This window comes from Pelodiscus sinensis, chromosome 3 (assembly GCF_052426305.1).
Source record: "Pelodiscus sinensis isolate ZL-2025 chromosome 3, ASM5242630v1, whole genome shotgun sequence".
Classification (NCBI taxonomy): domain Eukaryota; kingdom Metazoa; phylum Chordata; order Testudines; family Trionychidae; genus Pelodiscus; species Pelodiscus sinensis.
Window position 1 is genome coordinate 157,727,309 of NC_143054.1, and position 288,358 is coordinate 158,015,666.

General features: G+C 43.4%; 5 protein-coding genes across 11 annotated transcripts; 3 read left to right on the plus strand and 2 right to left on the minus strand.

Annotated features, from left to right (window-relative positions):
* Positions 1–21,436: 21,436 nt before the first annotated feature.
* FBXO28 (F-box protein 28) lies at positions 21,437–49,821 on the plus strand. The gene is made up of 5 exons (XM_075925267.2): positions 21,437–21,975; positions 40,329–40,438; positions 42,954–43,092; positions 45,591–45,786; positions 47,735–49,821. The coding sequence occupies exons 1-5, from the start codon at positions 21,760–21,762 to the stop codon at positions 48,127–48,129; spliced, it is 1,056 nt and encodes a 351-aa protein (XP_075781382.1). The 5' UTR covers positions 21,437–21,759; the 3' UTR covers positions 48,130–49,821.
* A 16,097-nt stretch (positions 49,822–65,918) lies between these two features.
* DEGS1 (delta 4-desaturase, sphingolipid 1) lies at positions 65,919–71,981 on the plus strand. Of its 2 annotated transcripts, none has more exons than XM_006133418.5 (3): positions 65,919–66,089; positions 69,246–69,988; positions 71,693–71,981. In XM_006133418.5, exons 1-3 carry the CDS (start codon positions 66,008–66,010, stop codon positions 71,837–71,839), a joined length of 972 nt encoding a protein of 323 aa, XP_006133480.2. In that variant the 5' UTR covers positions 65,919–66,007; the 3' UTR covers positions 71,840–71,981. The 2 variants fall into 2 exon arrangements, with proteins under 2 accessions (XP_006133480.2, XP_006133482.2); XM_006133420.5 differs by lacking the exon at positions 65,919–66,089 and adding an exon at positions 66,340–67,006.
* A 17,746-nt stretch (positions 71,982–89,727) lies between these two features.
* NVL (nuclear VCP like) lies at positions 89,728–173,863 on the minus strand. Of its 2 annotated transcripts, none has more exons than XM_006133417.5 (23): positions 173,697–173,862; positions 172,055–172,128; positions 169,020–169,072; positions 168,797–168,896; positions 165,749–165,800; positions 164,506–164,775; positions 156,202–156,325; positions 155,791–155,867; positions 155,350–155,484; positions 154,396–154,497; positions 151,800–151,917; positions 150,937–151,081; positions 145,396–145,666; positions 144,131–144,349; positions 140,223–140,327; positions 139,039–139,101; positions 137,288–137,407; positions 134,432–134,531; positions 125,659–125,765; positions 115,381–115,457; positions 106,246–106,334; positions 97,846–97,916; positions 89,728–90,508 (listed from the first exon to the last, which is right to left on the minus strand). In XM_006133417.5, the coding sequence occupies exons 1-23, from the start codon at positions 173,751–173,753 to the stop codon at positions 90,464–90,466; spliced, it is 2,574 nt and encodes an 857-aa protein (XP_006133479.3). In that variant the 5' UTR covers positions 173,754–173,862; the 3' UTR covers positions 89,728–90,463. The 2 variants fall into 2 exon arrangements, with proteins under 2 accessions (XP_006133479.3, XP_075781383.2); XM_075925268.2 differs by lacking the exon at positions 89,728–90,508 and adding an exon at positions 93,384–96,291 and having other exon boundaries at positions 173,697–173,863.
* Positions 173,864–176,529: 2,666 nt separating this feature from the next.
* CNIH4 (cornichon family member 4) lies at positions 176,530–187,053 on the plus strand. Its single transcript, XM_006133415.4, has 5 exons — positions 176,530–176,687; positions 179,736–179,804; positions 183,760–183,872; positions 185,121–185,261; positions 186,845–187,053. Exons 1-5 carry the CDS (start codon positions 176,619–176,621, stop codon positions 186,870–186,872), a joined length of 420 nt encoding a protein of 139 aa, XP_006133477.1. The 5' UTR covers positions 176,530–176,618; the 3' UTR covers positions 186,873–187,053.
* A 4,614-nt stretch (positions 187,054–191,667) lies between these two features.
* On the minus strand, positions 191,668–233,558 carry WDR26 (WD repeat domain 26). 5 transcript variants are annotated; one of them, XR_012902948.2, is made up of 16 exons: positions 232,852–233,358; positions 230,934–231,033; positions 230,770–230,826; positions 223,048–223,184; positions 220,719–220,816; positions 219,431–219,587; positions 217,493–217,618; positions 214,492–214,630; positions 206,515–206,655; positions 203,396–203,515; positions 203,158–203,303; positions 202,775–202,853; positions 201,682–201,811; positions 198,312–198,497; positions 195,289–196,831; positions 191,668–194,377 (listed from the first exon to the last, which is right to left on the minus strand). XR_012902948.2 is itself a non-coding variant. In XM_075925269.2 (15 exons), exons 1-15 carry the CDS (start codon positions 233,211–233,213, stop codon positions 196,806–196,808), a joined length of 2,004 nt encoding a protein of 667 aa, XP_075781384.2. In that variant the 5' UTR covers positions 233,214–233,558; the 3' UTR covers positions 191,668–196,805. The 5 variants fall into 5 exon arrangements, 3 of the variants coding, with proteins under 3 accessions (XP_075781384.2, XP_075781385.2, XP_075781388.2); XM_075925269.2 differs by having other exon boundaries at positions 191,668–196,831; positions 232,852–233,558; XM_075925270.2 differs by having other exon boundaries at positions 191,668–196,831; positions 217,493–217,549.
* Between the last annotated feature and the right edge of the window lie 54,800 nt (positions 233,559–288,358).

Below are 288,358 nucleotides of genomic sequence, written 5' to 3' on the forward strand. Positions count from 1 at the left end.
GCCTAAATCATTTGGCAGTGTAATTTTAAAGGTCAAGAAAAAGGCTAAATATTTAAGATGTAGAAATCAGTAACTCTTTAGGACTCTGTTGAAAATGTTGTTCTTCATACCGGTTTCTAGTAATTAAACATTTTAAATAATTTTAGACAGGAATCCCCAAATGCAAGGAGAAGAATAATAATATTATATAGCAGTTCCATTTTCACAGTGGCATAGAAAATGTAACAATATTATTAGAACATTAATCCTCATAACTTGCCTGTGAGGTAATGAAGTGTTGTTATTCCTGTATTAGACAGCAAAATTTAAATGTAGTCAAGAGTTTAAAGGAATGTTTTCACTTTATTTTACGTTTTAATTAATTTTTAAAACTACAGTTTTCAACAAAGCCCACTTTAAACATAAACATAAATTTTTGTCCTGGAAATCATATCCACATAATATGCCATGGCAGAGCTGGAATTAGTTTTCAGGAATTCCTGACTCCAATCCTAGCTCTGTGCTTAGTCAATTAAAACATAGTGGCTACGTCTAGATTGCATCCCTTTTTCGTAAAAGGGATGCAAATTAGACGTATCGCAATTGCTAATGAAGCGGGGATTTAAATCTCTCCCGCTTCATTAGCATAAAAATGGCTGCCGCTTTTTTTTTTGGCATGGAGCTTTGCCGGAAAAAAGCGCCAGTCTAGACGCAGCTCTTTCGGAAAATAAAGCCTTTTCCAAAAGATTCCTTATCCCTTATTTTAAGAGGGATAAGGGATCTTTCGGAAAAGGCTTTATTTTCTGAAAGATCCGCGTCTAGGCTGGCGCTTTTTTCTGGCAAAGCTCCGTGCCGAAAAAAAGCGGCAGCCATTTTTATGCTAATGAAGCGGGGGAGATTTAAATCCCTGTTTCATTAGCAATTGCGATACGTCTAATTTGCATCCTTTTTACGAAAAAGGGATGCAATCTAGACGTAGCCAGTATCTCTGGAGAAGAAAAACAAGGCAAGACAGTTTAGAGGGCACTGAAGGGAACAGAAAAGACAAAAATCTGCAAAGTGAAAAAAATTGTTCCTGATTTTTCTTACATCAGCACAGAAGGAAGAGCTGGGGCATACAGCAGGAAATTATCTGAACATATGGAAAGCTGTTATGTTCTGCTGATGCTGTCATCTTCTCTAGGGCAGCCAGCTCACTGCTGCGTCAAGCACTTTACACACAGTGACACGTGGATATTATGCATCTACAGTATCATCTTGGCAAACAGAGAAATGCATAAATATTTGTCCTTAAGAGTCAGTAGATTTTAAAGATGGTGAAAAAAATGCCTATAAAACTGTTTTCTAACTGACCTGTCATTTGAAGGGTGAAAATGACTCTGATTCTTGCATCTAGGCTTCTAACACTCCTGTCACCTGAAGAAGTGGGCTGTGCCCATGAAAGCTCATGATACGATCTACATGTTTTGTTAGTCTTTAAGGTGCTACTAGTCTATTGTTTTTTAAGTTTCTCCTGTCAGACTAACTCGGCTACACCTCTGAAGCTCTGGGACAGTTCTTTCCACAATCCCTTATTAGTCAAATATCCCCTTATCAAGCGTGTGTTGTTATAGATGTCTGTACTTCAAAGCATTTTTCATGGCACTAAAACTGCCTCTATGGAAGGCACAGAAAGGGCTTACAACCCATCTGAAATCATCCTTTCATACTGGGCTAATACTCTGTTTGGAGCAATACATAATTAAAAGTTCAGAGGCAAGTTAGAAAAAAACTTGACCATACTGTGGGTATGTGGAAGACGGAGAAAAGTTCAGGCTTCCAGAGAGCTCCAGCGTAAAAATCTTCTAGTAGGGCATTGATTGGCAACAGATTCATCCAATGAAACAAAAATGTTGAATATTACATCATCTACTCAGACTCTCACTGGACGTACCAGGAGGCCATGACACTGTTTCTTAGCAACTTCTTGGAGCTGCTAAAAGCTGGTATTAACCTTTTCATGGGCATTAACAAAGTGATCCTAGTGCTCTGACTAATTCTAGCCAATTTTAAAAAATAATACAATAAATAATAACTAACATTTTTACCACAGATTTAGTCTATGTAGAGGCTACCTAGTTTATTGAGTTCTGGTTTATACATTAGCTCTGTTATGAGCAAACCTGAATAATTCTGTGCCTAGGCGTGCGCAGCACATTTCATTAGGATGTGCAGCCAAAGAAGTTTTTTTAAATGTACTCTTTGACCCCCATTAACCACGCCCCTGACCCCTGTTAACCATGCCCCTGACCCCCATTAGGCACACCTGTGGAGGTAACACTCTCAGGGCAAGATGGACACATGACCAGAAGTAAAAGGTGTCATGTGACCCCCCCTCCCCCGAGGACTTTTCCCACCATCTTCCTACCAACAGGGATTAGTCTGGCCCCCACCAAATCCACCTCATGCAACTATCCTGCAATTGCATTAACCCAGTGTGTGTGACATTAACTCAGGGGGCAGAGAGGCTGGGGGAAGTGTCCCCCTAAGAGTTTCCTCCCATGAGCAGAATAAATTTTGTGTTGTGCACCAGTACTGAGTTAGTGCTTGTTTGAATGTGCCACTGTGGCACCCAAGTTATTAATAAATATCTTATAAACCTCTACCTTTTTTCTCTGCTGCCCTGTCTCCTCCCTGAGCTCCATCAGCTCCCCGGGAGCCTGCTGCCCCCTCCCCCAAATCCTCACCCACCTCTGCTGTCCTGTCTCCTGCCCTTCTCACTGCCTTCAGCATTCCTGAAACCTGGCCCCCTCCATCAGCCCTTCTCTCCCCCCCCCCCGTGCCCACTCCTCCAGGAGCCCCACTCTGATCATGTGAGCTACCCCTCCTCATCCCCTCTTCTAACACCTCCCTCTACACACCTGTTCTGCCTGTCTGCTCTGGTGCTGGTCCCTCCCCTGCAGGTGTCTGACTTTCTGCTTCACCTCCAGAAGCCCCTGGCACCTGCACCTTCCCTTAGCCCTGCACCCTCCTGGTAGCTCCCCCTTTCCTCACTGCCCCTTCCCCCTTTTTCCCTGATGCCCATCCCTTCACCAATCTCTGCCCCTGTTCCCTTCATGCCCTTCTGTGCCCTCACACATGTCTTGCTCCATCCCTCATGTCCACCCCTTCTTTCAAGCCTTGTCCCAGCACCTTCCCTTCTTCCCTCTAGCCTTCAAAGCCCTTTCCCTCTCCTCTCCCAGCATTATCCTGTAGCCCCCCCCTCACTGACACCTCACCTCCTGCTCTTTTTCTCATTGTCTCCACTTGGCCCCCTGGCATTTGTCTCTCTCCTCCACTCTGTCCCTTAGTGCCTTCCCCTTTCTTCTCCTGACCTGCTCCCCTTCCCTCAGCACAAGCCCCTTCCTCTCCGACCTTTTCCCCCTATTTTTCCCTCCTCCTCCAGCAGCCGCCAGCTAGTCTGTATCAGAGTTCTGGGGTCGCCCTGATTTTCACCCTTCTGGTGCTTCCCCTACTCCAGTGGTCTCCAACCTTTCTACACACAAGATCACTTTTTAAATGACAGACCAAGCCAAGACCTACCACCTCACCCCTTCCTTAAAGCCCCGCCCTCTCTAGTCTCCTCCTCTCCATCACTTGCTATCCCCAATCCTTATACTGCTGCTTTGTCCACCCCCCCAATTCTTCTGTAGGAAGAGGTTTTCCCAATATTTGGCCTATCTAGACTGGACCAAATGTCAGAAAAACCCCTTCTTTTGGAAGCCCCCTTATTCCTCATGGAAAGAGGAATATAGGGGTGACCGAAAGATCATGTTTGCTTTTCCACTAAAAAAAGTGGAAGAACAAACACATCCCTGGATGCAGAAGAGTTTTTCTGGGATATCTCCAGAATCTTGAAAAATTCCTGCAGTCTAGCCGGACCCTTGCTGGGTTGAGGACAGGATGTGTAGGCTCTGGGATGGGAATGAGGGATTTGGGTGTGGGAAGGGGTGAGAGGTGCAAACTTCAGGAGGAAATCTGGATGCAGGAGGAGGTGAAGAAGGGGATGCTGGCTCAGGGAGGGGGCTCCAGGCCGGGCAGTGTTGGGGTACTAAGCAAGCCACTGGTTTGTGGATGTGAGGGTGCAGGAATTTGGGTTGGGGTATGTGAGGGGCTCAGAGCATGGGGTTCCAGTGTACAGATATAGGGTATGGGGCAAGAGGGAGTGCAAGAGTGGCTGTGGACAGATGGGGCCTTGGCCCCAATTGGGGATTTGTTGGCCAGGCTTCATTTTTAAATAAAATACTATATCAAACACAAAGTTTCTGCATTGTCTTTATTTACTAGAAGGGCAGGGAACCTGTCTTGAGTCTGGGGTCACTGACCCACAGAAAAGTCAGTTAGGGAGCAGTGGACATGGTACTGGGGAAGGGTGCCAATGGGGGCGGGGTTCTGCAGCTGGCGGTTGGAGAGAGGGAATAGGTGGCGGGGGGGACAGGCTTCTGCAGCAGGGGGCAGGGTGCCAGGTTTCTGTAGCAGGGGGACAGAGGGACAGTTCTGTGGCTGGGGGCAGGGGAGAGGGAATGGGGGAAGGAGGGTGGGGGACAAGGTTCTGGGGCAGGATACCAGTGGGGGCAGGCAGTCCCCTATACCAGCCTCGGAGGGAAGCCTCCGCCGCACGCTGCTTCTGGGGCTGACCCCACCGCGGAGGAAAGAAGCCTCATTGCGCACTCCCTCCCTTCTCCCTCCCCCCTCCTGCTGAGCAGGGAAGCCCGCGCACGTGACCTCTCGGGGCCGACCCCTTCCCTCCCTCCTGCAAAGAAGGGGATTCCAAGAGCGCACCTCTGGGGACTTCCCGATAAGTGCTCCCTCCAGGGCCGACTCCCCCCCAAAGAGGAATGAAGTCCTGTCGCGCGCTCCCTCCCGCCAAGCAGGGAAGCCTGCGCATGCAGCCCCTCAGGGCCCGACGCCATCCTCCCCAGGGCATCCCCCACCTCTCCTATCCCCCCACCCCGCCCGGGGTTTGAACTCACTGCGTTTGATGGGGCAGCAGGGTGACTTCTTTCCTCGGGGTCCTAAGAGCCGCCGGTTTTGACTGCGCAGCCGTGCATGCATGGCAAACCTGATGGGGCGTCCATTCCCCAGAGTGCCGAAGCGGGCAGTCCTTTGAAACATTAGGGTGTGCCTGTGCACACCTGGCACACCCCGTGCGCATGACTATGATTCTGTGCCTTTTTTGCTCAGTACCAACTCACATATTGAATTGTAATAGAGGTAGCCGTGTTAGTCTGATCTTGCTAAAACAAAAGGAAAAACTATGTAGCACTTTAAAGACTAACAAGATGGCTGACCCCTGAAAGCTCATCACCTATTAAACCATCTTGTTAGACTTTAAAGTGCTACATAGATTTTCCTTTTGTTTTAACTCATATATTGTGTGAGATTATGAGGAAGATTCATGTCTTAATTGAGAAAGCTGTGGCTTCCTAGGACTTCATAGCTGTACACATCAGCACTTAAAACTTAGAACAAAAGATCGTCTTGCTTCAACCGCATTAACCCTCTCCCACTTTGCGTATGTCTACATGACAGGATCAGGTCAAATTAAGATACGCAATTGCAGCTAAGTTAATTGCACTGCTGAAGTCCATGTACCTTAACTAGACTTTTGGCGCTGTCCATACTGCAGGAAGTTGAAAGGAAAACACTCTCCTTTTGACTTCCCTTACGCCTTGTGGAAGCAGGAACTGGAGCACTTCTCTCAGTTTGAATTAACATGTCTTCACTAGAGCCACTAATTCAAACCCTGGAAGATCAAAGGCAGCTTCAATGTTCTCTGTAGTGTAGGCATACTCTTTAGCTGCAGGATATTCTCCACTAGGTGTACTGTCAGTGTAAAGTGCTGTGGGAAGGCTCCTAAAAGCCATGAATAGTCAAGGGAGCATCTACACTGATACTCAGCCTAACAACATAGAATCAAACCTTAACTCTGTGCCACTTTTGTGGAGATGGAGTTATTATTAAGTCAATGGAGCTGGGTAGTTACAAAATTTAAATGTAGACACTTCCATTGTTAGGTGAACAGAAGCTGCCTTGTGTCTACCTAAATGTAATGGAGACCAAACCTGATTTTTGTCTTTTGTACAAAACCTGCTGCTAAGGAGTTGGAGGTCTCATCAAGAGGTGGGCATCATTTGTTTCAGGTTTAGTCTAAGCTATGTGACTCATATGCAGTAGGCTTCTCACTGGCCGGTAGCAATTCCTTTTAGAACAGGGTCCTCACTTCAACACAAGAGGGCATTTCTAACCAGCTTTGCAGATGGTCGGGGGGAGTATGTGTGTAATGGACCTGAATCTATGTATATGTCAAATTAGCATCATTTGCATTTAAAAAAAATACTCTATGTGTTCCCCATTTTAACCCTTGTATAACAATTCAGTCATGGATTTCACTAGCCTAGACACAGATGAAGTGAATTGTCCACAAGAGGGTATTCATTCCAAAAAGATCAGTTTGATAGCTAGGGAGCAGATCATTCCCTTCTCCAGAGAACGCTGTGGATGGGGGCCTGACAGGAGGGCTGAAAACTCTGCAAGATTCACCTCACAGTTTTCAAGAAATTGTCCCCCAGTGGGCAGGGGTTTGTGAGCTATAGAATGGACAGAGTGGCAAAGCCACCTGATTCTGCATATCCAGGGGTTCAAAGAAGAGGCTAGATCTATGGAAGTTGGAGCCATCCTGCTTATGCAACTGCCACTTTATGATGCTTCTCTGGCCCCTGCTTCTGGAAACATAGCTGCAGAAAGAGTCATGTTTCAATTGTCTGTTCCCCGAAGCTGTTAGAGAATTGATCCTATAGAAGTTAATGCTTCTGGAATAGCTTATAGAGTCTAAGGCGGGGGGGAGGGGAATTCAGCAGACCATATTCTTCATGCTCTTTTAGGAGGGGCCCGCTTGATAATAACCCTATTCCTTACATAAGCAGAGGGGTAATCTGGGCTACTAGTGGGCACCAGTTGTAATAATAGCCACTGATCAACCCCAGCTTTACGAAAAGGACCTAACCTTTTGTTGCCCTGACTCATGTCATATGGGACAAATAAATAAAACTAATTTTTTTACCAGCATTCTGGCCTTTTGCACATTTGCTACATCTCTGACAACTCTATGGTTTCTGTTATTGGGTGCATCCCATTAGTATCAGATCTATATGCTCAGTAAATTCTACATCTTCTCATCCTGCAACCTGTTTAGCAATGATTCCAAGTTGCTCAAGTGCATCTCTGCTGCCTCTCTCCACACCCCTCTTCTAATCCTTTGCTGTATCTTGTCCATAATGCATTGAAATATTACTACTATATTTGACACCTGGTTACACTGGGAAATCACCTCTTTAATGACAATATGCTGAGCCTGATTCTGATCTCACTTAGAAGAGAGTAAATAAGAAGTTAGTCTGTTGATATTATTCCACTGATTTCAATGTAAAATCAGTGCAGGAGCAGATACATGCCTGGTATTTCACATTGGCTAGGAAGCGCCACCTGCTGTCCAGTCAATGAACAGTGAACTCTTCCAATTTTTCCTAGCAGCTGAGGGGTGCAGGGAGCCAGGAGAGGGCTGGAGTAGGGCTAGTTGCCTAGGGCATGTGGGAGAAAAATCAAATAACTCCAATTGTGTCTAAAGGGGGGAACTGTGCAGAAATCATAACTTTCTAAAAGAAAACTGCTGTAAGGGTTAAAAAGTTTTCCAGGCCTCTCTCCCTGTAACAGAGAGAAATCAAATTAGCTCTAATCAAAGACCCTTACAAATGACTCTCTCAAATTCATGGATACTCCTAGTCTGTCACAATTTGTCATGTAAACCCTTATCTTTGTCACAGTTTGCCTTGTAGACTCCTCCACTCAAGTTCTCATGTGGCTTTGTGTACTGTAAAAACTTACTTCTAGCACTCCTGGGGTGAACAGAAGTCTCAGAGTACTTCTGCTGAGACTTTGATATGTTAAAGAAGAACAATCCACAACTGAACTGTCTAAGCATACTGTATAAAGATTCCCTGAATCTGTGTGTCAGGGCTGCTGCTTCACTCTTGGAAGTGACAGCCTGCATGCATGCATCATAAAGTTTTCTCTTCTAAGTTTCTTTCCTGCCTCACTGATTTGACCTCCGGCCTCGAACCCTTCTGGGGGCTCTGTACCCCAGGGGAGCGAGATTTCCCCCTCAGGCACCAGGCTTTAAGGGGCCCTAATATGACAGAAGTGAATTTTTTCCTTTATTTAAAAATATATTAATGTTATCTCTTATAAGCAAAAATATCAAAATTGTACTTTCAAAAGTCATGTCAGAAGCTGAGTTATATTATTTATATCACATTATGAAGTATGGCTGTATATGTAAATACAGTTAAAATATGTCATGGCATAGATTCAAAAGAGCACCACCTGGGTTTGCTGCATGGGAGTGAGGGTCTAGCAATTCAGTCATTCTTAATAGCCCAGTGCTAACCTGTCATACAATTGAGTCGGTGTTGCACACCGCTTAGTAATGACCGGTCAGCGACCCGCAGCAGCCATGTTACAAGCCATGATCCAAAGACGCTGTGCCTACAAAGAATTAGTATTGTGTTGGACCTGAAAAATTTGGTAAGAGGCTTTAGCAAGATTGTAAAAGGAGAATTACAAGTACAGGATAAGTGTATTAGGATTAGTGAAAAGTAGAAAAATCAATAAAATATGTTTTTTTATTTTTTATTTTGTTCATTTTGAATGCCAAGTAAATAAAGATAGAATTTCATTCTAGATTTCTCATTGTTCTTTGAATGGGGTGGGTGAATGGGGTGGAAGTCATAGGTCACCAAAGGCGCTAAAAACCATTGGGCCAGCCCCGGTTTAGAGGGAGTAGGGAAAGGGTTGCTGGAGGGAAAATGGTAGGAGGAGGGTTCGGGTAAACTCAGAGGCTTGAGGCACAGCATTCCAAGGGCGGAAAAGACACATTTATCCCTTTGTCTCCGTTTACCATATCTGTAGATGTAATTGTCGCTTCCTTTGTAAATAGCTGAATTAAGAGATTTCACTGAACCACTGGAAAAATAAAACCTGTATAATCTACACTGTTCTCATTCAGATTCACTAAGCCCTTACATGTTTTTTTTTTTTAAATTTATTATTTATATGCTTTGTGACGGTGTATGGTCACAGAAGACCCCTTCGGGGTGCTTCCTGGAGTGCTGACAAGGCCACTGCCACTCTCCTTCCTACACTTTGGGGCTTCTCACTGCTCGGTCATGCTGGGCCAGCTCCCTGGTCTCCCCCAGCCAAGGCACTGAGATGAGATCACTTCCCCCTCGAGAAGCAGTACAGACACTGAATCTCTTCAGGTCCAAGGAAAATGCATTGTTGTGCCAGTTTGACATGCCTGCCCTACATACTGTCCTTTACATATTGGAATTCCAAGTACTGCAAAGTACTCTCCATTGGGTCTGAGGAGTATTATAGAGGTAACTGTTTAATTCCGTACTTCCACTTGTTGAAAAGGGAAGATTCTCTCTTTGCGTGCAATCTGGGAAGGACAATTGAACCTACTGTCCTCAGTTGTACTGCACTTCTATTGTTCAACATGTGTGTAAACACCGCATGAAGAATCTATCAGTTATTGTGTTTTTGGATACACAGCTTGCTTTTCATGAAGGATTTGTTGGATGCCCATTTGAAGCACCCGTATGTGGCGTGTCATAAATACCCAACTGAGATACAAACAGGAAGAGCGATGCTGCAGATGAGGTTGAATGAAAATCCAGACAGAAAATGTAACTTCATGTGACATTCTCACTCCAAACCAAACAAAGCCGTGTTTTTCTCAGCAATGAGAATGGCCAACTTACACAAGGCAATCACACCTGAAAGAGAGAAGGCTTGTCTTGTATTTTGTACTGTCATTTGTACAAAGTGAGTATAAAATGCTATCCCATTAAGCTAGGTGTGGGCAACAGGGCCTCCCCGGGCCAGATCCAGCCAGCCAAGTGGGTTGATGCAGCCCGCGGAGACCCTGCTGCTCTCCCGCACCCAGGCCAATCAGGGCCTCGGGATGGGGGAGCATGCAGCACTTAGAATCAACTCTGGCAGTTGACTCTATGTGTCACATGCCAGAGGGCAGGGTGGGAAGAGACTTTGAGTGTTCCTTTTGCCCCCAAGGCCTGATTGGCCTGGGGACATGGGGAGCAAGCGAAGTGTCCTCCAGCCATGCAAAGGGGCTTGGCACTTAAGAGTCACCCACCGCTGCTGCTCAGCTGACGGGTGATTCAAAGGTGGTGCTCCCTTGCAGGGCAGGAGCTGACTTTGTGCGCTTCCCCTGTTCCCCTCTTTGGGCAGGGGGTGGGGACAAAGACTTCATGTGTTCTCCCACTTGCAGACCAATCAAGGTCTGCGGGCAGGGAAGCACAGAAGTGTCCTGGCCCCACCCCTTCTGCCTGAGTCCCCACCCCTTCTAAGGTGGCCCTGGATCACCTACAAAATTTATGAAGGGGGCCCCAGTAAAAAATTATTGCCTACTCCTGCATTAGGTCCACTTTGCACTTACGTGAATGACTATACAACATGTACGGGAACGAAGAAGCAGCATCTGATTCTTTGGATCTTTAATCTGAAAAGTAAGTAGCAATGAGAGACACAGGAGGCCTATTAGAAACTATTTATCTCATACCAGCTTATCCCTGTAAAGCACCATGTGAGTCTGTTCTGCAGTACACAAACTTAAAATCATAATAATGAATAAGCTAATAGTTATTTACAAGCAAAGAGCTAGCAGCACCCAGAAACTACTGTAGAAACTTATATTAGGTGAGACTATATTGTAGTCTGCTCTTGGTTGGAGATTTCTGTGAAGACTTTAAATGGGGATTTCATAAATGCAGAGAATGGTGAGTATAACTACATGTACACAGTACTCCTAAAGACTAGTTTTTCACTTCTTCCAACCAAAAGAGGATGGCCTTCCATGAACCAAAGATTTTGCAAACCCTCTCACAGTATTTGTAAGGTTAAAATTATAATTTTTTCTCTGTAATTAAAAGCCATGGCTTTTTTTTTACAGGTAATTCTATATAAAAAAACAAACATGTTCCTATCTAAAGAAAGTCTGAGCTCTGAATGAGGGAGAGAAAAAACAATTTCCAGAAAAATACAAGCCCTTGTCTCCCTTGTCCCTGCCAAAATAAAAGTCACTCTGACACAAATGAGTGCCCTGCATGTAGCATATATAGTATATTTTCCTTTCTCTCTCTGTTGCTTTCTTCTCTGTACTGAATTGTATTCACTGGACAAGATTCACACTGGGGCCTGCATTAACTTCTCTCAGCACAGATATTGGCAGAAGGCCCTGTGCAACAGAAAGTGTTTGGAGCAACTAAAGCAGTCTAAGGCTGTATCTACAATGTACCCTTACCTGAAACAGGTTATTTCTAAATACATTTTGAAATAAAGTGCTAGTCCACAATGTCCCTCAACCCTTGTGGAACAGTGATAGAAATGTAGCTGTGTTAGTCTGGGGTAGCTGAAGCAAAATGCATAAACCCTTGTGGAAGGAGGTTTACAGGGACATTGCAATAGCAAGCCCGTTATATTTCGAAATAATGAGTGTGCTCAAAAGATGTGGAATAGCTATTTCAGGATATTTCCAATATCCCAAAATAGTGCAACAGTGTAGATGTAGCCTAAGGGAGCACCGAGTTCTTTCTCCTGCAGGAACCATTCAACCCCAAAAGTGGAGCTGTCACTTGGCCAGTGAGGAGTTGCTGGGCCAGCTGAGGAATATACTGAATGAGCACATTCCTTATTTAGCCTGTGACTGAAACTGGCATCTACAGCATCGCTCTCCTCCCATCATAAACTTCAAGGTTCCACTTGGCTACAAACTGGTGTTGAACATTCATCCAAGCTGAGTATCCATGAGATCTGTGATGAGCAATTTAATACTGAAACTTTATTCCTTCACCCTCCCTATTGTTTCCCTCCCACGCCCAAGCACCAGTTACCTCTCTTAACTCACATAAGCATTCTACTGAAGTCAGAAAGAGACAGTGAAATCTCTTATGTTTCATAACATACGCACAGAGGAGTTAGAAAAAACATACAATACTCCTGCTGGAAGGCTGCAATAAACACTATTTCATTCTTAGAACTCAGAACATTAACAAACAATAACCCTAAACCAGAAAGAGAGAAAACAAACTGCCCACTGAAATACAGAGGCACAGCTCATCCTGACCTTGTTTCTTGTCACTTTAAGCTGGCTAGCTGCACACATGGGCTAGATCTAGACTACACTCTTTTATCGGAAAAAACTACACAAATTGCACTCTGCAATTTGCGTAGTTTTTTCTGATTGCTTTTCCGGAAGAGGCTTTTCCACCATTTGGCCCCGTCTAGATGGGGCCTCTTTTGGCAGAGCCCTTATTCCTCGAGATATACAGGGCTCCCTGAAATAGCACGTTTGCTCTTCCGCAAAAAATATCAGAAGAGCAAATGCGTTCCCTGGACACTGTGGAGTTTTCCCGCCAGTCTAGACATACTCATGCTTCCCTACAGAGCCCAGCAAAACCCCTGAGAATTTGAAGTGCTACATCACTATTTAACGTAACTTTCAATATACCAGAAAACCAGTGAGCTTTGGTTACAAAAGGAATGTAGGAGCAGTCCCAAAATAGTTTCCTTGGACCCACTCCACACTTAAAAATTAGATCATCATCACACAGAACTGTGAAAAATGTTGCACCCTGAGCACCACAATTAAGTCAGCCTGCTACCCAATGTGGATGCAGGTTGTGTGACATCTGATTAAACTATAGGTTGTACCACCCCGATCTGGCACCCTTGGGACCTGACTGGTCCTGGATGAGGGATTTTGCCAGACCAGGAAAGGTCATTTGTGGGTTCCCTCTGTGACTAGTCCTCCCCAGCCGTGGCTTCGCTGCCAGCCTCCTTGCTGGATTCTCCCTGCTGTCAGCCCCTCAGCACAGAGCTCCCAGCCCCAGTGCTGCATACCCAGACTCCTGGCCCTGCGGGACAGCTCCCATGCTGGGGTCCATCTGTGCTGCTGGGGCAGCAGCCCCAGATGAACTTCAGCCTCGCTGGGCAGCCCCGCTGCCTCTTCAGTGCACCACTGGGCAGCCCCACTCCTGGGTTCCTGGCCCCGCTGCCAGGTAGCCCTGGTTGGGCTCTCAGCCCCACTGCCTCCTGGTCCTGCTATACAGCTACACCGCTGGGCAGCAGCAGGGCTGCCAGGCTCCTAGTTGTGCTGCTGGGTGGTCCCACTGCCGGGCAACCCCACTGCTTCTTGGTCTCACCAGGTGGTTTTGCCACCAGCCCCACTGCTGGTCTCTAGCCAACTGGGCAGTCCTGCTGTCTCCCACTCCCTTCACCCCCACTCAGTGTCACCACCAGGAGGCAGCTCTGCAGCTGGGCATCCAGTTTCACTGTGCTCCAGCTCCACTGCAAGGTTCCCAGCCACCAGCCCTCCATGGGATTCTCTGGTCCTGGATCATCCCTGATCCTTCCAGCCCAGGGATGCTGCTGAATCAGAGAGTCCTGGTTAAGGGAGGTTCAACCTGTACAACCTTATAGCTCATTGTTGCAACCACTGTTACATTTGCAACAAATCTTGTACAAAGTGTGCCAAGTAAGATATCTATGAAAAGCTTATGATTCACTGATTCTGTTTATGTGTATGCATGTTTCATTTTTGTATTTAAAATTACAAGTATAGGCTATGCACTTGCATTTCAACTGTTTGCCTCTGGGAGACATTAACAAGCAGGTCGGTCTGCCTATTGGGAAAGGACTACTAATCAAGTGAACAGAAGTACTTAACAATGAGTTGGCCAAGCTGTCATGGGATAAGAGGAAAGGTCCTCTCATGGATTGATGATTGGTTAAAAGACAGGAAACAAAGGGTAGGAATAAATAATCAGTTTTCAGAATAGAGAGAGGTACTAGTGTCTTCAAGGGGTCCATGCTGGGACCAATTCTATTCAGTATATTCATAAATAATCTGGAAAAAGGGATAAACAGTGAGGTGATAAAACTTGCAGATGATCCAAAACTGCTCAAGATAGTTAAGTCCAAATCAGACTGTGAAGAGCTTCAAAAGGCTCTCACAAAACTAGGTGACTGGGCCACAAAATGTCACGTATCAACGTTAAAATTCATCTTCCAATAATGCATATTGGAATACATATAAAACAATGGGGATTAAATTGTTAGCTCTCGGAACAGAGATTTTGGAGTCACTGTGGAAAGTTCTCTGAAATCATCTACTCAGTGTGCAGCAGCAGTCAAAAAAGAAAACAGAATATTAGGAATCATTAAGAAAGGGATAGATAAGAAAGAAAATATCATATTGACTCTAAATAAATCCATGGTACATTTGCACCTTGAATACTGTGTGCAGATGTAGTTGCCTCATCTCAAAAAAGATATATTGGAATTGGAAAAGGTTCAGAACAGGGCAACAAAAGTTATTAAGGGCATGAAACTGCTGCTAGATGAGGAAAGATTAATTAGACTGGGACTTTTCATCTTGGAAAAGAGACAACTAAGGAGGGATATGATAGAGGTCTATAAAATCATGACTGGTGTGGAGAAATTAAATAAGGAAAAGTTATTTACTTGTTCCCATAAAGTAAGACCTAGGTGTCTCCAAATTCAACTAATAGGTAGCTGATGTAAAAACAAGCAAAAGGAAGTATTTCTTTACACAACACAGTCAATCTGTGGAACTTTTTGCCAGAGGATATAATGAAGACCAGAACTTTAACAGGGTTCAAAAAAGAACTAGATAAATTCATGGAGGACAGGTCCATCAATGGCTATTAGCCAGGATGGGGAGGGAGGTGTCCCTAGCCTGCTTGTCAGAAGCTGGGAATGGGCAACAGGGGATGGATCACATGATTCCCTATTCTGTTCGCTCCCTCTGGGGAATCTGGCATTGGCCACTGTCAGCATAGTGGGTTAGATGGACCTTTGGACAGACTCACTATGGTCATTCTTATATTCTTAACAATGGGACAAATCCACATCTGATGAGCCCTTCCATGGATGCTCAGACCAGCATGGGAATAATGGCTGCTACCTGGAAAGAACTGAGTCATGCATGGACAGGTGACTTGCTCATGTGACAAACTCCATCTTGCAGGCCCGTACTCAGAGAGGGTGTGAAGGCACCCTGTTATGGTCCCACAAGTAAGCATGCTGTGGCCGGCCAGAAGACAGGAGCAGTGTGCTGCTCAAGCCTCCCTCCCTCATGCTCTGGCCTGCCCTGGGAAGGCTGGGGCTGATTTCCCTGCTTACTCAGGGAATTACAGGGGGTGCATTCACACCTTTGCAGTCCATATTTGCAAAAAAAGCACCTTGGTCCCCACTGAAATTCCCGCAGTCAGGCCTGTTTGGGATATACTTTTATACAGGAGACCAATGGGAGTCCCCCCTAACGGCCAAGGATATAAAAAGGGCCCTGGAGGTTCCTCCATTTTGTTTTCAATCCAGCTTCTTGCCTTTGGAAGATCTTTACTATTAACTGAAGCTTGAAAAAAAGGACTGGTGACACATCCTAACAGTGGATGTATTCCAGAGACTTGATTTAACACAGCAGATTATTCCACCTCAGCTACAAGCCTGCACCAAGAACTTTGCAATTGGTATATTTCCTATCTACATACTTACCTACCTACCTTTAGAGTCTAAAGAACTGGTTAACAGCATGCTTTCTGGATAAACATTGACCTGAGAATGTGTCTGATCCCACTGCTCTACAGCCAAAATGCTTCTGAAATAAATGTAGTCAAACTTTACTAATTCTGGGTCACTGAGAACGAAAACGATGCTTAAAATTGTTGATTGGCTCTAGTTTTCAAGATATGCTATTGGGTCAGTATATACGACCCTTGACTTGCGAATGGCGGAGGATAAGTGAGTTATAAAAGGAAGGGATCTCAATTTAAACCAGAAATGACTAAAATACATCTTTGACTGGATCTATGAATAAATCTATGACTGGGTTTGGTACTTGCTTTTTAGGCAAAACAATGAATGATGCAATCTGAAGCTGATATTGCGTTATACATTATATGAATTGCATCATGTTATTCCTAGAAGTCATGGATGTTTTGCTGCATAATGGCAATGTTTTGCCATCAATTCCAGTTGGTCATGCAGTCCATATGAAGGAAACCTATGACAACATGAAACAACTTTTGAGGTGCATAAACTATGACCAACATCAGTGGCAGCTTTGTGGCGATTTGAAGGTTGTTGCTCTCTTGCTTGGTCTGCAGACTGGATACACAAAGTACTGCTGTTTTCTCTGCGAATGGGATAGTCGTGCAAGAGATTCCCATTACATCAAGATAGATTGGCCACTCCGACAGTCATTGGAGCCTGAGAGGGAAAAGTGTTCAGCATCCACTTGTTGAATCAAGGAAGATTTTGTTACCACCCTTAAACATCAAGCTGGGTCTGATGAAGAACTTTGTCAAGGCCATGGACAAAACACAAGCAGCTTTCAAGTACCTCCGTGGAAAATTTCCAAGGTTAAGTGAAGCTAAGATAAAGGAAGGTGTCTTTGTTGGTCCTCAGATTCGTGAACTTCTTCGAGATGATGCATTTGACCATGCACTGCGTGGCAAGGAAAAGACGGCAAGCCTTCCAGTTAGTGGCAATACATTTTCTCAGAAACAACAAGGCAGACAACTACAGGTTGTTGGTAGAAAACCTCCTCAAGGCATACAAAAGCCTTGGTTGCAACGTCACTAAAGATACATTTTCTGCACTCTCATCTAGATTTTTTTCCATCGAACTGCGGAGCAGTGAGCAACGAGCACGGCGAGCGATTTCATCAGGACATTGCAACAATGGAGAAACGCTATCAGGGCAAATGGAGCCCATCAATGCTTGCAGACTATTGCTGGACAGTGACAAGAGATGCTCCATTTAATGAATACAAGAGACAAGCCAAGAGACAAGCCGAGTAGATACTGAATAGGACTAAACTATGTACATAATAGTTTTTTGCCTTTTGTTTCATAATAAATTTTATTTATATAACCCTTTTGCTGATTTTTAAAGTGTTACATAAACAGGACAGGTGAAATATTATCATGTAAAGCAACCATAAACACATGAAAAGACCTAGATTTACAATTTATGATTAAAACTCTACTATCTACACAATATACATAGACATAAAATGTAAAACCTTAAATATCTTGGAAACAGTAGCCAATCAGTTGTTTTATTGTCATATTTGAATTCAGCACATCAAAATACATAATAAATAGCACATTTTATCTCTGAAGCAGATAACTTCTAAAAAATTGTAGACCAGTGTCCTTTGGGACTAGAGGAACCTTTTTTGACTTAGTGAAATTGATTTTCATAACCTCTCACCTGTATAAGGAGTGGCACTGGTGGTGGCACAGAAGAACTGCAGTGTATAAGATAATTGCTTGTATGACTTCTTGCTAGCCAATGTGGTGAATAAAAATGCTCTTTGAAACTGGTTTGGTATGTCTTATGCAGAGCTTGTGATGTGAGTGGCTCTCTTTCTAACCATTTCCCCCTGAATTAACTCTCTCAGCAGTGGCCCCAAAAACCCTCTATTACAGCTTGTTTAACATGGTCTTGGAAGAACTGCAGGTTTGGATCCTTAGTTAATATATTCTCTTGGTTAACTTACATGTTCTAACATTTTCATATTGCCATATCGTCCCAGTGTTCATAACCAAATGGTGTTCTATTTTGGCATCATATAACAGCAACCTACTACAAGATCAGGAATAGACTGTAATGACAGCCTGACATAGGAGATCTGATGCCAAACCAGAGTGTAACTCTGTTCTGGGTGGCTCATATCTGACTTTGGCAGATGCTTGATGGCCTGTCTTTTTCTTACACTTTGGCAACAAACAGCTCATCATAACAATAAAGCCTGATTCAACTGATGACCATCAAAGGCATTTCTTGTCTGTGCTTTTAGGGCCAAATCCTTTTCTTAAATATATTAATGTAAATTTAAAATAACATATTCAAGCCAAAGGAATTATTCAGGATTTACACATCATTGTAGCTGACAGAATAATTGGGTGTTTAATCAGGAAATCTTTTCCTGTTTTTGTGAATGTTTTTAAAAAAGAGGTGGAGATAAGCAAAAGCTAATTAAACTAATATCTTCCCATATTTCTTCTTCCTATTTCTGTAGATCCTGCTTCACTGCTTTTCTGAGTCAATGCCTTTCATTAACTGTACTTTACCCAGCATACTGTAAGCACTAAGTCTTTAAATTGTAAAGCCTTCAGGGCAGGGATTCTTTTTATTGGGGGGGGGGAGTGATTGTACAGTGTGTAGCATAAGAAGGCCTCAGTCTCAACTGCAGCCTTTGGGTATTAACATATTTACTATTAATTTTCTCTGATGCAGAACAGTATACACTGAACCCGTCTCTCCACACACCACACCAGTTACAGGCCTATCTGTAAGTGAACTTGAATGGTTCAAAGTTCTTCCAGTGGTGCTCTACACGGGACTGGATTTCACACCTTTATTCATAAAGGCATGTAGTTTTCCAAATTAACCATAAAGTATCCCCACAAATCCAATCCAGTTAATATGTAGCTTTATTTTTGGACTGTTCAGTACTTGAATGGCAGTAACTCGGATTTCCCAGGAACATCCAGGGTGATGTAGGAAGTGGCGTTCATGATTCTGCATATGTCACTTCTCCATTGAATCAGTAACTGACACTGTCTTGATCTTTCAGATGAGACATAAAAACAATATGGTTGTGTCTACACTGCACCCCTTTTCCGGAAAAGGGATGCAGATGAGACAAGTCGGAATCGCAAATGAAGCGGGGATTTACATCTCCGCCGCTCCATTTGCATGAACATGGCTGCCGCTTTTTTCCGGCTCGGGGCTTTGCCGGAAAAAAGCGCCAATCTAGACGGGGATCTTTCGGAAAATAAAGCCTTTTCCGAAAGGTCCCTTATTCCTGATTTTAAGAGGAATAAGGGACCTTTCGGAAAAGGCTTTATTTTCGGAAAGATCCCCGCCTAGATTGGCGCTTTTTTCCGGCAAAGCCCCGAGCCGGAAAAAAGCGGCAGCCATGTTCATGCAAATGGAGCGGGGGAGATGTAAATCCCCGCTTCATTTGCAATTCCAACTTGTCTCATCTGCATCCCTTTTCCAGAAAAGGGGTGCAGTGCAGACACAGCCTATCTGTAATTCTCAGTTGAGTAATTGTCACTTTGTGCCCTTTAAATGAAGTTCTTATCTGTGGTCATTAGGCAATTCCTATATGTCTGAAGTCCTGATGTTTTACTATTAACCCTCCTTAGAGGAGAGGACCCTTTTGACCATAAATCCAAAGAAAGGTGGGTTCCAGGAAGCCTCTTCCTCTACCTCATCTTGGAGGTTGAAGATTTCTAAGGTATAGGGTAGTAGTTTACATCAGTTTCTCAAATATCAATCTTAAACCACCTGGATTGTAGCAAAACAAAATTTGTTGAAAGAGAGAAAACACAACAGAATGAGCAAAAGAAACTGTTGGCATGATATGTCCAGCCTGACACTCAGAAGCTAATCAAAATCAGTTCAATCCACATTGATTTAGTTAAGAATTACAATCTTACATTTTTTAAAAAGAATACATTTTCTCCTCCCCTGGCTAGTGTTGGGATCCCTGTTTTGTTCTAGTCAGTCTAAGACTCAGTCTAGTCTCTGGGTGGGCAGCACATATCACTTCATTCCTAGAAATGGCTGAGCCATTTTTGCTGAAAATTTCCCAAAAAATTCAGTGATGTAGACAACCACCATTAACCTGGGGCTATTGCAAGATTGCTTCCAATGTCCCTGAATCTCTGCAAAAATCTAAATCAGTGATAGACCTAAAGATATAGAATATAAATCCTACACCATTTGCAACCACTGACTGCAAAATCTGCTGATCTATGCTTTGGCATGCACTAAAACCTTCATTACCTTACATAATGCTTCCAGGAGTTACTTCCTGGATAATGGGTTCCAGGATTTCTTACTATGGGCTCAAATGGTAAGCCATAATTAAGGCTATATTGTGGATCATCTACAGACAAGGATAATGTATGTTTTTCAAGATTAAACTCTGGACCATTTACAAATTGTACAGTCTAAAATATGCCACAAAAAAGAAAACATGAGAATGTGAATCAAAATTTAAGACTCAGCAGGAAGTCTGAGCTTTAACTCAGCAGACTAATTATCTACAAAACTCTATCTTAAAATAGGAATTTAATAGTGCAGATGATTAGTCAATTAAATTAAAAAATAAGCAACACTTATTGATTAATGCTATTGACTACCCGCATTTAAATGCAAAACTGCAGCTGGGGACCTATCCCTGCTTGCAGCTCTGCATTTAAAATATAGTAGGAGCCAGGCTGGCAGGCAGCCCAGCTCAGTCCTGGTCTGGGACCTACCCCCACTGCAGCTCTGCATTTAAAATGTAATAGGAGCAGGGAGGGCGGGAAGCCTGGCTCATGCCATGTCTAAGACCTACCCCCACTGTGGCTCTGCATTTAAAATGTATTAAGAGCCAGTAGCTGCAGAGCCGCAGCTGGGGTAGGTTCCAGACCCGGTACAAGATGGGATGCCTGCCCACCCAGCTCTTACTACATTTAAACTGCAGACCCTCGCTGACAATTTTCTGCGATTTGCAATTCTGTACTCCTTTCTCCATACATCTGAAGAAGTGGGCTGTGCCAACAAAAGCTCATAATACCATCTACATTTTTGTTAGTGTCTAAGGTGCTGCAGGACTACTCACTGTTTAAGCTTTTTTTTAGCAGTTAAGCAGTTAATTGGTAAACATCACTCTTACCAGGCGATGCTTACAGGATCCCAGTTAACTGGCAGGCCAGGGGCTGCTCCTGGCCAGCTGGACTCACTGTGGGCTGGATTCACTGCACCCTGCCGCACTGTGGGCGCTCCTGCCCGGATGGGCCCAAGCAGCACCCTGCCCATGGGATTCTGCAGTTAACCGATTAAACTTTACATTTAATGGGTTAACGGATTAAATGGGATTTTACATCCCTAATAAAAAGTGGTCACCCTTTTGTCTTCTGTGCCCACACAACACCATCTCCTATCTGTGATGGAGCAGCAGGAGGCTGGACGCCTCCACAGATATTCAGTCTTTCTCCAATCTCTGCAGGAGCACTTGTATCCAAAGTCTAAGCGCCCGCACGCGGGGCCGAGCTGAGCACCCTAGAGAGGGAAGACGGGCACTTTCATTAGCAGCGTGGGACAAGCTGGGGCGACACTGGAGCTCAATCAACTGTCCCCGCATCTCTTTCAACGGGGGGGGGGGGGGCAGCAGGGGAATTTCAGCCAGCAGAGGCGGGGTCTGAGGGACCCGTCCACACCCCTCCAGCTCTCTGCCTTAACTCCCGCGGGGCTGGGAGTTATCTGGGCCCAGCCCCCCTCTCCTCGCCACAGCCGGAGCGGGCAGCTCCCGGAGCGGCGCGCCGGGCGGGCGGGAAGTGTTGGCCGAGGGGCTCAGCTCGCCCACCTACGGCCGCCCCGGGCCGGCTGGGAACTGAGGCTAGTGCGGGGGGAGGGTTCCGGGCGACGCCTCCCCACAGGCCCATGCCGGCGGCAGGGTGAGCAGCACGACCCGGTGGGGAGGGGCTGCCCGGAACCCTCCCCACTCTACCCCCCGTTAGCGGCGCTCGGCGGGCGGAAGTGCTGTCGCAGGAAGTCCCCCTCCCCCAGCCGAGGAGGAGGGGGACAGGGCCCAAGATGGCGGCGGTGGCGGAGGAGCGGCTCCTGTCGGAGGGGGAAGGAGGCGCCGTGGGCTCGGCGCGCCTCTCCCCCCTCCCGGCCCCCCAGCCGCAAGGCGGCCCGGCGCCCTTGGAGCAGCTGCCTCAGAGCAACACGCTGGTGGGGCTGCCCATCGTGGCCATCGAAAGCATCCTCGGCTTCCTCTCCTACGACGAGACCAGCCAGCTCCGCCTGGTGAGGGGCCGGCGGCGCGGGCCTTCGCCGGGCGAGGGGGAGAGAAGGGGCGAGGGGCTGGGCTTTCAGCCTCGCCTGGTGCGGGGCCCGGGCGAGCGGGCAACGCAGGGGAAGGGGACTATCAAGCCAAGGGCCGGCCGAGCCCAGGGCCCTGCTGCTGGTGCCAGCAGAGTCCGTCACGTTTGTCGGTGCTGCGGGAGCGTTGGGGTGAAATAACCCGCCTACCTTTCGTTTGGTGCAATTACTGGGTCTTTCAGGAGGAGAACGAGGGGGGGGGGCAGAGGGGCCCTCTGGCCCCATGACTTGCGGCCCTCTGGCCCGAGCTCTCACTTCTGTGCTGGAGTTGTGGAAAAGCTAGGCAGTTGCCCCTCACGTTATATTCTGTTCAGTAACTTCTTAGCTGGGGGGATGCATTTGTCCCTTTTTTCTTGCCACACACCCCAAAGCCCAAACAAAAGCTTCTCTTTTAAGCCTTTTGATTCATTTGCCTCTTAGGGCACCCTACTTGTCTGCACCCCTGTTTTCTTACTGAATTGGTACATTCATCCCCTTTTATGTTTTTAGAAATGGTAACGTTTAATTCTAAGATTGTTCCTCATGTGTAAGATGCCTCTTGAGAGTTTAGTTTACTGAATCCGCATGACCACTTACTGTACCACATGTAAGTGTACATGATAGACACATCTTGTAAAGGAAGAACTATGTTGCAAAGAGCTTAGGCCGCTAAAAGACTTAGATACCTCAGTGTTGCAACACTTAACTTGCAGAAGAGCAGGAACAACACTACAATCCACAAAGCCTGGGTTAGGTACTTGGGCTGCTTGTAGAATGAATGGGGAGAGATAGGCACCTTACAATGAGATCCACAAAGCCAGCATGCTAGAGGAGGGGAGATGCCTAAAATAGCCAATGGGAGATGTTGACCAGAGGGGTGTGTGCTAAGCCCTGCCCCTCTTTTCAGAGATAGGTAGTTAAGTTCAGGCTACAGGGAACTGCTTAGCTCTGCTAACAACATGGTTAAGATAGTTGGTTGTGCTACCTGAATTCTATGTGTGGCTTGAAAGAAAATGACTGAGGGATGGGGAGAGGAGGACCTTCCTAATAACCTTTAGTCTAATGGTTAGGTCACTAACCCAGGATCTGTGAGACTCCTGATGCAAGTTTCCCCTACTCCTGCTAGAGGAGAAGAGATTTGCAAAGGGATCTACCACCTCTCAGATGAGTGGTCTAATCACTGACCTATAGTCATTTTAATTATTTCATGAATCCAATTAATATTTAATTATTCATTTGTTTTATTAAATTGGAACAACTTCAGTAGTAGAAATTGAGGAATATCCATGTCAAAATATTCCATAGCTTAGTAGTTAGGGTATTCATATGAGAGTTGTCAGATCCCAGCTCAAATAGACTTTTCTCCCTCAGGAGAGAAGGGACTTGAACTGGGGCTCTTCCACATTGTGTGAATACAATATTCACTAGGTTAAAGGTTTTAAGGAAGGTTCTTTCTTCTACCTGCTTGCCTGAGGGGCCCAATACGGTAGGTGTGCCCAGAAGTTGCCCCAGTTCAGGTCTTTGAGCATGACTTAAGCAGCTGAACATTTGTTTTTTCCCTGCTTGTGAATCATTCTGGGGCTTAGGCAGGAGATATGCATCTGGCAGTAGTGCTCAGATAGGCAGTAAGCACCTGGGTGCCTAGGATGACGCTGCAGTGCATGTGCCCAGATGGAAAAATTTAGGTGCTGAGTGATTTTTGGCATCTGCAGGGCTAGGTGGCAGTTGAATGGTAGTCCTGTGCATTGCAGTGGTGCCTCAAAACAGGACTTAGGTGCCTTTGTACCTTTGGCTCTGTGTTTGGGTACCTTGTGGATCATACTGTCTCGCATAGGCCAAGAGTTAAGTTGCAAAAAAAGTGCAGAGATGTAACTGAGATCAGTGTACATCATGCTTGTATCTAAATAGCGAGAGAGTATAACTCTGGATCCAGCCAATAAATTACTGTTAATAAATTTAGCGTGGATAATGAAGTAGAAGGATTAGGAAGCTTATGTAACCTTCACTAAATTTGTGTGCTATACTGTTTCTATTTTAAGACATGTAATTAGACTTGCTGTGTAACAAAATAAATATTAGAACTCTAATATTACAAACATGTTTCTGCCATACATTGGACTCTATCTTACAAAATCTGCCAGTATTCTGAAGTGTGTTTGTCTCTAATATTAAATTGAAACTTCTTCAGAAAGGGCTCCATTTTGTTTATATAGCACCAAGCATGCTGATAATCGGTAAGTATTTTTCTCCAGGATGAATTAAGTCTACCAGTCCTTTAAGGTGTGTGTGTTGTTTTGAAAGTAGGCTATATTTCACTGTTGCCCAACTATGAAGAAACCTGAGTAGCACCTTTGTATATATAGTACCACTTTGGCAGACTTCATTAATATGTCATCTTATTAAAGAATTATGATTAAAGTATAATCCTAGGAATTGTGGGATTCTGCTTCTAGTTCCACCACAGCCTTTGTATATGACATTGCCTGAATGATATGACCCCATTCTGCTTCTGTTTCCCTTGTAATATACTGATGATATTTACCCCATCTGTTTGTAAAGCTAAATGAATGTTTGTAAGCATGTTGATATTCTTGAATGAAAGCAAAGTGTTATGTTTACCTAAGTGAACTATTTTATGGTATTTGACTCCCTTTCTTAAGGGAAAATAGCATTTGTTTTCCTTTTCTGGGTTCAAAAATGCTAGGTATGCTAAGAAGTTGGTTGTTATGGAGGAAGGCTGCTATCACTAGAAGAGATGATGGAAGTCCTACTGGTGGGATGTTTAGAGTTACGCTGGATAAACCATTAAAAGATATGCTGTAGGGGACAATACTGCACTGGATGAAGGATGAACAAAACAGTTCAGTGGGTCTGTTCTATCTTGAATCTTTGATTCAATGAAAGCGAAAAATACTTTCCCCAAAGAAGTTCTTCACGAGGCATTTCTCTAATGAAATATGCAAAGGAGAATTATTCCAAGAAAAAGAAAATACATCTCTCTTCCAACCAGCTACTGACATCAAGAATCTCAGAGTAAACACTTCTGGCTTCTTCTCCTCCAGGAATGGAAATATATGATCATCATTATTTTTATCCGTCTAAGGCTATTTAAAGGGATCACTCAAAAATGAAAACATGTAATAAAATGTTTTCAAGTAGGAACAATGCTGAGTCCAGTAATAGGAATTATGCAGGGTTTCAGTGCTGTATGGAAGCGGTAGAGCCAATTCTAGACATGAGATTCCAATGTTTGTTGCATCTTTTTCCATAGTTCCCCAGAAATCTTGAGGAGTTCAAGTAGCAATCTGATTTAAACTCTTCAACAAATGCTCAAATGTAAGTTCAGAATAAGGTGGCTTTAAACAACAGCAGTAGACTTAGTAAAGGCTTACTTGTTCCTTACAGACTGTAATTAATAATGTAGCCAATTGTTTGACTACACTTGTGGTTTGTTATTAAGAATGTGTTAGAGACCAAATAACCAAACTGAGCCAAATTTATTGTCCAAAGACAAAACAATACAACCTGAAAAGCAGACAGACATGCCCTCCTTTCCTGAAGTAATTCTGTTCTTTTGATATGTTAATCTTATGCAGAAAATGTGCTTCAAAGATATACCCCCCCAAACCATTTGCATTTCAAAGACTGTTACATTTAAGTTAGAAAGTACTTAATACATCACCTAAGATCCAGCCCACTAGTTTGTACCTCTTTACTGTTCTGTATCTTTCTTATTTTTATTTTGCACTAGAAGATTTACCTGGTGTTGCTCTGATCCTTAACTCAAATAAGTTTTGTTTTTTCTTCATTTAAATCATTGTTGTAGGGTAGGGCTGGGAATGAGGGGTGCAGTATAAAACCTGCCCCAGGGAAAGAGGACTAGCTCAGCCTAGGGATGTGAATGATTAACTGGTTAACCTTAATATGTGAGGCTTACCAGTAAGGACTAGAGCAGCTCTCTGCCTGCCATGACAGGGGTCTGGTCCAGCCCTGCGGGGCCCACTACAGGCAGGGGATACTCTGTCCAGAGCAGCCCCTACTCCCCTGTTGCAGGCTGGGGCTGTTTTGGCCTGCTGGAGCAGTCCTTGTCCAGAGCTTGGGGGGGCACTCACCACTCCACCACGTCCCCCTTTAATCATTTATCTAGTTAAACAGGATTTTACATCCCCACCTCAAATCTGTCTCACCACAGCAGCTTGGGGTCAGGTGAGAAGCATCTCTCCATGGTCATTGCAGCTCCAGCAGGCCCAGCTGGGGGAAGGGTGCATGTCCCCAGGCCAGAGGAGCTCGAGGTGTTTTTGCCCCTTGTGCTCCCCAGCCAGAGTGAGGAATGGAGCAAACCGTGTACTTTCCCTTTGCTCCCTGACACAGGGGAACAGCCAGCAATGTTCCTGTATGAATTGGGGTGGGGAGAGCAGCAGCCTCCCCGCCATCCCTAAAGGATGCCTGGGGTGGGAGGCTTGGAGCTGGGGCAGTCCCGAAGGAGCAGGAGGGAGAGAAGTCATTCCTAAACTGCTCTTCTTCTGCCTGGTGATTTCGTCTCTTTTCATATGGTTTTATGAGAAGCAGTCCCATTCCAGGCACATCCCATTTTCCTGACACAACCAAACCCTTACCTTGCTTTAAGTTGTAAGAGGAAATTGTATACCGAATTTAGTGATCTTAACTCTTACCATATAGGAGGAGTTCTTGAACAGACAGACAAACTCTCAAATATATAGTAGACATAGACTTAATGAGGCCCTGCTATCTGAAGTTCTTCAAACTTGCTCAATCACAGAATCATTTACAGTACAAGGCTCTCCCTAACTGTCTTCAAAGATAATTTGAAGATGATCATAGTATCACATATGTGATTTGCCATGAGGACATGAATCAAGAAAGCAATTAAGTTAGTAGGCATGCATTGAGGATCCAGTGGTTAACACTAGGAATATTAGAGTATAACCATTTAACTGATAAGCTGATGCTTATTGATTAATGGTCTTGGTTACACTCAATTGGCTCCCAGGGAGACAGCTTTACTTTGGTTAATAAAAAATTAAAGGAGGGTAACAAAATTAATGCCAATTAGTATTGGTTCATGGAAGATAGATTCTGTCATATTAATTTGACTTTATTTTTTTCAAATTACAGGTTTGGTTGATAAAAGTATCAGTGTTGATGTAGTATACTTGACTTCTGTAAGGGGTTTGATTTGGTACTACCCAACACTTTGATTAAAATGTCAAACAATATAAAATTAACATGATGTGCATTAAATAGATTAAAAGGTGGCTAATGAACAGGTCTCAAGAGATATAAATAAGGAATTGTCTGTACTATGGAATAACTTTTTTATCAATTAACTAAAAAAAGCCCAAAATTGTCACTGAAAGTTTACAGCTGATGCAAAAATTTGTGGGAGTGATATATAATGAAGGTAACAGGTTGTTAATATAGAGAAATCAAGATGGCATGGTAAACAGGACTCAAGGAAACATTTGTTTTAATGAAGCCAAATGTAAATGTGTATATTTAGTAACAAAGCATGTAGGCCATTCTTATAGAGGATGGAGGACTCTATCCTGGGGAGCAGTGATTCTGAAAAGGATTTGAGCATCTTGTTGGATAATCAGCTGAACATCAGCTCTCATAGGCTAAAAGGCCTAATATGATTCTTGGGAGCATAATTAGGAATCTCAAGTAGGAGAAGACATGTTATTTTACCTCTGTATTTTTCACTGATGCAACCATGGGGAGAATACTGTGCCCAATTCTGATGGCCACAATTTAAGAAGGATGTTGATAAATTGGAGAGGTTTCAGAGAAGAGTGATAAGATCAATTAAAAGACTGGAAAAAATGGCTTGTAGTTAGGTTTGGAATAATTTGATTTTTTTATGATTTTGACAGATACCAGTTTTAAGCTTTTTATTTTTATCAGCTTAAATCAGGGTGGATACAAATTGATAACTTTTTAAAATCAAAATTGGATATGTTAATTTGGATTTTTATTTTTTAAAATCCTCAATAAAATATTAAATTTCTCATTTAAAAATAAGTTACAATTAAAAGATTCACAAACATGCTACAACTACACCGAGTCTCATAAAAATCAATTAATGGCATTAGACTATTCAGCTTAACTATCAATTCTTATTTCTTGAAAATTCTGAGCTTTCAATTTCTGTTTCTCAGCAGACTAAAAAGTACCATGTGCAAAGACAGACACAAGCTGGATAGGATTGTTTTTGTTCTGTGCTTATGTGGCAGTGAACCTTGGCCAAGCACGGCAGAGGAGTCAGTTAAGACATCATAAATACAAGAGACAATATATAGGAAGGGATGGAGGCAGCATAGAAAGGAACAATGGATTGGAATGGAAAGAAAAAGAAAGCATTGTTCAGCACACACAGCTTTCTGTATTCCCTCATACTTTAGCCACAGAAAAACTGACATGGCCTCTGGAAGTAAGGGACACCCTATCTGAGAATATTTTGAAGAAATTCATTGCCTGTGTAAAAAAGGGAAACATGTCAAGTGTAAGCAATTCAAGACGATAATGCAGGGTCTAGTTGTAAGAATGAAACATCATAAGGAAAATTGCTTATTGGGAGAAAATGATGTGGATGAAGATGTGGATATGGCTGAATGGATCACCTGCTTAGTTACTTAAATAATTCACTTCACAATTTATTATTCTTCAAGACTCTCTGTCCTTTTAGTATAAGTGTGATTTGACAAGTAAATTCCCAGGTTATTTCCTGTGTTGGATATTTTTAGGGGAAAAAAAAGTTTAGCTTAGCTAATCATCGTGGCTTGTTTAATTAGTTAACTAGGTTTAGAATCTATCACTCAACTATATAGTACAGAAAGCTGCATTGAGAAAAATCTAGAGTTGCCAGTTGCCACAAAGGGCTACCAGCCTCTTTCGAAAGAGGCTTTTTCGAAAGATACTTTCGAAAAAGCTTCTTTCGAAAAAGAGCATCTAGACTACAATCAGTACTTCGAAAGACAGCACCGAGGCAATCTGGATGCTCTCTTTCGAAAAAGCACAGTTTGCATTACATAGCGCTTTTTTTCAAAAGAGCACTTTCGAAAAAAGGCGTTATTCCTCGTGAAATGAGGAGTACCGCCGTTGAAAGAAAAGCCGCGTTCTTTCGATTTAATTTCAAAAGAACACAGCTGGGGCTCGTCTACACTGGCCCCTTTTCCGGAAGGGGCATGTAAATTTCACCTATCGTAGTAGGGAAATCCGCGGGGGATTTAAATATCCCCCGCGGCATTTAAATAAAAATGTCCGCCGCTTTTTTCCGGCTTTTAAAAAAGCCGGAAAAGAGCGTCTACACTGGCCCCGATCCTCCAGAAAAAGCGCCCTTTTCCGGAGGCTCTTGTAGGAATAAGAGCCTCCGGAAAAGGGCGCTTTTTCCGGAGGATCGGGGCCAGTGTAGACGCTCTTTTCCGGCTTTTTTAAAAGCCGGAAAAAAGCGGCGGACATTTTTATTTAAATGCCGCGGGGGATATTTAAATCCTCCGCGGATTTCCCTACTACGATAGGTGAAATTTACATGCCCCTTCCGGAAAAGGGGCCAGTGTAGACGTAGCCCTGTAGTCTAGATGCAGGTGAAGTTTTTTCGAAAAAAGGCTACTTTTTTCGAAAAACCCTGCAGTCTAGACACAGCCTAAGTGCTGTTTTTGTATTTTATATTACATACCTGTCCCTTATTTTGGAACATCATGGCCACAGACCATAATGGTGATGCCATAAGTCTTTCCCCTATTTTACTTCAGCATAACTCAGCTTTTCCAAGGGAACCCCACTCTATATTTGTTTTCTCAAACATAAATGCCAAGGAGTTCTCCAAAATTAAGTGTGCACTAAGCACGGTCAGTCTTAGCTTTTTTGGTAACTTGATTTAAATAAATTTTGTTTGTGATTTAAATTTCCTTGATTTAAATCAATCCACCCTAGCTTAAATGTTCACAGTTGTGCACAGTTACAAATTTCAAAGCTTTTAAAACTTTTATCCATTTAAATTGACAGTTGTGGGAAATTATGAGAGGGTTCAGACTTCCGACAATTTAATGACAGTAGACATAAATTCAAAGAAAAATTAAAGCTTTATATCTCATAAAGCACATTGTCAGCATTACATGTCAAAATATACAAAATCAAACTCTTAAATTCTCAGATTTTATTTTACTTTTCTGACTGGAAATTTCATTTATTATCAGTGAAAATACTTTATCATTGGTTTGTGTATGTATTGACAGCTACCAATAAAGAAATCTAATCCTTCCAAGTGTGTTCATAGATTAAAGAAACTCAATCTATTTAATTGAGCAAGGAAGGTTAAGGATTGGCATTGTTACAGTCTATAAGTACCTACATGAAGAATAAATATTTAATAATGGGTCTTTCAAAGAAAGATTTAAACAATGGCTCATGTGAATTCCTCTGGGCCATACAAGTTGTGCGTGTGTATTTTTACTCTCTCTCTCTCTCTCTCCACTAATTGTGGCCCACACAATGGCAAATTGGTAGAGAACCACTGGTACTATAAGGTGATCCAATGACTAGAAATAGAACCTAGACAAACTGGAAATAAGGTATGCATTTAACAGCAAAAATAACAGCAAAAATAATTACCTGTTGGAACACTTTACCCAGGGTTATGGTGAATTCTTTCTTACTGGCCATTTTAAAATCAAGATTGAATGTTTTTCTAGATCTGCTCTAGGGATTATTTTGGGAAATTTCTGTACCATGTATTGTACTGGAAGTCAGACTAGATGAGCAGAATGGTCCCTCTGGCCTTGGAATCTATGAATTGACATGGAAAGTTGGGCTTGCTTACACAGATCACTTGGGTCCCTTTTTTTATCCCTGGATTCCACCATTCTGTAGGGTACGTATGTTCTAATTTCAGTTATTTTTTTATGTCTATGTATCGCCCCAGTGGACTGATCCAATCAGATTTTTCTCAGGTGAAATACATTGGAGCTAAGCCTGAAAACAGGAGGTAGACCGAGAGGAAAGGAGGGGTAGGGCGGGTACAACACTCTCAAATCTCTGTAATACAACGAAGAAGATAGTTCTAGGAATCCAAAAGGAGCATAGTCTGCCTTGAGAGCCATAAAGCTTGTAGTTCTGTCATTAAAGGAACATCACCTGTTTGTGATGTCTGTCATCAGGCAAGATGGAGATCATCTTGCTGCACCAGGAAAACATTGACTGTGCTTCATTGGGCATAATGCCATCTGCGATCCTTCAAATTACTGTGTATAAAGTGAGTCCTAAATCAAGCAGGCTACTGGTTAAGCAGGGAAATGGATATAAACGAGTGACATCTTAAATAGGTATTCAGAAATACAATTAATCAACTAAGGAATCTCATGTTTGCTCTATTTGCACTAGGGATGTTAAATTTAGATTAATTAACTAATCGAACAGTTGATGGGATTTCCATCAACTGTTCGATTAGTCTATAAGGGTGCCTCCCCCTTCGAACTGTAGCAAGAGCCCAGTAGGGGACTGGCCTCACACTCCCTGCAGTGCCTCAGCCTTTGAAATGTACAAGAGCCCCACCAAAAGGAAGCCCTATAGGGAGTGCAAGACCAGCAGGGGAGCCATTTCCCACTGTGCCTCTACCTCCTCTGCCTCACACAGAGGTAAGCTGGCTCCCCCCAGCACCGGTTCCTACTCCCCGACTTGCTCCCTTTCTCTAATAGAGGCAGCAAGTGGGGGAGGCAACTAGTTGCATCAGTAGTCGACTATCTGATAAGCTTATGTATATCAGATAATCAGCTAGTCACGTAAATACCTAATTTGCACAAAGCCATAATATCAAAGAATCTAAGTTTTGCTCCAGACAAATGAATCTAGGGAAAAATGGTAGGTAGCCATCTGACCTTCAGATGAAGGACACTTGAGAGGGTCTGATGTACGTATTTCCTTTCCTCCCATATTCATCATTAGCTCTTGTGATTTTGATTGAAGTTCCACCCTGCTGGTCAAGCATTTTGAAAAGTTCTGGTAATCCTAGTGGCTAGGAAACTTACACATCTTCCATCTTGTTCTCATGTTTCATTGTTTCTGCAACAACTCTGATTGAAAAAGACAGGATGAAAAGGAAGGGATATTCTGAGAAGGTAATCAATATCCTGATGGCGTTCAGAAAGCATTTCAGTAATGTTCTGAATATATCAGTGTTTTATTTTTACTTAGACTCCACTTTTCTTTCTATGAACATTTTGTATGGGAGGCAGTATTGTATAGTGGATAGAACACAGAACTTCGATTTTATTCCTCGCTCTTCCACTGGCCTGCTGGATTACCTTAACCAAGTTGCTGCACCCCTTCCTCAGTTTCCTTCTCTGTTCATATTAAGTGAATAAAATGATCCCCTTTTAAAAGCAGTTATATAGCAGTTAACAGCATATGTCTAAGAGCTTGGTATTACTATTCTGAAAGCTGAACTCAGAAGAGGTATTCTAGCCCTGAAATTTGGGAAGTCGATACCTGGAATCTGAAGAATGGCAATTTTTGGTGAGAGATCCTCTATTTGAACTTGCTCCTTTTGTTGGCCTTCAAGGGTCTAGTTTGTTGGCCTTTGAGCCATAGTGATGGCCCTTCTCATTACTTAGGTTATTGTCTGTGGTGGGTTTTATGTGTAATGGGACATCCTTGTCTGAAGGACTGGGTAGAGATATGGCTATAGATAAGGTGGCTGTAAGTTATTTTCTGAATGAGTTTTTGGATGGATTTGTTGCTGTCAGCTGTAGGCAATATGTTAGATTGTGATTTTTTTAAAATATTTTATCTAAATCTATATCTATGTATATATTCATGGACGTAGAGGCTTGGATAATGAGACACTTCTTTACTCAATGGAAAAATAAATTTCTACATCTTAGTTTTCTACACAGCTGTCTAATCCTGGAAATGAGCTCCACTTCAACGTATTGCCACAGTAAGCGGGGTTGCGGTGAATAATCCAGGACTGATCTCCACATGTACTCACTTTACTTGAAGGTTGTCATGAACTCTGGCACTTACAACCAACTTCATGTTTTGCAGCTTGTACAGCATGCTTCCATTTTGGCATCCAAAATATAAAAAGAAGAAAAAATTCAAGCTGTATGCTAGAGCTTTAATATTTCATAACTAAGAATTTGGCTGTTCTATGGCTGTAGAACTTAAAATCAGACCCTGATGGTTTTTATAACAAGATGGTTCAAATAATCTGAAACAGAAGCTTTTTAAAGTATAAGTATGCTCCAATCTGTGTTGCCAAAATTACCAGTCTTCTGAGGTGGGACATGCAGTGTATCTAAATATTTTGCATACTTTCTCTCTCATATGATCTCACTGCTTGTCACATCTCTCTAGGGAGGATTAGTGTACATAAGCCATGCTACAAAGGAAAAGCGGCTAAATCTGTGAGACTTCATCAGTCATTTCAGTCATTCTACAGCTCTAAGTGAAAACACTTTTCAGTTTTATAAAATTTTCACAATTGCTCTGCATGTGGTGCCTTCTTTCTAGGAGTTTCAGTTCTTCAATTTCATTCAATTTTTTTTAAAGAACTTTATAGTGCTCGGTTTGGTGCATGGAATAGATTTGACAGGTTTGAGGTCTGCCACAGACTTAAAATAGTAGGAAAATCCTCTAGTGAGGCTTGGTGAACATGATAATTATGAACAGATTAAATTTATTTTTTACCTAAAAGTATGGTGGTTTGTCCATTAAAATAATTTGTATTCAGAAACTTTCTTGAGGAAACAGCATAGACTATTTCAAACATAGTAATACTATTTTACTTGCCATTGCCAGAAGAAAACCCTTCAGTTTAAGACTAATATTCCTATAATGTTTCTCAAAAGTGGTTCTTGAAAATAATTCCTGGTCACATCTAACAAAGTAGCAACTGGTAAAGTGAAGGATTTTTTTTACTAATGTATTTGTGGAAATGTAAATTTTCAGTTTTGCAATATAGCAGAAATTGTGTTTACATGAAGGAGGATAGGTGGTATCAAGTGAATGGATTAAAAAATTCTTTATTGTATTTGACAGTCATGATTGGTTTGCATTCATATTCAAATTTGTGATAATTGGAACAACCCAAACTAAGTAATATACAGGAATTAAGTTTACCAACGCTGATTTTTTTTCTTTAAATAGCTTTTGAGGCCTACCATCTGGGTGAGAGAGCCAAACATACTAGACATTTTTTTTATATACCACTAGATGTCAGTATAATTTTGATTCTGAATATCCTCTTATATTTGCAATGAATCTGGTCACAAACATTATAGTAAGATTATTTCTTTGTCTATTGTACTTTTTTTATTAAAAAGTGACAAACTTTACAGTATATTTACAAAAAGGGATTTTTCTAGCATACAAGCTTTTGTCATGTATGGTAGGAATGTAAAATCCTGTTTAATTTACTACCTGGTTAAACATATTGGCTAACTGGTTAACTGATTAAAGGGGGAGTGAGTGGAGGAGCCACTGGAGTGCCCTGTCCCTTTCTCCCGCCTCCTTCCTCCGCCCCCTGCAGGCAGGGGCTGCATCTCAGAGCAGCTCCTGCCTAAAGGATGCCAACCCCCACTGGTTAACCAGTTAAACTTTCACATCCCTAATGTATAGTAACAAAAGGACTGAAACTTCTTATATTTGAAACTAGAATTCTTTAGGTATTTCATTAGCTGTATCAGGAGTAAAATGTAAATTCCCAGTTAAAAAGTTAAACGCTATTTTTAACCAGTTAACATTGGAGCAGTCCCCTCCCTGTGACACAGTGGGGTCAGCTGGGATGGAGCAGTCCTCCGCCCGCAAGGGGTACCTCTCGAGCATTCGTCCCTCCCTAATCCCATCCAGCCAAAAACTGTTAACCATGTAACTACTAGGATTTTTAGTTACTTTTTAAAAACCCTTTCTACATCCCTATTGTTGAATCCCATTTGAACAAAATGAAACACAAGTCTTTGGCTTCTGCAGTTTCATACAATAGGTGCTCAAAGCTTGTTAATTAGAGGGCTTCTTCTAGTGAAAATACCAAATAAGTAGCATTGAGAATGACAAACCAGTAAATTCAATGTGGATATTGATGTTTTGACCTTAAGAATTAAATATATTGGGGGAAACAGTTTAATTAATCCTAGTTTTATGTTCTGACTATCTTTGCTACCCACTGTGGGGACTTTCAGCACATATATTTTAACTTCTCTTTAAAAACCAACACTATTTCACACACTTTTTTTCTTCTGTAATGTGCGTCCATTAGAGATTGAACTTATATTGCTGATGATTAATTTTCAGACATCTAGCAAATTGAACTAAGAACTTTCAGAGAGGAGCAATTCGTTTTTAAATTTTTCTTTTTTAAGTTTGCTTTCTAGAATAGTGGAGGACATTCAACATATACTTGTAGTCTTAAAGGAATCTCTGCTTCCCATTTGTAGTCAACCTTCGAAGGGACAATATCAACTACATATAACATGAAAACATGACTGGCTAATATGCCAGTTGTAATTTGTAGACTGGCTATTCAGTTTATAAATATCTTATTAAATATATTTTAAAATCTTCAGCATGTTGGCTTTCTATTTTGTGCTAAGACCTAAACTTGGTATTCTGTGATCTTTGTAAATAAAGAACCTGAGAAACGTAGAAATGTATTTTGACTAAAGAATGTTGCTTAAGCTTTTAAGGAAGCGTTATTGAAACTGGTCAGTTTAAAGTATACAGAAATGTATCTGAGATGCTTTAATTCTGCATCTCATGGCTTTTGTCATAACATTTTCTATATCTGTTTTTTTATTTCAATTTTTGACTTATAGGTCTTTGGCATTTTTTGAGAGATTAAAATATTTGTGATCTATCAGCACCTCTCTGCAGATTATGTTCAGCCCCACATACTCATAGGTGTAGTTACCATTGAAATCAATAGGAATTGTTCTCGCTTACGCTGGGACAAAATTTGGCCCAGTGATATTTTTTTGCATAAAGCCACAAGATGATAGTGGCATCTTAACTCCTTAAGGAATATCCATATAATGGGAGATGCCATCCCTGGGCTTTCTCAGGCATCCATTTCACTGTGTTGTAGCCTGATCTGTAGATTTTGTATTGATTACTTAATTCATGGGATAATTAAATTGTTCAGAGACACAAATATATTTGACTGACATTTGCAAAAATGGAATTACCATTGATGTCTTATAGGGACACGTGATTGTTGGTTAAATCCTAATTCTAATAATTGAAAATATGTGGCACCGTAAAAAATTGTTTTCCTATTTTTATTCATGCCTTTGTGGGGGAAAAAAAAGTTTTTGCAATAAGAGCTTAACAAAATAAAAACAAGCTACCGGTTGGACCTCCTTAGTCTGGCATCCTCAGGACCTGACCATTCCTGGATGAGGGATTTTGCCTAAAGATGTTAAGGACTAATCGACTATCCCGATAAGCAAAAGCTTATCGGATAGTCAGTTGACTAGTCGATCCCTGTCCTCCTTGCTGTCTTCTCTCCCTCCTCCCTCCCGGCTACTGCCCCTCTCCCACCACTTGACTGGCATTACACGGCACCATCCCCACTGCCCTACTGGTACCCTCTGCCTTCCCTGCTAAGCCAGGCAGCCCAGCTGGTATGTACCGGGCTCCCAGTCCGGCCAAGCATCTACACACTCATGTGCCAGATTGCCAGTTTCGCCGGGCAGTCCCACTGCAGGGAGGCCAGCTGCCAGCCTTCCACTGGGACTCTTTGGTCCTGGAACATCTGTGGTCCTTCCAGTTCCTGTTTACAGAGGCTCAACCTGTAGTCACGTGGCATAAAATACATAACCAACAAACAAATATACTATCAATAGATTAAACATTGCTGCTTTTAGAGCAAGACCGTGAAAACTAAGAGTTCAAAATCATTAATTGTTCTAGCTTTGCACCTTGGGTTGCCTATAAAATAAGCTTAATGATTTAGTCAGGAGCCAAAAATGTTTTCCTTGAGTCTTTAAACACTAGATTAAAACACAAATTAGTTAAGAAGAAAAATATTACCACATGATTTATGTAGGAAATATAAAGGGAAAATTGCAATTAAAAAAAGTTGAACATTTATTTCAATGAATTGGCACCTATAATAATAACCATGATTTATAATGTGGGTAGCACACTGCTACATTTTGCTTGTTAGAGGCTTCAATACTTCTTGAATAATTCCTGTGTAAAGTAGAAGTATTATACATTGATGGTGTCCTATACCTTGTTGGGTAAAGCTGGAATTGTAACTAATTTGATACCTATTTTTGGAATAATAATGCACAACCAATTAGTTAAAAGAGTAATATATTAATTAATAACTGTGTGACTAAATTATTCAACTAAATAATGTAACAAACAATAAATGTACTTAATGCTTGAATTATATTTAAGGGTGTTTGTTACTCTCACTCCTTTTCCTACTCCCAGCCCTACAGGTTAGAGGTGTAGTAAGCAGCATTTGCTTTACCTTGTACTTGTTAGACATAGCTTTATCCAAAAGGGTGCTGAAGCTTGTAACTAGAAATTTCATAGGTCTCTAATTTTAATATTCTGCTAGATCCAGGTTAGAAGCAATTTCCTTTGCCTGCTTTTTTTCCCCCAGAAGCACTTCTCCTTCAACTTCTACAGCAACATGTTAGCTGCTGGTAGCTTTGTTTCTGGGGATTAGTTATAAATTAAAAAGGCACAGAGATAGTAGACCTGGCATACTATGGGCTATAAATGTATAATTACAGTCTCCAAGACATGGGTAAGCACATACTGGCCCATGGGCCTGATCCGATCTGCCAGGATAAGTGTCTGGCAGGCTGTCACCACTATTTTTACCTGCACCACCACAGGTATGGGTGACTGCTGCTTCTGTTGGCAGTGGATTGTTGTTCCCAGTCAATGGGAGTTGCAGGAAGCTGTGCAGACTGGAACACTGCGTTCCACAGCTCCCATTGGCATGGAATGACAATCTCTGGCCAATGTGAGCTGCAGTTGCCAGTACCTGAAAGAGACACAGATAAATATAGAGGTGGTGGCCAACCAGGGACTAGCCCTGGTGAACTGCCACTGTTTTATTGTGCACACCGGCTCTAAGGCTGGGGAGGGGAAACTTAAGTTTTTGGTAATTTCTTTTTAAGTGGAGGATTTTTCCCTTATGTATTTAATACCTTTTGTTCCAGCATTCCCTTATTACTGTTTTATTCAGTCTCCTGGATTTTTAACAACCTGCTTTAGTGGAAGTTGGAATTACACTTATAACTATGCTTACATGGTCTTGTTGCTTCACATTTCTCATTTGAATAATTATCCTGACAGGCAGTAAAAGACTGTAATACTTGTAACATAGCTTTCTGTACTTCCCCCAACTGTTGGATTAATCATATCACTTATTAAACTAGGGATGTGAAAAGTTAACTGGTGCTTACTAGTTTTGTTTAATCGATGGGGGCTGGAGCATCTCTCTGCCCGCCACAGAGGGTGAACCACTCCAGCCCCACCCGCTTGCCCTCCCTTGAATCAGTAAAATGGGTTTTTACATCCTTATACTAAACATTTTATTAGATATATGATCAAACCCCACAATTAGGGTGATTAAAAATAACCTGGTTATGCTCTATTTGTATGAAACCTCCATGATCTTTAGTATATTTTTATCTATAGTTGATCAATAACAGCGGGGTCCCAAGAAGTCTTGGCTTACTCTGTTTTACTCACTTTAACCCTACTTCTTTTGGCTAATCTAATATCTGATTTCTAACACTACACATAAGAACATAATAGCCATACTGGGTCAGACCAAAGGGTCCATCTAGCCCAGTATCCTATCTTCCAACAGTGGCCAATGCCATATGCCTGATGGAGTGAACAGAAACAGGTAATCAAGTGACCTCTTTCCTGTCATCCATTTCCAGCCCCTGGCAAACAGAGGCTAGAGACACCATTCCTACCCATTCTGTCTAATAAGTATTGATTAACCTTGCCACCATGAATTTATCTAGTTCTTTTTTGAACCCTGTTAAAGTGCTGGTCTTCACAACATCCTCTGGCAAGGAGTTCACAATAAACAATAATATACATATGTGAAGGCATTCCTTCCTAAATAATTAATCCTTGTAATAAGTGGTTTTGACAATTACTTGAATAAGTCCCAAGAAAAAGAGGGGAAGGAAGTTCTGCTGTTTCTTTCTCCTGTCTTGATAACCAACATGATTTTAGATTTTCAAGGAATCCCCTTTAAGGCTCTCCTGAAAAGCTAGGGGCAAGCTGGTGATAGACTGATCAGGGAACAGCCTAGGAGAGCAGAGGAGATTGAGATAAAATGGACTTATGTTGATTCTAAACTAATGTGGCCTTCCTGGTGACAATTAAAACATAAATCAACTCTTCCATTGCCTTAAAGTGTGAGTGTCTGGGCCCCAAAGCAACTGTATTTTCAACTTCATTACCTCAATATTATGATACAATTAAACTTACAAAGCCCTGTATAAAGGAATCCCCTTTTTGTGAGACTCAACCTGAATAATACCCAATGAGGATGCCATCAGAGTGCAAGGAGGCTGATGGCCTGCATCATCCTACATGCATCCTTACCCAGTTACAGTTTCCATGGAGACTTAGTGGTGGAAGACAGGTGGTTACCCACTGGTCTTACCCTACCTTTAGCATGCCTAGTGAGTCTGGTCAACAGCAACATCACATTACTTTTAATATTGTTTATGATAAATTCATATATATTGTTACATTATAAAACATTTCCAAAAGGTTGGAAAGTCTTGTTTATGAAAACCTTGCCACTTTGTGGGACCATTCCCAGAGAAGTCCATGGTCAGTCTCTGCCTCCTCCATTAATGTAGATGTCTCTGAGGAAAATATGCTCTGTCAAAAAGCTCCCAAATGTAAGATTAACTAATAAGTGGGATTTTGTATATTAAACACAGTCTCAATATTTTGAAATATCAGGTCTTACCTCTCTTTGGAGGACAGGATCATTAGTGGACCTAAACAGTCTTTAAACTGATTGGCTGCTAACCTTTATTGACACGGAAGAAAAAGTGATACATAGTTGAATGAATTTTAAAATTGCTGTTTTATAACAAAGGATCAATAAAGAACAAACAATTTTATTTTGCATTGTAGTTGACTCTGTATCCAATTTAGGATTAGTTTGAAAATCAGAATAAAATCTTGCACCATTGAACAAGCACAGATTAATAATGAAAACAACACATACTTTGATTTGAGACATTTGAAGGTTTTTTTGTTTTGTATTTTAAAAATAGGTTTGTAAGCGAATGGACTTAGTCTGCCAGCGAATGTTAAATCAGGGATTTCTGAAAGTGGAGAGATATCACAACTTGTGTCAGAAACAGGTCAAAGCACAACTTCCAAGGTAAGTGCCAGTTACAGCTATGGTTCCAAATGCTATACAGGCAGTCCCCGACTTACGTTGGATCCGCACTTACGAACGGGGCTTTCTCGCCCCGGAGGTCGGGGCGAGAAAGCCCCGTTCGTAAGCTGCTCCGGTGCCCCTGGTCTGCGGGAGACCGTCTCCAGCAGACCAGGGGCACCGGGCGGGTTCCCGCGCTTCTGAGGCTTTGCCAGAGCAAAGCCTCAGAGGCGCGGGGAACCGCCGCTGCTGCCGCTTCAGTCTGGGTGTCTGTGGTCTGCTGGGGACGGTCCCCAGCAGACCACAGGCACCCGGACTGAAGCCGCAGCCGCGGGGAGGTCCCGCGCCTCTGAGGCTTTGCCAGAGCAAAGCCTCAGAGGCGCGGCACCCCGCTGCCGCTGCGGCTCTGCTCCCCGTGTGCCTGGTCTGCTGGGGGTGGGGGAGGGCGCAGCTAGTGTGCCCCCTCCCCCCCCCCCCCCCCCAGCAGACCAGGCTTTTGTTTTGGACTCTGGGGCAGAGCAGCTGGGGCGCTGCCGATTTGTCCTGCAGCGCCCGCTCTGGGCACTACTGGACCAACCCGGCAGCACCCCAGCTGCTCTGCCCCAGGCGTCCCCAAGTCAGCTTCTGCTGAAACTGACCAGCGCTGACTACAGGAAGCCCCAGGCAGAGTTGCTCTGCCCCGGGCTTCCTGGAATCAGCTGCTGATCAGTTTCAGCAGCAGCTGAGTTGGGGACGCCTGGGGTTCTTAAGTTGATTCTGTATGTAAGTCAGAACTGGCGGTCAGTTTCAGCAGTGTCTGAATCTGGACGCCAGTTCCGACTTACATACAGATTCAACTTAAGAACAAACCTACAGTCCCTATCTTGTACGTAACCCGGGGACTGCCTGTATCTTAAAATAAGTAAGAATACATAACATTTTTAGGAGTAAAGTTAAGACTGTAAAAGTTTAACTTTAATTAGACAGTTAAATGTGTTTTAGAAGAAAAAAAACATTGACAATATTTTGACTATAATTGGAATAAATCTGGGTTAATCCATGGATTATTTTTCTTGCAAAAACACTTATCCCAATCCTGAAGCCTGCTTGTAATTATCTGTAAAATCATCCTGTTTTTTTGCTTCCCAGGCTCTCAGAAACTGAAGTGCTGTAAGAAGAGAGAGGAAGTAGGCAATATTACTTAAAGTCAACTCCTCTGGCAAATCTAGGAGCTATGATAACTGGCTCGAAAAAGAGTCCCAATTGACCCTACCTTGGCAAAAGGATTTTTAGCTATCAGTACAGTTGGGTAGATGTGAAACACATATGTAACCTGAGATGAGAGGCAAGATCTAATTTTGCATGTTTTCTTTTGAGCTAAGAGTCAATGAGCAAATGCATGGACACAGTATCCATTAACGTAATTTGGAGCTGGATCATGAGCATTAAAAAACAATGTTTATCTCTAAGTGAATCAGAGCAACTGCCTCTCACTTAAGTTCAGCATAATGTGTCATGATTTAAATGATTTCATTTTACTTCATGATTGTTACCCTGCATCAGAAAAGCTCTCAATCATCAGTTCTCTCATCTCAGGTGAAGCTTGGGCCTGAGCAAGTATGAAGGTTGGATTGCTGTTTATTAGAGTTAGTGGTGGTTTTTAGGTCAGTTGCCAGAACACAAATGGGTATTCATGACAAAATCACATTGAAGTACTCGTCTCTGATACATTGCTGTAAGACTCCTTCTGGTCCTTTAGGCTGTGTCTGCACTGGTGCGATCTTGTGCAAAAGCAGTTGCTTTTGCGCAAAAACTTGCTGCCTGTCTACACTAGTTGCGAGTTCTTGCGCAAGTACACTGATGTTCTAATGTATGAAATCAGTGCTTCTTGCGCAAGAACTCTGATGCTCCCGCTCAGGAATAAGCCCTCTTGGTTAAAATGGCCATCAGAGTTTTCTTGCGCAAGAGAGCATCTACACTGGCATGGATGCTCTTGCGCAAAAGCACATCTCTTGCGCAAAAGCACATACCAGTGTAGACGCTCTTTTCTGGAAGAGTTTTTGCACAAGAACTCTTTCGCAAAAGAGTTATTGTGCAAGATCATGCCAGCGTAGACGTAGCCTCAATGTTTGTAATCTTGGAATTTTTTAAAAACTAAGATGCTTTTAAAATGCATATAATTTGAAGAAAACATTTCAATATAATTAACCAAATATGACAAATCTACAAATTATTCCAGTGTTTAGCAAATGTGTAGAGTGGCTGCTCACTGGTTCTTCACAACTGCAGCAATCTCTTGAGAAGAACAAAACTACTGAAAATAGTTTTATTTCTTTGAGTCTCAGCAGAAATGGCCATTTGATACAAGATTAAGAAACTCTGAATAATACACTGATGCTGCTTGTTGGATCTTGCCTTACACTAGGCTCTTAAGAGCAAAAGGATTTAAAATAACTGCTATTCAGTTCTTCAGGTTTTGGTGGCTTAAAACTGCTATGTCTATGGTGTCATTCAATGGTTTTTAAATGCTTTCTTCTAGGCGAGAGTCAGAAAGAAGAAACCATTCATTAGCTCGTCATGCAGACATCCTTGCTGCTGTAGAAACCAGGCTCTCTCTGTTAAATATGACTTTCATGAAATATGTGGATTCCAATCTCTGTTGCTTTATACCTGGAAAGGTAAAATATAAAATCACTTGCTTGTATGAATGCGTATTGTTGCTAAAAATCATATTCCTGCAATTTCAAATTTTTGACAGCTGTGGATGCCTAGAAATGTGGTATAATGTATCATTATGGATGTATCTAAACATACTATAGTGTGCTTATATACTGTAATGGTGACCCTGTGACTAGATGTACTGTGAATGTTTTTTTACTTTTATATTCACATTCCATCATGGAAAATGGCTGTTTGTTTTAAATTATCTTAGTATGCCATTCGTGCATTATATTTTAATAATAAATGTGCTCATTTAAAGAAATACTTTAACATCCTTGAATTGGTCACTGTTCATTGCAGGTTCTCTTTTGCTGTTTGTGTGCTACTGAGACCTTAGAACAGATAGAACTTGCCGTGCAGTTTATTCCTTAAAAGTATGTGGATGTTGGATGAGTGTTTGAGTAATCCAGACTTAAAAACTGTAAATAGTGAATTGGAGGCCATTCTGCCACAAACTCTTGTCACCCAGGTTATCTTGTGCAATTTTTTTTATACATTAGTAATTAAAAATGTATATTTAAGATGTTTCTAACACCATCTATTGAGTACAGGCAGTCCCCGACTTACGCGGATCCGACTTACGAACGGGGCTTTCTCGCTACCTGCAAGAGGTCGAGGTAGCGGAGGTCGAGGTAGCGGATTGCTACCTGCGAGCTCCGGGGCGAGAAAGCGGATTGCTACCTGCGAGCTCCGGGAGGTCGAGGTAGCAGATTGCTACCTGCGAGCTCCGGGGCGAGAAAGCCCCGTTCGTAAGCTGCTCTGGTACCCCTGGTCTGCTGAAGACCGTCTCCAGCAGACCAGGGGCACCGGGCGGGTTCCCGCGCTTCTGAGGCTTTGCCAGAGCAAAGCCTCAGAAGTGCGGGAACCCGCCGCTGCTGCGGCTTCAGTCCGGGTGCCTGTGGTCTGCTGGGGACGGTCCCCAGCAGACCACAGGCACCGGGACTGAAGCCGCAGCAGCGGCGGTTCCCCGCGCTTCTGAGGCTTTGCTCTGGCAAAGCCTCAGAAGCGCGGGAACCCGCCCGCTGCTGCCGCTCTAGTCCGGGTGCCTGTGGTCTGCTGGGGACCGTCCCCAGCAGACCACAGGCACCGGGACTGAAGCCGCAGCCGCGGGGGGGTCCCGCGCCTCTGAGACTTTGCCAGAGCAAAGCCTCAGAGGCGCGGCACGCCGCTGCGGCTCTGCTCCCGGTGTCCCTGGTCTGCTGGGGGCGGGGGGGGGGGGCGCGGCTAGTGTGCTCCCTCCCCCCCCCCCCCAGCAGACCAGGCTTTTGTTTGGACCCTGGAGCAGAGCAGCTGGGGCGCTGCCGATTGGTCCTGCAGCGCCGCTCTGGGCACTACTGGACCAACCCGGAAGCACCCCAGCTGCTCTGCCCCAGGTCCTGATTCAGTCGCTGCTGGTCAGTTTCAGCAGCGGCTGAATCAGGACGCCTGGGGCAGAGCAGCTGGGGTGCTGCTGGGTTGGTCCAGTAGCGCCGAGGAGATAGTTTTAGCAGCAGCTGACTTGGGGAAGCTTGGGGTTCTTAAGTTGAATCTGTATGTAAGTCAGAACTGGCGGTCAGTTTCAGCAGCGGCTGAATCTGGACGCCAGTTCCGACTTACATACAGATTCAACTTAAGAACAAACCTACAGTCCCTATCTTGTACGTAACCCGGGGACTGCCTGTATTGAGCATTTTAGGCCAAAGAAAAATAGAACTTCCACTGCCATGTTTCATGTGTATTTGACACACTAGATTAAGCTAATTATACAGACACTAGTATGGTGTTCATAATCATGTCTGTCTGTCTTTGGCAAACAACTTCAGATGTTCATTTCCCCATCACTATAGTATCTGAATGCCTTGGAAGCATTAAAGAATTTATTCTATGTCTGGGGCTTAATCTATATTACAAATTGTTGCTGGCATAACTGTCAAACCAGAAAAAAAAATCATATCTCTTAGCCAGCCAGTAAAATTCCTGGTATAGCTGCAGCTATGACAGTGCTTTGCCATAATTCACTGCCTTTCTAAGGTGATGAATGTATTTGCTTATAATTTGCTTCTGAGACGCCCTGGAGAACTAAGCATACTGCACTGGGTATAAACTGTGGAGGAGATTTTAAGGAATGTACAAATAGATGTAACAAGACAATAAAATGCTGCTAATTGCAGTCCTGGTTACTATGGAATGTTCCATTAATTTAATGCAGTAGCTATGCAGATTAGTTCATAAATTCAAAAATAACTGCTATAGTAAATTTACTGAGTAAAAGTTTCTTAAGATACAATGACAACTCAGACGCTGCCTCCATTGTAAAATAAAGCATTTGATTTTAGGTGATTAGACTAGTGTAATGGATGTGAAATATTTTCCTATCAGTAGATCTGTGCTTTGATTTCAGATTATACCGATAACCACCTTCTCATTTTTCCCCGTTTAACTTAGCAGAACATCTAACGATTCTTAAATATTTTAGGTGATTGATGAAATTTATCGTGTGCTAAGGTATGTAAACTCTACAAGAGCCCCTCAGAGAGCCCATGAAGTCCTTCAGGAGTTAAGGGACATCTCATCCATGGCTATGGAATACTTCGATGAGAAGATTGTTCCAATTCTAAAAAGAAAATTGCCTGGATCAGATGTATCAGGTCGTCTCATAGGAGCTGCCCCAGGTATTCTTTCCAGCCTCTAGTATTTGTAACTTTTTAACTAGCTATTTTTGACTAGCAGGATGTCTGAAAAGTCACAGCTTTCCAGTTTCTAGAAAGCATTCTTCCTTATTTATTTCCTTGAACAATGGAATACCCCATTATAATCCACCCTCCCAGTGAAAATTAATTTTGTATCCCAAGGACAGAAAAATTAAGGAGGCTTTGTTCTGTTAGCCCTGAACGAATTTTATAATTATGCATAGTGTGTATTCATTAAACACTATTGTGCCACTAATGAATGAGAATTTATAATCAGACTTCGTTGAAATTTGGCTCACTAGACCACAATTCAAGATGTTTATAGTTTTATTAGTAGAATAAACAAGTGAGCTAGCATAAACTATTGTATGAAAAGAATGGTAAAGCACTTTAGGTGCTTTATGTAACATGAATCCAAATGTTTTGTTTTCACATGAAATATTCATAGGAGTTTCGACTGTAACAGGGAAAAAGGCCTCTTGGTTCTAAAATATTAAGTAGATAAGTTAACACTCAAACTGGCTGTTTTGAAGGACCATTCACATTTTTCATAGAATTTAATTTGTATGGGCCAAATGCTGAGGCAGGCAGTTAATTTGAGTATATAATGGCCAAAAGTAGCAGAAAAGATGCATATGCACTAGTCTGTGTAGGTTATCTGTACAGGTGTGGTCCTGGCACCTTAAATTATTTAAACAGATATTTAACCCATCTGATGAATAATTTACTATGAAGATTAGATGTCTTTCTAATATCTATGCTATAATTTAAACAGAAGTTTTTTATTAACACAGGTATCTAATTTAAATTTTATAGTTCATGCAGTGCAATAGGTCAGACTAGAAGATTACAACAGTTCCTTCTGGCTTCTACTGAGAATCTCTGCTAGCAACTGTTTGAGGGAAGTGGAGTGAACAGCACCCACTAATGACATGAGCAGCAGACTGGAATGCTGCACAATTCTCCATGGCTCAAAACACATAGGACACTTTGATGTAGCCCCTCCTCTCTGTTTGTAGTGTATAACAATACTTAGTGTTTAAAGATTCAATACTCTCACCAAAGTGAAATTGGAATTCCTTTGTTCAGGCTATGCTGCTGCTTTCAAAATTTGTTTTATCTCTGTACTAAACATAGGTAAAGTCATTCGTATAGAATTGATGCACTTGAATTGCTCTAATCTTGTGTAACCTTTCTAAAAGTGTGACATACTACTTTCAGATGTTTAAACAAAACTTACATGATAGATCCTTTACAATCATGTCAATTTACAGTAGCTGTTATTGAGAAAAATCACTTCTGCAAGTTTCTTGGGTCCTGGAAGACTTAAAGGAATAGACTGTGTACTCAGTGGCAGCTACTGAAACTTCATGATTTTACTCTTAGTTATCACTTTTTGAATGAAACTCAAACATTACATCAAGATAATAACTACAAAGAAATTCAGAATTAAGCTGAGTTATTTTTGGATCTTGCTATTAATCCCTTGGTATTGCACAGATCACCAATGTGTGTGATCTGCTGTATGTCCTGCAGTAAGTCTAATCACTGTGATGTGTGTCTAATTTTTTGGCATTGTGTATGCCCACACCTTTATCTTAATGTAGTGGTTTAGAATATAGTCTAATATTAATAATTTAGGCATGAAGTAGTTTTTTCTATAGTCAGGAAGTGGAAGTAGAGTATGTTTGGAGACTTAAAATCTAAAACATTGGGTCTAATTGTACCCTGACTTACCAGGTGCAAGCTTATTGACTTTTCTATAAATAAGAGTATCTGTAAATAATGTTTACATGTTAACAGTTTTACAAACCACTAACTATTCAGATTCTGGATTGAGTGGAATTGAACAGAGGTTATAAATTGGTGCACAGTTCGATAGATTTTGTTTAAAGGTAGAAAAAATAATTTTAAATCACTTTCTCTGAAGTTCCAGGTCCTTCTGCAGCTCTAACAACAATGCAACTATTTTCCAAGCAAAATCCTTCAAGGCAGGAAGTCACCAAACTCCAGCAGCAAGTCAAAACAAATGGTGCAGGTGTAACTGTATTAAGGCGGGAAATTTCAGAGCTTCGCACCAAAGTGCAAGAACAACAGAAACAGCTTCAAGACCAAGACCAGAAACTGCTAGAGCAAACCCAAATCATAGGTGAACAGAATGCTCGATTGGCTGAGCTTGAACGCAAGCTTAGAGAAGTAATGGAAAGTGCAGTAGGAAGTTCCTCAGGTTCTGGCTCAAATGAAGAGTCTCTTAGGAAACGGAGAAAGGCAGTTGAATCCATAGACTCTCCTAGGAAATCTAAACGCCTTCGAAACAGAAAATAACTTTGGAGTAAATGACACCTCCAGAAGATTACACTGCTTTAGTAGCCCAAGCAAATTTGCTTGTCTGGATACTGTGATTCACAGCATGGTGTCATTTAGGCTGCTGGCTCTTCAAAACACCACTTAGACTTGAACAGTAACTTTTTCTCATTGTTGAGACTTCTTTCCTTCTGCTTCTGTCTGGATGGGCCTAATGCACAGGATCTTTATAATTTGCAATAGATTTGTATTAACCAGACATACTCTATCATGTTTTGAAGAGTTAACCTTCTTTTCTGTGCAGATGTGTTAAAGTAAACTTATTTGTGTTCTGCATATATTCACATAAAAGATCTTTAATAAATCCAGTCTTGACTGATTAGAAAGTGTAGCTTACAAACAGATGTCCTGTTCACTTGAAGAAAAGACCCGCTTTTTAAATCTTGTTTAAAAAAGTTGACTTTTTTGTTACAAGTGACCTTGTTGGGAATGTCTGAAAAGTAGTAAATACTTTTTGGAATCTATGTAACGAGTAAAAGTGACTTCTTACGCTACAGTATTGGCTATATATTTTTGTAAACTTATAAGCAAGGGACTTCTATCCAGATTTCACATATACACCCTAGTTCTAAGTCTCTGGAGCCATATTCAACATTTGCATGAATAGCTGCATGCATTGCTTAGTCAGCTTGCTAAAGCACTTGCCTGGAGTTGCTCTTAAACTTGTACTTTCCCAGAGTTGTAGAGCAGTTTCTTAGCCCTCAGCCATAACTTAGCATCTGCTTTCAGCACAGCTGCTTTCTGAGAGTGAGGTCTTGTGAGACCACTTGTCAACAAGTTGCAGGAAAGGAAAGCATATTTAAGCAAGCCTAGTTGCTGCTTCCACTATCTGTAGTACTCTAGCTAAGCCAATGCTTCAGAATTCAGCTGTTTTGGCCTATGGGTCCCCTGGTTCATAGGTTAACATGAAACACGTAATGGACAAAAGTTATCTGTTCCTTCAACAAAACAGGCTTAGTGGGGCACAGTTTGAGTGAAACATTGTGTTATGAAAAAAATTAATTATTTCATGTTGTGGAAAAGAGCGCTCTGTAATACTTAACTATATTCTAGCTTTCCTTATCCTAAAAGGTAAATCACTTCAGACAAAAAAGCTTTAATTTCTTTTGCACTTCTGTTTTGAGCTTGTAACTGGAAAAGCATGTCTTGCACTGTTCAGTCTTTTGATTGGTCACTTTAACAACCTCAGAGTTGTGTACAGTGATTATTTTTTCCAGTTGTATATTTTTGGAACCTTATACAAATATCACTTGTCCTTGTTTTATTTTAATGTACTAAACTACATAGCTTTATCATTTGACTTATGTTTTCTTTTAATCAACTGCTGCCTTGGGTTTAGATTGAATTAAATTCAGGCATTGCACTGAAAAAATGGCACTTAGTGCTGGTAGTTGTAAGGTTTTGAAAAGTACCATGGGTTAAAGTGCAAGTTCAACACTATTATATCTTCTATGCCTGTTTACACAATGTGGTTCTTGTATTCAAAGTAGCCAAACAGAAATCAAAATTTGTCCTGTCAACTCTTGAGAGTTGTCTTTTTCTTTAAATTTTTTTAAACCAGTATTTTACTTTTTAAACACATTTAACTTAATGTCTAGTTTTTGGTGAGTGTTTCATTTTTAAATAAACTTCTTTTTGCTAGTTCAAAGCTTATTTTACAATGGGTTGTTTCCTTAAACAAAATGTAATAACAATGGATAAACATTCAAATGTCAGTCTGGAACAAACTTTAATAAGATGGCTTTCTTTTAGCTGCTTTTAGTCTGTAGGACTTTTTGTTTTGTTATGACACTGTTATATGATAAAAGCTTGTTGGAGAGATTATTTGCTAACTAAATACTTGAATACTTCTAAAAACAATTTAATTTAACAGGTTGAATTAATCAGTCGTGACATGGTACATATGGTTAATTCACGTATTCCTTTGCAATAGGTTCGTGTTTAGGCTTGTGCACTTGCCTGGAGTTTGCATTAGTTTAAAGATTTCACTGGTTTTCGTTTTTTCTACCCTTTCCTATCAAATTGCACAGCTTTTCCTGAAACTAACAAGAGTTTCAGGCTCATTAGCTAGTAACATTATGGTGAGTAAAAGGAGGAGCCGTACTGAATTGAATCCACTGAGCATAAGTTTATGCAGTCGGTCATTAATGTTATTTATGGGTCCCTGTTTGATAGATAATTTTGGATTACATTAATGAAGGAAAATAATGTTGAGTAAATTTTGTGTAGACTGAATAAAATTAAGTTTTACTTAATCAGGAAGCTTACTATAAACATTTAGTCACTTGGTAAAAATGATAAATAATTGTTCCTGTAAAATAATTTCCTTCACTAATATCTTAATTAAACTTGAAGTATGAGGGGTATTATGAGTGTAAACAAGGTTATATGAATTTTTTCCAGTATAGATTTACTGATAAAACCCACCTGGTGTAAATGCAGTCATATCAGCAGAAGTACTCTTGCCAGTATGACTGTGTCTACAGGGGGCTTTTATCAGCATAGGTAAATTATTAAAACACACAATATCCCACCTTTCACCAACATAACTATACCACTAAAACATGTAAGGGTGAAACTTGCATTTAGTTGTGAATCATTCTTCTCAAATCTAGAAAAGGCCAAAACTGTGTAACTCAGTGGTCACCAACCAGTAGATTGGGATCTACTGGTAGATCTTGGAGCTTCTGGCAGGTGATCCTGACTGCTTTGGCCAAGAGGCTATCCAAGTACAAGCACTTGAGCTGTCCCTACCCCTACTGCTGCACACTTCCTGCTCTATGCCTTGGGGATTCCCCACTGCCTGGGGACTCGCCTACTTTCTGAGCAGGGGAGGGAGAAGAGGGGTGCTGATATCAAGATGCCCCTCCCACTCTGTATCCTTTCTCCACAAAGCACAGAGGGGGCACAACAGGACTTGAGATGGAGTTTGCTGGCTGCGTTAGAGAGAGGGCCAGTGCAGGAGTGAGCCTGCCGTAGCCCCACTGCACCATCACCCAGGAGACACCTGAGGTAAGCAGTGCCCAGCTGGAGCCCACATCCCGAACTTCTACCCCACTCATGAACCCCCCTCCTGCACGTCAAGCCCCAAGCACCCCTGCATCCAAACACCGTCCCAGAGCCTGCACCAAGAACCCCTCCTACATCCCAACTGCCTGTTGCAGGCTCAGCTTTGTCCCTCTCACACTCCAGATCCTTTAATCTAAGAGCCTGCACCCCAGTTCTCTGCTCCTGTCTGGTGAAAGTGAATGAGGATGAGGGAGGGCGGGAGGGTGGTGCGAGCACGGGTGGGGCCTCAGAGAAGGGGCGGGACAAGGGTGTTTATATTTGAGGTAGATCTTGGACTATGCTTAAATTCAAAAAGTGATCGTGCTTAAAAAGGTTGGAGACCACTGTTGTAACTAAAACTTGTGTTTTTTATGAAGTGCAGTTACATTTTTGTACTGTTCGAGCCTCCCATATTACTGAAAACCAAATATATTGCATAATGGCTTTCTTTAGCCAATGTTTTCATTTAGTATAAATGATACCAGCAATCTAATTTACTTCCCCTCTCAAATCAAAATCATGCAATGAAATATTCCCCTGAAAACAAGAATTGTGTAATTCCCAGATATTATCAAGGTTCTTAGCTTCTTTCCAACTTACTTATCTCAACACTGCTTAAGGAGAAACCTGCAAAACAGCAAGCAGTGACCAAGTTCATACAGATTCATTAGGTGAGTGTTTGTACAATAGCTAAATATTTGCATATATTCCTCTAAATCTCAATTTCTTCCAAATGTTCTAGTCACTAATTATATAAGAACAGCCATAGTGGGTCAGACCAATGGTCTGTCTAGTCCAGTATCTGGTCTTTGATAGTGGTCAGTACCAGAACTTCAGGATGGATGTAAAGAACAGAGGAATTAACGATTCACCTATCTTTCCCTTCTGGCTTCTGATAGGCAGAGTTTAAAGTAGCTCTGACCACCTTGACTCATAGCCATTGATGGACCCACCTTCCATGAATTTATCTTGTTCTTTTTGGAATACCATTATACTTTTGGCCATCACAACATTCCACAGCAATGAGTTCCTCAGGATAGCCCTGCAGTTACAAAATTTGTATGCTCCGCGGATATTCAGACACATCTGTAGATATAAAATGGATATATGAATATTTGCAAAGCTCTAGATACAAAATTTGTATCTGCATCCATCTCTGCAAAAATGAGCTACAGATAACTGCATTCGCATCTGTAGGGATTTGCAGAGTGTTCTGTTCCTCAGGTTCTTTGTATAAAATCCACTGCCTATTTAATCAGGTGACCTCTGGTTTTGGTTTTGTGGGAAAAAATAAATACCACTTCTGTAGTCATTTTTTTCACATCATTCATGATTCAATATTCCTCTATCATATCCTCTTCCCCTTTTCCTCATCTGTTTTCTAAGCTAACTAGCCATATCTTTTTAAGTCTCTCCTTGTATGCAAGATGTCCATACCCTCATTAATCTTTGTTGCCCATCTTTGAACCTTCCACTATATCCTTTTTGAGATGGAGTGACAGTACTAGACACAGTAGACAAGGTGTGGGTGTGTATATAGATCTGCATTATATTTTCTCTCATTTTCTATCCCTTTCTTAATAGTTTATACCAGCCTCTGACTGCTGCATATTGAGCTGAAGTTTTCAGATAACTATATTCATGGTGACGTCAAGATCCTTCTTGAATAGTAATAACTAATTAAACTGATTATATATGTGTAGGTAACATTATTTTTTTCAGTATGCATTACTTATATCCATTTTGTTGCCCAGTCACCAGTTTTGGACTTACAAAATAATTCAGGGTAGTTATTTGAAAACTTTGCCACTTCACTGTTCAGCATATTCATTAATAAGCTGGAAAAGAGTGAATAGCATGTGTCCCAGTACAGATGATTGAAGGACTCTGCTGTTCACCTTGTTCCATTGTGAAAACTGACCTTTTGTTCATACCTTTAAGCCATGACAGTACCTTGCCTCTGATCCTGTGACTATTTCTTTAAGAGCCTTTGGTGAGAGACTTTGTCAAAGGCTATCTGAAAATCCAACTACACTACAGGCAGTCCCCGGGTTACGTACAAGATAGGGACTGTAGGTTTGTTCTTAAGTTGAATCTGTATGTAAGTCGGAACTGGCGTCCAGATTCAGACACTGCTGAAACTGACCGCCAGTTCTGACTTACATACAGAATCAACTTAAGAACCCCAGGCGTCCCCAAGTCAGCTGCTGCTGAAACTGATCAGCAGCTGATTCCAGGAAGCCCGGGGCAGAGAAACTCTGCCTGGGGCTTCCTGTAGTCAGCGCTGGTCAGTTTCAGCAGAAGCTGACTTGGGACGCCTGGGGCAGAGCAGCTGGGGTGCTGCTGGGTTGCTCCAGTAGCGCCGCTCGGTGCTACTGGACCAACCCAGCAGCACCCCAGCTGCTCTGCCCCAGGCGTCCTGATTCAGCCGCTGCTGAAACTGACCAGCAGCGGCTGAATCAGGACCTGGGGCAGAGCAGCTGGGGTGCTGCCGGGTTGGTCCAGTAGTGCCCAGAGCAGCGCTGCAGGACCAATCGGCAGCGCCCCAGCTGCTCTGCCCCAGAGTCCAAAACAAAAGCCTGGTCTGCTGGGGGGGGGAGCACACTAGCTGCGCGCCCCCCCCCAGCAGACCAGGGACACGGGGAGCAGAGCCGCAGCGGCAGCAGGGTGCCGCGCCTCTGAGGCTTTGCTCTGGCAAAGCCTCAGAGGCGCAGGACCCCCCCGCGGCTGCGGCTTCAGTCCGGGTGCCTGTGGTCTGCTGGGGACCGTCACCAGCAGACCACAGGCACCCAGACTGAAGCAGCAGCAGCGGCGGTTCCCCGCGCCTCTGAGGCTTTGCCAGAGCAAAGCCTCAGAGGCGCGGGACCCCCCCCGAGGCTGCGGCTTCAGCCTGGGTGCCTGTGGTCTGCTGGGGACAGTCCCTAGCAGACCACAGGCACCCAGACTGAAACGGCAGCAGCGGTGGTTCCCCGCCCTTCTGAGGCTTTGCTCTGGCAAAGCCTCAGAAGCGCGGGAACCCGCCCGGTGCCCCTGGTCTGCTGGAGACGGTCTCCAGCAGACCAGGGGCACCGGAGCAGCTTACGAACGGGGCTTTCTCGCCCCGACCTCCGGGGCGAGAGAGCCCCGTTCATAAGTGCGGATCCGACATAAGTCGGATCCGTGTAAGTCGGGGACTGCCTGTATACTGACTGGATCACCATTCTTCATCATGCTTATTGACGCCCTCAAAAAATTCTAACAGGGATACAATCATTCATTCAGACTAGAAGAAAACTGAAGGCAGTGTAGTCCTCAGATTGTCATTAAGTAGTTTTTCAAAAATACATAGTGACTTTAGTAAGAGAAGGTAGTTGCTTCTTAAAGATGAAGCAAGTTTGCTATCTGAAAATTACAAAATTTGTAATTAGTCAGTTACATGTAACTTTCCCGAAAATACATCTCTCTTCCAGAAACTTTATATGATGCACCTTATTCCAGAATAATGTGTGTTTGGGGAAATTTTGTAAAAACCAGAGTTCTAAAATTGAATTGTCAAATGTGCCTGAAATTCTCTTTTGAAAATGTTTATTTTGGCTTGTGTCTTCAAAATGGCATGGTGTACATACTCCATATTTATTATGTTAGGGTTTGTGAAAGTAGTGTCTTATTATTTTTATAGGAGGTGGTTAATGTGGTTTTCCAAAGAGAGATAATTAAACAATTTCTAATATCATGCACTGAGAAAGCAGTTAACTAGGGTCCCACTAAAGAAGAGTTGTAAGAAGCAATGGCGTGCTGAACAAGGAAGACCCAAAAAACTAATACACAATTTCCTGGCCCGTTGGAAGCTAGTAAGAGCTGGGAAAGAAATGATACTCCTTAAAAACAAAAAAGACTTAAGCGGTGGGTTATTTGTTATTTTCCTCCTGGTGGAAATTTAACATTTGTTTCTTACTGGGTTTTCAGAGCCATCATGAAGTGAGTCCCTTTTTGTAAGCTGAGGAGATGGCAGTCCATGACAAGATGAATTTTAAAGGGGAAAGATGAAGCACTTTGTTTTTTCCTTGTATCTAGAGCCAGAACTTCTTGCAGAATGCATGAACAGAACAACCTTTAACATTGTTTATAAATATAAATTGACCTGTTACTCTGTGGTAGCTGAGGGAAGGAAGAAGCGGGATAGATAAGGTGAAGAAATGATAGATCCCAGGGGCACGGAAGAGTGGGCTTAGAGAAATGGGAGAAGGACAAAGAAATGTAGAGACCCTGATCCATATTAAAATTTTAACACCCATACAATTTTCTGTCTTTGAAGTCAAGTACTGATTGTTTCTCAAAAAAATGGCATTCCAGGCACATCCCATTTTCCTAGCACAACCAAACCCCGACTTTGCATTGTTACAATGAGGAAGCTTCAGTGGCAAATTTGGTGGTCCTATCTCTTAGGCTTTGTCTACATTGGCACCCTTTTCCGGAAAAGGGATGCTAATGAGACAAGTTGGAATTGCAAATGCCGCGGGGGATTTAAATATCCCCCACGGCATTTGCATGAACATGGGTGCCGCTTTTTTCCAGCTCAGGGCTTTGCCGGAGAAAAGCGCCAGTCTAGACGGGATCTTTTGGAAAATAAAGCCTTTTCCGGAAGATCCCTTATTCCTGATTTTAAGAGGAATAAGGGATCTTCCGGAAAAGGCTTTATTTTCCAAAAGATCCCGTCTAGACTTGCGCTTTTTTCCGGCAAAGCCCCGAGCCGGAAAAAAGCGGCACCCATGTTCATGCAAATGCCGCGGGGGATATTTAAATCCCCCGCAGCATTTGCAATTCCGACTTCTCATTGGCACCCTTTTCCAGAAAAGGGATGCTAATGTAGACACAGCCTTACTGTTTAGCAGGAGTTGAACAAATAGACTCATGGACAGACAGATGCATAAACTCTCTCAAATACAGAGATATCTACTATATATTTGAGTATTTTTTCAAGAACTCTTCCTAAACAAATCACAACATTCCTCTCATTAAAGCAAGGTAAAGGTTTGGTTATGCTACGAAAATAGGATGTTCCTGGAATGGTATTTTCTCAAGAAAACAGAGAGAAAAGAAATAATCACCAGGCAGGTGAAAGGAATTGGCTGGGGGTGCTTCCCCCCTTCAAGACTGTTTTAGTCCTGAGGCTCCCACCTCAAAGGTGCCCTTAGGGAGGGTAGGAGAGGGGCTCATGCCTATTCTTGATTTGTATGGGAACATTGCTGGCTGTTCCCTTTCATCAGGGAGTGAGGGGAAGGGGAAGAGGCAGTTTGCTGCATTCATCACTTGGGAAGGAGAGCACAGAGGGCAGATGAACCTGTACCTGCCTCAGCCATGGGACGTTAACCTCTCCCCCAGCTGTGTGTATGCTGGAGCTGCAGCAGCCATGGAGAGACACTTCTTACCTGGCCCTAAGCAGCTGCAGTGAGAGAGGGCTGGGTAGTCCTCTCTCTACAGAGCAGCCTGCATACTGAACCTCTCATCCTCAGCCCTATATCAGATCAATGATTTATATGAAGCATGTACACTTTAATTGTGTTACAGATATTAAGGACTCAAGCAATACCAAATGAATGTGTGTGCATAAAAAAGATCTGAGTCCGTCTGTCTGCAAGTCTGTTTATTCAATAACTCCTCCTAAACAGTAAGAACTAGGACCACCAAATTTGGTATGCAGCTTCCTCTTATCCTAACCTAAAGCACGGGCAGGGTTTATGAGAGCCAAGAAAATAGGAAGGACCGGGCATGGGATGGTTTTCCATAACATGGAAAGAGAGGGGTACAGAGAGGAGGGACAGGATACTGAGAGTGGTCACTAGGGACAGCAAGTGTGCAGGGGAGAGCTATACTTCAGAGACACCACTGTGGGCAGCCATGCCACCCAGCAGCACTGTCTCTGCCATCTAGCCTTCTACCAGATTGGATAAGTAGTTCCCCTTTCCCAAACCACTCCCCCTGGCCCTTAGCCATAGCATTGGGTCGGGAGGAAACAAAGTCCCTGCTGGCCAGGGGGCCGAGGGGAGACAGGAGGCCCCTGCTGGGCCCCCTGGCAGCCAGAGGTGGGGGCTGGGCAGGGGGAAAAGGCCCTGCTGGCTGGGTAGAGAGCGCCCCACTGGATGGGACCTACCATCCTGAGCCCCTCCTTACCCCCTCAATCTTTCAGCCTCCTGCTCTCTCCTCCCCCCCCTCCCAATCTCCAAGACCAGGAGTGGCCAACCTGTGGCTCCAAAGCCACATGCGGCTCTTCAGAAGTTAATATGCAGCTCCTTACACAGGCACCAAAACCAGGGCTGGAGCTTCAGGTGCCAATTTTCCACTGGGTCAGTGGGTGCTCACTGTTCAACCCCCAGCTCTGCCCTTGGCGCTGTCCCCTTCCACTCGAGGATCCTGCCACTTCCTATCCTCTCCACTGAGCCTGTCACACCCATAATCCCCCCTCCAGTGTTGCCCACTGAGAGCGAGCTGATCATAGTAGGCAGGAGAAGAAGGAGAAGGGGGTACTGACCTGTGGGGCTGCCAGTGTATGGGATGTGCTGAGAGTGGTGGTGGGGAAATGATCAGGGCTGGTTACATATAACTTGCTCTTTGGCAATGTGCATTGGTAAACTCTGGCTCCTTCCCAGGTTTGGGTTGGCTACCGCTTGCCCAGACTTTGCCTTGAGTCCTGCACTCCCCCACTCACCACCACCCCCCTTCCATGATGGACCAAAGTAATGTTGGGGTAAGTCTTCTAGTATGTATATAATATAATAAATATAATTAATTAGAGACATATGTGAGTACAGATGTTCACTTAACATTAAAAAGGTTGTAGAGCAGTTTTTAAACTGACTGGGGAAAAGCTGACAGGTGTGGAGGAGCACATGCGTCAAACAGAAACATGAATTAGAGGAGGTTCTATTAATAAAGATGCTCTATGTTCTAGTCAGGAGGAGACAATGGAAGCATGGGTCAGATCAAATGAGACAATCAAATAAAATGTCTAACATCAGGAAATGGCAGACAGACAAATAGTGACACATTATTAAAGTGCTTATACACAAATGCTAGAAGTCTAAATAGTAAAATGGGAGAACTGGAGTGCCTAGTTTTAAAGAAGGATATTGATATAATAGGCATCATGGACACTTGGTGGAAAGAGGACAATCAATGGGACACAGTGATACCAGGGTACAAAATGTATCTGAAGGACAGAATAGGTTGTGCTGCTGCGGGAGTGGTACTATATGTAGAACCAAATGAAGTAAAAACCTTAAATGAGCCAAAATGTTCCATAGAATCTCTATGGATAGTAATTCCATGCTCCAATAATAAGAATATAGCAGTAGGGATATATTATCCACCACCTAATCAGGACTGTGATAGTGACTATGAAATGCTAAGGGAGATTAGAGAAGCTATCAAATTAAAAAACTTAATAATAGTAGGGAATTTCAACTATCCCTATATAGACTGCGTACAAGTCACCTCAGGACAGGATGCAGAGATAAAATTTCTTGATATGTTAAATGACTGCTTCTTGGAACAGCTGGTTCTGGAACCCACAAGGGGAAGGGCTATTCTTGATTTAGTCCTAAGTGGAGCATAGGATCTGGTTCAAGAGGTAAATATAGCTGGACCGCTTGGAAATAGTGACCATAATGTAATAAAATGTAACATCCCTGTGGTGGGAAAAACACCTCAGCAACCCAACACTATGGCATTCAATTTAAGAAAGGAGAACTACACAAAAATGAGGAAGTTAAACAGAAATTAAAAGGTAAAGTGACAAAAGTAAAATCTCTGGAAGATGCATGAAAACTTTTCAGAGACACCATAATAGAGGCTCAACTTAAATGCATACCCCAAATTAAAAAACACAATAAGAGAACCAAAAAAGTGCCACCGTAGCTTAACAACCAGGTAAAAGAAGCAGTGAGAGATAAAAAGGCATCTTTTAAAAAGTGGAAATCAAATCCTAGTGAGGAAAATAAAATGGACCATAAACTTTGTCAAATTAAGTGTAAAAATATAAGAAAAGCCAAAAAGGATTTTGAAGAGCAGCTAGCCAAAAACTCAAAAAGTAATAGTAAAATGTTTTTTAAGTACATCAGAAGCAGGAAGCCGGCTAAACAACCAGTGGGGCCCTTGGACGATCGAGATGCTAAAGGAGCCATCATAGATGATAAAGTCATAACGGAGATACTAAATGAATTTTTTGCTTCAGTCTTTAAAGCTGAGGATACTGGGGAGATTCCTAAACCTGAGCCATTTTTTTTAGGTGACAAATCTGAGGAATTGTCCCAGATTGAGGTGTCATTAGAAGAGGTGTTGGAACAAACTAATAAACTTACCAGTAACAAGTCACTGGGACTGGATGACATTCACCCAAGAGTTCTGAAAGAACTCAAATGGAAAAATGTGGAACTATTAACTGTGGTTTGTAACCTATCCTTTAAATCAGCTTCTGTAGCTAATGATTTGAAGATAGCTAAAATGACACCAATATTTAAAAAGGGCTCTAGAGGTGATCCTGGCAATTACAGACTGGTAAGTCTAACGTCAGTATCGGGCAAATTAGTTGAAACTAAAGTAAAGAATAAAATTGTCAGACACATGGATGAATATAATTTGTTGGAGGAAAGTCAGCATGGTTTCTATAAATGGAAATCATGCCTTACTAATCTACTAGAGTTCTTTGAAGGGGTCAAAAATATGTGGGCAAGGGGGATCCAGTGGATGTGGTATACTTAGATTTCCAGAAAGCCTTTGACAAGGTCCAACAAAGGCTCTTAAGTAAGTTGTCATGGGATAAGAGGGAAGGTCCTTTTGTGGATTGATAACTGGTTAAAAGACAGAAAACAAAGGGTAGGAATAAATGGTAAGTTTTCCGAGTGGAGCAAGGTAACTAGTGTTGTCCCCCAAGGGTCTGTCCTGGGACCCATTCTATTCAACTTATTTATAAATGATCTAGAGAAAGGGGTAAACAGTGAGGTGGCAAAATGTGCAGATGATACCAAACTGCTCAAGATAGTTAAGACCAAAGAAGCCTGTGAAGAGCTTAAAAAAGATCTTGCCAAACTAAATGATTGGGCAACAAAATGGCAAATTAAATTTAATGTTGATAAATGTAAAGGAATGCACATTGGAAAACATAATCCCAACTATATATACAATATGATGGGGACTAATTTGGTTACAACTACTTGAGAGAGAGATCTTGGAGTCATTGTGGATAGTTTTCTGAAAACATCCACTCAGTGTGCAGAGGCAGTGAAAAAAGCAAATAGAATGTTAGGAGTCATTAAAAAAGGGATAGAGAATAAGACAGAAAATATCTTATTGCCTCTATATAGAACCATGGTATGCCTACATCTTGAATACAGTGTATAGATGTGGTTGCCTCATCTCAAAAAAGCTATATTGGTATTGGAAAAGGTTAAGAAAAGGGCAACAAAAATTATTAGGGGTTTGGAATAGGTTCCATACAAAGAGAGGTGAAAAAGACTTGGACTTTTCAGCTTAGAAAAGAGGGGATTAAGGGTGGATATGATAGAGGTCTATAAAATCATGACTGTTGTGGAAAAAGTGAATAAAGAAAAGTTATTTATTTATTCCCACAATATAAGAACTAGTGGTCACCAAATGAAATTAATGGGCAGCAGGTTTAAAACAAACAAAAGGAAGTTTTTCTTCACTCAGCGCATAGTCAACCTGTGGAACTCCTTTCCAGAGGATGCAGTGAAGGCTAGAACTTTAACAAGGTTAAAAAAAAAAAAGCTAGATAGGTTCATGAAGGTTAGGTCCATCAATGGCTGTTAGTCAGGATGGGTAGAATTGGTGTCCCTAGCCTGTTTTTCTGGAGGTGGGAGACAGGGGAGGGATCACATGAGGACTACCTGTTGTGATCCCTCCCTCTGGGGCATCTGGTATTGGCCATTGTCGGCAGACAGAATACTGGGCTAGACAGACCTTTGGTCTGACCCAGTATGGCTGTTTTTATGTTCTTATGTACATCAGTCTGTCTGTGAGTCCATTTGTTCAAGAACTCCTCCTACACAGTAAGAGCTAGGAGCACCAAATTTGGTATACCTCTTACTCTCATCCTAATTTAAAGTAAGGTCTGAGTTTGGTTGAGCCAGGAAAATGGGAAGTGCCTAGAATGGGATTGTTTTCCATAACACAGAAAGGGAGGGAGGGTTTTGAGCAGGGACAGTTGTGCTCTGCAATGACCACTGAGGACAGCAAGTGCGAGGGACAATTATATTGCACAATGACCACAGGGAAGTGGCCACACCAGCCATATTGCTAACCACGGATAAGTAGCCTTCCTGCCCCAAACTCCCTCCTTGGCCCTCAATCACAGCACCAGAAAGGAGGGAGCCCTGCTGATGCAACCTCTCTCCACGCACCTCCCCCATCCTGGAGCACTGCCAGCCTGGGTAGCACAGCCCCACTCCTGCCCAGGAGGAACACTGGCTGGCTGGCTGGCCCACCTTACCCAATCACAGTTCTGATCAGTATACTTGGACTGCTGCTGTGTCTCTAAGCAAATCTGTCTCTAGTCCCAAGAGAGCTGCTTGCTTGGAGGTATCACTACCTATCTTAGTTTAATGTTTCATCTTTAGGGTCCTGTTAAGTATGTAGAAACGCACTGAAGACTACTCAAGTTTATTGATGTCTTCTATCATCTTTCACTATTAAATCAAAAATCAATAGAATCTCTTCCCCTAAAGCTTCCATAGGAATTAAGTTAAAGCCACTCCCGACTTAAACAGAATCCTAAGTACTTAGCACCTTAAAGACTAACAAAACATATACTATAGGCTACGTCTACACTGGCAACTTCTTGCGCAAGAATTCTTTTGTGGAAGAGTTCTTGTGCAAAAACTCTTCCAGACGAGTGTCTACACTGGCATGTGCTTTTGCGCAAGAAATGTGCTTTTGTGCAAGAGTATCCTTGCCATCGTAGACACCCTCTTGCGCAAGAAAGCTCTGATGGCCATTTTAACCATAGGGCTTTCTTGTGCAAGAAATTCATGTTGCCTGTCTACATTGGCCTCTTGTGCAAGAACAGTTACGCAAGAGGGCTTATTCCTGAGTGGAAGCATCATAGTTCTTGCGCAAGAAGTCCTATTTTATACAGTACTTGTGCAAGAACACGTGGCCAGTGTAGACAGACAGCAAGTTTTTGTGCAAGAGCAGCCGCAAGATCGCGCGTGTAGACACAGCCAGAGATGGTATCATGAGCTTTTGTGGGCACAAAAGAAGTGGGCTGTGCCCACAAAAGCTCATGATACCATCTACATGTTTTGTTAGTCTTTAAGGTGCTACTCGACTATTTAGGCTGCGTCTAGACTGGCATGATTTTGCACAAATACTTTTAATGGAAAAGTTTTTCCGTTAAAAGTATTTGCGCAAGAGCGCGTCTATACTGGCATGTGCCTTTGCACAAAAGAGTTGTTTTTGTGCAAAAGCATCAGTGCCAGTGTAGATACTCTCTTGCGCAAGAAAGCCCCGATGGCCATATTAGCCATCGGGCTTTCTTGCGCAAGAAATTGGCTGTCTATACTGGCCCTCTTGCGCAAGAATACTTGCGCAAAAGGGCTTATCCCTGAGCGGGAGCATCGGAGTATTTGCGCAAGAACCACTGATTTTGTACAGTACAAAGTCAGTGTTCTTGCGCAAATCCTTGTGGCCAGTGTAGACAAACGGCAAGATTTTGCGCAAAAGTGGGCACTTTTGCGCAAAATCTTGTCAGTCTAGACACACCCTTATTGTTTAAGTTTTTCCTATTACAGACTAACTCGGCTACCCCTCCGAAGCCTAAGTACTTGGAAAGGATCTTCATTCAGAGTGTCGAAGCAAAAACACGCTCCTCTCTGTTTAGGCGGCTAACAACTGATTTGCTTTATTGATCAGTAAAGCAAAGTGAACCATACGTGGTCCCAGCAAAGTCGGGCCCAGTAAAGCTGCTAATACAACCAATCCTAGTATCTTTATACCCTTAGCCAAACAGTCTGACGTCAGGGCATCCAATTACAGAAATCCTCAATTAAATTTGGAAAAAACAAAGCCTTATCAACAAGATGGCGGACAGGTACGAGGGAGTACATCTCCTGTCCCAACCAGCCCAATTAACACATACCAATAGCCCATCCTGTAGGCCTCTTCTCACGGGGTGACAGAAAGTTCACTCTGGTCTACGTGCTTGAGAGAAAAGCTGAAATGGTTTCTGATATACAAGATGGCTTCTAGCTAAACATAAAATAGCTTCTACAAGAGTGACCACTGTCCTTCTCCAAAATGCAAGTCTGTATGTAGTTATCATGACTCCCTGCTTGTCACTATGGGTATGTCTACACTACCCTCCTAGTTCGAACTAGGAGGGTAATGTATGCATACCGCACTTGCTAATGAAGCCTATTCACGAGGAGTAACGGTAGTTCGGAATAGGAACCTAGTCCAAACTACCTAGTTCGAGCCCCGTTTAGCCGCGCTGCACGGGGTTCGAAGCAGCGGGGATTTAAAAATGGCGGCTCCCCGCTTATGCTAATGAAGCCCAGGAAATTCAAATCCCGGGCTTCATTAGCAAGTGTGGTATGCATACATTACCCCGTTAGTTCGAACTAGCGGGGTAGTGTAGACATACCCTAACAGTAGAAATGAGGATCCATGATGCTTTCACCTTAAGAATAAATGTATTTGTGTAGAAAGAACTGTGTAGTAACTTGGGACTGCATGGCCTTTGAACTGAAAGCAAAGCATAGATGTGGACTTGTTTAAGCAGTGTGGTTTGCTCATAATATCACAGAGTAGGCAGGGAAACATGCAGCCTAGAAAAATCCCTGGTCCGAAGAGAAGGGAGAGAGACTTGTGTCTCCACCCAAGACAAGTGACAGCTGTAAATTGGGAGCCACTCTCAATAGGTCTGTAGTAAAGGCACAGGTGGTGGTCTGGTTGCTACCATATCAAAGTTTGAGTTGTATGGCTATGATCTTTCTTCCTCATAATGCACTGACAAGATTACTATTCCAGAACATAGGAACAGCATCTATATAGGGGCTGTTTGCAGCTTTGTGGTCTACTTGCCTGTGCAAACGTGAAGTCCTACTCATCTATTGCTTGGGCTTTGTGTCTCAAGGACTGGATTTCACCCTAAAAGAGGAATAGTTGGTGGATTTTTTAAAACCAAAACTATTACATCTGAGGGCTAACACTGTTAGCAAAGAACTTGCAGAAGCAGCGCTGCTAACAAGTCTCAACTAGTTATGAGAGCTGCTCAAATCACACAGCAGCCTCTGATTTAAAACAAAGCTGGTTATTTATAGTCATCAGCTTATGCCAGTGTGAATTTTCTTAGCTTTTTTAGAGAATGTTTTCAGAGGCCTCCCCACTGTACATGTAATTGTCTATTCTAGGCTGCGTTTGGCTGGAGTAGAATGTCTATTTGAAAAGCATGGGATTCCCTGGTGGTTTGGAATTTAGTTATCCTACACCGTCCAGTGTTAATACAACCTTTCAAAATGATTGCTATGTAGTAAATCTGACTAAATCTGTGTCTTAATTGAACTTTTTTCTCATAATTTCTCTGTCCTACAGTCCGAATGTTACCAGCTTTTTTACCATTGGTAAAAAGATGGTAATTTACCTACATTAGGACTGTTGGCCAGAGGGAACAATGCCTCAACCAAAACAAAAACAGAAAATCCCTTAATCCACCACACCCACACCCTCCCAGCACCTCAAGCTGCACAGAGTAACTGTATCAGCAGGCCAGAGAGTTTTTGCAGTGGAGTCTTCACTGCATCCCTAGCTCTGCACCTGTCCTACTTGAGCTTCAGCCCATATCCCCTAACAGGCTAGCCAGCTACCTTAAGTGTGACTGGCAGAAACGTGTCTTTATCTCATGGTAGCTAACGGGCAATTACTATATTATTGTAAAAAGGCAGAGGAGACAAGGCACTGTAAACTGTCGGGTGAACTAGGTAAGGTCAAGCCCGGGCTGGGATATAGTGCTGACCTCGCCTAGGTTCCTCGGGGTGAAGTACAAGGGCCTTCTGGCCATTTAGGGTTTTACTACGCGATCACTATCAGGCGTTATCGGGCTGTAAAACCATCACCTTTGGGTCTGTGCAGCGAAAGCGCTTAAAGCCCCCCTTGCCTGGACCTAGCACTCGCACTGCGGACAGAGTTTGGGTAGAAGCAGCACTGGCGTTGTCCTGCCTCAGGCTAATAAAGCCACGCAGCACGGCTGGGACTATCGCAGCCCCGCTTCCCGCCTGCGCAGCGCGGGGCAGGGTGACCAGCCAGGAAAAAGGCCTGACGGGGTGGGGCGTAATAGGCGCCCATATAAGACAAAGCCCCAAATATCAGCCTCTATAAAAAGCGACAATTCTACCTTACCCACCCCACGCCGCTGCTCGGAGCCCCTCGCTATCCCGCGCCCGGCCGGGCGAGTGACAGGGGCCAGCAGACACGGCCACGGCGCCGAACTACCCTGCCCCAGCCAACTGCCTAACGGTCCGGTCCTGCCGCCGCCTATGTCACTTGTTACCCAGCCCTGGAGGCCCCCGGATATTAGGGACGGGCGCCGCTATTTAAGCATTTACGATCTTGTTAAATATTCGTCGGACGAAGGGGGAACGGGGACTATCACTGGGTGGCCGGGCTGTCATCAATCCCAGCGGCCATTCAGCTGCGGCGGGGGCGGAGCCGGCGAGGCACCGCCACTCTCTATGAAGGGGGAGCGTCACAGCCACGTTCCGCGACTGGAGAGCGGTGCGGCAGCGGGCAGGGCGCGGCAGCGATGGGGAACACTGTTGCTCGCGAGGACTTTGAGTGGGTTTACACGGACCAGCCCCACGCCGATCGCCGGAAGGAAATCCTAGGTGCGCGAGGGGCTGGGTTGCCCTGCAGGCGGCGCTTCTGTTTCCCCAGCCGGGTCCCTGTCAGGGCCGGGGGCTCTGCCCGTTCGGCAGCAGGGAGCCGGCGGCCTTCTCGCCGTATCCGCTGGCAGCCTGACGGGGGTGGGGGTGGGGAGGAGGAGCGGTACCGCCTGGCAGGGAACAGCTCTGTCCGCGGGAAGTGGCGTTTGTGGAGGCCGCGTGGGTGTCTTCCCCCTCCCCTCCCCTCCCCCCCCCCTAGCTGCGAGAGGGCCCGTTTCGGGGCTCGCCGGCGAGCCTTGTAAAATGGCTGCCGAGGCGAGAGGGGAGCCGGCGGGGGAGATGGACAAACGGGCCGGCCCCTCGAGCCAGGGTCGGAGGCCGAGCTCTTGAGGCACCGCGAAGGGCCCACCCCATCCATGGCCCACGCGACGCTGCTTCTCCCTGCGCACGGGCGGCAGCGCGGTTACGCTCGGCGCTTCCCCTCTGCCTGGGGAGGGTTGAGGGGCGAGACGCCTAGCTCGGCGGCCCGAGAACAGAGCCCCGGAATGAGGCGTTTCTGGACTGTCCAGAGGCAGATCTGCCCTCCGGGCGCGGGGAGGCTCCCCAGCCTACGAGTCACTTCGCGTGGCCGGGGCGAGGGGGGTTGTCATGTGGGTCAGACACTGGCCGAGCTGTCACGTCTCCCTCAAGTCAACTCCCTGCGGTTGATGGCCCCTGTCTATCTAACACACGCCGGAGGGAGGGTGGTTTCCAGAAACGTCTCAAGAATATTTATCACTAAAATTGCCTGGGGAGCAGGAGAGAGGCTCTGGAAGGGGAGCGAGTTTTGTATTCTGATTTTACTGGGAGAAGAGCCGTTTGAGATGGAAATCGTGGAGGAGGCTGCGTTTTCTTTGTGTACTGCGTAGTATAGTCATTATGTGAGTAGTTAGGAAACCGATAGCACTCCTGGGGTAGTAGGAAAAGAGATGGTGACAGTACTACACTATTGCCAAAACCAAGTTTATGCCCTGCTCGAGGAAGGGTGCATGGCGTACTTAGGGAAAGTCCACGGGAGACTTAAATAGATTTCTGACTTTCAGCTTTTACTGGATGAACTCGTCAGTGCCTTTTTATTGGTGTGTTTTATCAGTTAACACCAGCAATGAGCACGTGTATCTGAGTGCTTATCTAGACAGAACAGTAATGTAAACTACTGGGGTCAGACGTTTAAAGTGCACTAGGTGGTGTGGTCTGGGTGTGTTTGTTCATAAGGACCCTGCTGGTGTGCACTAAACGTTCCCTTGTACTGTTCATGTAGTGATGTTTGAAGCAGGGCTGCATTATAGTGCACAAGGGTGTGTGTGTGTGTGTGTGTGTGTGTGTGTGTGTGTGTGTGTGTGTGTGTGTGTGTGTGTGTGTGTGTGTGTGTGTGTGTGTGTGTGTGTGTGTGTGTGTGTGTGTGTGTGTGTGTGTGTGTGTGTGTAAAAAAAGAGAGCCTGACCTTTTGGCGTGGAGGGGGGGAATGCCAAGCCCTGGAATAAGCATTACATGGTGGGTTTACTTCTAACTGATGAGATGGGTGGGGATTGTTCTCATTTTCCTAAGACTGGTTGCTTTTAAACATTAGTGAGCATGAAACCCCTGATGTGTGCAAAATAAATACTTGACCTAAATTAAATGTAGTTTACACCTCTACACAATCGACTCCTTCCACATCACTCTTGGAATGAGGATAATTTTTATTAGTTGAGGCTGTCTATTCTGGGAAGATAATACTAAGTCTTGAGAATTGCATCAGATTTTTTGACCACATTGTCTCCTCTCCCATGATTACATAGGCTGTTAGCCTTCTGCAGTTTGGATTTTGTTACAGCCTCCCAAGCCATCTTCCCTGTTCAGGTATACCTATGGTACAAGCTGTTTTAGACTCTGAACGGAAATATTTAATATCTGGCAACAGTGATAAATCTTAGCATTTTACCCTCCCCAGTACTTGTAAAAAGTAGTAGTCCTGTGGCACCCTAGCAACTAACATATATAAATAAAGTATCATGATCTTTTGTGGGCAAAATCCACCTCAGATGACCTTGGGTTTTGCCCAGTAAAGCTCATGATTCGTTCATATGTGTGTGTACACAATAATTATAGTGAGACCTCAATTTTAGTCTGAGGTGCCACAGGACTAACTTTTTTTTTTTTAATTTACAGACTAACGGGACTACCTCTCTGAGACTTTTAAAAATGCTTCTTGTATTCTGTCTTGAAGGGATAGTAATATACCTAGCAGTGCTTTCAGATAGAGATGTGAGTGACTAGTTGACTATCTGATAAGCAGATGCTTATTGGGTAGTTGACTAGTTTCCCCCTCCCCTCCCACTGGCTGTCTCTCAGAAAGCGGCAGACCCCAGATGGCCCAGGCTGCATGCAGCGTTTCAAAAGGGCAGTGCCGCGTGGAGCCTGGGATGAGTTGGATACTATCCAGCTGACCCCAGGCTCCATTTGAAATGCTGCATGGGACCTGTGGACTTAAGTGCCAAGCTGGCCCTGTGCTCCCTACAGTGCTTTCGCCTTTGAACCACAGGGCTGTTGCTACACTTCAGAGGCAGAAGTGCCTGCATCGACTAGTCAACGCAAATTGCATTGGCTCTTCGATTAGTCAAATAATCAAAACTTTACATCACTACTTTCAGAAGCTTAATTTATGAAGTAGAAATGACAATTCATAAAAAGCTGAATTTTTGTGTCTGCACAAGATCAGTGTGCAGTTGTCTTTAATTTTTTTATCCCTAAAAAGGTATATTTGTCTCTCTGGATGTATGATTAATTTTAAATCTGTAATACACTGTTGAAGTACATGCAAGTATTAATAATCTTTGGGTTTCTAGATGAAAATAAGTGCCCCTAAATTACAGTAGCACTTCTCCATCTTGCTCAATCAGGCATGCTCACATGCCTACAGCATTCTACTAACAACTTACAACATGTACATGCACACTACTAATGTACTTGAATTGCCAAAAATGTAAGAAGACTGAGTTGAGAGAACTCATATTTCTTAATAGAATTCACTTTGGAGTAGTAGTAAGATCTTGTTTCTGTAGCTGAGAACTTTGGCTCTACTAAAGTTTACTTGTAACATTTCTTTCATTTTAACTATTTTTATTTTCTCCATCACAGCTAAACATCCAGAGATAAAAGCATTAATGAAGCCAGATTACAACTTGATCTGGGTGGTTATATTGATGGTTCTTGCACAGTTGATTGCATTTTATTTAGTTAAAGACTTGGACTGGAAATGGGTTATGTTCTGGGCTTATATTTTTGGCAGCTGCATCAGTCACTCAATGACTCTGGCTATTCATGAGATCTCTCACAATAGTGCATTTGGCAACTGCAGAGCTATGTGGAATCGGTGGTTTGGAATATTTGCCAATTTCCCTATTGGCCTCCCATACTCCATATCCTTCAAGAGATATCACATGGATCATCATCGCTATCTAGGAGGTGATGGAATTGATGTGGACATTCCTACTGACTTTGAAGGGTGGTTTTTCTGTACTCCTTTTAGGAAGTTCATATGGATTGTTCTTCAGCCCTTTTTCTATGCTATTCGACCTCTCTGCATCAATCCCAAACCAATTTCTCAAATGGAAATCATCAACTTGTTGGCTCAGATCTCATTTGATGTTGTAATGTATTACTACTTGGGAATTAAATCAGTTTTCTACATGCTTGCAGGATCAGTACTTGGATTAGGCTTGCACCCAATTTCGGGACACTTCATAGCTGAACATTATATGTTCTTAAAGGGACATGAGACTTACTCCTATTATGGGCCACTTAATTTGCTCACTTTTAATGTTGGCTATCACAATGAACATCATGATTTTCCCAATATTCCTGGCAAGAACCTTCCACTGGTAAGTACCCTTTCAAGAGTATATAAAGCTGATGGTAAACTGGCACTTGTATCTGTGGCTTTTAGTTTTGGTCGAAGTTGGACACTGTAGACTTAAAACTATATGAAATAATTGTCTAGTATCATAGTGCTCTATGCTATGTTACTTCTAACTGCAAGGCTGGATGGGGGAGGACAGTCCTGTTCTTTCCTATTTGCCTGCTGGGTAGTACTTGACAGCATTTTGCATACTGCATTAGTTTCACTCAAAGTAGTACACCTTTGGTTCCTTTGAGTTTCCCATGCAGCAGTAGAAGTGAAGTGTAAGTTAGAATACGACTACAAAAATGGGTGGGGGGGCAAGACTGAAACAACATTAAAAAAAAAAAAACAAAAAAAAACCAGCCCTGCATTTTAATTTGACCATTTCTTAAAAAAAAGTTTTCTATTAACAAGCAAAAACAACTTGTTTACCTCGGGTTAACATTTGGGAACCTTTCAAATTCTTGAACCTCTTACGACCAACACATTAAGTGTGTGGTGGTGGTTTTTTTTTTTTTTTAAATTTGCATGATGCTGACTTCACATTGCCACAAATGCAGCACTCTGGAGCTACTCTGAAAATTCTCCAGTTGAGGTGGCCAAACTAGTAGTTAGTATTTATTGCCATTGTTTTTGTCAACTCTAGAGATATAAAATCCTGGTTAACCAGTTAAGTATTCGGCTAACTCACTAAGCAGGATCCAGGCTGGGAACAGCACTCTGTCCATGGCAGGTGTGGAGCTGCTGCAGCCCTCCCTGGATACCAGTTAAGCAGTTATCAGAACCATTAAGCATCACCTTTTTAGGATGTTGCTTATCTGTTAACCTTTCACATCCCTAGTCAGCACCAGTTCCACACATGGAGATAAAATTACAGCTGTTTAGCAAGGCTTAATTCCTATGTTCTACAATAGAATCTGAGAAATCCTTCATGTAATCATCATAGGTAAATCTGTCTTCAATCTTGTTACACAATTTCTTTAGTATTTTACATTCCTATAAGCCAGTTGCAACTTTAATATTGCTGCATTTTCAGCTGCATGACATAAATCCCTTTGGAATACTTAATGCAAATCGCTCTCTAGTACAGCCTTTCCTCGCGTTCCGAACGAGTTATGGACTAAACACTTGGCCATAACTTGAAATGTTGGTAACTCGGACCCCATTGAGTTACAAACACAACCCATGCTTACGAACAGCATAGTCGCAATGTAACTCGGAGACTACCTTTATGACCTCTCAATGGGAGTTTTGGTCGTAAATGTGACTGGTCTCCTTCCTATCCTGAGTATATAACTTTTGGGCCAGCGTTCCTTTTAATTTTTCACACTCCTGAGTGGAATGAATTGTATGTGCAACACCATGGTCTCCCCACCTAGGAGCCAGACCTGCTGTGCTGGCAGTTTTCCTGCTAGCTCTGGCCAGGGTAGAAAGGCCTCTCTCACTGATTGGCCCCAGCACAGAACTCTAGTTTGAGGATTTAAAGGCCTTCTCTGTAATCTGGCCTTGGGCATTAAAACAGTTTTGCAAGTCTGCCTATAATAGGTATTAAAACATTCATCACATTGGATGGATAAAATTAGCATTTTAAAAACAGGGTTATTAAAATCCATTTAATTTTTAAGTTTGAAACTCACAACATAAGGCCTACATTTATGACTCAATTTTATTTTTGTCCTCTTAGGTGAAAAAAATTGCAGCTGAATACTATGATAATCTTCCACAATATAACTCCTGGATCAAAGTGCTGTATGACTTTGTGATGGATGATACACTCAGCCCTTACTCACGCATGAAAAGGAAGTTAAAGGGTGATGTGAAACAGGAATAAACTTCTGCTAACCAAAAGACTGCAAAGCAAAATATTTCAGATCATCAGCTAGTTGGTATAAGGAATTCCTGTGAGAGTATATCTTGAATTATTAAAATTCTGACATACAGGAATGCATTGATCTATCCTAATAGACCACTTAGAACCTTCAACTAGTGGTAGTCTAACAGTCCCTGGCTTCTTTGGTTTAACTAATACAAAACATGACTATGCTCAATGTATATGTGTAATAGTTCTAAACAGTTTGTTGTCTAATACTTTTCACAGCTGTTCATAAACCTTGTACTCAGGCACCTGTTTCTGGCTTTGCTGGTTTAGACCTATGAAAGGTCCTTCAAACTTACTTGCACTTCTGGCTCGTCCACTTCTGCCCACTCAAAGCTCGTAACTTAGTCTTTTATAGTATTAAAGTTCATACTTGATCAAATTAATTCTAACATGATTAACTTAAATCTTGTTTCATTAAATGTGGCTTCAACCTACTTGGATTAGTGAAAAGCATTATTTAGGCACTTCAGTCCTAACTGAGGCTCTAGTATGAACCTTGTTTGCACCTAAAATCATTCAGGGCACAAGTTCCTAGTTGCTTAAGTTTCTGGCTGTGGGCCTGTGCACTGCTTTCTTAAGCCCCAAACTGAATCACAAAGCAGAGGAAAAAGGGTTTTTGTTTACTTATGGGCAGGCCCTACTCCAGTAGATGGAAAGAGCCTGATTCTTGCTGGTAGTGATAGTGCAATCTGTCATTCACTTCCCTCAGCCCTATTACTACAAAAGACACTTAGGTTCCTAAGTTCCCTCAAGGCAGTTGACTCCCATTTGTGAATTGCTAAACTGAGGCACCTCGCTGGAGTCAGGTGTCTCTCTGTGGGAGGAGTAGGGTTATCTTGACAGCATCTGCCCCTGGTTATCTTAGGCACTCCTGGCCTAGTATGCTGGGTTTTTTTGTAGATTGTATTCTAAGATGCCTATCTCTTCCCCATTTGTTGTGTAGATAGCCTGCAGGCCTAACTCAGTTTTGGCAATTGCAGTCCTGTGATTGTCCAAGCCATCTGATAGTAGGTGCTATGATGCTCAGCACTGCAATACCAAAGTCCCTTCATGGATCCCATTCTTAATGATCACTATCACCTGTTCCATCTTGAAAGTGAATATAATTACTTCAAGTAGTTAACAAATCTGAGGTAGATGGCTAGGTGCCTCCTGCACAGGGCACTACAGCTGCAGCCATAAGCTATTGTAGCCAATTTGATGGTCACTGATACACAATAAATTGGGTAGTTAAAATGAATTAAAAGTCAAAATTCCAGGAAGGGGGCCCTGTAAACTTCCAGTGTGTTATCCACCCTCAAAGAATCCTTTTTACTTCACTGTCTCTAAAAATGCAGATGTCTTGAAAATGTAGTCCTTATCTGGATTTGGTTAACTCATATCAAAGTTTAATTTTATAGCCCCCATACAACAGTTTTGGGTATTTATAAAGTATTAATTTCTGTTTGGGACCTATGACAAAATAGCTGGTATACTGTACCATGTAACTAACTAGTTACATTTTTCAACTGCTTCCTTCATATAAATATAATTGAAGATCAGTACTTAAATACATGCTTTTATGTAACACTGGAAAACTGGCTTTTGTACTGGGGTGCCTTGTTACTAAACTAGCTTTCAGTGGATTAAAATGCAATGTTTTTATCCAAAGCTTAAGTATAGCTTAACCTCCCTAATTACTTTTATAAAGGCTAGAAATATGAAGCAAGTTGAAATGTAAGGATTGCTTTTAATTAACTTTTGGAAGCAGATGGGCAACTAACTAGAAATCTAGCACTTGTATTTTGGGCAGTGAAATTGTCAGCTAATATTGTTGTTTTTTAAGCAATATTAATGTTGGCTAATGGTGGTTCAATGCTTTTCTGCTTGCCATTAATGAAAACTTTCTTAAAAGGGGGAGATGAAGCACATTCCATTATCTAAACTCTTCTGTACTGAGAAGGCTCTCCTGTGCCTGGATGGGGGACTGAACATCTTCATTAAAACCTTCCAGTAGATGAGAAAAGATCTTCTGCTGCTTCTTTGAATAGTGTCTCTGTATCTGCTCCACTATAGCTGTGCTTGAGTCCTTGATCTTCTGATCAGAGGACTTTGGTAGCAGTATCTGTGGGGACTACACACATGCTGTGTCTCCTCATGTTACACCACAAGGTCAATCAGCACAAGCTAAGGATGTGAAATTGCAGTTAATCATATAATTGACACAATTTGTATTTACTACACAATTAATCGATAAGGACCGCTCTGCAGAGCCATAGCAGGGGTAGCTCCAGGAGCCGGCTTGAGCTGCAACTGAGCACACCTGTATTGTGAAGTTCTGCATTTTAAATGTAGTAAGTCACCAGGTTCTTCCTACATTTAAAATGCAGAGGCACAGCGCCTTGTGCAGTAACTACTGTTCAAGATGTTTCCTAGTGGGCACTCTACAACCTATCCCCCCTCTCCTCCACTGCACTCTAGTCAATGAGGACTACTAGGCTAGTAAAGAAGGAACTGAGGGGAATTAACCCATGTGTGCTGTCTAACCTCATGCAGATTCCTATTTACATGTAAGGCCAAAACAATTGACTTGTCTTTCTCCGCAGAGCTTTTAAGATGTCAAAGCACTTTTGCCATTGTCCTCAAGCCAGATGTCCTACTTTTATGTAGGAACAGTCTAGTATTTGCCGGTCACCTTTCAGCCCCCAGTTACCTTGATTTCAGCGGTGATGTAATTTGTAAAGTACTTTGGAAGATGGGGGGGGGGGGGAAGGGGGAGCCTGCAAATGCAAAATATTGCCTTGCAGCCACTACATTTTTTTTTCCTTCTGCAAGTGCTTATCTACATGTCTTCCACTTCCATGTGTGTGCATACATCTCACGCACCTAAGATCACAATCTTCTGACCAGCACTATCCAGTGCATCCATACCTTTGCCCTGTTCATCCCCTATGGAGGGCATACAGGTTTCCGCACCCACCCACCCATAGCAAAAAATTGGAACAGAGCTGTAGCACTGTGTTCAGAACCTGTCTTTTTTTAACAGTTTTTATCTGTACTTACTCTCTTATTTTCAGTTTAGATGAACTTTTTTCCAGTTATTTGTTTAGCAGGTGTTTGGCTTGTGGGTGACCAAAAATCCCATAGGCTAAACAACATTAAGTAGTTCACGCCTTCTGTACTGGGTATTCAGAATGTTTGTTGTGAGTTGGTGAAAGGCATGGCACTGAGCAATATTGTTTTCTAAACAAGAGCTTTTCCTCGTGAAGGTTTAAGCTTTTCTTTCCGATAAACCAGTGAGACTACTCAGACCTGGGCAAACAAGCTGTTTCTGCCTTCCAGCAGTCATTTAAAAATGGCCCAGCAAGGACTGGTTCTTTGGTAAATGTCAGGGCTCCTGTTTCTCATCAAAACACTTCTCTGCTGCTGCTATTATGCAAGTGAACAGGGGGGCCTGATGCATACTGGTTGGTTTTGCTCTGCAGTTCATTGGGTAGGAACTCCAAAAAAGTTTTTGGTCAGCAAAACAGCTAGGCTGTGTCTAGACTGCATCCCTTTTTCGTAAAAGGGATGCAAATTAGACCTATCGCAATTGCAAATGAAGCGGGGCTGCTGCTTTTTTCCGGCTCGGAGCTTTGCTGGAAAAAAAGCACCAGCCTAGATGCAGATCTCTTGGAAAATAAAGCCTTTTCTGAAAGATCCCTTATTTTAAGAGGGATAAGGGATCTTTTGAAAAAGGCTTTATTTATTTTCTGAAAGATCCACGTCTAGACTGGCACTTTTTTCTGGCAAAGCAAGAAGCCAGCTAGCTGGGGCAGTAGGTTGCAGGAGGAGGAGGGGTGCTCCCAGCCCTGCTTCCTCCAGGCTGCTGTGCCTTGCAGCCAGGCAGATTAGAGGGGTTGGCTGGGAATGTGCCCCTCCAGGATTGCCCCAGCCCTGAGTCCCCTCCTTCACCACCACCATTTTGGGGGCAGGGGGGCCCTGCAGCTGCACATACTGGTTGATTTTCCTGTTTCCTGAGACTAGGGAGTGAGGGGAAATTGCTGAGCCTGCTGGGTTCCTTCTCTGCCCTTCCCCGGGACAGCTGGGAGCCAAAGGAATGCAAGAGGCTCTGCACTTTCCCTTCACTCCCTAGTTGCAGAAAGCAGGAAAAGCAACTCACATGGACCCCATTATGTGCAGCTGTAGCTTCCCCCCTGCCCCCCGCTGCACTTATCCTGCCCTAAGCCCCCTGTTGGGAATCCTTCACCCTCATATGCTCCGGCTTTGAACTCACACTCCCAGCCCCCTGCCTTCTCTCCTGCACCCCCACTCACACCTCTGCCCTGATTTCCCCCCCCCATACTTAAATTTCTTACAGGTACTGTATTGTAAGCCCTCACCTTAAGGCCCCCCCTCAAGGGGGACAGGTTGTGGTAAGACAGTATCTAAGAAATTTATTTTCATGCCTCATGGAATCTATGGCACTGGTGTGTAGCATTGGTATCAGGGCCATCCCTGGGGCAATCACCTCTCTGCCGCCACTCCACCTCTTTCAAGTTCTGCCCCTGCTCTGTCCCCTCTTGCCCTCATTGGTTGGGGCTCAGCAGCAGGGTCTGGGTGTTGGGAGAGTGGGACTTGGTGGGTGGGAGTCTGTGTGCAGCTATCTGGGGAATAGTGGCATGGAGCCCTGGATATGAGAGTGCAGGGGGTGAGGCTCATCAGGGTGAGGAGTCAGGTAGTGGGGGAGGGGGAAGGTCCTGAGGCAGAGGGTTGATGTAGGAGGGCTGCAAAGCAGAGGTTGAGGTTCAGTGGGATGGAGGGCTTGGAGGGGTTCTGGATGAACAGGGGGGCTTGGAAGGGATTTCTGGTTATGGGAGGTCCAGAGGTGTGGGAGATGGTGGAACAGCTCTCCCCACAGTACAGAGTGATTGTAGTAGGAAATGGGAGGCTGTGGCGCATCATTCATCTGGGGGAGGTTTCTGGCATGGGTCTGACACAACCCCAGCCAATGCTTGCAGGGGAAGAGGCAGTCCTGTGCTCTCCAGCCCACCTGGGACTAGCAGCCGATCCTAGCTCAGGGCAACCTGTGGCCCAGCTGGGCACATGTGCCCAATTGGGTTCTATACGTGGCCCATGAGACAGTTGGTTTACTGTTGCCCATTCACAGGGTTCCCAGATTCTGCTGGCTTTTGGCTGCTTAGTTTTTTTCCTTTTACTATTACAAAAATGCCACAAAGTAAGGCACATGAAGTGGGGTGCATGCTGACTGCACACAACATTGTGAGAGCCAGGTGTCCCCTCTGCATCCAATTAAAGACTTGCTACGGTTCATTGAGCGCATCCCACAAATTCTTGGTACGTTAAGTGTATTTAGCTAAACTACCCTATTCCAGGAGACCGTCTTGATTACGACAGTCTTGCGGCCCACTGAGGTGAAGGAGGGCCGCTCGTTCACTAGCTTAGGTTGCCCGTTGCTGGGGTGTCTCCAGCCCTGCAGTGATTTACCTCACTGCCAACTGCTCCAGGTGCCTGGGCTGTTAAGGAGGGGTACATGACTGCTTTTGCACCAGCCCTGTTAGAAAGCCATTTTGCTGCAGGGAAGCAAATTCTCCACACACGCAGTGGCACAAAATCCCCCCCAGGGATAATGTGATTGCTACTACTAGTCTTTTGTAGAGGTATTGCCATCTGCTCATCACCCGGGGAGAGCGGCTCTGCAGTCTCTACATAGGTTCCAACCACTCACCTCCTTTCGTAGTTTCAGAGGGGTAGCTGTGTTAGTCTGTAACTGAAGAAAAATACACCCTACCCACCTTCCTTGCTGGCACAGAATCTGCCACCACCTGAGGGAATTGAGGGCCAGCTGGCCATTTTCTGCTCCTTTTGCCCTGAGAAGCGAGGGTATGCAGGATGCAGATATGGCCCTAATAGACATTGCTGGCCAAGGACTATCACATGTGCTGTATATACACCTGGAGTGTCATACATACGGACGCCACATCTCAAAGAGCCACAATTAGGGTAAGATAAATAATTCCTCTCTCTTTAATTATGTGATGTCTCCACTCAAGTTATTTGTCTACCTTGGAAGTGGAAAACATGCTCTAGTTTATTTAGACAATTTAGAAAAGTGTTTTTTTCATATGTCATTTGCTACCTTTGTGGTCAAGGATTTGGCTGGAATGAGTGAGCAGAGAGAAGAGGAAGACAATGGGATGGAAAAGGACCTGGGTGGAGTATGGGAAGGGCCACAGGCTGGGGATCTTGCCTCCCTAAGTAGCAGCTTCACCCACCACTCATAACCTTCATTCTCTAGTCCAGGGGTGTCCAAACTTTTTTCAAAGAGGGCCAGATTTGATGAAGTGAACATGCGTGAGGGCCGACCATTTTGCCTGACATTCTTTGAACCATTAAAATTAAATGCAAATTAACTATTTTATGCAAAGTTTATTGCAAACGGCATACTTTTCATTTCATCACATGGATGACAAATCTAAACAGGTGTTAAATCAGTCTGCCTTTCATATCTGAAGGCCAGATGAAAAAAAAAAATCCAGGAAGCTGAAATATATGTCAGGAACATTGTAAAGTACATTACATAGTATTGGTAATAAAGGTTGTCTGTCAACTTTTAAGTTAAAAAAATATGAACAGGAACATAACACCAAGTATACATGTTGTGTCCAAATATATTTATAACTGATTTAGACCAACTGACATTAACTGAGATTTTACAATGTATTCATCTCAATACATATGGATTCGTTGGGGGCCATAAAAGATAGATTTGCCAAATTACCTGGGGGGCCGTATTAAACCGGAACACGGGCTGCAATTGGCCCGCGGGCCGGTCTTTGGACATGCCTGCTCTAGTCTAATGGTTGGGATACTTGCCTGGGTTCTTCAAGTCCCCCCACTGCCTATTCAGCTGGGTTCCTGCCTCCTAGGTGACTGTCCCCGGTGGTGGGCCATCCTTGTCCAAACCCTCCTCTCCTTCCAAAGAGGCTGTTCTCTTGGGCTGGGAAGGGGATTTGGCCAGGGATCGCTCACCAGTGATGCTCCCAGGAGGTGGGAGCGCCCAGTTCACACCACCCAAAGGAGCAGGGGAGTGCCCTGGGGTCTGCATCCTGATCATGTTGGACAAGAGTGAGTGGGGGGGGGGGGTTACTGCCCAGCAGCAGTTCTTCTTTAATGGAAAGATCAAGAGGGACAGTAATCAGCCACTTGATCAGCTATCAGGGCTACACTCACCCATACACCAGAGGCCCCCACATGGCAGAGCAGGGATTTGATCCAGGGGCACCCTAACCCCCCATACCACAGAGGGCTTCAGAAGCTTGCTCTGCCCCAGTTAATAGCGCTTGTCGTCAATAGATCACACTGCCATTCATTTTTCAACGAGCAGTGCAGGGATTTGAGCCAGCACCACCTTGCATAGGGAGCAGGTACTCCAAGCACAGCACTAGTCGCAAGTAGCCCAAGTCTCCTTGTGACCAGAAGGGGCTGAAGGAGTCCCTACCCCCAGGCCAGCACTTAGGCCATTCATCTGAGACATAAGAGCTCAGTGTTTAAATCCCTTCTCAGGGAGTATAAAGGGGATTTGAAACAGGACATGCACTGTTCAAGAGGCAAGCATCCACGCCCTTGGGCTACAGGGAGATTCACGGAAGTGTGGCTCAATAACTTTGATTATTTAATGACCGTGCCCCACCCTCAAAAGGATCAGAGAGGGAGTCAGCAAGTGGAAATACCTCCTAGTCTAGCTCTTAGGCAAGTCACTTGATAAACGATCAACAAGCAAGACAGGGATGTGAACCAACACATAAGCTCCCACCTGTTGGGCACTCACCCAATCAGTAAGCGACACAGGGCTGTTTACTGGGGCTTTGGCCCGATGAATATGTACTGAAAGTGGAGCAGCTTCAGCAGATAAGCGCAAAGGAGGCCCCCCTGCCCAATTAAATAACGCCTAGTCCAGCATTTAGGACATTTGCTTGAGAGGTAAGAGATGAAGGGTCAAATCACTTCTCAGGAAGGGGAAATTAGACCCCCCCCAAACTAACATGTACTAAGGGTCACAAGGCTGCTTGCTAATCTTATGACTGTCATGAATATGGAATGAAAGTGGAACAACTACAGCAAAACAGGATGAGGCCCAGCCAAAGGAGACCACCTCTTAGTCCAGCAGTCAGATGTTCACTTCAGAGACAGCTGTACAAGTTCCTTCACTGGCAGCTGAGAAAGGCGTTGAACCCACATCACCAGGTAAGCACCCAGACTGCTAAACTGCAAAGGGATTCAACAATTAATTGCACCTTGCCTAACTGCTGCTTAACAATGGCAAAGCCTCAAGACTTTAGGAGGCAAACCCATAGCCTGTCCCTTACAGCTCTGACTGGGGACTCACACATGAGAGCATGCAGAGCCCTATTCAAATATCTTCTCTTCAGATAGGGAGAAGGAAATTGAACCAGCTTCTACGGCTCCCAAGTACCAACCTCTGCTTGCAATCCCTGGCCAGGAACCGCTTAGGTGTTTGGTGGGGCATTCAACGGTACCTCACAAGAAATTATTTTGGCACCTGAGGTAAGAGGGGGAAGGAGGCTGAGGGCTACTTTGTAACCTTTAGCCTAGTGGTTAGGGGCCTCACCCTGTCACCAGGGGGCAGAGGGGAGCCCAGACAAAGAGGGGTTATACTAGAGCTCTGTAAATTGTGTGGAACAGTGAATAAGGACATTATTTGCCCCTTCACGTAACACTAGAGTCAGGGTGACCTGAAGACATGACTAGGCAGCAGCTTTAAACCAAATCAAAAGCGTCCCTCTTCAATCTTTTGCCTTTGAAGCATCTGGCATCGGCCACTGTTGGAAGATGGGTAACTGGGCCTGCAGGATCTTTGGTCTGACCCAGACTGGCCATTCGTACCATCTTAATTCCCCCGTTGCCTCATGAGAAGGGAGCTGAAGAGGGCTCACCTGCCACATAGGTGAATGTCCTAATCATTGGGTCACAGGCTACAGTGATGAGGGCTCCCAGAGTGTTGAAACTGTTCCATTTTAATCAACTAGTACTGGGGTGAGGCGGTGCAAGAGGCTCCCTCTCTAGGCCAGGGGCGGGGGCTTTTCTGGTGTGTTAGGGGAGCTGCTGGGTCAAGTCCCCTTTCTGCCCCCTGAAAAGGGGCTGGTGTAAGAGGGATGTGCTGCAGCCCAGGTACGTGCCTGAGCTATACAGCTAGCTGTGGTGATGGAGGCCAGGGACCCCTTGGCTACATCTACACTGGCCCCTTCTTCGGAAGGGACATGCTAATTTTGAACTTGGGAATAGGGAAATCCGCGGGGGATTTAAATATCCCCGCGGGATTTAAATAAACATGGCCACTGCTTTTTTTCCAGCTTGGGGAAAAGCCGGAAAAAAAGTGTCTAGACTGGCGCGATCCTCCGGAATAAAGCCCTTTTCCGGAGGATCTCTTATTCCTACTTCAAAGTTCCACTCCGGGCCAAACCAGGGAAACTTTTCTGCTCCCTCCCGGCCCTGGAGCCCTTAAAGGGGCACAGTCTGGCTACAGTGCCCGTGCCAGTTGCAAGCCTGCCAGCACCCAGCCAGCACACCCTGCACCTGGCACGGCATGAGCCAGCCACCCGCTACCACCCAGCCCTCCACCTCTTCCCAGGACCAAGCTGGCGGCTCCCAGGAGCCTGCCCAGGGCAGCAAGAGGCGGGCGCCCGCCTGGTCTAGTGCGGAGATTGTGGACCTCATCGAGGTTTGGGGGGAGGCCTCCAATGTCCACGACCTCCGCACTAGGCACAGGAATGTGGCTGTCTAGGGCAGGATAGCTGCCAGCCTGGCCACCAAAGGCCACATGCGAACCCAGAAGCAGGTTTGCATGAAAATCAAATTGGTCCAGTGAGACCCCCCGACCCTGAGCCCTGAGCTTAGAACATAAGAACATAAGAATGACCGTACTGGGTCAGACCAAAGGTCCATCTAGCCCAGTAGCCTGTTTGCCAACAGCAGCCAGCACCAGGTACCCCAGAGGGGATGGACCGAAGACAATGACCAAGCCATTTGTCTCGTGCCATCCATCTCCAGCCTTCCACAAATAGAGGCCAGGGACACCATTCCTACCCCCTGGTTAATAGCACTCCATGGACCCAACCTCCATTAATTTATCTAACTTTTCTTTAAACTCTGTTATAGTTCTAGCCTTCATAGCCTCATGTGGCAAGGAGTTCCACAGGCTGACTATGTGCTGTGTGAAGAAGAACGGTTGCTTTTAAACCTGCTGTCCATTCATTTCATGTGGTGTCCTTCTATTATGGGAACTAATGAACTTTTCTTATTCACCCTCTCCACACCACTCATGATTTTATAGACCTCTATCATATCCCCCCTCAGTCTCCTCTTTTCTAAGCTGAAAAGTCCCAGTCTCTTTAGCCTCTCTTCATATGGGACCTGTTCCAAACCCCTAATCATTGTAGTTGTCCTTTTCTGAACCCGTTCCAATGCCAAAATATCTTTTTTGAGGTGAGGAGACCACATCTGTACACAGTACTGAAGATATGGCGTACCATAGTTTGATACTTCCCCTCCTCCTTCTTCCCCTGGCTTCCCCCTTCCAGCTCCCTCCTCCCAGGTTTTCCCCTCCCCCTTCCCACCCTCTCTCTTCCCCTATCCCACCTCCTTTTCCCAGTCTCCCCTGAGGTTAATCTCCCCCCCCTCCAGTTTTGTTAAATAAAGAGAGTTTCTATTTTTGAACGTACATATCCTTTATTTTTTACATCAGGAAGGGGGGCTAGGGAGGGGTAAATGGAAGGAGGTGAGGGAGGAATGGGGCATGAGCCTCCACTGGGGAGGACTGGGGTGGCTCTGCAGGCTCCTCGGGGTGGAAACTCTCCTGCAGGGCCTCCTGGATCCTGACAGTCCCCCAATTGACCCCCCCCAGATGGCAGCCTGTGGCAAGTGCAGCCAGGCTGATGGCCGAGTGCTGTGATGTGCCAAGTGTGGGCACTCATGGCACTCCAAGACTGTCCCTCATCGAGGTAGACAAGCAAGCGGGGAACCCTGAGAACTGTCTGTCCAGGGTGGAGGTCGGGTCCCTTTAAGCACAGCCCTTGGCACTCAAGTCCTAACCTGATGCCCTGCCGGCACTGGTTCCGGCCAGCCTTAACTTCGGTTCAGAGTCCACTCAATGTGGACATGCTATTTCGAATTAGCAAAATGCTAATTCGAATTAGTTTTTAGGTCTAGATGCACTAATTTGAATTAACTAATTCAAATTAAGTTAGTTCGAATTAATGCTGTAGTGTAGACTGCTCACTGCTTGCCCCTTTCTCTAGATCATTTATGAATAAGTTGAATAGGATTTGTCTTAGGACTGACCCTTGGGGAACACCACTAGTTACCCTCTCCATTTTGAAAATTTACCATTTATTCCTACCCTTCGTTTCCTGTCTTTTAACCAGTTCTCAGTCCATGAAAGGATCTTCCCTCTTTTCCCATGACAACCTAATTTTCACAAGAGCTTTTGGTGAGGGACCTTGTCAAAGGCTTTCTGGAAATCTAAGTATACTATATCTACTGGATCCCTCTTGTCCGCATGTTTGTTCACCCCTTGAAAGAACTCTAATAGATTAGTAAGACATGATTTCCCTTTACAGAAACCATGTTGACTTTTGCCCAACAAATGATGTTCTTCAACGTGTCTGACAATTTTATTCTTTACTGTTGTTTCAACTAATTTGCCCGGTACTGATGTTAGACTTACTGGTCTGTAATTGCCAGGGTCGCCTCTAGAGCCCTTTTTAAATATTGGCATTATGTGAGCGGTCTTCCAGTCCTTGTGTATAGAAGTTGATTTAAAGGATAGATTACAAGTATTTTAATTTGTTCCAAAGCCTTCTCTAATGACACTTCAATCTGGGACAGTTCCTCGATTCATCACCCACCAAGGACGGTGCAGGTTTGGGAATCTCCACAACACCCTCAGCAGTGAAGACTGAAGCAAAGAAATCATTTAGTCTCTCCTCAATGGCTTTATCTTCCTTGATTGCTCCTTTTGTATCTTGATCATCCACAGGCCCCACTGTTTTTTTTAGCAGGTTTCCTGCTTCTAATTTACTTAAAATCATTTTGCTATTACTTTGAGTTTTTAGCTAGCTGTTCCTCAAAATCTTTTTTTGGCTTTTCTTACTACATTTTTACACTTAATTTGGTAGTGTTTCTGTTCCTTTCTATTTACCTCACTAGGATTGGACTTCCACTTTTTAAAGGTTGCCTTTTTATCTCTCACTGCTTCTTTTACATGGTTAAGCCAAGCCACAGTGGTTCTTTTTTAATTTGGGGTGTACATTTTTTGGGGGTATACATACTTACTATGTTTTTTAATTTGGGGTATACATTTAAGTTGGGCCTCTATTACGGTGTCTCTGAAACATTTCCATGCAGCTTGCAGGGATTTTACTCTAGTCACTGTACCTTTTAATTTCTGTTTAACTAACCTCCTCATTTTTGTGTAATTCCCCTTTTTGAAATTAAATGCCAGAGGAGCACTATAGGAGTTTCTGTAACCCATGTATGCTTCTACAATGGTTTACTTTATTTATAGCTGAAACTAACCCACTAGACTTGGCTTGTTTATAGCTGTGGAATTATAATTATAGATATTCTGACATGAAAAACGACTCCTCCTCATGCTGATTTTAATCAACGATAGTTATATTTTTGGAGCTATGTGGTGCTGCATCCCTCTCTTGTGAAATGTATATTGACTCATTCTACCTGGGCTGTGGCCAACATAAATTGCAAATTACAACATGTGTTGATCTCAGGGCTAGGAAAGCCAATTATATAAGCTTGATCAGTCACTCAAATCCTATGTGCGTGGCAGGAGTAAAAGAAATCACAAGTACACATTTCTTCCTGGCTCTAGTGTAACTTTGAATTTTTTTAGGGCCTGAAATATTTATATGGCATCCAGCACCACGGAATCTGTATCTTGTAGTTGAAGCAAAAATTTGTCTCATACGTCCTTGCCTCTATGTAATTTCAAATTTTCAGATGAACAGGTTTGTCTTTTCTTTCAACTTGAAATAAAAGTTTTGGAATTTTTTTTCTTCTTGGGTGTGGTACATTTCCAAAGTTGAATGTAACTATTCCTACTTTAATGTATGTTAGTTCTTAAATGGTTACTTTTGATTTTTATAGGACTAGAAGATTTACCCAGTGTTTCATGAGCCTGAACTAATTTTTTTTCCCATTTCAATAATTGCTCTGAATAGTGCTGGATTAAGGCCTTAAGATGCTGTCAAGTTTAAGAGGCCCCATAATATTACCAAAAAATGAAATGTATTTATTTTTTTAATTCATAGGCCCCTCAAAATCTGAGGCCCTAAGATGTAGTTTATTTAGCTTGTGTGTAAATCCAGCATTGGCTCTGGGGTGAGGATGGTGATAAGGAGTTCTGTATGCAGGCTACCCCCTCTCTCAATACAGCAGTTTGTGGCTGCTGCAGCTCCAACAGGCACATCCAGGTTCATCTGCCCTCTGTGCTCCCCAGCCAGAATGAGGAATGCAACTAATTGCACTTTCCTCTGGCTCCCTGATGAAAGGGAACAGCCAGCAATGTTCCAATATGAATCAGGGGAGGTGGGACACCCTCAGCCCACCCTTTCACCTGTGTAGTGATTCTCTTTTCTGTATGGTTTTATGAGAAGCAATCCCATTCCAGGCACATCCCATTTTTCTGGCACAACCAAGCCCTTACCTTATTTTAAGTTATAAGAGGAAACTGTATACCGAATTTAGTGGTCCTAGCTCTTACTGTTTAGGAGTTCTTGAACAGACAGATTGACGAACTCTCTCAAATATATAATAGATGACTACATGCATCTGATGAAGTGGGTCTTTGCCCACGAAAGCTTATGCTCCTACACTTCAGTTAGTCTATAAGGTGCCACAGGACTCCTTGCTGCTTTTGCAGATTCAGACTAACACAGCTACCCCTCGGATAGAGGATACATTGTTTATTGTGAAAATTAATGAAACTTAAGTCACCTCCAGAGTTTTTGCATTCTTTCAATTTACAGACAAAAAGTGAAGTGGGTAGTTTCATTAATACTTCCGTAGCCAACACTCATGCATTTTCTTTGCAAGCAATACTCTGCAACTACTCATCTCAAGCAATCAACTCTTTTCCATAATACTGTAACTAGCTGCTTCAATGCTGCCTAGGTTACACTGACAGAGCAAATACTATTTCCTGTGCAGACAGCTGGGAGCTTAAGGGCATTCTGACTTTCAAATAGAGCACTACTGCTCAATTCAGCCACTCTTTCCTTACAAGTTATCCCCTCTCCCTTTTTGCTCTTCCTGAGATGATTGTGGAACCAGAACACCACATAATTTGCTATCAAGCTTATGAGATGTTTAATAAAATCAGGTTTACAGTTTTTCTTTAGGAAATATTTACTGTTTTAGGATTCAGTATTTTGTTAATTATCAAAAAAGCATTCCTGTGAGCCAGTGCATGCATTTCCCTTGCCATACATCTGATTTAGCAGCAATAACGGCGCAGAGAGGAGGAGAGCATTTGTAAAAGGAGGGACATTGTTCAAGGACACTAACTGGAAAGATGTTTGCTTAAAATATTTCCCCCAGCATGTCGTCTCCCTTTTAAAAATAGAGATTTTTCTGAAAGAAGTAGAGATCAGTTTTGTTATATAAAAATCATTATCCTTTTGGTTTTCAATAATCCCTTAGTCAGTTTATTAGAGAGAGTAATTTAAAAAAAAAAAATCATACCTGAGAGGAAGTTCATCTGTTTTACCAACAGAAGTTGGTCCCAAAAAGAATATAAAACAACAAATGGTCATGCAGCACATTACATACTAAGAAAAAATGTAGACAGTATTAGATTTCGTGGGCACTACCCACTTCTTCAGATGAATGGAGCAAGGGGTCCAGAGGTACAAATTGGCAGAAAAGGCGGAGAGAAAGAGAAAAAAAATCTTGTCCACCAGAGTGTCTGTGAGGGGAAGTGAGGGGCCAAATTCAAACAGTTTCGACAGAGCCCCGGCAGCCAGGATATTTTTGTTAAGCAAAACAAACAAACAAACAAACAACCCACCTCACACAAGAGTCACAACCCCTTTGAATCCCTAGTGTGTGACCCAAAAACGCGCAGGCGGTAAACGCTAATGTGAAATGATCCTGAATTAAATCATGAAATAAAAGTAAAATTTGTATTGTGGTAGAGAAAAAGAAAATAAAAAACAAATGTCTGAAAAAACAAAAATAAGGGAGATAGGAGGCGCAACTTGATTTGTTGAAAAACAGGAAGTTGCTTTAGATCTGTGGTCTCCAACCTTTTTACACCCAAGATCACTTTTTAAATGACAGAACAAGCCAAGACCTACCACCTCACCCCTTCTTTGAAGCCCTGCCCTCTATTCTCCTCCTCTCCATCACTTGTTATTCCCAACCCCTATACTGCTGCTTTTTTTCCCCTCACTTCTTCTGTAGGAAGAAGTTTTTCCAACATTTGGCCTGTCTAGACTGGACCAAATGTCAGAAAAACCCTTCTTTTGGAAGCCCCCTTATTCCTCATGGAAAGAGGAATATTGGGGTGACCGAAAGATCATGTTTGCTCTCCCACTAAAAGAAGTGGAAGAACAAACACATCCCTGGATGCAGAAGAGTTTTTCTGGGATATCTCCAGAATCCTGAAAAACTCCTGCAGTCTAGCTGTACCCTCGCTGGGTTGAGACAGGATGTGTAGGCTCTGGGGTGGGAACGAGGGATTTGGGTGTGAGAAAGGGTGAGAGGTGCAAGCTCTGGGAGGAAATCTGGATGCAGGAGGAGGTGGACAAGGGAACGCTGGCTCAGGGAGGGGGCTCCAGGCTTGGCAGTGTTGGGGTCAGATGTACTAAGCAAGCTGCAGACTTCTGGATGTGAGGGTTTAGGAATTTGGGTTGGGGTATGTGAGGGGCTCAGGGTTCCAGTGTATGATAAGCTCAGATGTAGGGTCTGGGGGAAGGGGGAGTGCAGGAGTGCTATGATGCTGTGGCCAGATGGGGGCTTGGCCCCAACGGGGGGTTTGTTGGCCAGGCTTCATTTTTAAATAAAATACTACGTCAAACACAAAAAGTTTCAGCATTGCCTTTATTTCTGAGAAGGGCAGGGAACCTGTTTTGAGTCAGGGGTCACTGACCCACAGAAAATTCAGTTGGGGCCATACAAGGGAGCTGCAAAAAAACCCTCCTCCAACCCCCCCCCCCAAAAGCTTCACTAATGTGGCCCCCACTGTGTTGGTGGGAGCAGGGGACATAGTACTGGGGACAGGGTGCCAGTGGGGACAGATTTCTGCAGCTGGGGAGAGGGAACAGGGGGCTGGGAGGGAAGAGGGAACAGGGGGCCGGGAGGGCAGGGGACAGGATGCCAGTGGGGACAGGTTTCTGAGGCTGGAGAGTGGGGAGAGGGAACAGGAGGGGAGTGGGGACAGAGTCCCCTGAACCTACCTCCTCCCAGGATTCCCCCCCTCCCGAGGGAAGCTGGCCAAAACCCCTCCCGCGCCTGCCCCAGGGCCAAACCCTCCTCCCACAGCGCAGACAAAACCCTTCCTGCTGCCGCCCGTGCCCTAGGGCCAAACCTCCCTCCTGCGGCGCAGACAAAACCCCTCCCGCAGTCCCACCCCTGCCCCAGGGGCCGGGGCCTAACTCCCCTCATGTGGCGGGGCCAATCCCCCGCTCGCATCCGCCCCGGCCCTGGGGCCAAACCCCCCTCCCACGGCACAGTCAAAATCCCTGCACTCGACTCACCCCTCGAGTAGTGCGGTCACGGTGCAGGGAAGCCGCCGGTGCCACGCTCCTCCTCCAGGGGCGACACCCCCTCCACAGCGCGCCCGGCACGCTACAGAGCTGTGGGAGGGGAGCAGCCAGCGCACTTCCGGAATCCCCAGAAGTGGTGCAAAGCTGCTTCAGGAAGGACTTCTGTCCACCCTGTGGGAAGCCAGCACTACGCTGGTAGGCAGTGATACTTCTCGGGGGTAGGGAGAAAATGGGGAATGAGGGTTGGGGGGGGGGGGTCCCGAACGCTTGCAATCGGCTGGTCGAGGCCTTGTAATTGACTGATCGAGGCCTCGTGATTGACCAGTTGATCACAATCGACAGGCTGGGGGACCGTGGGGGCACGGGGCCCGATTTGGGGGAATAGGTTGAATCGGCCTAAGGCTGGCCCTGGTCTTTCTAATACCCTGGACCAACAGGGCTACAACACTGCAAACCATGATAATGTGCATAAATAAAAGGGCATTAAACCTGAATGCACACAGTCCTTCAGAAGCGAAGTGGCTGGTTGTAGTTTAATCTTCCCTTAATTTAGCACATGCAAACAGGCAATATGCCACATGGACACTGCTACATCACAGTGAAAGTCCTGGTGTAGGGTCCTGGCCTTTCACATCCTGGCATGCTGCACAGTAATGTACTGTGTAGACAAACCCATACCTATGTTAGCTTCACACCGTTAGTTAATTTATCTCAACTTTTCTGTGTACCCCAGTGTAGACAATCCCAACTATAGTAGATACTCAAACAAGTGCTCCCTCTTATACTTGTTTCAACTTCATCCTACAGGAAGGAAAACTATAAGCCTCTGTTTCCATACAAAGCAATCAGCTTTCTGGATTACAGCTTCACTGCAGGAGCATGGCAAATAGCATAGCTCAGCATGGAAAATAAAGCCTGATAAAACAGCTCTTATCTCCTTGGAGTGTTTAAAACCCAAATATTGCAGCACCAAGAACCCAACCTGATTATAAGGAAAAATGGAACTGACTACACTGATTTAATGTGCAAGCTAATGAATGTGAAAAAGACCAAAAGCTTTTTAAAAAGTTTGTTTTAATAAGCCACAGTCCTCTCAAAAACATTCTGTAAACTCCTATAGGACATTCTTTAAATGATACACATTTCTGAGAAAACTTGAAATAATTTCAGCTGAGATATCTTGCTATAGGCCCATGTTATAGCAATGAGGAAATTCTACCTCAGAGGATGTGTCAGAACATGTTAAATTAAGTTACTCAAAATCATTAACAGAGATGGTAACAGTAAGGCACAGCATCTTCCACCTTTTGCATCTATTTCTGATGTCACAAGTTCTCCTCATTAAGATCTACATGAACTCATCTTATAACAGCATTTAAGACAGTAAAATTGCTCTTTTAATGTGAGGCCCTCCCCATACACATTGTAGCAGGAGGCTGCAAATTTCCATTTTTTAATCCTTTGTACAAACCTTTAAAATTAACTGTCTTTAGGTCTGAGAAGTTCCTTTTAATGCAAGGAAGGTTCTCAAGGGTTCTCGGTTATGATGGCAACACCCATCAAAACAGATTGGCCTCAAATTTGTGAAGGGCGGATTGTCTTAGCCATTGTCAGAGTGATAATTAAAACATGGCAGATATCTTCAGGTGCAGCACCTATTAAAAGTCTAATGAAACCATGGTCAACTTCTGTTCCAGCTGTGTTTGAGGAGATGCACTTTTAAGAGATCAGACTCTGCCACCATGAGCTTCTTCAACAAATCAAAATGATGGTCTCTCAGGAGTTGGCCAACTCATCTGCTCAGTGACTGACGCAGCTCTTCATACATGGCTTGATCCTAATGATGCCAAGTTAGGTGAGGAAAAGGAAAAAGAAAAAACACTTCAGCCCAGCAAGAATGCACACAATGTTTAAAGGGGACACAGTTTCTATTAGGAAAACTAAACAGAAATGACCTCTGTGCCTGGTGGCTAATATGTGGCCCAAATATTTACAAAAGAAAAAACAATTGGAGACAATTTTATGGGATTTGCTTAAGACAAGTCACCAACAACCTGTAATTATTAACAGAAGACTTTGTGCTGGCAGATTTATGGTATTACACACTGCCATGCATGTCTGAGACCCTGCCTATGGACAGAAGTTGGACTATACATTTAAGGTGTGATTTTAAACCAATTTAATTAAACTGTGTGCTAAGCCACATGCAGATAGTATCTTATTCTGTTTCAGAGCAATTTATGTTGGTTTGGTTTATGCTGGGGATGGGCCCACCGGATAGCCCCTGTCAGTGGTGTGCCTAGCTGTCCTCCTCCCCCAGGTTACATACTAGCTTTCTGCCACAGCCAAACTTCCACCCCAGGATCGGGGCTGGCAACAGCCCCACAGCTGGGAAGGCAATTTTGGTGCCCCACCCAAGCCTCCTCCCCAGGAGTGGGCCTGGCAGTAGCCCCTGCTGGTCCTGCTCCTGGGGAGACTTTGCAATGAACTCTACAGTATAAAGCTTAAACAAGAGCCCACAGCACATATAACTGCTATGATTTTTAGCGATTACAAGCGTACATTTTTAACTGAATTTTTACATCCCTAATTTAAAACCAAAATAAACCAATCCGAAATAGAAATGAAGGAGACCATCCACACAAGGTTTTGCCCTAGTTTAACTAAATCTGATTTAAATCACGGCTTCAACTAATTCAACTGTTATTAACTTTTCCACAGACTTCTCTTATTCCTGGTCTTCTTCAGCAAGACTGCACAGGATGACATTGATGCAGCCAATATCTATATTATTTGCCAAATCAGACTTGTCTGGCTGAAAAGGAGCAGTAGCTGGAAGAGGAATGAAGGTTTAAAGTCCACTTTTGCACACCAAAACACACTCAGCCACCTGAGATCTGGTGCCCTAAAATGCGAAAATACAGCAGTTGTTTTACTGAATTATGTAACTCCAATGCTCCAAAATAATCCCATTCTAGGTCTTTACAGCTAACAAGTAGGCAATTGTCCTTCATGCTGCTAGGTCAAATACATTCTTCTCCAACCACTCGAATTCTTGCCTTTGGATAACACTTCTCAGAGCTTCTGTGGCACAGGAAGTGTTTAGATAAGAGCAGCACAAAGCCCAGCACAAAATTTCCTCTTCCCTGAATTGCTTGTGCTAACCCATTCCCCACACTAAAAGGAAAGGGAGTATCACCTCCTGATACGTCTTTTCAGAGGATTTGTTGTCTAGCAGCACATATGAACTTCAGGAAGGAAGTTGTAAGATTTCTATACACCCAGGCTAGAAACAGAGAACTTTTAAAATTAGCATTCCCATCTGCAATAGATTTCCCAGTTTCCTGCTGCAAGAATGGGACTCCTGTGGCTATTGTGCCATGTTGAAGAAGATTTTCTGATTTTAAACCTGACTTTCAGCCTAATTCAGCTCTTTGAAATATAATCCCTTAGTGTATATAGAAAATATTTTATTTTCAACTAGTATGGTTTAAAAGTGGAAGTCTAAACCATAATTAAGCAATGGTTAATGTTGCTTTGCTCTGTCAGGAACAGGAGAAATAGCTCAGATCTGGCAAAGCTTTCAAAATGGAACATAGAACGTCATAACCCATTTTGGGGGGGGGGGGGGTAAAAGGTGGCATTCTTGGGAATGCTGTACTGCAGCAATGGGCAAAGCCAGTAAGTAGGCCTCCATCTGTAAGATTCAAATTGGGCATACATATTAACCATGGCGATTAAATACACTGCACTGAGTTTTTATTCTTAATCATGCCTTTTCAAGCACAAAGTGATCCATTATTAGGGGCAAATACCAGTAAAAGTAAAATAAAGAAGCAGGGAGATTGCTCTTACAATGTTGTGTGTAATCAACGTGCACCCCCCCTTTCCTCAGACTCCCCACCCGGCCTCTTCCCTGCCTCCTTCCTTAAGCATGCCCCATCCCTTCTCCTCCCCCTCCCTTCCAGCACTTCTGGAAGGCCTTGAATCAGCTGATTTGCAGCCAGACCCACCCTACTCCCTCCCAGAGCTTGAATGCTGGGAATCAGCTGGAAGGAAGGAAGAGGGAGGAGTAGGTACGTGAAGATAGGGTTACCAGGTAGACCTCCCCTCCCCCCAAAATACCAGACACACTTGATCATGGGTGGGGGGGAAGGAGGAGCAGAAATGGGGGGGATTGGGGGCCGGGGGGGCTGGATGGGAGGAGGGGGGTGGAAAGCAGAGCTGGCAGGGGCGTGAGGGGATGCAGCCATTGGCCGCAACCGAAGTCCAACAGGTCGTGCCCCCGGCAGGCACTCCCTCTAGTTGCTAGTAGAAGCTGGGCGGGGGCGGGGGGAGTGGCTGGGAGCTCCCCCACTCCCATCAGGCTTCCATCCTGCGCTCAGCCGGAAATTCAGAAAATACTGGACATTGCACATGTCTGGTATTTTGTGAATGTTTCTACCGGACAGAGGGCGCAAATACCGGGACTGTCTGGTAGAAAACCGGACACCTGGCAACCCTACGTGCAGAGCCCGCAGCGTACCGCGTGGAAGGAGGGAGGCAGAAGGAAGTGTACAGAACACACTTCTGCGTGTGGGCCTCAGATTTCCCAACACAGTTGTATTGGATGGAAAGTTGTACTAGAAAGTAGGATGAACTGAAATCACTACTTTTAAATAAGAATGCAGGAAAATTTAAATAATCAATTGTAATCCTATTTTACAGGTGTATTTTTGAGGGTTTTTTTTTTAAAAAAAGGCTGATTCTCCCTGGTTGGTAACCATTAAAATATGTTCATTTGCAACTGAACAGATTTTGTACACTAGAGCTGATATACGCTTGACCCACAGTATTTCTTATGGAGGCTTTATTTTATAGCTTTGCTTTAGGTAGTTCTATCGATTTGGTTTCATAAGCTTTGCCTTGTAGCCGCTGGCATTATAATATCAAATGCAAAATACATTTTAAGTTAGTAAGAAATTGTTTATAGAATAGATTGTTTTTCAGCTTTGTAAGTCTTGAAGGAAATCCAGCCTGTTGCTCTATAAGAGAAATCCACTTTCTCTAAAATGAACCGTCCTTTGTATGAAGAATGTGTGAAGATGAGAGACAGAAGACAGTAGCTGGTCAGAATGGTTAGCAAGGTGGTGTGAACATCAGTCACATTCAGGATGGCCAAAGAGGGGCAAAAATGAAATGGACCTAAAGCAAAGGCATACATCTGTGAAAGGGATCTGTAAATGAGATAAACCAGTTGCAGACATTCCCAAGATATTCATGGAAGTACTGATGGAGCTTGACAATGGAAGCAGCCTTGACGTAAACACCAATTAACAATTAGATGACTCCAACAAGATACTGCAAAACTATAGAAGACTAAAGTTGGGACTTAGGCCTATAAAAGTGGGGTGTAGAGCCATGGTGCTTTGAGTTCATCCTGTGAAGACAACTTGGAGCACTGGTTCACAACAGACAGAACCCGGCTCTTTCCTCATGCCCAGCCTAACTGTCCACTAGGCTGGTCAAGCACCAAGATGACTGACAGGGATGGGTGTGGGTTTATTTCTATACTGTATTTGCAATAAACACGGAGAATTGCCTTTTTCCCCTGAAAAAGATTCCATGTGCTCCTTCTTATTCAAAAGGGTACTACTGCTTTAGTACACATTGAAGCAGTTATGTAGCTTACCACACATTTACTCAAAGTCTTAATTTTCACATTTGTATTGTTAAAAAGTGGTGAATTATGCATTTCTGATTTATTTATTTAACTTATTATTTGTATCAAGCCCTATTTGGACAAAAACTGGAATTCAATTAAAATCCACATAAAAATATAACTTTACAGTTCTATTTATTAGTTAAATAGAACCTCCTAAGGTATGCTGAATAAAAAACAGTTTAGCAAAACATGTTTTGGATTTAAATCAACTGATTATTATAAAAAGAAAGCCATGACTAGGCATCCTACGTGCTATGGTAATACAAATAAATAATTATAATTATCTGTTGTTAATGATTATTTCTGGTCACTGTGGGAGAAAAATCAAATAACTCCAATTGTGTCTAAAGGGGGGACTGTGCAGGAAATCAAAATTCTCTAAAAGAAAACTGCTGTAAGGGTTAAAAAGTTTTCCAGGCCTCTCTCCCTGTAACAGAGAGAAATCAAATTAGCTCTAATCAAGACCCTTACAATGCCTATCTCGAGTTCATGGATACTCCTAGTCTGTCACAATTTGTCATGTAAACCCTTATCTTTGTCACAGTTTGCCTTGTAGACTTCTCCACTCCACATTCTCATGTGCCTTTGTTTTGTAAAACTTACTTCTAGCACTCCTGGGGTGAACAGAAGTCTCAGAGTACTTCTGCTGAGACTTTGATATGTTAAAGAATAACAAATCAACAATTGAACTGTCTAAGCATTCTGTATATAGGATAACTTAACCTGTATGACAGGGCTGCTTTCACTCTTGGTGTGACAGCCTGCATGCATGCATCATAAAGTTTTTCCTTCTAGATTTCTCTCCTGCCTCACTGATTTGACCTCCAGCCTCGGACCCTTCTGGGGGCTCTGTACCCCAGGGGAGCGAGATTTCCCCCTCATCACTATGTCCTTCAAGATTTTAGAGCTAGTAGGTCTCACCCTCTCTCACCTTTTTATTTATAGATTTGAACATGAAAACAAGGCTTTTTGAAAGGGTGCTTCCATCAAGTGAAGAGAAAGTTGATAGATTATAATAATGGAGTTTTCTAATGCATAGAAATGATAAGATGAAATAACGGCATGCTAGAAAACAGAGGTTTTAAGTACATAATTGTAACAGGGATTGCAGTGCCAGAACACAGAAATGGTCTATGTCAGCCATTCTCCAAACTTCAGCAACCCAAAGACCCCGATTTTGATTCAAAAATTTTCAGGGACCCTCAAACTTCCCCTCACTCAGACCTTGCTCTGAAGCTCTGCCCCCACTCATTCCATTCTCCCTCCTTCCATCACTCGCTCTCCCCCGCCCTCACTTTCACCAGGCTGAGACAGCAGGTTGGGTGGGCAATGGTGCAGCTGGGGGCCCAGGGAGGGAGTTTGGGTATGGGAAGGGGTGAAGGCTCTAGAAGAGAGTTAGGGTGCAGGTGGGGGAGGGTGCTCAGGGAGGGAGTTTGGATGTGGGCTCTAGACTGGGGTGTTGGGTTGTGTGTGTGGGGGGGGGGAAAGGGGTGTGTTGGGTGTTCCTTACCTCCAGTGGCTCCTGAAAGCAACCAGCACATCTCTCTGGCAGCAGCTCCAAAGCAGGGGAGCAGGGTGTCTATGTGCTGCCTCTACCCACAGACACTGTCCCCACAGCTTCCCCGGTCACAGTTCCCAGCCAATGAGAGCTGCAGAGTGAGCACTCAGGGCAGAGGCAGCATACAGCTGCAGGGATGTGCCAGATGCTTCTGGAAGTGGTGCAGAGCCAGGACAGATTAAGTAGCATGTCTTGCTGCACTGCTGGACTTTTAGTGTGCAGGATGTGGTGGGAGGCTGAGGGAGGAGTTGATCAGAGGGGCCCGTGGATCCTCTGAGGTACCTTCGGGCACCCCAGTTGAGAAACAGTGGTCTGTGGTCAAGTGTTCTTCTGTTCAATAGTGGCTCAATACTCAGTGCTTCAAAAGGAAAAAAAAACATCCTTGGCTAGGGGAGGAAATTCCTTTCTAACTTGGATGGTATCAGTTTATAACCTCAAACATGAGGAGTCTGAATCCATGTCGTTTAGTCTAGGCAGTGTAACTGTAGTTACTTTACTTATCCTTAATAGTATCAATCTTTTAAAGTCTTATTCAAGCTTCAAGTCTTATTTACTTCCATATTAACCTGAATCAAGGATTGCCATAGATTAATACACATATTGACTACTGAAATTGATAGCTGAAAATAATGTACATTTTTTCTTTGGGATAAAAATCGAACAGGAAAGGATTTCAGTGGATATTTATCCAATCATTTTACACCTAGCACATTTTGAGTTTGAAGAAAGTAGAGGAACTGGTTTTTGTTTTTAATTGATGTTCATACTATAGTGAATGTGATTTCAATGCTTCCTGACTAAAGTCCATAAAGCCAGCAGATACGTGGAACCTTTCCAAGCCAGCAGACCTATGAGCCTTTCCATGAGAAGGGACTTAAAGCAATAAAGACAATGTCTAAATTCCAAAGAATTCTCCTCTGGTCAGAATGCATGAAATGAATGCTGAGAGATAATGATAGCAAACACTTAGCAAATTTACCTGCCTTTCATTCTCAAAAAGAGAACGGTTCATGATCTGAGCTATCAGACATATGATCAAATTATATACTGACATTAAAAAAAAAGCATGACAAGGATAATCAAGAAGAAAAAACAAGGCTTTTTCTTCATTTTTTTTAATCTCAAGATGAAGATTTTATAAACCACACTGTTAATTCAGTAGGTGCATGAGTAGTGGAAGCAAATGTCAACTTGGGTATGTCTACACTGCATATTTTTCTCTCTCTCTCTCTCTCTCTCTCTCTCATATGCACATCTAGACATCCAAAATTGAAAATGAAGCGGGGATTTAAATATCCCGCACTTCATTTGCATAATCACAGACTGGCGCTATTACGAAATAGCGCTACTGTGAGAAAAAAAAACGGGGTTATTTTGAAAGAAAACCCTTCCCTCAAAATAACCCTTACTGAGGTTTAAGGGTTATTTAGAGGGAAGGGTTTTTTTTCAAAATAACCCCGTTTTTTCCTCTCGCAATAGTGCTATTTCTCAATACCGCCAGTCTGTGATTATGCAAATGAAGTGCGGAATATTTAAATCCCTACTTCATTTGCTATTTTAGATGTCTACATTTGCATTCCTCTCTCTCTCTCTCTCTCTCTGAATTCAGTGTAGACATACCCTTAGTGAATAGAAAACTGAACTCCCATCATCACTGTGGTGGCGGAAGGGCAGTAATCTTTATGGATGAGACTTAAAACGGAGGCCCTAAATGCTTGAGCTTATTTATGAAAAGTCTCAATGGATCTTTTAGAATGTTAGCTCAGATGTTCTGGATACTGTAAACGTATCCTGTCCTCTGTTCTCTCCACCAGTTTCTAGTGACTACAGACTTCTTCACCTCCTACCCTCAACTTGCTTTGTGTGATGTTAAACGTTATTCACTGACCCGCACATTTATAGCTTTTCTTACCTTTCTTGATATAGATGACTTCACTTTCTTAAATGCTTCTTCAAAATGGTTTTTGCTAATCCTGATTTCTCCTTAAAAAGAACACAATACAATGGACTTTGTGATTTATCCCATTTCAGTATATAAAACACCCCCCACATCCCACTTTCCAAATAATTTTCAGGCTTCCATTAATTAAAACTTCTCAAATCGTTGCATTTCATTAACTGCTTTGTCTAGTATCATGTCTAACACAGACTCTCTCTATGATCTTGAGCAAGTCCCTTACCCTCTGTACATCAATTACACCATCTACAAAATGGACATAATATCTACTACCTTACAGGGTTGTTTCAAGTATCCGTGTCTGCAACTACAGATTAAGGGCTTGATTTTCAAATTAACTGCAGCTCTGATCAAAATTCAGCTAGAATTCAAGGCACTCAACAGTTCGGAAAACAAGAGACTTAAGTGAGCCCTGGTCTATACCTAAAACTTAAGTCAACCTAGCTACCCTCATGCCTGGGTGTGAAAACTGAGTTTCAGCAGTATGAAGTTAAGCTGATCTAAGTCTCTGTATACACATCACTAGGTTGCTACAAGAATTTTTCCATCAACTGAGCAAACAGCCTTTTGAGGGATGAATTAACTATACTGATGGACAAAAACCTTTTATCGGTGTAGGAAGCGTCTACACTATATGGGCACAACTGCAGTGTCTTAGCAGTTCCACTGTAGCCTACTTAATGTGGACATACCCAGTTTGCTCAAGATCAAACTAGCAATCTAGGACATTGTTAGCTCAGAAATAAGGGCTCCTCATTTTCAGTCCTACACTCTCATTACATATTACACACGGTAATTTTTTTTATTTAGTTAGTTTTGCATTAAAAAAAAATCTTTTAACATTATCCCCATCATCACTTTGGTGCCCAGCTCACTCCAGCACTCTACTGACATTGTTTGGCACTCTCCAGAGTCCAGGCAAATGGTTACATATATGTCATGTCATCAGGTACCTAGTCTTGCATAATCTATATGCGTATCAGATTGTTTCTTTTTCCAGCACTTCCATCCAAAAATTACATGAATAAATCATTAGACTTAATGATTCTTGAACACACCCTTTGAGATAACAGGTCTATTGGGAAACTACTGCATTCCAAACAAATGGAAAAGAAGCGTGCGTTGCCCAGCTCTCAATAGGAAACAGCTTATAATGTATGTGGATGTAATAGATTATAAGATCAAATTAGTATATAGATTTAATACAATAATTATAATGTACGCAGGTATACTTCACAGCAGACACTTTGTGGTGATTGTTTTGTATGTATTTCATTCAAGTACTTTCAGTTTCACTAACTTCTGCAACCACTTTTCACAATTTTTTGGGAGGAGTGGGGAGCATAAAACAGTGGACATGAATAGCTAGACTTATCAATCCAGCAAGTCTCATGAACATATTTAACCACTGTAGATTTATTTACAGTAAATCATTAAAAATGTTGGTTAAAACTACAGATCTCACCAAAACAAAATTCCACACAGATGGGCTCAGGCAACAATGATTTGTCTCCCAGAAAGCTAAAGTAAAATCTAGCTCAGCATTCATCCACATCACCATCGCCTCTCTACCATATAAACATCTGGAAACGTACTGTGGCTGATTTAAAGAGCACTATGAATTATTAAGAGAGCTGTAGGCACTTCATGCTGAATAAATTCTAAGCCATGTCTGCAGGGTGTTCAGGTGTATGATGGGCTCAGGGTTGAGGTGTGTGAAGGGTACAGAGGTATTATGATGGTGTGGCCAGAGTGGGAATTGGCTCCAATTGGGGGCTTGTTGGCCAGGCTTCATTTTTAAATAAAATATGTCCAACACAAAATGTTTCAACATTGTCTTTGTTTATGGGAGGGACGGGGAACCTGTTTTGGGTCAGGGGCCACTGACCCACAAAAAAATCAGTTGGGGACCACACAAGTGAGATGCAAAAAACAACTCCTCCAAAACCCCCCAAGCCTCACTGATGTAACCCTAACTGAGACACCTCATTCCCCTGGCACTCTAGCCCCTGTAGTTAAGCTAGGAAGATGTATTGAACCTATACTAATAGCCTAGCCTCCTGTAAAATTCCTGGATCAGGGAAAGACTGAAGTAAACTTGAGGTCTAGGAAAATTACTACGGTACCCAGATCTAGTCAACATAGAACAGATGGAAGCTGTACAGTTTGATACATGCCCTTGTCCATAGTCAGAGATAAGAAACCTAAATCCAAACAAGAGACAAAAAGGGGTTTCCAGAGTTTAGTAACGACGAATCAGAGATTATCTTCAGACCTCTAAACAAAAAAGGAAAGTGGGGGAGTAGAATTTTGTTTTTAACTTTAAAAAAAAAGTTATTAGTTTTCCCACAACCTCCCAATAGACCCTAATATATTATTATATTACTCATCACTTAGGTATCTGACCCACATTCAAACAATTATCTGATTTTGCATGTAAGCTCCATGGGAAATATATCATCCTGGATGTGAGAAGGTCCAGGAGAATCATTGTCCTCACCAAGACTTCACTGTGAAAGGGAGCAAGAAAAGAGTTTGTATCGGAGCTAGGGAGACCGATCTGTTGTCATTGAGATTATCCTAAGATAAAAACTGGGTCAGACCATAGGTCCATCTTACCCAGTATCTTGTCTTCTGAAAGTGGTCCAGTGCCAGGTGCCCCACAGGGAATGAACAGAACAGGGAATTATCAAGTGATCCATCCCCTATCACCCACTCCCAGCTTCTGACAAAGGCAAGGGACACCTTCTTTGTCTCATGCTGCAGTCAGACAAAAGACATTGAAACTCAATAGTTATGTATGTAGATTTATTTTATTGTTGAAGTTAATGCATCACTGGAGACAGAAAGAGGGAGGTTCTCAAACTTTACTGTTCCATGACCTCTTTCTGTCAACAAAAGTTACCACGACTCCAAGAGGGGGGGGGGGGGTCCAAAGCCTGAGTCCACCCAAATCCCATTGTCATGGGTAGGAGGGAATAAAGACAAAGCTCCATGGCTTCAGCCCCAGATTGGGGGCCCGTAGCCTGAGACCTGCCATCCAGGGTGTATCTAGACTACAGGGGTTTTTCAAAAAAATGTGGCCTTTTTTCAAAAAAAACCTTCCCCTGCGTCTACTAGACTGCTGCCGCATTCTTTCGAAAGTAAATTGAAAGAACACGGCAGTTTTTTTGACCGTGGAAAACCTTGTTTTACAAGGTAGAATGCCTTTTTTTGAAAGTGCTCTTTCGAAAAAAGGAGCTATGTAACACAAACTGTGCTTTTTCAAAAGAGCATCCAGACTGCCTGGGCGCTCTCTTTCAAAAAAGCGACTCGCTTTTTTGAAAGTACTGGTTGTAGTCTGGACACTCTTTTTCGAGAGAGGCTTGCAGTCTAGATGTAGCCCCAGGGCTGAAGCGTTTGGCCTTAGCAGTGGGGTAGATTCAGATTTGGCCATGGGCAGTGGGGCTTGGGCTTTGCCATCAGATTTATCAAATCTAATGCTATCCCTGGCAACCCCATTAAAATGGGGTCACAATCTTCTTTGGGGTCCTAACCAACAATTTGAGAATTATTACATTAAGCTTCTCCATTGCTTATCCCTAGCAAGGTGGTAATTTTATTTTTGTTTTATATTTTTAAAGGGTGAGTGAGATATTTAAGAAATGATAAAGTATACGTGTTAACTTGCTCTCTTTCACAGCATGCAGGTTAATAAAGGGCAGAGAACACTGGGGACAGAGCTCCCACCTGCACCTCCCATCCCAACAATTCCCCCCACCCAAAACAGGTAGACAGGAAGTTTTCAGTTAGATCTTGACATTAAATCAAATAAAGCTGGATTTGTCTTTAAGCCTCAGCATTCCAGCTTGGGTGCACAACTCTCGCAGCCCCAATCCAACCAGAATTACTTCCTTTAACTGGATGTAGCTGCAAGCTAGCTTGGCTAACCAGTTCAGAAGGTAGGTGGGGGGCCATCATTCTGCTTTCTTTCTGCAAAGGCCAACAAGAGTTAGCTTCAAGCAAACACACACTCTGGTGCAAATACTGGATGTCTGTCTGGCTGCTGTGCAGGAGGTTCAAAGGGATGGGCATGGAAGTACTTTTAAAGTGCTTTGAGATCTAATGATGAAGAGATCTACATAAGACTGAGGCAGGGATGAACCATGGGCCACAAAATCCACTAAAAACCTTTGGCAGGCCATACATTTTTAAAAAGTCACTATGCAGTTTGTAATTAAGAAGGGCTACCTATAATATGTTAACATACAATGAACCATGTTTTAACAGCATAAAACCTCAGTATTCTCAAATATAAAATCCACTTAGAGCACAATAGGTAAGAGAAACACTAACGTGCAGTTCTATGATAGAAGGTGAGTGGGGCTCAACTGAAATTAGATTAGAAAAAGGTCAATTCACAGCATTTGAAACTGCAGTATAGACAGAGACCACACAGGGAACTTTTCATTCCAAATGTGAAGTTATCCTTAAAGATGTAGTCTACCTGACCCTAAGAACTCCAAGAAATTAAGTTTATTAAAGGTCTTTGGAACTTATATTTTCCAAAAAGACTTAAAAATGCTTTTCATGCAGTCCCAGAATATAAACTAAAAGAAGTGGTAAAGTGCAAGAAGCAAGAAAAAAAGTTCTGTAGCCCCAAAATGGCTTGAATAGAGTCAGAATCCCATCTGAATTGTTATGACCCTATAGCTACTGCAAGTAATACCTAAGTTAACTAAAATAAATAAATTAAAGGAAAAACCCTCCATTTTTACTTTGTACATGTCACAACCCTTTATATACAGGCAGTCCCCGACTTACGCGGATCCGACTTATGTCGGATCCGCAGATATGAATGAGGCTGCCCCAGAGTACACGGACTGCGGGACCTTGCGGTCCTGCCGCCCGTGTACTCTGGGGCTTTCTCTACGTCTCCCTGGTCTGCAGACCAGGAAGACGCAGAGCAAAGCCGCGGAGGGGCTCCGGCAGCCCAGGGGCGCCTGGGCTGACCGAGCCCCCTCCCCCGCGGCTTTGCAAAGCCGCGGGGAAGCCGGCAGCGGAGCAGTCCAGGCGCGCCTTGGCTGCCTCGCTGCCTGAGCCCCCCCCCCCAGCCGAGGGGGGGGCTCGGGCAGCGGGGCACCCCGGGCGCGCCTGGGCTGCTCCGCTGCCGGCTTCCCTGCGGCTTTGGAAAGCTGCGGGGGGGGGGGGGGCCTCGGGCAGCGAGGCAGCCCAGGCGCGCCTGGACTGCTCCGCTGCCGGCTTCCCCGCGGCTTTGCAAAGCTGCGGGGGGGCTCAGGCAGCGAGGCAGCCCAGGCGCGCCTGGACTGCTCCGCTGCCGGCTTCCCCGCGGCTTTGCAAAGCTGCGGGGGGGCTCAGGCAGCGAGGCAGCCCAGGCGCGCCTGGACTGCTCCGCTGCCGGCTTCCCTGCGGCTTTGTAAAGCCGCGGGGAAGCCAGGGGCTGCTCTGCTGCCGGCTTCCCCACGGCTTTGGAAAGCTGCAGGGGGAGGGGGGCTCGGGCAGCGAGGCAGCCCAGGCGCGCCTGGACTGCTCCGCTGCCAGCTTCCCCGCGGCTTTGCAAAGCCAAGGGGGAAGCCGGCAGCGGGACAGCCCAGACGCCCCGCGGCTGTCCCACTGCCGGCATCCTCAGAGGCTTTGCTCCCCATCTCCCTGGTATGCTGGTTTCCAGCAGACCAGGGAGACTGGGAGCAAAGCCGCGGAGGACCCAGGCGGCGGGACCGCGGTGCGTCTTGGTCCGCCGCCCGTGTCTTCCTGGTCTGCTGGGGTGGGGGGGTGCGCAGCTAGCACGCCCCCCCCCCCCCCCAGCAGACTAGGCTTTTCTCCGGACGCCTGTGGCAGAGCAGCTGGGGCGCTGCCGGTTGGTCCTGCAGTGCCGCTCTGGGCGCTACTGGTCCAACCCAGGAGCACCCCAGCTGCTCTGGTCCTGATTCAGCCGCTGCTGGTCAGTTTCAGCAGCGGCTGAATCAGGACGCCTGGGGCAGAGCAGATGGGGTGCTGCTGGGTTGGTCCAGTAGTGCCGAGGAGCGGCGCTACTGGAGCAACCCAGCAGCACCCCAGCTGCTCTGCCCTAGGCGTCCTGATTTAGCCGCTGCTGAAAGTGACCAGCGCTGACTACAGGAAGCCAGAGGCAGAGTTGCTCTGCCCCGGGCTTCCTGGAATCAGCTGCTGATCAGATTCAGCAGCAGCTGACTTGGGGACGCCTGGGGTTCTTAAGTTGATTCTGTATGTAAGTCAGAACTGGCGGTCAGTTTCAGCAGCGGCTGAATCTGGACGCCAGTTCCGACTTACATACAGATTCAAATTAAGAACAAACCTACAGTCCCTATCTTGTACGTAACCCGAGGACTGCCTGTACAATAAATTTCAGTTTTCCTCTTCAGCCCAATTAGTTTTCCCTGTTTGTGTGGGATCGCACAGAAGCACAAGAGAGAAAAATATTTTCTTAAACTAGAAAAATGTTACTTTAAAACCATAAAAATTGGTAGCAGGATTTATGGGCAGGTGAGGTATTTGCACCTTAACTCACTGTTGAGATACCAACATTTCTATTGATGGTGTCCCTTTAATAACAGCTCTTCTATTTGTATTCTGAACAATTCACATTTTTATTTGGCCAGAACCAGTGAGAGATGAAAGTTAACCTCAGGCCTGGCAAAGAGTTTGCAGGGTCCAAGATGGCACCTGACAATGGAACCTGGCCGGTGGATGTTCTAGTTTAAGTCAAACCCAGTTGAGGGATTACAGAGTTTGCCCAGGCAGCACAAGTCGCTCACTGGATATATTCCACAACACACTAGCCAGGTCAGATTCTCTGCTGAGCTGTGTGACTCTCCCCTCCATACAGATAAAACACAATGTGCGGCAGACAGGAAGAAAGGCGAGCAGCTCGGGTCTACATCCCAGCTCACTAGGACCAAACACAGCCTAGAACTGTTAACACACACGCAGGTCAAGCCAGTACCTGCAGCTGTGCCAATGTAGCCAGGCTGGAGCCCAGAAAACTGCAGGGCAAGGCAGGCAGACCCCAGCAGTGGCAGTGGCAGGGCACCAGGCTTGCCGAGCAGATACCTGTGGAGATCTGTTCAAAGGCCAGCAAGATGAGCAGCAGTGGCAGTGACACAGGTGACCAGCTTGTCCAGTACCAGCTCCAGCTCTCTGTACTTCAGCTCAGTGCGGAAGCTAAGGCAACTGCCTTGCTCACCTTGCCCTAAGGCTGGGCCTGGTTTTTCTGCTCCTCGTGTCAATTTTGGCTGAGAGCACACAGCATGTCATAGAACTGGACTTTGCACAGAGGATCGCACACAAACATATCCATTTGCTGGGAAAAGCACAGTAATCAAAAATACTTTCCCAAGCACAAAAAGGACACTCATTTGCTCTCAAAAATCAAACAACTGCTGGGCCAAGTTTACAATTACACATGTGCAATTACTACATTTGCTCTCTCAAAATGGACTATCCTGCATGCAAGTGACTGTCACAAAGTACCTTAAACAGAGTGACTGCATTCAATATTGGAAAATAAGGTCTGCAACTATGTGCCCAAATTTGAACTTCTAATACAGGGAGGGAAAAATCTGGTTTCATCCAACCAAGCCTTTGGATCTGGCCCGTGGTTCTCCCTGCCAGGACCCTCAGGTAGGCTTCCTGCCTGCTATAGTCCCACCTCCTCCTGCACCCTAACTCCCTGCCTCAGGCCACCACCCAAACCCTCTGAATCTTCCCTCTCACAGGTCACAATTCCCTCCCTAACCCTGCACTTCCTTTCTACACCCCCCCAGCCAGAATCCTCTCCTGCACCTACACTTCCTTCCCCACCCTGCACCCTCTCCTGCACCCCAATCCCCTGCCCCAGATCACAACCACTCCTTCAAACAAACTCCCTTTCAGACCTTCACACCTTCGCCTCATCCCAATCCTTTACCTGAAGCTCCCTTCTGCACCTAAACTCTGTCCCAGATCCCATACACCCACCACAAAAAACTGCAGCCCTTGACCGCTTACAAAAATCTTGGAATGGTTCTCCATCAAATATTATTGCCCACTCCTGTTCTAATGTTACCTAATGTTTTAAAGCAAAAACAGGGTTTCTAATAAATTTAACTTCAACATCTTTACTGGAAATCCTATTCTAGTACATCTATTGTATTTCACCACTCTCTCTCAAAAACAACATTCCAAGGATTATTTTTATATCTTTTCTCAACAGAAACCTTCCCTCCTAGTTGTGGTTGGCCCAATATCCTCCTAATTCAAGTAGTTTTCCTTTATGACTTTCAATTAGTTTAACTATTTTCACCATTTGATCATCTTCGCACTATTCCATTTAGAATTTACAGTATATGCTTGCTTTACCTTTATTGCTCTTGCCATTCTGTAGGGCCATTTCCTGTCTCAAGGCACAAATTGAAGCTTCACGCACTAAAGCGGAAAGATCTGCCCCCCTAGAGACAGATACAAATAGAATGGATCATTTTAGGATACATTTCTCTCCATCATCTCTACACAAAGCCAGGAGAATGCAAAAGATGCAGAGACAGTAGAACCATTGGTGAACGGTAAGAATAAAAACTGTATTTGTTAAAAAATAAATTGCTGGATTTAAAAAAGCATCTGAAATCAAGTGGTGATCAGGTGAGTCTGAAGAGCTACTTTCTTAGAGTATTTTACACACCTTAGGTTTTGAAATACAGAAAACAGAAAATTTGGTACAAAGGCTATGTATGCTTCACAAAAACAATAGCTGAATTAGACTAACTGAAGATGCTGCCATTACTTGGAAGATTATAAACTACAGTGTATTTGATCCTGAAAAAGCCTTCTGACACACAGAGAAGAGAAAGGAAGAGTTGGCTTACTGAAGTATGCACTTGAGACCAATCTAATGCAGACGGCTAGAACAGTTAATTTACCTTTGTAACTGTTATTCTTCAAGATGTGTGCACGCGCGCTGTGTACATGATTGTTGGAAGACATTCCCCTAGGGATACCCATTGGATCAGCTGTGGCACCCCTGTGGAGATGCCTCAGGGGGTTGTATATATACCATTGCCAAACCAACCTCATGCTTCAGTTCCTTCTTGCCGGAACAATCTGACAGAAGGGAGGTGAGTGGGTCTGGAATGGACACACGCAACACATCTCAACGAACAATAGTTACAAACATAAGTAACTGTTCCTTCTTCTTCGAGTGATTGCTCATGTGCATCCCAATATGTGATTTACAAGCAGTTTGTACGGAGGAAGGTAGGACCTCAACTCGTTGCTGAAAGCAGTATTGCCCTGAACTGCTGGGTGAGGGCGTAATGAGTATGAAAGTATGCATTGAGGACCACGTAGCCACCCTGCAGATGTGCTGAAAAGGTGGCTACCAAGGCTTGCGCCTAACTGAAATGGGCTGTGAGAGGCGGGGCTGGTAAACAGGCCAAGTCACAGCACAGTTAGATACACATGGTGATCCAGACCGAAAGGTGCTGAGATGTAAATGGGAGGTCCTTCATGCAGCATTTTATTTCCATTGTGGACTGCATCTACAGCCGGAATGGTTTAATACACTCCAGATAAAAGCAAGAGCATGCCTGACATCTAGGGAGTGCAGTGCTCTTTCCCTGTCTGTGGTATGCGGCTTTGGGAAAAACACAGGGAGAAAAATGTCCTGATTGATGTGGAAAGGTCACACTACCTCGGGCAGAAAAAGCAGGATGTGGTCGCAAATGCACCTTGTCTTGATAAAAAATAGTACCGGGGGAGGGGGAGGGGGGGGCTTGGCGGTAAGAGCTTGTAGCTCTGACACCGGTCTGGATGAAATAATCACTACAAGGAAGGCCACCTTACATGAGAGGTAAGCTAAAGAATAGGTGGCTAGGGGCTCAAACAAAGGGGCTGGACCATAAGCCGAAAGACCACCAAATTCAGGTTCCAAGGGGACAAAGGCTGTCGTACCTGAGGATAGAGTCGGTCCAACCCTTCAAGGTACTGACCCACTACCAGGTCCTAAAGAAGGACACTGGTCCAGACTCCGGGTGGAAGGCAACGATAACTGTCAAATGCACCTTAATGGACAAGATGGCTAAACCCCACTCCTTTAAGGAAAGGAAGTAGTCTAGGGGCAGTGGGACTAAGGCCTGTTGAAGGGGAGTACTCCTAGAGAGGCACCACAGGGAGAACTGCTTCCATTTAGTTAGAAATGTCACCCTAGTGGAAGGCTTACAACCACCCATGAGACTCTTCCCTGACTGGGTTGGAACACTGGATCTTCCGGTGGTTCAGCCACGGTGCATCCACACCGTGAGGTGCAGTGACTCCAAGTTCAGGTGCCATATTCTGCTGAACTCCTGGGTCAGCAGATCTTGCACCAGGTGAAGTGTTATGGACCTGGCCACCAATAGGAACAGGAACATTATGGACTCATGCTGCCTCAGCCATGCTGGTGTGATCAGGATGACAGATACTTTGTCCTATCAAATTTTGAGGAGGACCCTGGGTATAAGTGGCATCGGTGGGAACATGTAGAGTAACTGCTCCATCCATGTGAAGTGGAAAGCATCTGATAGTGACCCCCTGCCATGCCCCTGGAAGGAGCAGAATCACTGGCACTTCCTGTAGAGATGGATCACAAACAGGTCCACCTGGGGACAACCCCACTCATGGAAGATGGAGCAAGCAACAACCATCCAAAGAGTCCACTTGTGGGACTGAAATGATAGGTTGAAGCAATCCACAAGGTCATTCTGCTCCCCTGGAAGGCATGGGGCCAGCAGGTGGATGTCATAGGAGATGCACAAGTCCCATAGGGCAATGGTCTCCTGACGCAAGGGAGAAGAGAGCGCAACCCAGAAGGCTCATCTGAGGAAGTGAGTTTTGCCCACGAAAGCTCATGATACTATATTATATATTTTGTTAGTCTCTAAGGTTCTACAGGACAACTCGTTTTTAACTGTCTAACCGATAATAATTATCTACACAACAAAGAACTCTACGCACTACGAAGGAATGACTTGCTAAGCAAGAAGTCAGAAGCGCTAACAACTGTCACTGGTGGAAAGAAGGAATTGAAACAGGAGCTGGGTCAGCAGGGATATATAAATGACCTATGAGGATACACCAAGGGTGCTACAGCCAACCCAAAGGTGAAAGTCTACCAGCAACTGTGCAGGCAGCATGCGCATACACATATTGGAATGCACAAGAGCAATCACTTGAAGAAGAATAAGTATTTCAGACATTAACTGTGGATCTGAATTTATTTTGTCAACAAGAGCCAAGTACAGCAGCTGTTCCTAGCTTTTTTTTTTTTTAGTCAGAGTTACATCTCATAATGGATTGGCACCTGGGCATTCCCTGCCTCCAAGCAACTATACTATGTCACCTTTGTGTGATTCCTCATCTCCCTTTACTCTTTTCTTTCCTCCTCCTACCTAGCCTGTTCTTTAGAGGGCTTTTTGCTCTTTGCTTCCTTCCTTCCTTCCCCAGGTTTCATGTCCTCTTCTCTATTTTATTACCCTCAGCCAAGCCACCAGCTGCCTTGTGTTACCTCTTTTAACCCTAATGGTTAAACAGGGCTGCCTGACAAGCTAAACATTAGTTAAGTCTGGTCATAGTCCTATCCAACAGAATGTACTTCACCCTAGACTGGGGAATACTGAACTTGTGTACTTTTAAGCTTCAGCCACAAATAGTGATTAGATGAGCTTTTTACAACAGCTGGAAACAAAGTGATAAAAAATTATTCACAAATTAGTAGACCGATACATGGCATATAAGTCATATAAAACAAAGTCCTTAATAAGCATGGCTCAAGCAAATACATTTATTTAAGGAGTTATTTCATCATCAGAGAAATAAATTTTTTTATAAGCCATTTAAAGTAGAGACAGCATGAACCAATAGATTAGTACCCACTTTGTTTTACATTTATTTAAATCAAAGGCAGGTGATATTGACATTTTCTTTCCTGAATATTTACAGTTGTGTTGCATACCTAGCAATCAGAACTTCAAACACCATAGATACTCCGACTGAAACAGTCTTCAATTCATTGCATATTCTTTATTTACCTTCAGAGACTCTGACAAAATCCTTGTTTGCCACTTCCTTCATAGTCACAGGTAGGGATGTTGAATTTAGTTTAGTCAACTAATTCCATTGACTAGTCGATTAGTCAATCGGGGGAGTTGTAGAGGGATTAGCTCCCACCTCGCTGCAGCTCTGTCTTTTAAATGTATTAAGAGCCTGTTTGGGTAGCGGGGCAGGACCTGGCATGAGCTGGGAATGAGCTGTCCTGGCTCTTGCCAGGTCCCCTCTGCTGCCCTTCTCATTTTTAAATATATTAAGAGCCAGTAGGCTCTTAATACATTTAAAAAGCAGAGGTCCAGCATCTGCGACTGAGCGTGAGCTGGGAAGTAGCTGATTCCCAGCTTGCACCGGGTCTCCCCAGCTGCGTACCAATCTTTTAAATGTATTAAAAGCCTTTTGGTCCTTAATACATTTAAAAGGCTAAAGTGCTGCAGGAGGGACCTGGGATAGCTGATAGAGGCAGGTGGGAGGGGGAGGGAGGGAGCAACTAGTCAAGGGTATGTCTACACTACCACCTTAGTTCGAAGTAGGGTGGTTAATGTAGGCAACTGAAGTTGCAAATGAAGCCCGGGATTTAAATATCCCAGGCTTCATTTGCATCTTGCCGGGCGCCGCCATTTCTAAAGCCCTGGTAGTTCGGACTCCATGCCCGCGGCTACACGCGGCACGGAGTAGGTAGTTCGGATTAGGCTCTCTAATCTGAACTACCATTACTCCTCGTTCCAGCCTAATCTGAACTACCTACTCCATGCCGCGTGTAGCCACGGGCACGGAGTCCCAACTACCGGGGCTTTAAAAATGGCGGCGCCTGGCAAGATGCAAATGAAGCCCGGAATATTTAAATCCCGGGCTTCATTTGCAACTTCGGTTGCCTACATTAACCACCCTAGTTCGAACTAGGGTGGTAGTGTAGACATACCCCAAGGGACTAGTTGACTATCCAATTTTGCTTATTGGATAGTCGACTAGTTGCTTACATCCCTAGTCACAGCAGATATCTTTACACTTCATTCACTCTTAGAAACTGTATTTCCCTTCTTTGCCAGTGCTGAAGCACATGAGCACTACCATCTGCTGTGTTCATCCTAACATTTGCTATCCTCTCTCTAACTGGATGATAAAGGGTTACCTGCATTTGAAGCATACACTGAAAAAGAATCGTGGGTGAACTGAATTCACTACATGAAGTAGAGAGAGGAGCAGTGGAAGATGCTACATCATTCAGATGTAGAACAAAGAAAAGTCCAACCAGTAGTTCAAAAGTTCCTCTTTCTAGTCAACTCAGAATAAAACTTGGTCCCCTCCTAAGTCAAAGCCGCTGAAAAATGCAGTAACTTATCACCTACTCATTTCCTGTCTCTTTCTCTTTAAAGGAAGTTGGGGTTAGAGGATAGCAGAAAGGGGAGTAAAGCTGCACTAACCTCTTTTCTCCTTGTCACTGTGTTGCTAGGAGGCTCTGGAAGGGGACAGTACAGTGGAAGTTCTTTCAATACAGGAGATTTTTATGGGGGATGTCGAGGGGCAACCTACTCTGGGAGGACCCTCGAGCTTAGTCCCTCTGGTGGCCTACCTGCTGGGGTCCCTACATGCATCCCAATACAGCCCCATGGCCAAAGTCCACACACAGGTCCTTATAGCTGGGTTAATACAGCCTTGCAGCCAGCGTTCATTCCTCAATCCCTTCCTACTAAGGGTAATATGGTCCAGAGGCCAAAGTCCACACATGGGCCCTTATGGCCGGTTTAATATGTCCTGGCTGCCACAGTCCATTCCTCAATCCTCTCTTACTAGGAATAATATGGCCCATAGGCCCAAGTTCACACATGGGCACTTATAGCAGGGTCAATATGGCCTTGCGGCCTAGTTCACAGGCTTATAGGCACAGTTTGCTCCCTCGAGACAGCTAAGGAGGGGGTAGGGGGACCCAGGCCTTCACACTCCACCAGGGTCCAGCCTAGGGCCCTGGAGGCAGCAGCTGGGGCTGCTGTCTCACTCAGTGGGGAATCCTGCCACAACATGCTGAGCTCTCCAAGGAAGCTCCCCACCCCATGGCTACTTCCTACTGGGGTCCGTCATCTCTCCGTGATCCAATAGCCCTGCAGGTAGCACCTCCCAGCCTGGCTGCCGCTGGAAGGTCTGGTCACTCTTTCTCTCCAGGGCTACCCCTTTAGAGCTGCCCCAGGGCCTTTTATGGTCTGGTTCCACTGGGAACATGCCCAGCCAGGCTGTGGGGGAGTAGGTTTTTCAGCCAGCGGGGTCCCGCCCACTCCCTGCTCTTCAGTGCGGGGTTGATATACCCCATCACGGGGGGGGGCGGGGGGGAGACACCGCTCCTTTTCTTTTCAGGTGGTTAGATGGGAGTGGTGCTTCAGATTAACTCAGAAATCTACCCGGAGGCTGTCCCGTCACCACAAACTGAGTCCAAGGACTGCACCCTGGTCTTGTTAGAAATCCTAGGTGACTCGCTCATCCTTTCCTTACCAATGCCTGGGACGCGGAAAAGCAGGAGACTGTGCTCATTTAAAGTGCTGTCACTGTGCCTTGTTTGTGGGGGCTGTTGCAGACTGGGAGCATGTCTGGGACTAACTAGGAAACCTATGTTGTCTTGAGACCTTCATTTTGTTTTTGTGAATGCCATTTTGTGATTGTAATAATCATTGAGGCTTTCACTTTGCAGTGAAACGTCCAGACTGGACTGAAATACCCACATGGGGGTTAAAAACCATGTTAATCCCAACAAGGTTGGTCTATTAAGAACATTGTGCTCATGCAACAATGGGGAACATATGCAAGTGGACCAGACTAAGGAGAGGGAAGATAGGGAAGTCTGACTGGCCGCTAACCAACCCACAGGAGGGGTGAGATCAGAGCAGGAGGACTGCATTCAGGACTGTGTTATTTTCCAAAGATTCATAACTCTCAAGTGCTGTCAAGAGTAAAAGTATCTTTGGTAAAGAAACTTGTGTTGGGTAGCAAATTGGTACATCAATTTTCCCTAACCACCACCACCTTTCAAAAACAAAAACGAATAACATTCATCTGCAGTTGGACTTAATTAAATAATTACAAAACTCCTTTGCTAAACCTGTGTTCCTTGCTTTATTGCTACAGTGTCACAGAAGGACTGACCTAAGATTCCAGAGCTCTCACAGCCCGGTGGAGAACATGTCTAAGCAACATGGGTTCAGAAGACTGTGGCACTAGTTTGGGGGCCCAGGCAGCCGAACTGCTGGGTCCCACTGCCCAAGAAAGGCAGCAGACATAAGACTGCACTAGGGAGTGTGCTGAGAGATCCAGAGCTTAGTAATGACGCAGTCCTAAAGGGGTTTATAGTACATGAGCTGAGGACTAGAACAAATTACAGCAGTCCATCCAGAGAGGGAGACTGAGCCAAGTTGTAACAGAAGCACACTGCACCATCATTTTTTATGTATATAGTTATCCATCTTATTAGTTTTACTGCTAGAAAGGGTCTGGTAAGTTTCTCATCCCTGAACTCTTTGTCCAGGATTCCATCATCTCACATCTTGAATAATGGAAAATCCTTTTCCATCGGCTTTCACAAATGCGGTCTTGTCACAGTGATACCCGTTCACAATGCTGCGGCAGAGCTCACTTCGACCACATCATCCCCCTCAACACATCCTTCCACTGATTCCCCCTTCCCTTGCATCCAATACGCGCTGCTTGTCTTTACTTCCAAGGCCTTTCGCTAACTGTCTCCATTCCACCTATCATCTCTCATTCACTGAGATGATGCCAGCTTTCTTTGCCCAACTGTTAAATCTGCCATCAACCACTGTCACGTGCACTCCCGTGATGCCCCTCATGCTTCGATGGAGCGCCTCAAATATCTGCCAAGTTACCTCATTATCTTTCAACTCCCTCCTTAAAACTGTTCATTGCTGTGATGTCTACAAAAACAGTCTACCAATTCACTGATATCACTTCCTATTTTATAGGCCAATACCGCCCTCCTGTTTCTTTGGACTGTCTCATCTGTTTGTCTTCACATGTTGCCTCATCTTATACTTAGAAAGTAACATTTTTATGACAGGGACCATGTTTTTGTTTGCTGTTTCTGCAGTGTCTAGAACAATGGGATCCTGCCCCATGACTAGGGCTCCCAGGCACTACAGTAATAATTATTATTATTATCCAAAACAACAATCATCTTAATTTATTTACATTGAAAATTATTTTTATTGCACTGTCCAGAGATTAAGAGGGCAAAGTCTTTAAGGGAACAATGATCCCCTCATAAAATACTTAAGGTTAACTAATCAAACACAGCTATCAGTTTACAGCTTTGAGGAGTTTTGCAGTGCTATGGGTTTGAAAAGGACTTAAAAAAGTGGTTATGAAATTGTACCAAACCCATACTTTGGACACCTGTGCTACACGAAAGCTCCTCAGGATAAAACATGCCTTCAATACTCTGTCAAATACAAAACAATCTTTACTCATTTCTGAGACCTGAGAACAAACTATGCATGACTTCTTTGCCTACCCACTTTTAATTGAGAATCCAGTTTACAATTCGTATCTGTAGTTCCATGTAAATATAACAGAAGTAGAGACAAGGCAAAGAAAAAAGGACACAGTGGCCTTTGCTAAGCTACAGTAAATATAATGGAGATTGCCTATCTCCTAGAACTGGAAGAGACCTTGAAGGGTCATTGAGTCCAGTCCCCTGCCTTCACAGCAGGACCAAGTACCATCCCTGACAAATTTTTGCCCCAAATGGCCTCCACAAGGATTGAATTCACAACCCTGGGTTTAGCAGGCCAATGCTCAAACCACTGAGCTATCCCTCCCCCCACTAGATTATCTAGTGATAATCTAGGCATCACTGGATTATCATGTAAGAGGAGGAAATCTGTACCATCTAATGTTTTAGTTAAGTCCCTGGAAAAATGTCAAGTGTAAGTGATGAACACAGAAGGAAAGGCATTTGAGCCCTGAGAGTCAGGAAATCCAACCACGGGCGGCTGGTGAAGGTAAGATTGGGGGAGGCATGCCCCCACCCCCATCTCTTCTGCCCACTACAGGGAGGAAGGAGGGCAAACAGCTCTTGCCTCCCAGCACAGGGAGGGAAGGGAGTGCGCAGCCCCATCCTCCCTGACCCTGGATCATGGGGATCCAGGAGGGCACAGGACTCCAGCCAGCGAGGAGTATGAGGGAGGGGGGAACGGGACAGCAACACTCTGCTCTCAGAACGCTTACAGTAGACGTTCTGGGGGCGGAGTGTGGGCAGGGTCAGGCTGGTGGTTTGGGAAGGCAATGTCTTCCCCCGCCTACCATACTGGCCACCCATGAATCCAATGTTCCTGTTAATAATAAACATAAAATACATTAACATGAGAAGAACATTTCTCACTGCATGCATTAGAACTAAAAATAGAAGACACTCACGTATAACAATCACAACGACGATCATAAGCAATTTCTTCAAGGTTTACATCAACATCCAAAGGGGGTCGGGTACCATCCTAAGGAGTTGGGGTTAGTGGGAGAAGATAAAAAAAAAGTAATGTTTTTAGAAATAAGAAATCCCCAAAGTTCCAAGACCAAGTTCATGTTGAGGTAAGGCAGTGCAATTTCCTGAGAATACAAAGATAGGGGACTGGTATGCCTCAGAAACTGTCAAGAATGAAGACCAGAGCTACAGAACAATTTGACACTGAAATGTTTCAGAAAACGCTACTGAATTCCAGTACTGATGACAGGGGAGTCAAGTTCACCATTACCCTTACAAAAGAGGACTGTCCAGTTATGCTGCTCACAATTCAAGAAGGCGATAGAAAAACAAGAGAGTATTCAGAAAAAAAAGACACAGGATTACAGGATTGGGGGAAAAAATTATTCGCCTTCTCGGAACTGTTGTTATGTGCATGGTATCTGGAAGATTGTTCTCCTCCAGTACCTAACCATAGGGTTGGTTTGGACACATCCAGGAGTCCTGTGCTCCTGGTACCCAATTTAGAGCCCTGCAGATACACCTCCTCCCCAGTTTCTTCTTGCTGGCTACTCCAACAGAGGGATTTGAGGGGGGCTAGTGGGTACTGAAATGGACATGAAAGCCACACCTCAAAGAACAACAGTTACAAGAGGGCAAGTAACCATTTTTTATTCTTAAGTGTTTATTCATGTGCATTCAAATGAGATGATTTACAAGTCCAAGTTCAGATGACGGGGTCGGAGTCTTGCACTGATTGCAGTACTGTCCATCCGAATGTTGTATCATCCCTAGCCTGACAGGTGATTGCATTATGTACAACAAAGTCATTGGTCTGCAGATTTCTTGAGTAGGGCTCTGAATCACGAACACTGTGGAAGAGGCCTGTGCCCCGGTGAAGTGTGCTCCAAGTGGAGGTAGAGGCACTCCTATGAGGTTGTGGCATTCCCAGACACTACCCAAGGTGAGGTGTGTTGAGACAACTTTCTACACATTGAACCTCCTAAATCTGGGACACTCTGGCTCCCAGAATGGTTTCTTAGACTATATGCCATTTATGCAAAATAATCTGTTCTACCTTGCATTTAGTTGTGATGCTCAGGTAGTAGAGCTTAAAAACTTGTCTAATACACAAACAGAAGTTTAGCCAATAAAAGATATTACCTCATCCACTTAATCTCTCTAATTGAGAGATGTACACTTGGTTGTAGCTCTACTTGTCTCATGCTTATGAAGAACTGTATGAATCATACATACCTGCTGTGCTTCAGAGAAGGATACAACATTTCAAGAATTGTATCTAGGGTAAGTTGGAACAGAACTTCCAAGATAATTCTTCCATATTGGATTTCACAAAAACTGCAGCTGAACAACTGCATTCTAAATTTTCTGTTTTATGTTACATGAACTCTACATCTTCACAGCTGGAGACTGGATGCTGGACGGGAGGTTTGGGAGACAGATGCTTCTTTCTTTTTTATATGCTCAGACCCCAAGCTAGATCCTATCTGGAGTCAGGAAGGAATTTCCACCCACATCAGATTGGCTGGGATCTGGGATGGGCACCTCTTTCCTTTGCAGCACGGGGCACAGGTCACTTGCTAGGGACATAAGCATGAATCTCACTAAATTCCCTGTCATTGCAGGGGCCTCAGGCAGTAGTGCAACTTAGTGTTCTGAGGACTGTAATATTTGGGTCTAGTTCTGTTTGGCTTGGTATGGGGGTGGCTGGGTAGTGTTGATGGCTTGTGATATATAGGAGCTCAGACCAGATGATCTGGTGGTCCTTTTTGGCCTTAAGCTGCATGACTGATTTATGTATAGATTTTCTAGAAGCCTATTGCTGGAGCATCTGGGTTCCTTATAGGATTTTAAAATGTGTATCAAGGGATGACAACTTGCAGCTGCTAAAAGTGCTGTGTATTATGGAGATGTAATTAAATATAATATACTCCTGTATATTTTATAGCTTCCTCCACAGAGTTATTCCAGAGTCAAATACAGCTCCACAATATCAAATAACTTTCCAAATGCAATTTAAATTAGCAACCAAAAACAGCACAGGGATATTTCCATTACAGTAATGGCAACAAAAGGTCAAGTCCAAACTTGTAACAATATTGTTAAGGAAACTTTGACTCTCAGTTTCAGAGAACAGACTTCATAACTAGACTTTATTACCATATTGTCAAATTTAATGCAACCACCTAGAACAGTAGCTCTCAACTTTTCCAAACTACTGTACCCCTTTAGGAAATCTAATGTTTCTTGTGTGCCCCTAAGTTTCACCTCACTTAAAAACTACTTGTTTAAAAAAAATCGGACATAAAAAGGCAAAAGTAATTACTTTACTGAGTAATTGCTTACTTTCTCATTTTTACCGTATAACTATAAAATAAACTGGAATATAAATATTACACTTAGTTTCAGTGTATAGTAATATATAGAGCAGTATAAAAAAAGTATGAAATTTTTATGTCTAGTGCTTTTTATGTAGCCTGTTATAAAATTAGACAAATATCTAGATGAGCGGTATGATAATGGGTCTTTGCCATGAAAAGCTTTTGGTCTAATGGTACGAGAGCTAGAACACCAGAAAACACCATCTGGCAAATATTTCTTTCCTCTTTTACATACAGAGCTGTATGTCGGCCCTATTTGATCTGAGGAAATGGGTCTGGCCCATGAAAGCTCATCATCTAATAAACCATCTTGTTAGTCTTTAAAGTGCTACATAGTCCTGTATTTTGTCGGCCCTCTGTGCACCTACTTTGAAGACATAAGTGTAGTAGTACAAGCAACAGAGAGGCTGATAGAGCTGGCAGGGAACATAAGCATACTGTGCACTAGAAATACAGAAGTAGGCTTTATCTGCATAATTATGTAATGTGAAAAAACTGGACCCTTCAAAGCCCCTCCTACATAGCTCTTCATTTTGCTCATCCCCCCCAACACACTTTCCCACTTGGCTTCATGCCTCCTTTCCTACCATACCTTCAGCTTGTAAGCAAGGCACCTTGAATTCACCAAGCAACTTCACTTGCCCCCTTACGCATACACTTCTACAAAATCTTTCAATAACTCTACAAGATTTCTGCACCAGCCTGAATTTGTACTATTATCTATTGTGCCGCATGCATCTAAGCTAAACTGTAAACTCATTAGGGATGAGATCGTGTCTTATGTTTGAGCACAGTGTCTTTGCTTAAACAAGGGTCCATGTAACCACACTTTTTAGGTTTATGTATTAGGGATGAGAACAACTAGTTGACACTCCGAATGAGACTAGTTGTTTCCCCACACTTGCTGCCTCTATCAGAGAGAGGAAGCAAGGGGAGGCAAAAAGGAGTGGGTGCTTCAAAGCAGCAGTGCTGCATGGAGCCTGGGGCCAGACCCAGAGCCCGAACTCCATGCAGTGCTACTGCTTTGAAACGCCATGAGGAGCAGGGGACCTGCGGGCTTGAGATGTTGCTACACTTCAAAGGCAGAAGCGCCCTTATCAACTAATCGATGCAAATTGCATCGACTATTCGATTAGCCAAATAATCGAAATTTTACATCCCTATTATGTATCCTGAATGTATGGGTGAATTCTTTGCAATATGCTGAAAAAACATCTTAGCCCCTATTCTAACATTTAATATTTTCTACCCTCAATGGCTACATAATTCAGCATGCACCACTATAACCTACGAATAAGATTATGCAATAGATATTTTATATTGCCTTGTAAACCAATTTTTTCTGTGAAGTTTCTCTCTCTCAAGATTCATCTTCATGCAATATAACGAGAAGTTGAACATTTAAAGAAAAATCCCAATGGTCTAACAGTACAGGAGCATCATAGTTTGAACAGCCTTACTTTCATATTGTGATGTTTTTCTCAGTGGGTAAATAGGGGAAAATTCAATTTTCAGAAGTGGTTACATTTATAATGAACCTTTCATCTAAAGAATCCATCTACATACAATATCACTACTAAAACACAGTCATTTTGCCAACGATCCTTAGCCGGGGTACATTTACCTCTGGGGGTATGCAAGAGGTCTTCCCTGGGGTAAATCAACTCATCTAGATATCTGTACTGTTTTACAATAGGCTACATAAACAGCACTAATCAAGTCAGTGCAAACTAAAATTTCATACAGACAATGACTTGTTTATATTGTTCCATATGCTATAAACTGAAATGTAAGTACAATATTTATTTATATTCCAATCAACTTTATAATTATCTGATAAAAATGAGAAAACAAACAATTTTTCAATAATAGTATGCTGTGACACTTTTTGTATTTTTATGTCTGATTATGTAAGCAAGTAGTTTTTAAACGAGGTGACACTTGGGGATACACAAGGCAAATAAGAATCCTGAAAGGGGAACAGAAGACTGGAAAGTTTGAGAACCACTGACCTATGCTACATGATGAATAGTACAGGGAAGAAAAAGTTTTGAACAGAGACCCTGGAATAAACTTCCATTCACATGATCAATACTATGGGATCTTGACAGTGAACTGCATGGGACTTAAGTTAGGGTACGTCTACACTACAGCGTTAGTTCGAACTAACTTAGTTCGAATTAGTTAATTCGAACTAAGCTAATTCGAACTAACGCGTCTAGAACTAAAAACTAGTTCGAATTAGCATTTTGCTAATTCGAACTAGCAAGTCCACATTGAGTGGACTCTGAACAGGGCTTAAGGATGGCCGGAAGCAGTGCCGGCAGGGCATAAAAGGAGGACTTAGAGCATGGAGATGCTGTCTCAGGCTAGCCGAGGGCTGTGCTTAAAGGGTCCCGACCCCCACCTCGGACACACAGTTCTCAGGGGTGCCCCGCTTGCAAAGAAGTTCTGGCTTGGAGTGCCCGGAGTACCCACACTGGGCACATCACAGCACTCGGCCATCAGCCCGGCTGCACTTGCCGCAGGCTGCCATCTGGGGAGAGGGGGCAATCAGGGGGCTGCAGGAGAGCTTCCACCCCCAGAAGCCCACAGAGCCAGCCCAGTCGTCCCCATCGGGGGCTCGTACCCCATTCCTCCCTCACCTCCTTCCACTTACCCTTCCCTAGCCCCCCTTCTTATTGATGTACAAAATAAAGATAACGTTTCTTCCAACATTGACTCTGTCTTTATTGAAAAAACTGAGGGAGACTGGGAAAAGGAGGTGGGAGAGGGGAAGAGAAAGGCTGGGAGAAGGGAGGGCAACTAACATGATGAGGGGTTGGGAACAGGTCCCAGATGAAGAAAGGCTACAGAGACTGGGACTGTTCAGCTTAGAAAAGAGGAGACGGAGGGGGGACAGGCTAGAGGTCTCTAAAAGCAGGGGTTGGGTGGAGAGGGTGCATTCATAAAAGTTCTTCCTGAGTTCCCATAAAGAAGGACTAGAGGACACCAAAGGAAAGGAATGGGTATCAGGCTTGAAACTAGTAAGAGAAAGTTGTTGTTGTTGACAAAGCAAATAGTTAACCTGCGGAACTCCTTGCTGCAGGAGGCTGTGAAGGCTACAACTAGAACAGAGTTTAAAGGGAAGTGAGATCAAGTCATGGAGGTTGGGTCCATGGAGTGGTATTAGCCAGGGGGTAGGAGTGGTGTCCCTGCCCAAAGTTTGTGGAAGGCTGGAGAGGGATGGCACGAGACAAATGGCTTGGTCACTGTCTTCGGTCCATCCCCTCCAGGGTCCCTAGGGTTGGCCGCTGTCAGCAAACAGGCTACTGGGCTAGATGGACCTTTGGTCTGACCCAGGACGGCCATTGTAAGCTCAGGGCTCAGGGTCGGGGGTCTCAGTGGACCCCCTTGATTTTCATGCACACCTGCTCCTGGGTGGCCAGGCTGGCAGCTCTCCTGCCCTAGCCGGCCACTTTCCTGTGCCTAGTGCGGAGATCGTGGACGAGGTCCACGATGTCCGTACTAGCCCAGGAAGGTGCCCGCCTCTTGCGGTCCAGGGCAAGCTCCCGAGAGCCGCCAGCCTGGTCCCGGGAAGACGGGGTGGGCTGGGGGGCATCGGGTGGGTGGCTCTGTGCCGTGCCAGGTTCAGGGTCTGCTAGCTGGGTGCTGGCAGGCTTGCACCTGGCACGGGCACCGTAGCCAGCCCGTGCCCCTTTAAGGGGTCCGGGGCCGGGAGGGGGGCATAGAGTTTCCCTGGTGTTTGCCAGAGTGGCCACCAGGGAAACCTGGGGAGGGCTAGCCTCCCACTAGTTGGAACTAAAGGGCTACACAGCCCTTAGTTCGAACTAGCTAGTTCGAACTAGGCTTAATCCTCGTAAAATGAGGTTTACCTAGTTCGAACTAAGCGCTCCGTTAGTTCGAATTAAGTTCGAACTAACGGAGCGCTAGTGTAGCGCCTAGGAAAGTTAGTTCGAACTAACGTCCGTTAATTCGAACTAACTTTGTAGTGTAGACATACCCTTAGTTACTTTGAAAGACTGAAGGGCAGAGCTGACTATTGAGAGGTCTGATCTTAAGTGCAAACTTGAGAATTAGCTTTTGAAAACCATCCACTCATTTTCACTAGGTTTTGGTATAGGACATTAGAAATTTTCAAGTAATCTCCCATCTCCAATTCCAACATGCATCAACTTTGCATTAGAACTACAGCTGCTTCCTAGCTTCTCGCTTCCTGGATGGGCAAAGAGCTGGAAAATTTTGCATCATTTTAAACTCCTCCCAGTTGCTTCAGGCAAATGCTTTAGCTGATGGCTAAAAGTATTTAGATGAAAGGATGTTTACTTGTGATGCAAGAGATGGAGGGTAAGTAATGTGTGGGAGAGAAGACAGCAAGGAGGTTCTCAGGATTCTAGCAGTGAAACAGTAAGTCGTCCTCCCCCCCCCCGGCACCCTCCAGGCAAGGGATGGGTGAGAGCCACCCACTTAAAAACATATACTGCTGCCCTAATTGTGTCTTATATTCAAGTCTAATTAAAACAAGTTTGAATAGGTGTGTATAAAAAGTAGCTAGATCACACAGATACTTTAAATAGAACCTGAAAATGGTTTGTGTCCTTTCTTGCTTATGATTTAAAAAATGCCTGAAAGGGTATGTCTCCCATAACCTTCCTATACAGGCAGTCCCCGGGTTATGTTCAAGATAGGGACTGTAGGTTTGTTCTTAAGTTGAATTTGTACGTAAGTCGGAACTGGCATCCAGATTCAGCCGCTGCTGAAACTGACCAGCGGCTGACTACAGAAAGCCCGAGGCAGAGTTTCTCTGCCCCGGGCTTCCTGGAATCAGCCGCTGATCAGTTTCAACAGCGGCTGAATCTGGACGCCTGGGACAGAGCAGCGGGGACCAACCCGGCAGCACCCCAGCTGCTCTACCACAGGTGTCCCCAAGTCAGTTGCTGCTGAAACTGATCAGCGGCTGATTCCAGGAAGCCCGGGGCAGAGCAACTCTACCTCGGGCTTTCTGTAGTCAGCCACTGGTCAGTTTCAGCAGCGGCTGACTGGGGGACGTCTGGGGCAGAGCATCTGGGGTGCTCTGCCCCAGGCGTCCTGATTAAGCCGCTGCTGAAACTGACCAGCAGTGGCTGAATCAGGACGCCTGGGGCAAAGCAGCTGGGGTGCTGCCAGGTTGGTCCAGTCGCGCCGAGGAGCGGCGCTGCAGGACCAACCCGGCAGCGCCCCAGCTGCTCTACCACAGGCGTTGGCGAGAAAAGCCTGGTCTGCTGGGGGGGGGGGGAGGGAAGGGAGGGGCGCACTAGCTGCGCCCCCCCCCCACCCCAGCAGACTAGGGAGACGTGGGCGGCGGGACCACCGAGACGCGCCGCGGTCCCGCCGTCCGCATCCTCTGCGGCTTTGCTCCACGTCTCCCTGGTCTGCTGGGGGGTTCCCCCAGCAGACCAGGGAGACGCGGAGCGGCTTTTCTCACCACAGAGGACGCAGGCGGCGGGACCACAGCGCGTCTGGGCAGTCCTGCCGCCCACGTCCTCCGGGGCGAGAAAAGCCCCGTTCGTAAGTACGGATCCGACATAAGTCGGATCCATGTAACCCGGGGACTGCCTGTATACTATCATCTTTACCTGGAAAGGGTATGATGTTCTTGGTTTTGTACATTAAAAAACCCCAGCTCTTTATCTACCTTTGAAGACTTTATGGTGACTGGAAAACTAGTGTAATGACTAATGCTATGAGTCAGTCATGGATTCCGTGATCTTGCAAGGCTTCTCTGACTGCCTGAAAATTATAATTAAGTCTGGGTGAAAGGGCTGAGGATCTCAGGAAAGGGACTATTGGTCAGTTTAAAACTCTTGTGTCTACTGAAACAAATTTAACTCCAATGCCTAAGACAGTGGTTCCCAGCTGCTGGGCCACAGCAGCTCTGGGGGCCAGGCCTGAGGTACACTGCTCTCACCGCAGCCAGGAGCAGGGACTCCTCTTGGCCATGGAAAAGTGCTTCCTTGCATGGCTGAGTCGCTTCCCACAGCCCTCCTGCTGCGAAGGGAAGCGCTCTTTGGGGTCAGGAGACACTGTGCCACACGCACACCTGGGTGTCTTTGCATGGGTGCCAAGATGTCACATCGGGACCCACTGGTGCCCGATTGACATGAGAGCTACAAGGAATGGGTCCCTGGAGCAGAGCTGAGGTTCCCATGTAGGTGTGCGCTGTGGAGACGGAGGGGGGGAGGGAAGGGGGAGCACAGTGCGCATGAGAGAAAAACAGAGAGAACTGCGTGTGCACAGTGCTCCCTGACAGCTAGTGGGGATAGGAAGGGAGGAAAAAAAGGCGGAGCATGTGCTTGCATAAAATATCCCTTGGGTACCAGGGAGAAGACCTGTGCATGCATACAGATCATTCTGAAGGTAGACCTGGAAGTCGGGAGGCAGTGCACGCACGTGACTGAGCTGGGTCTGAAGAAGGGCTGGTGGGGGGCTCTAAAGGGTAGGGGACTGGCACTGAAATGTTCAGGATGAAGGATGGGCACTGGGGGGCTCTGAGGGTGGGAGGCTGGTATGGGAGGTTGGGTGCAGGGGACTCTGGGGTCAGTGGCACTGGAGGCTCAGCTTCTGGTGGACTGGTAAATTCTATTTGAACATTCATCTTTTGCATAATGAATATGCAAATATAATATTACCAGTCTACTAAAAAGTTTGTGAATGGGTTTGGCGGTCCCCGGTTTCAAAAAGATTGGGAACCACTGGCTTAAGACACACTTGGGAGCACTGAATCTTTAACAAATATTCCTTTCTTCCATCATTTAAAGAATGAAAATAGCTCAAGATCTCCATAATTTTCCCAGCTGAGTTAGGTTGGGAAGAGGTAAACCTTAGCCACAAGAAAACATTTTCGTATCCCAAAAAGCTTTTTGCGTCTTCTTTGTATACCACCAAAAACAACAAAAGGACACACGCCCAATTTGTAGAAGATTGTTAACAGATGTTTATAAAGAGACTGTTACAATTACAGCCCATTCCCCCCCTTACGTGTCTTCAAAATAGGCTAAAACAAAAAAAACCAAAAAACAGTCCCCTCAAGAGGGTCGAGAGCTAATAATTGTCAAGGTAACTAGGTAGTTTCAGGTAAATTGAGTAAAAGAAGAGTGGCTTATTTCCACAATGCTGTTATACAAGAACTGACTCTTGCATGAATCAAGTCTGACTCTTGCATTAATCATGACAGGAGCAGACATGTTCCAATGTCTTTCCATAATCTGACTTCCATTATGAGATTTATTAACAGCCCACATACATTCAATCATAACTCTGCCTGCAATTTCAAGGGAGGTTTTTTTCTGCAATCCTCTTCCATATCATTCATGGAGTCTTTAAAGACCCATTCCTTTTCTAGATACAAGTCAACCAATTTTATAAATTTGATGGGACTCTTTCAGAGCCATAATTATGCTAGTCTCTTAGGGTGCGTCTACACTGAACCGTTATTTCGCGATAACTAGCATTATTTAAAAATAACATGAGAGTCTACACAGCCATTCCATTATTTTGAAATAACTTCAAAATAACGGACGGCTTATTCTGAAATCTGTAAATCTCATTCTACGAGGAATAACCTACACTAGGGAAGCCTGCCTTGGACTAATTTTGAGGCTATTTCGAAATAAGCGATTTCGGAATAACTATTCCGGAATGTCTTTTAATGACTCTTTATTACCAATTATTTTAATATTGTGTCATATAGGACCCTGTCATTTTTCAGACCCTGTCATTGTGGTTTGTGTAATATTATTCCATCCAACTTCAAAAGAATGACTGCTTAGTATAGATCTCTTCCCAAATACTCACTTTGGTGATGGCCTTTAAAATAGCAAGTCGATCCACAGGTGGTGGCAAACCCACATAGAGTGTTTTATCAAGTCTGCCAGGGCGCAGGATAGCTCGGTCAATTATGTCTAAGGGGAGGAAGAAAAAATATATTCCTGAAATTAGATGGAATAATAGAAGAGTGTATGGAATAAAATAAAATGTCTTTAAGATACTGTTTCAATGATACCTCATATCAATCAGGTTAAAAACAGAGAGAGAGAGAATCAACTGGGATAAATATTGGAGAAATTACAGTGAAAGAGGAGATTTTTTGTGTGTATGGTGGACCTGTGCAGTCAGGGTATTGGGATGCAGTCCGGGTATTGGGATGCAGTCCATAACAAAATATCACGAATTGCTGGATATTTACTACCAGATCTGCTGGGAATCCTCCTGGGGCTTCCACAGAAAAGGAAATGAAGACTCAATCTTTCATCTGTTGGTAGCTGTTCAGTTATTGATAGCCCATCATTAGAAAAATAAAAGAAAAATAGCTCAACTATAAAGGAATGCTTTAAAAAAGTGCCAGTGATTATGGAAAAATTAACACACCAATTACCCATCCAGCAAGACAGACAGAAAACAGAAATACTTACATATCTGGTTAACTTTTATTCAATACTCAAATAAAGCATATTCGTCTGCAAAAAAGAGGCAGCACAGCCGTCCAAGTGTTTTGAATATTAGTATTTGATCTGCATGTCTGGTCCATTAAATGTTTACACAGAGATTTAATTCAATTTAATAAAATCTTTAGAAAAGACATATTACAGGGCTATGTCTACACTGCCCTCTCTTGCACAAGAAAATATGCAAATGAGGTGAAGTGGTGAATATAGCTGTGCCTCATTTGTATACTTAATGAACTGTCATTTTGCACAAGAGGCTTTGGTGCAGAAAGGAGCTGTCTATATAGCTCCTTTTTGTGCAAAAACCCCCTCTCACGCAAGAGCCATTCTTCCTGAAAAAAAGCAGCAGAATGGCTTATACATCAGACGTATTACAGGAAAGAAAAACTTAAACAACAAATGATGCTGCATGACCTTTTGTTGTTTAAGTTTTTTCAGTTACAGACTAACACAGCTACCCCTCTTGAGACTTTTAAACAGGAAAGAAAAAGAAACAGATAGTAGGGATACAGAGATGGGAGCATTACATAAGAGGTAATTCAATCAGGGTGGATGCGAATAAGATGGTGAGAATACCTAAAGTGGAAAATTACTTATGGTAATAAGTGAACAATTCCCAAGCTCTATTCCGGGATGCTGCCAGCTGTGGGCGCTCCGCTAATTAGCTGGGTGGCCATCCAAGCGCTTAGGTGACAAGGAACAATGGTCCCGGGCCTCAGACCATCACTAACCCCTGCAAGCACCAGCAGCAGCCCAGGGCTACCCCGCTACAAGTACCCACAGCAGGCCTGTAGCCAGACAGACACCCCTTCCCCCCCATCACATCCATCTTATTTGGCTCTCTGAGGTTCCTGAAGCATACAGGACAGAGAAGGAGCAATAAAATCAGCATAGTCTATGATGGCTCATCTGATCCTGAGAATCTGAAAAAAAACAGATATGTGGAGAGAGAGCGATTAGGTCAGTAAGCTGGCCTCGAGGCTGCGAGAACTGCCCCGGCTGGCACCCATGTTGATTCGAACACACACAGTCCCTGGGAGAGGAATTTCCCACTGAGAAAAGAACCCCCAGTACTTCCAATTTAATCATCTCAATTCTCTCTTACAAGTGTAAATTCAGTTCACAACTCCCTTGTAAGAACTGGTCTCACAAAAGACAGACCAGCCCCATTTGGCATGACAGATAAGAAAGAGAAATACGTGACCCCATGGGTATATAAGATAGGTCCAGCACACACTCACTTTGAGTGTCATTCTACCCTCTACCTGCTGGTCGGGTTAGGTGTTTGACCTCCCGAGGTTCTATGGGGACGCCCACCTCGTATTTTCGTCTTTCTTAGGAATTGAGGGACCGGCCCTGGCCTGACATGCTGGAGTCGAGAGGCACAGAAGGGGGTAAAAATTGTACCTGGATGTGGTCCTCTGTCTTAAGTGTACACATAGAGTAAGCTGTTACTTGGTACCATTATTTCTATTTTTCTATCTTTATCTTCCTTGTAACCATTTTTAAGATCTATATTTTGCTAGTAGTTAAGAAATAGAACAATAGCCATTGCAACCATATGATTTATAAGCTTCTTCAAATAAACCTGTAACTGTTTAAGTTTTAACCTGACTCCTTCAGTTGCTGTAACAGAACCAGGCACAATTTAAAAGAACTTCAGCCGGTCTTAAGGGACAGATATAGGGAGCCCTGACCGTCAGCTGACAAGGCCCCCTTCCCCAATTTAGTCAGGGTGTATAGAATAAATCACAGACATGTCACGGGCCATGAATTTTTGTTTACTGCCGGTGTGACCTGTAGATGAGTTTTACCAAAAATATTTGTGACTAAACGGTAGCCTTAGTTATGGGGAAAGTTATGCCACATTAAGAACAGATGATAAGAAGTCAGTCCAACAGCTAAGAATTGCTTTTAGTGAAACAGTATCAAAGACTATAACTATGCACTTTTATCTGAACATCTCAAAGTGCTTTACAAATATTAAATTAAGCCTCACAATTCCCTTGTATAAGTATGATTCCCATTTTACGAACAGGAAGCTAAGAAAGGAGCAATTAAGTGACATGTCCAAGGATATACGTTAGTGACAAAGTCCAGTAAAACATGCAGTTCTAATACCCAGCCACTTGCTTTAACTACTCATCTAGGCTTCCTCTTATCCTTTTTTTTAGTCATTGGCACTTAAATGATCCTGAAAACCTGAACAATTCCATTTCTGATAGTCTCCAGCAGTACCTTTCTTTGCCTTCTCCAAGATTTTGGAAAAATTCAGACCTTACAGCAATGATTCTTGATGTTATTCTAAACAAAGGCCTGGAATCACTACAAAGTTAAGCTGACATCATGTAATCAAATGGAAGAGGGCACAGGAGATGCAGAGTTTTACAGAATCCCCTGTGTCAAGTATACGTACAACAGTTTATCAAAAGGTGGCATGTAAGGTCTCTACCAAAAGCCCATGGCCCACTAGTCATCATAATCATTTCATAATGTACATATGCATAAAATTTAAGGGGTTATGTATTTATAATACACATTATGTTCTAAAAGCCTTGGGCTTAGGGTAGATAACCAAGAGATATATTAAGTAGGTTCCATTCAAGCAGTGTGTAGCAGACAATTATTTCCCTCTCTGATCCTTGTGTACTGAGTGTTTTGTCTGGAAAATGATGGAAAAATTTTGCGAGCTAAGCTTCAAGAGACATGAAAGTATCTTGGTAACTAAGTCGAGGCCTTAGCAGTGTTATTTTATTTTACATGTTACCATTTGTTCCTAAATTTTGACTTGCTACTTTTCAAATCTTAAGTATCTAGTGGAACAAAGGCTAGACACGCTCAGAGGGTGTGTCTAGACTACAGGGTTTTTTTTTTAAAAAAAAGTGGCCTTTTTTCTAAAAAACTTCCTCTGCATCTAGACTGCTGCTGCGTTCTTTCAAAAGTAAATCGAAAGAACGTGGCAGTTTTTCCAACCATGGAAAACCTAATTTTATGAGGAAGAACGCCTTTTTTTGAAAGTGCTCTTTCGAAAAAAGGCACTATGTAATGCAAACTGTCCTTTTTAGAAAAAGAGCATCCAGATTGCCTGCATGCTCTCTTTCGAAAAAGCATCTTGCTTTCTCAAAAGTACTGGTTGTAGTCTAGATGCTCTTTTTCAAAAGAGGCTTTTTGTATCTTTCAAAAAGGCCTCTTTCGAAAGAGGCTTGCAGTCTAGACGTAGCCAGAGATTGGAGTGCCCAATTGCTAACATGCAGAGGAATAGCAAGGCTGAGAGGACAGTGTTCGCGTTGCTTGTGGAGTCAGAGGACTGAACCACAACATGTATAAGGTCTCCTCATGCTAAGGGTGGCTGGTAGCCAAGTGTCTTACAACCATGGGTACCTCCAAAAACCACAACTAATACACTTCTGGGAATCACAGTCCTGTGTAGGAGAAGACATTTTATGTCCTTACACACTTGGGTCACAATGGCTCCATTGTGGATTTTCCAATTCCAATAGGATTGCCCACTGACTGACAGCAGTCTGGTGTTGTAAATTTCAAGAGCATAATTGCCGCTTCACTTCTAGCACTCTTCATTTTAGTGTCCTTGCACTGGAAGGTTGAGGTGAGCTTGGCACACAGCCCCAGGAATATGGTCTTTTGTATCCAAAAGTTCTGCAGCCATTGCTTGCTTTTCCAAACCTGCATGATGGCGTGATCCCAACAGTCAGCACTCATTTCTTGGGCCCAGAAATATCACTCTGCCACATGGAGTGATTTCGGGAATGTCAGCAGCTATCTGGCATTTTTGTGCAGTCTCTCTCAACATCCAGTTATTGTTCTGTATCCTCCTCATTACAATCCCGATTTTGCAGCAATTCACCCTCAAGTTTCACAAATACTAGAGAACTGTGTGTCGTGTATTAGCACCAGGCAAGAAAATTGTGCTGAGCTCTGTAGGCTTGTGTCAGAGATGGTGGACATTGACAAGTGAACTATGGGAGAGTTTTAAAAAAATTAGGGGCTGTGAAAAGGATGATGGGATGTATGAAGTGGCATGGTGGGAACTTGACCCTAATCTTCCACAAGTTCCTGGACCGTGTGCTATATGCAACAAAGCACTGAAAAAATGTTCCAAAAGGGACTGTGCTAGATGGTAGTGTGCAGCACATTGAGAATCCTACCCAGCATGTGCCACACTTAACATCAATACAAGAACTCCTGGTATGTGCAGTGCTGAAGCAAGCAGTCAAGTGTGCATTTCAAGATTCTTGAACAACTGCAAATTTTGTAATTATAGTTGTCTATTTTCTCTGAGCAATTCCAACACATTCTCTGAATTCCAGGAGAGCCAGAATAATCTATGAAACATTTTGAGCTGCATCAGTTTAAGGATCACATTCTAAATAACTATAATAGCTCATTTTCTTTGGTTCATTTCTCACATAAATTCCAGATCTTTTCACCAAATACATTTTGAATAATGGGTCCTTATGCCATGTAATACATTTCTCTGTGAAGCCTGATGAGCTAGAGTCTCATTTTTTCCAAAAACTCATTATTAAACATTTGCTTTGGGCACAAAAACTCATTTCAAGGTACTGTACATACAAGAATAGATTTGTAAATTCTGCCAAAATATCAGTCTATTAATCCTCTTTTCCCCCCAGCTGTAACATCTAAATCTAACATCTTCATAAATGTGTTTCTTTCTGCACCCAAATTATTAGTTGGTCATTATCTTTAAGTGATTATACATAAACTGAAGTGTTGGAGCATAAGCTTTCGTGGGCAAAGACTCACTTCGTCATATGCATGACATGCATCTGACGAAGTGGATCTTTGCCTATGAAAGCTTATGCTCCAACACTTCGGTTAGTCTATAAGAGCCACAGGACTCCTTGCCGCTTTTGCAGAGTCAGACTAACATGGCTACCCCTCTGATACTTGACTACATAAACTGAGTATTTCACACTGTGCAATTATATCCTGCAACATTCTTTATTCAGTGCTCTCAGTATGCATCGTAAGGGAATTAAAATCCTGATCAAGCACTCAAGATCTCGCATTGTCATCAATGGGCACAATGAAACAATAACTTCTATGTAAATTAAATAGTCTCCTGGATATTTGGCACTAAGGGAAAAAGTTACTGTATGCCACCAAGATGTAAGTTCCCTTTTGTTATTGCAAACAGTGTACTTGAGTCACAGAGTGTACTTTTCTAATAGCCTTTGTTTGGAGTACATTAAGTATTTTCAGGAAGTACTTGTTTCCAGGAGCAGATTCCAACTACAGACCCTGCCTTGGAGCCCATAGATGTGCTCCTAGCAAGTAACAGCTAATAAATCACTGCAGTTAGACAAAGCCTATGGGGAACATGAATATGACCTGGAATAAGCCATTAAAGCAGTAGAAGTATTTGTATTCTTGAACATAAACTTGTGTTTTTCAGAACAGCAGTACTTACACTGCCAAAACACCTCCACCTCACAATTCACATTTGGACGCATTCTGTTCATAGTGAGTGAGAAAGCCCATTTGGATCCAGATTGCACATTTCCAACAACAGATTCCAATATTACTTAAAGGTATGTGATACTGAACTGAACCTGTATCAAGTAAGAAGTTCTCTGCTTGTCAGGGTTAACATTCTAGGCGAATGAGCAGATGCCTGTTCTTTTAAATCTGGTACATTTGACAATGTACCAGACACCAAATAAGAAAATTTTAAGGGTACTTTGACAGTTACAGGAAATTAGATTAAAAAATATAAGGTGTGATGAGGTGATGAAATGCCCACATTGTCTCATAAGAAGCCTTTGCTCACAAGTTTTGAACAGCATGATAAAACAGTGCCAAGCAGGGACTACAAATGCAACTGGAGCAGTGACATGTAGCTTTAAGAAATACAAAAGGGGCAGCAGTAGCTCAGACCCCCCCCTGGAATTACCCCTCCTTCAAGCACTGTCAGGCCCAAAATCATACATGGGAGAGCCTCACTTTGGTCATACACCAGTGCCCATGGTGCTCCACCCTTCAGAAAAGGAGCTACTGGAAACTCAGCTGGGAGGACCAGAGACAAACAGTTGCAGAAGGGATCCTTGGGCACTGATAAGACCAGACTACTTGCTTCAGGTTTTATTCTGGACATTATTTTCCCTGTGTTGACAAGTTTACACTCTATTTCCCATCCTCCCAGTCTCTTTACTTCAGCCTCACTTCAATATGCCTTACATGGTTGCCTTCTCCTCACTACCTTATCCCCTCACTTCAATGTCTGCTCTCCCTTCCTTTGTCTCTATTTGAATCCTTTTTAACAAAACCTCACCCAAATTAAAAACCTCCCATAAACACCAAAAACTTGCAGACTGACACAGCATTTGTAGACCTTCACATTGTTCATGTTAAGTTCTCTTTCTGTATCCACTCTTTGCCTTGTCAATAAAATTATTCAGGAAAATTAATGTTTCTTACTCTGTTTGTACAATGCCTAGATTGAAGAATGGGCCCTGGCCTCAGTTTGGTCCATGGGCAATTCTGTTATACAAATAATTGAATGAGTGAATTTTAAGAAGTGTCATGTTAAAAGAAAAGGATAGTTTTATGTCTTAAACAGAGACGCTGTCACTCTCATATATGAACATCACCCAGTTGGAGAAATCTATGGCAGCAAGTCTCAGAGCTCAGGTCTACAGACTTGGGCTTGCACTGTTGTGCTAAAAATAGTCATGCTGATGTTTGGGCTTGGGCTGGAGCCTAGAGTGCTAGGCTTTAGAATCAGAAGCTTCAGCCCAAACATCTATACAGCTATAGATGGGAGTACAAAGGGAGTACAAGTCTGTAGTCCAGAGTTCGTAGACGTGTTATCAAACCTTGATAGGTTTCTGCTTGCCATGGAGACATTAGGGATGCTAAGTATCAGTTAATTAACTAATTTAGTAGTCGATGAAATTTCCATCAACTACTTGATTATTCGGGGGGGGGGGGTGCACTTCCACTGCAGCTCTGCACTTCAAATGTAGTAAGGGGTTAGCTCCTGGGGGAACAGTCCCAGCTCACGCCTCCCCCAGACCGCTGCAGCTTCAAAGTAGGAATAAGAGATCCTCCGGAAAAGGGCTTTTTTCCGGAGGATCGGGGCCAGTGTAGATGCTCTTTTCCGGCTTTTCTAAAAGCCGGAAAAAAGCGGCGGACATTTTTATTTAAATGCCGCGGGGGATATTTAAATCCCCCGCGGATTTCCCTATTACGACCTGTAAAATTAGCATGCCCCTTTCGGAAAAGGGGCCAGTGTAGACGTACCCCCACAGTGCTTTTATCTACACAAAAAGATTAGCTGAAAATCACCTGAACTCTTCTGAATATTAAGCAATGCAAACAAAAAATATGAGCAAGACAATAAATCTGCTTTCAATGTCACAATCAGTTAAGCCTTAAATTAGATTATATAAATTAGGGTTTTAAAACAATCTTAATGTAGAAATTATTTTTTACTTCTCTATGAAACAATGTTTGAGTTTAAACATTTCCTGCAGCGTTTGCACCCCAAACACCGACATTGTGTTAGTGAATGAGAACCAGAAAACGACTCTTCATTGTTCAATCAGACAAAAACATAAGTAGTAAACATAAATGGCAAAGCGTTAGAGGGTTCTTTCAATTGTAATGAGCTAAGGTGGTGTTAGTAACTAGGGGTATGTCTACACTACCACCCTAGTTCGAACTAGGGTGGTAATGTAGTCAACCGGAGTTGCAAATGAAGCCCGGGATTTGAATTTCACGGGCTTCATTTGCATGTTGCCGGGCGCCACCATTTTTAAATGTCCGGAGTACAGGTAGTTCGGAATAGGAAGCCTAGTCCGAACTACCTAGTTCGTGCCGCGTGTAGCCGCGGGGCACGGAGTCCGAACTAGCGGACATTTAAAAATGGTGGCACACGGCAACATGCAAATGAAGCCCGGGAAATTCAAATCCCGGGCTTCATTTGCAACTCCGGTTGACTACATTACCACCCTAGTTCGAACTAGGGTGGTAGTGTAGACATACCCAAAAGTACCAATAATTGTTTTTAAAATATATTAATTTTAAACCTGAATCTCTTTGTGGAAAAAAGCAAACTTTTGTATTTTTTTGTCTCTCACCTGGCCTGTTGGTAGCAGCCATAATGAAAACCTGCCGACGATGTTCTAGACCATCCATCTCTGTTAGCAACTGGTTTACCACACGGACACTGGCACCAGCCTGAAAACAATAATGTGGTTCCAGCAAAATTGAGAAAGCAAGCACGAATGTGAATTATTTAAATATAGAAAAATGATCATCTATCCCAATAGCCTGTCTTCCAACAGTGGCCAATGCCAGATGCCCCAGAGGAAGTGAACAGAAACAGGTAATCATCAAGTGATCATTCTCTTGTCATCCATTTCCAGCCCCTAGATGTCCAAAGTCCTTTTAATCTCTCACAAAGGCTAGGGATACCATTCCTACCCATTTTGGCTAATAAGTATTGATGGACCTAACCTCCATGAATGTATCTAGTTCTTTCTTGAACACTGTTTAAGTCCTGGTCTTCACAACCTTCTCTGGCAAAGAGTTTTTTATAAAATTTATACATTAATGGAGATTGCCTATCTCCTAGAACTGGAAGGGACCTTGAAAGGTCATCAAGTCCAGTCCCCTGCCTTCACAGCAGGACCAAGTACCATCCCTGACAAAATTTTGCCCCAAATCCCTAAACAGCCTCCTCAAGGATTGAACTCTCAACCCTGGGTTCAGCAGACCAATGCTCAAACCACTGAGCTATCCCCCCCCAGAGGTTGACTGTGCACAGTGTGAAGAAAAATTTCCCTTTGTTTGTTTTAAATCTGCCACCAATTAATTTTATTTGGTGACCCCTAGTTCTGATGGGAACAAGTAAATGACTTTTCTTCATTTACTTCCTCTATATTTACTTCATGATTTTACAGTCTTCTATCATATCCCCCTTTAGTCTCCTCTTTTCTAAGCTGAAAAGTCCAAGTCCTTTTAATCTCTCTTCATAAGGCAACTATTCCAAATCCCCGATCATTTCTGTTGCTTTTTTCTGAACCTTTTCCACTGTCAATATATATATTTTTTGCGATGAGGTGATCACATCTGTAGGCAGCATTTAAGATGTGGGTATTTATACAGAGGATTTATACAAAGGCAATAAGATATTCTCGGTCTTATTCTCTCTCCCTTTTTAAATGATTCCTAACAGTGTTTGCTTTTTTTGACTGCTGCTGCACACTGAGTGGATGTTTTCAGAGAACTATCCACAATAACTCTGATCTCTCGAGTGGTTATTGCTAAATTAGTCCCCATCATTTTGTATCTATATTTGGGATTATTTTTTCCAATGTGCATTACTTTGCATTTATCAGCATTAAAATTAGTTTGCCATTTTATTGCCCAAATCAAATGGCAGAAATACACACGTTATTGTAACAAGCAAACAAACGTTTAAAATCATAGGAATCCCAACTATGAACCACGAGAATTGTTGCTCTGATCCTGGAACAAAGGCAAAAGAGAACTAATTTCCTTTTGCTTGATCACTACAGGACAGGGAGTCCTCAAAATAATGTTGAGGAACTATACAGAACTAGGATCTGATTCACTACTACATTAGTCCAATTTTATGCTGATATGATTTAACTGAAGCTACACCAATGTACAAACTAAAATAACAAAATAGTGAAACCGGCCCACAGTGTTTACATTTATTCGGGCCTCAAAACTTTGTCCTGCGGAGTTCACATCAGGGGTCTGGTGGGAACTCATCAGCTTGGCTATGCTTTGCAACAATATAAATTTTTTCACTTTCTGGTGGAGAGATAAGAGCAGCCTTCCTAACCACAGCAAGGAGTTGCACTCCCAATCCACAATTGACAATGTGCAGTGACTCCATGACTACACAGATGGCAACTGTAGAAAACTTCAAAAGGGGCTGAACATCCACATCCACCTGTGCTCATCCAAATAAAAGGCATGCTCTACACTTAAAATTAGCCTAATTTCAGACACTGGTATAGTTACTATAGCCCAAATCCCTAACATATATAGAAGGAAAGCTGCAATTTGCAGTGGTGGAACTCTGGTTTCATGAAGGAGTCAGCTCCACCTGTGCAAATTGCAGCTTTCCATATATACCAGGGTTTCCTAACCTATGTGCCAGGACCCATATATGGGTCGCCGTTACATTTCAAAAGGGTCGCCAGTTGGCTCTTAAGGAGACATTCACACATTTTTTGAATTCCCCTGGGTCACCATGTCTTCCTGAATTGTCAAAATGGGTCCCCCTCTGGAAAAGGTTGGGAACCGCTGGGGATTTGTGCTACTACAGCTACACCAGTTATTTAAACAAGACCCAATTCCACATGTAGACGATGCTCAAGATTCTCTTCCACAAGTCAATCAAGGCAGATGGGTGTCTCATTAGAAAAGGATCTAGGAAGGCCATATACCCCACTCTGCTCCTTACATAAAACATTTCCTTGATTGGTTCCATCAGCTAGACTCAGCCTATGTGACACTAAGGAGCTTTTGTTTCCATTATTATTGCCATCAGGGTTCAGGATTTGCTCCTAAGTTAGCTACTACACTAAAATGCACCCTATTTTCCATTATGGCTTTCCAGCGACAAGAGATATTGAGACACCTGAACTAACATTTCAATTGGAAAAATTTTCCATCATCTGGGAGCCATTTGCATATAGCTATGAGTACAAATATCAGCAGGTAGGTATCATACCCAATTACACATTTAGTGATTGCATTTGTATCTTTGGCTTAAATTTGTAGTAACCCTGTAAGAGAATTACTGTTACCCAGAGACAGAAAATTTACATGGCTTCTCTACTGAGTGGTCTGTGAGGAGGGACCAGTGAGCAGTATTTCAAAGTTTACACAACATACTCCCCACTCTTAAACCCACAAAAGAGAAAAGTTACTTGTACAGATATTTTCAAACTCACCTCCCGGTCCGATCTCCGAGGGCACAAAGCATCAACTTCATCAAAAAATATAACGCAAGGGGCTGAATTTCTGGCCCGCTGGAATACCTGACGGACAGCACGCTCACTTTCACCAACATACTGAAATAAGCAAAACATAGCACTTAATGAAACTATGAGAGGCGTCTACATTTTGCCTTTTTGCCTTAAACTCCAATTTAGCCCATAATTTAAGAGACAGAAGGAGTCACACTTTTGCAAGTTCACTGAATTTAAGTCTGCCTCATCACTTGTTTTTAATTGGGGACAGATTTACATCTGAACTGATTATGTTTGTGTTGTCTCACAGTTATACATACTCATCTTACCAAAAGTGTTACATGCAACACAGTTTCAGTGCCAAACAGGCAAGAAGCCCCCACTTTTTTTTTAAATGGATAACTGAGGCATTTTGACTAAGAATTAATAGTTACATTCTTCACTAGAACCTTTGTGGCTCTTTAGCTGGCCACATCATATTAGTTATTAAAGTCATCCACAGATTGCATCATCTGAAGTTCATATTGCAATTACAAGAATATAGAAAGAAGTAGATGTGAGAGGTTGACACAAAAATAGTAATTACTTGCAAAAATAATTGTTCAAGTTCTGAATAGCAATTTTTCCAAACATGTTCATTTACCATTGTTACTCTTTGAATTCATTTATCTTTAAACCTCTCAGAGTGCAAGAGTTAGAACAGTTCCTCTTTGTACTTAAGGAGACAGGGATTCCTACTATAGTGGATTTCTCTTTCCCTGCCTAACAGCATCACTTTCAGCAGACTTGAGGAAGCACAATAGAATCAATCAAATCCACTGTTTCTGATGTATACTTCACCCCTACTGATAAGTAGTTAAGTACTACACTTCTCCACCAACTGATTTGAAAAACTAAGACTTGAAGTCATTATGCTCAGCTTAACGCTCTTCCTTTGAATCAACTGTGTCACATATTAAAATTTAATTATTGTCAAGTACATCTAACCTGAGTGCTCAGAAATTTGAGACTCTGAAGCTTCAAACTAGTACTAATCATTTATCAGAAAAAGCAATGACATTTAAGCTACATATTATGAACATTAACATATTTTTCTGATGTTTAATCCTCTATTAAAAGTAAATTGGGAATGAGTTTTGATAAAATTTTCAAACATGGTTGCCTGAAGTTACCTTAGTAGTTAGCTTGCTTTGGTATATGGAACAATTTGTAGATATGCTGAGGAACTACAGCTCTCATTATGAATAAAAATTTTGAGTTTGGCCCTACTTACAAACAGGCTATGATGCAAATAACTGTCTACTTCACCAGGAAACCCTTGCCTCATTTTCTTTTCCATGAAAGATCATTTGAGCTGAGACAGATCTAAGCCACCTAAAATTCCTCTTTCTAAAGAGCCTTGCCACAAAGGCTATAAGAACCGGGAAGAGGTTATACAATGAAATTTTTGTTGTGCAAACAATCTTCTGTACACTGTCCCCTGTAAACTGTGTGCTTGGGTGGCCACCCAAAAGAGATTCAGATGCCGTCCAAATGATTAGCAGAGCAATCAGAGCTCGCAACATGTGTTTATTTTGGTGGTGCAGATCTGCACATGCATCAGTGCACATAAAATATATTCTGCACATGGATGGAAAAAACTAGATAGATTGCATCTGTGTAATTATTAAAATTCTAACTTGTGCGAGGCTTTGGCTAAGAATCCAATTCAAAGTGCCACGAGCAACACTTACCATATTTAACAGTTCAGGACCTTTCACAGAGATGAAGTTCAATCCAGATTCATTTGCTACAGCCTATCAAAAAGATAAAGACAGTTATATCCAGCTCCCACTCCTGGTCTTCAGTAAACTTTCTGAAGTCCCTGAGGAATCATCACAGTAAAATGCAATTTATTTCCTCTCCTTGATTATTTTGGCAAGATTGAAAATACTGACACTGAGATGGGATATTATTTTTCATCTGTCCACTGAACTGTAAAGAATATCAATGAAAAGGACATAATCTGTCAAACTTTAGTCAACATTTACAAAACTCTTCTTATCCCCTTCTTTATAATGCAAAACAACAATTAATTTTGGGTTGATATAAATCAAAAAGTTTTTGATTTTTAAAACCATCTTGGAGAAATGAAAAGGCAAAAAAAATCATTTTGGGGTCAAACAAAACATTCTGTTTCTGAGGTTTTTAACTTAAAACAAAACTGACGTGAAATTCAAAAAAAGTTATTTCAATGTTCTCAGGATTTTTTTTGGCAGGGGGGTGGAGGGTGGTGCTGAAAAACTTTTTGAAATGCCATACAAATTCAAAAAATGTTTCAACACATAGCTAGCTAGCTAGCTAGATATGGCAAAGAAAGCTTCATCAAAAAATTATGCCCAGTTCTATTTTTAAGACACTGGCTGCATAACTCTCAATGATTGATTGGAGCTACACAGAAGTTTCATCCCATAAACAGCACACAGTATTTAAAAAAAAAACCAACCAATCAACCAAAAGCAGCTCTGAAAATACTATGTGTTGGACAGGGAGGAAGGCCATAAGAAAATGTAATGCTCTAGCAGAAATGCCATAGTATTTGCAATAGAAAGTATGTGGTAAAGAAAAGTGAGCACAGCCAATCAAGTCTGACCACATCCCCCATAATGGAAGACTCCACAGTGATGGGCGCCTTGCAAATAAACTATTTTCTTTGCTCTCTTTACTATTTTATTCTTTATAATCTATTTCATTTTTGTCTTGTTTTTTCTTCATTTAAGTGAAACTGTAATTATTTTACTAAGAAACTGTATAACTTCTAAAGAAATGCTTGTACTTCAACTCCTGATGGGGGAATTACAAGAGTTCAACTCCTATCACATGACCTGGACCCATTTATTTTCTGCCAGAAGAGCACTGATCATTCTTACACTCCTACCTTTGCCAGCAGTGTTTTTCCACACCCAGGAGGTCCTGCAAGTAGAACACCAGCTGGAGCTGTTAGGCCAAGAGCTTTGAATTGCCCTGGATTCCGCACAGGTGCCTATAACAAAACCTAAATCAGTTGTAGCTGTTCTGAATTTTCATTTAACTGCAAGTTAGAGCTAAAGCAAAAGCTGTGTAACTATGCACTAAAATTCAACAACAAAAATATGGGCATAATTTAGGAGCAGAAAAATAGGTGAGTAGGGACCAGCTTGCAGAAACAACTGACTATTTTATGCATGATTTAGGTGCAATCATTGACTTTAAACACTGTTTTATTAAAAACCTGTTGCTTAAACTGGGTATTCATAGTGAATATATGTAAAGACTTGCTAAGGAAGAGTAAATTGCAGTGAAAAATACATGTGCAATTATTTTACATGTTATAAGATAAAATTTAGTAAACGGTCAGAAAAAATGAATTTTGCTCTAAGATTTAACAGTTCAAAACCATTTTTGAAGTATAAGAATGATATACATTTCCCAATAAATGTTCCATCATTACTTAAGATCATTTAGCTAAAACTTAGAAAGTTAGCTACATATGTTCATTCATAAAGTTATTAATATTTCAACAGCAGTAAACATCACATATGACAGAAGTTTTCAGAGCACTAGAACTAAGGCCTCACAGAACTGGTGTCAGGACCTCAATCAAGGCATATGGAAGCATGGATAAAAATTATGCATTAATACATTACAGATAAGTGCAGAAGGACTCCGTGTACTCTTGCCATGGCATTGGCATTAGAATCCATCCCTTGACAAAGAACTATGCTCTAGAAAAGTGTTTCTCAACAAGTGGTACGAGTACCCTTAGGGGTAACTTGAGAGAAGTCTGGAGGGTAGTACGTCAACACAACTGAAATTTGGAGAAAACTGAATTTTTGTTTTATGTTTTACAGCGCATTATTATTTTTGCACTTTTTACACCCAAAAATTTCATTACTCGCCTGGCTATGATTAAGTTGTTTACACAAATGTGTTGCAATGATAGGAAAAAATGTGTGTGTCTGAAAACTTTAGGTAGTAGGGGTACTTATTTTTTTTAAAAAGGGGTACTTTATAAAAAAAAGGTTGAGAGAAACTGCTCTAGAACAGGGGTCAGAAACCTATCCAAAGTGGCGTGCTAAGATTTAATCCTTCTGCCATGGGCCATGCCATCTCTCGGGAGGAGGAGAAGGGCTCTCTCCACCATGTGGCCTGTGGACTCCCAGGGTCAATGCAAACCTTTCCACAGACTACCAGTTGCTAATGAAAACACCATTAATTACATAATTACGCCTGAGCCATTTTGCTAGTGCTGCAGCTGGGTAGAATGGTTTAATTTAAATTATTAAACAGATTACGTGTTTTAACTTTCTCATGTTTGTTTATCAAATTTCATTTTAAATAAAGTAAAATATTATGTCCAACACAAAAGGTTTCAATGTTTTTATTTATGGAAAGGGTGAGGAACCTTTTCTGGGTCGAGGGTCACTGACCCACAGAAAAATCAGTTGAGGACCACACAAGAAAGAAGCACAAAAACTCCTCCCAAAACCCCCAACCCTCACTGATGTGGCCACCAACTGAGACACCTCACTCTTCTGGCACTCCAGCCCCCCACGGGGAAGGGGAAGGGAGAGGGAGGACTGAGGCTCAGGGCTTCCCATAGGCCAGATTTACTTTTCTGGAGTTCCAGAGTTAGTGGATTTTGTGGTCACCATTCAGCTCTGGGGTGGGAACAAAAATGAGCAGTTCAATGCGTGGGACAGAGCTGCCAGTGAGTGGGATAAGGATGCAGGATCTGGATTGGCTGGGGTTCAGGACTGGGTGAGGAGGGCAAGTCTGGAAGGGAGTCTGTCAGCAGGAGAGTGTGTGGAGTGGGAGTATGAGAAGGAGGTTGGGGGAATAACACACATTGGCTGTGTCTACATTGGTACCCTTTTCCGGAAAAGGGATGCTAATGAGACAAGTCGGAATTGCAAATGCTGCGGGGGATTTAAATATCCCTCGCGGCATTTGCATGAACATGGCTGCCGCTTTTTTCCGGCTCGGGGCTTTGCCGGAGAAAAGCGCCAGTCTAGACGGGATCTTTTGGAAAATAAAGCCTTTTCCGGAAGATCCATTATTCCTGATTTTAAGAGGAATAAGGGATCTTCTGGAAAATGCTTTATTTTCCGAAAGATCCCGTCTAGACTGGCGCTTTTTTCTGGCAAAGCCCCGAGCCGGAAAAAAGCGGCAGCCATGTTCATGCAAATGCCGCGGGGGATATTTAAATCCCCCGCGGCATTTGCAATTCCGACTTGTCTCATTAGCATCCCTTTTACGGAAAAGGGTGCCAATGTAGACACAGCCAAAAGGTGACAGAGAATGAGAATGCAGCCAAATAGCTAGTTGGGGAGGGAGGCAAAGAAGTGGAGAGTAAAGGAAACTGCAGTGTCTGCAAAGTAAAATTGTATCCCCCCCCTCACATCTTTCCTCTGCTTCGATCCCCCCCAGCCTGTTCCCTGCATTGCTCCATGCCCCTCAATGAAACTCCTGCCCCCTCCTTCACCTCTCCTCCTTCCCCCACATCTCTGTGCCCCCCAGCGCACTCACTGGCAGGGCCGCAGCGCTGAGACTCGCATCCCCATGGGAGCAGTGCAAGGGCAAGGAGAGGCGGGGGGAGGGAGGGAAGTAGGGGAGGGTTAGAAAAGAGTCTCTTCCCTCCCTGGCCTAGCCCTTTGCCTGCAAGCTGTGGTTCCGGGGCTGAGGTAGACAGAGCCTGGGGCTGCCCAGGGTTGGCTTCAGCCCAGCCGGGTGCAGCGGGGCTCTGGGGAAGGGGCTCCCCACCTCCACACACAGCTCGCGGGAAGCAGTGTGGTGCAGCCTGGGCTCCAGTGCTTCACATGGGCCAACCGCCCAGCCCCCCCCCCCTCCCCAAAGCAGGAAGCAGCCCCAGGGATGCGCGTGTGCACAGGCCTCTCCCGCCCTGCTCCCCCCGCAACGCATGGAGGGAGGGTGGGGTTGAGCTCCTGCCCCACGTGCCCCGTAAAAAGAATCTCCTCACATACGCATGTGTGCCAGGAATTCCCGACCCCTGCTTTAGAATGTAAGTTTTCAATTTAAAAGTAAAATATTTTCCTAGCCTATCTTGCTATGAAGACAAAACATGGAAACGTAAGGAGTGTATAAATCAATGTAACTATCTTCTTGAATTTACAGATATCTTAAATATCAACACCACTAGCTATTTCACTGGGAGGCATGTATCAATGTTCATGTCACACTCCCGTCAGTACTTCCAAATTGGAGAAGCTAACGATCCAACCAACAAACCAAATTTGGTGATCAAGCCTTGTCACGTGCCACCTTAGGCATGTTGGGCAGGCACTAAGATGACAACTATTTCACTGCTGGTCTTTTCATAGAAGCAGCACCCAGCTAATATGCTTATCCTACAACACCAAACTGCGCCTCATTCTTCCAAAGTACCACCTATTCAGTTATCCGAACACAGCTGCCAAAACTTCCATGACACGTCAGGTGCAGTTATTCATTACTTTCAAAATACACCAAAAACTCGAAGAGTGGGACAGTGTAAAACAAGTTAGATTCAGAAAAAACAGATCTGTTTGATTGCATTATGATTTATTTTCATATTTGTTAGATGTCTGAATGCTATAATTTTAAATGAAAGTGCAAAAGAATTCCCAGTTTGCTACACCAGCATGCAGCAGAATCCTGGGACCTTCAATAGAATTTAGGACCAGTATGCTTTGGAACTCATAAAACCCTGGGTATATGCCCAAAGAAAATACCATGTAAGTTTGACTCTGGCTAGATATCTTAGCATTGTACCACCTAACAGTTCTTTAAAACAGCATTCATGCCTACCAATATTGCCATTGTGAGCTCCTCCCGAATGTCCTCCAGGGCTCCAACATCGGCCCATGTCACATCAGGGACTGTGACAAAGCCTTCTCTCTTGGCGGAAGGCTGCACTGAAGACAGCGCAACAATGAAATCATTCATTTCGATGCAGAGCTTCTGCAGCTGCTCTTCCAGCAGGGGATTTTCATCCTTTAGCAATTCCAGCAGCCTCTGCAATTCATACTGAGGGGGAGGGAAGCAGAAAGAAGAAAGAACGGACAAGATTTTAAGCTCTAAGAACAAAGTCATTTTTCTTTGGCTGTAGGGGAAACCCTGAGCCTACCAGAATCCAACGTGGCAATATTCAAGACACAGTATGTGAGAATTTAACACTGGAAAAAGGTGACAGATCAACTTATCTGGGGGTATGTCTACACTAGCCCTCTAGTTTGAACTAGAGTGGCTAATGTAAGCATTCGAACATGCAAATGAAGCCTGGGATATTTAAATCCTGGGCTTCATTCGCAAGTTCGAATGCCTACATTAGCCACCCTAGTTCAAACTAGGCGGCTAGTGTAGACATACCCTCGGGTCTTAGTTCAAATCTATCAATATCGATATGCACCTACATTCTCAAAACAAGTCCAACAGGGGCATTGGTAATGAAAACTTCCTCCCACACTGCTCCAGAGAGAGTTCTCTCCAGGCTGTACACGCAATCTTGACCCTTTTATGGGGTCTGCCAACGAATCTGTTTACATTCATTAATTCTTTTTTTTTTTTTTTAAGGTCATTGCTCAGAACAGATACATGTCACTCGTTCTGTGGAGCAGCACTGGGAATTTCAGCCATTCATTTACTTTTAATTCTATGCAGCCCTTGAAAGTCAGTGACCATTTATAATAAGCTTTCAGTACATATCTACGCCACTGTGGGCTTTGGTGGCAGGGGGCTCAAAACACTGCCGCTCTCTGGTGGCACCAGCCTCTTAGCTCCCATTGGCCAGTTTCCAGTTCCTGGTGAATGGGAACTGGGGGGCAGTGCTTGCAGGCAGAAGCAGTATGCCAAGACCTCTGCTCCTCCCTCACTGGGACATGCTGGCTGCTTCCAGGAGCGGCATTGGACCAGGGAAGGCAGGAAGAAACCCTGCCATAAAGGCTGGCCTATTACACTGCCAGAGATCACGATCTACTGGGAAAGTTCCCAGGATGGACCAGTCAATAACAACTGATTGGCTGATAACCGCAGCCTTAAGGAATTGTGAAATGAGTGCAATGATGGATTAATACCTTAGCAGGAAGCTCTAGATGTTTAATATCCTTTTCTACCAGTGCTTCTGTTCCAGTCTCTAAGCTTCGCTCAGTCGTTGCTTCTCCAACTTGTACACCTTTCCATTTCTGTTCCTCCAACATTATCAGGACCCTGTTTACTGTACACGTAGCTGCTTCACGACAAAGTGCCATCAAATCAGCACCTACATACCCTGGAGTCATATGGGCTAAATACTGAAAATCAAAAGATTCAGGGAGCCTTAGTTTTCGGCACAAGGTCTGTAGAATTCTGTTCAAGAGGAAAACAAAAAAATAAGTGGCAATAACTTTCCTTCCAACATGAAAGCAAACATCATTGCTCAGAGATTTAAGTCATCTGAGTGCACTTGGACAGATCCTAATGGTATGAGATTACTTAAAATTTCTTACAGATACTGTATTGCAACCTCCCTTGGCAAGGGTCAGGGTGTGGTATGGGTGTGTGTGTGAGAGAGGACAGTACTTGTTAGAAACGTGTGGGATGGAGTGTAGGGAACTCAGGTCCGGAGAGGGGGGTTTGCAGGAGTTAGGGCAGGGAGTGGGGTTCTCAGGGTAGATGTGTGTGTGGCTCACAGTGCCAGCAGCATCCAAAGCCCAACCTCCAGCCAGCCAGTCTCTTACTGGTGCGTTGCACTGGCTTATTTTCACCTTTGTACAAAAACCAAATAATTCACACATAACTGGAAAGTCACTTAATGCTGAGAGTCACAAAACTAATTCTTATATTCTCTTCTGATACACTAAAAGAAACTTCGAGTATCAGCTAGGTGATGTTCATTAGAATGAACTACAGGTTCTGTTAGGTCTTCAAAAAAATCCAATAAACCAACACTGGACTTAAACTGGTAGATGATGTCCTAGCTGGGTTCCACCAAAGCTCAAATGGGTTACCACCCACTCAAATGATTACTTGGTTCACATTTCTGCACATGACATCATCTGTTTACTCTGTAACTACTCAATTTTTTACAAGAACCCTGTTTTTGTTTGCAGAACATGAGCAGGCAGGTCTAGTTTAAGGACCAGCTTAAAAAAGGCACAATATAAATATGAAGTATGTTGGAGCACTTCTCTGTAGCTAATGAGAATAAAAAAAAAGTGTTAAAGGAAAAAAAAAAGACAGCAGCTAGAGATACAGGAGCAGAGAAATATTAAGGAATTTCTAGACTATTGCTCTGGCTGATGCTCACAAATTCTACCAACCGATACAATTTACTTGCTAATCCAAGATGAATTCATTCAAATTGTGTCATCAAATATGTTCCTCCCTTCACATTAACAAATTTTTTTAAATTAGAACATGGATACTTTTCCTTTCTTCTAGAGCATTCTCCATGTCAGAGGTTAAAAGATTTCCTTCCTAAGGCCCAGTAATCCTTTCACCTGAGGACTGGAAAGGATGCTGGTAAGACAAATGAAGATGCAAACCTCGAAATAACTGGTAAACCTCATTGTATGTGGAATAAGGGTTTTTTCAAGAGAAGGGTTTTCACGTCTTAACAGCGTCTGTTATTTCAAAATAGCGCCATAACGCAAATATGCAAATGAAATGTGGGATATTTAAATGCCGGCTTCATTTGCCATTTCAAATGTTTGCATTTGCATCCCTCTCTCGAAAGAGGGTGCAAGTGTAGACATACCCTTAGTATTCTTTTACATTTAAAAAATACTTTCTATTTGATCTGGGCATCATTTATCCAAGCTGTTAGCACTGTGCTAAAGCTTTGACTGGAACAATTTATTAAATTACTAGTAGGGGCTATGCCCCCTGCTCGCTATACTCACCAACCCCACTCTCACTGGCCACTTTCGCAGCCAGAGAGCCTGTTAATCTTGCACTGAGTCTGACTATGCTCTCCATGGCCCCAAGTTACTCGCAACTTTCTTTGCTCCCCACCCCTGGACAGGACCCTCTATCCAAATGCTCTCGGCCCATCATGCCCACTCACACTCCTACATCATGAGCCAATCCTCCCTCTGTATCTTTCCTGCTCCTGCCCCACCCGCCAATAAAATAGTTCATTCGTGTTTAGAGTTCGGAGCCTCTCCTGGCAGCTAGCATGGCCTACAGAGAAGTGATCTGTCAGGAAGGGTTATGCTCTGCGGGCTTGTGGGGCCTCACATGTCAATAAAAAACAAACGCAATCAGTAAAATGGGACCCAACTCTAAACAAATCCCCTTCATTCCAGCTGCTCCTGGGCACCTGGATTGCTAGCCACATCCTAATCATTTAGAAACATTCCCTCTATATAATGGGTTTGTTGTATATTAAATGAAACTGACAATACCTGTAACTTATTCCCTTACTCTGTTACCCTCTTGTCATACTCCTATGCATAAGACTGATTTTTTTTTGTCCTTTAAGAAAACAATATGGAGGAATGCTAAGACTCCATGATTCAACTGTTCAAAAGAATGCTCAAGATTTTCTTGTCCAAGCAATCTCACTCACATGTGAGCAAGATCACTGAAGGTTCTCCTCCCATTCACCATTCCTTCTCCTTGAAATGGCACAAGTTGTGAATTATTAATATGTCAATATAACAAACTATGAAATATCAATTTTTAAGAACACGGGACATACCTCTGTTTATTTAGGATGGGTTATTTGCCATACAATCAACAGGGATTGTAAAACGGAAAAGAAATGGCCTAGATAAGAAGTATATGAAACATCCTCAGCCATGAAGACTGATGCAAATAAATCATTTAGCTTCTCCGCAATGGCTTTATCGTCCTTGATTGCTCCTTTTGTATCTCGATTGTCTAAGGGATCCACTGGTTTTTTAGCAGGATTCCTGCTTCTAATGTACTTTAAAACCATTTTGCTATTGTGTTTTGAGTTTTTGGCTAGCTGTTCCTCAAAATCTTTTTTTGCTTTTCTTATTACAGTTTCACACTTAATTTGACTGTGTTTATGTTCCTTTCTATTTATTTCACTGGGATTGGACTTCCATTTCTTGAAAGATGCCTTTTTGTCCCTCACTGCTTCTTTTGCATGGTGGTTAAGCCATAGTGACTCTTTTTTAGGTCTCTCACTATATTTTTTAATTTGGGGTATACATTTAAGTTGGGCCTCTATTATGGCCTCTTTAAAAAGTTTCCATGTAGCTTGCAGGGATTTGGCTCTAGTCACTGTGCCTTTTAATTTCTGTTTAATTAACGTCCTCATTTTTGTGTAATTCCCCTTTTTGAAATTAAATGCCAGAGTGCTGGACTGCGGAGGTGTCCTTCCCACCACAGGAATGTTAAATGTTGTTATATTATGGTCACTATACTTAAGTGGTGCTGTAATAGTTACCTCCTGGACCTGATCCTGCCCTCCACTCAGGACTAAATTGAGAATTGCCTCTCCTCTTGTGGGTTCCTGTACCAGCTGCTCCAAGAAGCAGTCATTTAAGCCATTGAGAAATTTTATCTCTGCATCTCTTCCTGAAGTGACACGTACCCAGTCAATATGGGGATAATTGAAATCCCCCATTATTATAGAGTTTTTTATTTTGGTAGCCTCTCTAATCTCCCTTAGCATTTCAATGTCACTATTACTGTCCTGCTCAGGTGGACGATAATATATCCCTACCGCTATATTCTTATTATTGGAGCATGGAATTACTATCCATAGTGACTCTGTTGAACATGTTGATTCATTTAAGATTTAAGAAACCATTACAGGACCCTATACTTAGCTCATCTTATTCTTGCCTTACCAACATTTGTAAGCAAGACCAAAGAGCAGGCTTGCCATTGTTTTTACTCTTTGCTCTACTGGTTTTGTATCCTTGGTAAATTAATAAATAATTTTTGTTTTGAAGACACTGTTTTTGAATTGTTTTAGTCAATTCACTGAAGGGCCCAGAATGAAAGGGTTTATTAGTGCCAAATGCATTTGGGTCTACTGCAGTAAGGTGGTTAGGAAACAAAGCAGCTGCAACCTAGAGATCCACTCTAAGTATAGTTGAATCACATGGCTCCACTTAGAATTGAGTGCAAAAAGTCAGGCTTGTCATCTCAGGAAACCATTCAAAAGGTACTAAAGAATCTAAGGCCGTGGTCACCAACCGGTTGCTCGCGAGCTACTGGTCGATCTCGAGGCCTCGACCAGTCGCTCACGAGGCGTCCTGTAAGCCCCACCCCCATTTCCCTCCCACCCCTCCAGAAGCCTCACTACTTACCTCCAGAGAAGACGGAGGTAGTGTCGGCTTCCGGCGCGCTGGGGTTTGGCCCCGGGGCTTCCCGGCGCAGGGAGGGGGTTGGTGCCGGGACAAGCGCCTGCGGGGCTTCCCTGCGCGGGTGGGGGGGTCGGCTTCCTGGGCGGGCAGGCGTGAGCATGAGGCTTTCCTGCATGGGGGGTGGGGGGGTTGGTGTTGTCCCCGGGGCAGGTGAGCATGTGCGGGGCTTCCCTGCGCAGGGGGGTTGGCCCTCTGGGCAGGCGCACACGCGCGAGGCTTTCCTGCATGGGGGGGGGGAGGGGAGGGGAGGTTTGGCCCTGGGGCAGGCGCGGGGCTTCCCTGCGCGGGGGGTTTGGCCCCGGGGCAGGCGCGCGCACGGGGCTTCCCTGCGCGGGGGGGGTTTGGCCCCGGGGCAGGCACGCACTGGTTTCGGGGGAGGGGGGGCAAATGCTGGGAGGAGGGAGATGCAAGGGACTCTCTGCCTCCACTGGCATCCCACTCCCCTGTCCCCACTCCCCTGTCCTCAACTACAGAATGCTGTCCCCATTCGCGTCCCCACTCCCCGAATTCTGTCCCCATTCGCGTCCCCACTCCCCGAACTCTGTCCGTACTCCCGTCCCCACTCCCCGAACTCTGTCCCCACTGGCACTCTGTCCCCTGCTGCAGAATCCTGTCCTCTGCCCTCCCAGCACCCTGTTCCCTCTCCCCTGCCCCCAGTGACAGTACTACGTCCCCACAAAATGTATAATTATAAATGCTTCATTTTAGATTTAAATAGCATGAATAAAAAACAGACCATTTATTTCATAACTATAAACATGTGATTTTAATTGTATGTATTGCATAATTTAAAAATAAACTGTTTACCAGAGTGTGTAAGTAAGGGCTGGGGATAGCAAGTGATGGACAGGAGGAGAATAGAGAGGGCGGGGCTTCAAGGAAGGGGTGGGGCGGTAGATCTTCGCCTGTTCTGAGATTTAAAAAGTGATCTTGGGTGTAAAAAGGTTGGAGACCACTGACCTAAGGTGTATTTGTGCCCTGGAACTATGACAGGTGAATAAAGAGATTTAAGGACAGAGAGCCGGACAAATTTGTATTGTCAACTCCAGATCTTCTTAAAGAGTTGCCCAGAACATTTGTTAATACAACATTAATAGAAGATTTATCCATGCATCCACAGGATGGATTGGACAGAGACAACACAGAGATATACTTATTGTTACCCTTTCTCCACTTACCTGTGCAGACTGATTGGATGCCTCTGCTTCTTTGTGCTGAACATTTGTCCTTAATGGTCCACTAATTTGCAACCATTATACTAATCAGAAGCGTTAGCCTACTAAGACATACCTCTCTCTAGATGCTTCATCAGGAATCCCTAGACAAATTTCTCTGTCAAATCTTCCAGCGCGCCTCAATGCTGGGTCCAACGAGTCTGGTCTGTTAGTAGCGCCAATGACTAGGACCTGAGCAGTGGTAGCCAGATTATTCAGGTCTGAGGATGGAAGACAATAAACATGTACTCAGAAAAGAGCTGTATCTTCCTGTTGGAACATCACTATTTACATTATTCTTTCTTAAATCTGTGCTGCAAAAACATATTTACTCTTGATAATTGTTGGGAAACCATAACTGTTATGCTAAACAGTTGCTTCTCTTTTAAGCACAAGAACTTCTAGATACTTATCTTTATTTCTACTAGCAACACAGTTTGTGTAAAGCACAATCTCAAGCATTTGAAACAATTTACATAGCACTTTTCCAACATATATATTTACATACTATTGAAAGGGTTTCAAGGGTTCTGCATAAATTCATCTGTAAATTACAACATTCAGGAATAATTTCCCTTCTTACAGAAAAGAAACTGCATTTAGGATGAAATATGCTACTGTTAATGGTGCATAATGACATTGCTAGACAGGACAGGAAGTTAATTCCATCATATCCACAAAAAGTAAGTGTGTGTCACTGGATGTGCAGAAAATCTAATAAAGCAGAAAGAAGTTATATAAAAAGATTTTAAACAGGAAACTGTCCTTCATATCCCCCACTTCAGCAAAAATGCCTTGGGATCTTTATCTATCAAAACTGGTCAAACCTCAATTTAAATCTAATTTTAAAGAAGTTAACATAGAACCAAAATTAAACTTCAAAAGAGGAAGGAGGTTAATTAAAAAATAAAGTATGGTAATTTCACTGCTGAAACTTACCATCCATACAGGTTAAAAGCTGGGCGACAATTCTCCGCTCCATGTCTTTCGATGCAACTTCTCTTTTTGGTGTAATTGCATCAATCTCATCTAAGAAAAGGATGCATGGTGCATTGGACTAGGAACAAGAACACCACTGTAAACACTAGAGATATACACTGCAATAAGAAGTAATAATTTAAGAAAAGTAGTTTTCCCATGTCAAAGCTTAAAAGATATATATATTACTTTAAGTGCTGTCATATACTCTGAACAACCACCCAGTCTCAAACCCCAATGCCCCTTTCCTCCCCGCAACAGCCCTGCTCTCCTTTAGAGAATGAAGAACAAATATACTATGGAACTGTGCATAGCGCTGAGATCATTAGGAAACTAAAGCACAAGATTTTTTTCAAAAATATATTTTAGGTCGCTCTGTATCTTCTACAGACACTACACAGTGGCAGTTGTTTGCTGATTTGAAAATATTCAAGTCCAAGAGAGAGATTGAGGTATTTAACTTTTTTTTTTTTTAGGGCGGAGGCAAGTCGTCACTAATGCTGTAGAATCTGGAGAGCTAACCCCACATAATGGACAAGGGGGGGAGACATGGGTGATAACAGAAACCATTTGCTAACTCAGGTTAGTAGAAGAATCAGATCAAGTTCAAGGAGCTAACGCAGGGAACACATAAATCATAACAGATTTCTGCAGCCTTTCATTTTATACTAACATATCTTGATCTAGAAAGGCAGATAAAGCTGTAAATCTAGCGTAGCATGTCATCCAGCTTTTCCTGTATTATTTCTCTGAGTTTATCAGCATTTTTAGCGCAGAAAGAGCATGATTATGCTATGAAGGAACTACAGTACAAAAACACGGTACATGCTAGAATAAAGTCTTTTGTTGAGACACAAGAGTCACTGAAAAAGCAATTTAAGGTAACAAATATAAGTGGCTAACATTAAAAAAAGATGTTTTAGTTCAAAATTTGTTTTATGTAATAAATTCCATTGAAAGTTAATTTTGATATCTAAGAGCCAGACCATTTTAAATGTAAGGAATATTTTTTTTAAACCACATTATACATTTTATACCATGAGTTTGGTTCTTGTTTCCCTATTGTTTCTAATAATGGCTTTTTAAATGCAAAACAGCAGTTCAGGTTCAAAGTGGGACAGGAACTAACCCTATTCCAGAATCCTTACTTTCTCTGAATCCTATGAAGAAGACTGGTGCATGTGTTGAGAGGCCTCAAAACAGCGGTGATGGTGGGGAATGGAGAAGGAAAAGCAGGTATTCTCAAAAGGCAAATATGGAGGACTTATGGGCCTATACTGAGATTTACTTAAGTTATTTTTAGTAAATAGCCTACCCCTTCTATTTTTCTTCGCTTGTCATTGAGAACTAGACAGACTAAGATACTCTCAAGATCAGTGTATGGTCACTGCCAATCTAGTCTGGATTTCACCAATGTTGCCTGATTTTAGGAAGTTATTATTCATGTGAATAACATGGGCTAGGAATATAAAGTTCTGTTTGATTAGTTAACCGGTTAAACATAATGTTTACATGGTTAACTGATTAAGGGAGGGCGGACGGGAAGGCCACTCCAGCCTGGCTGGAACATCGCCTGCCTGAGGTAGGCCCTGTGGGGCTGGAACAATCACCAGCAGTTCATCACAACCAGTAAGCATCACCTGTTAAGGGTGATATTAACCATTCACATCCTTAGTATAGGCTACACCAGTAACACAGAGGTACTCTTGTATATTTAAGACTAGCTGGAGTTACCCGGTGTTGCTCGGTAAACTGGAAGAACAAAATGTAGAAAAACAGTAGTCCATTATCTTTTTTTGAATGGTAGAAAAGTTGCACTGATTTCTATGGGGATTAAAATACAGGTCTATGTCATCCCGGGAGGAGAGGGGGGTGCGACTCCGGGTGGAGGTGAGGTTACATGTGGGAGGGGCACCCCAGCTTGCACCCTGAGCTGCAGGTGCTGTGGGGAGGGAGGGAAGGAAACGGAGAACAGGACAGAGCGAGTGCCCAAGCCATTGTGCTTGTGGGGGTCAGGGCACTGCATGCCGACGGAGGAGGGTGGGAGAGAGGGTTGCTTATGTAACCTCACGGACGGGAGGGGGCGAGTCCCAGATGGCGCTGAGGGCCACAGGCGTTGGGCACGGGACCTAAGGTGGGCAGGACGGCCCCTGCAGTGCAGTGTGGCGGGTTATTTCTTGATTTTTACAGCTTGAGTTTGGACCCAATTAGGTTCAAAAGTACCTTAAAACCTTCTCCTGGATGAAAGGTTATCCCATGCAAAGTATATATAAAAGCCAAGCATTTTATGCAGTGAATTGCCTAACAGTGACCTATATGTTAATTATATTATAATTTATATTGCATTGAAAATTCTTTGGGGCAGGGAGTGTCTTTGTTCTGGGGTTGTACAGCACCTAGCACAATGGGGGCCCTAGTACATGAATGAGGATCCTAGGTTTGACAGTAATACAAATAATTTAATCAAATTCAAATTGTAGCAGCAGAAAGGGACCATTAAAAGGTTTTATGAAGAGAAAGGAGCAAGCAATTTATAAGCTCAGCCCCCTGGCCTCACCACTGCTTGTTCAAACAACTCTCTCAGCTTCTGTTCAGACTCCCCAGACACTCCCGATACAACTTCAGTAGCAGCTACTTTGAGCATCGGAAGTTCAAGTTCCTGGAATAAATGTAAAGAGCATCAATATGAAATTTTTAAACTTGTCTTCCAGCTCCCACTTTAACAATTTATATAGCCCACAGCCATTTAAGTGAAAGTAGCATTAAAAACAAAAAAGAGATACTGTATGGACAAGCTTGGCAATACAAGTCCTTCATTTATCCCCAGAACAGGCCCAAAGACAGTGACAGTGCAACTGCTCTATCATGCCATAAAACTAACTGTCTTTAGCCTGAATTGCAGGTACCCTCTACAATTAAAAAGTGGTTCATTCTCAGAACTAAAATGCAATAATAATCCCTGACCTTTCTGATGAAATCAGCGATAAGAATGCTACTTGTAGATGTGGCTGTTTGATGAGAATAAATCATCATCTTATTTGATAAAGACCAAATAGCTGTTGTATGGTAACTTCCAAGTTTAAAGTCATGGGGTTACCGTCCCATAAAGTCAGCCATGTAACAGCCAAAAACAGATTTCATGCCCTTAAAAAAAAAAAAAAAAAAAAAAATAATAATATCCAGGCTGAAAACTTCTACTGTAAACAGATCAAATTTTACATTAATACATGGCCTTCGAAAGTCCATTCATTGTGAATGCTTGCAAGAATAAACTGAACTTTTAATGCAATATTTTTCCCTTGCATGATGCTCTATCAAGGAATAATCCTGATTCAAGTTGCATTTCTGCTATTTAAATTCTAATGGATGTTTATTTTGAGATAAGATAGAAGAGGCAAAATAGATAAAAGCAAAGAGGAAAACATTCTAGTCTATCAACCCTCTCCCTATCTTAAGTCCAATTAATAGAGCAGACTGAAGGAAGGGAAATCACATATTAATGCAGTCTCACCCCAGCAATTGCCTGGGCTAGTAATGTCTTTCCACACCCCGGTGGTCCATGTAAAAGAAATCCTCGTGGTGGGACTACACCTAAGTGGTTGTATACTTCAGGGTGACGCACGTGTATCAGCATCTTACATACTTCCTATAAGGAAAAAGATAAAAATAGAGCAGACAGAAAAAAAAAATGTATACACTAAAATACATAGAAGGATAACTTCTGTCTCATTTATTTCAGTAACTGATATAAGGGTGGTAAGTTTGAGTTAAGATCTATAGCTAGTCTTGCTGACTGCATAAGTCGTTTAGAGACAGCTGTTAGTCTTGCATATTATTTGTTGAGCTCCTATGCAAATCAGTCCTGCTTTGGCTCCACCTCCCTCATTTTGTATAGATGTAGTTTTATTCATTGTCATCTAAGTAATATAGTAAGGGTTTAATTAAAACTAACCTTCAGAGTTTCATCGTTGCCTCCCACATCCTCAAATTTCACTAAAGGGAATTGTAGCTCTGGTCCTTTAGTTTTAACTGCAGGCAGAAAGAGTAAAGGGAATAAATGAAGTTATTAAAATTTAGACACAGCAGAAGCCAGTGACTACAAACATCCACAGGACAGACACTGATCTCAACACTTACGTTAAAAGATTATACAGAAAGAACTATTTCTTGTGCACCAGTTACAGGACTGGAATATTTTATAGTGCAACATGAAGGATCAACATCTCCCTGAAAGTCTCCAGACTCCCGCCCCCCCCAAAAAATACCAACATTTTGGAAGTGCAGAATTATCTCTGATCTTAATTGATGCAGCTACCACCCACCCACATACTCAGAAAGCAATTTCAGAAATCACATATCTCACCTTTCTTATGCAAAACAGATTCTATTTCTTCATCTACGTCTTGAGAGCTTTCTTTCCTTCTTTTTCGTCTCTTACCCTTTGTCTTCTTTCCTTCACTCTCCAAAAAAGAAAGGTCCTTTGATTTCTAGAGTACAAAAAAACTTGAATGAAGTAATCATGTCTCTCTCACAGACACTTCAAAGAGAAAAACAAACAAAAGCAGAAAAAAATATGGTCTTCATGCATAGATAGTAAGAGATAAGGTATGATCAATCCTTTCTGTGTTAAAAACAAGTGATAAATGATTTGAACTAATGATTGGTTTACGTTGGTCTTTTTCTAATCTAAAGTTCCAGAAAAAAATTACATGCATAAACTAGAAAAAGATCTAAGAATTAAAAGGTAATTTAAGTTAGGATTTATCTACACAGGAACACTATACAGAAATAAGGTAGGTTGTGAATTTAAAACATAATAGCAATTACAATACAGCTATGTGTACAGACACCCTTATTCTTGAATAAGAGCATGAATGTGGGCTGCTAATCTGGAATAGATATTCCAGGACAGTTTATATTTCAATAGTTATCTAGAGTTTTTCCAGGCAGACAAACCCTGAATTGCATAATTACTGTAAAAGGAACAAATACTGTCTCAATATAGCAGTGTTTGTGTCTGTGCTATAAACACCTCCATTAGAAACAATGTTAATTTATCAGTGATACAAACTGTACAACAATTAGCACAATAGGATCCTGATTCATAAGTAGGGCTTCTAAATGCTATCGTAATACAAATACTAAATCACCATTAGTACTGTAGTGAATATTTGACAAATAACTTGGATCATTACTATATATACACACAAGAAAAATACAAATGAGTGAATGGAGTAAATGAGTAAGATGAGATAGTTAGCAAGTTGCTTGCTGTGTTTTGTTTTGAACATAATTTAGTGGACATTTTATTTCACAATGATCTTCTTGCTACTCTATTTTTCTTTGTAAGGGCGGACACTATTATTAGAGCTAAAATGACAATCTTCCACATCCACCAGCAATTTTATGTAAGTCAGCCAGCAAAATGATGAGCCAATAGGATGATATGCCTTGTCCACTGACTGAGTTCCGGCTTTTTTTTTTTAAGCTTGTTGGGAGCCAAGTCACTAAGTTTTGTTGTTTTTTTTCTTTTTCAGAACCAGATTAGTGATTTTTAGTGTTTGCTTTTTGGTTTTTTGCTCTTAGGGAGCTAGATTAGAGTAGTGGTATTTTTTTTTTTTGTTTGTTTGTTTGTTTGTTGGGGGGAGGAGACTGCTTTTTACTTGTGTGTGGCCTTCGACTGATTTTTCTGTGGGTCAGTGGCCTCTAACCAAAAAAAAGTTCCCCACCCTGCCTTGAAGGGTCAATGTAATGACATTTCTGCCTGAAGATGCTGGGTTTACTTTTGTTAAACACCACCTAAAATTACTACAGGTTAAAGCTCTCTAGTCTGGCATCCTTTGGATCTGACTGGTGCCGAACCAGAGAATTTGCCAAACCACAGGTGGTTAATATTGTCTAGCAGCATTACCAACACTCCCGCTGCTTATTGGGCTCTCAGAAGGCATTTAGGAGTAAATTAGAGCTAAATGACAGCACAAAATGTTGAGAACCAAGACTGTAAACAAACTACATGGAACCGCAGGAAACTTGGCCACACCCATAATAAATAGACATCTAAGTAACTAAAATCATGCTGGACTATGGATGTTGCCAGAAAGGTTCAACCAGTTTACTTTGTATATTGTGTCCCTAAAGGCCCCTTTTTGTCAATTGACAAAGAGCATATTCAACATATTTGTTGCGACATTTAGCCAAACACTGTGTTGTAAGGTAAGTGATATGATACCTAGTGACATGCTCTTAAATCAAAATATTGCAAGTATGGGTTGTATATAGAGTTATACACATGCGCTAGAAATACTCTCTACATCAAGGCTGCTCGACATGCAGCCTGTGGACCGTTTGTTTGCGATCGACAGTGCGGTTGGGGTTACGCAGGGCTCAACATGAGGCCTGTGGCTGGGATCCTTTGAACACAGTCTCCACTGGGAACATGATCTACAATGGCGAGGTGTCTCCTGGGCTGGCTGGAGCAGATGGGTATAGGGTGTCTGAGTTTCTAGCCCCCAGGCAGGAGGTGCAAGGAGCACCAGGAATTGTGGGAAGTTCTGGCTGCTTAGCCTTGTGGGCAAAGCCTGAAAGGTGCCGATTGGCTCAAACTGGCCATGTTTGTAGCCCTGCTTCCGTCCCACATAGAGCGACAGTCCAAGAAATATGATTTAATTGGGATAACAGAGACTTGGTGGGATGATTCGCATGACTGGAACGCTGTCATGGAAGGGTATAAACTGTTCAGGAAGAACAGGCAGGGGAGAAAAGCAGAAGGAGTTGCACTATATGTAGGAGAGCACTATGACTGCTCTGAACTCCAGTATATAGAGGGAGAAAAACCTGTTGAGAATCTATGGTTAAGTTTAGAGATGCAAACAACAGCAGTGATGTTGTGGTTGCTGTCTACTACAGGCCACCGAATCAGGTGGATGAGGTAGATGAGGCTTTCTTCGGACAACGGAGAGAAGCTTACAGATCACAGGCCCTGGTTCTCGTGGGGGACTTTAATCACCGTGACATCTGTTGGGAAACCAATACGGCAGTACACAGGCAATCCAGGAAGTTGTTGGAGAATGTTGGGGATAACTTCTTGGTACAAGTGCGGAAGGATCCGACCAGGGGCCGTGCGCAGCTTGACCTTCTGCTCACAAACAGGGAGGAACTAACAGGGGAAGTAGAGGTGGGTGACAACCTGGGAAGCAGTGATCACGAGATGGTAGATTTCAGGATCCTGACCAAAGGAAGAAAAGAGAGTAGTAAAATACACACCTTGGACTTCAGAAAAGCAGATTTTAACTCCCTCAGAGACCTGATGGGTAGAATCCCCTGGGATGCTAACATGAAGGGGAAAGGAGACTAGGACAGCTGGCAGTATTTTAAAGAAGCCTATTGAAGGCACAGAAAGAAATCATCCCGATGCGTAGCAAGAAAGGCAAACATGGTAGGAGATCGGATTGACTTACAGGGGAAATCCTTGGTGAACTTAAGCACAAAAAGGAAGCTTACAAAAAGTGGAAACTTGGACAAATGACCAGGGAGGGGTTTAAATGTATAGCTCGAGAATGCCGGGGGGTTATCAGGAAGGTAAAAGGGCAAGTGGAACTGCGACTGGCAAAGGATGTGGAGGATAACAAGGAAGGTTTCTACAGGCATGTTAACAAGAAAAAGGTGATCAGAGAGGGTGTGGGGCCCCTACGGGATGAAAGAGGTAAGCTAGTGACAGATGATGTGGGGAAAGCTGAAGTACTCAATGCTTTCTTTGCCTCTGTAGTCACGGACAAGGTTGGCTCCCGGACTAATGCGCTAAGTGACGCAAGATGGGATGAAGATGGACAGCCCTTGGTGGGTAAAGAACAGGTTAGGAACTATTTAGAAAAGCTAAACGTACACAAATCCATGAGTCCAGACTTAATGCATCCGAGGGTACTGAGGGAGTTGGTAAATGTCATTGAGGAGCCTTTGGCCATTATCTTTGAAAAGTTGTGGAGATCGGGAGAAATCCCGGATGATTGGAAAAAGGCAAATGTAGTGCCCATCTTCAAAAAAGGGAAGAAGGATGATCCAGGGAACTATAGGCCTGTCAGTCTTACCTCAGTTCCTGGAAAAATCATGGAAGGGATCCTTAAGGAATCCATTTTGACACACTTGGAAGAGAGGAAAGTGATTAAGAATAGTTATCATGTATTCACAAAGGGCAAGTCGTGCCTGACCAATCTGATTAGCTTCTATGATGAGGTAACTGGCTCTGTGGACGTGGGAAAGTCAGTGGATGTGATATACCTTGACGTTAGCAAGGCTTGAGATACGGTTTCCCGCAATATTCTTGCCAGCAAGTTAAGGGAATATGGATTGGATAAATGGATGGTAAGATGAATAGAAAGCTGTCTAGAAGGCTGGGCCCAGCAGGTAGTGATTAACGGCTTGATGTCAGGATAGCGGTTGGTTTCTAGCCGAGTGCCCTAAGGTTTGGTTCTAGGACCGGTTTTGTTCAATATCTTTATTAATGACCTGGATGAGGGGATGGATTGCACCCTCAGCATGTTTGCAGATGACACTAAGCTAGGGGGAGAGGTAGATATGCTTGAGGGCAGAGATAGGGTCCAGAGTGACTCAGACAAACTGAAGGATTGGGCCACAAGAAATCTGATGAGGTTCAACAAGTGCGGAGTCCTGCACTTGGGATGGAAGAATCCCAAGCATTGTTACAGGCTGGGGACCAACCAGCTAAGTAGTAGTTCTGCAGAAAAGGACCTGGGGGCTACAGTGGATGAGAAGCTGGATATGAGTCAACGGTGTGCCCTTGTAGCCAAGAAGGCTAATGGCATATTAGGTTGCATTAAGAGGAGCATTGCCAGAAGATCCAGGGATGTCATTATTCCCCTTTATTCGGCTCTGGTGAGGCCACATCTGGAGTATTGTGTCCAGTTCTGGGCCCCCACTACAAAAAGGATGTGGATGCATTGGAGAGGGTCCAGCGGAGGGCAACCAAAATGATTAGGGGGCTGGAGCATATGACCTATGAGGAGAGGCTGAGGGAGTTGGGTCTGTTTAGTCTGCAGAAGCGAAGAGTGAGGGGGGATTTCATAGCAGCCTTCAAGTTCCTGAAGGGAGCTTCCAAAGTGGATGGAGAAGGCTGTTCTCAGTGGTGACAGATGACAGAACAAGGAGCAATGGTCTCAAATTGTGGTGGGAGAGGTCCAGGTTGGATATTAGGAAAAACTATTTCACTAGGAGAGTGGTGAAGCACTGGAATGGGTTACCTAGGGAAGTAGTGGAGTCTCCATCCCTAGAGGTGTTTAAGTCTCGGCTTGACAAAGCCCTGGCTGGGTTGATTTAGTTGGGATTGGTCCTGCCTAGAGCAGGGGGCTGGACTTGATGACCTTCTGAGTTCTTTTCCAGCTCTATGGTTCTATAAAAGAATCCCACTTGGGGACATCAGCCCTGCTGGGAATCCAGGACGGGGTTCCCAGGCATCTGTCCTTTTTTGCCTCTCCTGTCTGGCTTAACTCGCCCAGCTCCCTGCCCACCACAGGTTGGAGTGCTCTGGCTTGGCTTTTTCGGAGTAAAATCACTCCAAGTAATTCAGAAACTGAAGCTTCAAGCTAAACACCCAAAACACTGGAATACAATTTTCTTTTTAAAAGTGCTCATTAGAAGTGCTGTCATATGGGTGGAAATCTGGTAAATATTGCATTTTATTAATATCAGCAGAACTGACTTAAATGGGGCCTGCAATTTGTGTAGATTTGCCTTAATTGTATTCATGCCCGTCCGTGTGAAAGAAGCTATTTGCATATATATTTGCACGTATATGCAGCCACACTTAAGTTTCAGAGGGGTAGCCGTGTTAGTCTGGATCTGCAAAAGCGACAGGGAGTCCTGTGGCACTGTGACGTAGTGGGGGTACCTGGCTGGTTTCTATGCTGCTGGCTCTGGGGGAACCCCCACTGGCTGCCTTGGGTACCACGACCCAGCAAAACAGGATGAGTCACTATGCAAACCAGTGGCCAGACACCCCCCATGGAGAGGAACAAAGGAAGGTGGATGCTTCCTTGGCTGGGGGGCAGGGCTGGAAGTTAGTGAGTTGGTTGCTGGCTGTCGGAGGGCATGGAGGAGAGCCTAGGAGAAGGGGCTGGAGTTTAGGGGCCCAGTCTCCCCCATCTCAAGGGGGCCTGAGGCATCCTAGCCCAGTTCCTGTGACCAGATTACATCTGTGCTGCGCTGTGCTGGAGGAGCAATAAACCACCCTCAATTCCACTGGCTGGTGCAGTCTGTTTGTGCCATTTCGGGGTGCAGGAGACGGGGAACCCCCAACGCGCCGTCACAGGCACCTTATAGACTAACAGATGTATTGGAGCATAAGCTTTGGTGGGCAAAGACCCACTTAGTCAGATGCATCTGACGAAGTGGTTCTTTGCCCACCAAAGCTTATGCTCCAATACATCTGTTAGTCTATAAGGTGCCATAGGACTCCTTGTTGCACACTTAAGTTGTGGCCCTTGGCATGCTGAGTATCATTGTGGCCCCTTCCAAAGCTGAGTAGCCCTGCTCTTCAGTTTAGTTTTGGAGATATGTGTATTTCCACCAAGTAACATAGATTTCCCTGTCTGCATGGATCAAGTTAATGGTCTGATGGAAAAACGGTATAGCTGGATTACAAAACAAAGGGTAATAAAAGTACATTTGCACCTAAGAAAACAAATTGATCAGAGCATGAAGGAGCTTAGTGCCTATACCCCAAAGAAGCACAGTAGCAGAGAGGAATTTTGTGTGGGTTCACTTTTCAAGGAGTTCATTTCAAAAGTACTCTGTACTATAAAAGGGAAGATTGGGGGAAAAGGATCAGCACCTTCTGCTTCTGTGACGAGTGGCTCCATTTGCATGAGAGGCTAGTAATGTAGATAACTGATATGAGTAAGAGTACGTCTACACAGCATACTTATTTCAAAATAAGTTATTCTGAAAGAAATATTCCGAAATAGCTTATTTTGAAATAGTACGCCTACACTACAGAGAAGCCTCAAAATTAGTCCGAGGCAGGCTTCTCTAATGTGGATGTGCTACTGCGATTTGGAGTCCCAGGAGGCACTGGGGAGTAATTACTTTGAATGGCCTGGGGAAGGAGCTATTTTGAAATAGCAGCAGTGGAGCATCTACATTACTGCTATTTTGAAACAGGCATTATTACTTGTGGAATAAGGTTTACAGAAGTTGGAATAAGCCATCTGTTATTTCAAATTTATTTTGAAATAACAGAATTGCTGTGTAGATTCTCTCATTGTTATTTAGGAATAACAGCTGTTATTCTGAAATAATGCTGCTGAGTAGACGCACCCTCAAAGAGCTGTTAAGGGAAAGACTGTACTTTGCTAAAGCCAGATTTTGGGCACTAGAAAGGTGTGTTTGTTTTTTTTAAACCAGACCGGCCTCTTTTTCTCTTCTTAGTATCATTTAAATCTATGTTCTTTGTCATAAATGTGTGCTTAGTTTTACTATTACCCATATCAGTGCTGCATTTTAAAGTCAGTGCAGGTCCTTAGCTAGACAAGCACACTGGCATGTATAAGAAACCCCTGCCATTTGTGGTGGATGCGTACCTGGCACCACTGTGAATGGCAAAAATCTGCAAATAGTTGGGAAAACAGCTCCTGGCTCTCACAGCCAGCTCCCCATGGCTCCTGAACTTTCTACAGGGGGCTAGGAGCTGTGGGCAACTCAACATAGCTCTCAAACTCGCTGCGACTCCTACCATCCCCCCCCAAGACCAGGCCAGGAAACACCCGTGAATATGCAGAACCACTAAAAGTAATTGCACAAATTGTGAGGGTCTCCTGTATATTGTCTCTTTGGGAGGCAGTAATGTAGCAATTTATGTGACTGTCCTGTTTAGGGGCAGGATACTGCAAAGAGATGTTTCTGGAAACTGGGCTCCACGGAATGTTATCTATCTAGCAGAACCTCAAGGACTTTGCTGTTGAGGAAGAGAGAATAGTGTGGCAGTGAGCTGTCACACAGTTTAAGCTTTAGTGAAACTTAACTGTTTTCTGTAGTAAAGGAAAAACATAGTGGCTTATGGTTTCAGACAGCCCTTTACAGTTTCCTCTGTTATTTCCCCTGGTTGCTTGAGACTGTCACACAACAGGAGAAGACAAAATGTGATTGTAAAATCACAGAAAAAGGTAAAGTAATCAAGTGTGATTCCTGAAACGGTTTTTAAAATTAACTAGATTTGCAGTCTTTAAACCTGAGCATTTCAAACAAAGGTTTTTTGAAAGTTTTTGATACACAAGACAAATTTGTGCTGTAACGCACAATCTAGTATTATTTGTACCAGAATATTTTGACAGTTACAATATTTATTAAAAAAGATGGCACCAACCAACTTTCATCTTAACATCATCATTTTCTATTTAGAGTGCTTCACAAAAATTAAAATCTACACTGTTTCATCCACCAAGAAAATGCAGCAACCACTAGAATGAATCACTGTAAATGTATTAAAAAATGTGCATTGCCCACTAACAGCTTAAAACTTGTTTTTATATACAATGTGTATCTTCTGGACATGGGGAAGAAGAAGCCTGATCTTCATACTGTACTTCAAAGCATCATCACATAAGGTAAGAAATGTACACACCCAGTTAAGTGATACCAGATTTAAATGAGAAATTACCTCAGAAACCAGTTTTTTTTCTTCTTCTTCCTCACAAAGGTCAATTAAGAAGTTGTCTTCTCTTCTATCTGGAGTTTTATCAATAAACCATCCACCTTCAGTGACCCTAGTATCAAGCGGGGTTCCAGATGGAAGAACACTGGTTCTGGGAGCTGTCACTTGTGCAGTGGTACTGGTTTCTGTAGGCTCATTCTTTGGAGTTGCTAGAATAGAATCAGGATCTCCTTTCCGATATAAGGTCAACAGAGAGCTGTTCAGGTGATTCGTGTGCTGCAAAGTTGAAGTATTTAAAAGGAAATTTGAAAAAAAATTGGTTGCAGATATCTCCCTCAGCAAGCAAACAGCCTTAATGCAATAACTGAGTCTCTATTCTGCCCTCTCCCCATACATTTGCTATGCCCCCCTTCTTCAGAAATGGCCCCCAGCCATATTCTTGCACCTTTTTCACATCTACCAGGTTTCCAGCTGGGGGCTGCCGGCTGATGCGCTCATTCTAACATGCTACCTCTGGTTTGTCAGAATGAGGGCATCAACCAAGCCATTAGCAGGTTGGTATCCAAGGAACAGCATAGCCAGCCAGAATGGAGTGGGCATAGCTGGTCAGAGATACTGTGGCAGGTGTAACTTCTAGGATGCCGACTTCTACAAACTCCAGTAAAGGTTGGACCTTCTTAGTGCGGCACCCTCAGAATCTGAGCAGTCCCAGATGAGGGATATTGCTGGACCGGGGATATCATTTCTGGCCCCCTGCCAATAGCCCCCTCCAGCTCTGCCCTGATCGCTGGCCTCCCAGCCAGCTCTTTCCTTTCACTGGCCCCCACTGCCTTGTCAGCTCCCACTGCCCTACTGGGCAGCCCTGACACCTCTGCACATTGGCTCCTGCTGCAGTGCCTGCCTCCTACTGCCATACTGGGCTCCCACTGCCCTGCCAGCCTGCAGGACTCCCAGGAGCTAGCTCTCCACTTGGATACGCTAGTCTGGCAACATCCATGGTCCGGATGCTGCTGGACCAGAGAGTCCCAGTTAAGAGAGTTTCAACCTGTAGTACTGAAACATGTATTTTAAAAAACCAGTCTCACCATAAATGAATTCTAAACCAAAGTTTGGGCCTTAACCAAATGTATGGTGACAGCTCTATTTTAATGCTTGTATATTTTAAGTAACGAGTATTGATATATTTCATATGTGTACTGCATGTTCATTTCAATTGCATTATACCATATAGAGTGAAATATGGACTTACCAGATGCTCTGGGTAATCATCATCTGAGTCATCCGTGTAGCTTTCCACATCCCTTTAGGAGAAAAGTGAGGAGGTAGAAATTATGGGATCAATATATTGTAACAGTACAATGAGACTTCTGAACAACTAACAAAACAGATATTCTCCACTAGGAAGATGCTAGGCTCTTTGTGCTAGGATTATAATACAGGCAGTCCCCGGGTTACGTACAAGATAGGGACTGTAGGTTTGTTCTTAAGTTGAATCTGTATGTAAGTCGGAACTGGCGTCCACATTCAGACACTGCTGAAACTGACCGCCAGTTCTGACTTACATACAGAATCAACTTAAAAACCCCAGGCGTCCCCAAGTCAGCTGCTGCTGAAACTGATCAGCAGCTGATTCTAGGAAGCCCGGGGCAGAGCAACTCTGCCTGGGGCTTCCTGTAGTCAGCGCTGGTCAGTTTCAGCAGAAGCTGACTTGGGGACGCCTGGGGCAGAGCAGCTGGGGTGCTGCTGGGTTGCTCCAGTAGCGCCGCTCCTCGGCGCTACTGGACCAACCCAGCAGCACCCCATCTGCTCTGCCCCAGGCGTCCTGATTCAGCCGCTGCTGAAACTGACCAGCAGCGGCTGAATCAGGACCTGGGGCAGAGCAGCTGGGGTGCTGCCGGGTTGGTCCAGTAGTGCCCAGAGCGGGCGCTGCAGGACCAATCGGCAGTGCCCCAGCTGCTCTGCCCCAGAGTCCAAAACAAAAGCCTGGTCTGCTGGGGGGGGGGGGGGAGAGAGGAAGCACACTAGCTGCACCACTCCCCCCCCCCCCAGCAGACCAGGGACACGGGGAGCAGAGCCGCAGCGGCATCCCGCGCCTCTGAGGCTTTGCCAGAGCTAAGCCTCAGAGGCGCGGGGAACCGCCGCTTCAATCTGGGTGCCTGTGGTCTGCTGGGGACCGTCCCACAGTCGGACCGTCCCACGTAAGTCGGATCCGCGTAAGTCGGGGACTGCCTGTACTGCTGTGTTTGTGAGAGAGGAATAGAGATACAATTGCCATGTACCTCCGGCCCCACCCTCCAATCTAAATCTGGTTGTCGAAGAGGGGAAACTTTCTATCCTCAGAGCTATCCACCACCAGCAGGGCTCTCTATAGTACACAAAGCTATTCTGGTAGTCCGGAAATCAGACTTCAAAGCCTGCTGGAATAGCCTACTCAGTTTGTGTGGCTGGAGACATCTGAGGAAATAAAGCTGTATTCATTTTTAAATTTTGAGGCTAGAATTCAAACCAAAGATAAAAAGGTTGAAATTATGAACAGAATTCCTTATGGGGACAAGGAGGCAAGGGATTTTTGTATTTTAATAAATAAAAATATATTATCTATTATTAATCTGCTTTTTACCAATAAATAAACCAACCACACAAATTGTGTTAGCTAAAAAAGAATACTTCAGTACCACAGCTCAGTACCTATTTACAACTAAATAAGTGAAATATTCATGTTTGTGTGGCAGTATTAACACATAAGCAGGCTGTAGCCTCTAGAAGGCAATATGATCACACTCAAGCCAACTAATATCAGTGTAAATCTTTTTGTTCATGTGCACCATTATAAAAACACACTGTGGGAAGTCAGGCACATTAAGTAGTATATTATCCTTGTGTACACAGTTGGTTTCTATAGAATTAAAAAGTTTCTTTGAATTATTTAGCTACACTCCAACACTAGATAGAATTTGTCTGAAAGCTGTACATTAGGCTAGGGGTGGGGAACCCTGGCCCTTAGGTTCCCCACCTCTGCTGTAGCCTGCCCAACCTTGATGAGTCCAGATCTGAATCTTTCAGATTATCCCTGTACTATTAATCATAGAAATTAGCACTACAGGACCATAGAAATTAGCACTGCAGGACAATGATCACTGTATCTCTCTCTTCCAATGACTGTCCTCTAGATTGTTATTACAGATATATGACTGCACAAGAAAATATAAGGTCAATAAAAAGCCAACAGATTTCTTGTTATGAAAAGTGTTTAAAGGTCTGATGACTGAAATTCAGAACATCTGTGTGTTCTGTACTGCATTAAACATACGCTATTTTACAAACACTGATTTGAATGGCTATTTTCTGTTAGTGACAAATATTTTAATGCTGAAAGTAAGTCTCCTTTTTAATTCAGACAATACAAAAAACAACACATATAAGGGGGCAGAATGCTCTAGGGGACTGTGCACATGATTAGAAGCCAGGAAATGCAAATTCTAAGCTCACCTCTAACACTAAAAGGCTGTGTGCCCTTTGAAAATTCACTGAAATGCCGCATTTCAGGTTTTCATGCACAAAAAAATAGCAATAAGACCTGTATGACTCAGAGGAGATATAAAGATTTAACTGATATGCCCCCATCTACACAAGCTACATGGATGAATCCTTTTACTACTGATGTTAAAGATTAACCATTAACCAGTAGGAATGAAGCAGCTATCTGCCTGACACAGACAGCAGCAGCCCCTGTCCGCAGCAGGCCTAGGTATCCCGCAGATAGAAGTTGCTTGGGACACCAGCACAGCCGCTATCTGCAGGGAGCCCAACACACCACAGACAGGGGTTGCTCTGGTGGGGCCTGGAAGCCAGCAGCAGCCCCAGCCCAGATCCCACTTAGCCAGTTAAATGTTAGGTCAACCTAACATTTGACCAGTTAACTGATTTGCCGAGATTTTACATCCCTACCTTTTACCTACGAGGATCCCTTCCGGGGCCAGTGGACTTGTCTTCAAAACACACACATACACATACCTCAATTAAAAAGATAACCCCAGTAAAAAGGTATAGTTTTTATGTGAGTTATCAGGTTGAATTCAAGCCTATGGGCCTGCTTCACTAGAACGTAACTTGAATTAAGAACTTCTTCTCCTGGCCCTTTTTCCCCTCCAAGCAAAGAACAGGCTAATGAGGATACAAGGGCGCACCTGTATGAAATAGCTTGCATGATCAGGGCCTGCATAGTTAGGTTTTTTTAAAAGATACAAAGCACTAACATCATCGTTGAAGTAGTCTTAAAGCAAAATTTTCAACTTACTCATCCTCTCCTTGTCTGTCTCTTGCTCTTTTCGCCACATGTTCATTTTCTAAAGTGGTTAAATCTTCAAATTCTCTCTCATTACTTATTATCTCAAATACTAGGGAAAAACAGAAGAATATGATGAGAAGATGACACCAAGTGCTCAACAACAGTGTAGTCAGTAATTCAGAAAGCTTCTTTAACTTGTTTGGTATTTTTGTCATGATATTAACAGACTTACCTTTCTCAACCTGAATTCTAAAGGCATTTCTCTTTCTTCGGCCATATTCTGCACTGAAAAACAATTGCACACGTTAGTTTCTCACTGAAGCCTTCTTTCATGTAGTGACACACTCCACAATTGTTTATATGAGTGCATCCAGGAACAAATCATATGGAAGAGTGATTTGGTTCAAGGTATTCCCAGGCTTTACAAAAAGATTAGGTGCAATTCAAATAGTGTGATACTACACTAAATTTTGGGGATAAAAGTGCAAGGTGAATCTCAGTGGTCTCTAGTTAGTGGTCTTCAAAAGGACATTTTGTGTGGATTACGAAACGCCTTCTCAGCTGAACACATAGATCAGTGAATGGCAATATTCCTCGTCAGCTGAGCACATAGAGCAGTGAATGGCAATATAAAAGAAGAATCAGCTATGTGGATTTCCAACCAAAATACACAACGTCTACATACGTAGCTAGGAACTGGACAAGGATGGGTTCTTCTTGTGGTGCACTGATAAATTAGTAAAATGGAATCTTGCACAACACCGTATCCCCAGCTACAAACAATGTGGTCCATTACTTTCACAAGCACTAAGTTCAACCATTGGATTTTTTTTTCTTTTTGGCATAATGAAAAATTCAGACCCTTTAATCATTTGCAATGAATGTGCTCTCCCAACTTCATGATCAAGCAGCTGAGTTCCCTTCCAATAACACAGGGGTGGATAAATACTGGCTCATGGGCTAGATCTAGTCCACCAGGGTTAACTCCTGGAGGGCCCCCACCTGCATGGCTATGGGTACCAGCAATCGCAGCTCCCATTGGCTGCAGATCACCAATCCCAGCCAAAGGGAACTGCGGGAAGCAGTGCCCCTGCCTATTCCGCTGCCATTGGCTAGGAACAGTGATCTGCGGCCAATCACCAGTAACTGCAGCTGTGCGGGTAAATATAGTTAAATATAGTGGCGGTAGCCCGCTAGGTGCTAACCCTGGCAAACTGCCGCTGTGTTACTGTCCATTCCTCCACTAACAGATCACAAACTATATATCCCACGATAGAGAGAGGCTATAAGCATGAACAAAGCTACTTCCTTGTCCTCCTTCAAATTATGCTTTAAAATTCTCTTTGCTGTGGTGTTTAAAAACACCTTGAAAAGTTAGGCAACTGAGGGTACATCTATAGAGCAAGTTATTTTGAAATAAGCTATTTTGGATTATTTTTCCCTGAAATAGCTTATTTTGAAATAGCACGTCAACACTACAGAAAAGCCTCAGAGACCAGCAGACCAGGGAGACGGGGAGCAAAGCCGGGGAGCACGCGGGCAGCGGACAGCCCAGACACGGCACGGCTGTCCCGCTGCCGCTGTCCTCAGAGACTTTGCTCCCCGTCTCAGCAGACCAGGGAGACGGGCAGCAAACCCCGTTCGTAACTGCGGATCCGACATAAGTCGGATCTGCGTAACTCGGGGACTGCCTGTACTTGGTCCTGCTTCAATACAAAGAGATGGAATAAATCAGGGCTACTCAACTTTGGAAGCCCCAGGGGCCACAATGATACTCACAGCACACTGTCGAGGGCCACAACTTAAGTGTGGTTGCATATACTTGCAAACATATATGCAAATATATGCAAATAGCTTCTTTCACACTGACGGGCATGAATACAAAGATTAAGGCAAAACTAAAACACACAAGCCCTATTTAAGCCAGTTCTGCTGCTATTAATAAAATACAATATTTACCCGACTTCCATCCATATGGCAGCACTTTAATGAGCAACGACAGTCCAGGAATTTAACCACTAAAACGCATATCAACAGAAGACCATGATATTGACTACTTTTTTGGTTTGCCTCCCACCCATGGGTCACGTGTTGAGCTCCACATAAACTCAAACTGCACCACCGACTGCAAACAAACAGGCCACGGACTGCATGTTGAGTAGCCCTGGAATAGATGATCATTTGAGGTCTCTTCCACAATAAATTTCTACATGACTTCAGAGCAAGTAAACAAACAATCCGGAGCGGCCCAGTAGCAGCTCTCTCAGAGTGGGTCCATGGACCACTTTGAGAAACACTGTTCTACGGTACAACAATATAAAAAAATTACTGGAAATTTTGCCAGAGAAAACCTTAACCAGAAAATAATTTATTTTCATTGTACTTTTTCCTAGATCTGTGACTTACTAAGCAACTTTCAAACCTAGTTTTACAGTAAAACTCCAATTGTTCAGCATCCAGTGGTCCGGCACTCCTGATAGTCTGGCACTAACTGGAACCTGGAAGTCCTCCAGCCAGCTGGACAATTGGAGCTCTGTGAGCCCCACATGCGCTCATGGGCCAGGAAAGGAAAGGGGAGGAGAGGGGAAGGGGATTATACTCGTGACGGGTCTATAATGTGTCTGGCCTGGGGGCGGGAAACAGCACAAAGAGGGGCAAACCCTCCACCGTTTTGCAGGGAGGCGGGGGAAGCCCCGCGCAGCAGCCTGAGACAGACCAAGTGGGGCTGCAAGTGGCAGTGACAGACTTGGGGAAGCGGCGGAGCGGGGCAGAGCAGCTGGGGTGCTGCCAGGTTGGTCCCACAGCGCTGCTCAGGTGAGGGGCAGCGATGTGGGACCAACCTGGCAGCGCTCCAGCTGCTCTGCTCAGCCGCTTCCCCAAGTCCGCCGCTGCCGCTTGCAGCCCCAGCTGGCCTATTGCCGGCAGCTGTGCAGGGCTTCCCCTGCCTCCCTGCAAAACAGTGGAGGGTTCGCCCCTCGCCGTGCCGTTCCCCACCGCGTCCCCTCCCCCCCCGCCCCACCAGTAGCAGTGCGGGTCCCGGCAGACCCATCACAGCTTCCCTGCCGGAGTACCTCCTGATACGCCGGCATATCCGATAATCCGGCACCTCCTGGGTCCCAAAGGTGCCGGATTATCGGAAGTCTACTGGAAGTGTAATTCATAATTGTCACGAGAAATACGGTATTAACATTTTTAGATATGCAAATGTATACTACTATTTCTATTGTTTATTAAAAACAGAATACAAGGATTACACTTTTTGCTCACCTGTAAGTTTTCTGTAAACCAGCTGCTAAAATTCCAATGTCCACATATCGACCACATTTATTACTGCTCAGGTACTGCAATGCAGAGTTTATAGAATTTTAGACTTTCTGTTGAATTGATTCACAAGATGATATACAAGAGAAAAACTAAAACATCAGAAACTGTATGAATTTATTTTGCACAAAGTTATATTATTATTTATCAGTTTGATGGAAACTTAGCTATTTACGTAGCCAATTCACAACATTTACTGGAATGTAAATTGGAGACCAAACTGACAAATGTCATTAATTGGGGCAAATCCACAGTAAATTAACAGAGCAGTAATACTCCGATTGATTTAATTATTAACCACACACATGTGTTGCAAAAGCAGCAGGAGACACTTTAGCCAGCACTGATTAATAACTTAGACTCTTCAGTTAGTCTATAAGGTGCCACAGGACTCCTCGTCGCTTAGACTATCAGGATGCTTTCAATATCTTATTAGCCACTTAAATTGTCAACTTGCACTAAGTTATTAATTTCTTTGTTGTGAGACAAAATGCAAATAAAATATTTCCCCTGTTGTACTGTTTAAATATAATTAGTAGGGATGTTAGAGTTTATCCGACTAACCATTTAACCGATAAGCTGATGTTTATCGATTAATCGTCTTGGTTAAATTCAGCCAGCTCCCAGGGGGGTGGCTTCACTATCTCAGGGCAGCAAAGCCTTCTCCCCAGGAGCCAGGTGGGCAAAGGATGCTCTGCTGCTTCTGGGGAGAAGGCTTCTCTGCCAAAATGAAGTCCCCTCCCTGGATGCCAGGTGGGCAGGCGCTGGTAGCCCTGATCCTAGAGAGGCTTTGCTGTGGCCTCTGCTAAACTTTATACAGCAGAGCCCACATGTAACTGTTAAGACTTTTAGCAGCTACATGGTTACTGTATTAAAAGATTTTTAATATCCTTTATGACTAGTAGTACAGTGAATGAAACAGTCAATTCACGCTACTATGACCCTTTGGGTAACTTTTCTCACTAATTTAGTTGCTGAACCAGCGAAGTCTGACTATCAATACAATGGAGAAAAAAAGGTCCTGCAGTTGATAGGGCATTGCATGTGGAAACAGAATTCATGGGTTCCATCTCTGATTCTGCTCGACTTTCCATGCAGTCTCATTTCTGTGTCTCAGTTCACAGCCTGTAAGAGGCGGATCATAATTCAATACCTCAGAGGGGCGTTTTAAAGATAAATGTGTCTGTGGAAGGTGCCCAGCGGCGATCCAGACACCAGTCACAATAACCACACGCTCGCTCAACAGGGCTGCAGTAAAATCATTCCCTCCCACCGCGCCCGTCTCGGGTTGTAAAGCCCCCCACGCGGGGTAGCCCGCGGCACCAGGCAACTCGTGGGGAGCCAGGGCCGCGGCCAGCGTTTTACACACACGCGCTCGGGGCCGGGCCGGGCCCGGCCAATGGAACAGCCACTAGCAGGCCTAGACCCGAGCGCCGGGCCCGCCGTTGCCTGGCGCGGAGCAGCGGGGTCCGGCGCAGGGCTCGGGGCTGACGTCAAGGCAACCCCCGAACTGCCTTGGAGCGCGCGAGGGAACTGGGGGGCGGGGCGGGGCGAGACAGGAGCAGACCCGGGGGAGGGGAAGCGGCACCTGCTTGATTCGCTGCTTCAGGCGAGGGTCCGCAAAGCTCCGCGCGCGGCCCCGCATCGCCCAGCAGCTCCGGACAGACGAAGCGAAAGGGCCTGAGTCTAGGCTACCCTGCGCCGCCAGAGCCAGAGATCCGCGCTGCAATTCTGTGCAGGCACCAGCCAAGGCACCTACGTCTCCGGCCGAAGGGCCCCGTTCAAAATAGCCCGACTTGATTGGCAGCCCTAGTAGTAGGAGGTGTGGACATCAGCTACTATGTCTTGTTAGAGTCAGGCTACTCAACTTTGGAAGCCCCGGGGGCCACAATGATACAGCACATGCAGAGGGCCTCAACTTAAGTGTGGTGGCACATACATGCAATTAGCTTCTTTCACGCTAACAGGCATGAATACAAAGATTAAGGCAGGACACAACAGGCAGGCCCCATTTAAATCTGTTCTGCCGATATTAACAAACTGCAATATTTGCCTGCTTTCCACCCAGATAACAGCACTTTTAATGAGCAATGAGAGTCCAGGAATTTAGCTACTAAAATGCATATCAACAGAAGACAATTATATTGACTACCTTTTTGTTTTGGCTCCCACACGCAGCCTGCGTGTTGAGCCCCATCTAAACCCAAACCACACAGCGGGACTCAAACAATCGGATTGTGGGCCGCAAACACATGGGCTGCGTGTTGAGTAGCCCTGCTTTAGAGACAAGTGTGACAAGTTGGTTGTATGGTGCTTGTACTGAGGCCCCAGCAATGACCGGTGTTTCAGTTAAAACCATGCCAGGATGAGTCAATTAATGCCATGCCATTATTTGTTTATTATTGGTGTTATAATGCCTAGGAGCCTTATCAGCAGGGCTCACTGAACCGCGGCAAGCCCTGCTTGCCAGCCGTGCTTTCCGGCGATCTGCGTATGCACAGATCACCTGAACCCGGCTCTTCCGGGTTGCAATCTGCTCGCCACGGGCAAGTAGATTGCATTATTTGTCGAGCCCTGCTTATCAGTAAGCCAAGTAAATTAAATGCAAAGTTCAGGCACGGACACAACACTCAGTTTGACAAGTCTAGCATCAGGATTGCCAACTTAATAATGGCCCAAAACTTACCTTTATCTCCACTAGCACCATCCCTGAGGCTGTGCCCCTTCACTTTATCTTCCCTTACTTTCATCCAGGGCCCTCACATGGCAGGAGAGGACACTTCACTGGGATCCAGCCCATGCTACACCTTGTGGTATGTGTGCGGGAGGGGGGTCTGTGTTATAAGTTTGCACTGGGTCTGAAAATATTATGCTTGGGCCCTCCTTTCACCATGGTGGGCCAGGGGTTGGGGTGTAGGAGTGAATGAGAGTTCTAGCTGAGGTTGTGGGCTAGATAGAGGGGAGTCAGGGATTAGGGTTTGGGGGTGCTGGAGAGGGCTCAGAACAGCTGTGGCAGAGGGTTGGGATGATAGGAGGCATGAGGACTCCAGCTAGGAGTGTGGGCTCTGGAATGGGGCTAGAGATGACTGATTTGGGTGAGGATGGGGCTGAGGATTGTGAAGTGTAGCGGGGATACAGGCTTTGGGAGGAAGTTTGGATGCAGGAGGGGGCTCAGGGCTGGGGCAAAGGGTTGACATGGGGAAGCAAGCTCTGGGTTGGGGCCAGGGATGATGAGTTTGGGGTACAGAAGAGGCTCTAGACTAGGGCTAAGGGGTTCTGGGTACAGGAGGGGCTCAGTGTTGGTTGGTGCACAGGAAGAGTTGTGGAGTCTCGGAGGTGCTTACCTAAGATGGCTTCTGGAAGAAGGTCATCAAGTCTTTGCAACTCATAGGCACAAGGCTAGGGAGGCTCCATGCTCTGCCCCAGCACCTCCCATTGGCTGTGGTTCCCGTGCAGCCAATGGGAGCAACAAAGTTGGTGCTCAGGGCAGGGGAAGCACACAGAGGCTCCTTGCCTTCTTGTACACCTAGTAGCTGCAAGAGCCTGATGGCCTCTTCCTGGGAACCACATGGAGTCAGGGCAGGTATGGAGCCAGTCTTAGCCCTACTGAACCACCAAACAGACTTTGAACAGCATTGTTGGTTGTGCTGACTGGAGCCTCCAGGTTTCCTTGTCAACTGAGTGTTCAGGTGGAAAAGCAGATACCTGGCTACCCTACCTAGCATGACAGGTCAGTTATTTTCAACTCCCCCTTCTCTTGAAACTTTAACACAATGTTAACTTTTCTGCCTTCCACATTCTGCAGGTAGTAACATTTCTGTTTCTCTTGTTAGTTATGTTATTGAAATAACAAGATGTGCATGTGTATAGCTAATGGACAGACTTTACTCTCCCTTCTTAGTGCCTCTGGGTTACACATGCACAGTTAGTAATGCAATAAGAACCTTAACTTTAGGAATAACCTAACTCTCATGGATTTTGTTTTATTAATGTCACCACCATTAAATTTTAAAGTTATGATTTTAAATCTTATGCTAATCTCCCTCCATCCCATTGGCCCAGCTGTGGCAGCTATTAGGATTATGTGCTTTCTCCTGGAGGGAGGAAGTGAATGGGTTTGCATTGGGGTCTGGGATTCCTGGGTGGGACTGAGAAAGATGTGTGCTACTGGGATTCTGTTCTGTGCAAAGGTCCCCATCCCATCCTCATAGTCCCAGCCCCTTCCCGGGGCCCTATTCAGAGCAGGACTGATATCTGAAAGGTGAGGGATTTCTCCCTGCCTCATCCCAAACGTTAGGCCAGGCTTCCCTTCCCAGGGGTCACCACCTCACTGCTGCCTGCAGCAGCCCTTGCAGGTCTAGGGAGGGAAGTGAAGACTACATTTCCCAGCATGCCGCGGGGTGAGCTCCGAGGGGCGGGCATGTACAGCTTGAGACGGTGAACGGGGGAGGAGGAAGAGAGCCGGAAACTGCAGTGTACGGTGGCCGGGAGGCAGGGCGGCGCTGGTGGCATGGAGTCCGTTGTGTTCATCTTCTCGCTCATTGATTGCTGCGCTCTGATCTTCCTCTCCGTGTATTTCGTATCCTGCGGGAGAGGGGGCCAGGCCGGGCCGGGGAGACTCACGGGGGGGGGGGGGCGGTAGCGGGGCGGGCAGGCGGCAACACGGGGAATTGGGGGCTGGGCCGGAGTGGGAGGCTGTACGGTGGGGACCACCGGGGAAGTGTCCCGGGTCGGAGGAGAGGGGAGGAGTTGGCATGAGGGGGTGGGGGCGGGTATGGTACCCAGCGATGGTGATTGGCAGCAGGGGGTTGGAAGATGCGTCCGTCCGGATTCTGCGGCCCGGGTACACGTTTAAGCCACAAGGCCTGATTTCATTCACAAGCTGTTTTAAAAGTTAGGAAAGCACTTCTGTGGCTACTGGCTTTTGTCAAATCCTATTTGTTGCAAAATCTCATTTGGGACCTAAATTTCCTCTCCAGTATTGTTAGTTTCTGTTAATTGGATTAATACTAAGATTGAAAATCACACTTGTGAATTTCTCTGTATTTGGGGGAATTTTTTTGTTGGTAGTTTACATAGGATCTTTCATCTGTGTCTCACTGATGGGTCTCTGCTTTAGCTGGAGAATGAAGAACAATTGGTTAAGGATTAAAAAAAATCTGTACAATAAATATGGAGGTTCCTTTGTCATAAACATTTCATCATGGTAACAATCACAATCTGATGCACCTTCTTGGATTATCATTAACAGTTATGTCACATGTGTTGCATCATGATAAAATTGGAACAGAATCCAAAAGGGGCTAAAAAGGAAGTTGGAGAATGTTGCTAGGACTCGAGATGGCTGGAGAGGAATAGGCTGTTTCATGAAAACATTTCTATAACACAGAAAACCTGTAAAAACATGGCTTAGTAATGAGTGTGCAGTATCCAATTCTCTAAATAGAAAATTTCAGTTCATTACTATATGTGGCTTACACTTAGGCTACGTCTACACTGCAGGCTTTTTGCGCAAGAACAAGTGTTCTTGCACAAAAACTTGCCGGGTGTCTACACTGCACGCGTGTTCTTGGGCAAGTAAATTTGCAGTACAATGTTGGAAAAGGGTTTCTTCCAGAAGAGTTATTCCTCTCCATACGAGGAATAAGCCCTCTTGCGCAAGAGCTCTTCCACAAGAAGGCAGTGTAGACAGGCAACATGATTTTCTTGTGCAAGAAACCCCTATGGCTAAAATGGCCATCAGAGCTTTCTTGCGCAAGAGAGCATCCATGCTGTCATGATGCTCTTGGCAGTGTGGTCACGCTCTTGTGGAAGACCTTTTGCACAAGAACTCTTGCACAAAACAATTCTTGCGCAAGAAGCCTGCAGTGTAGACGTAGCCTTATAGTCCACATAAGGAAAAACACACTTATTAGGTAGTTGAGTTGACTAGTTGGATTCCCCCCCCCCTTGCTGCCTCTGTATCAGAGGCAGCAGTTGGCAGGGGAGGGACGTCTGCTCCAGCAGAAGCCCCTGTCAATGAGGGGTCCCAGCAGGGAGTTGGCACCTTCCACTGACGGGCCACTAAACTGCAGCAGTTCCTGTCTGCAGGGAGTCCCAGTGGGGAGTTGGGGACCTCCCCCAGGGGGTAGACTGCCCAACTCCTATTGCCTTTTTTAAATTGCAGAGGCACAGCAGGTTTTGATCCCTGCTACTGAGCCAGCTGCCTATCAACTACTTGATTTAGTAAATAACCTCATTTTAACACCCCTAGTTGTTTCCACATAGTTCATGTTATAGTGATCTGTATGGTCTTGATCTTTCTGGCAGGAGAGGGGTGCAAAAGTATTTTTTAAATCTCAGAAACTTCTAAAAGTTTGGATTAAGAAAGTTTCTCAATGTCCTGTGGATTCTAGAGATGTTTTATTCTGTTGGAAATGTATTTATTCTTGTTGTTAATGTGCCACTAGTTCCTGGTAGAATTACAAAGGTTTCACCTTGCACAGGGTTTCTCTAATTGCCCTTGTTGTTTTATGACATTGTTAGGATACAAAGGGCACTGAGTCTTTATAAAAATCTTCTCTAGTTTCATCATGACACACAAAAGATGGCCAGGGTTTTGTTTCTAAAATAAATCAAAACCAGAAAGCCTTAAAATCAGGAATATCAAGGGTCTTGTTTTTGCTAGAAAACTTGGAATTTGAACTTTCATACACTTCATTAGGGGAGGAATGGGGAGTAAGTCTTCCTTTAAAGAGAATTTTTTGAACTAAAATCCTTTCTTTTGGAATCTGTTTCTTGTGATAGAATCCCACTTCTCCAGATGAACATAGAGAACCCTAATATTGTTGCTAGTGTATTTTTAAAAGGTAGAAGTAATGTTTTTAAACCTTTCTGGTGACTTTGTGTGTAATAAAGAAAAAAAGTGTACATTTTTCCTTCACAGATTACCTTTTAGTTCTGATATTAAAACACCTCTTATTTTTTCTTGAAGTAATGTAATGATTATAGTCTGGTGATGGACAATTTTTGAAGTGTATCTGGGCACTAGTTATAAAATAAACATCAGTTTGCATTTTTCTAGCAATTTGCATTTGGGGATCTCAAAGCACTCTAAGATGCCAACATATAATTTACAACGGTTCTGTCTGATGGGAATATCCTTAATGAGTTAAGAAATACTGTATTTACAGCTAAGAATTACTGTTTCCAACAAAAGCATCTGAACCTAGTCTAAATTCTATTGATGTCTGAAGGACCAGTTGTAAAAAAATAAGGGTTGTAGGACAAAGCCCAGCAAAGGAAACTGCTTTGAGAAATAACCCACCTTATGGAATTCCCTAATCTGTGTTGTGTGTGTTGAATAACTTGGTCCAGAATCCTTGGTAAAAACCATTATGAGGTCACTTGTATACTGATACCACTGTATCCCAGATCTTTTCCTCACATATGTGATGCAATATTTTATTTTCTTCACTACAATCGATGTAATTTACCTCAAATGTGAAAGTGTGCTGTAACAGAAAAGGGCTTTAAAAGTGTCCCAATTAAAGCCTTACTTTGCTCTGTCCTATAGTGAATATGCGCATAATTACTCTGAGAATTTAAATTCTGTATGACAAAAAATGTTCCTTATCTTGAACTTCAGATAATAACACTATCAGATTTGGAATGTGACTATATTAATGCAAGGTCTTGCTGCTCAAAACTAAATAAAGTAAGAAATCTTCTTTTGCATTTAATTTCATAAAACTCAGTATATCCTATGTGGAAACAATAAGAAGTGTTATGTATTTTTGAATGGTGTTGGTTGTTTTTCTTCTCTCACACATTTCCTTCATCGGAGTTCCTAGAAAGTCTTTTAGGATGACGAACAGCATTTCCCGCCTTCATGATGCTTTTAGGCAGCCCATAGATTGGCTCCATACCTGCATCTTAGACAGCCCCCTGCTTAGAATCTCTAAATTCTCTTCTTCTGTCCCTGGGCATGAGGCAGAACAAGAATTTCTGGTTGTGACACGGTTATTGTGATCTTTCTAAAGCTCTTTATTTACTTTATCAGCAATCTGGCTATTATTCCTGGCCTTTTTTGACCAAAAGTGTTCTCAGGCCTTGTCTACATGAGAAATTGTATAATTTTAAATACTATACATCTGCTTAGAGACTGATTTATGTGGACACACGGACACACTTATTTTGGTTTTGAGTGGCATAAATATTAGACATGGCAGAATTAATGGGTTTTCATGGAGTTTTGTGTGAAATTCAACAGATATTGATTATTATTATTTAATCTTTTTTGGTTTGTATCTATTTGTGAAACTGAAAATTTCAAATGGGGATCCGGCATACTTTCCATGTGGCCATGGGTTGATGATAGTGGGGTTACTTTTCTTGCTTTTGTTGGTTTTACATTGTTGAGGTCTTTACTGCAGCAAACTCAGATATACCACCTATTTTCTGACTCCTTTGTATTCTGAAAAAATCATGATTTGCAGAGAGACTGGGTCAAATTGAGCAAACACTGAGAAGTGGCTAATTGCACTGTGGCCAGGGCAGCATCAAGGGGAAAAAAAGGATTGATTTGTCAGTTTTCTGGGTTTTCAGATGGCCCCCATGTTTATGTATACTTGGTACATTTTGTTCACATTGTGTACGTTTTACTTATTCAGATGTCCTTTATTCAAAGTGATAAATAGTAATTTCTTGGGCATGCTTTTTTCTGTTTTTTACTCTACAGTGAGTAGAGAATCTGGGATAACTTTTTAAAGTTATTTCATAATAATGATAGAGGGAAATCAAACTTACTAATTTAGCTAAACGTATTTCAGATCAATTGAATATGTTTCTTTTCCCACTCTCTGACTTATTTTTTTGTATGGTCAAAGTAGTTACGATTTTTTTCCCCTAAGAATTAACTGGGTAAATGTTACATTTCTGTTGAATTGAATGGACAAATAAGTAAACTCGTAAGTGTAGGGGATCATTTTGCTGAGTAAATACATTTATGAAACTGATAAAATGTAAAATGAAGAATCTATTGAATTCCTGTAGCACTTTTCCTAAAATAGTGGGTTTGTGAGTTCATGTCCAGATTTCATTATATTCTACTTACCTAAATCCCTATGTTCTTTGATATTGATACAGAAATTAATATTCTTCACTTTCTGTCTTAAATTGTTGTGTAGTGTAGTTGTGTATAAATAGAGATTGTGTTTCATCCCAGGAGTTGATGCATTTCAGTGGAGCCGAAGCCATTCATATAATTGAGTGCTATATAGGTTCTTTCTCTCTGGCTTACCACCAAACTAACCTATACATATTAAAAAATATAAATAAAAATCTAATAGAGTAGGGAAATGTTTCCAGAAATCCTTAGACAGATGGATTTAAATTGCTTTGTTCTAAATATTTTAATCAATATTTAAATCTGCCTGCAGAAACCTTTTATTTAAATACATTTTAATCATGTTTTTAATTTAAGTTTTTGTTCCTAAAGAAAGGTGGATTCTCTTTGGTTAATAGGGATGTTAGGCCTGGTCTTATCAGTTAATCCTATCAGTTAATCATTTACACAGCTGCACACTAACATCTCTAGTCTGTATGAAGGATGTTCAGAGGCAGGTAATTCACTAATCGTATAGTCAATTAAAATTTTATCAACTACACAATTTGTTGATAGGGGAAGCCTTGTTCAGCCCCAGCTTGCACTGGGTCCAGGAACTACCCCTGCTGCAGCTGTGCAGTTTAAATGTAGTAGGAGCTGGGCTTGCTCAGTCCCAGCTTGCACTTGGTCCAGCTGTCCCTGTCAGTGGCCAGCCCAGGCCACAGTGGTCAGAGGCTGCTTTGTGGCAGGGTCCCCTGGCCCCCCCTCGCGGAGGGGGGAGCAGGTGCCACTGTGAAGATGGTGCCGGGGGAACTGGCTTATAAGCTGGCTCCCCCCAGAACTGGCTCCTGCTTCCCCCCCCCCCGCTGCCTCTGCTACAGAGGCAGCAAAGGGGGGAGCAATAGTCGACTTGACTATTCACTTACATCCCAAGTTTGTATGTACATATTTAAACAATTATACAGCTTCAAATATGTGTATATTCACATTCTTAATTTTTAACTTTCATAATAGAAAATGGGGAGCGATGCATTTCTTATTACCTTTTTACCCCCTGCTTGTGATTTGCATCAATTTCTATATGGATGAAAATTGAAATTTAAACAAAAAATACTCAAAATAGCATTTTTTTGTAAATAAAATTAATAAAAGGTTATCTTAAATGTGCCAGAAACATAAGAAAAGTTTCAGAACATATTTTGCATCTCTAACTGATTTACTTATCAAAGGAAGTATTATCTGTAGATAGTGAATTTAAATGATTGTTTCTGATCACTACTGCACCTGTAGCTCAAAATAAGCTGTGCAATTTGAGCTATGCAAATTGTGTATCTTATTTTGAGTCAATTTCAAAATAGCTTATTTTGTAATTTGGCATTGTCTACACAGAACCAAATTTTGAAATAACCTGCTAATCCAAAACATCCCTTACTCCTCGTGGAACAAGGTTTTCAGGGACATCAGTATAGTGAGCCCATTATATATCCAAATACCGGGCACACTGTTAAGATACAACATTGCTATTTCGGGATACCTCTGGTATTCCAAAATAGCACCGCAGTGAAGACATAGCCTCTGTGTTTAAAGATTTTTAGAAGTAGTAGAGTTCATCCTCTTTCACCTAATTTTCATCTATATATTGTAAGAGGAAAATAAGCTTTCCTGCTTTTTCTACTTCCAAGTGGTTTGTCAACTTTTCAATGAAATATTTACTGAAATGAACTATTTGAGAAAACTGAAGAAAACATTCTGCACTGCAGAAGAAGTTAATACTGTCAAAAGCTGGGTTAGCAGGCTTAATCGCTGACTTTCACCAGTTCAGTATTTTGATTTTCTTTAAAACTTTGGCAGCAAACATAGGGTATGTCTACACTTGCACCCTCTTTCGAGAGAGGGCTGCCAATGCAGCTGAGTGAAATTGCAAATGAAGCGTGGATTTGAATTTCCCATGCTTCATTTTCATAATCGCGGACCCTGCTATTTCCAAATACCCTATTTCGAAATAACAAACGCTGTGTAGACATGGTTATGTTGAAAGAAACCCCTTCTTTTGAAATGATCTTTACTCCTCAAAAAATGAGGTTTACCGGTTATTTCGAAAGAAGCGGTTTCTTTCAAAATAACCGCATCTACACAGGGTTTATTTCAAAATAGGGTATTTCAAAATAGCGGCGGTCCGCGATTATGCAAATGAAGCACGGGAAATTCAAATACGCGCTTCATTTGCAGTTTTGCTCAGCTGCATTTGCATCCCTCTCTCGAAAGAGGGTGCAAGTGTATACATACTCATAGACTGCTTAACGTTATTTAATTCTACATATAGTTTTAGTAGATTATAATAAATTTAGGCCTTCATATAGTTTGTCATCATTGCAAATTTAATTTTAAATAAATTTTTTCTTTGGGGGAAAAAAAAAGTTTGATTCTAAATAAAAATCAGATTTTAATTTTAATCCATTTTTATCCACTCTACACATGTAAGTTTTGACGTACTTTAAGTGAGGGTTGCTTTCTGTAAGGAGTACTCTCCATAAATGTTTACACTTCTGTAATTCTTTATTTGCAGTGGGTGGTCCCAGAATTGATTGGCCATACTGTTGTCACTGTGTTAATGTTTGTTTCATTGCACTGGTTCATCTTCCTCCTCAATTTACCAGTAGCAAGCTGGAATATATATAGGTAAGTGCAAAGGATTTTATTTTCTTGTCCTCTTGAAATTTTACTACTTTCAATATTTGATTTTGAAGATAAAGCCTATGTTGTGCTGGTACATTGTGAATGGATATTTCATTTTTATCCTTGAGTCATTAATTCACTGTAGGTGCTTTGAAATTGTCACAGGTCTGGCCTTTTCAAAAATTTCCCATGTAGACTAAGATGATTGACCTCCAGCACTTTTAGCTGAAATTGCAGCAAAGTTTGACATTCTTGAGTAAAAGTTATAATGACAAAGTATCTTGACATTGTGAGGCAGCCTGAAGTTTTCAAGGATTTTATGGCTTGAGCTTTTGAAATTAGTATGTTTCCTCTTATTGCTCTGATCATGTGTCCCATGCTCACATGCTTGTTAGATTCACCTCTTTCAGGTTTCACTCCTCTCTTTAAAATCTCACCCAGAGACTGTGGTGTCGAGTATCAGAGAGGTAGCCATGTTAGTCTTAATCTGCAAAAGCGGCAAGGAGTCCTGTGGCACCTTATAGACTAACCAAAGTGTTGGAGCATGAGCTTTCTTGAGCAAAGACCCACTTGGTCAGATGCATGTAGTGGAAATTTCCAGAGGCAGGTATAAATATTCAGACCAGAGGTGTGAATAGCAAGAGAGGAGAAGCTGCTTTTTTGGTATTTACATCTCCAGATCAGCTACTAGAAGTGGGCCTCATCCTCCCTGAATGGATCCACCTCGTCATCTCTAGCCTGATTCTGGCCTGCATATTTATACTTGCCTCTGGAAATTTCCACTACATGCATCTGACGAAGTGGGTCTTTGTCCACGAAAGCTTATGCTCCAACACTTCGGTTAGTCTATAAGGTGCCACAGGACTCCTCGCCGCTTGTGTAAAGACAGTTCATGTACTGCTGTTGTAACTATGTGAGTATAGCACTACAACTGCTGTTGTGGATGTTGTTGTACTGGTATTTACAGGCACAGGTTACACTGCTATCCCCTTCACTCACCTCGTCCTCCGAGACCCTATACCCCCAGCCTGCTCCTGCCCCTTCCCCCCTGGCCAGGCATCTACCCCCAGCCTGCTCCTGTACCCTGCCATCCGAGACAGGGGGGTTGGTAAGCATAGTGAGCAGGGGACGCAGCTCCGTAGTTACTCTTAAAATGTCTTTGTGTTCCTTCTCTGCATGTTTCAGTAAGATTTGTTTTTAATACTGATACTAAAATTATGATAACGAATAGCTTTGTTTTAAATCTTTCAGGTTTGTTATGGTGCCAAGTGGGAACATGGGGGTGTTTGACCCCACAGAGATCCACAATAGAGGACAATTGAAATCGCACATGAAGGAAGCCATGATTAAGCTAGGCTTTCACCTGCTTTGTTTCTTCATGTACCTTTACAGGTTAGTCTTAAATCTTGTGCAGCGTAAGAGCAAAGGAATTGTCATACTAATATTTCATATTTCTTTTATTCTGCCACTGTAACTGCTGATATCTGTCCTCCTCCTGCATCCTATTTAAGCTGTTTGCCCAAGCGATACCTCCTGACAGTCCTGGTTAAACATGCTCAAAATATTTCCCTTAATTAGTTTTTAATTTTTCCTTTAAAATTAACTTGATAGCCCCTTGTTCAACAAGCAGGCTTGACTCACTTCTAACTTGGATGTTGATTTATTTTGGGGGAATCAGCACTTCATACACCAGCTTCTGTCATGGTGTATTCTAGATCAGGGCTACTCAACACGTGGCTGGTCGCCCGTTTGTTTGCAGCCCGCAGGTGGAAGCCAAAACAAAAAAGTAGTCAATCTAATGGTCTTCTGTTGAGATGCGTTTTTGTAGTTAAATTCCTGGACTGTCATTGCTCATTAAAAGTGCTGTTATATGAGTGGGAAAGGGTAAATATTGCATTTTATTAATATCAGCGAACTGACTTACATGGGGCCTGTGTGTTGTATAGTCTTAATTTTTGTATTCATGCCCTTCAGAATGAAAGAAACTATTTGCATATAATTGTGGCCCTTGGCATGTGCTGTATTATTGTGGGCCCCAGGATTTCCAGAGTTGAGTAGCCCTGTTCTAGATTGTGCAGGGATGAAGGGATACTTCATATTTCTAATGTGGGAATAGGAAAGCTGCATTCTTTTGAAAACAGCTGCACACAAACTCTGAAGCTGACTTGATGTAGAGGGTATAAACAATTAATTTAATGTACACTTTAAATTTGAAGTAAAGTAAATAATAGCAGAATGTGGGCCGTAGTGGCATTTCACTTGTCTATTACTGGTATCGCTTTAGATTTTTAAAAAGTTTTAAAAATTGGATTTAATTTTAGTCATATCCAGCACAGGCCCACAGTAAGTATCTCTCCAGTTTAGCTGTAACTGTACTGGGTAGTTTCATATCTGGTTTTAGTTTTTCATATTTGGTTACAATGAAACCAATTTCCTTCCCTCTCCCAAAAGCCCACTTCTATTAATCAAGTTTTAAAGAAAACCTTTCAAAATGTAAATTTTAGGCCTAAACTCCCTGAACATCATTTTAAATGCTATCCCATGTAGAGAGAGATTGGGAATTCTGTGTACCTATGTTAATATTTTTAACCCTTACATATCTTGGAAATCTGAGCAAAGTATTCTTGTAAAGAATCTATTGCAAGTGGCATGTTGGGTGCTAAATAGATTTCACTTGCAGAATAAAAAGTGATGGTTAACAGCTATCCAGAAAAGGAGCTGCATGAGGTCCAAATTTAATAGACATGTCTCATGCAAACCTTATCACAGGATTGGCCATCTGATCACTTCAAGATCGACCATTGCATGCTGCGAGTTAATCTCTGAGAATCTTGCCTTCATAATAAAGTTGAAGGTGGCCATGATCTCTCATTTACTTAAGGAAACGAGTTGCATCCCCTCTGACTGCAAGTCTGGGACCACCTACAGTTTTATGTTGTACTAATACACTGATGACCTCTTTTGTCTTGCCACAGTATGATCTTGGCTTTGATAAATGACTGAAGTTGAAAAGGAACAGATTAATTGCCAAATTCTGAACCATCGGAATCACTCCAGTGAACAGTTGGAGCCAGAGACACTTTCAAACATACCTAGACTGGTGGTGTCATGCAGTATATTTTTTCCTCTTTGAACAAAGCTATTTTTGCTGTATTTTTAACATAAAATATTTTAAAAACCATGACACTGAGTTCCTGTAGCAGTTGATTGTTCCTTTCACATCACACTTAGTCTGTTGGATGAAGTTTTTAGATGGAACTGATCATGTAGCACAGCAGCTTGCACTCTAAAGAAGAAAGGAAAAGACAGCGTGGTTTTGCAGATCTCTGCTCTACACCAGTGGAAGGTCCAGATGTAAATTTAAGAGCAGGTTTAATACAGTTGTTCATCCAAAAGGGCCTTTTGTAAGTGCTGCCAAGATCTGCAGGCTGGTGCTGCAATGTATCTTTTACCGGCATAGATCTTTCACCTGCTTGGAGCTATTCCATGAACCAGCATCGTGAAAGTAGCCTTAAAAAAAACAACCCTGACACTATTTCCATTCTCATTTTCTGTATGGTATAAAGCCCCCACATCAAACTATCCTTATCAGTGCTTCCGGGTAAACTTCTGGACCAACATAAACATTGTGATTATCTTTTGCCTTTATGCTCTTGCTACACCATACATTGCTCCTGAACGAGTCTCCACGCGTAGCCCAATCGATGCATTATGGCAAAGGATAGGGAGTATGGCAGAAGCTATAATAAAGCTAAGTGACCTCTCAGTCTTATCCAGGACTTTGCTATTTCTATGTCTAGACAGGTGACTCAGGAATAAATCTGTATCAAAGAATGGTGCTCTTGAGCTACAGAACTTTGTCAGTTATTTTAATGATAGGCAGCTCTTTCTTACTGCTCCCCATCAACTAGCTGAGCTGTTTTTAAAATACTGAGTCTTCATAAGTGAAATCAAGTCTTTGCAAGACTCAGATAGGAGGGCCTAAGATGCTATCCCAGGAGCAATAATTCCTCTTCAATTTTGATACGCAAAAATTATAGTTGAAATGAGGTCTTAAACCTGATGTTAAAAGTGCTACAGATCCTTATTCTTTGAGACCAGGAGAAAAGACATTTAAATAATTGGGAAAAATCAAGCATCAGTATCTGGCCTTTAACTTTCTTGCTGGGATAGCCTTGGTCTTTTATTTGAGAACAATAAACTTGCCATGTTTAGCCACTAGTTGTTCCAAAATCCAAACCAATTATGCATTACAAAGTACTGCACTGTTGCCATGTTTATGTGCCAATAATATGCTTTGTACAGCATGAGAGCCAAAATAGAGATGGTACCTGCCTTTTTAAAGAACTGACACTTTCTCAATAGATACTGCAGTGTGAGGATGTTGCAAGGAAGTCCAGAAAACAAGGGTTGTGGTTTAAAAAACAAACGCAAGTGAGTCCTAGGAGTAATCACAAAAGGAATGGGCATTAGGGCACAGTAACAATACTCTCTCTCTACTGCTGCCTAGCTTACTACCTATGCGAAGGCAAATTGCTCCTGTGTTGCAGCACTGTGTACTTTGTAGTCAATGGGATATGCTACAATCTTAAAAATAATAGCATGATCTTCAGTAGCAGTAGAAAAGTTAAGCAAGATGTCCAGCATGCTGTATGCACTGTCAATCCATTCTGCACTTCCAGCTGCTGTCATGAAATGTGCACCTGACTAAGGAAGGATTGTCATTAGCTGCAGAGGAAACAGGATGCAGAAAAATTAACAGTGCTACCAGCTACTTACCTAATACAAATAATTCAGATGTCTTCCAGAATTTGTGCCTTGTGGCTACCTGCATGAAAAGTCACAGCTTCTAATTTGCAGTCAAAAGGCCAGTTAACTCTCTCACTTTTCTGTGTCACTTTCTACCACCTTACCCACTGTTCATCACTAGTTATTGCTGCTCACTAACTTAGGCAAGAAAACTGAAATATTTATGAGTGGGGGAGAGGTGCAAATTACAGAGAGATGGAGGTTAAGTAGCACAGTAAAAGCAGCTGCCTGTCCAGTGTAGCTTTTTGCTAAGGAGGCTGGGTCAAATTTGCTTTTTGTTTTATTATGGTTGCAATGTGTAGAAAATGATAAAAGCACAGATGAATGGAGTCCGGTGCTGTTTGTGTTATGACAGCCTATTGCGAAAGTACAACCTACTTGGGGTAGTCCACTAGCTTTAGGGAACCAAGAGGTATCCTTTAACACCACATTTGCACTGCAACTTTTAGAGTTTGGGATGTCACAACGATGCATGCTGATCTAGGTAGGGGCTTTTCCCTATACAGAAAGTGAGAATGGAAATAGCCTTAAAACAGACCTTATACTATTTTCACAACACTGGTTTATGGGGATGGACAGCTGCCTCCTTGGCTAGATCAATGAGTAAATAAACAACATGGCTGAGTCTAGACTGGCAAGTTTTTCTGCAAAAGCAGCTGCTTTTACGGAAAAACTTGCCAGCTGTCTACACTGGCTGCTTAAATTTCCACAAGAACACTGACGATCTCATGTAAGATTGTCAGTGTTCTTGTGGAAATACTATGCTGCTCCTGTTCGGGCAAAAGCCTTCTTGCGCAAATGCTTTTGCACAAGAGGGCCAGTGTAGACAACGCGGTATTGTTATGCGCAAAAAAGCCCCGATCGCGAAAATGGTAATCAGGGCTTTCTTGCGCAAAACCGCGTCTAGATTGGCACAGACGCTTTTACGCAAAAAGTGCTTTTCCGTGCCAATCTAGACGCTCTTTTCCGCAAATGCTTTTAACAGAAAACTTTTCTGTTAAAAGCATTTGCGGAAACTCATGCCAGTCTAGACGTAGCCCATAGGTAACTAGATCCTGAGCCAAACAGTAGCTTGGGAGTAGAAGCAATGAAAAGGGTACTATTAAGATATGCTCTCCATTACCCAAGACTTAAGCTGAAAAGATCATGTTTTGTGTAGAGAGTCCAACAGTTCATTGCAACTCCATGTTCCAATTACTGGCTCCCTCTGCCTTCTAGATATGCACAGTTTTTGGGGGTCAAGTGTTCACTGTGGGTTGTGTTCAGAACAAAAATAAAATCATTTTTTCTGTGAGGTGGTCTTTGTGTAGTCCAGTAGCTTCAAGGAACCAAGTAGTATCCTTTCACACCAGATTTGCACTGCAACTCTAGAATTTGGAACGTCACAAGACACATGCTGAGAACTCAGGCAGTAATAAGCTTAGCATTTGAAATTCGTAGCCTATTTCTATGCTAAATGGATGCTTCTCATTGTATTAGCCTATATGTCTGACCCTATTTTCCTGAAACAATGACATGTATGAGACTTCTGCTCACTTCTTGCCCCAGTCCCTTTATCCAAAAGTATTTTGTCAATATGAAGGTCAGCAGTCAGAAAACATTCTGTTGAAGCTCTTAAAGGGCAAGATGTTGATGGTCCAAATGGTGGTAGAATTAATGCTGACAGTCTACTGCAGCACCCGAACCATTACTAGCACTGACAGCAGACTTGCTTGAAATTGGCAGTAGAGATAAGGCCTAAGAGTGGCAAACAGATGTAGCTGATGGCTGTAAGGGAAAAGTCTAGTACATACAAAGGGAAGTTTGCTGTAGCCAAACATGCCTCAGTTTATAGTTTTTAAACAGTAATTTGTGTACAGAAGTGAAATGATTTTCTAATGGGTATTTAACAAAATTCCAGACAGAAGCAAAGTAAGGAACAGCAAAGGTAAGTACCAGGGCCAAGGGTAGATATTATGGCATCTACTTTTAATAAATATTTCCAAACCCCCAGCATTCTAATAGTTACGTGGTACTGCTCATGGCAGTGACTAAGTTTAAAGTAATCCACTTATGTAAAAGCATAGCTTGAAAAGAATGTCTAATGTCACAGGAATAAGAGGATCAGTGGATATATCTGCACTACAGCTGGAAGTGAGGCTATGTCTAGACTATGGGGTTGAAAAACTGCTGCATCCAGGGAACACCTCTGCTCTTCTGCTTATTTTTGTGGAAGAGCAGATGCACTCTTTCGGAAGCTCTCTCCTCTCACGAGGAAGAAGGGCTCTTCTAAAAGAGGTTTTATTCCTGAAATTTGGCCCACTGTACTCCATTCAGGTACATAGCTTGTTCCCTCTCAGTGCCTGTGAAACTGTGCACAAGAAAATGAAGGGCTGCTTTCCTGAGTAGTGTTACATGCAGGTGTCTGGACCCTGGAGAACAAACATGTAAGATGGAGTGGTGGGAAAATAAGGGCTGGGTGGGAAGGATAGTGGCATGAGAAATAGGGGAAGGAGGAATTTGGGATATGCGACCAGCCCCAGCTCTGTAGCTGTTGTGGAGGGGGAGTTTCAATGCTAGCCTCAAGTGGGACTATCCAAGTTGTTGGGAAATACTTAGTCAAAAAAAGTTTAGTATCTCTGCACAGCATTACTTGGCAGTTCAGTGCAGCAGCACCCTGCTGTGTGAGGTGCTATGCAAAATAAAACTCTTCCCCTTTAGCATTTACACTCTGGATTATTGCCCTCTCATATGAATCCCAAGGATTTGTCAGTCAGTGCTTGTACTGTGTATTTTAAGTGCACACCTTCATAGACTGTAGAGAAGCACAGACTAAAATGCAAGAGAGTAAAGTGCTGTAAATGTTTGATATATATTTGCATCTAAGTAAAACTATTTGGAAAAGTATTCAGTAAAAATGCTCAAATATTAAAGTTCTATTTTAATCATCAAATCAAAGGTGAAATGCACAGCCAATTGACAGCCTGTTAGGAAATTAAGAAGTGTTCAGTCCAGTTATTCATTCTGTTTATTGAACTGAAGAAAGGGAATACAAACATTTCTGTTAAGTGCTGTGCACTGACATGGAAAAAGTGTACTTTTAAAAAAACCCTAATAAAAGCAAATCAGAAGTTATGTAATTCCAATTTAACAATTTTCTTTTTAAAGATATGTTTAAAATACACTTAATAAAAAAATTAACAAAGGGTGTTCTGTAAATTAGTAAAACAAGTGAAAATAAATATGAGACCCAACATTCTTATATTTTAATGTAATATAGCAAAGAAATTTAAACTACTTAATATAATCCAAGAGGACAGTAACAAAAAAATCCAGAAAGTTTAAGAACGCAATCCTTTGAAACATTTAATATCAGTCCATAGCAAATAGTCATTACATACCAAAAGCTCTAAGTGTTAACTAGTTCCACCACAACTCCATATAAATCTTGACAATTTAGAAATCTTGAGATCAACAGTAAAGTTCTTTTCGTGATCTCTACAGCTTGGTTTGTAAGTACATACATGCTTTGATAATCCATTTTGTCCCATACATTTTCAAGGAGCCAATAACTTTTTTCCATCTGTGCCTAAAAATGTTAAGATTCAAATCTAGCACATTACCCTAACAATTAAAAATGTTGAAGTGAAAGATGGGGCACACTGAATTTCCGATTTATAAAAATATACTGATATTAACTGATGTCTGTAGTCAGAGGACACCTCACATACACACAACGTGACAAAAAATGTAATAGAACATGACCAGTACCTAGAACACTTGGTTCCATGTCTATAACACACACTCACTCTCTCATATCACATGGGAAAACATTCATACTTAGCTGTATTACTGAACCCAGGTAAATCTGGCTTAGACAGGAAATGGAGTTATAGTTTGTTTTCAGCAACTAGAGGCAGCTACTGCAGCAGTTCAACAACACTGCACAATTCAATGAAATCCACCCTGGTTTTAAAAAAAGTGTACAACAGTTAATAAAGTTTTGCTAACTGCCTTTAAAATTAGCAGTTCTTCCTATAAGGTAACTGAAAATGGATGTGAGCCCATGTTGTGTATTTTTAAAGCTATCTATAGGATTTGCTGCTCCTTTTTATAGCAATTGTTTCAAATTAATTGAGACAACTTATTGTTCTGGGGAGATGAACAAGAGTCTGAGGGTCTTCTCTCCTCTGGTTGTTCCTCACATTATCAGCCAACAAAGCTGGCTTTGTTGTATGCGGATTCCCCCATCTTTCTGCATATAAATCTACTCAACATGGACTGAGTGTGTCATTTCTACCTTCTAGAAAGCAATATCTTAATAAACAATTTTATTTGGATTGGGAACATTATTTATTGGTGTGGTGGGAGGTCACTAGACACAAATACTGCCAATAATGAATTCACTGCATTAAACATTACCTGCTTGCAGCCAGGATAAGAAGCTACGACACGTGTTGGATAGTTTTCTAGCTTTAATCTTTGCACTAGTTTTAAAATTAGGGTCACTTTTTATATTTGAAAAATTTGAGTAAGGGAATTGGACACATTTTTCAGAAGAGAGATTTAGAACAGCAGCTTATTACTCCCTCCCCTTTGTGTTCCATCATCTCTCTCTCTGTCTCAAAAACACCCCCCCCCCCCAAAAAAAAACCCACCACACTACCTACCTGAACAATGCAGGTATATTCAGATAACCAATTAAGCATAATTCATAAAAAGATTTACCTTGCTGATAATCAGTAGCTATTATGAATATCTGAATTACCAGCTACAAAATTTTTTAAAAAAAACCCCCATGTTTACAGCATGTTCCCCCAGAAGTATTGCATCAGTTACTAGAAATAACTGATCGCTGGGGATAAATATGACTCTTATTTGCTCCAACCAATAGATCCCAGCCTAGGAACATTTTTAAGCACATGGAAATTAACACATAGCAGATGACTCTTTTTCCACAGCTAAAGTCTCATTTTTGGTCTATGGGCAAAAAGTATTGGTACTTTTCAAACCATACATTATGACTATGTGGTAGCATGTTAGAAATAGTTTAGGCTGTTCTTTTATTTTTTAAAGTTTAGAGTCCAGGACAGTAGTCAGAATCATCATTCACTGCCTGTAAGTCTACAGATGATCTTGCTGTCAGATTAAGTACCATAAAATCTTTGTTTTGCCAGTCCCACCTTTCTATTGGTCTCTGCATATTATGTGTAAGCTGCAGGCACAATGTATATAGCAAACTTGGTAAAACTGAAGTGATTCATTCCACCTTGCTGGGAAGGCTTTTGTTACCATCTACATTGCATAGGTGCATTTATTAATAAATAAAAGTGGCAGTCTCAAAATGTGCTTCTGACTAATCCCATTTCAAGGTGTTTACCATATATACATTAGGAATGTACTCTAAAGTCCAGAAGCTCTTGGATTTGAAGGTTGCGGGGGGAAAGAGGGGAGACCAGTATTTTGACAAGATAAATTGTCATCACATCTCAGTGAAAAAGAAGGTGCTGACTGAAGTGTGCTCTAATGTACCTTGTACTAGATCCCTGCTAAAAGTTTTAGCTATAGACACTATGCTGAAAATCCTATGTAGTGTCTAAACACAAAATCAGTCTTCTGGGTATGCATTAGGGGCTTGTTTCTTTACACACACAATTCCCAGTGAAGTCAATGTTAGATCTTGGGGTGAACAGCCAGCAACAGAATGGGCTCCACATCATCTAAAAATATAAAGGGTTAAAAAAGAAAAAAAAAAAAAAAAAAAAAAGACAGTTACAGCACTACATGCTCTTAGTGGAGTAGAGGTTTTTATTCAAGTTTAAAGGGGAGTATAATGCTCTAAAATACTTAAAAATGCCAAATCAATAGAATGTGAAGCCTTAAATGTTATAAATAGCAGCAAAGTTGCTGTTAACAAGTGTACGCTACTTTGAAGATGTAAAGCACTGTACAAAATTTGGATATTCAACTTTTATTTAAAACCAAAATGGTTAGCCTCCCAAGACTTAAACTCAGTGTTCTTTGCTTCTCCTGCAACCTGCACTAGTACCACAGTCACCACAGAACCAAGACTATAATCTTCATGCTGTGACATGTCATTAATTATGGCAGAAGAAACTGTTGATCTCTTGACCACCTAACGCTGGAGAAAATTTTTGTTTTTGTTTTTATGGTTTGTTGGTAATCCAAAGGATCTATAGAAATATTGATTTTTAATACGAACCAGAATTCTATATTTGTTTACAATTCAATCGAAATGCTTTTAAAAATAATTTTAGGAAGCTGAAGATAAATGAACTAGATTGATGGTATTAACATTCAGTTCTTATTTCAGATAATCCTATACTTTGGTATTTTTTTAAGTCAGATTAAGGGTTGGTTTCAGAAAAAAAAATAGTGTTTAAGATTACATGCAAGTGAGAGTCAAAGAAACGAATGGCCATAATCTGTTAGAATCTCTCTTGTATTATATGCTCTGGGAGCATCTACTTGGGTCCTCCACAACCTTTAGAAAGGGTCCTGCTGTGTTCTCTCCCCCAATCCCATTAGCCAACCCAGAGTCTATTTTTCTTTGCATGAACAATGGCAAAGTTATCCCTCCACCCAACAAAGAAGGACATTAAGTACTTACTTAGTCCCAGTCGGAGTCTCATCCACCCTTTTGTTCTCATCTTTCATGATGGCCTGCCTTCTTCCCTGCTCCCTCTTTACTTCATGGCAGCTCTGATGCTACTTTCACCATCCAGTTGAGAAGAGGGAATCTAACACCATTCCATAATCAATTGTCAAATAGTGCAGAAGCACACTAGAGATACCAGGCCACCTGTTTATTCTGAGAAGCATACAGTACTTAAACTGTCTTTTTAATGGGAAATTAAAGGAACCATTCCTAAAAGTGGCAGGCTATTAACAGCACCAGCACAGAACAAGGTCCAGCAGATACATTTAAACCTGTAAACTTCAAAAATGTCTCAAAAAAAAGGTCTATTCATCTTTGTTAGTCAAACACCAAGAACAATTCTACAGTTGTACTTAAGTTGAGGGGAAAATCATCTATATGTATTGTCATTCAGATGACAAAGGTACTTATACTAAGTTTTAAATTACCAAGCAAAACAGCATTATCCTAATTTTGGATCAGAATCGTTGCAAAAGTTAAGACAAACTTGTTGCACACATTTATGTAATCTAAAAACTGACCTTTGTCCTTTTTAATCATCAGATGGTGCATTTTGATAGCTCTCACTTCTAAATAATTCTGTTTTTTATTAAGATGGAAATTTAGGTTTCTTTTAAAAGAATACTTTCTGTAGCCTGTGTAAAACTCCTTCCAGCCACTGCATTTGACCATGTCTTGCATGACACTCTGAAAGAGCATCAGTTATACTGCATTTAATGACACTGTTAAGCTGGTTTAAATTCCAAATGTATACAAATGAAGTCACTTTAATCCTATAAATAATTTATTTTTTAAAAAAATTGTGCTGTTAACCCCTTTACAGGGCAACGAGCTATGTGAAAAGTACAAAACTTTTTGTCAAGTGTGATATTGAGAGTGCTTTTGACATAGTTCACTGTTTTATCATCTGGATTTATATATACTGCGCAATGGGCAAGGCTAGAATCCATGAACCAAGCTGCAAAGATCTCAAGCTAAATAAGGCGGAGAGAGATTTAGAGAAACAAGAGAAGGAAATCCCTTCCTATCCAATGTATACTCTTCAGACTAAAGCACTCTTTCTATCAAGCCTTCTAAACTGTTAAATAAAGTTTTCCAAACAAGCATTTAAACTTCATTACACAGAAGAGCAACAAGAACGGTAACCTGCCAGACAAAAAGGCAGAAGGGAAAAAATATATATACTGAGTTCAATGGTTAGCCTGAATGTAGCACAGTTCTTCACAACCGATGGGAGGGGGTAATTCGACACGGCGTCCAACAACGTTCTAACGACGTGCTTCATCTCAACTGGTTACTATGAAGCAAGGTGGTAAATGTTTGGCCCCGATCGGGCTTCAGAAATGGTTCTTTTTTCATGACGAGCATGTCTGTCCAGCTATCAATCATGTTGTTTGCACCAAATCCCAAGCCATTTAAAATACGACTAATTTTAAGTTAAAGAGAAGTCGTCTGCTCCAAAATCACCATCAACTATCCATGCTACTGCATTCCTCTGAGCAAAGACAAGATGAAATGTAAAAGAAAGATTAAACTTGGATGATAATTTTTCAAGATGTAACAGCCTCCAACATTTGGGGGGGGGGGGAGGGGTAACACACGCTTGATTCAGAGTAATTGTGTTTTGTGGATTTATTCTCTTCCCTGAAGGGGAGTTACTCTTTTCCAATTTATTAATACAATTAACTAAGAATTTTTTTTGCTTTTACAAAAATTCTCTCTCTCTCTGACTTACTGTGTAGTATTTTCCTGAAAGGAGAGCAAGGATATTTGTATTTGAAAACTTTTATTACTCAACATACATCTTAAAAATTTAGTGACAAACTGAAAATAAATCATGTGGTAGACACTGATTTAGAACAAACGTGATTTTTCCTCTAGTTGAACCTTACTGCTCTTACTCTTCAAAAGAAATCTCTCTCTAGATCTTAAAAATTGTCAGCAACAGAGCATACTAGGAAAGGATCACTAAAGAGACTGCCCTGTTGGGTAGTTCACAGAGAACAGTAAGTGAAAACAATTATAAAAATTGTTGTCTTATTTTCAGTTCCTGAAATATCAAACCACTAAACCTGCTACATTATAAAGTAAAGACAATGCGGGCTTCTTTTAAGTTTACCTCCTCCCCTATTTTTCCCCGTTAATCATAAGCATGTTTTCTTGTCAGTGGCAAATCTGCAAATCTAGGTTAGCATTCAGGTGGTGGAAAGAGAAAGGAATGCAGGATGACAGAAACTAGAGAGTATTGATTTTAGTGGAACTTGTAAAATACTGTATATTCTAAGTTACATCTAAGTATAGAGCTGATTTAGTTTGTCACATCACCAGACAGCTGTTCAGTGGCAGGTGTCCACACAAGAGGGGTCTCAGTAGAAGGGCTAGGGACTAACTAGACATGGGAATTCTCTCAGAGAAGAGATCGTGGTGGAGGAAAACTTGTAATGTACAGGCAGTAGAATTGCAATGTCTCTGAGTAAATAATTAGTTACCAGGGCTATCTAGTACCTTTCAGATGTACTGAATTACCTTAAGAATAAATACCCTCATTCTGTTTCCAAGGTAGGAGGATTATTTGCTATTTAATGTCTGAATATATCAATACTAACTGTTATGCAAAGTAGTAAAGAAAAATGTTATTCTACATGCAGTGAACACAAGCAATGTTAAGGCCATCTCAAGGTATCTAGTCACATAATCCACTCTAGCGCCACTTCAGGGAATTGAAATGGTTCCTGGATGCCTTCAATAGGATCATGTTGTAGGTGTTCAGGAATAAGCAGACTGACTGTTGTAGGGTCTGACAATTGAAGCCTTTTTCAGGAAATGTACTTTTAGTTTGATCGTTAAGGGTTGTTTGCTATTTTCTTAGTCTATGTTAATTGTCAAGAAATCCAAAACAATTAGATGGATTATTATTTCAGTTACGTAAGATTCTATTACTGTTTCTTTTTAAATATACATGGATGTTGCTTTACCTTCAATATCCTGGTTGTCTATGAAAGGTGCTGGTCCCCATATTCTAACAGTGCCATCGTCAGAGGCGCTGGCCATCATGGATGGAATCTGCGGGTTCCAGCTCACACAATTTACTGTACGTGTGTGCCCTGTCAGCTCCGCAATTGGCAGCTCACTACGTTTGTGCCAAATATATACTTTGTGATCTAAATAAAACATGGATTTGAAGCAGAATGAGAAATATTGAATTAAAATGTCCTAACTACATACATCTTGTAATTTTTCATATTAAGATTATGCTAAAAACATAGTATTGCAAAAAAAAGTGCTGAAAATTCTAAAATTGAAACCCCCTAATATGCAGCAACAGAAGCAAGCTTTTGTTTTTGCTCTTAGTGGATCTGATCAAGACAATGTGGGCAAAGCTCATACACAAGACTGACAGCCCTAGTGAGCTCATTAACTGAGGAAAAGCATTTGAGACTGCACTAAATTATAACTGTCAGTCAACACATGGCCAGAAACACAAATCAACTTCCTCTTAAGGTGTGGATATGATGCTGCATGCTGATTCAAGGACAAGACTGCTGATCACTGGTCTTAACCTCAGAGATATATGTACATTTTAACACCACAGTATTTAGAGAACAGATAAATAAGGCCACATTTAGAACAGTTAAAAGCATAAGTCTTAGTACGGAGGCTTCCAAAATTCTAACCAACTTGGTCAATGACCTAATGGGGTCATGTACCATTATAGTTCTGCTATGCCACTGCTTCCCCATGTATAAAGTGTAAACAGGGTAAGATTAATTAATTTTTATGGCCTTTTGAAGTTGTAAAGTCCTGCCTACTACACAGACTTCAAAGAATTCTAAACCACCATCTTTTGTGAACAGTAGCAACTCCAGTTTATCATGCAGTGTATTTAACCAACAGCCATTGGTCAACTAATCCATTGCAATCCTCTCAACACAGACACACATACCCCAAAATAAAATGAAATTCATTGTAAAGAATAACTAGTTAAAATGACATTTTCTCCTAATGTAGACAAACCTACAGAGTGACTTATTACTGTAGACTGCATCAGGCGCTCTCAAATGGAGCTACGTAGACTGAATTACAACAAACTCTCTGCTCACATACATGTACACTACTAGACTAGCTTTTCAGATTTAAAGCTTTGAGGAACAGATTTAGACAATACTTTACACAATCCAATGTGATTCTGAAGGTTTATATATTAAAAAAAAAGTCTGAGAACCTTATTCCACCCCATACAAAGCAGGCTCAACTCTGACCTATGTGCTAAAACAGGCCCAGGGAATCATTTGGTAAAGAAATTGCCTTCCGCTTAAAAATTAGCTCATTTGAATTAAATCTCTCTAAATTATTGTATTTGCATCAAATACATCTCATGTTTACATTTTTCACTCCCTTGACTGCATATAAATATCCACTCCCTCTCTGTTTCAAACCAAACCAGTGCTCTATCGATTCTGGGCCATAAGCCTAGCATCTGCTATCTGGAGAATCAAAATGTAAACACAAGCCAGCATTTTGATGCTTGACAGTGTATGTTTGTTTAAAAAAAGAAAAAGCACATGAGCTAGATTAAGGCAGAAGTCAATTTTACTTTCAAAAGAAATCTCTTATTTTCTTCCTATAAGTGCAGGTGGTAGAAAAAGCCTACCTATCTGACAACATACCTTTACATTTAAGAGGTTATGACATTCTAATCTGTTACTTTTTTGTACATAGAGACTTTCACAGCAGCCACATTTGCAACAATTCAGTGCAAAGAGGCAACAGCCTCTGGCAGTCCGAATCTAAATAAGGTGCCATCAGCTTCAACTACAGCTGGGTAGTTTTTAGACACTGAAAATAAAAAAAATAAAAAAGCTGTTCTTAAATGATGACCCAGATAAATTAATTACCACATTAATGTCACACACACAGTAGGTCATACGTGAAGTGTCCATTTAAAAAAAAAAACCACCACACACACACACACACACACGACGTATTGTAGCATGTACACTTCCCCACACAAAGCGTAAGTATGACTCAGCATCCACACCCTGAACTTTGACAAGTACTAAATCCCACACCAGAACTTTGGCTCAAAGCTGATGAGGATGACATTGATGACACAGGCGCTCTCTTTCAGTTGGTATCTTCCACTAAGGGCAGAGGGGAACCTTGGTTTAAATTTAATCTTTCTTCACTTCCAAAGAGTAAGAAAATTGCTCTAGTGTGCTAGTCAATATTTCCTCTTTCCAAAGAGACTCAACTCTGAGCTACTGAGTCCAAACAGTGGTTTCTCAATTTACTTTCTTGCACCACAAATACTGGGCCTACACAGGGCTCAGCACCCTCAAGTCTCATTGATCTCAAATGGGAGTTGAAGGAGTTAAACCCCTCACAAGCCTGAATTAGTTCACTCAAACAGTTTGGGATAGGCTCAGTAAACTAAATTTTATCCTCACCACAGACTACTTGCTAGTATGAAAAACACGAAAGTCACAATAAAACTAACCCACGCTAGACACACCATGTCATCAACTGCTGGATGACTGTTTTTCTTCTCATTGTAACTAATTACTAGATGACTGTTTTTCTTCTCATTGTAATTAATTTCACTTGATTTGAGATGACTACTCTTGGAATTGAAATTATCTGACCACACCTGTCTTTCAAAAACTATCAATCCAATGAATTTAAATTCCTCACTACAACTATTTTGACCAAAAGCAGAACTGCTAATGTCATGCCTCTTGACACACACGCACACAAAACTTATTATTAATCTCTTAGGGTGCATCTACACAGAACCTTAAACTCAAAATAAGATACGCAAATTGCGTATCTTATCTCGACTGTTTCAAAGTAGCTTATTTCCAAATTTGGAACATCTACACAGTCTCAAATTTTTAAATAACGCACTATTTCGAACCATCCTTTAACCTTTGTGGAATGAGGGTTACAGGGATACCAGTATAGCATGCCCGTTATTTCGAAAAATATTTCGAAATAATGGTCACGTTTAAAAGATGGGGGGGCGGGAAGGGGAGAGAAGAAGAGTAAAGCTATTTTGGGATACCTCCAATATCCTGAAATAGCTCCGCTGTCTAGATGTATCCTTAAAGGAGAAAGATAGAAGAGACCCAAAGCATACAGGCTATCCTCTCTAGTAGAGTAGGATTGTCCCTTACAATATTATAACTTTAGGAGCAGCGACACGCACCTTTGTTTACTCCTATCCTTGTATACTATTTCCAGCAACTAACACTAATTAAAATACATTGTATCATTTTCTTTTATACACAAAGTACATGTGTGAAATGTACATCAACTGACGTCTGAAGTCTTTAAAGCCGATATTACCTTCACTGCCACTAGCGATGAAGTCTTCATTATGGCCTCCAAAACACGAGTGAATTGTGTAAAACCCTTGTGTAACACCTTGATACTTTCTCACTAAAACTCTATCTTGCAAGTCCCATAAGTGAACTCCCTGGGAGGGGGGCAAAGAGAATGCCAGAGGTTATTTTTATTATAAGACAATATCCAGCACCTATGTTTGAAGTATTCCACTTTTATCATTTGTTTATTTTTGGCATGTCAACCAGTTTATGCAATAAGACTATAATGTGAAACTGAATGGATATTATGCACTAGAACAGCGATGTGCAACCCGAGGGATGCGACCCCCAAAGGGGTTGCAGCCATCTTCCTGGGGGGGAGAAGGGAGAGGGGGACACGACTTCACAGTGCTTTGATCTGGGCTGGCCGGCATTTTGTTTTCCCAGCTCGGCGCCCGACGTACATGCAGCAGGGGTGGGGAGAGTGACAGGGGAGCGGACCGGTGCTTTAAAATAAAGGGGCCGCAACAAAATGTTCCCAGCATTCTCCGTCTCCCCCCCCCCCCGAAAAATTTTCCCAGTTTTTTTTTTTGCATGCCTGGCTCCAAGGGTCACGAATACGGGGGGGGGGGGGGGGGGGGGGGGAATTTGAGCACCACTGCACTGGAACAATAGATTAAACTGTTGTCCTGTCTCCCATTCTAGCAGCCAGTTCTCCACTTTGTGATTTCCAAAATAAACTTTCAAGTCCATAAAGAAATGTTAATTATGTGGAACAGGAATAATCCAGGGATAGCAATTCTAGAATATTGCTACAACATTGGGAATAGTAAAATGAAGTGTTAAAATCTAGTGGCAAATACTTTATTTATACTAAGTTTTGTGAAGTTTTTCAAAATGACGCATTGTCCCTTTTGGAGAATCCTATATTTGATTATTTGTGTGGGTATATATGTACGTATATATATTGCATATTACACACACACACACAGACTTCACATGTTGTGTAGAACACTGCCTTGCCTGTTTATTACAAATCCCAAATTCCTTAAAATTTTCTAAAAAAAATTTAGCAGTGGAAAGAAAACATCTTTCTTGTATTTTTATCAACTTACCTGAGTTGCTACATTTAACAAAGCTAATCTGCCATTTTTTGAAATCGTGAATGACATAATAGGATGATCTTCTTGTACTCTGAAATCACAGGAGAGAGACCATAAAGTTAGCAGTACTGCTATTTGGACATTTAAAAAAATACCACCAAAAAAGCATAAAAAGTTTTCAGTTGCAATGTTTTCACTCGTGGTTATAACCAAGTGGGCCATTACTTTTGTATTTGAAAGGGGATTACAACAAGAACTGAACAGAAGTCATCTGGTTCTATTTCAGCATTTGCTGGGTCCATAAAGAAACTATTCAAATGTAATGTATCAGAAATTTTCACAACACGGGAATCAGACTAGCGTTATTAGGGAATTTTTAATAAAAAGATAGTTACATGTTCCTGTCCGTAAGGTCCTCAAAGTTATAACCCCGAATTCGTTGGTGTGTGTCCGATGCCAGAACAGTCTTGCCGTCACTCAAACACCAGAGGCATTGCACTCTCACTCCTTCCCAAGAGTCAAGGAGATTACCATCTAGATCCTGTATAGGAAGAAAATATAACCAAGGTGTTAACTTAAATTTCTTAGGAATTCTAATCAGAGCTTTTAGTAGTCACAATTAAAAGAACTTACACACTGATAGAACTGTCCACGCTGCCCTCCTGTTACAAAGCGTTTCCCATCTGGATTCCAAGCCACACTGGTTAAACTGTCTTCATGAGATTGGCTCATTTTTGTCCTCAGCTCCCCAGTCTGGAGAGGAAACAAAAGAAAAATCAAACACCACAGAATCCAGCATTCCCCACCTTTACAGACATATATAATTAACAGATTTGCATGAAAACTTATCCTAGTGTTTCTAATTATGGACATTTCATTGCATTAATTAAATAAAGGGGTAAAAAAGTTGCACATTATCAAAGCCTTCTAGAGAGCAGTCAGGTAAAGCTGGAGCTATTCTAATTTTTGTTCAGCCTGGGAAACTGTCAGCCATGTTCTTACTCCAGCAACTGCAAGGAGTTCAGATTTAGAACTTTTTTGCTTCTGCTTCAGATCTGTAGCCTGCACAGTCAGCAGGTGTATTTCATGGATTGGAGGGGAAAAGAAAGGAAAGAAGAGACATTAAGGAAGGATCAATGAAAGAAGGAAAAAGATGAGTAAGAGTCATAGGAAAGGAAAAGGAAAAAAGAAAAAGAAAAAAAAAAAGGAGTGAGAAAGAAACCAAAAGAATGAAGAGATAATACTAGAAAACAGATTATCAACAAAATCTTAAGAATGGAAGAATATAAGAATGCTGATAGTGGGTCAAACCAGTGGAGTATTTAGCCAACCATCCTGTCTTTCAGCAACAGCTGCTTCAGAGGGAATGAACAGAACAGGGTAATTATGTGATCCATCCCTTGTTGTTTACTTCCCATTTCTAGCTGTTAGAGGATTAGGAACACCCAAAACATCCCTGACAATTTTTGCTAATAGTCGCTGATGGACATATCCTCCATTAAAACTTAACTTTTTTTTTTTAAACCAAATTTCACTTTTGGCCTCAATACCTGACAACAACAATCCACAGGTTGACTACACATAGTGCAAAGCACTTCTTCCTTATGTTAAATTAATAGGCAGCAGATTTAAAACTAACTGGGTGATTTCAAGTTCATATTTGTGAAGGGGTAAACACTTCCTTATTCACCTTCTCCACATTGTTCATCATTTTATAGACGTTTATAATAAAATCGCCTTCGTCATCTTATCTCTGTATGTGGAAGCTTTTCAATAACCCTAATAATTTTTGTTGCTCTTCTCTGTACCTTTTCCAATATGGTATTTTTTTAAAAGGGAGAAACCAGAACTGCATGCAGTATTCAAGGTGTGGATATACCACGAATTTATATATTGGCACGTGATTTACTGTCTTTTTATATCTTTCTTAATGATTCCTAACATTCTATTTGCTTTTCTGACTGCCGCTGCACGTTGAATGGTTATTTTCAGAGAACTATCCACAGTGACTCCAGGATCTTTTTTTGAGCTATAATAGCTAATTTAGACCACATCATTTTATATGTATCATTGGGATTAGTCTTCCCCCAACGTGTATTACTTTGCACATTAACAACACTGAATTTTCATCTGCCACTTTGTTGCCCAGCCACCCAGTTTAGTGAGATCCCTTTTAACTCTTCTCAAGATGCTTTGGACTTTCACCATTTAATTTTATATTTCCAAGTTTTGCTATCTCACTTCTTCTAGATAATTTATGAACATACTGAACAGCACTAGTCCCAGGACAGATCTATGGGGGTGCTCCTTATTCACCGCTCTGTTATGAAAACTGATAATTTATTCCCATCTCAACTAGTTACTGATCCATAAGTGGAGCTTCTCTCTTTTCTCACAACTGTTCATTTTGCTTAGGAGTCTTTGGTGCTTTCTGAATGTACTCTATATCCACGTTTGTTGACTCCCCCTCAAGAATTTTAAAAGATTTATGAAGCAGGATTTTTTCTCTTTACAAACAATGTATTGACACACCCACAACATAACATATATTTACTGCTGTTTCTGATAATTCTATTGACCAGAGTTTCAACCATCTTACCTGGTACCAAAATTAGGTTTACTGGCCTGCATTTACCAAGATCACCTCTTAAAATTAGCATTATAATAGCTAAGCTCCAGTCAATTCCTACAGAGACTGATTGAAGGAAGTGCATACCGCAACAGTTTTTCACTTTCATATTTGAGCTTCTTTGGAATTACTTGGGTAAGTATCACCTGCTCGGACGACTTTAAATTTACCAATTTGTTCCAAAACCATCTCTGACTCCATAATCTGGGACAGTTCCTCAAATTTGTCACCTAAAAGAACGGTTCAGGGGCAGGATTCTCTCTCTCATTCTCTTCAGCGAAGACAATGCAGAGTTCAGTTAGCTTCTCTGCAACAACCTTGTCTTCCTTACTATCTCTTATGGTATCATCTAGATACTGCACACTAACTCTCAATGCTAGGATGGACTTTTGTCCATGGATTGTAAAGCAGGGATAGCATACTTATTTGGAGGAAAAGACTAAATGCTTCTTCGAGAAAAAGTAAGTTATTCTTGACTGCCCCCTAAGTGACAAGACCAAATGCTCTTGGATCACATCTAAAAGTTTCTCGGCACTTTGCGGATAGGTCAGATTCCACCAACCAGCCACTTGGATCACAAAATTGAAGAAACTCCAGTACTTGGGCTCTTGGCAACTTCCTCACCTCAGAGATAAGCGCCACGTCACTGTCACTTGACTATTAGAAGCATTACAACCCACCTTTATAAAAAGCATAGCATTACAGGAATTCATGCTTTATAAATCAAAGAAATCCTCTTCAAGTGTAGTATCTAGAGGGTTTTTTTGTTTTTAAAAATAGGTAACTTCTCTTGGGTATGAGTGATCACTTGGAATGAAAACGTGGCAGCCAACTCCTTGTAATCAGAGTTGAAAGGACATATCCATGAACAGCAGACTCGCTGATAAATCAGTTTAAGTTCTATTCACATTTAGTAGACATGTTATATTCTATCTGGATTTGGAAAAGATTCGGGTCTATTTGCATTCTTTTTAATAAAATGAAAAACTGCAATGTTTCTATGTTGACTTATATGGAAACAAACTTACTGATATGATTTCATCTTTTCTGAACAGTTCCAATGCATAACAAATCAACTGCTGATGTTAAAACATAAAATTTTATATGAAGATTGATTGCTTACTTGTACATTCCAGAGCCACAGTTCAGAGCAGTCATCTGGGCCACAGGCAACAAGATAGTTGTCATCTGGACTCCAAGCAATGTAAGAAACACCATATGCATGTCCTTCTAATGTCTTAAGCAATTTTAGCTGGTGTGTATCCTAAGTAAAATAAACACACATATATATATTATATATAATTACACACACACACACACACACACACACACACACACACACAGATTAGTCAACATTTGGCATAACCATTTGAGTTGCTGTTAAGCCAACAGTCCTGAGTTGAGATAGAATTTCTACCCAATTCTGGCCCGCATGTTTTGGCCATTATCTTTTAACACACAAACATTCTCTTTAAAGAATCTTAACCTCTTATCTGAAAGTAAACAGTTAGTACCCAAGAGAGAATAGATCCACAGGCACAGACAAAAAGCCTTTCCAACATCCTCAGCATACAGAGGGATGTTCTAGTCGGTATTCTGATGTTATATTCTTCCTTTGTTGTGGAATTCAGTGAATAGTTCTGTGCAAAAACAATACTACAGGTTGAACCTCTAAAACCCTAAACTCTTCGGTTCGGCAACATCCATGGTTCAGCAGGACCACTGATGTTGCTGGATCAGAGAGCCCCAGCACCCAGGAGTGTGAACCGGCTGGGAGCCCCATCTCCGGGGCCGGCAAGCCCTGTCTCTGGGGAACCCCAATTGGGCGGGACAACAGAAGAACCAGCAAGACCCATCCCAGGGAGCCCTAGCTGGGCAGGGCAGTAGTGGGGCAGCCAGCAACAAAAGCAGGGCAACTGGGACGCCCTGTTTCAGGGATCGCAGGCAGAGCATGGTAGCTGGCAAGCGCTGTTCCTTGGGATCCCCAGTTAGGCGGGGAAGAAGTGGTCATGGTGGCTGGGAAACAAAGGAGCCCCAGAGACTGGAGCCCAAATCCAAGCCCTGCAGACTGGAGCCTGGTGACAGTGGGGCCAGCAAATTCCCTCATTTCGGGATGGGTCAGGTCCCAAGGGTGCCAGACAAGGGAGGTCCAACCTGTACAACGTGGCCCATACTTACCATTATGCATGGAACCTAGAAATTATGCAATATTTAATCTTCAAAACACCGTAGGAACTTTACACAGTCTTTGCACCATTGTGAAGTAAACCAGTATTACTACCCATGTTTTACAACATGATTAAATAAGACAAGGAGGTAGGTGATCTGTCTTCGACCAGGCACTGAGGGACAGAATTAGGATTAGAATTTCCGAGTTCCTGGCTCCTAGTGCCATAGTCAGCAACTACATTTCCAACTGCTAGTTATTAAATCAAATAGTCAAATGACCATAATATTTTCCCGTAGTTTTAGGAATTAAAAGAGCATCCCTTATTAAAATGTTACTAAATGTTAGAGGACTAAGTCAGTTATGAAGAGATGTCTTTGTTTGTATCGTATTTAGTCATTAATACTGACAGTTTAATGCATGAGGAACTCCTTCTGCCTATTGAATCACTTAAGTCGTAGTTGGACTGTACAATGCAAGACAATGCTTAGCAATTTAAATGGCAGGACAGCTCATTAGAGTGAAGTCTGACGATAGTCATCAACTATTGGAAATATCAGGGAGTTTGGGCTATTAAAAACCCTATCAATTGCCGGCTCAATCCAAACCCTGAAAAGGTTCCAGTTAAGTTCTGGCCCATCCCACTGTAATCACACTGGTGTTGAGCTGGGAATCTGTTCCAAGTCACAATAAAGATGCGGCATATAGAGATTACAGTTTAGGAATAACTTAGTCAATCAAGGGAGTAAATTATTAGGCATTTTTACTCTCCATTACTTGGAAACATTTCCTTTTTGCTCACTGATCTTTGCAGCTTTTGTCTTTTCCTATACTCAAAAGTCTTTTCAAGGACTGAAAAAAAGCCAACTCTACTCATCACTCCTGAAAAGTAAAGAATGTAGCGTTAGCCTTCTGAACTTTAACCAATTCAGTACTGAGTCCACACACAAATCCAGTTTGTCAGTACTCCTAGCCAAAGTTGAGGAAATGTGATTATTGTAGTAATTTTCACTACTACAGGCTAGAACTGTATAAGCAGAAGTGAAAACAGCAAAAACAGTCTCATTTTCCCATGCTTTCATTATGAAAGCAAGACTATTGTTATTTTTCCTTCTGCCTTTAAGGGTCCAAACTGCAGTAATGAAACTGACTACACTCATTAATTAATTCCTCCTATCCGAGGAAAACAAAGAGCAGCAAAGACAGGCACTGGGGGTATTTATATAACCTAAAAACAGGCTAGGAAAAGAGATAGGTTAGGATTATTTATTTGTGCTTACCTGAAAATTTTCCTTTCTTCAAATAGCAAGGTCCACAGATCCAGAAAGCAGAAAGCCCAATGAGTACCGCATGAAGCTGACAGATTTAATACTGACAGCACCTTAAAAACCTTCCTCTGAATTTGCTCTCCAATTTAGGTCATCTCCAGTTATGATTTAGTTTATTTTTTTAAATTAAAATATATGCCTACCTCAGGAAATGAGTTTACTCAGTTAAATTTCAATATATAAACTCCTTCATATATCCCTTAATTTTCCCTCAGATGAGGTAAGTGTACAGGCCTTGCTACTTGACAAAGACGACAGATGAGATTTTCTATTCTTTGGTGAAGCAAAGTCCACAAATCAGTAACAGAGTTGCTGAGCAGCCTAAGATCTTCTAGAAAGGGAACAAAGACTCGGAGATACTCTGATTCCTGCTTACAAAAACCTGTCTGCAGTGAAGCCCGCATCTCTCCTTCCTAAGGCCATTCCCACTGAAGTTTGAGAACAATTTTGTAGACTTTAGTCAACCTATTGGTTAACAGCCATATGGTCCCTTGAATGGGTTTTTGCATGACATTAAAACAAAATTAAAATTTCCAAAGAAATACCTGGTCAACAAAGCTGCTCTAAAAAAAAATCCTCTGGATAACCAGGTGCACGGAAGTGTTTTGTTGTTGTTCAAGCAGTTTCTTAACCACGGAATGCAAAGTAATGCAGAAACTTCATCATCATTTCCAAAGCTAAATCTTCTTGGAGGATTTCTACTGCTTGTTGAGTCCCAATATTAGTCCCTGTTTCAGTCTCTCTGCCAAATTGGAGGGTATTTGAAGCAGACATTCAGGAAAAGATATCAGAGTAACTATGATGGTCAGGACAAACCACAACCAAAAAAATCCCAATTAATTCTTTTAAATGCCAGGCAACTAGGTTTGGGAAGACTGGATCATGATGAGGCACTGTTACAAGACAGCCTTCTGCAGTGTAGAAAGGAGAAGTCTTTTCTATCATGCTGTTACTGTAAAGCAAGTCTCCTTACCCAGGAACAATGTGGCCCCACAAATGGACCCGAAAATGAGAACAGTAAAAATGATTAGAGCAGCATGCGGGGTTTCTCCAGACAGTGAATTCACAACAGCAACTTTCAAGTATTTTCTTCTGGACAAGAATATGATTTTGCAGTGGCTCCTGGATGTGAAGTAGCAGTCATGGTTGGTAGTCTAAAAAGCTGTCAGACTCTGAAACAAAGTCTCCGTTTACTTTGCCAGTCCTTTCTATATTAAGATTTTTCATAGACAAGAAGAGACTATTGCCCATAAGAACAAGGGATTTGCTTCCCTCTGAAGGGACGGTAAGAAACTGCCAAGAATCAAGTCCCAGCTCCATTAGAAACCACATCTCCATTTACAACTGCCAAAAGATCTCCACTCCTTCACGACAACATAGATAACAAGATCATTTTAAAGTTAATGTTAGTAACTTCAGCTGAGGAGATCCAGATCAAATGTGAGTCACATGCATCTTGGCACTTAAGGCCCAGATAGCTAGAATCATACCTTCAACCCCTCCCCTTCCACCTGCTATGAAGGTGAGGAGAGAAAACAATGCACAGCTTCTTATATCCATTTTTGGACATACTTTTATTAAGAGGACAGGAATTTTCTCCCCTTTTGTTAGGGGCTCTTTATATGAAAACAAACTCCGGAATTTATTCGGAGTCCTAGGTCTCCAACAGCCCTCCCTCTGTTTTATTTTAGCCTTATTCATGGCATCTTGAAGAGAGAATTCAACTGAACCCTGACAGATGCGGTACCCTCAGTGAAGGAAGCTGAGGGATTCTGGGCCTGGCACAGGCATTTATGCCTTCAGCCCGTATTCTCTGGCCTTCAAGGTGGGCAAGTGCATGCCAGTCACCCGTCACTTCTCCTGCACCTTCTTCTGTGTCCACTGGGAGATGGATGCCTACGCAATCCCTATACAAAAAAAATCTTATGCAATCACCAAATCCTTTTATTGTGTGACCGATCTGTCCATGATAGAATAGGAAAAACTCTGCTTTTCTTGCTCTTTTCTTCATGCTTCAGTGCCATAGCTCTTGCTGTCCTGTTACTGAAAGGGGAAAATATGCTGCAGCAGTACCTCCAGCAAGAAAGATTTCCTCCATATAGCCAGAATTATTAGCTCCCCATAGCTTCCAAAATTTTAGGTCTTTTAGCTCTGAAATCCAGTTGCTCCATATTTTAGAAGTTTGCAATAGAAAAGCAGAATTCCCTATTATTAATCTAGAGGTCTGTTTACACTTGCCTGTAATTGTAAAGTTAGAAATTGGTAGAAGCAAATGGTTAGGAAGAGGAGCCTGAGTTGCTGCCAGAGTGTGACAGGTCTAGGTCTACCAAAATGCTACACGTCCAATGGAAGATTGAGTTATGGCCACTGACTTGATGAATTATAGTAGGCAACCCTTTTTCCATAAGGCAGAACTCACCCCCACCTCATTTCAATTGCAAAGAGGCTCGGAGGAAAGGGAAAGGTCTAATCTTCCTTCCAACAGAGAAATTACAGGGGAGGTTTAACAGCAGCTGAAAGTACACAAACCTCAAGACCTTGCCTCAGTAGCACCATTCCCCAAGCTTCTGTATTGGCTTCTGGTAAACATCTTTAAGTCTTTGTGCACAGTGATCAACTACAACAGCACTGCTCTAAAACTAGTATGGATTTACTGCAATTTCAAAGCCAACCCCTCCACCTACACACACACACACACACACACACACACACACACACGAGTGTTGAAACAGGTCAACATATTTTTCATAACTAAGTTGATATATTCCCTTACAGAAGGGTCATAATATTTCCTACAGTAAGAGCTCACATTCTAAGACAAGACAAAACAAAAACACTGAACAATATTCACCTTTTCCTAAACTGACAGGAAAGATGCCCAGAATGGATGAAAAACAAGTTTAAAGCTGAATTTGAAGAGGATGATACATGGTGTGCAAGATGGTATTTTTTTCCCCAGAGGTAGCAGGTAAGCACCAAGGCAAGATTCAGCCACCTTACGTAGAGTACTTTTCCCCATAAGTGGTTCCATTAAGTCAAGGTACTAAGTGACAGGACAGAATCTGAGCAAGTGAGCAATCTAGTGGGACTGGAAGTAGTACAAGAGCAGCAAGAGGAAATGAGAGCAGAATCTCTGGATAAGGAGGCTGAAGCTAGTGCAAGAGGCAAGACCGAATTCAATGTATGTGGGATAGCTGGTGTGATAGGAATGGAACAACTTCGATGGGTGGGGATAAGTTTATTTTCAGGAAAAATATGAGGGTTTGGATGCTCTTTACTGACTACTGATGCAGACCAAAAAAAGGATTAAAATATTACTGAAAATCTGTATGACGAAGTCTTTAGAACCAGTTTTGTTAATTTTCAACAGTCACTTGAAATAATGTGAAGAGAAACAAATGAACTCCATAGGCCCTGGCAACTATGCAACCAAATGACTGAGTGGTACGTCCTAATGCAATTTCAATCTGTATTCCCCCCCCCCTTTATATCTCTCTCACACACAAACTTTTCCTCTGGGACGACAGAGTGACGTCATCACATCACTCTGCATCCCACAGCCCATCGCTCCACCCTCAGCTGCCCTGTCTCCTCCCTTCCTGGTACATGGCCTATCCCTGCCCCCCTTGTGCGGAGGGAGGGTTCAGAAGCCACGAGGGCTCCCCCCCGTGGGGGGGGAGGAGGGAGTCACATGACCGTCCCCATCCTCATCTCACACACCCTCGGCCCAGTCCCCTCACTCGCAACAGTGGTGAGACCTTGCACCTGCAGCCCCCTTACTCATCCCTTCCACTGAGACCCTGCACCCCCAGCCTGCCCTTTCCCCTCCCCACTGGTCAGACTCCTACCCCCAGCCTGCTCTTGCACCCTCCCCGCTGGCTAGTCACCTACCTGCAGTCTGCTTCTTCCCTCTCCCCTCAGCCAGACACCCTGCCCTCAGCCCACTCCTGCACTGTCCCCTACGCCACACACCTATCCCCGTAGGGGTTGGCGAGCATGTGGCACAACTCCCTAGTATCCTATAACAAGAGTTTATCCTTCAACTTTACAGAGGAAGGAATTTCAAATCTACTGACTGTTAATAGACCTAATGCAGTTTATTGGAATTTTTCTAAATAGCAGCAATTGGAAAAGCTGTGTGTGTTTCATCAGTTTATTCTTCTAATGACCCATGCTTACTTAACTTTTTGGCATAATTTCAAACATTTAAAATGCATTTCTTTTAGTACGATTAAATAGGATATAATTAATGATTCACTATGAAACTATTTGCTTGTACTGAAGGTATTATTTTGTAGCATAGATCTGTTTAATAAATTTTCCATAAGTTAAAGCTTCCACTTCATGCTTAACAAAAAAAGCCCCAGACCCTATTTTCTAACAATCTCTTGACATTTATAAACATAGAGTGGTTTGGCTCCAATTAAAAATTATCTCCAGTGTTGATACTCCTTAAGTAAGTTTTTCCATGCTGGATGTACACACAAAACTAGTCTTAACTGTTTTCAAAATCCCCTACCCTTCCCCAACAGTGAAGAATTCAAGTGGTATATTCCCTCCTAACGAGTGTTCCCTGTAAGCTGTTCGCTCATGCAGCTGCTCAAGAGAAGTTTAAATGCTGGCAAGCTCATTACCAGAGCCCCTACAGGTAGGTTTTGTGTTTCCATTGGTGGTGCACATTTGCACATGCCCCAGTGCACATGAAATGTATTCTGCACATGGATGGAAAAAACCAATTAAGACAATATTCCCTCTATTTATTTGGGAGAGGAGAGGGGGCAGAAGAAGGGGGAGCAGAGGAAGTGGGCAGATACAGGAACAAGGGAGAAGAGAAGGAGGCTCCCCTTCAATTCAGATCCTGCTGCAGGACACAAGATCAGCTTGCAAATTCATAACTGGGGTTGGGAGTAACAAAAGCCCAATATAATTTTTAGAATACTCTCAAAAGGTTTAAGTGACAACCCCAAGAAACTAGATAGTGTGTGCATGTACATATCACTAGGACCTGAATAATCCCAGAGTGACTGCTAACGTATTTTATTTACAAGAAAATACAACTCAGACAGGAAAGATACTGATATCCAATAGCTACGGTAGAGTAAGGGTAAGGAGATTTGGCAGTTTTCATGTAGCAAAAGCAAATAAGCAATATATAGTAATTTAAAACACCAGGGAAACTTAATCTTGAAAAAAAATTGTACATCCTTTCTTGATGAGCTTTTCCAAGTTCACACAGAACATGACTCAAGAAAAGTTCCTGATGTTGTACGTGTAAGGGAAACTAGTAGATACGTTGATGAAACTTCTATATGGTTTGTGACATTCTCTCTCTCTCAAAAAACAAAGGTGACGTTTAAAATTGTGAAAACTTATTTGAAGTCATTCTAAATTAAGCAACTTAAAGTTTAAAAAAGTGTGTGTATGAAGAAGAAGAAAAGGATTTGAAATAAAGGTCTTCACTGAAATAATACCAAAAACTTTAGGAAAGGTTTAGACAAAAGCATAATGAATATTTAAGAATATCTGCATGATTTAGAAGAGGTGCAGTCTGCTGCTTATCTTTTTTTATGTTTAAACATACACATATTAAAGTCTGAGCACTTACTGGATCAACCTGCCATATAATAACAGTTGTGTCCTTTGATCCCGTTGCTAGTTTAGTTCCATCATTGGAGAATTTACAGAACCATACTTCATTACAGTGCTCTGTTAGTATTTGCTGTGTGTAACATGGGAACTGTTTCCTGAAACAAGCAAAAGAGAAACAATAGGGTTTGTTAAAACAGAATCTGATAAGTAATTGGTAAAAACTAACACACACAGACACACCCACCCACCCACACGTTAACTTTAAAAGACAGGATCATCTTCAAAGCTCATAAGTTTAACTAGCTAGTATCAGTCTAGTTTGAGGACCACTAGGTATTGGGACTTAAGTACCAATAAATCAATAGATAAAATCAATACTCTTCCCTCCCCTCCATTATGTGCCAAGGAAGATCCTACCATCAAAATGTTAAAATCACACAGGAAAAATTCAGAGAAGTTATATTTACAGCTCACCAACTGACACTATGTTTTTCTGAACTGAACTGCAAGAAGATACACACTGTATTTATGTTATTACAGTTTCTGGAGATGCTAATATGTTCCAGGCATTGTGCAAACAAGACTGACTCACAGAGCTTACAAGTTAACTGGAGCAGGAACCATCTTTTGTTTATATATCTGTACAGTGCTTGACACAAAGAAGTCTTGGTCTATGACTGGGGGAGCTATTGCAATAAATCAATACAATTTAGGTAAAGCTCGTTATAAATCATTATCACGAATCTTATCTTACACTAAATACTGACAAATTCATGACAAGTGACTGTCCTAAAATGCGTTTTTCCTTCTCCAATATTTTTTTTTAAAATTGGTAGAAGTCAGTGAGGTACTTTTTGCAGCACTGGCTTATTACAATATTTGTTAGTATGCTGAAGATGTGGAAATCCTTTCAAGATGCTACCTAAAGCAAGTACAGAGAGTAAGACTCAGTATTACATTACTCAGAGCAACAAGCAATGCCCTTCCCTCCCCCCAAAAAAATCAGAAAAATATAAGGCAAAGAAACACTGCCCCACCTCTCCTCTTTCTTTAGTTGTAAATAATTGTGAGTTGGAGGCATGTCTCCATAGTCAAGCTTGATTTTCTGCTTAACCAAATATATTTTGAGGGATTATATAGTATTTTAAATGGCATTTCCCAGAACTGTAACTACTTCTAGGGAGGAAAAAAATCAAAAGGTTTATGATTTTAGGACTATGTAAACTGAATTTCAGACAGGTTGCAGGAAGATTACAAGAAGATTTGTTTTAAGTATAATTTGTTATTGTTTACTAGTACTCTGCCAGTTCTAATATTGTATGTCTAAAGCTGTGGTCCCCTTTCTAAAAAATGGGACAACTGCCTGCACGAAGTTCCTTAGTGTAAGAAGGCATAAATATCAATTTAATGAATGTAAATTATAATACATTGATGTGGGTTCAAGGAGCCCATTGGTTTCCTTTCCATTGAGGAAGGAGCGAGAGAGAGAGAGAAAAAAAAGACAGTTCTCACTCTACTAATGAAGCAGATTGTTTAGTAAGTTGTATGGCACAGATACAGTTAAGTATGTAATAAACAGGGACTCAACCACTGTTCTTCTCAGAAAAAGTGGAACAGATATTGATATTCAGGGGTGGTCACAAGACAAGACTTTGATTATGAAGCATGGCTGTTTGAACAGGTTTTATTTAGTTAGAGTAGTCATGCTCAACCATATTGCTCTCCACTTCTTACACAGAAGTCCTTGGTTACAGATCTGCTCAGAATAGCACACTTAACTTTAGGCCTGATTCACATTATAAAGTTAGGTCAATCAAGCTATGCTGCTCAGAGGTGTGAAAAGTCCACACCTCAAGGTACATAGTTCAGCCTACTTTAACACATGCCATAGACAAAATAATTCAGTTGACCTAGCTAGCATCTCTCAGGAAGGTATACTATTTGTGCCACTGTAGCATTTCAAGTGTAGACAAGTCCTTAGTGCAGGGGTACTCTATTTTTTTTTTTTGTCAAGATCCAAATCTCTCAGTCAAGGCAGTCAATGGCCCCGACTACAGAAAAAAACAAAAACAAAAAACAAAAAACAATAATTAGTAAATTTTAAAAAAATTTCAGGGTCTATTCCATAGTGTCTGGCAGTCCAGATTTGGCCCACAGTCTGCCTATTAACTACCCTTCCTGTGGTGGAATAAGGCATATGGAAACACTATGTGAACAACAAGGCCCATCAAGTACTGTATTTTCACAAATTTCAAATTCTAAATTTAGTCCTTAAAAAAAAAAAATCAGACCAAAAGAATTTAAATTACTGGAATAATAATGTAATAAAAACATAAAGGTGATTTTGTTTCCAGTGTTTACAATGAAAATGCTGATTAACAAATGGACACAATAAAGATTCACAGTGTTGCTACTTAACCCAGCATCTTCAAGAGGCAATATTCACTTTTCTCCCAAACGCTCAAGTTCTTCAGTGGTTTTTAAATAAAAGTTGCCTATCCATGCATAATCCTACAACTACCAACTTAAGTTGCAAGAGAGGAGAACCAGGTAAGTAAACAGATTTCACTTTTAAGTTCTTAATAAAGGGGTGGGGTGGGGTGTTAAAATGGACTGATTACAAAATAAAAGGATGCAATCAAAGGTCCCTCACCTGCCCCTCATTAAGTTATCCATTATCACAGGGCCAGTAATATGAAAAAAAGCTTCACCCTCCTTCATTCCACCCCAAGAAGAAGCAATTCTGTCTGTTTAGCTCACAGATGTTAGTGTGACAGAAGCATGTTGTATTCTAATATTGCCAGAAATCCATACAGATTAACCCCCTTTTAAAAAAAAAAAAAAGCGGAATTTGATGTTACCAGTGGTCTATCCTATTAATTTTAACATTGCTAAAGTCCCACTGTCTTTCAAACTATTAGATTACTATTACTTCAATTCTATCAATTTGTCTACATGTACTTAAAAAAGCCTAAAAAACAAAATCCAGAATTTGGCTTCCACTGTCTTAAACTCACCTCATTATGCCCAAGCATTGCAGCATGTACGGCGCCCCACATACTGATCTCAGACCCCTGCAATAGGTAGGTACAATAGGTTGAGTTGAGGACAGAGTGGAAGCCTTTGTTTTTAAGTGTCTTCTTCTGGGGGTGGGGAGGAGACAGGGGGTACATCAGACTATGGTTTAATTGATATATACATATATATATACATACATACACACACTCACACCCAGCATGCAAGTCTGGGTGTGGAGGATACAAAATTAGAAAGATAAAAGTTTGACCTATGTGGGCATATATTTACTATGGGTGAAGTTTAGACAAGCCCAGACTTGTTACATTTGGCCCTCAAATATTATTCTATTATTTTGTTCAGCTACATATCAAAGGGAGTGCTGGTGTTTCAAATTGTATTGATCTTTCCTATTAACTACATGCAAACGCAGCATTGACACTTCTGGACTGGCAGTAAATACTTAAAAAAAAAAAAAAAAAAAAAACACGCGCCACACACAATACACAATTTATAACTGCTCTAATTTTAAGAATCCTGAAGTACAAAGTAAAAGGACTTTAATTCCTATAGACTGTGAAGAAAGCCTTCACATCACTTCCCGTTGAAATGAAGTGTGATGGCCAGAAGTCCACACAAGAAAAGAATTCAAGGTGTTGTAATCTTGTGCTTTTAACTACCACAAGAGTCTAAAGCTAAGACAATTACTTCACATATGGTTAAAAGTATTAGGATAGTCATTTAGAGTCCTAATGAAAGTACTGAAAAGAATACTGAAACAGAAGTTTCACTTTAAAAACAGATGCCAAATAGTTTAAAGCTAAAAATCCCACGTGGTTAAAAATACTAGCAATTTTTTGAGAGACAAACAAAATTACACTGTGAGTACTGAGAAATTAGTAAGTAGCAGCTTTCTATGGTAAGTATTTAATACGATGAAAATCTGAATCACCAAAAATGTAGAACAGTCTTCTCGCTTTTTCATGCTGTTTCAGTGTCCAGAAACTTGTGGCCTTCATCCCCTAATTATACCTTTAGAATATCCAAAGCTTTGAATTTGTATTCAAGCCACTTATGCTAGATATCCCTGATGAGCTTTGATTGTCTGAAGAAAAATACCCAACACTGCAACTTTTTCTGTGTGCATGATATAGCAGCACTGAGTTACTTTCTGCTGTTGCCTGCAAACATTTTGCAACATTTTAAAGTTATAAGCAGCACCAATGTTACTCTAGCTTTTTAGTTATTTTTATAATCTAATTAATGAGTTTGGGTACACATGCAACATGCACTCTTTATGTGCCGAGTTACAAATGTGGGTGTTTTCTTACAAAACAATGTCAATTTTTTAAAAAATTAGATGAGCATGTTCTGTCTTATACAGTTTGCATTACACATATTTTAGTTATGTGCAAGAATTAGAGAGTAGAATTCACTATGCATTCTTATTGATTGCCAACTTTTAAAATATAACAGCGTTCATTAATTAAAGGCTAACTCTGGAATATGACCGAACAGTAAATGTGGATTAACCTTACACATCCAAGTAGTCTGATGATAAAGAACAGAGAGTTTCAATTGCCTAAGTCACAGGCTAGCCATTATATATTGACAGAATGATCAAACTTGCAGCCAAAAAGTAGCAAGTTTATGTAATTAGATTAAGGTTAAATACTAAATACATACACCCACATCATTGCAAGTTTCATTCCCTCAAGAAGTAGCTAGACAAGCAGCATTTTCATACACGCTTTGTAGTTTGTTTGCACCAACGACTAAAGTCAGGCAACTAACAGGGCCTGGCTTTTCCAGAAAGCCCCAATTAGCAAAAACTGGACCTCCCGTTCAAAGGAACAATATTGGGGTAAATGGACTGTGGGTTTGTTTGTTTTTTTTAAAATACTGCTGTCAATCTTAAAAGTAGAAAAAGAAATTCTTACCTACTACAAACATGGTCTATAAGAAGTGACACAGAATCTAGACTGTTATCTAGCTTGGTATTATGATATAGGCACCGGTCTCGTTGCAGCTCCACAGCCTGACGTAATAGATTCTGTAAACGCCTTGGGGGAAGCATCACCGACGGTGGTAGGTATGCTTGAAAAATGAAATAAAAGTTACAAATGCACATTTTATCTTCAAAATCTTTACTGAATAAAATCCCATAAAAGAGTTACAAATTGGAATCCACTCTACTATTCAACTTATTGGTTTATAACTGCATAACCGAGGACCCAAAGATGAACTCAGATTCACTGACACTTTCAAACAGAACTATACTTCAGCTCTGTTGCTTCTGATCACCACAAGTTCCATTTATACAAAATAGACTACTGCACACTGATTTTAACAGTCAAATCCTCAATTGCAATACTCCACTAGACTACATTGTGTGCTCATTATGAGGAATTCCCAATTAAAAGACAACACTGTATTAGTACTGCTATTAATAGAGCAGTAGAGTCCATCACCTTATAGTAGTGCTGTGCAAGCTCATTTGTAGACTCTTCAAAAGTCTCAAATGGAAGTGCAGCCTCTTTTGGAAATCTTAGATAGTCTAAGGACCCCCTCCCAGAAGCCCGTGGGCCAAAGATTGAAAACCACTATTACAGGACAGGCCACAGATTTGAAATGAGATACCACATGCTCTGGGGTCAGCTAGGCAATATCAAAGGAAGCTGCAATAAGCCAACATGTTGGCCTATCACAAGTGAATGACATGGAAGAAGCAAACTAACAGAGCAGATAGCAATGAAAACAATTCACATATTTTCTACATATAGCAGAGACACAGAGAACTGAAAGCTTTTATCTCAAACAGCTAGAGACATCAAAAGCTGAGAAACAAGACTTAAGACCCACAAAAATCACTAAGTCATTCCCATTAATCAGAATTACCATCCCCATAAAGCACCAATCATTGATAAGTGTAATTAAAATCACTTCCCTCAAAAGTTACCATATTAAGTGGGGATGTACTAGGGGGTATAAAATCCCATTTAACCAGTTAGACACTTAGCTGGAATCCTGCCCGGCACGGTGGGCAAGGCCAGACTAGAGCATAAAGTGGGGGAATGCTCCAGTCCGCCACTTAAGAGCTACCAGAAAACACCACCTAGTAAGGGTAATACTTACTGGTTAACCAGTCACAACCTTAGGATATACTAGAAAAATTTGGGGTACGTTTAGAAAAATCTATTTAAACGCTGACTATTGAATGTATCTTACTCTGGAGTTTGTCCAAAAGTTTAGATCTGGAAGCTGTTCCTTTTCCTTCCCATTCTGCTTTTGCACGCAAGTCTTCTGCATGACTACACATCAGATACCTGTCAAAACAAAAAGGGAATGAACTAGGGAGCTAAGCAACTAGTCAATTACCCCATAAGCCTATGCTTATCAGGGTAGTTGAGTCACTACTCAACTAGTCGCTTCTGCGCCCTTGGTGCCTCTGTATCAGAAGCAGCAAGGTAGGGGGAGAGCAGGAGCTAGATGCTGGGGGGAACCAGCTTTTAAGCCAGCTCTCCCCAGCACATCTCCAGAGAGACTGGGGAAGCAGAGGCGTAGCTGGGGAAAACGGCACAAGCAGGAACTCAAGCAGTCCCTGTTTGTGCTGGGTCTGACTACTGCGCCTCAGCCTTTTCAATGTAGCAAGAACACTGCAGGGATTCTATATTTAAAAGGCAGCAGCACAGACAGGATAATGAGTGCCCCTCCCCGCAATTAGCAGATTAGTTGAAATTTAACATCCCTAGAACAAACACATCCTATGATGATCATACCTTTTGGAATTAATTTTCAGTTGTAAGGATCATATATATGGAAATGTTCCTGTTTACAATTCATATCCGAGTGACTGCTCAGCAATTTTATTTACAAGAAAACACAATGCAGACAGGAAAAATGTTTGAGTGGGATGGGGTAGACAAGGCTCTAAGAAGAGAGACCTCTATTTTGGAACCCTCTCCCTCACATCAGCTTATTAAAGCCGAACGCATTGCTCTTTAGGACACATAGAACAGTCACGCCTAACCAACTTGTATTCAAGTAAAAGCTTGAACAAAATGTATGAGGAGTCCAAGAATTGATTGGAGCAAGTCAAAAAGTACAATGGTGCTTTATTTTGTGAGCAATAAGTTTCGTTTTCCCCCCTATGTAGATTAACTCAAAGGCTTATGAATTTCAACACAAAAATCCCAATGAAGCATCTCACAAGTTTAAATCAAGTCTGACTAATCTAGAATGCAGGGAGAGGGGAACCTCAGGCGTGGGAGCCAGATGCGGTCTCTGAAGCTCAGGGCCCCCTCCTCCAACACTGGGGAGCCCATGCTAGCACTTCAGCCCTTCCCTCCCTTTCTCCCCTCCCGCCAACTACCCCACTGTGGGGCTGGAGCACACAATCTATGAGGCTGGGCCCCCTTAAGCTCTGGTGTGGGAAAGGAATGTGGGGAGTGTCTTTCTCCTCTGTTAGGGGCCACATCAACGACAGTGTTTTGGTTTGGTTTTTTGCTTCTCACTTGTTCAACCCCCCCGAACTGATTTTTTTGTGGGTCAGTGTCCCGACCCAAAAAAGGTTCCCCACCTTTGCTATAATGGCACAAAAATCTACCCAGATGTAAACAAAATTTTCTATGCCAATGGATCCCAGTGCATTTGAGGCATGTGTTTCCAGCTGTATCATACTAAACTTCTAAATGTCTAGCATAATGGCATAGTTAACTACGACACCACTATGGACTGTACAGCTTGCTCCTTAGGATGGTGATGATCCTAATTCATTAGAAAGATTTATTATTGGAGTCTGAGGGATAGACAAATAGTCATTTGGCCCTAAAAGTTCTTTTGCTTTGTCATTCACTTGAAAGCTTTAAGCAGAGAAGGTGCCAATGCAAGGTATTGGATACACAAAACAACACATCTTTAGATTAGTCTTCAGGAAAGATGAAAAAAGAGACTGCAAATACTGCACTCTCCTCCTCCCAACAAAAATACTCCAACAAAATCCTTATCTACCAACTTGAGAATTACTCAGCTATAGGAAGGGAGCCTGAACATGCTTCCCTTAAAGGACTGGAATTAATGTCCTTATAAGTTCGGTTGATACCATAAAGGCAGTATATAACACTTATTTTAGATTAATGTGATCTGACTCATGATACAATAGTACTGTCAATATAGTAAATGTCTTCAGTATTTAAAAAGACAAAGGATCACCAATAGATTATATTAGCCAAGAAGCTAAAAACTATAGCATAAGTAATTCAGATGTTTAAAACAATTTAGTACAAAAGACTGAAGGAGGGGATAGATAAGAGATGTACTTCTGCAAAGAGTTTTCACCCACTGAATTCAACAGGAGTGGGACTGGGCCTAAAAGAAAGAACAGTGCTTTAGTTTTACCACTGACACTATTTTATGTACTCCATATGATTTCAAATGCACTTAATCGATTATGAAGAGATGGATTAGGAAATATTGACCAGCACTGGTTTCCATTGAATTACACAATCCCTCAGAACATTCTGTAGAATTAGTTGTCCAAGCTTAAAAACATCCTTACCCACTGAGGACATGAATGCGCTCTGTATTGTATTTCAGTGGTGTCAGTTCACAGCGTAGAACCTGAAGTGCCTCCAGGACCTTGCCATCCTCCAGGTATTCCAGGTACTTCTGCTGTAGTAGCAAGAACTTCATCCTCTGACATGATAGAAAGCAGCAGTCAGGGGGAAAAGTTTCAGAAAATGTTTGAGCCTAAACAGAACAGTAGAAACTGTTCTACTAAGCTCTTCACAAATATAGCTATATGTAATGTATTATTATTTCTGGCTGATCTTTAAATTGTGGTAGTTAGAAGAGATCCCCCAAAAATAAAAAAAATCCAACCCATCTGAACGTATTCTTTCCTGCTTCTTACACTCCCTTCTAGTTATTATTTTGAACCCATATCCCTTTCACCTAATCCTGGTTTGAAGGACAATGACTGAAACTCCCTTAATCTTATGCCCAATTTTTAAAAAAGTTTGATATGTTGTACGCTTGTACAGAGCACGACCCAGTAGGTCAGCAAGTGTTTTTATACAGATTACATAGAAGCTCACCAAGGGATTCTTGCTATAGTTGTAAAATAAACATTCTTTACAGAAAGCAGAGCAACATAGCTTCCCACATTTAAGACACACTTCACCTATACTCATTTCTCATAAGCATTAACTTCTATTGCAATTCCAATGTGACCCTCACACATTTTCCCATCAAAAGTTGTTAATGTTAAGATCACATGTTTATGGACACAAGAAGAAAGAAGGCATTCAGTTCTACAATTAAAACCTGGAGCCCCCCAAATTTAACATGCTGATGATCCTTAAGATGAAAGTTATACACAGCTTGATTGCTTCTACATAAGCACAGCCACACTCTGTGTGTATTTTTTGTCTGCCTCCTCTCCTATTCGTGGCTATGTCTATGAGAAGACACCTTCCTTCCTCTGGTCTGCCACAAGTAGTGGGATAAGAAGAAAACCTGAGAACATATCCAGAGTGAAACAAAATTAAATTAAAAAAGTGACTTATGTTTTCTCTATCTCTTCAGAACAGAATGAAGCGCAAAACACATCGTAAGTATACAATTTGATCAACACCTATCCCCCTGTGAGTCCAGTAGACCCCAAAGATCATAGGCTTTGCAACACTGTAGGTAACTCATTACTAAGTTAACGAAGAATATAATTTTGAGTGAAGTGCTAGTCTCTTCAAAATCAAAAAACACAAGAAATGTATAAAAGCCTTGAAGTTATGCCTTATCTTTACAGGTTTTACTGAACGTTGTTCATTTTTTCACTTTATCTTGGATAGGGCAGCTACACTGTTCTATTTGATCAATTTCATTTAATTCTGTTTTTCCATACAATAGCTCAATGCTGACGTGTTCTAAGCTATTAACAATGGAATATTTAAATAACTAGAGCTTCATTTAAAGAGTATTTTTTGTAAATTAAGGAGAAAAAAACCCTTAAATTTTAAGTGTAAAGGCTAAATTAGTCATTCCTTGAAGCTTACCCAATTTAATGTTTGACTGACTACGCAAGCCATATTTAAAAAGAAAATTCGTTCTCATCTCATTCATGATGTTTAAGATGTACAGTATTGTCATTACAGCGGTAAGAAGATAGATAACTCACTGGAGTAGAGCATTATAAAGAAAAAAAATCTCATTCATCCTACACATTTGACTAAATGAGATATTCTTTTTTAGGAGAATTTAAGACGACAAAACCACTAGCAGGTAAAATATTTAAACATTTAGATAAAATATTTGCTTTCTTTCAAGGAGAATCATTCCAGATGGATTATAAATACAGCCTATGATGTCTACGCTTCATTAAAACAGAGAACCACACACCTTCTGTAATTCTTGAGAACAAACCAGACATATCAAGTTTTCATGTACATGAATGAAAACTGCTGACTTACTATATAGCTTTCAGAAGTGTATGATGTTACCTAGATATGCATCACCGTATAGATACTATAGCATCTTAGTTTTCCAGTACTCGGATGTCTTCTAGGGGGTAGGTCAGAACCCCCTTTATATTAGTCTCCCTTTCACTGCACAGTCAGTTTGTTTGCATTCGGTGTGAAGGGGGAAGAGGAGGCTCATTAGAGAAGAGAGTATCTATAATTTTTACAGGTATAATGTTGAAGATTTTGTGGTGACGAGTCATTAGAAGTCAGACTTCCCCCTTTAATACTTCCTATGCACTTATTACGAGTGGAGGGGTTGGTTCCGTGTGGTAGGTGATCACCATATATAATTTTTTTTTAAATAACTTTGTTCTCAGTTTTTATCCAGAACTCTGTGTTGAATATTCTCCAATTCTCCCTGCATATTTCATAGATAATATTTTGTTTCTTATGTAGCCATCCATTCACTTTTTCTTGGTTTCCCTTATCTGCATGATGATAACTACTTCATCCAATTACTACCTCTACCCCTTCTTTTAGAACCATTATGCCAGGTAATGAAGCCATTTCTGTTGAGGAAGAAAAGAGAAAAGAAGGTTTTTTTTGTTGTTGTGTCAATATCAGCAATTTCATGGAACTTCCTGTAAAAGCAAGGCAGAGCACTGTCTCCATGACTCATTTTATCCACACTAGTACAAGAAGCATGTCAAAATTGACTGACGTTGAGCCCTTGTATTTTGTATAGCAACCAAGGCGAGTACCGTTGCCAAGACAGCTGAATATGTACATTCTTACAGTTGGTTCAGCACAAATTTTCCTTTAAAAATAGTCATTAATTCCATGAATCCTAGGCATACTACTGAAAAGGATAACTTAGAATGATTCAACACTGGAGTTTTCATATATGGAGACACTGTACATGGTAAAAATATTTTATTTGTAACAGACTTGAAAGAAAAATGTTGAATGGATTTAATTACAGATAATGTCCTTATAAAGGCCCAAGGAACATTCTGCCTACAGTTTAATCACAACTGCTTTGTTATTTGTTCCTGACTGTATTTTTGTCCAAAAAACTGCTAAGTTATCTGATGGGACGTAGGATTAATTTCTTATTTAAATGCCAGTATCCCAAATAATGAGAAGTCAGCTTACACAGGTTCTACAGCTAAGGGGCATGGATCCTATTCCACTGTATGTTTTAAAGGATTTTTCTTATCTTCTGTTAGGCAATTCAGCTTTTCCTATTCTTGAATCAGCTTTTCTGCAACCAGTGCGCTTCTTTTGTATCATAAACTTAAAAAACAACTAAGTATTGTAGCACGTTAAAGATTAACAAAGCATGAAGATGGTATCATGAGCTTCATGGGCACAGCCCACTTCTTAAAACTCATGATACCATCTACATGTTTTGTTAGTCTTTAAAGTGCTACCATACTATTTGTTGTTTTTTTAAGTTTATCCTGTACTGACTAATTCGGCTACCCCACTGAAGCTTTTAAATTCTATCAGACTTTTTTCCCCTTCTTTCTTCCTAATTTCTCCCTCTGCTGCTAGTACCTAATACTAGTAGTGCTGATAATTGTTTCTGGTGTCAGAGACCATCTTCCTCAACTGGACAGAAGGGAGTTTAAAAAGGTAAAGGCATAACATTAATTCAGTGCTGTGTTATCCTACAGCTTGAAAGAAATATTGCCGGATGATATATCTTACGCTTACAATTAGGTCTTCAATATACTTTTCTATCCAATATGAACAACATAAGAGCACTAAATTGATAATGATTAGAAGGTAGCTACATACCCAGTTCACTACTGAGATCTCCCTTCAAATATAATTATGGTCTTGCAATGGAAATATTAGAAGAGACTTGACTCCCTTTCAATATCTATCCTCTCTCAATAAAACTAAAAGAGTCCTGAGACAGTTAACTGCAAACTTAACACTGACAATATAGTTTGAAATGCAGTTAGCTACTTCTTTTCAAAATGATCATTGAAGATCTGACTACAGCTACTCTGTTTCAACAGCAAATGTACCTCTGTATGTTATCTGGTGGAGAAACGCCACAGGAAATAATGTTCATCTTCTCAGGCTGACAATTTTAATTATGTTACATAACCTGATGTATAATACTAAAGATGAGTTGAAGAAAGTGCTGCATTTTGCTGTTTCTAAATACTGTATGATATAATTAACAGTAACATTGACTCAATGGTTTGATGCTAATGTGGCCCCATGTAAAGAATTGCTAGGGCGTAACCTTGGCCAGGATTGAGTAAAAGTCATGGTTGGGAGGGAAGGGTGGAAGGAAAGGGGGGGTGTTTAAATGTATATATTGTTAGCACTTAAACAATGTAATAACTAATAAAATAGGACGAAAGTGGATGCTTTGAACTTGTTTCTTTAGTTTCCTACTTAAATATGAACTTATAAGTTTCTCTTAAAAATACTCAATGAAAAGACAGAGTCTATGGGCTCATCAACATCCTTACTGTGAAAACAATGCAAATCTGATAAACAAATAGCCCATTTTACTACACGTAACACCATCTTTCGATATTCTGAATGTCTTCAAATTGAAACAAGAAAAATCAATTAACTGAAACTAGAGGAAGCTGCCACTTTTAGGTAACTATGTACAAGGTCTCTGAGTGAGAGCAAAAGGAAAAGTTAAAGGATTCTATCCCAGTAAAGAATCATTACAGGCTTTAGAGCTTCTCTACACAGCAAGTTAACTCCTGATTAACTCCATGTGTGGATGTTATATTCCACATGGAGTTCATAAGGAAGCTAATCCGCTCTTAGTTCATACCCCAGTTTACTCCAGATTAATTTTCACATATAGACAAGCCTTTAGCCATACCATAAGGATAGGAGATCCTAAACAGGTTTCCTAACTGTAAAGAAAAAAATTGTGCTTCTACCTGCAATTTTGTCCTGTGATATCATTTGAATTTCAATGAGATTATCAAGTGAACATAGCGAGGATGAATGGGACTATTCTATCAGATAATGGCAAACCAAGAGCAGACAAGCTGAATTTCACTTGGAAATCTTAAATGCAGTGACTGACATGCTGACCAGGGCCAAAAACTAAACTGGATATCCATAAGATTTTTTGGAAATTCCACCTAATAGCAGAAGAAAGTTTCGGTTTTCATGTTTGGCCCGCTACTCTAGATAAGGCTTTCCTTTAGTACCTCTACCAGTTGCACCCCCCATACTATGTTACATCAAGTACAGACACTGCTAATCATATTGTTCAACAGGAGTACAGGACAACTGCAATCAATTGTGTTTACAAAGGAATTAAGAAAGCAGGCTACTTCTTTTCAGCTGAGGCCAGCTGCAGCAACTGTTTAATCCAGATTTGAAATTTAGATCAGCAGTTTATACCTTAATATGCAGCACTTCCATCTGTAGATCTCAAAGCACTTTATGGCAATTTTTATGGATAGGGAAACTAAGACACAGGCAGAATGTATAATATCCAGGCCATACAACTTTGTTTACATAGCTCATTTTGATTCAAGGTTAATGTCCAGATCATCCTTGACCAAGTCACATTAAAAATAAGATTCCTTAGCCTATTAAAGCATATAGTAAAATGTCAGTAGGATTGACCTTTTACATACACGACACCCACCCATCCATCTTGAGACACATGTGGTGCCAGGCTGGGATTCATAAACCTAGACCTCTCTGATCTTGGTTCATAAAACACAACAGCACTTCTTCTCTTAAGAATATGGCTATTTACTGAATTTATTCTCCTAAACACTGTTCAATAGATGAATGAAACAAACAGCTTTTAAATCAAATAAAATGACCTAAAACAGAAACCAGAAACACAGTGCCTTGTAGAAGATCAATATAAAGTTGCCAAAATAAGCGTACATTGAATTGACCTGTTCTTTTTTACATAACATGATGGAAATAGAGGAGTGCAAGTACTACTAAGACTACTAGAAATAAAAATCTGAATTATTTAAATCCTCCACCACCACTGGTGCCATGAGACGGAGAAATGTTATCCGACCCCTTAAAACAAGATGAACAGAGGTGTCTAAAACATCACTGATGGTACAAAATTCACAGATTAATCCTCATCTATTAGATCTGATTGTGTAGAGCATAATCATTCTCTACTGACATTTCCTTTTCCAATTGCTACTTATTGCTCTAAGTTTTCGCTGAAATCTTTCAATAACCATAAAATATTCCAGACAACTCTTACAACCATTTAAAAAAATCTGAATGAGACAGGTAATCTCTATAAATGTAACAGATTCTTTAAAAAAAAAATTAAAAAATCAATTACTCAACATCTGACTCTAAAGATGTGGATAATAGGATAGAGTGACTTATCCCTTTACTGTACATCTTTATTTTTTTACTGCTGTACATATGGCAGATTTATTTTTAAATAAAAAAGTTGTTTTTGTTAATTGAACTGATTCTGAGGATTAAAAATACACTTAAGTGTCAATCTAAGTTAGATAGAGTTTGAAAACAAAACAAAAAAATTCACATTTCCACAAGTTTTACTCAGTTGCGTACATTTTACAAAGGCTAAGACTTATGTAGCCTTTTATAGTTTAGATTTACTAAATGTCAAATTAGCCTCTTCTAATTGCAATAAGTCCTTATACTATGACAATTTTTAATAAGCTAGCATGGATAGCAACATTTTGAATAGAATAGGGAAAAAACTCCTCTCTCAAAATGTTCACTCCTCATGAGACAATGAGCATGTACACATTGTTTTGGTATATTTTCTTTGGATAATCTTTCCTGACCCATGTTGCTTCTTTACTCTTTTTAAAAGTTTGTTCTCTGATATTAGCCTTCTAAGCAAAAAAGAAGAAGAACAAGAATTGTAGCTTAATAGGAAAGACTTTGGAAAAGTTTAACTATGACATACTTAACAGAACAAGATGCAACTCCTTTCAGGCAGCCACTTATGTTTTGTTAACATCTGTTTTTCCTACTTCACTTCCTGTTCTCTCTCTTCCCCTCCCCCACCAGGCAGGAAACTCTCCTGACAACAAAATGAATCAGCTAGAAGTAAAAAGCTAAGCAGCCATCAGCTGATTCCTCATTGTTTACAGCCACAGGCCCTTCACAAAGCAGTACTACATTTTTCTCCTCAAATAACTACAAAACACTGAATAGCTAATGTCTAATTTTAGTAAACATTTAACATTGTTAAATTAAGATGGCTGAAGAAAGGTTAAGGCTGGATGTAACCATTTTGATCCTGGGTCACAGAAATAAATCCAGAAACACTTTCCATGTCATCACAAAGTTACTGAAACCACATATATAAAGCCAAACCAATCACAGGATCTAAACCGTAAGGTGAACCAAGTAAACATACATTATTACCAGACTGATCCGCTTTACAAATAGGACAAAGCTTACAAAAATTGCACAGAGTGGCACACATTTATTCTTTAAGAGCCATCTGGAAAAACAACATTACTGTTCACTTTCTATAGCAGCCCATGACATTCTATATATTCCCATGACATTCTATAGCAGTTTGCAAATCCCCACTGTACCTAGGTATTCTAAACTGTACCTAAGCTTGATTCTTAAATTTACACATTCAATGCACTGAGTGTTGCTCTTCATATTTTAGGCATCCTCTCTCAAACACTACAAAGTGATAGGAGACCACAGTTAGCATTTTCTGATAGAAAGCCACCTACTAAAATAAGTACAGATGCCAACATTAACTCTGAAATAAGTACAAAAAGTGTTCTACTACAATTATTCCCAACTATATCCGAGACAACTGAAGTGGTGCCTCTTACCACAATTGCATGAGGAGAATGCACCAAAGGCTTAAGTTCATTCAAGTCGTTCTCAGCCTGCAAAAAATGGTATAAAAAAATAAGCTTGAAGAACTGTGAAATGCATTTCACAAGCTATAAATTTAATAACAGTTACATAGTCCTATATGCCCCACATACATTACCTTATCCCATTCTCCTTCCATGACATGATTGCGGAACTTGGTAGCAGAAGGATGTTCTAAACGACATCCCGATTCTTGCATGAGAAGATCAACAGTCTGGCTGCAGGAGAGATACAGTGTAAAAAAACCTGACCGATTTTACTCTTAAAATGCATCACCCACTGCAATAACAGTCTGCAATATTTTAAAAACTTTATGAAGCAAGATATTTATAACCCAGATTCAGAAACATGTGAAGATTTAAGTATTCCAATCACTCAAGATACTTGGATAGACAGCTCTCTATATCCACAACAGTGGTTGATTGGTTTGAAAATTTGTACAAAGTGCTTAGATGGTCTTCCTTGACTAACCCACCATCTCAGACAAGCATGTCCAAATAAAAATAAACTAGTTTCTAGCTGCAAGTTGTCTGCATGGAAAAAAGATATGGGTTATAAACACTAGATACATCTTATAACCACCAGTAGAGAATGTGTATGAAGACCTGACACTATACTGTATTAAGATGTCTGCAGACATAGCTCTAGTCTTTGCTCATGTCAGGACTTTTAAAGGTAATTTCCTTTAAAATAAAAAAAATAAACCTACTAACCTGTAACCCTCCCCCTTTTATGCTACAAATATTGTATTTACTGTAGTGTAATCTATAAACAGTGGCAAGCTGTCTCCTGCTGTGGTAAATCTGCCGCCTCTTTCACTGGTGTGTTTTGTGTACTATCAAAATCAATCCAACCCCATACTAGCTTGGGATCTCTCTTTTGATATTTTCCTTGTAGCTTTATTTTCTGGATAATTATCTATAGTTCCATTCCCCAAAATCTTAATACCCACCTTGTTACTGTTACGTTTTAGTTATAAAAGGGGTGGGGTTATGTAAAATCCAAATGGTTCATCTCTCTGTATTTTATTTCTATTTCCCCTTCCTCTGCTGCACACTCACTCAACAATACTGCAATGCTCTGATCTACAGAAGAATCAACATATGTATCATTTTAATTTTTTCCAGTCTACACAGAGTATTTTCAAAAGCTATTAGACATATGGCCAAAACAAATCTATACAAGCTTTCATCCAATTACAGGAATGCAGGCTCTGCAGTCAGAATCCTGAAGGATAGTTTAATTCGTTTGGTTGGTTTGTTTATAGTTAACCATTGAGCTATTGAAACTTAAAACAAAAAAACTCCAAGTGTCCAGACTCTATTACATTCACCAAATCACTTCTCTCCAAGTAAAACATTTGTACTGATCTGACATTAGTTATAAGTGAGCAGCCTTTCCTATTGTCATCTCTGGCACAGGAAGCTCTACCTGTCCTCCCACCCACCATGGTTCAGACAGTCTGCCTTGAATGTATAAAGCTGGGTGAAAGACAGGTTCCTCACTTGATTGTTTTCAATACATCAGGTCTGCCCCACAGCTCCCCTTCATATACTCTTACTGATCTCACTTTATAATGGGCTATCAAGCTGTGACAGGGTAGTTAGTGGCAGAAAGCTCTTTCCTCCCTTCCGCTGTCCAAACCTTATGTATGTGGGTCATAGACAGATTTGTCGGTCTGTCTCCCATAGGCACGGTGTTCTATTTTAGGGCATCAAGTCTCCCAGCACCTTTATTTCCCCCGGCCCACCCCTGCACGAAGGCAGACCCTCCCCCACTTTGACTCCTCTTTCCTTACTGATTGCTATTCACCTACATAAATGCTGATCTACAGCAGCAGAGGGTACCCGGGCTCCCCAGCCTCACCCTGCCTCCCTATGGCTGGTAAAGCGGGGGGCTCATAGCACCCGCTAGCGGGGAAGGGAAGGAAAAAGGAGCCTCGCCAGGTGGGCCCCCGCGCAGGCCTGCCTGGTAGGGCTCCCTGCCTCTGGCGCAAGAGGGGGTCTAGCTCTCCTCCGGGAGGCGCGGGCACTTACTTGAGGCCCAGCCCGTGGAGGTGCTGCCCGATGAGTCGGATCACGTCTTCGTCCGACTGCGAGAGCCGCTTCTTCTTCTTCAGGGCGCTGCCGCCGCCTCCCCCCAGCTCCGCGGCGGCCGAGCCGGGCCCCCCGGCGGCAGGGACCCCGTTGTTGACGCTCAGGCCGCCGGGGCTGCTGCCGCCGCCGCTGTTGGCCGTGGAGGGCAGCAGCCCGTTGGCGTGAGCCAGCTGCTCCCCGGCGGCCGAGCCCGACGAGGCCTCGCCGTTCTGGGCGACCAGACAGCCCAGCTCCGGGCCCGCCGGCCCCTGCGGCGGCGGCTGCTGCTGCTGCTGGCCCCCTCCTGCCCCGTTGGACTGCATGGCGCTGCCGCTGGTGCTGCTGCCTCGGAGCGGGGCGGCAGGGGGGGCGAGCCCGGCGGGGAGCGAGGGGGACTGGGACGAGGTGAGGCCTGCTCTGGCCGCGGAAGCCCCGGACTCGCCTGCTCCCTCCGCCGCCGCCGGGGAGGCCCGGGCTTTCTTCCGCGGGGGCGGGGAGGCGCCGCCGGTGTCCGAGTCGGAGGAGGAGGAAGCGGAGGCCAGAGTTTCCTCGCCGAGAGCGGCCGTGGTGGGAAGCCGGGGGGGGCGAGGCGAGGGGAGGAGGAGCGGGGCCCTGTCCCCCCCGGAGTCCCGGAGACAGTGCCGCCACCCGCTCGGGGCTCCCTCTTGTTATTGCTACCGCTGCCCGGAGCCCCCGCCCGGCTGCCCCAGGCGCCCGGCCTGCTCCGTGCCGCTGGGTTTGTCACTTCTCTGCCCAGCTGCAGCCTAATGGAGTCCGGGCCGGGACGTCACAGGAAATTCCTATACTGCCCCCTACACCTACTTCCGCCGCCTGGAGCGGGGTATGGAGCCTATAGGGGCAGGGGGCAAAGAGGAGCGGGGCTTCACCCTGCCTGGGTAGCTCCAGAGGATGGAGGGAGGGCCCAGCCCCGGAGGGGGCTTTGCCATACACCTGTTCAGCTGCCTCCCACTCAGCCCTGTGTGCCCACCTAGCACACCCTCTGTATACAGACTATATACGTGTCCTGATCTGTAATACATAGGGACAGACGAGATGTTTGTACGTCTGTAGGCGAGTGTGTAAATATATGTGTATTCATAAGTGTATACACACCCCATCATAAAAATATGCTAAAGAAAAGTATGCCATGTGATCACCCAAAAGTTAAATGCCAGAGTTAAAATGCAATCCCTAATTTGGCCCCTTTTATGTCTATGCATTAGGAGATAATCTTTAATTACATGATCCCATAGTACGTTTTCCACAGAAGCCTACTGAAAACAGTGCATAGTGTAGACCAGTGGTCCCCAATGTGGTGCCCGCTGGTGCCATGGTGCCCGCTGGGCCATTTCTGTGTGCCCGCCAACTGATCAGGGCTGGCTCCACCCCTGGGCGCGTGGCACAGGGGCGGTGCCAGCCCCAGGCACGCAGCACATGGGCAGCCCTGCCCCCAGGCGCGTGGTACATGGGCTGTGCCGGCCCCGGGAGTGTGGCGTATGAGTGTCCCCGCTCCTGGGCACGTGGCACAGGAGCAGCACTGGCCCCAGGCGCGTGGCGCATGGGCACTTCCGGCTCCTGGGTGCACAGGAGCGGCGCTGGCCCTGGGCATGCAGCGCATGGGCTGTTCCATTCCCGGGCGCGCGGCGTATGGGCGGCTTCGCCCCTGGGCGCACAGCACAGGAGTGGCGCCAGCCCTGGGCGCGTGGCGTATGGGCAGCTCCACTCTTGGGCATGCAGCACAGGAGTGGTGCCGGCCCCGGGAGAGTGGAGCATGGGTGGTGCCGGCACCGGGCATGCGGCGTATGGGTGGCCCCGCCCTGGGCATGTGTTTGTCCCCGCCTCCAGGTGCCCAGTGCATGAGTGGACCCGCCCCCTGGCGCCCGGTAGCCCCAAAAGGTTGGGGACCACTGATGTAGACAGTTTTCTTAATGAGCAGCTAATCGATATTTTGTTTTCTCATTGTTTAATAACATACAGTACCAATCAAACCCTGCTCTTAATACAGAATTACTAATTTTTCCTGGGCTTTGCTATGGAGATCATAGTGTTTACAGACTTCTATAAGTTTATTTTTATAATAGCTTTGTGAGGTGAGAGGATATTATCATCCCTATTTTACAGATGGGCTACTGAGACACTGAGAGAAAAATTTAAAATGTTTCCAATAAGCTTGAATGCCAAAGAGATACCTAGGAGGTGATTCTGCAGAATATATCACATTACATAGCATTTTGTGTTCAAAGCGCAGTGCCCAGGCCATTAACTTCAGTTGTAGCTGTGGCTGCTCAGCAGTTTTGCAAATCTGGTCCCAGATTCTTAAATTGAGCACACAGAAAATGAGGAAGATATGAGTAGTGATCACATCTGAAAAATGTAATTTCAAGTGAGTTGCCTAGAATTACATATGAACTCCTGGTAGAGGCAGGGATGGACCCCAATTCTCCAGGGTACATTCAGCTGCCTTAACCACAATACTGCCCCCTTCTTGTTCTGGAGTCACCTATCTCATTCACTCCATATCACAGGCACATCTTCATGTGCAGGTGATGGACTCCACCTTGGTGTGTCAGAGGATATCCTGGCGGGTACTATTAGACTTGGAGATCTGAATTATGATCAGGGGGACTGGATAGACCCTATTACATTTAGTAAGCACATGAGGTGCTCATCCTGTATTTCTCCTGTTGTGTACTCCAGGAAGTGGGGGCACCCTGGCCTCCTGCTTTTCTTGCTTTCCTTGAGCAGGTACTTCAGAAGGGTGCTCTTTGCCCATCCCTCACGCTGACCCTCTGAATCTTGTTATCAGGCCCTTGCTTTGTGAGCCACCCTGGTCACCCCTGACATGCCTCCTGAACTGGCAGCACTGGCACCATCCAACTGGTCCATTTCAAATCACACCTGGAAAAGATCTGTATTCACTCATCCTTCATATTATACACTTCCTTCATCTTTGTGTTCCACCCCAACACCAAGTGGCAGGACCTGTTGCCACTGGAAGAGAGAGAGGAACTCTAGTAGGGTAGTCTGCCAGGATATTAGTTGATGGCTCCTCCCACAGAGCCATGAACAGCATGGTTCATGCACTCTTCTGATACATATCCTTCCTGCAACAAGAGGGAGAAACTAGTGCATATCTATGTAGGATAGATCAAATGACAGCCCTTATTCTGGCCTTTCCAGAACCTTTTACTAAGATTTAGGGATAGTAGTTAAATAGTGGCTAGGAAGCTAATCAAGTACTCGATTAGTCAATAAGGGGGTTCACTGCAGTTCTGCTTTTTAAACGTAGTAAAAGCTTCCAGGCTCTTACTACATTTAAAATGCAGAGATACAGCATGTGGGACTGGGAGCAAGCCAGGACAGCTGAGACAGCAAGCTGGGACAGCCGTCTCGCGCTGGGTCTCACATGCTGTGCCTCTGCTTTTTAAATATAGTAAGAGCCTGGTAGCTGTTACTACATTTAAGAGTAGAATTGCAGTGTCTGCTCAGTCCCAGCTCACACCATTTCCCTCTGCTGCACCTCTGTCCTCCGTGGGGACAGTGCTGGGGGAACTGGCTTTTAAGCCAGCTCCTGCTCCCCGCCCCCTGCTTGCTGCCTCTGATACAGAGGTAGCAAGGGGAGTAAGTGACTCAACTGCCTGATAAAGCTTAGGCTTATTGGGGTAGTCAACTAGTCACTTACATCACAACTAAGATTATAGTTGCATTTTTCTCTGTACACCCCATCAGTGGCCCCAGAAAGTCAGAGGACTTCTTTATCCACCTTCTTCTGGCATTGGCCAAGATGACCATCTGTCACACCAGAAGGAGGAAAGAGGGTACTCTGCAACTGAGGGTTTATTTCTATTCCCTGTATTAGTTGTATCCAGGTACACTTCCTAACTGAGTAGTGGGCACTGATCCAGGGTTCTCCACTCTTTGTGCTCCTATGGGGGGGCCTCATTTTGATTTAACAATTTTAAGCTTTTCCCTGTTCTCTCTTTCATTGTCCCAAGTATTCAGCTGTGACTCGGGCTTAATGGTTCCTCACCCTTCGTTGAAAGGAGAGGCCACTGCAGGACCCACCCCACTTTCAGCAGCTACCGTGCCTTATTCTCCCTAACTTCACCGTGGCCCAGCTTGGGTGCTGGCACAGAGCCAGGGCAAGCCACATGGTGGCTGTCCTGCAGCTTCTGCCCTAGCTGCACCTCACAGCCCCAAGCCAGCTGGTGGTGGCAGCCCAGCTGTTCCCAGAGCAGGCAGACCCAAATGCACAACCCCAGGCACTTGAGGACCCTACCTCCAGCTGCTGTCTTATCCTCCCTTCCTGCATCCTCCCACACCCCAACACTGTGTTTTCATACACTCAGACCCCTTGCCCAGAGCCCTTCATACACCCCAACACAGACTCCTGCACCCCCACATTTCCAGCCCCCTGCCATAAGTTTGACAGAATACAGCCTAAATTCATACATGAAGCTGGAGTTCATGAAACGGGCACATGAACATGGATATATGGTTGGCACAGTTTACAGAGAAGACTCTAACACACATCTACATAGAATGTTTCAGCTGCTGCCCCTCTTTTGGCTACTCCTGAACCTCCTGATGAGGTTCTGGATGCCTTTGTCACCACACCTGTTATACATGCACACCCTGTTATTGGCCTTGCAAAGTGTCAAGACCTTTTAATCAAACTCCTCCTGACACTGGCCAAGAAGGTCATCTACCAGACCAGGAGGGGAAAGCTCAACTCAGGGAGAGGGTGCACTGAAACTGTGGGCCCTGGTTTTGCTCCTTCATTTTATCATGTCTGCAGGCACAGGTCCTCTAGACGGCATCCACTGGCATCTTGGATTTCTCTGAGGAGCAGTGGGTGCTGTTTGGAATTCTCTGCTTGGTGCCCCTTCTGGATTCCTTGTTTTGGCCTAATGATTCTCACTCCCATCTCTCTTTTCTCATTTGTGGCTGAGCACAGTAATTCTCTCCCCTTACATGAAAGGGTGAGTTTTAGGTGGGCCTAGACCCACCTATCTCAGTATCTTCAATACATTTAAGAACTGGATCCATGTGACAGGCATACCAGACCCGCTGAGGCCCTCTGCTGGCACACAACCTATCAGGGGCCAACAGCCTAGTATAAGAATGGGGGGGGGGGAGAGGGGGAGTGGAGTTCATTTCCTTGCTGGAAGGGAACTGTAGGAATGTGGATAATGTGTGTCTAGCTGACTGAGCTACAAAACCCTGCACAGAGCATTGCTGCAGAAGCTAGGGAGAGTGAGAAGGAGCCCTGAGCTGGTTGCTGGGACTCCGTTAGGATAAGGCCCTCAGGTAAGGGTGAAGATGGTGTGGGGCCATGGGGAAGTGGCCCAGGGAAATAGTGAAGCTCTGTGACATAGTTAAAGGCACACGGCAGAGGACTGTGATCTAAAGGGTCATTGGGCTGGGACCTGGAGTAGAGGGGGATGGGGGGGCTGAATGCCAAGCTAGTGAAAAGCACATTGTTTTGCCAGTTTTAATAAACACTACCAACCTTTTCTTTGAGATGCTCTAGTGCCCCAGTGATTTGTAGCATAACTTAAATTTCAGAAGGTTGAGGGTGACTTTTGTGTTAAGAATGTGTCTTTTGTACTTCCTGTAAGTGAATAGAGAGGGCTGAACTCTAGGCAAGAAATGTTGGCAGAGAAGGAAGACAGACCTTCAGAGAGGAGAGTCTCTGCTCAACTTGGACTATGTAAAGGAAGTGAACTTTAAAGGAGGACCGATCTTTACAGTGGAGGGACTGGGCCCAGCTGAAATTGGATGAAGAGTTTGTAGTTTGACTTTTATTTTAAAAATCATTATGCAGGACTTAAGAAAATTGGACCCCAGAACACTGATTCTGGAAATTTTGGAAGAGGGTTGCTGAACTTTACCCCCTCTTAACCTTGTCTGTGCCCCTCAGCACCCCTTAGAGCTGAGACTGTCAGCTGGGACCCAACATGTGGACTGGCAGACAGGACCCCAGCCCTGGTGGTTGCAAATCCAGGGACAGCAGCACACTGGACTTGCTGCTGGGACTCTGCATGCAGGACTGGAGAGTGGGTGGGACCCTGATTCCTGCAATGGGGCCTCCAGGGCCATCAGCTGAACTGGACCCTGGGCTTCTTGGCCAGTAGTGGAGCCTCTGGGTATGGGGCCAGCAGCCAAGAAGAACCTGGGGCTGGCAACAGAGCCCTCGAGCAGCAGTGGAATTGGAAGCCAGGACCCTGGGTGACAAGGGTGAGGGGCTGAGATGCCCTGTACCTGGGGGTTCTGCAACCCAGTGCCTATGGACCAGAAGGGAAAAATTTTGAATATCTAGAATGTGGCCTTCTTAAAGGCTGGTGGCATGGTGTGGGAAGAGACAGTTTTCAGCAGAAGCATGGACATTTCAGGACAGGTGTGCTCTTTGACATCTTCCTATTTCTGGAATAAATAATGCCGAGGTGCTACAGGTGATGGTCTCTTTTACTACACAGTGTTGATTATTATCTAGGGCAAGTCCAGACTGGGCACTGAATGAACCAGGTTTTGTAGAAAAAGTAGCACGTAATCATACAATTAAAACTGTGTCTTAGTGCGTATGCAATAAAGGGCCAAAATACATTTGCACAGGTACCCTTACGTCCTTCTTAACGTTTGAGTGCTTGACTCTGCAATCTTAATGTAAGGGGACTGTTACCCCTTACTAAAACTCTGTGGGAGTTCTTTGGTTTACCAGCTTCAGAAGGGGAAGGGTTCATGAGACTGACAGACCCCAGAGACAATGGAAAGCAGTCAACACTCCAGCTCAGCCTGACTGACAGGTTGTAAGTGGGGATTGTTCTGGCTCTGTCTCTGAACAAACAAGCTGTGTGCAGAAGAGGTCCTGCAAAGACAGAGAGTTGAAAGAGGAGTACAAGAAGAAGTCCTGCAGCGACAGAACCAGACACAGACAGGCCAAGCAGTGCAGACCCTGTGTTGAGCAGCAGACTGGCAGTGCTCAGAAAGCCAAAAGGAACAGAGAAACAACACAAGGAGCTGGAACTGGCCAAGCAGCACAGCCTGCAGCTGGATGTGGTAAGCTACTGGGACCTGCAAAGTGTGAGGAAAGGCTCTGGACTGGGAGAGGGGTCTGGCCACTTAGAGACTGAGGCTGTGTGGTCACTGCCAGTGCAAGCGTGTCCAGCCTGCAGCCCCTTGCAGCACATCCAGGGCTTCTAAGGAAGAGACTGTGAACTGTCCTTACACTCTGCAGACTGCTGTGTTGATGTCCCTGTGCTACAGAGCAGGGCTGTGTGTTCTCATTTAACCATTCTCATTGTTTCTTATTCTATTCTCTTTAATCAGTTGATGTTTAATAAATTGTATTTGCTTTGAACCTTATGAAGTGATCACTGGGCCAAGAAGGCCTGCAGTGTAAAGAGAGCACCTCGGAGTGGGGACACCCTAACTCCTGCCCCTAGTGACTACAAGGTCAGGGATTAAGCCCCAGGAAACCTGGGCCCAGCCTTGTTGGGGTTTCAAGGGCTCTGCTACTCAGGAGAGTGGAGGGGGAGCCCTCAGGATCAGGGAGCCGTGGGGTAAAGGAAGTGGGAGCGGGGACTCAGATCCTTTCGCTGGTTCATTTCACCGGGGTGTATAGAAGCCAGGAAAGTTCCCCACAAGAGCGGGACCATTCCCCCGCTTACATTAATAATGTTATTTTAATCGTATTTTGTCTGCAAAGTTCAAAAAAGAAAACTAAAAAAAAAATCCATTTTGGGTCATCAGCTGGTGTGAGACTTCTAAATCTACTGCAGACACCTGCCACTTGAACTAATGGAGCAACTGATAATGATAAGGATGTTCTCCTCTACACAGACTAGAACTAGAAGGAAATGGAACACTGCCATTTGCTGGGAGCAAAGAGGTGGTGAGACTCAAGAATTTTGGGTTTAATTCTAAGCTCTGGAGGAAAGTGTGGTCTAGTGGCCACAGACTCTTGCCTATTTCCCTATAAGCTTGAACCTTTCTATCCTGTTTCTGTCTTAGTTTTGTCTCAACCCTCCCTAAGTTTTCTCCACACTGCCTTGGCACTACTGGAGAGATGCTTTTCCTGCTTTCATTTGCAGTGGTCAGCCCTGGCATGTACACATATATCTCTATAGGACACAGCTGTTATAGGAGTTGGCCATAAAGGCTGTATGGCAGTGATCCTTGCATGGATGTAAAACAGTACTGACTTTCAATGAGCTCTGCATGTATTCAAGATTGATTCACACTGATCCAATTTTAGGTTTGGAGATTCTGGGTGCATTTGTGTTTATGTATCTTTCTACGTATTCCCTACCATCATGTATCACTTATGCAGCGTACGATTCACTAACTGGTATAACTGAGTGGAGAATTCTGATCAATCAGCATTTTAAACCCACATAAAATAATCACACAAGACATTAGAGAATCAGGGTTATGGTGTTGTGGTTGCATCACAACTTCATTTAAAGATAAAATTTTCTATGTCTTCAAAAATGTTTAGTCATATTCCCGAGACACATCACATTTCAAAGGAGGGTGCATGGTGGGGGTAGTGATCCAAATTTTGGGTCATTTGAAGGAGGGATTCTGGGGAGACTAGCCTCCTACTCCCAGATATTTTTCAAAAAGTTTCTGGGTTTTTGTGTGTGTTGTTTTGTACTGAGGTAGAGATCAAACTACTGCTGTGATACTGCTGTGATATGTTGTATATGTCCTCTTCTTAATCTTGGGGGGACCCAAAATTGTGAATGGTTAGTTAAAGGAAATGTTCACTTCTTTCACTGCATAGATGCGCAGTCTCGATGGATCACAGTGCATGTTGCCAGTAACGAATACATCTGAAAAGGCTCCTATGCAGCCACTATATGCATGCTTGGGTAGTTCAAGGGAATGTGCTGATGCCCTTGCCCCTGGTGAACACCTTGCCACTGATGTTTGTAATTCAAACATTTGTGCACCTGTGCAATAAAAATGTTATAACTCATGTTGCTTACTTCAAGTTGTCCCTGTTACATTATATGTTATGTTGTGTTTTTATTGAGCGGTTTACGGTGAACACAGCAGAACAGTCAACAGTCCAAAGATGATGTTATATTAGGTAGAAAAGAGCTGGAGCCAGAGAACTTTGTATGTGGTGAGGGGGTTAGGCAAGAGGGTCCTATAGAGGTTGCATCTGTGGAGGGGGCAGGAAAAGGATGAGTGGTAGGCAAGCTTTAGATGGTTATTTGGGAGAAAGGTCTGAATTTTAATAGACCCTGGAGAATAGAAGGGAACAAGTAGCTATTTCCTGATCTCAGGACAGATTAATGTGGTGTTTCCAAAGACTTATATTGTGGAGATTTGTAACTGACAGCACATGAAACTCTTTCCACTAAGGAAAAAGACATTGGCAACTCTGGAAGTGCACATGGATTTTGAGAGATTGTGGGAATACTAGGTTGTAGCGGTTTTTCAGGAAAGCAAGGAGTTTCCCATGATATGAGGATTGCTGATTACTGGCTCATTTGGGTGGAAAAGATGACCTGCACTGGCATGTTTTGCCCATTCTGCAGGGTCTAACGAGCGACTGAAGTGTCTGCGATCTATTGGACCTTATTCCTTCTGCTGGGCCACAAGCACTGACTGGTGGGAGCAAGTCATCATGCGGACATGAGATGAGCAGCAGTGGCTCCAGAACTTTCACAAGAAGAAGCAGATGTTCCTGGGGCTTTGTGAGCAGTTTGCCTCAACTCTCTAACATCACGTTATACACATGAACGACGCCAAGCTGGTACAGGACAGGCCACTAGAGCAGTGGTTCCCAACCTTTTCGAGCATATTGACCCCTTTTCAATCTATTAAATTTCACAGACCCCCACAAATGATCCATTTTTGCTAGCCAAATTAAACCCTTCCTGCCACTCTAAAAGCTTTTGAATGGTTAGAGCGGGGTGACGTAGTCAAAAAAGAGAAAAAATGGTAAAAAATGACTGACCCATTTATAAGCCGACTCCAGAGTACAGTCACAGCTTGTCAGCTTCAGCATGGGCCGAGGGACGTGTAGACTGCAGGGCACAGAGCTTCTCAGCTCCTATTGGGAGCTATTCCCCCACACTGCTTCCTCAGTTCCTATCCCCTCTGTCTCCTGCCCATCCATGGAGTGAGGGGACTCTCGTGGTCAAAGGGAGCTCTGGAGCTGCCAGCTCCTCAGGGTGGAACTTCGGGAGAGTAGGGGCCAGGGGCAGAACTTGGGGAACCATGGGGGGGGTAGCAGCTGTGTACGCCAGAACGCAGCTTGCTTTTGATCCCGTTCTCTGGAACCTAAGGGAGCGTGGGGAAAATGCTTGCATGCCGTGCATGCCTCTCATGCCTGGCTGATGTGTGAGACACACCCACAGGATGCAAGCACATTCCCCTCACTCCCTTAGCTTCCAGTGAACCCAATCAAAAGCAAGTCGCATCCCAGTGTGCATGGCAGCCTCCCCCCGCAACACTCCAGCATGTGGGGAGGAGAAGAAAAGTAAGGATCGGGCCCATCACGGTTGGGAACCACAGCACGAGAGCTATCTGCAAACTGTTGGTCACCTGTCAGACTCTGGGGCACCTGGTATTGGCCACTGTCAGAAGACAGGATAGACTGGGTTAGACAGACCTTTGGATTGACCCAATATGGCTATTCTTACGTTCTTATGTCCCTGGAGAACCAGTCTGGTATTGGCAAGTCCACTGGTGGGATTGTGGTGGTGGAAGTTTGTGAGGCAATTGAGACTGAGGCAGTCGAGACTGATTTACCTAAAGGCAGCGAGTATAAACAATGCCCTGAAATAACATCTGTTTTTTTGACAAATAGGCTTTCCAAATTGTGCTAGGGCCATTGATGGGACTCCTGTGCCCAGATTGTCCATCACAAGGAGCACGTGAATACAAAAACCAAAGGAGGACACTGCTCTTTATGTAGGCTCTGATCAACCATGAGAGGTAGGTTGATGGACACTAATGTGGGATATATGGATGATGGCCAGGGCTCGACAAATCCGTGTATCTACTCGCCCATGGCGAATAGATTTCAGCCGGTCGCCCCGTTCACCAGCGGCACGCGCATGCGCAGTGTGAGTCTGGTGCATGCGCAGTGTGGGGCTGGTGAGTGCATTTTGCCGCGCTTTGTCGAGTCCTGATGATGGTAATGAGTTTCTGGAGATTGCAACTTTACCTTCATGGACAAGTTTGGATGTTATTTTCACCAGACGTTGTTACGTGTAGTTACTGTCATCATTGTTATTCTGGGGACCCTGCTTGCCCCGTCTTTGCCATGGTTTATGAAATCTGATCCTAATCTCAGAGAAGCTGGCATGGAACAAGATCATACAGCACACTTGGGTTCAGCTGCAGCAGCATCACAGCACACGACCTAGTGGGTGAAGAGCCAGACAGCCAAAGCATTGAGCAGACAGTGACTGGCACCCCCTAAGTTCTTATAGTTGGGGTGAGTGGCCTCTAATGGGCAATGGCCAATACAAGGTTAGCTATACTAAGTGGCTGTGTCTAGACTGGCAAGTTTTTCCGCAAAATCATCTGCTTTTGCGGAAAAACTTGCCAGCTATCTACACTGGCCACTTGAATTTCCGCAAAAGCACTGACGATCTCATGTAAGATTGTCAGTGCTTTTGCGGAAAAACTATGCTGCTCCCGTTCAGGCAAAAGTCTTTTTCTGAAAGACTTTTGCGCAAAAGGGGCAGTGCAGAGATTTCTTTTCCGCAAAAAAGCCCCAATCGCGAAAATGGCGATCGGGGCTTTTTTGCGGAAAAGTGCGTCTAGATTGGCCACGGACGCTTTTCCACAAAAAGTGCTTTTGCGGAAAAGTGTCCTGCCAATCTAGACGCTCTTTTCCAAAAATGCTTTTAACGGAAAGCTTTTCCGTTAAAAGCATTTTCGGAAAATCATGCCAGTGTAGACGTAGCCATTTAGTTACAAGACCTGGACAGCTAGTTCCTTACAGGACATGGCAAAAGAAGGTTCAGTTATGCACTCAGTACCTGTAGACTGATGATTGAACGTGTCTTTGGCAGATTGAAGTCCTGATGTTGATGCTTATAGAACTGTTTGGATACCAATGTCATCAATGCAATCTGCACTATTGTTTCCTGTTTTGTCCTAACAGATCTTGTGCAGGGCACAAGTGAGCTCATTCACCAGAAATGGGCTTAAGACACTGTTGGAATTCCAGACAGGTGCACTTTCTGGATCTGTGTACCAGTCATTACAGGGACAAGATTCACAGGCACAACAGAAATCAGGGATGCTTTATGCACCCTCATAATGGATTTGCCTGGTCCAATGAGTGAGGAGAGTGATGTAATAACAGGGAATTAAATACTATTTGTAAGTTGGGCCACAGTCAGCCTGTGGGTGTAGGCCAGATCAAAAGGGAGGGTTTTCTGAACTTATATGATGCATTATGTATAATCAGGTCATATACCTCATCACATAGTTTGATTCACTGTGATGTTATGTATGAAAAATGTTATCCACTCTATAAAAACTGGCCCCATTTGTTAGACACACAGCTTTACTGTGTGATGCTTTAAAATTAAAGCTGTGGTTTATGCATGTTATTTAAACTTGGCATGTAGTTCAAAGCCCAGCTCACAGATTTCTGTGAGGAAGTTTCTCTGAAGTAAATGCCATAAACTACAATAATGACATCTTCCATATGGAATCCTTTATTTGCAAACAGCCATGTAATAGAAACTCACAGTGTTAAAAACCTGATAGGCAGACCAGCTGCCAGAAAAACTTACAATAGAACAAATGGTGCAAAACCCAGTGAACATAAGTTGTGAGGAAATACAATGAACAATGGTGCAAAACGCTCATGTTCTAGTCACAGCCACCCAAAAACTGTATTTCTGGGAGTCCACTGCCTCTTTGTTCTCTTTGGCCATTCCAGTATGTTTGATAAACATGGGCCACTGCTGTACTGCAGTAGGTATATCTGGTGAGTCCAATTACTTTGACACAGACCACCTAGCCCCAATATTGCCCCAGGAGTTCACAAGCTATAAGACGTACTAGCATTGAGGAGATTCAGGGCATGGTATGGAGCATGAGGTGCAGCTGGAGTCTGCAGTTTTGCTGTCATGAGCAGAAGCACCTTAGAATCTAACAAAAATAAATAGTATCATGAGCTTTCATGGGCACAACCCACTTCTTCAGATGAGTGGTGCAAGAGGCACAGATGAGAACTGAAACTCCAAAATTTAAAGCAGAAAAAGAGGAGAGAGGGGAGGAGAAAAAAAGCCTGTCAATTATAGTGTCTGTGCTAAATGATGCTACAGGTTGAACCTCTAAAATCAGGGACTCTCCAGTCCAGCTAGACCATGGATATTGCTGGACCAGAGCACTCCAGCTGGGTAGGTTTAGAAGCACAGCCCAGGCTGGACTGGCAGTGGGGCATGCATCCCTAGCGGGATTGGCGCAGTGCAAAACACAGTCCTGGCCAGAGCTGATGGCAAGGAGCACAGCCCCAGCTGGGGCTGGAGGCAGTGGGGCCAGCGGCGCAGCCCTGCTGAGGCTGTCCAGTTGGGGAGTGCAGCCCTACCCACGGCTGGCACAGTAGGAAACACCGCCTTGGTTGGGATTGGCATGGTGTGGGGGCACAGCTCCAGTCAGGGCTGGCAGTGGGAGTGCAGCCCCATCCAGGGCTCCAGACAGCAGTGCCAGCAGCTAGGAGTACAGTCCTGGCTGGGGCTGGTGGTGGAGAGCACAGCCCCAGCCTGGGCTAGAGTCAGCGGGGCTGGCAACCGGGCATGCAGCCCAGACCTCCACCATCAGGGGTGCAGCCCCAGCTGGGGTTCGAGGCAGCACCAGCTTCTGTCCAGGGCTGGCACAGTGGGGGACACAGCCCTGGCCACGGCTGGCTGGATGGGGGGCTGGAGGCAGTGGCAGGCAGCAGGGAGCACAGCCCCAGCTGGGAGCAGAGCCCACAGCTGGGTAGGGAGCTTTGACCTCCCCTTGTCCAGCAAACTCCATGGTTCAGGACCACTTAGTTCCTGAGGGTGCCAGACAAGGGAGATTCAACCTGTAATAGAGTGGACTGTAACTGTCCAATGCCGGCACTTGGTGGCATATATATCACATTAGAGGATGTGCAGTTGTACGAGCCTATGTCTGATGGCTTATGTGGCTAGGTCTTGTGATTGTGTTGCTTGTACAGATGTGTGGATGGCAACAGAGTATATTGGAGGGGTGGGTTCCTGGATGAGTGTGTTTGAGGTGTGATGCCTGGTTGCTGGAAATAATTAGTTTCAGGTTAGAGGGTTATCTGTAGGCGAGGATTGGCCTGTCTCCCAAGGCCTGTGAGAGTGAGGGATTGTTTTCCAGGATAGGTTGTAGATTGTTAATGATGCACTGGAGGGGTTTAAGTTGGGGGCTGTAGGTGATGACTATGGGTTGGACCTCCCTGGTCCGGCACCTTTGGGACCTGACTGGTCCTAGATGAGGGATTTTGCTGGATCAGGAGAGGCCATTTTGTGGATCCTTAGCTGCCGGCCGTCCCGTCCTCCCCCGCCCCGGCTGCTGGACTCCCAGCAAGTGCCTCACCTCCTGCTGGTCCCACTGTCCTGACAACCCACTGGGTAGCCATAGCCACTGTGATTCCGGGACCCATGGGGCAGCTGCGCGCATTACACTGAGACTCTGGGATCTGCAGGACAGCTGAATACGTCACATTGGGGCTCCAGGACCCGCCGGGCAGCTGCGTGCCACGGATCCCTGGCCCAGTCTCCCACCCCCACTGGGCAGAACTACTGCCACTGAGCGGTCCCACCATCAGCTCACCGTAGGCAGCCCACTGCCCTTCCGGCCCTGAAGAGATCCTTGCCACTGGCCCTCTACCGAGACTTTCTGGTCCTGCAATATGTGTGTCAGACCATGGATGTTGTTGGACCAGAGAATCCCAGTTTAGAGAGTTTCAACCTGTAGTGGTTGCAGTTATTCAGGAGGGGTCACCAATGTAGTTGGTTAGGAGGCGATCAGGATTTACTGTCAAGGTGTCCTCACAGGTCTCTGGCTCCATCATAGAATCATAGAATCATAGAATAATAGGACTGGAAGGGACCTCGAGAGGTCATCGAGTCCAGCCCCCCGCCCTCAAGGCAGGATCAAGCTCCGTCTACACCATCCCTGACAGATGTCTATCTAACCTGTTCTTAAATATCTCCAGAGAGGGAGATTCCACCACCTCCCTTGGCAATTTATTCCAATATTTGACCACCCTGACAGTTAGGAATTTTTTCCTAATGTCCAATCTAAACCTCCCCTTCTGCACTTTAAGCCCATTACTCCTTGTCCTGTCCTCAGAAACCAAGAGGAACAAATTTTCGCCTTCCTCCTTGTGACACCCTTTTAGATATTTGAAAACCGCTATCATGTCCCCCCTTAATCTTCTTTTTTCCAAACTAAACAAGCCCAGTTCATGAAGCCTGGCTTCATAGGTCATGTTCTCTAGACCTTTAATCATTCTTGTCGCTCTTCTCTGTACCCTTTCCAATTTCTCCACATCTTTCTTGAAATGTGGCGCCCAGAACTGGACACAGTACTCCAGCTGAGGCCTAACTAGTGCAGAATAGAGCGGCAGAATGACTTCACGAGTTTTGCTTACAACACACCTGTTGATACAACCTAGAATCATATTTGCTTTTTTTGCAACAGCATCACACTGTTGACTCATATTCAACTTGTGGTCCACTATGACCCCTAGATCCCTTTCCGCCATGCTCCTTCCTAGACAGTCGCTTCCCATCTTGTATGTATGGAACTGATTGTTCCTTCCTAAGTGGAGCACTTTGCATTTCTCTTTATTAAACCTCATCCTGTTTACCTCTGACCATTTCTCTAACTTGCTAAGGTCATTTTGAATTATGTCCCTATCCTCCAAAGAAGTCGCTACCCCACCCAGTTTGGTATCATCTGCAAACTTAATAAGAGTACTCTCTATCCCAATATCTACATCATTGATGAAGATATTGAATAGTACGGGTCCCAAAACAGACCCTTGAGGAACTCCACTTGTTATCCCTTTCCAGCAGGATTTAGAACCGTTAACAACAACTCTCTGACTACGGTTATCCAGCCAATTATGCACCCACCTTATCGTGGCCCTATCTAAGTTATATTTGCCTAGTTTATCAATAAGAATATCATGCGAGACCGTATCAAATGCCTTACTAAAGTCTAGGTATATGACATCCACCGCTTCTCCCTTATCCACAAGGCTCGTTATCTTATCAAAGAAAGCTATCAGATTAGTTTGGCATGACTTGTTCTTCACAAACCCATGCTGGCTATTCCCTATCACTTTATTACTTTCCAAGTGTTTGCATACGATTTCCTTAATTACCTGCTCCATTATCTTCCCTGGGACAGACGTTAAACTGACCGGTCTATAATTTCCTGGGTTGTTCTTATTCCCCTTTTTATAGATGGGCACAATATTTGCCCTTTTCCAGTCTTCTGGAATCTCCCCTGTCTGCCATGATTTTTCAAAGATCATAGCTAAAGGCTCAGATACCTCCTCTATCAGCTCCTTGAGTATCCTGGGATGCATTTCATCAGGACCTGGTGACTTGCTGACATCTAACTTTCCTAAGTGATTTTTAACTTGTTCTTTGTGTATCCTATCTTCTAAACTTACCCTCTCTCTGCTTGTATTCACTACGTTAGGCACACCTCCAGACTTCTCGGTGAAGACCGAAACAAAGAAGTCATTGAGCATCTCCGCCATTTCCAAGTTCCCTGTTACTGCTTCTCCCTCCTCGCTAAGCAGTGGGCCTACCCTGTCCTTGGTCTTCCTCTTGCTTTTAATGTATTTATAAAAGGTCTTCTTGTTTCCCTTTATGCCTGTAGCTAGTTTGATCTCATTTTGTGCCTTTGCCTTTCTAATCTTGCCCCTGCATTCCCGTGTTGCTTGCCTATATTCATCCTTTGTTAGTTGTCCTAGTTTCCATTTTTTATATGACTCCTTTTTTATTTTGAGATCATGCAAGATCTCCTTGTTAAGCCAAGCTGGTCTTTTGCCATATTTTCTATCTTTCCTACACAGCGGAATTGTTTGCTTTTGGGCCCTTAACAACGTCCCTTTGAAATACTTCCAACTCTCCTCAGTTGTTTTTCCCTTCAGTCTTGCTTCCCATGGGACCTTACCTACAAGTTCTCTGAGCTTATCAAAATCTGCCTTCCCGAAATCCATAACCTCAATTGTGCTGGTCTCCCTTCTACCTTTCCTTAAGATCATGAACTCTATTATTTCGTGATCACTGTCCCCTATACTGTCTTCCACTTTCAAGTTCTCAACTAGTTCCTCCCTATTTGTTAAAACCAAATCCAGAACAGCTTCTCCTCTGGTAGCTTTTTCAACCTTCTGAAACAGAAAGTTGTCTCCAATGCAGTCCAGAAACTTATTGGATAGCCTGTGCCTCGCTGTGTTAGTTTCCCAACATATGTCTGGATAGTTGAAGTCCCCCATCACCACCAAATCTTGGGCTTTGGATAGTTTTGTTAATTGTTTAAAAAAGGCCTCATCCACCTCTTCCACCTGGCTAGGTGGCCTGTAGTAGACTCCTAGCATGATATCACCCTCGTTTTTTACCCCTTTTAGCTTAACCCAGAGACTCTCTACACAGCTATCTCCTACGTTCATCTCCACTTCAGTCCAAGTGTGTACATTTTTAATATACAAGGCAACCCCTCCTCCCTTTTTTCCCTGTCTGTCCTTCCTGAGCAAGCCGTACCCTTCCATACCAATATTCCAATCATGCGTCCCATCCCACCAGGTTTCTGTAATACCAATGATATCATAGTTGTATTTATTGGTTAGCAATTCCAGTTCTTCCTGCTTATTACCCATACTTCTCGCATTTGTATATAGGCATCTAAGATACTGATTTGATCTTGCCTCCCTGTTGTGCCCTGACCCTCCTTTCTCCTTGCCATTATAGGCCGTAGTCCCCCCCATTTCCAACCCATCTCCCAGTCCCGCACATTCAGCACTTACCTGTGGGCTTTGCTCACCTGCCCCCGACAAACCTAGTTTAAAGCCCTCCTCACAAGGTTAGCCAGTCTGTGTCCAAACAAGGCCTTCCCGCTCCTGGAAAGGTGAACTCCATCTCCGCCAAGCAGTCCTTCCTGGAAGAGCACCCCGTGATCAAGGAAGCCGAATCCCTCCTGGCGACACCATCGTCGCAGCCAGGCATTCACCTCCAGGATGCACCTCTCTCTGCCCGGGCCCCTACCTTTGACAGGAAGGATAGAAGAGAATACCACCTGCGCTCCAAACTCCTTCACCCGTACTCCCAAAGCCCTGTAGTCACACTTGATCCGCTCAGTGTCACACCTGGCAGTATCATTTGTGCCCACGTGGATGAGTAGCATGGGGTAGTAGTCAGAGGGCCGGATAATCCTCGACAATGCCTCCGTAACATCTCGGATACGGGCCCCTGGCAGACAGCATACCTCTCGAGATGAGCTGTCAGGGCGACAGATGGGTGCCTCCGTTCCCCTCAGAAGAGAGTCTCCAACCACCACTACTCTACGTTTCCTCCTCGCAGTGGTGGCAGGAGAGTGCTCAACCTTGGTGGTGCAAGGCCTGGTCTCCTCCACTGTGGGGGGTGACTCCTTGTCTCCTGCTGAAAGTAAAGTGTAACGGTTATGTAACAACACAGTGGGAGGGTTAGGAGCAGGGGTGGAACACTGCCTGCTGCCGGAAGTAACCAGCTGCCAGTGCTCACCCTGCACCACTGCCTCCTCCATAAGTGGCTGGTCAACAGTCCCACATCCTAGGACAGTGACCTCCGTGGACTCCACAGGAATACTGTCCAGGAATTCCTCATCCCTATATCGATGATGATAACCAGAAGGCGGCTTGCGTGTGTGCTCGGTGCTATGTGCCATGTCGACTTGTGCACTTAGTCTCCACAGCAGACCCTAAGAGAGTCCCCGAAGACCACAAACCAGATAAGGATCGAAGGTGGCCAGCCAAATTTATTGTTAAGAGAAGTTCAGTAATAGTTGTCAATAGACTCTACTGAACCCCTACACACAGGCTACGTCTAGATTGGCCCATTCTTCGGAAGAGGCATGCTAATTTCTAACTTTGGAATAGGGAAATCCGCGGGGGATTTAAATATCCCCCGCAGGATTTAAATAAACATGGTCGCCGCTTTTTTTCCGGCTTGGGGAAAAGCCGGAAAAGAGCGTCCAGACTGGCGCGATCCTCCGGAATAAAGCCCTTTTCTGGAGGATCTCTTATTCCTACTTCAGGTACGCGTCTGGGCTGTCAGCTGACTGCGCGCTCCGCGGCTTGGCTCTGCTTTGCTCTGCTTTGCCCCCCCCGTCCGCCTGGTCTGCAGAAATAATGAAATAATGCATTATTATCTGAACACGAGAAAAAAATTACATAGCATCTACTGCACAGTGTGCGAGAGTAGAGAAACTTCAGCAACTCAAAGGCAAAAGATTCTGTTTTCATGTGGAACAAGCATAAATCACAACCATAAAAATATTGTTCAGAGTTCTGTGAGCTTATAAATCTCCACCATTTTATCTTGGGTTTGCATGGGGCAGAAAAGTCTGTGTTTCATTTTGTTTTACTATCTGTGGTTTTACTATCCTTCTTAGCTAGGCAACAACTGGAGAACATTAGACATTCTAGACATTCTTAACGGGTAGCAGGATCATAGCTGGTCATTCATCTAGAAATGTTAATATAGCAAGGAAATGCTTGCTATGGGGGAGCTAAGAGGGACTGGGTACGTACAGTAGGGGAGAGTGAGCTCCAGTGAAGTGCTTGGGGAAAATCCAATGAATGGGTGAAGGTCATGCCTGAGGATTGTGCCAAAGCAGGGGTGATGTGGCCCATCCAGTAACAGTGTGACAAGGAAAGGCTGGCTGGCTCAGTAATTAACTGCACAATATCATATGTACAACAGCTTAAACAACTTGGACCTGTTAAGGTGATCATCACATTGAATTGCAGGAGGAACCACAGTCTGAATCCGCAGCCTGGGGGGAGAGAGAGGGAAACATAGGTTCCCACCCCAAGAGAGGTGATGGCTAGGCCTCAGACTTGAGTGTGTTGCCATCAAGAGTGAAAACAAAGACTCAGAAGTGCAGTTTCCTCAGGAACTGTGACAATAAGAACCAGGTATGGGGGAGAAGGCGGAATTGTGGAGATATTTTTTGTGTGTGTAAAATGCTGGGTTTTGTTTGTTTGTTTGTTTCAGGGGGCTTACTTAAGTGACTCCACATCTGGACTACTGATTCTGTCCTGCACCCCAAAAGAGAGAGAGAAAATTTCAGGACAATCCCAGTGAGTATGCAGATTGTTGAGCATTTAAGGGAATAGATCTTTAAAACAGAAAGTAACCTTAACTTTAGTGGAGCTGGCACTCTGCTGTAATATCCTAATATATATACATACACTCCAATTTCCTCAAAATATTACCGTTGGTTAGAGAATAAATACTCCAGTTTTCTGTCCAAAAGATAATTGACAAAGTTATAAGCAACTGCAAATGGAATTCCAAGGAAAAGTGTTGAGCAACATTAGCAAGAGCTATCACAACATCGCCAGCTATGATGTACAGTATGTACAAACAGAGGGAATAAATGATGGCACGGAATAAATATTTTTATCAGTACTGGTGGCAACTCAGCCAATCATGCATTCTATGGAATAGTGCATAGAGAAATATTTTAGAAATACAAGATGAAACTAATTCCTATGTTCCTCCACTGTTGATACTTTTAAGTTACCATTAAGGCTTTTCAGAATTAGGAGAGGAAAATTAAAACTAATACATGTACTAAGACATCATTAAAAAACACCCAAAATAGAATACTTTGGAGCCGTGACATTTTTATATTTAAAAAGAGCTGTCTTGAAGCACTTGTAGCTAGCCCTGTAATGTTCCTTGACCAGCTGTAAAACTGTGAATTTCTCCTTTTCTCACAAATATACAGCTCTCATTTGTAGGCCTGCAAGGCCAATATACATCCACTCTTTTTGTCTCCTGTGCAGGGCTGACCATTGTTTGTCTGGGTTTGTAAATCTTTTTGTGTATTTGTGTGTGTGTGTGTGTGGGGGGGGATTCCATATTTGAGGAGGAAAGTCACATTTCTCTCTCTCTTTCTCTCTCTTTTTTAAATGGTGACTGACTGAAGCTGCTCAGGGGCTTGGAATGTTTGAGTAAGTCCCAGTGAGATCAATTAGTGCACAGAGTGCAAGTGAAGTGGTCGTAGGTGCATGATAAATTAAGTTGTGTTGTGTACGTGTGCCCACTTACTTCTCTTCCCCACCCGTAGCTCACAGGAAGCAAACAAAAACCAGGGAGACTGAACAAAACAAAACCAAAAAAACAAAAAAAGAGTATCTTTGAAGGATGACATTTTCCAGATTGCCAGCTAAATGAACGCTTGGATAGATACATTTATAGTTTCCAAAAAATTAAATGTAGACTGAGACCAAACACAAACCAAGGCTTTTCCTTTTCTGAAAAGCAGATTTCAAGCAGACTACTGTGTTTGTGTAGTCCCATCAGTTGTCACAAGGTAACAGCATTTGGCTCCGTCAGTACTTTAGACTCTCAATACATGGCATGCCTCCATCTGTAGAGCCCAGCAAATCCATAAACATCCGCTTTATAATCACGGGAATCCGCATCTGCGGCTCATTTTTGCAGATACAGGTGCAGATGCGGATACAAAATTTTGATTCCACTCAAGGCTGTCTTTACTGTGTCATTACTGATGCAATTCCTCAAAGGTAGTCAAAAGGGGCACTGAGGTCTCTTTTAGATGAGACATCAAATTGTGCTCTTGACCACTTCTTTTCAATAAAGATCCTATGGTGCTCCTTACAAAAACATAGGTGTTTGAATGTGGCCAGGACATTAGAATTAATTCAGGGCGTAGATGGAATGTAATTACCCAGTCTAAATAATCTCTGTAATTTCAATTGGATGCAGTATTCTCCCTTACTTCCTGCCATTAAACTGTTGTGTAATGCTGCCCTGTGGTGATAAACAGCCTTCAGATTTCATCACGCAGCTGACTGCACCTGAGAGTGTAGGATGTCATTGTAAGTGCTATGGGATACCACTCCTGTTTAAGATATATAGGATGCTATGCGTATTACAAACGTAGAGGCAAGTAAGGCAGGTATTCCAAGTGGTAGGATAGCCCAAAGTCAAACCTCTAGGGTTCCCAGGACTAACATTTGGGGGAAAAAAGTACTCAAAGAGGAGAGGATGGTATACAGGATTGCATGGTTAAAGATAAACACAGTACTTCCTAACTAAGGGGAGGCCAATAAAGGGATACAAAGGTAACTGTTTATTCCTATTTGTGTGGGGAGAGGCCGGGGGGTGGAGGGGGGGAATGGTCAGGTTTGTCTCTTATTATCCTGCCGTAGCAGATGCCAAACATTTCCTACTTGTAGGCAGTAAACTTAAACTTTCCTTAGAAGGCATCTCCCAGACTGCTGATCACAAATACCAGCTTTTCATGTCTCTCCTTGAGCCTGATTATCACTTCTTTTCCTGGTCACTTGGAGGGACTCTGTATCCTCTGTTGCCCAGATGTTAAACCGAGTCCCTGCCCCTCTAAGAATAACATGCAAACTACTTCTTTACTTCCATTTATTCTAGGGTTACCAAGACATTTTGTTTTAGTGACTTTTACAATACCATGCCTGGATTTTATGATAGTGGTTATTTTACCAATTTTCATCCAAATTTTGGACCATGCAAGTAGATGAAAATACCAATTATGTTAAAATCTAATACATTTAGAAAAAACAACAAATGATCTGGTAGCACTTTATAGACTAACAAAAGAAGCTCATGATACCATTTACATGTTTTGTTAGTCTATAAAGTTCTACCAGACCATTTGTTGTTTTTTCTGCACAGACTAACTCAGCTACCCCCTGAAGCTTCTAATACATTTAGGTAGGCCATCTGATTTTAAAATGGACAGTTCTAGTCCTCCTTTTTCTATGGTTTCTCCCCTCCAGTACTAAGACAAAACCCAGAGTATGTCTACATTAGCCCCCTAGATCGATCTAGGGAGGCTAATGAGGGCGACCGGAATTGCCAATCAAGCCCTGTATTTAAATATCCTGCGCTTGATTTGCATGTTCCCGGCCGGCCAGTAAACCTCATTGCAGGAGGAATACCAGCTAATTCGAATTAGGGGCTTTAAATCAGAATCCCGTTTCACTGCTGCGTGTAGACGCAGGCAGTTACTTTGGGCTAGTCAATTTCTAAAATGGCGACCGGCCGGGAACATGCAAATCAAGCGCGGGATATTTAAATCCAGGGCTTGATTTGTAATTCTGGGTGCCCTCATTAGCCTCCCTAGATCGATCTAGGGGTCTAGTGTAGACGTACCCCCAGATGTGGTTTTGACCAGTATTGCATGAGAATGCCACTTGGAAGAATGCATCACTCTGCACCTGCAGCTCATGCAGGCAGGAGCGGCCCCCATTCAAAAGTCCTGGAATGTGTGGCATTTCAGGGATTCATGAGAAGCATCCCTCCCCACATCACATTAGGTAGGTGTGTTTCCGAGCCATTCTGCTTTCCACATTCTCAGTGACTCTGTCTTGGCTGATCTGGTATGGAAGGAATATTTTCTAACTTCAGCTACATCCAAGATTGCAGGGGAACAAGCTGGGAAAGGACACTTTGGAAAAAACAATGTGCTGTGAGTCTACACAGGACTTAATTAATTTACTGCAGCCCCTTATATCAAAGCATCACAACATTAAACTCTAAGGCTGTGTCTAGACTGGCCAGTTTTTCCGGAAAATCAGCCACTTTTGCGGAAAAACTTGCCTGCTATCTACACTGGCCATTTGAATTTCCGCAAAAGCACTGACTTCCTGCTGTTAGAAATCTGTGCTTCTTGCAGAAATACTATTCTGCTCCCGTTCAGGCAAAAGTCCCTTTTGCGCAAAGCTTTTTGCGAAAATGGTGATTGGGGCTTTTTTGCGGAAAAGCGTGTCTAGATTGGTACGGATAATTTTCCGCAAAAAGTGCTTTTGCGGAAAAGCGTCCGTGCCAATCTAGACGCTCTGTTCCGAAAATGCTTTTAACGGAAAACTTTTCCGTTAACAGCATTTCCGGAAAATCATGCCAATCTAGACACAGCCTAAAAGAAAATAAGAAATGAGCCAAAGCATTCAACTGCTTTTACTTTTTCTATTCTTATTTCTCTTTTTTCTGTCTTCCTGCACCACAATATTTACCTAGAAAACTGAGAAATTAACTTTGTACACTGATTTTCACCCATTTTTATATTTTGTAAGAAACACTGATAAAGTGCCCCCAAATTTTAAACAAAACAGAAACTGAAATGGGAGATCCTTAAAGGTTACTCAGCTATGAACTGGAAGAGTAGGGACTGAAGATAGGTGACCTTATAAAAACCTTGAGATGTATATTGTAATTATTCCATTATTTATTAGGGTTTGGTTCAGCAAACACTATTCATGGGGAAAGATCAGTCTCTTGTTCTTTTGTGTGTCACCTTATTACATAGTGTCTGTAATAAATTAAAATCTCTGTAAAAATGGAGCTCTTACACTCTGGAAAGGAACCTGACAGACAACTAATGAAGGTGACTGCAGTGTTTTCAAACTTTTCTAGAAGCAAGTGATATTGGAGAAGGTAAAATCTTCCTCACTGCTACATGTGGCTTCATGTGAAAGGTCAGAGTATGACCATGCATTTCAACAGCAACATGAAAAGGACTATAAAATACTAGATAAAGTCATTCAAAAATTTCAAGAATAGTTTAATCTCTCAGGAATGTCACTTGTAAAAGGCAGGATTGCCTACAAGAAGCCATCTGCCATGAGAAACCATTGACCATTATGTTATAGATCTACATAATAAAGCTAAATTGTGACGTTTTTAACAGATAGCAGCAGCTGGACTAATTAGATACCAAATCATCTATGCTATAACTAATAATCAGATTAAGGTTATTGTGAAAAATGCACTAGACTTTGCAAATAACAGGTATTTGCAGAGCTAGTGAAAACTATGATTCCTAAATAAAAGTGTTAGTAAGCTATGAAAGCAATCAGGTACATCTAATTTGAAATGCTGATGGGCAGCCTTAAAACCAACCACAGCAATAAATAAATGATAAATAGTTGTATGAAAGGTGGAGAAATGAGTTGTATGAAAGGTGGAGATAATCAGAGCATGCTGCAAAGATGTCCAGCACAAAGATGCAGTTTTGTCTATACAACCATTTTGTATCCTTAGAAATTGCAAAGAAAGAAAAGCAAATTGCATTCAGTAATACACAACTCAAGGACAAAGCACTAATGCAGAAACAGAGTTCTTTAGTGAGTCTCTTGGACCTGGTCAAAATAGTTGTACAATTTTAGCAGGTGATTTGATACCAAAATAGGCAAACTAGTACAACTCCCTGCTATAGTCATGTGATGGTGCTTATATTAATTTATTTTATTCCTCACATGTGAATAAGTTCTGCCAGTACAACTGATACATTAGGGTGTTCTACTGCTTTAACTACAGTATAGCCATACAAAACTGTATGTAAATCTATACATTAGAAAGGTTACAAACCAAGGGTTTACAACAGTTTTGTTTGGTAGTGGGGATAAATGAACAGAATGCACATTTCAAAATAGATAAGTAGAACAAAACCACACCAACAATACTCAGAAAGATTAGCAATTGCCCAATTTTAAAAATGTAACTATTTTCAACTGGCATACACAAAATGAGCCTGTGAGTGCATACTGGCACATAAGTATAAGGGTGAGTTTTAAAAAGTAGAACAAGAAACCTTATTTCTGCTAAAATTGATTAGTCCTCAAAAGCAGATAATTGATTATATAATGGTATACTGAACAAAAATATTTTAAAATATTATTAGGGGGCTGTGCCCCCTGCTTGCTACGCTCAACAATCCCCCTCTGCCACAGCTGGAGAGGGGCTGCCACCAGCCCTTTCTGTGGCCAGATGGGGGCTGTACCACAAGGCCTGCCCCAGGATCAGGGCCGGGGCCAGGCTGCTGCGGCCAGGTGGGGGCTAGGCCCTGATTGTGGTCTTGTTGGCCAGGCTTCATTTTAAATAAAGTAAAATATTATGTCCAACACAAAAAAGTTTCAACATTATCTTTATTTATGGCAGGGGTGGGGAACCATTTTTGGGTTGGGGGCCACTGACCCACAGAAAAATCAGTTAGGGACCACACAAGTGACAAGGGGGAAAAAGCCCCTCCAAAAACCTTCAGCCCTCACTGATATGGCTCCCAACTGAAACACCTCACTTCCCTGGTGCTCCAGCCCCTGGGAGGAGGGAAGGCCTGAGGTTCAAGGACTCAGGCCAGATTAACTCTTCTGGGATTCCAAGGTTAGTGGATTTTGTAGGCCCTATGGGCTCTGGGGTGTGGCCAAAAATGAGGGGTTCAGTGTGTAAGACAGGGCTACCAGTGAGTGGGATACGGATGGGGCTGCAGAAGGTAGGGCGTAGGAGGGGGCTGAGGATGCGAGGTCTGGGTGGGAGCTAGGGTGCAGGAGCAGGCTGGGTGTAGGGTGTCTGGCTTAGGGAAAAGGGCAGGAGAGGCTGGGGGTAAGGTGTCTGTCTGGGAGGAGTGGCAGGAGTGGGCTGGGGGCTGCAGAGTCTCAATGGAGGGAAGAAGGGAGCAGGCTGCGGGTGCTGGGTCTCAGTGGAAGAGTGAGTGAAGGGGCTTACAGTGCAGCATCTCAGTGGGGGGATGAATGAGGGATCTGGGGTAGGAGCAGGCTGGAGGCGAGGTGTCTGGCTCGGGGGAGGGAGCAGGAGCGGGCCGGGTGCAGGGTCTGAAGTGACAGAAGAAACTGCATGTCAGAATTTGCTACTTGGAATGTATTGAGCATGCTCAGTTGGCATGCTTACTGGAACTGAGCATGCTCAGGAAGGGCTACTGCACTCTTGGATTCTGCTTCTGGCCCTTTACAAGCATTTAAAAACAGGTTCAGGGCAAATTTCAGTGGGGAGATGGGCAGGGGGGGCTGAAATTAACCTGTCGGCGAGGTCAAGTAATTTTAGGGTGAGGCAGAAGAGGGGCAGGAGGGGAAAAATCAGGTGGCGGGGGAGCTGGGGTTTGGCTCAGGGGGAGATGCTGTCAACTACTGTGTGGGGGTTTTGCCCCCACACAGGGAGGGACAAAGAGGATAACAGTTACTCGGGGGGAGGGGGGAAGGGAGAGAGTCACCTGTGAGTGTGCAAAGGCAGGATAGGGGAGTGGCAGAGAGGTGTTTGTATTTCCCCTCTCAGAGCAAAACGTACCCACATAGGACTACAGGGCAGCTTCCTAAGTGTGCTGGTCCCCTGTTGTGCCTCTGCCTCCCCTGCCCCTCGCAGAGACCATGCTGACCTAAAGACCTCTGAAATCTCCCCTAGTCTCATGTGCATCACTCCATTAGTATACCGAATGGAGAACATAAAGTCCAAGGAAAGAACCACATCTTGCACCCCCATCCCCAGCCTGCTCCTGCATCCCGACTCCCATCCAGATTCCTCACCTCTCTTCTATACTTCCCACCCTCCCAGAAACCACATTCCCAGCCTGCTCCTGCATCCAACATTCTGCTTAAACCCGCACCCTCACCCCAGCTTGTTCCTATACAGCCCCCTCCCACATACTGAACTCCTTATTGTTGTCCCCACCCCAGAGCCTAGAGGCCCCACAGAATCTACAAGCCCCGGGTTCCCAGAGGAGTTTATCCAGCTCTGGGGGGCAGCCCTTGCAAAAAAATCAAGAAGACACCCACTAAATGGACCACGTGTGGTAAAACTTAACTGCACATCCAATAATGTGATCCATACCATCAAGTGCCAGCAATGCCCGTCTGCCATGTACATTGGCCAAACTGGACAGTCTCTACGACAAAGGATTAATGGACACAAATATCCGATATCCGAAAAGGGAACACACAAAAACCTGTTGGAGAACACTTTAATCTTCCTGGACACTCATTAACTGTACACCCTAGCCCAGGGGTAGAGAATTTTTTGGGGGTCAGGAGTTGCTGACCCGCAAAAAAAAAAAAAATCAGTCTGGGGCCCACATACAAGTGAAAAGAAAAACAAAACAAACAAACCCCTCAATGACATGGCTCCTGACTGAGAAGGAGAAAGACTCCCCACATTCCCCTCACGCACCTAAGGAGGACCAGCCTAATAGATTTTTGTATGCTCCAGCTGTACAGTGCGGGGGCTGGAGTGCAGGCTCCTCAATGCTGGACAGGGGCCCTAAGTCATGGGTGCCAGATCCAGGCAAGCTGGGGCTGCATCTGGCCCCCGGGCATTAGGTTCCCACTGCTGCTCTAGCCTAACAAATTATATCTATCCAGTGGTACCTACAAGAATCCAGCAAACAAAAAAATTAATTCTGTATTCCATTGATCATCATTCCAGGGCATATAAAGAAAACCAGCAATGGAAAACCACTGGCATGTTTCAGTGTGTAGCCCATGAACATTTGAGATATGTGTGTGAAGATCAAAATTTACAAGAAAGGGATGAATGTTTCTATGTAAAAGACAGAGGAACCCAAAGGTGTATGCTTGATATATCAAGCCCATCTCCGGGGGGGGTGTGTGTGTGTGTGTGTGTGTGAAGGGTGCAAACGCATCCCCTGATGGTCCCCCAAGTAAGCGTGCCCTGGTCGTCTGGGGAAGGAAGAAGCGGTGCGCTGCCTGAGCCTGCCTCTCCCATGGTCTGGCTCGCCAGGTGAAGGTTGGGACTGATTTTCCCCCCCCTCACCCAGGAGTGAGGCCGGAGCATGTTTACCTGGGGGACCTTAAGGGACGGAGTGTTCGTAACCTTGCAGTCCATATTTACAAAAAAAATACCCCCACACAGACATTCCTGTGTACGGACCTGGGCCATGAGAGAGGGGCAGGAGCTGGTTGGCAGTAGGTGCCTGGTCAGGAGGGAGGAGGTGGGAGCAGGGTAGGGGCACGGGGTCTGGTCGGGCAGGGGGGAGAAGTAGGAGTGGGCTGGTGGTGCAAGATCTTAGCATGTAGTCTAGATGTAGCCTAACAGGGGAATAACCATTTATAACCCTGACTACAATTTATATTACAGCAGCACTGGGAGGCCCCAATTAACATCCTAATCCTATTGTATTAGGCCCTGTACAAACACATAGCACGAGATGTACAATTTACAATATAAATAGAAACTACATGGGAAGGAAATTATTACCCCAATAAATAATCCCCACATTAAATAATTAAAGTGCATTAATAGCCCCATTTAAATTCAAATGCTGAAGTGCTTTCCTGAATTAAGACTTATGTGATCTGCCCCAGGTCAACCAGGAAGGCTGTGGCAGAACTAGGAATTGTACTCGGATCTCTTGCGTGCTAATTCAGTATATTAACCACAAGATAATAGAGATTAACTAGGAAATAAAGGTTAGTCTCTTAATGGTACCTCACTGCATAGCACCTAAAGTCTCTTCATTTTGAGAGAAGCTACTCATTGTAGTTCAAAATTTACCTACATTCTGCTCAAATTGGATATCTTGCCAGCTTTTATTGCTGAAAATTACTTAAATCAGAAATAAAAAGTCATGAGGCTATAGCAAGAGCTAATTATACTAAAGAATGGAATCCCACAGCATTTTAAGTTTCTTGCATGTGTAATTTTTGTGTCCTTCCTTGTGAGTCTTCACTCATGGTGCCCCAGACTGAGGCCTTGGCAGATTGAGAGAGATGCTTCTGTGTCACACATTTGTTTGCCCTTGCCCACCCTCTCTTTATGCCCTCTGACAGCATCTTTTTGTAATTCTTCCTTTTTCCTCTCTTCTGTCTCACCATGATCCTTCTTTCTATTCACATCTGCCTTATACTCACCATTTCTCTGAGGCTATGTCTGGACTATAGGCTTCTTTTGGAAGAAGCTTTTTTCAGAAGAGATCTTCCGAAAAAAACTTCTTCCAAAAGAGAGCGTCCACACTACAAAAGTGCATCAAAAAGTGATCTGCTTTTTCGAAAGAGAGCATCCAGACTGAATGAACACTCTCTTGCATGTAAGCTGTGATTACTATGGACGGAATGACCACCAGGGCACCTGTGCTTTTTCCTCTTCTCCCAAAAGAACTCCCTCTTCTCCTGCCCTCTTTTGCAAAAAGGCTTCTTCCTCGTAGAATGAGGATTACCAATGCCAGAAGACCCCCTGTGTTCTTTCGATTTTCTTGCAGAACACCACAATTGCAGTTTGAATATTCCTCAAGTTGTGTCGGAAAAACGGCTGTTTTTCTGACAAATCTCTGAAGTGTAGACATACCCCGATTCTCACTTCCTCTGTCTCTACTTTGTTTTTTGTTACCTTCATCCTTTCTCTGTCTTTCTCCTTTCAAGTCGCTGCTCCATCCTATGTGATATATTTATCTGTCCCTGCATGTTTCTTGGACTTATCTCTCTCAGTTGAAAATATCAAGATGGTAAAGGAAGTGTCCGTGTACTAATATGTGAAAGCAAAAAAAACCTAAGAATTCTCGTGCTTGTGACCAAAGTAATCTATATTATTGAAAACTAGAAAGATATTTATCCCATATATATGGATGTGGCACTTAAGTGATATCTTGCTCCTTTGACCATTTGATCCACAATCTGCCCTCTTATGCATCAATCCTGGAACTACTTCTAATGAGCCAAACCTCTCAGCAGCTTCAGAATTGCTGCTTAAAAAAACCCCAACCTGATCTGGCACAAAAATATTTCCTCCCGCATCCCAAGTTGAAGTCTTCTCCAAATTTACTTTGGCCCAAGCTACCGAATGGGAAATAAGGAGTCACGGTGCAATAATTTTAAGGTGTGATCACTCAAGCTGTCAAGAAAATGGCAGTTATGTTGCTGGGGAGGTAGGGCTTCTTTTTTTCCTGCAGAATACATCAGTTCCCTCTGTAACTTGGGAGGCCATGGACCTTATAATCATAACAGTCCGATTTACAGAAAAGCTAATTTATAGCCTTTCCAAATATACCTACTCTTAAATAACTATACTTTTTCTTCCTCTTCTATCTATATAGTTGGACTCTGGACTCAGTACTAAAAGACAACCTGATTTTACAATGAGTACACTTAGAAATATTTTAGAATTTTTTGAATGTATTTGTAAAAGCTGTTTTGTAAAGCCTGTGGCATACGCACAAGGAGGTAGTGTGACATGTAGGTTTTATTAGCACTTGTTTGGGATAAGCTGTATAACTCACTTGAGTCTTTGTCTTGCATGAGTAATGTAGTCATCTCAAATACATGCTAATGAAACGTTTATACTATTGTCTCTGAGGAAAGAGTACAGGGAGGAGACATGACACCATGGTATGGTATGAAGGCTTTATTGACGTGAATTTGGAATGGCCACATTACTAATGAGTAATATGGGAGAGGGAGAGAGAGAGAGAGAGAATGAGAGAGCATATATTATCAGTCCTTTTATTATCTGTCAATGTAGGTTCATTGACTATATGTGCAGATGTCAGTACAAATCACTGTCCAACAAGTATTGTTTCTCAAGAACAGTGTTTCTCAAAGTGGTCTGTGGATCCATTTTGAGAAACCTGCTAACAAGCCGCTCCGGTGTGTTTATTTACCAGATCTGCAGCCACAGAGCTTCACAGCTCCCATTTGTTCCGGTTCTCTATTTGCAGCCAACAGGAGCTGCCAGAAGTGTTGTGGGCCAGGCCGCTGCTTCCTGCAGCTCCCCTTGGATGCAAATGGCGAACCAGAGCCAGTGGGGGCTGGTAAATAAACACACCAGAACAGCCAGTGGATCCATAGACCACTTTGAAAAACACTGCTCTAGAAATACTTAAACTTGATTCTGGTTTTCTTTAAATACTGACAGTTTTCTTTACCATTTTAAAGTAAGGTGGGCTCTGATTAGGGCATTGAACTGGGAGGCATATATGAGTAGGATATATTCTGAGGAAGATTACCAGCTTTATTAAATTGGAATTAACGTCTTGATCCTACAAATGCTTATGCTCATGTATAACTAAGTTCCTGTAAATAGTACCATTGGCTATTTGGTACTATTGGAACCTAAGATTATAAATATGTATTGCAACAAATCTGTCACCTGGAATGTCGTTGCTGTTGCTTTGCAACATTAGCAACTCAAAACTTTTCAGTAGTATCTGGAATAAACTCAGATGTTTTCTAAAAGCATAGGCTGGACCTAAGAGAATCTCCAGGAACAGTTAGAAATATGGGGACATATGACACAGTTGAACAGTTCTGATTACATTTTGCAAGGGTATGTCTACACTACAAAGTTAATTCGAACTAACAGACGTTAGTTCGAATTAACTTTGATAGGCGCTACACTAGCGCTCCGCTAGTTCGAACTTAATTCGAACTAGCGGAGCGCTTAATTCGAACTAGGTAAACCTCATTTTACGAGGAATAACGCCTAGTTCGAATTACCTAGTTTGAATTAAGGGCTGTGTAGCCACTTAATTCGAACTAGTGGGAGGCTAGCCCTCCCCAGCTTTCCCTGGTGGCCACTCTGGGCACCACCAGGGAAACTCATCTGCCCCCCTCCCAGCCCCAGAGCCCTTAAAGGGGCACGGGCTGGCTACGGTGCCCATGCCAGGTGCAAGCCTGCCAGCACCCAGCCAGCAGACCCTGCACCTGGCACGGCTCAAGCCAGCCACCCGCTGCCCCCCAGCCCTCCACCTCTTCCCGGGACCAAGCTGGCGGCTCCCGGGAGCCTGCCCGGGTCCACAAGAGGCGGGCGCCTGCCTGGTCTAGTGCAGAGATCATGGACCTCATCCACGACCTCCACACTAGGCACAGGAAAGTGGCCGTCTAGGGCAGGATAGCTGCCAGCCTGGCCACCCAGGAGCAGGTGTGCATGAAAATCAAGGTGGTCCACTGAGACCCCCGACCCTGAGCCCTGAGCTTAGAATGGCCGTATTGGGTCAGACCAAAGGTCCATCTAGCCCAGTAGCCTGTCTGTCAACAGCGGCCAACACTAGGTACCCTGGAGGGGATGGACCGAAGACAATGACCAAGCCATTTGTCTCGTGCCATCCATCTCCAGCCTTCCACAAACAGAGGCCAGGGACACCATTTCTACCCCCTGGCTAATAGCACTCCATGGACCCAACCTCCATGACTTTATCTAACTTCTCTTTAAACTCTGTTCTAGTTCTAGCCTTCACAGCCTCCTGCAGCAAGGAGTTCCATAGGTTGACTATTTGCTTTGTGAAGAAGAACTTTCTGTTATTAGTTTGAAGCCTGCTACCCATTCATTTCATTTGGTGTCCTCTAGTCCTTCTATTATGGGAACTAATGAAGAACTTTTCTTTATGCACCCTCTCCACACCACTCATGCTTTTATAGACCTCTATCATATCCCCCCTCAGTCTCCTCTTTTCTAAGCTGAAAAGTCCCAGTCTCTTTAGCCTCTCTTCATACGGAACCTGTTCCAAACCCCTGATATTGTAGTTGCCCTCCCCTCTCCCACCCTCTCTCTTCCCCTCTCCCACCTCCTTTTCCCAGTCTCCCCGAGTTTTGTTCAATAAAGAGAGTTTCTATTTTTGAACACACGTGTCCTTTATTTTGTACATCAGGAAAGGGGGCTAGGGAGGGGTAAGTGGAAGGAGGTGAGGGAGGAATGGGGTACGAGCCCCCAATGGGGAGGACTGGGGTGGCTCTGCGGGCTTCTCGGGGTGGAAGCTCTCCTGAAGCCCCTTGATTGACCCCCCACCCCGGATGGCAGCCTGCGGCAAGTGCAGCCGGGCTGATGGCCGAGTGCTGTCATGTGCCGAGTGTGGGCACTCAGGGGACTCCAAGCCAGGACTGCTTTGCAAGCGGGGAACCACTGAGAACTGTCTGTCCGGGGTGGGGATCGGGTCCCTTTAAGCACAGCCCTCGGCTAGCCTGAGGCAGCAGCTCTACACTCTAAGTCCTAATCTGATGCCCTGCCGGCACTGCTTCCGGCCATCCTTAACCTCAGTTCAGGTTCCACTCAGTGTGGACATGCTAGTTCGAATTAGCAAAATGCTAATTCGAACTAATTTTTTAGTCTAGATGCACTCGTTCAAATTAGCTTAGTTCGAATTAACTAATTCGAATTAAGTTAGTTCGAATTAGCGCTGTAGTGTAGACATACCCCACGAGTGTAATAGCACATATACATAATAGGTAGCTTGATACAGTGAGCCTGCATGAATACAGTGGAGTCACAATGGCATAAACTGGACGTAATGGAGTGGAGGATCCCAGGCTGTGTCAACAATGTGAGGTGAAAAATCCCTGATAGAATGCTATTGTTCTAAAAGCACAAATGTCTGAAAAACAGGAAATCCTTATGAATCATTCAAATCCAGACAAATATTGGAAATGGAAATACAAAGAATGTCATGATCGGGGTGCAAGGTACCAATCACCTTATGACAATCCCCCTGAAAAGAAATCTATTCAGGTAAATCCTGATTGTCACCAGGCATTATCCCCACATTCCATGAACAGATGTAGCTCTGCCTGTCAGCTGGAGCCAGAGCACAAAGGAAAGACTTAATCTGTTAATTGAACCTCCCATCTGCAACCAGATTCAAGTTGCTGAATCATAGACCTGGGCCTTTCTAGTCCTTAAGCAAGGGCACTACCCAGGGATCCAAAAGGAATACTATCCAGGGCCAAGTTAGTACAAATGTATTGAAGTCAATGCAGGCCCACAAACCATTAGTCAGTGGAATTCAGCTTTTAACAATATTTGCTTTTCTTGATCATTGGGTATATAACAGATGGATAGCCCTTTCTTTTCATACTTGGTTCTGATAAGAGTTGGGATATTCAGTCCTTATTGATCAGTGAGGTAGACTTTTACTTAGAAAGATCAGATTTGAAATATTTCACTTATTTTCTTAGAGGTTTTCAGAGGCAGGAAAGAATGTTTCATCATTTTGAGTGACACTTGCATGCAGATAAATAGTGCTGAAACTTGTAGTAGTGTTAATTAGAGCCAAGTATAACCTGACTGACCTGTCCTGAACTTGCTTTCTTTTCATACATGTGTTTGAGTTGTAAAGGTCATGGAAACATAAAGATCCAATCCTGGAGTCTTTATGGGAACTTTGCTTGTGGAAGACTGAATAAAAACAGAATAGGGTTCTCTGGACATGGAACACAGTGATTGCCCAAAATGATCCTCTTTTTAGCTTTCCATTTGTAGTAGATATACCACAGGTTGGGCATGCATGTCTTCTTATATATACTGATTTGGCATTGGTTGAACTCCTGCTCCTGATCTGACACTGGTTTTATATCTGTGTAACTCCACTAAATTCAATAGAGCTACTTCTGATTTCCACTGGTGTGAGATCAGAACTGGGTCCATTGAAATAAATGAACATATACCTGAAGGCAGGAGTTAATGGGCAATGTAGTCAAAAGACACAAATGGAAAAGTGTGCTTCCTACTAGAGAATATCACTGTTTTGGACTTGATTCTGTAACTTTACTAACACAAAGGACTTTACACAAATGTAATTAAAAGAAGACTCTGGCCCACTGATCTGGCTGGATTGGGATCCACTTCCTTAAATATTATAGATACAGTGAGCCTGTAAGAATACACCATGGATTTGTGAGAAGAAAAGCTACCTTACACTTTCCATATTGGTAAATCTAATTCCTCAAAAAAAGGGGGTTTATTAGTATCACTAATTAGAGCTTTAAATATAATAATAGAGTTTACATGAACAATAAATCAGCTTGATTAACCAAGTTGAATTAAAAAAGAATGTAACACAAATGCTGCACATCAATATTGACAAACGTATGGATGTGGACAACGCAGGCCATGTTTGGTGTCATATACAAGATATTTTTTATCATTTTTTAAATTTCTCAGGGGCATAATTTCTCCTAAAGACTTGTGGGAGTTTGATTCTGTCTTCATTCCCTCACTAATACACCAAGGGGGTGAATTCTGATCTTATATTAGGTTAATACAGTTCTGCTATCAATTGTATCCCAGTAGCACCTAAAGGCCTAATAAAGATCAGAGCTCCATTCCACTAGCCACTGTACAAACCTAATGAATGTCTGTCTCTTCCTCATAAAGTTAATAATATAAGACACATGATTAAACAAGACAAAAGAGAGGAAATGTAACATAGACAGAAGAATCAAGATGGTGGGTACCTAATCTCATGTTAACTTTTTTTAACTTTCCTCTCCCTTATTTTATTATTGGATATAATGGGAGGTGTCATGAACAGGAGGGAGTAAGCAAGGAAAGAGGACAGGAGTGGAGGTGGAAAGGCAGAAAGAGTAAAGTTAGAACAGAGAAACAGGAGGCAGGCAGTGGAAGGGAGTTGAAAAAGGCAACCCATAACAATGAGAAAAAATGCCCAGGATCAAAACGAGAAAATAGTCTGTCCAAAAGTTCTAAAAAGTGCTGCATCTTGTTGGGTTAACTCCTAGCTTCTCCTGGAGGAGGAGAATTGACTTGCTTTCAAGGGCTGAATTCATATGGAGTTACTTTCACCCCCAGAACATGTGGCTAGGCATACGAGGGGACTGCATGAGACTAGTGTCCTAGATTGGGGATATATGATGTATGTACCTGTGGCGGGGCGCCTAGCCCTGCGCCGTCTGGCCCCGCAGCCTAATCTCTTATAAACAGGCCCTGTAGCCTAGTCCTTCACCCACGGGCCCAGAGGCCTAGTCTTTCAGGATCTGCCTCTAGTCCAAAATCTGAGAAGGTGGGGTAGGGGGGCCCAGGCCCTCCCTCTAAACCAGGCCCCAGCCCAGGGCCCTGTCAGTGGTGGGTGGTTCCCACCACTGGCTTGGCAGGGAGTTTTCCCTGAAACACGCAGAGCCCGCTGGACCTGTTCCTGCTCCCCGCCCTGGGCTGCTTCCTACCCTGTCTAGCATAGGTCTCACCTGGGTATGCAGGTCCAGCTGTGGAGGAAGCGTTGGCAGTCATGGCAGCAGCGCTAACCGGCACGGTGTCTGGTGCAATGGTGTTGTCAGGTTTGGGGTCAACTGCTTGCACGGCAGCAGCTGGGGCAGTGACAGTGGCTAGGGTGGCTGCAAGCTGTGGGCGCCAGGGTGGCAGCAACCGGTGGGGTGTCTGTAGCTGCGGCGTTGACTGGGCCTGTGGCTCTGGCAGTGGTGGCAGCTGCTCCAGTTCTTGGGCTGGAGCCCCTTCCCCTCCAGAGGTCTGCCCCAACTGAGCTGTTTCCCTGGCCTTTATACCTGGCCCGCAGTTGGCACATGCCCAGCACTGCTGTGGGGGAGGAGCCTTCCCAGCCCAGCAGGACAGTTTGCGCTCCCCTTGGCCAGAGCGGGGTTGGGCCGCCCTGTCACAGTACTCCTATACAGGCCCTGAAAGAGTTAATGCAGGCCTGAGAAGCCAGTTATGTTATCTGGCGCACTTGGAGAGAGACCCAAGCTTAACTGATCATGAAGTCCAGCTGGGCAGGATCAGTCTGCTTAGTATACACAGAGAAAGCTGGTCGCAAAGGGGGGCTTTGAGCTTTGCTAGTGACATGTGGCGCAATTATAACTCCAGTATGTGTGCTGCAAATAGCTGGTGCAGGCAGCACATGCATATCTAAGGATGAAAGTACTGGATCTAACCTTCTGGCTGGAGGTAAAAGGGAATAATGAAAATAGACATGCACAACAGATTTATGAGAACGGGGGAAGCTCAACAGACAAAATGATATGGATTGCCAAAGACCTCCTCATGCTATTGGGTTAAAATAGGTAAAGGAATCATAGAATCATAGAACCAGAAGAGACTTCAGAATGTCATCAAGTCCAGCCCCCTGCTCTGGGCAGGACCAATCCCAACCAAATCAACCCAGCCAGGGCTTTGTCAAACTGAGACATAAATACCTCTAGGGATGGAGACTCCACTACTTCCCTAGGTAACCCATTCCAGTGCTTCACTACCCCCTAGTGAAATAGTTTTTCCTAATATCCAACCTGGACCTCTCCCACCACAACTTGAGACCATTGCTCCTTGTTCTGCCATCTGCCACTACTGAGAACAGCCTCTCTCCAGCCTCTTTGGAACCTCCCTTCAGGAAGTTGAAGGCTGCTTCAAATCCCCCCTCACTCTTCGTTTCTGCAGACTAAACAGACCCAACTCCCTCAGCCTCTCCTCATAGGTCATGTGCTCCAGCCCCCTAATCATTTTGGTTACTCTCTTCTGGACCCTCTCCAATGCGTCCACATTCTTTTTGTAGTGGGGGGCCCAGAACTGGACACAATACTCCAGATGTGGCCTCACCAGAGCCGAATAAAGGGGAATAATGACATCTCTGGATCTGCTGGCAATGCTCCTCTTAATGCAACCTAATATGCCATTAGCCTTCTTGGCTACAAGGGCACACTGTTGACTCATATCCAGCTTCTCATACACTGTAACCCCCAGGTCCTTTTCTGCAGCTACTACTTAGCTGGTCGGTCCCCAGCCTGTAACAATGCTTGGGATTCTTCCGTCCCAAGTGCAGGACTCCGCACTTGTCCTTATTGAGCCTCATCAGATTTCTTGTGGCCCAATCCTCCAATTTGTCTAAGTCACTCTGGACCCTATCTCTGCCCTCAAGCGTATCTACCTCTCCCCCTAGCTTAGTGTCGTCCGCAAACTTGTGAGAGTGCAATCCATCCCCTCATCCAGGTCATTAATAAAGATCTTGAACAAAATCGGTCCTAGAACCGAACCTTGGGGCACTCATCTAGAAACCAACTGCCATCCTGACAACGAGCTGTTGATCACTACCCGCTAGGCCCGGCCTTCTATCCATCTTTCTATCCATCTTATTGTCCATTTATCCATTCCACATTCCCTTAACTTGCTGGCAAGAATATTGTGGGAGACCGTATCAAAAGCCTTGCTAAAGTCAAGGTATATCACCTGATTCAGTGGCCTGTAGCAGACACCAGCCACAACATCACTGCTGTTGTTTGCTCGTTTAAACTTAACCCATAGACTCTCAACAGGTTTTTCTCCCTCTTTATACTGGAGTTCAGAGCAATCATAGTACTCTCTTACAGATAGTGCAACTCCTCCTCCTTTTCTCCCCTGCCTGTTTTTTCTGAACAGTCTATACCCTTCCATGACAGCGCTCCAGTCATGCGAGTCATCCCACCAAGTCTCTGTTATCCCAATTAAATCATATTTCTTGGACTGGGCCAGGGCCTCCAGTTCTTCCTGTTTGTTGCCCAGGCTTCTCACATTAGTGTACAAACACCTCAGGAGATATGTGAAAAAGAAAAATTGAGAGAAATAAATAAGTTTAGCCATGAAAATCAAATTACAGCTGGACAGTTATCCCCCATTTGTGGATTTATTTGTGGATTTGGAAATATATGAAAAAAAATGAAAGAAAAGGGGAAAACAGATACATTATTTCTGAATTTACATATGAAAAATGGGACCAGCTTTGCCAAGTCTATACAGAGCTATCAAGAGATGACAGCATGGGTTGAGTGGGAACAGCCGTCTGTGTACCTAGTCTTAGAATCCAAAAATCTAAAAGGCTGTAGAATTATGTAAGCATTCTGACAGCTGAACTCACGGGGCTAATGCTGGTGCTAGCCAAGTAAAAAGATGGGCAACCAGCTGCAGCTATAATTTCATATGATTCCTCAGCAGACATTATGACAATCAGAACAGGGATTTCAGAAGGCAGAAATGACATACTAAGTGAAATCACGTTCCTAACTATGGAAACAATGCACACAGATACCTGTGTCACAATAGTATGGGGTCTGGAAAACCTGGAAATGAGATGGCTGACAAAGTAGTAAAACAAATTCCTAAAAATTGAGGAGGTGGATATTAAGATACCCTTAAACAGACAAGCATTTAAAAACTTGGCCATGAAGGACCTTGTGAAGGAAGCACTATGGACTAAGGAACAAAAAAAGAAAAAAAGTTGCATGAAGTATGCTCAAAAATAAAATATATTATACTCTATCATTGTGATAGAAACAGGGAAGTAGTCATTGTGCAAGTAAAACGATAACTTTATTAAAAAGACAAAGATGGTCTGTCTAATGTGCAAGGCCAAAGAATCCACGAATGACATTCTCCAGCATAGTGGGTAATATTTCATGGAAAGAAAGTTTCTTTATAAAAATAAGAGTTCACTTGGAATCAAAGGGTTTCTCCCAAAAGGGACTAGTGAGAATGTCATAAATATGCAACACTGCAACAGAAGCCTTGCTGTATGTCTTAAGGCTACTAATAGCCTGAGTGAAAGGAGATATAAAGTGGCTGAAAATGAATGAGGAAAGTAGTGGTCAGAGCTTTGTAGGAGGAGGCTGCTGTACCAAGAAACAGAGAGACTTAAGACAAAGAAGGGGACTGCAGGGAGAGAGTCTGCAGTCATGAGCTGGGCACTTGAACATGGAGATAACTAAAAGATATGGGACTATAGCGAGCTCCTGTGATCCCCAATACAAAGATACGAACCTCTAACCTCTAGGGAGAAGTTCTGGAAGTGTGGCTCATTACAAAGTGTCCAGAAAGAGGTGTGGGGGTGGGAGAGGCGCCTGAGTCATGGGCAGCAGGTGAACTAGCTGTTGGGAAAGCTAGCCCCCCTCCTCTCCCATCCCATTTCACTCCCTACCCCACACAGAGCATCCCTCCCATGCAGCTGATTTCCCTCCCATGATCCCTGAGGCCCAATGTGCCATCAGCCCTGGCATGCTGGGCGGGTGGCACAGCAGGAGCACCCTTGGCCAGGAGCACCAGGCAGTTGGATAGGCAGCGCAGCCCCAAAGTCTCTAGCCCTGGGGCTTGTGAGCATTGGCCCCAGCCTGCCTGCTCCAGCCTCTCAGACACTGGAGAGTGAGAAGGAACTGAGGCAGGCAGAAGGAGGTGTGGGAGGCAGTGTGGATGGCATCACATCAAGCTGTTCAAAGAGGCACTGCCTTCCCCAGCCCATGCTATTTGCTTCCTATTGCTTGAGGAGAAGCTAATGGTAGGAATGAGTCCAGGGAAACAGCAGCAGACCCTGGCTGCTGGTTATATGGTCCCTGAGCTGGAACCCAGTGTAGAATGAGCCCCTGGGTTTCCCTATCAGCTTCTGGCAAGATGGAGAAAGGGACAAGGATATTGAGGCAACAGTGTGAGGACCAGGGGCACAGAGTTGATCCCTTTGGTGGGGACACTGGACTGTTTTATGTTGGAGTTTCTATTATGGATGTCAAAGAGTAATCATGTTCATGGTCAACCAATGAGTCTGGGCTCATTGGTTAATCTTCACGGTTACACGCAGACTCCCAGTATGCGTGAGGAGTGGCTCCTGCCTGCCCCCTCTACGTGTAACTGTGTAACCGTTGACATTTTCAGCAGTTGCATAGTTAATTAAATGCATTTTAACATTCCTAGTTTCTGTTACTCTGAAAGGGGAGGACTAAATTGTGATTTGCCCAGGGGGCTGTGTTATGGAAAGAGAGACCACTGCAGTGACAGAGTAGCCATTGTCAAAGGGTGGTCTACAGGGAGAGCCCTACTATGCTGTGCCTGGCACTCCTGCAGTGAGCGAACCCCATTTAATGGGGTCTCAGAGCAGTTGTTTCATATACAAATCCTGTCCCCAGGGCAATCCCTAGGAGAACGTGGGGCCCAGGACAGCCCCCCCCTCCACCATAGGGCCTGCCCCCATTCTGCCCCTTCCCACCCTTGCTGCCCTCCCACCCTTTTCCCCAAACATTCACCCCCACTCCATCCCACCTCTTCCCTCCCAAGCCCCCTCCCTCAAGCCACATGGCCACAGACATTAGCAGAAGGCCCAGCACTGGCAGCAGGGGTTTGGCCTCACACTCATTGGTGGCAGTAGGAAGTGGAGCGACTGGCTCCAGCCTGTTCCACTCCACCAGCTCCCACTGGATTTTTGTTATATCTCTGTCTGATAGACTGAAGAGCTTTCTATTATCCAATTTCTTTTCCCTACATTGGTACTTACAGATTGTGATCAAGTCACCTCTTAACGTCTTTGTTAAGCTAAGCAGATCAAGCTCCTTCAGTCTTTCACTGTAAGCCATGTCTTCTAATCCATTATTCATTCCCATGGCTTTTCTTTGAACCCTCTCCAATTTTTCAACATCATTCTTGAATTGTTAACATGAGATATTGCAGTCATATTTGCACCAGTGCCAAATAAAGAAGTGATGTACCCTCTCTACTCCTACTCAATATTCAGGGTAATAGATCCAAGAATTGCATTAGCCCTTTTGGCCACAGCATCACATGTGGGTTTTTGCTTCCCTGATTATCCACCAGGACCATAAAATCTTTTTCAGGCTTATAGTTTCTCAGGTTAGAGTCCTCTGTCTCGTAAGTTTGGCCTATGATCTTTGTTCCTGGATGTACGACTTTATTCTTGGCTATACATAGAGGCTACTTCTACACTGCAGGCTTATTATGCAAGAAGCCTTTTGCGCAAAAACTTCTCGTGCAAGAGCATGTCCACACCTCAAAGCGCATCACAAAAGTGAAGTGTTTTTGCTCAAGAGAGTGTCCACACTGCATGGACGCTCTTGCGCAAGAAAGCTCTAATGGCCATTCACAGAATTGCCATCAGAGCACCTGTGCTTTTTCCCTCTGGAACATCCACACTTGCTTTTTTGCGCAATAGCTGTAGCGCAGAAGGGAGTTATGCCTCGCAGAAGGAGGTTTACCTACATGGGCAAAAGCCCTCTGTTCTGCCGTTTTACAGGTGTGGGCATTCCGCAGGTTTTTGCACAAAAATGACCATTTTTGTGCAAAAACATTGCAGTGTAGACATAGCTAGAGTGACCATATTTTCCCAAAGGGAAAATGGGACACCACATAGAGCAAGCCTGAATACCCCCTGCCACTTGCCTGAGAGCCTACCTATAATCCTTCTGCAGATGGGACTGAGCCCACCTCTCCCCACCCTGCTTCCCACCCTCCGGGAGAGGCTATGTGTGTGTGTGCATGTACGTGTGTACACACATGTGCAAACCTGGTGTTTCTCCTCCCCCCCAGCACATTCCTCTGTACCCCACTAGGCATTGCATCCTACTTTTTTACAGTACAGTGCATTTATCCCATGTGCTCTTGCCAACTGAATTTAATCCTGCAAGATCCCACTAGAAACACACCACTTGATGATGATTCCCCATCTGCAATTAAATATGGAAATAGAGCAGGTTGAATTATGCATTGTAAATAAATGTATCTGCAGTGAGTGGAGATCCATCAAAGATGGAATTGTCTTACTGTGTATAAAAAAAATAAGGAAATCTTTGAATAAATAAAATACATAAATACAGGAGACTAAACTTCACAGTACTTTCTCAAACAGGTATTATTTACTAGTACACTGACAAATTCTGCCTTCAGATAAATATGCCTAGCTCTCACTGATCTAAATAGTGGCCGAGAACAAGCATCTGAAAGGCACATTTCCTGCTGGAACAATTTATTTCAGTGCTATCATGCAATAAACACCTGGGCTTCAGGGACAGAGAAGGAAGGAAATAGATATTGGAAACCCCCTGGGGGGCACTTTGGGTACCCAAATATTCTACTTGGAATGGAGGGTTTTGTTGCCAAGTGTATGCATCTCTCATGATACCCGTGCATTTGGCAGTCTCATCACATGCATGCAGTTTAGTCTGAATCTTCTGTATCTGGCTGAGCTGTAGGGTATATAGACTCTAACCTGAAGTCTAGGATTATTTGCAGATGATGTTGTGAGCTTTTGTATATTGCTTCACATAATTGGCATACAATTGTCACGCATGGAGTTGCACACAATTTGGCAGCTGGAAAGTGTTTATAGTGACATCTGGATTGCATATGCTTGTGTGGTTGGGCCAGGCACACTGCACTCTCCTCCTAGTATACAGAGTCCTCTGCTGGGGTGATGCTCCCAGCCTGCAACACAGCAGTAAGCCTGGGAGCTAATACCTGACTGTGATACATGGGGCAGTTCACATCTCTTAGAGTTACTGTTTCAGAAGAACTTGACAGCCTCTGCTGAGCCTCTGCTGCACTTTAACATTCATGTCACATTTTCAATATTCTCTTTGCTACTTCTAAAGCAAAAATTTGAATGAAATCTCATATTTTGATCACATGACTTCAGGAACAGAGACTGTAGCCCTGGGTTTATAGTGCCTTTGTCTTAATCTGGCCCATCTCCCTCAACTTTTAAATTCACATCTAATTAAACTAAATTAAACTATTTTCTTCACACATTTAGAGAAATTAAAGACCGTCCTATCAAAAGAATGCTTGAAGACAAGAGGCTTGTGGAAATTAGTGTCTAAATCCTTGAAGTTTAGAATTATTGGATCTGATCCCAGCAATGAAAATAGCTTTCCAAGACATAGTATGAAAAACTCTTAATTGTATGCAAAATGTTAAACATTTTTTTTCCATTGAGCACTGGAGGACAAAAGTCTGCATGCTACTTTAACTGTAACAGGTTATCTCCTTTACTAGTGCAACCCTTGCAGAGTTAAGGAATTTATGATCTTATACAGTTTTTTCCCATTTTTATTTTGTATGTCTTTCTTTAAAATAAAATACAAACTGATGGTAGCTGGGAAAATCTTGCAAATGAAGAATATATTGTTGATAGCTCTGACACCTAGTGGTCATTCCTAGAACAGGAATAAGATAGCACATCTTGCAGAAGGATATTTAAAATACTGAGTAATAATGATTTTAAATTATATTTTCAAGAATAGGATTCTCTGTATGAGGAATCATTCTATTCAGTGTAAATAAATTATATTTCTATGAATGTTATTTAGTTCACCCCTGTAATAACTCTTTAACACAGATAAGAATAGACACTTGGTACAACATTGTTCTATAAAGGTAAACACACACACACAAACACACACACACAGGTACACAGTATTGCACTGTTATTCAGAGGTACTTGGTACAATGGTACTCTATCCTGATGGTCCCAGAATTATGTGGTACAGTGTTTTTTTTGTACAGGTGGAAACATGGTCATAAATCATTCTAGACTCATACTTGCTTATTTGAAATATGGATTTAACATGTGACAAAGCTCATACTCAGACATGGAGGGGCCTGCACTTTCAGAGGGATGCTTGCCTCAGAGGCTCCCAGCAGCCCTCAATTTAGGCACCATACCTAGGGCATCAGCTTGCTGTTTGTTGAGCTTAACTCATCATTGGCAAGCATAAAGCATAGAGGGAAACCAAACTCTACAGTTTCAGCAATTATCACCCCTAATGTCATTACCTCACAGACACTAACCTTCCTCCTCCCCACTCTGTTCTAAAATTTGATTTGTCAATTTTATGTGTTCACTTTTTTTGATTGTATTACTTTGGTATATATGGTCATGCCAATTTTCTTCCACAAATTGATGTGAGGGAGTGGGTCTGGCCCACGAAAGCTCATCACCTAATAAACCATCTTGTTAGTCTTTAAAGTGCTATATAGTTCTGTCTTTTGTTTTACCTGTACTCTGGAAAAGCGGCGAGGAGTCCTGTGGCACCTTATAGACTAACTGAAGTGTAGGAGCATAAGCTTTCTTGGGCAAAGACCCACTTCTTCAGATGTGGGTCTTTGCCCACGAAAGCTTATGCTCCTACACTTCAGTTAGTCTATAAGGTGCCACAGGACTCCTCGCCACTTTTGCAGATTCAGACTAACACGGCTACCCCTCTGATACTGTACTCTGGGTTGCAGCTCAGGGCCCTGTCATAGCAACTGTCTATAAAAGTCTCCAACACCAGCTGCAAGACAGCTACAAAATCCCTGAGCTTACTCAAACCTTCCTTATCTCAGGCTCTTCCTACTAGAAACTGTTGGTGCTTGTTTCTCTTAGACTCTCTGTAGCACTCCCTCTGTCCTCTCAATTCCTTACATGCTAACTAACTGCAGAGAAGCTCCTTTTTAAACCAGTCTCAACTGGTTCTTTAATTGGCCACAGGTGTTCCAACTAGCCTTAGCTCACCTGATTCTGCAAGCCCACTTATTTAGCTCCAGGTGCTTAATTGCCCGGATTGATTCTGGCAAGTTCTCACTGGTTCTGGACTAGCCCCTGCCAGTTTACTCTGGGAACAAAGATTTACTAAATCTGAGGCTAATACATCTTGTTTCTGTCACTCTCTTGTACTCTGACCCTGTCACACATGATTTATTTTTAGTCCACCCAGGCTGGACAACTTACGTCAAAAACTGATTTGTCTGCCACTGTGTTTACAACTCATTCTTTAGCCAGCATAAAGAAGACCTTAGGTGTCATGCAGATCCCAATCCCATCTTGGCACTACAATAAGTGCCATGGTTTTGGGTTTTGCTGTGAATTGATTTATTTGTGCTACTCCACTTCGTGCTCTCTATACTAGGAGCATATTCCCAGCCCTCCAGTACAAAGCTAAATTCTTAAAGAAAGGTTCTTTTTAAAGATTCACTGAGCATATGAACTTTTGTACATGTTACATGTATATCAGTGAGAGTAGGTGCATGTGTTCTAGTGAGAGTGCATCTGAGTGACTGAGGGGGTGTGTACACAGCACCCTTACCTTGAAATAAGCTATGCAATTTGTGCTATACAAATTGCATAGCTTATTTTGATTGTATTTCAAAATAGCTTATTTTGTAATTTGGTGCTATCTACACAGCACCAAATTTTGAAATAACACACTATTACGAAATTCCCCTTAGCCCTTGTGGGATGTCAGAATAAGCCGCCTGTTATTTCAAAATCTATTTCGAAATAAATGGCTGCTTCAATTGACTTAGAATTGCTATTTCAGGATACTTTTGGTATCCGAAAATAGCTCCGCAGTGTAGACATACCTTGACTGAATACTGGTGATAATGTGCTCACTGGGGGAGGGGAAGAAGTGTGTGTGAGTTCAAAGTATGTGTGTGTCGATATGTACCTAAGAAAGAATATATAGAAGAGTGAAGGGAATCTATGTTTTGGAAGGAAATGAGTGTGAGATGTATGGTTATACGTACGTATATTGTACTGACTCCTGCAAAGTATCTTGGGCAGTGGGGCTTTGAGTGCAATTCCTGAAAATGGATTGGCTTGTAATACTTACTAGTAATTGCTATACTGGAGAAACTAATACTCTATGCAGCGTTTCTGACAGAGGTCAATGCTAGATGCTTCAGCTAAAGACACAGCTCTCACACAATGCCAAACTGTATGGTTACGTCTACACTGGCATGATTTTCCGGAAATACTTTTAATGGAAAAGGTTTTCCGTTAAAAGTATTTCCGGAAAAACCTGTCTAGATTGGTCCCAGAGTTATTGTTATAACGATGCGCTTTTGTGGAAAAGCGCATCTAGACTGGCGGTGCGCTTTTTCGCAAGAGCAGAAGCCCGGAACCATTTTGAAGAGGGCAAAAGGCCACCAGACCTTTCCGGGGGCGGGGCCGGAGCTCCGTTCAGACACGTGCTTAAAGGGGTCTCGCCGGACAGCCGTTTGTCTCCTGCTCCGTGTGTTGGGACCTCTGGCAGGGACTTACACCCTTAGGAGGCTTGGTGGTTGCCCTCTGACTTTTGGGGATACCACCCTTTTGCCCCCAACTGCTTTTTCCTGCGTTTTCTTTCTTCTGTCCTGCCCTGTCTGCCATGGACCCATGGGTGGCCATGTGCCTGCTCTGGCCCCTGTTGGCCATGTCCGACTGCCTGCAGCTCGTGCTGCAGGCCGGTGCCCTGGTGTTCCAGGACCAGGAGGCAGAGATCGCCTTCGACTCCCTCACCAGGGAGGCCATGGTGGCCCTATGGCATCAGCACCCCAGGGTGGTGAGGCCAGTCTGGAAATTTGACACCAGTACCGACTGGTGGGACCGGCTGGTCCTCAGACAATGGGATGACCAGCAATGGCTCCGGAATTTCCACATGCGAAAGCAGACGTTCCTGCAGCTGTGTGACGGACCGGGCCGTGTCTGGGCACAGCTTAGGGCGTCCGCTCAGGGCGAATTGCTCAAATCCGGGGCTCTTTACAGTCCCCCTGACTGGCGACCTCTCCACACAGGCCACAAACCAGTCCCACAGAGCACTTCAGCTGCCTGCCTGAAGCCTCCCGAGCAAAACCCCTCTGACACCCCAGCAATATCCGTGCCCCAGATGGCCCCGGGCCTATACACGGGTGGGGGGTCCTAGCACCCAATCCCACCTACCCCGAACAAGTTCTGTCCGGTTCCAAGAAACCAGCCACAGATCCCTGGTCAATTTACCCTCTGGACCTTACCCACAAATCACGCTGGGCCAATCCTTTAGAATCTAAAACTAAAGGTTTATTAACACAAGAAAGAAAAGCATGAGAGTAAGGTTATTAAAGTACAGTACGTTACATGCACCGAATCTCCCAGTTCTCGATGCAGGCTCTAGCAGAGGTGTTGCAGCTGCTGGTTTAAAAGTTCTTATTGCACATCCTGAGATCAGGATGGGTTCACAGGTCTTCCGGGCTCTTCAATCCCTGCAGTGCTGCCTCTGGGATGAAGTGCTGAGCTGAGAACAAAATGGCATCGACCACATGGCCTCTTTATACCCTTCCTGGCCTCTTCTAGTATGCAGCAGGTCACCTGGTCCTCAGCCTCTCTCTGCTGGCAGCTCTTGGGTCTCCGCCCTCCTGCTTTAGGTGTGTCTTTGGGCCATCAAGGGCCATTGTTCCACAGGGCTTCACTACTCAGCCTGTCCATAGCCCTGCTCAACCATATTCACAGAAATATTCAGTTTCCACACAGATTACAGATTCCTACCTACACACATAGACATTATACACTCACATAAATAGTGTACATAAGATCAACAAACAATAATCTCCCATTCAATACCCCACATGGCTCCCCCTACACCAATTTCTGGGGCCAACACCCCCACTTAGGGGTGCAGCAGCGATCTGGCTGCTTCCCTCCAATTCAGCAACGTGACAAGCTGTGCGCCTGGCTAACCCCGCGCTACAGAGAGTCACCACCTGGCTGCGGGCACCCATCCCCGTCAACAAGAGGGTTGCCATCGCGCTGTGGAAGCTGGCTACTGCTCGGTGGCACAGCAATTCTGGGTGGGAAGATCAACCATCGGTGTGATCATCATGGAGGTAAGTCCCAGGGGGAGTGGGGTGGGGGGAGGGTGCTGCACTCCATGCCCAGGGGCAGCCAAGACTCCAGGCTGGGTCACCCAGGGGTTTGGGCCGTCCCTCCCTTGCACAGGCCTGCAGGCTTGCACAGGGGGAGGGCTGTGAGGTGAGGGGGGCCCTGGTGTGTGTGTGTGTGTGTGTGTGTGTGTGTGTGTGTGTGTGTGTGTGTGTGTGTGTGTGTGTGTGTGTGTGTGTGTGTGTGCATGCGTGAGGACAGAGGGAATCATGGGGAGGGCCCAAGGGAGCGCACACTCACCCCTGCTGTATGTGATGTGTTCCCTTGTGTTTCTCTGCACCCTTCTGCAGGTCATCCACGCCATCAACGATGTCTTGCTCCCAAAAGTCATCTGCCTGCGTGACATGGATGCTACTATGGCCGGCTTCGCTGCCCTCGGGTTCCCCAACTGCGGGGGAGCCCTGGACGCAACCTACATCCCCGTCCGGGCCCTGGAGCATCGAGCGGGCTATTTCATGAACAGGAAGGGGTACTGCTCGATTGTTCTCCAGGCCCTCATGGACCACCGGGGCCACTTTCTGGACATCTACAGGGGCTGATCCGGCTGGGCACACGACGCCCGCATCCTCCGCAACTCAGGACTCTTTCGCAGGCTGGAGGCGGGCACCTACTTCCCCCGGCGGGACTTGACTGTCGGGGATGTGCCTATGCCCATCTGCGTCATCGGGGATGCGGCCTACCCCCTGCTGCCCTGGCTAATGCGGCCCTACACGGGGCGGCTGGACCAGAACCCGGCCCGGCTCAACGACCGCCTCAACCGGGCCCGAAATCCGGTGGAGCTCGCCTTCGGAAGTTTGAAAGCCCACTTCTGTTGTTTGCTCACCCGTCTTGAGATGGGTGAGCGGAATGCAACAGAGGTACTGGCCGCGTGCTGCATGCTCCACAACATTGTGGAGCGCAGTGGGGAGGCCTTCCTCCCTGCATGGATGGCAGCCGAGGCACAGATGTTCGACCAGCCCCACACAGCTGCCGTCCGCCAGGCGCGCCAGGATGGGGTGTGCATCAGAGAGGCCATGACGGACATGTTCGCACAAGCCCCGTAGTAGGGTCGCCTGGGTCTCCCCATACGACTCCCTCCCATTCCTTCCCCACTCCCTCCCCTTACCTTCCTCCAATTGTAAAGCATCGGTTCCAAGCACATCGGCCATCATCGTGACTGTTTGTCGGGTGCGTCGGACGTAGTTAGGGTTTTCTTTTTAGTTTAGGCTAGGGTTTAGGCCACCATCGCCTGTCCGAGCTGTCCCGAAGAACAGGGAAGAGGATTTGTGGTTCGTGCGGAAGGCTCGAGTCAGCGTACCCGATTCCAGTCGTCTTTGAGGGATCTCCTGGCTGTTCTTCTCCCGAGGCCCGGAAGGGCCAAAGAATTGAGGTTGCCAGCTTCGCCGTCATCTTCCGTCGAGGGATCTCCTGGCTGTTCCTCTCCCGAGGCCCGGAAGGACCAAAGGATTGAGGTTGCCAGCAACACTACCAATCGTCCTCCCTGCGTCTAGACTATGTTACATAATCTTTAGTGTGCGTCTTTTAACTGTTCTTGCTTGTTTGTTATCTATGTTAATATAGTTTGTGGTTTAAATTTTACTTAAAAGTCTCAGTATTTATTTATGCGCCACAAACCAATGACCACTTAAAAGGGACCCCCGTGATAGAATACAGAATTTGGTGTCCGCATTTTGTAACCCTTTTAAATATAGGTGGCTAATTAATTGGCATCTCAAATAATTTCTTACAGTTACCTCGAGTAACACAATAACCAACACAATAATCAACAGAAAAATTGACTTTTTATTTACAAGGGGGAGGGGGAGGAGACCTTCAACTGGGACCGGGGAGGAGGAGGAGCTACTGGGAGGGGTGGCCCCTGCGAGTGCTCCTGCGGGGGCGGACCTGCACATGCGGGGCAGGCCGCATCGGGGCAGGCTGCACAGGGAGGTGGGCAGGAGCTGGGGGCATTGGAGCAGGGGCAGCAGGGGCAGGAGCTGGGGGCATTGGAGCAGGGGCGGCAGGAGCAGGGGCCATTGGAGCAGAGACAGGAGGGGGCATGGGGTGTGCTACGGGAGGAATGGCGGGGGCATGGGGTACGGCCATGCCATAGTGGATGGAGTGCACGATGTTTGATGTGAGGATGGCCATGGAGTCGGCCATCCTTGTGCATTGTGCCTGGAAGGCGCCCCAGGCCTCCTGCCGCCACTGCTGGTCCCCCTGGACGCGCTTCCTAATGGAGCCCTGGATTGCCTCCACTGCTAGGACGTGGCGGCGAAGGAGCTGGTCCTGGTGGCGGAGCCTGCGCCTCCGTGGTTGGGCAGCTAGGGGTGCTGCTGCTGCCAGACTGGAGGGTCCGTGGCTTGTGCTCGGTCCTGCTGCAGGGAAGAGAAGAAAGGATGGGTCAGGCAGACAGGCCGTCCACTGTCCCCACACCTCATGCCCTCCACCCCTGAGCCCAGGTGACCCCACAGTTGTGTGGCTTGGGCCCACTCGGTTCCCCCCCTACCCCCGTGTTGTATGTTTGCAAGGAGGACCGCCCCTGGAGTAGGGTCCTCCTCCAGTATTGTAACCACCGGTCTGTGTCCTGGCCCTGTGGAGGGTGGGAGGATGCTTGTCTTGCGTTCACCTGTGGAACTCCCTGCCAGTGGAGACTATGAAAGCTTTGGGCTAATCACTGGTGTTTGACAGGGAGCGAGATGCATCCCCACACAATGCCTGGGAGCACATCTGGCAGAGGTGGTCTGGGCTCTCAGATCCCCTCGCGTGGGATATCTCCTGGATGGAACCAGAAGAGTGACTTGGGGGGGGTGGGTTCCCATCCTTGCAGCAAAACTCAGGGTGGGCCTTCTCCCTCCCACAACCCCAGTAGCCCAGGGACATGTGTGGCCGCAGTGGGGACTTCCCTCGGGGAGCCAGCCAAGGCACCGGGAGCAGGCGAGGGGCTCAGTTGGGGCCACGGTCACAGGACTGTGATGCTGCGGTTTTCCTAAGAGCAGCTGGCTGTGCCTCACAGCCAGGCAAGGGACAGTGTGCCATTCTCCATGCTGCATCCTTGGCGGAGGTGCAGGCTCTGGGCTGAGTGCCTGGGGTCCTGGCCGGTTCCAGCCGGCATCCACCCTTCCCCCTGGTCCCGCCGAAATGTGTGTGAGCAGCACGGTCCCAGGCGTGCCCTGCAGCTGCCTGCTGCAGCCACGTGCCACTCCGTCACCAGGCTGCACGTGGTTGCACATGCTGCTTGCTGCCTAATGCTACACAGCGTGCAGCTCACGTGGCCTGAGTGACATGCTCTCTCCGGGTATGTCTACACTACCCCGCTAGTTCGAACTAGCGGGGTAATGTATGCATACCGCACTTGCTAATGAAGCCCGGGATTTGAATTTCCCGGGCTTCATTAGCATAAGCGGGGAGCCGCCATTTTTAAATCCCCGCTGCTTCGAACCCCGTGCAGCGCGGCTACACGGGGCTCGAACTAGGTAGTTCGGACTAGGTTCCTATTCCGAACTACCGTTACTCCTCGTGAAATGAGGTGTACCGGTAGTTCGGAATAGGCACCCTAGTCCGAACTACCTAGTTCGAGCCCCGTGTAGCCGCGCTGCACGGGGTTCGAAGCAGCGGGGATTTAAAAATGGCGGCTCCCCGCTTATGCTAATGAAGCCCGGGAAATTCAAATCCCGGGCTTCATTAGCAAGTGCGGTATGCATACATTACCCCGCTAGTTCGAACTAGCGGGGTAGTGTAGACATACCCTCTCTCCCCCCTCCGGGCGCCTGGCTCCACCCGCCCCCGCCCTCCGCCCTTGTGAGTGCAAACTGCAAAGACTCACTGGTGGATCCTTCCCCGGCCTTGGAGGAGCTGCTGGAGGGGGCCTGCTGGGTGGCAACGCTGGCCTCCTCTCCCGAAGCGTTGCTTTCTCCTTCGCCTGCCACGGTGGTTCGGATGACGGGGGGGCGCTGGCAGGTGTCCACTGGCACATCTGGGCTTTGCGGGGCTGGCTGCCCGAGGATGGCGTGCAGCCGGTCATAGTGAGGGCAGGTGTCTGGTCCTGCCCCCCTGCCCTCGCTGGCCCTCACGTACCCAAGCCGGAGCTCCTTAACCTTTGCCTGGACTTGTTCTATGTTCCGGGCAGGGTGTCCATGTTGGGCCAGAGCCTCGGCCATTCGCCCAAATATGTCTGCATTGCGGCGCCGGGACCGGGTATCATGGAGACCCTCCTCCTCCTGCCATAGGTCAAGGAGGGTCTCCAGCTCCCTGGGGGTCCAGGAGGGAGCCCGTTTTTTGCAGTCCTTGGGGGCCTCCTGCGCTGGGGGTGCAGGTCGCTCACCGCCCAGAGCTGTCATGGCTGGGCTCTGATGGCTGCTGGTCACAGCAGGGGCAAGGTGGCAGACCTCAGTCGCAGGTCTGAAGCACGCTTCTGCCACGTGCGCTCAGCATCTTGCGTGTTCTTTTAAGAGCTCGGGTTACCAGGAAGTCCGGGGCTCCTCCGGGGTCTCCAGGCATCCAAACTGCTTTTTTCCGTTTATTCTGCTTTTTCGGAAAAGCATTAGCTAACTGTCTACACTGGCCCTTTTCCGCAACAGTTTTTTGGAAAAAGGACTTTTGCCCGAATGGGAGCGGCAAAGCTTTTCCAGAAAAGCAGCTGATTTCACACAGTAGATCGTCATTGCTTTTGCGGAAAATCAAGCGGCCAGTGTAGACAGCTGGCAAGTTTTTCTAGAAAAGCGGCTGATTTTCCGGAAAAACTTGCTAGTCTAGACATAGCCTCTCACTGGTGATTATCTTGTACCTTGAGATCTGGTGATTAATAGTCCTTTCCACTTCCTCTTGGACACCGCCCCCCCCTTCAAAGTCAAAACTGAGCTTCCTATGCTGTTAATTTCAATAGTGGATTAAGAAGGCTCTTCACTTCGAAAATTACTGTTTTCCTATCCACTAGACTTTTTCTTTTCTCAGTGTCAGGGGCTTCTCCTGCAATTATTGAACACTCAAGAAACTTGTTGGCTGTGAAGTCATTTGGGGGGGAAATAAATAAGAAAAAGGGGAGCAAATACAAAAATCAAGGAGAGGCCAGCAGCAGCCTCTAGAGAATAGCAACAGGGTGAGCTACATTGCCCTGCAGGGAGACTGAAACATGGATCCACCCTTTTAATCTTCATCTCACACAACCCCTGGTGTGGCTGTTTATAAAAGATCTTCCCACAAGATGACGCAAAGTGGCAGAGTGTTGATGAACACTACTGTCAGGGGAGAGAGAAGTTCAAATCCAAATCAGCCTCCAGAACCAACTTTGCTATTGCATCAAGTCAACTAACAAATATAATAGAAACCAAAACCAAGTTGATTTCTTACCTCTATGCACTATGCAGAATTAAGAGAGAATAGGCCAGATTTATGCTGCATGATACCTTGAGTGTCCCAGGATAAAAACTATGCACCTGGAAGTACAAAATATCTCTCCTGGAAAAGATGGGGGAGAACCACTATTGTTACTATATCTTCTTTAATGCTGTTACATAGTTGAAGTATAAATCATACCAACTGCATAGGATGCTGGACTTCCAAGTCTGCACTCTGAAAATGTTTCTTGAATCCTGAATATTTAACAAGCACCAGAAACCTTGGCCAGTTTAAAGCCAGTAATAGAGACTACACTCTCCCTTTTGATCAGCCTAATAAGGCCATGGATCTGGCTCTTTTTTTGACTCCAGAACTAATGAAAATTGAACTTACAATGTTTATCAAACAGGCACACCAAACTATCCCAGAACAGTCAGAGATAGATGTATTGTGAACCCCACAAATCCTCTTTCAGGCTTTAATATGGATATTTGAAGGATTTTGCCAACAAAACCACCTATTAACAAGTTCACTACAATATTTTAATAGCATCCATATGGCCATATTCATTCTACCTCATTCTACAGAGGATAGAAATATATCTTGAAAGAGGATTGCTTATTGGTATATAGATATCAACGCATACAAATCAATAGTTGATAACAAACCAGTTTGAGCCAGAATAATACCTGGTGCAGGCATTTCTGAAGTGAGGTATATTAGAGCCGTGTTTCTGAAAGTGTTCCGCGGAATCACTCTCAGAAACACATTAATTGGCCGCCCCAGTTTGTTTATTTACTGGCGCTGTGGCTACGGAGCCTGGCGGCTCCCATTGGCTCCCTTTTGTCCTTTCCAGCCAAGGGGAGCCACGGGAAGTGGCATAGCCAGGGTACTGGATTATGAATATAGAGACTGGGGGTGAAATTCTGGCCCCACTGAAGTCAGTGACAAAATTACCACT

Bases quoted from the DNA above. Each gene is read 5' to 3' on its own strand.
- WDR26 (XM_075925269.2), bottom strand. From the start codon at position 233,213: ATGCAGTCCAACGGGGCAGGAGGGGGCCAGCAGCAGCAGCAGCCGCCG. The intron at 202,854-203,157 runs GTAACTATCTTT...CTGTGATTTCAG, and splicing joins GACCTTACGGACAGGAACAT to AGTACAAGAAGATCATCCTA. The intron at 201,812-202,774 runs GTAAGTTGATAA...CCCCCCTCCCAG, and splicing joins TGTTAAATGTAGCAACTCAG to GGAGTTCACTTATGGGACTT.
- NVL (XM_006133417.5), bottom strand. From the start codon at position 173,753: ATGCGGGGCCGCGCGCGGAGCTTTGCGGACCCTCGCCTGAAGCAGCGA. The intron at 164,776-165,748 runs GTAAGTCCATAT...TCAACTTTGCAG, and splicing joins ATGATTACCCAGAGCATCTG to CACACGAATCACCTGAACAG. The intron at 137,408-139,038 runs GTAAGTGTTGCT...TGCTTATTTCAG, and splicing joins GTCCTGAACTGTTAAATATG to TATGTTGGTGAAAGTGAGCG.
- FBXO28 (XM_075925267.2), top strand. From the start codon at position 21,760: ATGGCGGCGGTGGCGGAGGAGCGGCTCCTGTCGGAGGGGGAAGGAGGC. The intron at 40,439-42,953 runs GTAAGTGCCAGT...GCTTTCTTCTAG, and splicing joins GTCAAAGCACAACTTCCAAG to GCGAGAGTCAGAAAGAAGAA. The intron at 43,093-45,590 runs GTAAAATATAAA...TAAATATTTTAG, and splicing joins GTTGCTTTATACCTGGAAAG to GTGATTGATGAAATTTATCG.
- DEGS1 (XM_006133418.5), top strand. From the start codon at position 66,008: ATGGGGAACACTGTTGCTCGCGAGGACTTTGAGTGGGTTTACACGGAC. The intron at 66,090-69,245 runs GTGCGCGAGGGG...TCTCCATCACAG, and splicing joins TCGCCGGAAGGAAATCCTAG to CTAAACATCCAGAGATAAAA. The intron at 69,989-71,692 runs GTAAGTACCCTT...TTGTCCTCTTAG, and splicing joins CTGGCAAGAACCTTCCACTG to GTGAAAAAAATTGCAGCTGA.
- CNIH4 (XM_006133415.4), top strand. From the start codon at position 176,619: ATGGAGTCCGTTGTGTTCATCTTCTCGCTCATTGATTGCTGCGCTCTG. The intron at 176,688-179,735 runs GTATCCTGCGGG...CTTGAACTTCAG, and splicing joins TCTTCCTCTCCGTGTATTTC to ATAATAACACTATCAGATTT. The intron at 179,805-183,759 runs GTAAGAAATCTT...CTTTATTTGCAG, and splicing joins GCTGCTCAAAACTAAATAAA to TGGGTGGTCCCAGAATTGAT.